This window comes from Schistocerca americana, chromosome 4 (genome assembly GCF_021461395.2).
Source record: "Schistocerca americana isolate TAMUIC-IGC-003095 chromosome 4, iqSchAmer2.1, whole genome shotgun sequence".
NCBI classification, from domain to species: Eukaryota; Metazoa; Arthropoda; class Insecta; order Orthoptera; family Acrididae; genus Schistocerca; species Schistocerca americana.
Window position 1 is genome coordinate 668,603,168 of NC_060122.1, and position 288,358 is coordinate 668,891,525.

The 288,358-nt window shown below is 38.9% G+C and overlaps 2 protein-coding genes across 5 annotated transcripts; both read right to left on the bottom strand.

The window, feature by feature from the left end:
• Positions 1-28,322: 28,322 nt before the first annotated feature.
• LOC124613690 (piggyBac transposable element-derived protein 3-like) lies at positions 28,323-30,161 on the bottom strand. The gene is made up of 3 exons (XM_047142408.1): positions 29,812-30,161; positions 29,008-29,751; positions 28,323-28,449 (listed from the first exon to the last, which is right to left on the bottom strand). The coding sequence occupies exons 1-3, from the start codon at positions 30,159-30,161 to the stop codon at positions 28,323-28,325; spliced, it is 1,221 nt and encodes a 406-aa protein (XP_046998364.1).
• A 13,944-nt stretch (positions 30,162-44,105) lies between these two features.
• On the bottom strand, positions 44,106-198,753 carry LOC124612678 (zinc finger protein 250-like). Of its 4 annotated transcripts, none has more exons than XM_047141003.1 (11): positions 198,562-198,753; positions 189,994-190,169; positions 181,632-181,790; positions 166,109-166,314; positions 146,902-147,048; positions 126,106-126,492; positions 107,838-107,957; positions 81,948-82,099; positions 70,783-71,149; positions 60,497-60,967; positions 44,106-45,222 (listed from the first exon to the last, which is right to left on the bottom strand). In XM_047141003.1, exons 1-11 carry the CDS (start codon positions 198,639-198,641, stop codon positions 44,839-44,841), a joined length of 2,649 nt encoding a protein of 882 aa, XP_046996959.1. In that variant the 5' UTR covers positions 198,642-198,753; the 3' UTR covers positions 44,106-44,838. The 4 variants fall into 4 exon arrangements, with proteins under 4 accessions (XP_046996959.1, XP_046996962.1, XP_046996961.1 ...); XM_047141006.1 differs by lacking the exon at positions 198,562-198,753 and adding an exon at positions 198,476-198,506; XM_047141005.1 differs by lacking the exon at positions 198,562-198,753 and adding an exon at positions 198,134-198,455.
• Between the last annotated feature and the right edge of the window lie 89,605 nt (positions 198,754-288,358).

Below are 288,358 nucleotides of genomic sequence, written 5' to 3' on the forward strand. Positions count from 1 at the left end.
GCTTGGTCATTTGAAAAATAAAATTGGATATTTGACTTGAGTTCAATGAAATGAGGAAGTGAATGGAGTTGAAACAAAGGAGGAAATGAAACAGATTCCATTCTCTGTGGGTTATTTGAAGTAAACTAGTGTGACAACTTGAGAAATATGTAGGGAGAGAGAGTGTGTGAACACAATGAGTGAGTGAATGTGTGTGTGATGGATATGGCTTTAAAAATGTAACATTTTCATATAGGTTTAGTCACGGTACCTATTTGCATGCTAAAGTAGGATGTTTTATTTTGCTTTCCACGTACAATGATAAAGTATAGCAGACAGCCATCTCCAAGGAAATGGTGAACTTAGAGGACCTGGACAATGATTTAGACCTGAAAAAGGTGTGGACCAAGCTTCAGCTAATTTGTGATTGAAAAGTTGTGAAGTGACTGGAAGATGGGAAATTCCTTCCTTTTTTGTGTTTGCAATGAAGAGTAAAAGAGTTTGTTGTATTTCTAATTTGTTTTCTATTGCTGTGTAACTTCTGTTTTCAGAGACAAACATTTGATAATGAAATGTGTTTTTCGTATGTGGAATATAATTTTGCATTTGAATATGTTGTGAACAGTTTGTATTTCTTTGTATTGTAAGTTTATCACCAGTTTTGATAAAAAAGATAATTTTTAATCTAAATGTGTGTTTTTTTGTAAAAAAAATTGACTTGTTGTTTAGACAATGGATTATATAGTCAGCTATTTGGCAATATCTCTCTACATAACCCTATGTGGGAGTGATGTAACAAAGCAGGTGGATCCTTTCCATCTGTTACATTTTTCATTATTATAATAATTATTATCATTATCATTATTTTTCAAATATTTTCAATATGATCATTTACATGGAATGCGCACAGTGTCTAAAAATCTCAAATATTGATATAGGGCTTTGCCAACTTAAGTTTCTTGTTTATTACATTCCTGTGGCTATCAGGAGCTAATGATCCAGTTAGTTTACCTACAAAGTGTGCTAATTATAATCATTACTAACTTCAGATTTCGTTATTATTTTTCAGATGTAAACATGCCTGATTACTGACTCCCTAATAAAGTAGTTGCAAAAGATAAGTAAATAACTATCGTATTTATACAGCTAATACTGGTAACATGTTACCAAGATTTGACCTCATTTCGTTTCATAGTAATTAGCTTCTTTAATTAAAACATTGTTACTGAAACAGAATCCCACATTTTGGCAAACTAGAGAGCATAATTCAATAGCAGTTATTATTGTATCTAAAAGTTCATGATAAAACAAAACTCTCTCCACTATTCAGTTACTCAGAAATGTAACTCTTTAATTGTAATTTCCAAAAACTTAGTACACTACAATAGATCACTTTAATTTTAATTACTGTCAACTTATAAAAGAGGCAGTGTGGAAGCCATTTTAGGTCAGTCTACAGAAAGATTATGATGTGGGCAAGATCTGTGCCCAAAATCACTTGGCAGTGTACCACAGAGAAGTTAGAACAGATTACAAGTCATAAAATGTGCCAAGTTTTATATAAATTTTGCAACTGTGTGACTATTCTTTAGTTTAGTGACTGTTTCAAAAGATCAATTGGGCAATGAATTGTGTAATTGTTATTATCGATTGTGCCAAACTTCAGTAAGGCTCACTGTGACAATATCATCGGACTGTGAACTGTGTTATTACCACATTATACTTATTGTGCACATAATGTCCATGTTGATATGACTGTTAGGCTTCAAGGACAGTGATTTAAGAACTTTAATCAGTGACTGTGTTAATTATTTGTTTGCCACACATGGACTGTTGTGTCACTTCAGTATTGTAGATATGAAGCTGAAATTTTTACTGTCATTAGCTATTATCTTTACAAAGCTTTATCCCATTTGTGTGTGGCAAAGGTGCAATTTAATTAATAATAATGAATGTAATATTTTGTGACTTGTAGTGACTCAGCTTCTAATGCTTTAGATGACCTGGAGTGTGGTGTGAAATTGGATTGCATGCAAAATTCACATCTCTGTCACATCAGTTGACTTACTTGATCTGCACAGCTGATCTTCTTCTCTGGATCGCCTGCTCCAACGGTCTCAAAAACCACCTTCTCTGAAGAATACTGCTGGTTTATGAAATTTAACAGAATCTCTCTCTATCTCTCTCTAGTCATGAAATAAGTGGATACTCACAGAATACTTTTAGTTCAATCTTAATGTATTTTAAGTTCCACAAATAACAAATTCATTCCTTCTCGCATAAGTATTCGAATACCTGCAAGTCAACTAACTCGTCTTGCGTTAGACTCGATTAAAAACATCTGCAATATATTTGGTTCTACAACCACATAATATATGAACCTGCCTTGCCTCTAGTGAGTCCCATATGTGAAGTTTAATTAACAATGTTTCAACTGTTCTTCTTTTTTCTTGTTACAATAATCAATGATATAAAACACCATAAGATACATAAACACTCCTTGTTCTTCCAATATGGGTTTTGTGGTGCAAGCAGCAAACACTTGTCGTTGCCGTTCGACTGTCATGTCTACCTTGTGCTTGTGACTCCTTTCTAGCCTGCACACACAAACATCTGTCGTGCAGTATGTACGTTCTCTCACACTTATTTTTAAAATATCGTGTGTTCGCGACAGTAGAAGGATGAGTGGTTCTAGAATTTATGTGGAAATTCTCGAATCACTACATATCCCTCCCCTCAGCTTGAACATGTGATATTTTATACATACACATTATGTACATTAGTATTACATATCATAACAATTTATATTTCCACAGTATACATTACACATTTTTTATTACCTGTGCATAACCCTTTTTATTTACTATTTAGCTTTTCTTTTTTCATATTACTTTGGTTATAAAATAGGAGTATTTCACTCAATGTTGGAGTCAATTCTTTTATACCTAGGAGTCATGGGGCCTAAACCTTTGGTTTCCAATCGTAAGCTCTCTTTGTACTGCTTCTTTAGTATATAATAGTCTCATTAACTACAGACGGTTTGTAGTCTGGAGGAACTCTGCGCAAATGAAAGTGTTCTTCTTGACACTTCTAAACTCACATAAGACATAATAATGCTAGTGGAATATAGAATTCAAACTCACCAGAACATTTCCTACAAAATGTGTGACTTCTGTCACGACACTGTCCTTTTCCCCTAGGATCAGACCTATACCTTACATGTGGGTTGACCCCACGAGTACACTTTCTCCATCCGTTCCGGTAGGTACACCCCTTTATAACAAATCCCTATTCTTCAGGCCACAGGTTATCCTATATCTATGTAGGTACACATGCTCTATATCCTTAGCAAATGCTGGGTATGCACCCCTTATCCTTTATGAGTAGGCCTCAAGGTTCATTGCCCTCTTATACATTTTATGTACACTACAATTAAATATTTCCTGGAAAAAATAAAAATCTAATACTTCATTTAATACCCTAGAGTCCTCCTCTACTTTTCAACTTCTGTAATCTTTAGTAGATACTATGCCTACCCATATTATTCAACTCATAGTAGATACTATGTCTACACCTAATGATCAAGTCCCACTACTCTATGACTCATCACTCCATCAGAGTGGTCCGCAGCTTGTGGTCGTGCGGTAGCGTTCTCGCTTCCCACGCCCGGGTTCCCGGGTTCAATTCCCGGCGGGGTCAGGGATTTTCTCTGCCTCGTGATGACTGGGTGTTGTGTGATGTCCTTAGGTTAGTTAGGTTTAAGTAGTTCTAAGTTCTAGGGGACTGATGAACAAAGATGTTAAGTCCCATAGTGCTCAGAGCCATTTGAACCATTTGAACCATCCATCAGAGTATTTGCTACACTGACTTTACATAATTAAGTATCATAATTAACTCCACTCTGGCTTGTGTTCTCCTTCATTACTCATGCCTCCTTCTTATGTATACTCGTTGTAAAATCATCATAGTTTTTCTATTTCATTGTTCGTGCACTCGTGAATCTTTGTGTGTATGATGATGTGTTTGTGTGTTCTGATTCTTCAGCCTTCTTATGTGAAAATAAGTTGTAGGTTATTGGAAACCACGGAGACTGGGAAGGACTTCTGCGACAGAAGTACATGAATTTGGGAAAGAGGGGAAAAAAATAGATAGGTCCTCAAAAGAGAAGTAAGAAAGGAAAAAATAGAAATGGTTGCTAAGACTGAAGAAGAGAAAGAAGACAGCCCCAAAGACAGGAAACCGTTCCCACCCCCACCCCCCTACCCCAGGACCCCTACCTTGCTGGTACTTGAGTGAGAAGCCGGAGGAGATGTGGTGGTAAATTGTCTCCTACAGAATAAACATTCTCACCTTCACCCTAGAGGTCCCCAAAAGAAATCTTAGCAACCCTTATGGAAACAGCAAATGGTGAAGAATCAGGCTCACTTGTTTGTGAGGGTCATTTGAAAGGTGTGATGTGTGTTTTGTGTTAGTCATGATTAATCTGTTAGTGTAAATCGTGCTTCCACCTACACTATCCACCCCCTTTCAAAATCGATACAAATCCTCCCAACTAGGTCACATCTCATAAAAGGTATAAAATATCCTGTATCAAGTATAAAATTGTATATTCTATTCAGTTTCCTAGGTGAATTCTGCTTCAATGACTTTAACTCAATTATCTTACATTCAGTGTGAGAATGATATTCTCACGAATTCTGAAATTATCTCAAAAGTTATGTGCCAGGTATTGTTCCCCCTATTTATTTAGGACTAGGACTACCAGGAAGCTTTCCTGAAAACGTTTTTTGGAATCATTCATATTAATAGATTTAATGACGTTGACTTCACCCAGACTTCTGTCCACAGATTTGCACAGAACACTGGTGAAGCGATTAGTTACAAAGACTAATTCAGGCAAAAATAAAACCTAACTGTACGTGGATGGCTTTAGACTCAATTAAAAACACCTGCAATATACTGGGTTTTACAACTACATAATATATGAACCTGTCTTGCCTCTAGCGAGTCCAATACATGACATTTAATTAACAATGTTCCAACTGTTCTTCTTTTTTCCTGTTACAATAATCAACGATATAAAACACCATAAAATACATAAACACTCCTTGTTCTTCCAATATGGCTTCCGTGGCGCGAGTAGCAAACACTTGTCGATGCCGTTCGACTGTCGTGTCTACCTTGTGCTTGTGACTCCTTTTTAGCCTGCACACACAAACACCTGTCGCGCATTATGTACGTTCTCTCACACTTATTTTTAAAATATCTTGTGTTCACGATAGTAGAAGAACAAGTGGTTCCAGAATTTACGTGGAAATTCTCGAATCACTACAAGCTTGTCTGAAGCTGCTGGCTGGCTCATACAAGAACATCTATCATGATGAAGTCATGACTCATTGCATGTTTGAAGTTTGCTCTTACCTGTGGGTGATGTACCTGACAATAACGCAAAGATATACAGCATGGCATCTAGAACTCTCAGACCAAGTAAACAAGAGCCATATGCCATGAATGTTGACCCCATTCATCAGAAGGTAATAGAGAATGTTTTGGAAGCGGTTTTGTTGACTTTTAGCACCAATCGCTGCCACCAGTTAAATGTGCCAGGAAGAATGAGATCCACCAAGTCAGACTTATGCGCAGCCATCAAACAACAAGACACATCTGACCAGTTGAGGTTCAACCCAACTCTTCCACCAAGTATAACACCCAGCAGAAGAATGGAAATTCGGAGGGTTAGACATCACACTGGTGTGTTTGCACTGTGGAGACCATAGACACTTTGTACGTTACTGTAGAGGAAGAGGGCAAGTTTTCAATTACTAATATGCCACCACACATCAACCATTACAACAGTTCTATTCACACTAATCAACCGCAGATGATTATAGTTGACCTGCTGGAGTAAGCCCAGTGGCATACCCTGGACAAGGTCACTCCCAACACACTGCAGCCATTCTGTTATTGTACAGAGGTACCGGCCGCTTGCCTAGCCATCAAACTGAGAAAAACTAAGCTAAGCAACCATGTATGGAAGTGAGAGCTTCAATGAAATTCCTCCATGGATTCCTTGCCTGTGATGTCAGAAACCTATCATCACAAGTTAATGAAGACTCTGTTCCATGAAAACCAAGCAGTTGTGCTGAAAGTTGCCAATGGGAAATACGTCCAGCTGGCAGGAACACGTCTTGTAAGAATAACTATCAATGGCTGAATGCAGTCCTTCAAATTTGTCATTTTAGCAGAATGTAGTCATAATGTTATTCTTAGATGGGACTTCTGGCAGAAATCATCATCAATCACAGACTGATCCAGGCTCCAAATGATGAAGCTATTCCAAGTACACAAGATTGCTCTGGATCGATGATTGCTGTTCAATATGTTATCCTGCTGTCACAAATGAGGAGAGTTCCAATCATAAATCGAGGTACTCAGTTAAACTGTGAACCTTTTATTGACTGCAAAAGTTTACTCCAGCTCACAAAAGAAATCTATGTCAGCAATGGCCATGAGCACTGTAGGTGTTCTAGGAGAATTTTGGATCACTAACTGTCACAAGCAGCCACAACTCATCCTTAAAGGTAAATGCTTAGCGGTAGCCAAACAAGTCCAAGAAGAGCAGCTTAGAGCCACTGACAAAGAATTAAGCTTTGCTACCTGTCCAGACATTGCAGAGGAGGAAGCTACAGTCGAACTGAAATGAGATCTGGCCTAGCCAAGAAACAATGTCGCTGATTGTTAGAGATATAATGTTGCTGATTTTAGCCATTATGTGCCAATTTTTGGATGCTTTCAGATATGGAATGGAGGAAAGACAGACCAAGCAGCCCATGGTAAAACATTGTATCAACACTTGGGATCACTCACCAGTTAGCCAATGCTCGTAAAGGGTGTCATCAGCTGAATAATGGATAATCTAGGTAGAAGTGGAGAAGGTGATATCACTGAACCTTCAGAGTGTCCTTGGCCATCTCCTGTGATAACATACGGTGTTCCTACACTGACTATTGACAGCTGAAAAAAGTCATGAAAAAGAGATGTCTACCCACTGCCACACATTGATGACATCCTAGATTGCTTGAAATGAGAAAAGTATGTCTCAACTATGGACATATAGACAGGGTACTGACAAGTTGAGATCAATGAGGCTAACAAAGAAATGAATGCCTTCATGGCTCCTGACCACTATGAGATCGAAGTTATGCCCTTTGGACTGTGTAACACTCCATTGACCTTTGAACATACGAGGGTGGTTTGAAAAGTTCTCGGAATCACCATGAGAGATCAGCGCTAGCTTGGGTTGTTCACATGATATTCATTGGACTGTTGCCACATCAGTGCTCTTGGAAGAGAGCTGTGGCGGTGATGTGGCTCTGTTGTTGTTCCCACATAGTGATTTACAAAGATGGAAAAAATTGAGGTTTGAGCAGTGATTAAGTACGTCGTAAAGAAAGGTATGAAAGCAAAGGACATTCATGATGGTTTCCAGAATACACTGGGGGACTCTGCACCTTCATATTCAACTGTTGCCAAATGGACAAATGAATTTAAATTTGGCTGGGAGAGCTTAGATGATGATACATGCAGTGGGCGCCCAAGATGTGTCATTACTCCAGAAATCATTGAAAAAGTGCACAAAATGGTCATGGAGGATTGCTGATTGAAAGTGCGTGAAATTGCTCATGCTTGCCAGATGTCATCTGAAAGGGTATATCACATTTTAACTGAAGAATTAGAAATGAAAAAAATTATCTGCAGGATGGGTGCCACGACTCTTAATGCTGGATCAAAAACGTGCCATCGCCATGGCAAAATTTCCTGAACTACGATAGGAATTGTTGCCACACCCACTTTATTCACCTGATATGGCTCTGTCAGACTTCCATCTCTTCCCCAAACTGAAAATTTTTCTTGATGGACAAAGATTCACTTCAAACGAAGAATTGATAGCCAGAGTTAACAACTATTTTGCAGGCCTGGAGGACACTCATTTTCAAGATGGGATCGAGGCACTAGAACATCGTTGGACCAAGTGGATTAATCTACAAGGAGACTACATTGAAAGATAAAAAAAAGTTTCAGTGATGTAAGTACTTTTTTTTTCTATTCTGTTCCAAGAACTTTTCAAACCACCCTCGTATGATGGACACACTGCTTTGGTACCGTAAATGGACAATGTGTTTTGCTATCTGGATGACATTGGCATTTTTTTCGAAGACAACTGAAGAACATTTAAGAAACCTGACAAAAGTGGTGAAATGTGTTCAGACAGCAGGTCTCTGCATGAATTCATAAAAACTGCTTTTTTGCTGCCCAAGAAATAAAAATCTTACGGCATCTCATGAATGACTATGGAGAGTGCCCTAATCCAAAGAAAATAAAAGCAGTCACAGGTTTTCCTACTCCTTGACACATTCATGATGTGAGAAGTTCTCTGCAATGTGTTTGTACTGCCAATAATCTGTGAAGGACAACTGTACTAATGCACATCCCTTTCCTCAACTAATGCAGGGAGACACCAAATTTTCTTGCAATGAGATACGAGAAAGATATTGCCTTGTCCTTAAGGAGGTGTTAACATTTTCCCCAGTTCTGGCACTGTATGGCAAGGATGCTGAGACAGAACTTCACACTGGCTTTAGCAGTTATGTCATAGAAACAGTTGTAGTGCAGACTCTGGAAGGCACTAAAAATGTGATAGCTTATGCTTCCTGAGTATTCTCCAAGTCTGAGTCTACTGCTCTACAACAATGAAAGAGTGTCTTGCAGTTGTTTGGGACATTAAAAAGTTCCAGCCATATTTATTTGGCAAACCATTCACCATTGTGAAGGACCACCATTCACTATTCTGCTTCACTAGAGTGAAGGATCTGTCAGGTTGACCAATAAGATGGGCACCAAGGCTTCAGAAGTATGAAGTCACAGTGGTTCACAAAAGCAGATGCAGATGCAAATGCAATGACACTGACTATCATCCAAGGAATCCTTCAGCAGAACACAGCAACATCAATGAAATCTCAGTCATCACTACACTAAATGACGTTGCTGCTGAACAAAGGGAAGATCCAGCACGGCTGAAAATCACATAAATGCTAAAGGAGGAGAAACTGACCAAAGGAGAGTTCTAATTAATTAACGATATGTTTATATGAGGAACTACAATTCAACTGAAATGGTTGCTTGCTATCCCAGCTCATCTACAGCCAGCTACCCAAAAATATTTCCAAGAAACTCCAACAACTGGTCACCTGGGATTCATTAAGACTCTTGGCAGAATCAGACACAGGTATTACCAACCAGATCTCTACCAATTCATTACAGACTATGTGAGCAGCCACTGTAAAAAATTCCAACAATGGAAGCATGTGCCACAATTACCTCCAGGGCGTCTGGTGTCAACTCTGCATTAGCAGTGCCATTCTACAGAATTGGAATTGACCTCTTGGGGAAGTTCCTAAAGCTGACAAATGGGAATAAATGAATAATAATCAGCATTAACTACTCATCTGCTATGCTGTCACAGAAGCTGTGGGAATCGTGAAGTTCCTTGCAGAAATCATCATTTAGAAGCAAAGAGTACCCCATGCAGTGGTATCTGACTGTGGAAAAGTTCTCCTGTGAAGACTAGAGTCAGCGATAATTCCTTAGTGTGACATCATGCACAGAGTGACAACTGTTATTACCAACAGATAATGGTCTCACAGAATGCTTTAATAAGATGTTGGCAAATATCTTCTAGATGTATGTTGATGTTTTACTGAGAGATTGGGATACAATACTGCTCGTCATGACATTTACATGCAACACGGCAAAGTAAGCCACTACAGGTTTCATACTGTTCTTTGAGTTCCTGGTCATCAAGTGGAAGTGACAATGAATACACTGTTAATGTTTCAACTAGACAATACTTATGAACACACTATGAAACACCTCATACCAGAATCAAAGAAGCAAGATAGCTGGGTAGCATATGGACTCTGGATGCTCAAGAGAAAGACCTTCTATAGGTTTTTATAAATGTATGGAAAGTGGGACTATTGTAAAAGTTAGTAAATCACTACCATGTGCTGTATCATACTGTTTGTTGCTTGTTGGATGTAACGTATGAGGCCCAGGATTATGACACTTCATCAAGAAAACAAAAACACAGTGATACTATCCCTGTTCCCTGTATGCAGCCCAACTACAATTCTGAGATGCAGATCAATGATGGGGGCTTGTCATTACAGGAAACTGAAGACCTGCTCAATGACTGTGAAGCTTCCACAAGAGCAGCTACCACCGATGTTCATCATAGTGAAGAGGATGTGTCAACATGACCAGAATGTTATAAGATCCACCAGTGCTGCTAAATCTACTTCAGGGTGCTGCAATTGACTCCAATGAGAACTTCTAAATCAATGGGTCACTGTTTCTCCAGAAGAGGGAGCAATGCCACAAGCTGTGCTGCATGTAGTCATTAGTATCACTAGTTGGCATGTCGCAAGTCACCCATTCAGATCCTACTACCAACAGTTATTTGTTATGTTATGCCTGGATAGGTCTCAAAATTTCTTATGTTTGCATATTCTGGAATATTCAGTGTCTGATAAATAGCAACATTCTCTGACCAGGACTGCAGTGCTGTTCTGACGGTACATTGGTGCTCATAGTAAACATGCTTTCAGTGCTAAGTGTTCTATTTCAATGACAAACTTGCTTTTGGATTTGGTTTTCAGTGTGGTTATGATGTGACAATTTGTTTTTCAACCACATTTAAGCCTCATACTTTGTTTGGGAATTACATTTGCACATTCTCAAACTTCAGTCATTCATACCGAGAGAGCATCATACTCGCCACCCTTTCATTTTTGCTGACCTTTTGATGTGTAAACAGATCTTTGCTAGGCAGTGATGAACCTCAACCTGGAAATATATTTAATGTCCATGTCAAAAGGCAACCCACCATTGATTTCCTTTAATTATCTTTAACAAGCATTCTGCATGTCTGATGTTGGTACCTGCAAAATGTTCAAGGCACAGTAGGTGTTAGACAAAATGCCTAATCATTCTACGAAAGACTTTACAGACTAACCAATCCATTTGTCAATCACCATTTGTTCTGGACATCACATCCAGCTTCTCTGTTTTTCTTTGCTGATGCCCAAGTCAAGCACCCTGTGAAATTCGCCTGCTTTATTTCTTTGTTGATAGTCCTCGGTGTTGAAGTACTGCATTGTTACTCTGGCTGAAAAATGGGGGGTAGAAATTCAACACTGACTACTGTAAATGATGTAGCCGACAGTTGCACAATTATGTTTCACAGTTCTTTACTTTCATTGTTCACCCCCCCCCCCCCCCCCCCAATATTACACAATTATGTGTCCAGTTCACTATTGGTAAATTTTAATAAGCCTCATTAATAGGTTGCAGGAACATCAGCATACTGCTACAATAGTTTGCTGTTGAACATCTATAAGAAGTAAAAACCTAACCACACAGTTCACAGTTCTTGCAGAATAATACAGTATGTCTGACACTATTTTTCAAATAAATTAAACAGACACTGTCAATTTTTCTAACACATGGCCTAATTGTATTACACTTATTCCACTGTTAAGTTAATGCATTGACTCAAATGTCTTGAAAATGATCATAGAAAACTAAAAACCGCCGAACAGTGCATAAGTGAATTCGACAGAAATAAAGTGTACACAGTGACCGAAGATTCTGTCACCATTTCAAGTTTTCCAACACATTCTGGGTGTACCGGTAACGCTAACCACAGTGCAATCATTTCATCGTCTTTAGTAATAAATTCTCCTGCCATGCTCCAAAAAATGGTAGGCCTATCTACAAAAGATCAAATCGTGCACCATCTGAAAGAAAAGCCTGTTTTTAAGCAAAATGTGGAACCTCTCCAGCCAAAAACGTCACTCGTAAACAGAAGCAAGGTAAATTCAACATTCAAGATGGCAGTTAATTTAACTAACACCACAAATGCAGCAAGATTAATAAACGTATGTTTAATAGGTGATAGTCATCTTAGAGGCCTTGCACACGAAATAAAAAGCGTAAACAGTGAAGTAAATTTTATTAAACCTGGCGCTCGTCTTGACCAAGTACTTTCAACTGTAAACAATATCTCTCGAAAGACAATGAAGGAAGACTTCATTGTAATATGTGGTGGTGCAAATGACGTCGCACACAACGATGGTTTGCATGCTGTTAATGCCCTAAAATCTGCCCTAAACCATCTAAATGACTCAAACATCATTGTTCTCGATATTCCACAGAGGTATGACTTGCCTCAATTCTCGTGTGTAAACAGGGCTGTAGCCTAAAAAAACAGTCAATATGCAGAAATTTGCAAACGTTACGCAAATGTACAAATGGTTAACGTGCAACATTTTAGTAGAGATCTTTAAACCACTCACGGCCTTCACCTCAATCGGCGCGGAAAAAGTCAATTAGCGTCCATTATTTGTGAAATCGTCGTAAGTGCTAGGAACAACGTATACTCAAAACACACACATTCGAAGAATGAGTGCTCCACAACACAAGAAGACTGCAGGAATGGGTATAGACAGACGACATTGGACAAATGGCTGCTGAAAACACCAGGTAAAGCTGATTCTTCCCAGGCTCCCAGTACATGGAAACAGACCAACTTGAATAAATGGATAGTGAAAAATACCAAACCCACTCTGTCAACTGATATTTCTTTCTTAGGGATAAATGTATAAGTGGTTCTGGTAGGGTGACATGTCCATCAAGCGTTCAACAATCTAAACTCACTTTCAAATTAATTCAGCAGAACTTTCAAAGTCTTGGCAATAAGCACAACGAGTTGGATACCATTGCGGCAATTGATAACCCTGATGTTTTAGTTATAAGTGAACACTGGTACACAGATGAGCTAATTAGTGTATGTAAGCCACTTTCCATGAACTTTTGCTCAGCCTTCAGTAGAAAAGAGAAACGTGGTGGTGGGGTAGCTATCTTTGCAGCCAGTGCTAGTAATTATAGTGTAATAGATGTAAGTGCTTTCAGCATTGAGGGTGTAATAGAATTAGCAGCAATTAATTATAAGTGGGGGAAAGAGAACTTAATTATTATAGGCCTATACAGACCTCCATCTGGTAGCCTAGATAGTTTCTTTGATGTTCTTAATGACCTGCTTGTTGACATTGACAGTAAACACTGCAATAAAAATGGCTAGATTAACATAATACTAACTGGAGATATAAACATTGACTTGCTGTCCAATGACTGTATCTAAAAAACTAATGCTAATACTGGCTCAATTTAACTTAACATTTCTGATAAACGAGCCCACTAGAGAGGTCAATAGTGTAAAATCATGCATTGACAACATTATAACTAACATGTCCCACTTTACATGCAGTGCATCAGTTCTGAAGCTTGCTATTTCTGACCACAACGCAGTACAGGCATTGATAGAAGCTGAAAATCTTCATGTCAATAGAAAAGAGAAACAATATGTGACAAAAAGAATGACCAATGACGACAATGTTAAAGATTTCAACAGTTTGCTAAAAAGCTTACAATGGGGTGAAAAAAAAACAGCATTACTTTCAGTGAGTTTTCATCAGATTTTTATTATTGCTTCAATGTCTCATGTCCAGAAATGACCTTTACAGTAAATGACTGCAAAAAGATACAAAAAAATAACTGGATAAATCATGAAGTAAAAACAGCAAGAGAGAAACTTAGACTTTTCCAACATGCAATGTTAAATAATAACAATAATAATAGACTAAAGGTAGAATTTAAGAACTATCAGGATTACTATAAAGATCTTCTGCGAGAAACTAAAAGTAAATATGTAGCAACAATGTTAAGAAACTCTAATAACACAGGTTTAGCTGTTTGGAAAGTAATAAATAGCTTTAGGGATTGCAAGGACAGATCAACAAGTGATTTTACTATAAACCATAAAGGGCATATCATGAGATGTCAATGTCAGATTGCAAATGTTTTTAATGAGTACTTTTCTTCTGTTGGAAAATCTGTCAATGACCATTTTAAGAATCTTCAGCATAGATACAAGGGCATTCCAATCAAACAAAGCATATACTTGGCCCCAACCAATAACAAGGAAGTCAAAAACATAGTAATGTCATTAAAAAATACAAAATCAGCAGGCTATGATGGATTGTCTATCAGTACACTGAAAAGATGCATAGAAAACATATCTGATGCCATGGCCACAGCAGTAAATGATGTAATTGCATCAGGTTGTTTCCCAGATAGTCTAAAGACAGCACAAGTAACCCCAATTCACAAGAAAGGTGATAAATCTAAAATTGAAAATTACTGCCCCATCTCAATCCTACCTGCATTTTCTAAGGTAGTTGAGAAAGTTATTTATACTAGACTAATGACATTCCTGAGTCAACACAATTTTATATTTGAAAATCAGAATGGCTTTATGAAAAACAAGACAACATCAGTAGCAGCAGCACAATTAATAGACAAAATAATAATGGGCATAGAGAACAAGGAGTATGTAACTGGAGTGTTTCTTGATCTTGAAAAAGCTTTTGATTGTGTCAACATCATCATATTACTTGACAAGCTGTGGAACCTGGGTATCAGAGGAACTGGCTATGAGCTAATAAAATCGTATATGAGGAATAGAAAACAATTTGTCTTGGTTAAAACAAACAGTGGGTCTTACAAATCTAAAATTACAGATATCAAATATGGAGTGCCTCAAGGTTCTGTCTTGGGATCCCTTCTTTTCTTGATTTATGTTAATGATATACAGTATTGTTCTCCTAACTGCACAAAAATATTGTATGCAGATGACACATCAATAGTGTGTAAACACAAAGACTATGAGAGTCTGGAGGTACAGTGCAACAGTGTAACTAATGAAATAGTCAAAAAACAAAGATGATGTGACTTACCAAATGAAAGCGCTGGCAGGTCGAAAGACACACAAACAAACATATATGTGTGTGTGTGTGCGAGTGTATACCTGTCCTTTTTTCCCCCTAAGGTAAGTCTTTCCACTCCCGGGATTGGAATGACTCCTTACCCTCTCCCTTAAAACCCACATCCTTTCGTCTTTCCCTCTCCTTCCCTCTTTCCTGATGAGGCAACAGTTTGTTGCGAAAGCTTGAATTTTGTGTGTATGTTTGTGTTTGTTTGTGTGTCTTTCGACCTGCCAGCACTTTCGTTTGGTAAGTCACATCATTTTTGTTTTTTGATATATTTTTCCCACGTGGAATATTTCCCTCTATTATATTAATGAAATAGTCAAGTATTTTAATGAAAGCCATCTAAATGTAAGTGCTTCAAAGACTGCAATGATGGAATTTAAGACAAGGAAACAAATATAATTTGACATGAAATTATCCATATGAAATGCCTTTGTAAAAAAGGAAAAATGGACAAAGTTCTTAGAATTACAATCCAGGACAGCCTCAAATGGGACATGCATATTGATTCCTTAGCATGTAAGCTGTCGAAGAATGTGTTTGCTATAAATATGATTAGCAAATATTGTAAGGACATGTGTGTACTAAAAACTGCTTATCATGTCCTGTTCTCATCAAACTTAAACTAAGCTGTAGAAATATAGGGTGCAACAACTCAAGCCAACCGAAGTACATTATTAATTCTACAGAAAAAAGTTATCAGAATTATTTGTGGTGCCAAACCTCGAGAATCATGTCGGAATCTGTTCCCAAAATTAGGTGTGCTTAACATTATAGCTGTGTACACATTGAAAGTTATATTACTTGTGAAAACAATATATCCAAATTTCAACTGTGACCTGCACCAATATGATACAAAGCAAAAGTTCAGATACCGTGTAAATAGCCACAGAACAGCTTTATACGAAAAAAATGCACTTTATGCTGGGCTGAAGCTAGCCAATGCCCTACCAAAAAGTCTCACAACCCTTCCTACTAACAAATTAAAAGATCAGCTAAAAAGAATTCTAATTGGAAACCCTTTTTATTCCCTAGATGAGTATTATATCTGTATGAAAAGTGCTTCATAAGTATGTCAAGCTCATAGTTTTAAGTAACCTACAATTAATATAATGTTGATAAAAACAATATTTGTAATATTGTGATTGTATACTACCAGATGTAAAATCCATCAAAATGTAAAATTTATTAATACAAACAAATCTTTAGTTTGTAATTTATAAACTGACGTATTCAGAAGAATAATCTGTATGATGTCCTGAAACTGTATTATTTCTAGGGATTGTATTTGATTATTCGATTTTGAATAAATAATATTATTATTATTATTGTTAATCTAACCAATACATGTTTCACATTTGAAAATCGGCTGTGGACTGACTTTATTGGGACCAAAAATCGGTCCTTTATATGTCCTCTCAATAATAGGCACTGAAACTATACATTGTTTGATGTTTAAGTTACAGAAATTACAATTAAAACATAACTCATTCAATTAACTGAATACATTGAGCAACTCCTTCTTTTTAACATTTCCTTCTACTACAAAGGTTAGGCCAAATTATTGTTTAAATAATGAAATTAACTATTATAGTTACACAAACAATATTTTTGACAAACCTGGTAATTATTTTGGAGTTAATTAAGGGCTGGCTTTGCTAACATGTTTTTGAATAGTGCCAAATAAATACTTTAAGAATCCTAATAGTTCTTCTTCCAAATGTTTATAACTAGTACAGAATTTATATTTGTTTAAGTCAACAACAGACTCTAGGTCAAGAACCAATTACTGATTTCACCCTATAATCATCTGTAGCAAAAGATATTAACTAGGAATGGTCCAAATAAACTAGAAAATTAATTACATACACAAAATTAAGTACAGCATTAGACCTGGTGCTATGTTCCTTAAGACTGAGGGCCAACCTTTCTCTTTTGTGGAAATGCAGACTATACTCAAGCACGTTAATGGTAATTAGATAAAAATAAAATGAATTTAAGGACACAGACGGCAAAATGAGAGGAAATAGAGAGATCCCAGCTTGCTTCATCACAACCCTTTCTTAAAAAATTAAGCAGATAAATGTACATTGGCTCATTATGCATGAGGTTTGTTTTGAAGTATGCAGAATGGACCAAAAGAACTTACGGAACCTAAAAATTTGCCTGAGAGCAATGTGTCAACTAAGAAGCTAAGCTGGTAGTATTTCTACAGAAGACTGCAGATAGGTGCATTCAGAATCATTCACGCAAGAGATGGAAACATGAACATGAAAGAAGTCATTAGAAACAACTGGTTTGGGAGAAAGTGTGCTATTGTTAAGGTGAGAGAAGCAGAGTCTGCATAATTATCACTCAAACTAACATACTAACAGAGTCACATATCACAGATGAGGTAGTAACGCAATACATTTGGCAATGAAGCTAAGTGCTGTGGCCAGCACCAAGAAACAAATTGACCCACTCCAGCAATTATAAGTCCATCAGATGAAAAGGAGTTCAAAGCAAATGAATGCTCACTTGGATTCATTTACTCAATTGCACAAGAAGAATGTAAATTATAACGCCACAACACATCATGCCCCAAGGATGACTGACTACCTGTTCAAATTGTTTGAAGACAGGAGACACAACAAAGTAAGGTCATGCCAAGAGCTGGATGAGTCACAATGCTAATGTGAAGACAAAAGCTGGTAGAATTCTGGAAATGCTAGCACCATTAAAGAAGAATAAAAAGTATGAAGACAGCAAACTATGAACTGGAGAGGGTTTTCATTGTCGTCAACTGCTTCACAACAATACAGAAATACTAAAATTCTTCTGGACAGTGTGGAGCCTAGCTGACTACAGATAACTGAAGCTTACAGGTCCGAACATAAGTCAACTACAATAAAAAGCAGACAATGAAAGGCATTTTTGGTAATGCATTCACAACACAGCAAGCTACAGAACTGCATGTACAAGTAGGCACACTCAATGTAGCAAGGTACCTGGAAGTATCTGTGATAATTATCCCCCCTCATACTGGTTCCAAATATAAAACTGGATATTGCACCTCAATTAACAAAAGACAGTTTCAAAACAAATCATATATTTGTTATTGTCAGTTCATAATCTCAAGTGTACACTAATTCTGGCGTTCCAGGTTTAATCTCAGACAGTCCTGCTCTATTTTTGTCATATTGTATCCAGTGAACATACCGATTTTCTCCTCAAAGATTTATAAGGATTGCTTTAGGATCCTGGAATTCAACATACACAGAACATGTCCTCATCATTCATTTTTGTTCAGTGCAGCTTTCAGTGTTATAGTTTTGCACACTAAATTCAGAACTTACGAAACTGTTCTTGATTTTATCTTCTCTGCTGTAACCTTCTACAGGTCTGAGAAACTTCATTCCCGACATTTCCAATTGACTAACATCTTTTTTTCCTTGGAGCCCAACATCCTGCTCCATAAAAGTGGAGCAGCCATTATTTTACAAAAAAATCATTTCTCTTTCCTTCTTTAATTATCCTTTGAGGGTTCTTGCAGCTGTCCACCTAGTCTCATATAAGTGTTTGTTGTACTTTTTACATCCCCACTCTCTTCAAAGGTTTTGTCGGAGCTGAGTAATGGAAATGAAACACTAGCTCCAGTGTTCTACCATTGATGCAGATTTTTGACTGAATTGGTTTCTTTCATAGTAAACCCATTACTTTAATTTTAGTTGTAGAAGTCTTTAAATTAGATGCAATGCTTAAGAAATGAAGCTAATATACTGTTTAGATTAGATTAGATTAGATTTACTTTCATTCCAATTGATACGTAGTGAGGAGGTCCTCCAGGATGGATAACATGTCAGACAAACAATAATACATGACAAATATTTACAACAGAAACAAATAAGCTAATGTACTTTCCACATGTACCAAGTGGAATGATCATCATTTTTAGGCTTCTCTTAAACTGAATTTCATTGGTTGTTAAACAAAAGCTTAACAACAAAAGTGTGTTCCTGAATAACGCACACCTTCTTGTACAAGAGTAAGTGACTTTAAATCCTTGTGACGATTATTCTTATTTCTAAAATTGATTCCATGAACTGAGCTGTTAGTTTGAAAAAGTGATATAATTTTAATGACAAATTTTATTAAGGAATAAATATATTGGGAAGCAGTAGTTAGTATCCCTAGTTCCCTAAACAGGCTTCCGCAGAATGTTATTGAGTTCACACCACATATAACTCTTATTGCACATTTTTGTGTCCAGAAAACTTTAGCTTGGCTTGATGAATTACCCCCAAAAATAATCCCATATGTCATTATGGAATGAAAGTAAGCATAGTATGCCAGCTTTTTCATTTTTATATCCCCTATGTCTGACACAATTCGTACTGCAAACAGAGATTTGTTAAGATGCTTCAGCAGTTCTGTGTTGTGCTCCTCCCAATTGAATTGATTATCAACCTGTAATCCCAAGAATTTAACACTGTCCACTTCTTCTATCTGCCTGTTATCATATGTTAGGCATATACTCATGGGACACCCCTGACAAGTTCTGAACTGCATGTAGTGTGTTTTTTCAATGTTTAGTGACAAAGAATTGGTTAGGAACCAATGATTAATGTCCACAAATATTTTATTAGCCGATCTTTCTAAGACTACACTTGATTTGCTATTTATTGCAATGTTCGTATCATTGGCAAACAAAACAAACTTGGCATCTGGTAATGTTACTGATGAAAGGCCATTGATATACACAAGAAAAAGTAAGGGCCCTAACATGGAACCTGGTTTGACGCCACATGTAATTAGTTCGCAGTTGAATGATGCCTGATAGTTTAATGCATGTCTCTTTCCAAATAACACCCTTTGTTTCCTGCCAGAGATATAAGATTTGAACCATGTTGCATCATTTCTTGTTACACCATAATATTCTAATTTACTTCAAAGGATATTGTGATTTACACAGTCAAATGCCTTTGACAGATTACAAAATATACCAGTCACCTGCAATTTTTTATCTAAAGAATTAAGTACATTTTCACTGTAAGTGTAGATAGCCTTCTCAACATCAGTACCCTTCAGAAATCCGAACTGCGACTTTGACAGTATGTTATTTGTGATAAGATGGTTATAAAGCCAATTGTACATAACCTTTTCTAAAATTTTTGAGAATGCTGGCAAAAGTGAAACTGGATGGAAATTTGATGCTATTTCTTTATCTCTCTTCTTAAACAGTGGCTTAACTTCAGCATATTTAAACCATTCAGGAAATATTCCACTGATAAACGGCTGATTACACAGGTAGCTTAATATGTTTCTTAACTCAGAATCTTACTTACTTACTTACTTATCCGTGGATTGGTCCTTAGTGACCATATGCCTACTCCACACCTCTCCGCCATCGTTCGCGGTTGCGAGCCTCCTGCCACAACTCGCCAGCTCCTAGTCCCATGTCCTCGGTGTCCTTGTCAATATTGTCCTTCCATCTTGTCTGTGGTTGTCCCCGGTACCTCTTTCCAGCCACAGCCTATTCTTTTTATAATGTCAGGCTATGCATAAAGCTCTTTTAATTCTTCATTTTTTCGAATTCTCCATTCCACTGTTTGTGAATCTATCACAGGACCATATATTTTTCTGAGGATTTTTCATTCAAAAACAAGTAGTTTCTCCAAAAGGTGAAGCTTTCACAACTGTACATAACCACTGGCATAATCATACTTTGGTAAAGTCTGATCTTGAAACTTCTTGACAAGGATCTTTTCTTCAGCACATCCTGAAGGCTACAGTGTGCTCTGTTGCCTCCAACAATTCTTGCATTTATTTCCATTTCACAGTGGTTCTGATCACTGTAGAGACTACCAAGGTATTTGAAAGTATTTGACCTTTTGAATTGGAGACTGTCCACCATGAGCAGGTCCCCATTTCTTGCTGACTTGATCAGGACCATGTATTCTTTCTTATCTTCACTGACTTGCAAGCCTGCCCTACTGGCAATCCTGCAGTATGAGCCTGCCATTCTTTTGAGCTCTTCTCTACTACTGCTGATTAGGATTAAATCATCTGTGTATGCCAGTCGAGTCATTTACATGTTGTCTAGGGGTATTCCAATGGGGTCAGTTTTCATAAATTCCTGGTCTATTTTTTGTAGCACAAGGTTGATTGATATAGGGGAGAAGGCATCTCCCTGTCTGAGGCTGGTTCGAATTTCTAACTGTTCTGATAGACCGGTACTTGTCTGCACTTTACAGAGTGTTTGTTCTAAACACAATGCCACCAACCGGATTATTGTAGATGGAAGCTCAAATTCCTTTAGTACTCTGATTATAGTACCCCCGTGTATGTTGTTGTAGGCCTTTTAGAAGTCAATGAAGAGCATGTGCATGTCTGTATTATATTCCCAGCATTTCTCAGTTGTTTGATGTGGGGCAAATAGGTGGTCCATTGTTGATCTGTTGTGTCTAAACTCACATTGGTAGTCTCCTACAACTTCTTCAGCAATTTGTAGTATCCTATTTAGGAGGCATAGAGATAGTACTTTATAGCTGACATCTAGCAGAGATATTCCCCTATAATTGTCACATACCAGGGAGTCATTCTTTTTCGGTAATGGGCAGATGATGGCCATTTTCCAATCTTCTGGGAGACTTTCTTGTTCCCAGACATTCCGTATGAGACTTGTCATGGTTCTTACATGGTCAGGTCCTCCATTTTCTATGAGCTCTGCAACAATTTGGTCTTCCCCAACCACTTTGTTGTTTTTTAATTTTTTGAGTATCTGTGTGATATCATATTCAGTGGGGGTATTCATTTCTGTGTCCAGTTTGTGGGGACTCAAAAGGAAGAAGCTCTGTGGGGTCTTCGCAATTTAGGGAGCTGGGAGAAGTATTCTGCCCATCTTTGCCCTATGTCTTTCCCATTCACTAGTATTCTTTCCTTTTCATCTTTAGTCAACTGTTCTTTCTTTACATACTTTTTGGTACATTTCTGCACATTTTGATACATTTGTCTAGTCCTATGGTGAGTGAGATCCTCCTCTGCCTCATTAAGTATGTCATTGTAATATTTCCTTTTTTCTTGTCTAAGAACTGTTGATATTTCTTTCCTTATTTGAGTAAAGTTCTCTTTTAGTTGTATATTATTCATGTTTTCTAGCCACCCCTTTCTAGCTCTCCTTTTCTCAATTTTTCTTTCACCTATTTGGTTGAACCATACCCAGTTAGGTTTTTTCTGTTTTCCCAAAACCTTTGCGGCTGCTTCATTCAGGGCGGCTTTGGTTTTTGTCCAGTCTTCATTTATGTTATTGTGACCAGACTCTATTTGCCCCACATTTGTTATCTTCCCAGCTATTTCTGTCACAAACTGTTCCTTTCTTTCTGGCTCCTTTAACATATTTACATTATAGATTACCCTTTTGTGGCTTTCTTAAATTTTACTGTCATTTTAGCTATTACTAGGAAATGATCGTGTCACAGTCTGCTCCTCTGTATGACCTAGTGTCCTTGATGCAGAGGTGATACCCATGTCCCCTTATGAATATTTTTATGGGGAACATGGTACTAGATATGCATAGGGTGTGATCTGTAGCAAATGTAATCATATGGCTACCATTGTCATTACTTTTTTTAATATAAGGTGACATTTCCAATGACAGACCTGTAAGTTGGCTCTTTTCCTACCTTAGCATTGAAGTCCCCAAGCATTATTTTGATACTATGGTTTGGCAGTGAGTCATATGTGAGATTCAGTTGACTATAGAATTCTTCTTTCATGAGTTCCTCTTTGTCTTCACAAGGAGCATGTGCATTAAGAAAGGTCACATCTAAGCTTTATCCACCAATTGTTATGTACAAAATTCTGTTACTTATGGATTAGAATTCTTTTACCAAGTTTAGCACTGTGTTACTAAATAAAAGCCTGTTCCAAATTCTCGGTGGTCACCAAAATCTCCATTCGGAATACTTCCTGTAATTGTTCTTCCAGACCAAGGCCCACGAGAAAGACAGGCTGTGGCGTGTACATCACGAAGGTAGTCCTGAACTCACTCGCTCACTCAGCTCAGCAGACAAAATGCGATTCTAAACCTGTTAACTCACAGCTGGGCATGTAAGTACTAACGAGAATTGCGTCTTCCACTGGAATCTGCTATTTTGAAATCCTGATTAACAGTACTACAGCAAAATTTAATTTAAGATCAATACTCAATATAAATGGTATAACGGCTTGTTTATAGCATTTAGTCTCTTCTGCTTAACAGTACTCATTACATGCTGGAAATGGTGCCTTATGCAACTGATAATCATTTTAGCATGATTTTATTTTATTGTACCCAATTACAGCTCTAAAAAATTATAAGTAGGCCCATGGACTTCCCATCATTATAGGACTAATAACAGTAAGATTCTGTAATAGCGGATTCCAGTAGAAGATTCAGTTTTCATTTGTACGGACAATCCTAGTTACGAGTTAACAGGTGTAGAAACATAGTTTGTCTGCTGATTTGAGCGAGCGAGCGAGTGCAGGACTACCTTCGTGACGTATGCGCCGTGGCCTGTCTTTCTCGTAGGCCTCGTTCCAGACACTGTTCCTGGTCATTTGATTTTCTGCAGTGCTGCAATCTGTAGTGTGTATTTTTCTAGTTGGCTGACTAGAGTTTGCATGCTTCCTGGCCTGAACAAACTTCTTACATTCCATGTTCCAAATCTCAAGACTTGTTTTCATTCCCGAGTTCTGGTCCAATTAAGACAGTCCTGTTTCTGACGCAAGTGTAGAGTATCCTGAACAAGTCTTGTTTTCCATGAGAGGGGAGGTAGCCCTCTACACAACCCCCAACCTGGAGCACCAGAGACCTTGTATTCGGGGGCCTAGCCCTAGGAAGATTGCCTTCTCTATGGCTCAGTGACTCAGAATCGCATTCTTTAACTTTGTTGATATTTCATCATACCCACTAGATGTTTTTGATTTTAAAGATTTTATGATGAACATTACTTCTGCTGGGGTAGTAAGGGTCAAATTCATATTATGGAAGTTACTTGAAATGTCTGGTCTGAGCTATTCCACAGCAGCATCTACAGAACCTGACCATCCCATCTTTTTCAGCAACAGTTATAAAATGTTTGTTAAAAAGTTCTGCAACACTATACACATCTCTCACCAATGTATCATTTACTCTCAATGCTATTTCTCCCTCTTCATGTCTGGTTCTAAAGGTCTCCTCCTTCACTATATCCCATATTGTCTTTATTTTGTTATCTGATATGACTCTCTTGTCCTTGTAATATATTTGCTTTGATGTCCGTATTATAGTCTTTAATATTTTGCAGTATTTCTTGTAATGTGCTATAGCATCAACATCAGAACTGTTTTGGATTGACAGACACAGTTTTCTTTTTGTTTTACAAGACACCTCTATTCCTTGAATAATCCATGGCTTCTTTGTAGACTTTGCTCTAACCTTGGTTAGTTTTGGGGGAAAACAGTGTTCAAATAAGGTAAGCACTTTATTAGCAAAAGTGTTACATTTTTCATTCATGCTATGAGCACTGTAAACACCAGTCCAGTGAATGTCTCTGAGGAGTGTCCTAAAATAATCAATTTTTGGCTTATTGATTACCCGCTTGAGCTCAGATTTAACAGATTTTATATCCTGTTCAATATTAACATTAACAGAAGGAATTGCATGTCATGGTCTGAGAGGCCATTGACCAGGGCCAGCCAAACGCTGGACAGTGTGCAGACGTGCGGAAGTGCTGCACATGTGCGCACGTGTGCGACAGCGACATCTGTTAGTAGGCATGTGTCCTAAATGAACGGCGGCGGCTCCACTTCCCTGCGGTACAAGCAAGAGCGCAACATATCCAGTCTTGTTTACCTCTGGTGACCGTAACCTTAACACAGAAGTACTGAGAAACGGCAAGTACTGTGAAAAAGTGAAGGACAGGATATCTATGTTCTCAGTCGTTTAAAAATGACTGGGAACTGCAATTCTTTTTTGTAGCCATTGGTGAAAGCCCACAGTGTTTGCTGTGCCGAATAATAGGTGGCCAGCGTAAGTTTTCATTGAAAGACACTACAATACATATCACAAAGGCGAGTGTAGTGTACTCAACAGTGAAGAACGCCAAGCAAAATTAAATGTCCTTAAGAAAATGGATGAGACACATCAACTCGATTTTACTGTACGTCAAAGTAAGTGATACTTCTTGAACTCTTACTTTCTTGTGTTACATTTATGTCTCTTTTACTGTACGCTGTACAATGTACTGTTTTCAGTTTTCCAGAATGACAACCACACTAAATTTTCACTGCGAGCAAGTTTTAAAATCGCATTAAGAATTGCACAATCTGAGAAACCCTTTTACGAAGGGGAGTTTCTGAAAGGGTGTCTGATTGATGCTGCAGAACTTGTGTGTCCCACGAATGTTAGCAGGTTTCAAGAAATCAGTCCATCCAAACAAACAGTGACAAGACGTATCAGTGCTACGGCCAGCGATCTGGACAGGCAGCTAATAAATAAGACTAAATACTTTGTTGCTTTCTCTGTTGCACTCGATGAAGCAACAGATCTTACAGATACAGCCCAGGTTGTCATATACATACGAGGTGTCGATAATGCACTTCATGTAACAGAGGAGCGACATCTGTGCGTACAAACATGCACTACATGAACGCTGACGGCTGTGGCGCGCACGCTGTGACCCGGAAGTTGCACATGTGCAAGAGCACCGCATGAGTGCAGAATTTCTGGCCGGCCCTGCCACTGACTATTGGTTTTGTAATATAATTTTGTTCATTGGACTTTTCTATAAAGATGTTATCAATGGCTGTTTGTGAGCAATTTAATACCCTGGTGGGGAACTTTACAGTGGGAATTAAGTTGAATGATAGTGTTATTAACTCAAATAAGTTCTTATTGGGAGAGTCTTGGAGGAAATCTACATTGAAGGCACCAGCAACCACTATTTCTTTGTTTTTGGTTGTTAAATGGGCCAATACAGCTTCAAGGTGGTTTATGAACAGATTAAAGCTACCTGCAGGTGCTCAATATACACTTAATATTATGAAGGATTTTTTGTTTGTGAAATTCTACTTCTGTTGCACATGCTTCCATATGCTGTTCAAGGCAAAATTTATGAATGTCTATGTTCTTAAATTTATGACAGTTCCTAAAGAATGTGGCAACTCCTCCTTTCTCCATTTCTGCTCTACAAAAGTGAGATGCTAACCTAAATCCTGTAACACTTGGTCACTTGATGTTCAGAGAGGCAGATTGTGTCAGCTGGGTTTGAGGACTCTAATTCTTCTATGCACATCATTAATTTTATTTCTCAGTCCTCAAATATTTTGATGCAATAAAGATAGCTGACAGTTCACATTGACTGAGTTAAAATTGGGTAGAATTGAAATTTCTGCTGATTGTTGAAAATTCTTAACCAACAGCTGTTTGTGCTGATGTAATAAGCTAGAATTATGTTTTTTGGTTTCTTTCTCAAACTGAAGGTTTGTCTCAATCCTAAGCTCTCTTAAGACTTGGTTTCTTTCTGTCCTCCCTACCCTAAAAAGGTTTTTTCTGAACCCTGTAACCACTGGTATTTTATAACTCATGACAGTGCCTTCCCCCTTTAACTTTCCTGCTATTTTCACAGCCAGTTTACCCTTCCCTTTCCTGTTGAGGTGAAGGGCATGCCTCGTATAATCCCACCTATTGAGAGAATCAACAGGAACCGCACCAATGTGTGACCCTGCACCCGACATAAGCAGCTGTTCCAACTCCAAATTGACTCTCTTGGCAGAAGAGTTCAAATGAGGTCGGTCATGGTGCCCAAGAACAGATACAAACTCAACACTAGTATGCTTCAATGCTGATGCACTCTTTGCCAGGCCACACTCTATACTGTACCCAGGATCTCTGTCAATACTATTACCTGGCCCACCCACTATAACCATGGTGTCTTCCTTAGTGAAATCTTTGCAAAGTGATCCTAAATTCTCTGTCACCTGCTCCAGACCAGCACTAGGTTTAAAAAAATTGGTGACGTATTCTGATACTAGTTCATCCTGCAAAAGTTGGCCAACACCTCTTCCATGGGAACTACCTAACAACAACACTTTCTTTCTCTTTACTGATTTCCCTACATTCTTACTTTTCAATTTGCTGCTGAAAGTCTGTTGTGCCCTGTCTACACCTGCAACTGCTTGAGGCTCACCATCTTCTAACTGAAGCAACAGGTCAAATTTATTTTCCACATCCACCATGAAGCTGTAAGAAAAAGTTCTAGGGCTGTTCCTCCTGTTGTCTATTGCCACTTCCCACCTCTCTTTACCCTTCTCCCTCCTTAATTTGTCAAGATCTCCCCTGGCCTTGTCTAACTCAGCCTGATGGCCGGCAATTTTCCCCTCCTGTTCTAGTATCTTCCTATCTCTACTCCATATCCTACAAAACCGCTAATGAGTCTCATTTACTTCCCCTATTCCCACGCCAATAGTCACCCACATGGAAAAAACTACAGCACCCGTCACAACAAAGCCCCAACCTAACAATTCTACAGCAAGTCAAGCACTTTTCACTCATGATAAACATAATAGTTTTTAGAATAAGTCAGTCCTGTACACTAATTTGAATAATTATTCAGTTGTCTGGATAGGATCAAGTGTTCACATGGCTTCCTAATTTGATTCCCAAAGGTGCATTCCACATTCGTATCAAGTCATCTGTGCAGGCTAATGCACAGATAATGACGCTGACATACTGCATTTCTGCCTAACTCCCTGGATTAAATCTTTCTCTGATGTGTAAGGACTCTGATTCATTTGGATTGTTTTGTTTCTGCATTATGTCTCACAACTTTTATCTTCTTCCTTCCTTATATCTACTTCTGCAAAAAATATCATAGATTTCAGCAGTTTTGAAAGGAACCCATCCCTGCAACAGTACTGCTACTCTGACAGTGACAACAAGCCTTTTCCATGCTCAGACTTTGTCTTTGGTTAGCTTCTAGTTGTTTCTACGCTGCATCATTTGTGATGTTCACAATGTGACCTTACATTTCAAAAGCTATTAAAATAATTTATAGGTAACTTTTAGAACATAATTTAATAAATTAATTTCACATAACAATCCTATGATTACTATTTTTCTAAAGTTGTATAAATCTTTTTTGAATCTTGTGTTTTGGCATCACAATTAGGTGGATCATGTTCATTTACAAACAATAACTACAGAATTCTATGAAATTTTGGTCAAACTGTTGGGTTTTATGTTGCAAAGATACATGGGCACAGGTATTCACACCTGAATAAGGCTAAAAGACTCATTGAAATATTGTGCAGCAGGTTACAAATATTTAACAGTTCACCTGAAATTTCATGGAACAAAAACGTCAGGAAAGTTTTAAATTTCACAGTAACTATTCAATTCACACAATTCTTTGCCATTTCCATTTTATTGCTATCCCTACAACAGGAAACAGCATACATCATCCGTCTGAAAGGTTCTGAGACGGATTTTATACCTGGAATGTAAGTGACATCAGTGCAGCTGTGTAACAACATAATAATAAGGGGCAATGAAAAATTGGTTAGTGACCCAAAAGAAGTATACGAGAGATTCATAGATCAATTTAGTAAGATGAGTAAGGAGGATGTGATCAACCCTCCGCAGGTGCTAAATCCCAGTAATGTCAGTAATCCGTTCTTCCTGAGGTGTGTTCGAGAACAGGAAATCCTGAGAACCATTTCCAACTTAACCCATTAAGTCCCAAATTAATTTTTTTTTAAATTGAATTTTTTATTCCTTAATTATAATGTACATAGTGTATGAACCACAATAAGTACAAAAATAGCCGAAGAATATTTATACATGCTGATATAATGGCTGTCCTCAAAATAGGACACTGGGATCTAATAGTATCGGATAGCATACTAAACTGTATTCAAGTCTTAACTATTTATTTCTTGTGAAATGGTACAAAACACTTCACACACAGTGTTACGTGGCATTTAACACAATATGTTTTTGGTTTCCCGTTGCATTTAGCTCTTAACTCATCTTCTTTGCGTGCTTCTTTTGTCAATCATATGACCAATTCCATCAAACCTGATGTCTGGAATCACTCTCAACTGACTTGATGGGTATTCCATTGGACGCCCAATATTCGGTCCTCCAGTGCCCAATTTCGGGTATATAACTGTAACAGCGAGTCTGAAATCCAGTAAATCCAGTGCATTTTTCCCATGTACTAGTCTGTAGAAGAGCCAGGCATTTACAAGGGCCATTTCCAGCACACGTGTAAATAGGACTCTGTACCATTTTTTCCCTCTAATTACCGTCGCATATTTTCCAACTAACCAGTCATGGTGGTCAACACCTCCCATGTATGCGTTATACGACTTCAAAATGGCAGGTTGTTGCACTTGTGTCTTCTTACTTGCTTGTCTACTGTACCGCATAGCTGCTCCCAAAGGTTCAACTTTGTCAAACTTTGTACCAATTGTAACTAATCTGTTGTCGTGCCATCGAACAAATAAGACTTCACCATTCCTCATTCTCTGGTAGTCATAGTTTCCTCGAACTGTCTTTTTCAGTTCGTTGCTGCTCAGTAGTGGACAGTCACCAACTCGATTCCCTCTGACAGTCCCAGTTGCTCGAAAACTCAAATTTCTCAGATGAATCAGAAGATCTCTACTAGCGAAGAAATTGTCAAAGTACACACAATGATTCTCGGGTTTTTCAATGCAGTTCAGCATGTTTAGGACTACTCTTGATCCCAATAGTAGGTCATCCCTTGCAGTATCTTCTGGATCCTTTCCACAGTATAAATCAAATTTGAAACAGTAGCCACTTGCTCCACAAAGAGACCACAACTTATACCCAAATCTAATAGACTTGCCTCAGATAAACTGTTTCAGGCCACTTCGTCCATAGTATTTGACTATCAATTTGTCAATTGACAAATTTTCCTCAAATATTCCAAATTTTTGAAAAGATTCATTTATCATATTCAAGAGGGGTCTAATTTTGAATCCGCAATTGTGTTTGTTTTCATTGGCTAAGTCATTATCTTGAAAATGAATCAATGTTTTCAACTTCTGATATCTATTCCTTGACATAGCTGTCTTTATAATTGGTATGCCAACATCTTCATCTTCAGACCAGTGTAGCTTCTCAGCAGGGAGCTTATGGTAGCCAGCAAAAAGAAGAAATCCGACAAAGACCTTCACTTCTTCAACTGTGAGGATAAAATCCTGCATATTCTTCTAATTTACTGCATATCTCACAGTTTCTTTCATTATAAACTCGTATATGTTTTCGTTCATCAGTTCTTCAAAAATCTCCTTCGGAGTCAAGGAAGAAAGTTGTTCCTTCAATTCCTTTCTCTTTGTGCTGATTTCATGCTCAATAGTTTGAGACAGCATTGTATAAACTGGAGGTGTCTTTTTCCAATTGCTTTTCTCATCAGTAAGACGTCTCTTCTTCGCTTTACTTCTGGAAACTTGGGATGTACTTGGCAGTGAAGTTTTACATACAGTTTCTTCGTTATTGTCTGATGCAACAAAATGTAATTCAATAGCCCCTGGCACATCTGAGACTTCCACGGTTCCAGTAACATCGTCTGGATCTTCTTCTTCGTCGGTCGTACAGTCTACTTCAGGAGGGCATACGGTGATATCAATATGGTCCTGATCATCTGACACCGCATTATAGAATGCGTCACTGTTTATTATTTCTTCTGTTTCTTCGTCAGTGAGATATCTATCTCGTCTGAAGGCCATTATAATCTATATAAAATGAAATGAAATACAATGTAATAAAATAAAGTGAAGTGAAATGAAAGAATAATACATTAGCACAAACTACAGAAAAGGGAATGTGTAAATACCTCTGGCCATCTGGAACTGTATTATGTACTAATGGGTAACTGAAACCTGGTAAAATTACCACGTTCTAAAAAGAAAATACATCAGCAGTAGCAGAGTTTCATATTCGAACGTGCAGCAATACAAATAACTGATATGATAACACCAAGTCCCAGTATCCTATTTCGAGTACACCAAATTTTATAACAATGGAAAACAATGAATATAACTCCAATTGAGCTAACAATGCAAGTAATTTAAAAGACACATTGTTGACTATAAATAATCACAAAAAGATCTTTGCCACATATTCCAAATATTACTAAACTGTCAATAAAGTCAATACCTGTAATAACAAAAAGTGTACCTTAAGTATTCAATAATCAATTAATGGTAGGATTTATTGCTTTTAGTTTCCTGCAAGCATACATTTGTTATAAAAAGCATCAACAAATGATGTACAACAGTAATAGTTGCAAATTAATCATTTATTGTGTATTTATAAGCAAATATGTGCTCTGTCCTCAAAATAGGACACTGGTACTTAATGGGTTAAAAGCAACTACATCCAGTGGCTAGGATGACATCTCCGCCAAATTTCTGAAAGAATGCAGTAATGAGTTAATAAAGCCACTGCAACATTTAATAAACAGCTCTTTCAGACAGGGGTCATTTCCTGACTTGTTAAAAGTGACTGAAATAAGACCAGTGCATAAAAAGGGAAAAACTAATGATGTACAAAATTATAGGCCTATTTCATTGACATCAGAACTTAGTAAGTTGTTGGAAAGGCTATTTCTTGATCAAATGGAATCATTTTTCTCAAAGTACAATATATTAAAAAGTTCATAACACGGTTTCAGGAAGGGCAAGTCTACAATAACAGCCATAGCTACATTTATTCAAGCAGTATTGAACAAACTTGATGATGGAAACAAAGTTATTGGCACCTTTCTAGATCTATCTAACGCTTTTGATACTGTAAATCACTCCATTCTTCTACATAAGTTAGAAACTTATGGGGTCAGAGGAGTGGCATTAGATTTGTTAAGATCGTACCTTGCTGACAGGAGACAATGTGTTAAGTTGTATCATACAACCGGGGGACTTATACAAACAGTAAAATTATCTTATAAAATTCTTAACTGTGGAGTCCCTCGGGGAAGTATTATTGGGCCTTTTCTGTTCATTGTGTACATCAAGGATATAGTAATTCCAAAAAATGCAGATCTTGTGAATTATGCCGACGACACCTCCTTCATAAGCTGGGGCCCTTCAAAACACCTAGCAGTGAAATATAATATGAGGAACCTCATCACAGAATATATGACTAAAAATAAATTGGCATTAAATAAAGGAAAGACAATTCTAATGGAGTTTATGCTAAATTACAAATCAAGACAAGTGGATACTGAGCCAGAGTTATCAATTGAAATAATTGATAAACATAAATTCCTGGGTATTATAGTTGATGAACATCTTGCATGGAAGGAGCACATCAGTTACATGTGTAAAAAAATCTTGTGTGATACCTACCTGCTAAAATGCCTTTCTAGCATAATAGCGTCACCAGTCTTAAGACAAATCTGTTTTGGTATTGTACACTCCCACCTACAATACGGTATTGAGATTTGGGGCGGGGCGCCAATGGTATACATGGATAGGGCTTTTAGGGCCCAGAAGAGAGCAATTAGGATAATAGCGAATATTAGTAAATGTCAATCCTGTAGAGAATACTTCATTAAGTATAATATACTAACAGTGTATTCATTATATGTTCTAAGTACTATACTGTTTGTAAAAGAAACTATGGAACACAGTATAATAAATAGTGATATCCACAGTTATAATACAAGGAAAAAGGAGGATTAACACATAAAATTCAGAAATAAAAAAGCATCCGATCATAATCCATTTTCTGCTGGAAGATTTTTTACAACAGACTGCCAAATACCATAAAAATGTTAAAAGGAAACATATTTAAAATAAAATTAAAGCAGCTGTTAATTGCTAAATGTTTGTACTCCATCAAGGATTTTTAATGTTGTACGTACTTTATTTCCACTACTAAACTATTATTATTGTTCATGTATGTACTGACTGACTGTGTCCACGACTATAAAAGTTATTATGGACAAATAAACTGTTATTATTATTATTACAGTGGCAGCTTGGACTAATAACTGTAAACAACAGATGACCATTCAGCCAGTCAGTTCTGAGCAGGCAGCATTACCCACTGGACATGTGACTGTAGTATGTCACAAATTGTGGTGAAGCAACAAGCTACACATCTCTAAATCAAGTGTTCAAGACACTTTTCAGAACGTTTTGAAGAAGAGAAAAGTGTGTGCAAGGTTTGTCACACACACCTTGACCCACAAACAAAAATGTTGTGTGGGTGCCTGCCACGACTTGATTGAAATAAAATAAATAAATAAATGCAGACAATTTTTTTCTGGAAAGAAACATCACACGTGATTAGACTTGGTGTTACCAATATGAAACTGCCACAAAATGACCAAGTGCAGAATGGGTCTCTTATGGTTTGCGAAGATCGAAGAAGGCAGGAATGTGATGCACAAGTTGAACAATATCCCAAAGGACTTTTATGGCAGTTTTACAGGGTTGTATGAACATTCTGTACATTGTACTCAAGTGGCAGGGGAGGGGGGGCACTATGCAGAACAGTCTCAGTATTAAAACCACTCTTCAACTTTTCTTTACTTTTTATTAATCCAGTCTCAAAACTTTTTGGACTGATGGAGTAGATGAAGAAATAGCCCAAGTAGAAACCAAAATGCTAATGATCTCCAAGATTTGGAGATATCCACTACCATACAACTTTCTAGCACTCAATGGCATATATTTCATCATAAAAAAAAGTAATGTCCTGCCTACAGTGAGAGCTTTAGAGATGGAACCCAAGCTCAGATTATGAAAGGATACTGAAGGAAATTAACATCCCAGCATTTGCCTGGAGTGATTTAGGGAACTCAAGGAAATATCTGTGTAGCTGGACAGGGATTAGAATGGTCATCCTCCCAAATGTGAACCCTGTATGCTAACCAATATCCTATTGGCATTGCAGTTAGGTGAACAATGTGCCTTTAAACAATGCTGTCAAAATATTGTGCTGAATCAGAATATGATTGTTTTGTTGTGGCTTTAACTCTCATAAGGACTGGCAGTGCAGTTTCTGATGGTTGTGCCAATCACTCACAAATGTTGACGCAAAACACGAACTAAATAATGCTTGTACTCTTTGACATAAATGCTAGACCAAAAAACAATATAAAATGCAGTCTATCATCACTGTGTTCCAAATTACTCTGTCCAGTGAACTGAAGCTTATCTTTTGCCTAAATGCCGTCATTTACATATTTGATGCATAATACAACACTCACTACATCAGTTATACTACAGTCTATTTCTAAAAACTCCATTCATTAATTCACTCCTATTTACATTAGCACCTCACCATCCAGCAAGAGACAATGTTTGTTTTCTCAGTCACTATTATTCACTAACCAGGAATCATTTCTACAACTGGATTCAAAAATCTTCACTCCAACATCTCTCAATACCCATTCGCTGTTATCTTGATGCCATTTGTAATTCTCTCCTGTGTCTGCTGTCTTATCTCCTTTGACCATCTTCTTTCTTTATCTTATCCTTCTTCATCCTGTTATTTCCTTACTTATTCTCTGCTTCTACTTTTTCTTCTGCTGCACATTATGATTATTTTGGCTGATGATAGATAGTGGTAAGGTGTACTGCACTACAATTTTTTTATTCAAATTGTGTAATGTACCATTATCAATCACGTAAGATCATTCTACAAATCCGATGTCCAGCATCCTTTATTATTTCCCTGTTGACGACACCTCTCTTGGTCAATGCAAGAGGATCTGACGTAATGGAAAATGGTTTGTGTTCACTGACCATAGCCTAATGCCAACAAAGCACCAAAAAAGCAGTAACTCATGCTCATTGCTTTGTTCCATACTTCTGATCATGTCTTGCAAGTGATCCATTGTGCTATATCTACTTCCTTTATTTGATTAAAACCTAAAAATGTTTCTCGATGTGGTTAGAGACAAAATTTTGTAAGTATCTATATACACACATACAAAGGGTAGTTGACAGGCCCTAGGCCTCCAGCGTTAATCAGTTCTATTGAAACACTATAATCTGGCACTTTTGCTTTTTTCATACCTGAAATGGATTCACTCATATTAACTAGCATAACAATGAGCATGTCATTATTTTCATTATTAATCATCTGTGCTTCTGAGTCATCGCTTCAACTTCCCAAAGTTTTAAAGAAATCTTACAATGCCTACACAATTTTCTCTCTGCCATTGGTTACTAAAAACATTGAGAGTGAGAGAGAAAGAGATCATGGAACAAGGCAATTCTTAATGAGAAGGTGAGAGTTTTGATGAAACAATAATAGAAACATTACATTATATATTGAACTAAAATGAACAATTTGGAAATGTTTTTGATGGACTGTTGGAATGCACTATGGAAATTGGTAAGAGAAACAACTCAATTCTACAGGAGTATGAAGAGGTCAAAAGATTTCATCATTTAAAATTGTGGCAACTGCCAGCACAGTGCATATATCATACAGTATGCAGATTGAAAATGCCAACAATTGAAAGTGGAAATACACTATGTAATTGAAGTGTTTATAACTATATATTTGACTCAATGGCCCTTTCTTTAAATAGATTAGTTTCAAGAGGAAACTGGGTGCTTTGTGAGCAAACTAAAGAGAAAACTAGTATAGTGATAGTAGTAGTAGTAGTAGTAGTAGTAGTAGAACATTAGTGCTTGTAATTGCATAAAAGGGTAAAGATGACTTTTTCAGTAATAGAAGGTTTTTCTTTCTGGTTTGCAGAGATTACTAATTAGTTTTATACACAAATATATGGGGCTAAAAGGTCTGTTTAAGTCATCAAGATAAAAGGGTTTAACTGTCAAAGAATAAACAGAATATACTTTGTTGTTATATTACTGGATATTCGGATCCCCTAAGTTCACTCTGAAACAGCATCAGATGGATCTACATTCATTGACAGCAGCAATTCCTTTCCCATTCCCTGTTGGTTAGGATCTCTATATGACCACTGTTCGTGTGCTGTGTTAAATGCCTGCAAGTGGTATACCATTTTTTGTAGACCCAATGGAGAGTTCACATTGATACACCATCATATCAGGATGTTTCATTCTTTGTGGGGTCGTGGGCATGCCGAAGCACGATAATTTTTTTTTGTCACTCTGTCTCATCTTAAGCTGCCAACTGTATTAACTTACTGCCACGTACACAACATTTCACTGCCATGACGTAGCTCAGTAGGATACGATCTCATGACCACCTCTTATAAGCTCTAAAGCCTCTCTAGTACTTCTGAGTGACCAGTGTGCTCTTCTAAGGGAGTGACTATTATTTTGCCCGGTTATCTTAGAAAATGATTGGTAGTATCTGGCAGCTTAAATAACTGGAATATCTGCTCGTATCTGGTATAATTCCTCTCCTCTGTTCACTTTCAGAAAGTGTACAGCACCCATAGCACCAATGTGATGGTGGTTTTGATAATTTATAATTATGAAGGATTAGGTGTTTCAATAGCCATAATCAGAGAAGGTACAATGTGATTGCCTTTTCTCAAGTAGTCACGTGACTACAGCAGACAAATTTGCACACACAGAAACAACTGGAGGGTGATTGTACAGGTAGGAACAATTCATAATGCAAACATTAGCTTTAACCTGCACAAGTAGCTTGAAAAACAGGCCAGACACTACAAAATTATGAAACATGTTTTCAAAACAAAACAGTCAAACCGTTTTTTTGTTAATGTCCCTGACGAGAAAAATGTTTCTTTTTATTTCCAGATATAAAAAGAAACACAAAAATCTTATTTTAAAATAAATATTGCATTATTCATTAACAATGTAATGGGGCACCCAGTTTTAAAGTTAGACATTTCCGTGTTTTCATACAGTCCAGTTTCCTTGCTGTACATGAACCTATTCTCATACAGGCCCAACAAACTGTTGTCAACCTCAGGTCTGATATCTGCTGCTTTGTGCTGTGCAGCCATTTCCCTAGTATCCTGTGATACTCAAAATGGTTCATATTTCTCACAACCAAAAACCTCCACTGGACTGGATCAACTACTAGTTAATCAAATCATCCAGCCAAAAGAGACAGGTCATAACATGATGTCATAGGAGCAATGACGTATATGACATAATCTGCTATTAAAAAATCATCCATAAAATACTTGAAAATGGCCTAAGGCCGAAATTGTACAATCGTACAGGAAATAAAGAGAATGGCAGCTGAAGGCTTCAAGAAATCTTCCAAAAAATTCATCACAGCTGCGGCCCCTATTGCATTGAAAATTATATATTTACATTTGTTGTTGTGTGAGAGTTTTTACTTTTGAAGAAGGACTTTGTCTAAAAGCTGACAATATTTCTAGTGTTCTTTTTCAGTCTTCTGAGCTGATACATGTACACATGTGCAGCCCCCCCCCCCCCCTCCCACCCACCCACACACACACACACACACACACACACACACACACAGAGAGAGAGAGAGAGAGAGAGAGAGAGAGAGAGAGAGAGAGAGAGAGCATTTCCTTGTATATTTGTACATCAACAGAAATAAACATGAGTTTCTGAGTATTCTTGGAAGCTACCGTTGTTCTTTGTTAGAATCTACAAGCAATTTGGAACAAATCGGTATTCGTATTTAGTTACTGTAGCAGGTTTTTTAACATACTGTGTTACATCTAGTTCTCACTTAAAGAGGAGTAGCCCTACACATTATCTGCATTTATTGTAAATTAACTCTGTTTACGAGTTTGCTAACAACTATAATTAACATCAAAACATATTAGAAAAATAGTAATTTTTACCACACGTTCTTGTGTTGTCTTAATAGTAATCTCGTTTTGTGTACATGTTTCAATTCTTACAGGAAATTAGCAGCATTTTAGCTTAAAAGATTAAAAGATAATCATCAGGTTTAATTTAGTTCTTTGCTCACTGCATCAGCCAAAATGCACATCCGCTGTGAATGCGGTTCTCGAATATGGGATGAGATGGCTGGAAACCATCCTGACTGCTGTTATATGATGGGCAGCTGCTGCGAATCGGTGTGTTGGAAGAGCCCCTGAGAGTCATGTACTTGTGATATCTGTACCAGAGGTACCTCAGAGTGCTACCTCTCCTGTGGATCCTGTCTCCTCTGCAGAAACTACAGGATCCGTTATTATTCGTCCACTTGACTGCGAGTGGTGTCTACGCATCTTGCACATGGTGGACGGGCACCAGGGAGGACTCAGGGTGCAGGGTGTTGTATCGATCCCCCTAACCAACAAGTCTGAGGTGCTGTCTTTCACTGAAACTAAGCTAGTGGGACTCAGCTCAACTGTTCTGGGGAAACTGTTCTGTCCAGTGCAACAGGAGGGAAAAGCAAAAGTATACGGGTCTATTAATCATCGGGAGTTCAAACATACAGTGAATGGTGGTACCCCATAGGAAAATTGCAGCAAGGGACAGGAAAGGACACCAGGCGCCCTCAGTGTGCATGCGTGGGGGCCTCATTCAACATGTTGAAGAGGCTACTCCGGTAGCCACTGAGGGAGCGGGGTGCAACCAACTGCATATTGTGGCACACATTGAAACAAATTATGCCTGTTGTCTGGGCTCCGAGGTCATTCTTGCGTCATTACAGCAACTAGCAGAGAAGGTCGAGAAGACCAGACTGGCACTTAGAGTTTAGAGTTCCAACAAAGCTCACAATTTACAGCATTGTCCCCAGAAATGATTGTGACCCTTTGGTTCTGAGTCGAGTGGAAAGTCTGAACCAGAGACTTCGAAAGTTCTGTGACAAGCTGGGCTGTGAATTCCTGAACTTGTGCCATAGGATTTAGATCTGTAGTGTCACCCCCCTAAATAGGTCAGGTGTGCACTACACATCAGAGGCTGCTACTCAGGTAGTGTGTGGAATGCACACAAGGATTTTTTAATTTAGGTGACTCTCCATCCAATAGAGATAATGATAGCTGTATGAAACCCAGAAGTATCAGCGTAACATCAAAAGAAATGCCTCCTGCACGTGAGAGTATTAAAGTCCTAATAGTAAACTGCCGAGGCATTCACAACGAAAGTGCCAGAGTTTGAAGTGCTCATGAAGAGCAGTGAAGCTCATGTAACACTAGGTACAGAAAGCTGGTTGAAAACAAATTGATAGCAGTGAATTTTTGGGGAAAATTTAAGTGTTTATTGAAAGGATAGGCAAATGTGAAATGGAAGTGGCATATTTGTTGCAGTAGATAAGAAACTCAAATCCACCAAGACAAAAACTGAAGCTGCATATGAGATTGTTTGGGCAAGACTCAGTATCAGGGATGGGGAAAAAATGATAACGGGATACTTCTACTGCCCGCCAAACTCATCTCCTGATGTAACCGAAAACTTTAGGGAAAATTTAAGTTCACACGTATATAAGTTCCCCAATCACATGTAATCATCAGCAGAGACTTTAATTATCAAACAATTAATTGGGAAAATTACAGTTTCATTAGTGGTGGGCATGATAAGATAGCCTGTGGAACTTTACTAAATACCTTCTTCGAAAACTACATAGAACAGATAGCTAGAAACACCAATCATGATGGAAATATATTGGATCTAATGGCAACAAATAGACCTAATGTCTTTGAGGATGTCCACATTGAAACTGGTATCAGTGACCATGGCAACAGTGATTACCACAGTACAAAGGACAACTAAAACAAGTTCAAAGATATATGTTCGGTAAAGTAGACAAAAAATCAGTAGTGTCATATCTCAATGAGGAACTTGAAACTTTCAGGACAGGTCAGGAGCATGTACAGGAACTCTGGCTCAGGTTTAAAAGAAAAGTGGACCATGCACTGGATAGATATGTAACCAGTAGAACAGTTCAAAATTGGAGGGAACCTACACAGTATACAATCACTGCAAAGAAACTTCTAAAGAAGCAGACTTTACTGCATAATAGATGTAAAAGTAAGCAAAGTGCTATGGATACAGAGATGCTGGATGAATTGATTTGGCTGTCAAGAAAGCAATGCATGATGCCTTCAATGACTACTGTAGAAGCATATCAAGTGGTCTTTCGCAGAACCCAAAGAAATTCTGGTCAGACATAATGGCTGTTAGTGGCATCAGAGTTAGTGTCCATTCCTTTGCGAATGAGGGTAGCAAAGTACAAGCTGAAATGCTTAACTCCATTTTCAAATGTTCCTTTACAAAGTAAAACCCTGGAGAATTGCCCCAATTTAATCCTCATACCACTGAAAAGATGACTGAATTAAGTATTAGTGTTAGTGGTGTTGAGAAACAGCTGAAATCGTTAAAATTGAACAAAGCTACAAGTCCTGGTGGAATCCCTGGCAGAATTTGCCCCTCTGTTAACTATAATCCATCATAGCTTCCCTGAACAAAAAACCGTGCCCAGTTCTTGGAAAAACGCACAGGTCCCTTCTACATGATGAGTAATTGAAGTGATCCACAAAACTACCATCCAGTATCCTTGACATCGATATGCTGTAGAATCTTACAACATATTCTGAACTCAAACATAATGAGGTACCTTGAACAGAATGACCTCCTCAATGCCAGCCAGAATGGATTTGGAAAACATCATTCATGTGAAAGCCAACTCTCATTTTTCTCACACAACATACTGAAACCTTTGTATCACGGCACCCAGATAGATGCAGTATTCCTTGATTTCCGTAAAGCATTTGACTCAGTATCACACCTACATTTACTGTCAAAAGTAAGATCATATGGGTTATCAATTGAAATTTTTGACAGGACTGAGGACTTTTTGGTAAGCATGTTATCTTGGATGCAATGGTCCGATGTAGAAGTAACTTTTGGTGTGCCCCAGGGAAGTGTGTTGAGACCACTGCCATTCATGTTGTAGAGGAAGTCTCACGAAAGACACACAGGAGTGGCCCACAGGTCATGCGGAAAGGCCACCAGCCGCCACCACTGCATCTGCCAGCCACCGCCACACCTGACTTTTGTACACTAGTCTGCCAGTAGTTGGTTGCGCATGCACTTCCCGAGTTAAGCATAAACAATGCTGCCATTTCATTAACTTTATTTACAGTAGGTGCTCAAAATGGTGCCCATCTGCAGTAAGAGCAGCCTGGCATCTCGTGAACATATTAGCAAACACTCGACAAATTTCGGCTGCCGAGATCTGGAAAATGACTAGCCAAACCCTGTCTTCCAACTCTTTGATTATGTGGGGATTGGTTGCATACACTTTGTCTTTTAACATTTCCCAAAGATAAAAATCATGCAGATTTAGATCTGGAGAATGAGTAGGCCAGTCAACTATTCTATCATCATAAACACTTCGTACTGCTGTCATAGAAGCATTGGTGATGTGTGGTCTTGCCTCGTCCTGCATGAAATAACGGTACATCTTTTTGTTAGTGTTGGTTCTCAAGAAAAAAAGGATGCAGTATATTGATGTATAAGATGCAGTATATTGTTCACATACCTGTCAGAATGTATTGTTTCATGGAAAAAGATTGGTCCAATAATTCATCTTGCACTAACTGCCACCACACTTCTGTTTTCACATCATGCAGAGTTGGTTGTAATGCATGAGGATTCTCAGAGCTCCAACACAGATTGCTCTGAGAATTTACATGCTCTGACAAATGCGGCATTGCTTCATCAGAAAAAAAGTCATCTCAGGATCAACTTCACCATCGTGCACACACTGTAACAGCCAGTTGCAATAACAATGTCGAACAACAGTATCTGAATTCCTCAGTTGATGCACTACTGTTATTTTGTACAGTTTCAATTTCACTTTGTGCAAAGCTCTATGAGCAGACGTTCAGACGTTCTTGACACACCAGTGTGAAGTGCCAAGCAGCACAGAATTTTTCTCAGACTTCTTCCCAAGGCCTCCCTTTCCTAGTCTAATTTATTTTCGGTTAAATTTCTTGGTTCTCTAGGCCTACGTTTGTGTAGCACAGATCTAGCCTCTTGAAATTTCTTCACTAATCTGTGTAACGTCAAACCATTGGGAACATGCTCACCAGGAAATTTTCGTATGAATTCAAGCTGACCTACCATATAAGATTCGGTTTTCGCATAGTTCAATAAAAGAAACACTTGTTGATCCTTCTTGTACACCATAGTGAATGGAAACTTGACAGAAAACTCAAAACAACACCCGAGCACAGTATTGAAGACACTCGCACTGTGTTTCTGTCTGAGGACCGGGCCCAACAACATAAGGGCAGTGAAACCCCCAGATTCGAAGCAGTATCAATAATGACATCTAGCAACAATGTTTGAAGTAATTAAACCTGACAAAAAACACCCACCTCAAAATAAAAAATCTGCACACTCAGTCGCACAGTGTATGGGCCACGCCACAAAGTATTGGTTCTGAAAACTATGCATAGCAACAACTGGCAGAAACAGCAGCAACAGACTGAAGGAACTAAATTGGGAGGCTCTTGAACACAGATGTAAACTATCCCTAGAAAGTCTGTTAACAAAGTTTCAAGAACTAGCTTTAAATAATTACCCTAGGGATATACTACATATCCCACACATAGGGATCATGAGGATAAGACTGGAATAATTGCTGTATGCACGGAGGTATTTAAACAATCATTCTTAGTACACTCCATACATGAATGGGACAGGAAGAAACCCTAATAACTGGTACAATGGAGCGCACCCTCTGCCATGCACCTCACAGTGGTTTTGAGGGATGGGAGGGAGGGCGGGGGAGAGGGAGGGAGGGATTTGGGGGGGGGGGGGGAGAGAGAGAGAGAGAGAGAGAGAGAGAGAGAGAGAGAGAGAGAGAGAGAGATGGGGGGGATTTGTTTATGTTAAACTGCGAGGATAATTCTGTCTGAAAGCTAAGCACTTTTCTATATGCTGTATCACCACTTAGTGACCTATCCTCATATGCGTATTACAGTCAATCCTGGATGATCCATCATTGCATACATTCTCCACACCCTTCCTATATTACCTTGGCTTCTTTGTTACATTGAGTTAAACCATAATTTACCTCCTCCTCGTATGTTGCACTGAGAGCAATCTGACTGCCTGCCTTTTGCAGATACCATATTTACTCGAATTAAGCCGCACCTGAAAAATGAAACTCGAAATAAAGGGAAAAAAAATTTCCCGAGTCTAAGCCACACCTGAAATTTGAGACTCGAAATTCAAGGGGAGAGTAAAGTTTTAGACTGCACCTCCTAGTCAAAACAAGGTTGGTCCATTGTAACATGAGACACAATTTCAGTCAAATGGATGAAGATACAGCTACAGTAGTTTCGTTCGAGTCATAATCTTAACAGTTAAGCTTTACCAAGTAGCTACTGCTATGTGTCAGGATGGATACCCGTATGGATACGGGTACCCTTCCTTTTTCATGTGCTTCGTCTGGTTTGAATCGATTGCTTATTTTGCTTTGATCTGATAAGTGCCGTTCTCTTTGATATAGGTGTTTGCGTCACTCTAAGCTGAAAATGCATTGTATCATGCATTGTTTGTGGCATTCTGATAATGCGTGTTTACGACCTGTAGCCACTTGCAGCATAGCTTGCTTTTGTGCACGCTACCACCACTTACAATCAAAAAGGAGAGGAATTGTCTCATTAGCGAAACAATGGCAAGAGACTGCTATTTGTTAGTACTTACACTGCTGCTTTGTTTGATAATGATCAACAAGAAGCAAATAATAGACTGTGTATGATAGATGATGTTCTGAACGAGAGTTTAGCGAAAATTTTTCTCCATTTGAAAATCTTTGCAGATGCCTCTTTAGTACATTACATTCTGCACAGAAATTAGTCATCTTAGATTTAAAAATCTGGGCAGTTGCTGTGCTTCATTTCTGACTGTATCACTATTGAGCATAAGAATAATACAAATATAAACATGACATGATACGTATATTTTTCCGCGTTTGCTGTTGTCTCACTCTAGTTTCGTAGTTTATTAGGCAGACAGGATTTAAATGAGATAACAGCAAACACGAAAGAATATATGGCATAATGTTTACATTCTTCTACCTTTTCTTTTAATTTATTTACTGATGCAGAGGTTTTGGCACCAGTATTTAAAGAGGGATGAAATTAGTGCCATACAATGTAAATCTTCATCAGGTAGAAACACAAATGTACACAACTATAAATCATGAAAAAATTATCCAATATTATAATATAATAAAAAAATTGTGGTCTTTCCACTGGAAAATTCATTAAGTGAACTTTGTTTATTAATTTTTTCCTGACAAAATGTTGAACAATGATATAAAATATGTACATACATATTCATATAGAGTAAGAAAGTGAAGAGTGCTTAAGGCAACCACTGAATTCTGCACAAATCAAGGAGAACTTTTATAATCCAAAAATATGCTCTTTCATCCATTTACTCTCTTGCATGACACATCAATGACCGGAGCCTTCTTCTTTTGAAACAGAAAGAGATATTTCTGATATGCTTGCCAAGCCTAAGACTTGACATCCATTCCTGTTTCTATAAACTACATACAATTAAAATCTGTCACATCACAAAGTTGAACTGTTTTGATTGTACTATGACATATTCAGTATATAAACATTAAATTGTATCTTTTTACAAATCAACTGTATAATAAACAAAAAATGTAGTAAGTGGTCATTCAGGTCCATTGCCTCGGGCCAAAATATACTCGACAGTTTGTGCACAGTTTTCTAGAACTCCATTAAAAACAATGCATTGTATTTACAATTGTACATAATTCCTTAAAACAGGAATTGCTGAAAAATTACTATTGTACTCATTGCAACTTAAAATCTATTCTGATTAATAACAGAACACACAAAAACTACATAAATCTAAAATTGCATCTTTAAAATAATCCATTTTCATTGACAAAATACTGGGACAATGACGGAGTAATAGTGTACATAACACTGCACACTCACAAACTAATAACTTACTGGACAGCTTGTTATTACTGACTGTTGTTATCTGCTTCAGTGGCATAGTCAGGGAGTATAATGTTATCCTGTTCATTTCCAACTATGGCTATTTCTGACAACACAATCCCATTTTCGGGGGCTACAATATTGTCTGTGCTAATGATAATTGTTTCTGGTGCTCCCTCCCCAACAGAATGGAATGATTCAAAGTGCTGTTCTGTTTCAAACTTGTTATCAAAGACTACTCCACATAAAGCACAAGCATAGCTTTCAGCTGGTGCTGTATCCTCTTGTATAGATTGCTGAGAAACAGTACTTGCAGCTGCACCTGGAATTATCATTTTTGCTTGATCTGCACGACTACTGTGCGCTCCTCTCCCACTTTTCACTGGCACATCTATTGGAACATCAGAGTCCTGTAATAGTAAAGTTAACCAAGTAATTATTAATTTCTTTCCATGAGCATCTATAAAAGTCACTACAAAATGTCTTTATGCCTTAGACAATATGAGTGGCATAACAGGAGAGCCGCCCCCCCCCCCCCCCTTTCCCTTCCCTTCCCCGGAGTAGAGTTGTTGTGAGAGGTGGGGCAAAATGTTTATTACAGAGGCATCAGAAATGATGAAAAAAGACACATAGTGCATAACTTAAAGAGCTGACTGGCTTTCAAATAATGCAATTTGTTTAAAAAGATTGGAAGTGGAAGAGACATCACTTTCAAGACTGTGGGGTAACTGATAGCAATAACTTGAAGTGATGATTTTTTTACTCTAGAGCAGGGCTTCACAACATACATGCTCGCGGAGCAAGCTGTGAGCAGCAAGGCGCGAGCACGGAGCAGCGCAAGCACGCTACCCCCACTACCGGACCAGAGCGGAGAGTCACGTGGGGCACACACAACAGCTGCTGCCAGTCAATGTATATCTGCGGCCACCTGCAGGGATATCACTAACGAATTATTACTGTGACAAATGAAACAAATAAAGGAGAATGTACACGTGCCACATAATTTTATTAGCTTAGTGTATGCCTCTACTTTCGTATTAATTTGTGAACTGTTACACAACAAAAGGTGTCACTGAAGTGTGGGATTCTCTGTTATCTTGTACTTTTTGCCCTTTACAATTGCATCTATGTGCGGAGTAATTGTTCTTGTACATCGTAGGCGCAGTGTGCAGTTTAAATTTCGATCAGACAATGCGTTTCTCAGGCGCGTCTTGTTACATTTCATTGCAGAGAACAGTTATTCACAAACATACATGGAACCGAACATTGATATTATTGTAGCCGCCAGTTTGTGCAAATGAGGAAATCTATCCTGAGGGAAGTGTCTGTAAAATTCCAAAATGTTTTACTTGTTCTGAAATTTGTCTCTGTATTCTCTGTCACACTGCAGGTCAATAATTTCTAGTTGCAGCTCAGGACGAATCTCTTCAATATTCGCTGAATACGGAGAGGAGAACAGATCAGAATCACTGTCTAGTGCTGTCAGATCTTGAAAGCGTTGATCAAATTCTTCCTTAAGGGCAACTAAACTATGTGAATAACGTTCACAGTCTTTGTGAACATCTTGCATGGATGATAATTTACGAAAATGAGCTAGATTTCCTGTTTCCAGCTGACTCACCCAAAGTGTCAATTTCATTTTAAAAGCTCGTATTCGATGTATGAAATGAGTAATTAGCAGATCTTTACCTTGTAGTGAAATGTTCAATGCATTCAGATGGCTAGTTAAATCTGCTAAGAACGCGAGATCACATTTCCATGAAGGCTCTTTCAATTCAGGAACACACATGTTATTTATCCCCCCCCTATGGACCACGGACCTTGCCGTTGGTGGGGAGGCTTGCGTGCCTCAGCGATACAGATAGCCGTACCATAGGTGCAACCACAACGGAGGGGTATCTGTTGAGAGGCCAAACAAACTTGTGGTTCCTGAAGAGGGCAACAGTCTGGATGATTGACTGATCTGGCCTTGTAACAATAACCAAAACGGCCTTGCTGTGCCGGTACTGCGAACGGCTGAAAGCAAGGGGAAACTACAGCCGTAATTTTTCCCCAGGGCATGCAGCTTTACTGTATGATTAAATGATGATGGCGTCCTCTTGGGTAAAATATTCCGGAGGTAAAATAGTCCCCCATTTGGATCTCTGGGCGGGGACTACTCAAGAGGATGTTATCAGGAGAAAGAAAACTGGCGTTCTACGGATCGGAGCGTGGAATGTCAGATCCCTTAATCGGGCAGGTAGGTTAGAAAATTTAAAAAGGGAAATGGATAGGTTGAAGTTAGATATAGTGGGAATTAGTGAAGTTCGGTGGCAGGAGGAACAAGACTTCTGGTCAGGTGACTACAGGGTTATAAACACAAAATCAAATAGGGGTAATGCAGGAGTAGGTTTAATAATGAATAGGAAAATAGGAATACGGGTAAGCTACTACAAACAGCATAGTGAACGCATTATTGTGGCCAACATAGATACGAAGCCCACACCTACTACAGTAGTACAAGTTTATATGCCAACTGGCTCTGCAGATGACGAAGAAATTGAAGAAATGTATGATGAAATAAAAGAAATTATTCAGATTGTGAAGGGAGACGAAAATTTAATAGTCATGGGTGACTGGAATTCGAGTGTAGGAAAAGGGACAGAAGGAAACATAGTAGGTGAATATGGATTGGGGCTAAGAAATGAAAGAGGAAGCCGCCTGGTAGAATTTTGCACAGAGCACAACATAATCATAACTAACACTTGGTTTAAGAATCATGAAAGAAGGTTGTATACATGGAAGAACCCTGGAGATACTAAAAGGTATCAGATAGATTATATAATGGTAAGACAGAGATTTAGGAACCAGGTTTTAAATTGCAAGACATTTCCAGGGGCAGATGTGGACTCTGACCACAATCTATTGGTTATGACCTGTAGATTAAAACTGAAGAAACTGCAAAAAGGTGGGAATTTAAGGAGATGGGACCTGGATAAACTGAAAGAACCAGAGGTTGTACAGAGTTTCAGGGAGAGCATAAGGGAACAATTGACAGGAATGGGGGAAAGAAATACAGTAGAAGAAGAATGGGTAGCTTTGAGGGATGAAGTAGCGAAGGCAGCAGAGGATCAAGTAGGTAAAAAGACGAGGGCTAGTAGAAATCCTTGGGTAACAAAAGAAATATTGAATTTAATTGATGAAAGGAGAAAATATAAAAATGCACTAAATGAAGCAGGCAAAAAGGAATACAAACGTCTCAAAAATGAGATTGACAGGAAGTGCAAAATGGCTAAGCAGGGATGGCTGGAGGACAAATGTAAGGATGTAGAGGCCTATCTCACTAGGGGTAAGACAGATACTGCCTACAGGAAAATTAAAGAGACCTTTGGAGATAAGAGAACGACTTGTATGAATATCAAGAGCTCAGATGGAAACCCAGTTCTTAGCAAAGAAGGGAAAGCAGAAAGGTGGAAGGAGTATATAGAGGGTCTATACAAGGGCGATGTACTTGAGGACAATATTATGGAAATGGAAGAGGATGTAGATGAAGATGAAATGGGAGATATGATACTGCGTGAAGAGTTTGACAGAGCACTGAAAGACCTGAGTCGAAACAAGGCCTCCGGAGTAGACAACATTCCATTGGAACTACTGACGGCCTTGGGAGAGCCAGTCCTGACAAAACTCTACCATCTGGTGAGCAAGAGGTATGAAACAGGCGAAATACCCTCAGACTTCAAGAAGAATATAATAATTCCAATCCCAAAGAAAGCAGGTGTTGACAGATGTGAAAATTACCAAACTATCAGTTTAATAAGTCACAGCTGCAAAATACTAACACGAATTCTTTACAGACGAATGGAAAAACTAGTAGAAGCCAACCTCGGGGAAGATCAGTTTTGATTCCGTAGAAACACTGGAACACGTGAGGCAATACTGACCTTACGACTTATCTTAGAAGAAAGATTAAGGAAAGGCAAACCTACGTTTCTAGCATTTGTAGACTTAGAGAAAGCTTTTGACAATGATGACTGGAATACTCTCTTTCAAATTCTAAAGGCGGCAGGGGTAAAATACAGGGAGCGAAAGGCTATTTACAATTTGTACAGAAACCACATGGCAGTTATAAGAGTCGAGGGACATGAAAGGGAAGCAGTGTTTGGGAAGGGAGTAAGACAGGGTTGTAGCCTCTCCCCGATGTTGTTCAATCTGTATATTGAGCAAGCAGTAAAGGAAACAAAAGAAAAACTCGGAGTAGGTATTAAAATTCATGGAGAAGAAATAAAAACTTTGAGGTTCGCCGATGACATTGTAATTCTGTCAGAGACAGCAAAGGACCAAGAAGAGCAGTTGAATGGAATGGACAGTGTCTTGAAAGGAGGATATAAGATGAACATCAACAAAAGCAAAACAAGGATAATGGAATGTAGTCTAATTAAGTCGGGTGATGCTGAGGGAATTAGATTAGGAAATGAGACACTTCAAGTACTAAAGGAGTTTTGCTATTTGGGGAGCAAAATAACTGATGATGGTCGAAGTAGAGAGGATATAAAATGTAGGCTGGCAATGGCAAGGAAAGCGTTTCTGAAGAAGAGAAATTTGTTAACATCCAGTATTGATTTAAGTGTCAGGAAGTCATTTCTGAAAGTATTCGTATGGAGTGTAGCCATGTATGGAAGTGAAACACGGACGATAAATAGTTTGGACAAGAAGAGAATAGAAGCTTTCGAAATGTGGTGCTACAGAAGAATGCTGAAGATTAGATGGGTAGATCACATAACTAATGAGGAAGTATTGAATAGGATTGGGGAGAAGAGAAGTTTGTGGCACAACTTGACCAGAAGAAGGGATCGGTTGGTAGGACATGTTCTGAGGCATCAAGGGATCACCAATTTAGTATTGGAGGGCAGCGTGGAGGGTAAAAATCGTAGAGGGAGACCAAGAGATGAATACACTAAGCAGATTCAGAAGGATGTAGGTTGCAGTAGGTCCTGGGAGATGAAAAAGCTTGCACAGGATAGAGTAGCATGGAGAGCTGCATCAAACCAGTCTCAGAACTGAGGACCACAACAACAACAACATGTTATTTATTTCCATGAACATATTTACCTCATCTAATAGGCAAAAATTCGATTTAATAATTTGCCACGACTAAGCCAGCGGACCTCGCTGTAATAAGGCAGGCTACCATACTGGCTTTCTACATCCTCAAGAATGCTTTTAAATTGTCTGTGTTGTAGCCCATGCTTCCTCATATAATTGGTTGTACGAACAACAACACTCATCACATTTTTTAGAGTGATACTCTTTGCACATAAGTTTTCCTGGTGGATCACACTGTGAACGCCCCTTATTTCATTCGGCACGGTCTTCTCCTTCAACAGCGCAACGAAACCTAATTTTTTTCGTCATCGCTGGTGCACCGTCCTTAGACATTGAAACTAAAGAATTCCACGACAATCCTATATTTTCAACACTTTCTTCAATACTACTTAAAATATCACCTCCGGCTGTAGTGTTCTTCATGGCTACTACATCGAGGAGCTCCTTCCTCACCCGAAGATCTCTATTAACACCTCTAATAAATATGGAAAGCTGCGCTGTTCCAGTTATATCAACACTTTCGTCCAGAGCTAGAGAATACGCCATAAAATCTTTATAGATATTTGCAAGGTGGATCTGGACGTCGTCTGCCATGTCCTGTATGCGACGCATAATGGTCATGTCAGATAATGGCACAATCCGAAACTGTTCAACTTGAGATGGACACAAATGTTCCGCTGCAACTACCAAACATCTCTTATTAAATCAGCATCAGTGAAGGGGCGCAGGGATTTTGCTAAAAAGAAAGCAATTTTGTAGCTCACTCTGAGAGCTGCCTCAGTTGATTTTTCTTCGTCATCCAGATCTTCTTCGGATAGCTTCCTTTTAAGTTTAATAACTTCCTGTGCACGATCTGGTCCATTACATTTTCCACTTCCGTAAGTCTTTCGCGTCGTACGACATATAATGTCGTTGCAAATTAAATTTCCTAAAAGACTTCAGCATTTTGTGACATACTAAACATTTTGCAACACCATCTTTTTCTGTAAACAGATACAATTCCTCCCAATGGGGGTTGAACTGCGAAAGCATGGTTGGGGTTACACAACGGCGACTTGACATTATTCTTAACCAGCGAAGTGACTGTTAGAGCTGATCGCAGTACTTTTAACGTTACACAGTCGGCAAAAATTCAATAGGCACGCTGCGGTCCTATTCATACGTGCGCACGCATTTCCCCTCCCTCCCTACTCCGCGACCTTGCACCTGCTCGCGAGCACGTGCCTGAGCAGACGCGAGTACTCGCTCTCAAAACGGGCCAGTTGTTAAGCCCTGCTCTAGAGGAAGGAAAATGAGACATAAGAAGGGTGTTCCAATAGGGAGGATGAGCTGGATAGAACTGAGGGGAGAAAAGGGGAAGGAAAGGTCACTAACAATAATGTACAAAGCAGTGAGAAATCAGAAGAAAGTGTCAACATGACAGAAAGACTGTTTTCAATGTTGTTAAAAGTAAGAGGAAGCGGAGAGCCTACTGCAAATGTGAAAGGATATAAATATTTGTGGATGCTGTAACAGTAGTTATGTAGAGATGAAGAACATGCACAGGATAGTCTACCGATGACAGCTGCATCAAACCAATCTTCAGACTGAGAATAACAATAACATCGACACATTAAATACAATCTGCTGACAATGTTGACTAGCATACACTCATTGAATTTCTCTCAGTATCACAGATAAAATACAGGAAGTGATAGGTTGCCTACTACTCGACAAAGCAGGTAGAAATTGAGTAGGGTAGCCTATCCATCATATTATTCAATCCATACATTGAGCAGGCAATAAACGAAACTAAGGAAAATTTAGATAGCATGTTAAAGTTTTTATTTTTCTTCCTGAAATTTAAGGTTTTCAATGAAGCATTAATTATCAGAGATGGCACAATTCTTGGAATAGCAATTGAATGGAATGGATAAAGCCTTGAAAACAGATTATAAGGTGGACATAAATAAAGTAAAACAAGGGTAATGAGTGAAGTTAAATTAAGTCATGTGATGCTGAGAGACTTACATTATGAACTGAAATGCTAAAAGTAGCACATGAGCTTTGCTATTTGGGCAGCAACATATGTTGTCAGGGTTAATGAGGATATAAAATGCATACTGTCAACAACAAGAAAAGCTTTCCTAAAAAAGAGAAATGTGTTGACATCAAATACAAACATAAGACCAGAATGAATTTTCACTCTGCAATGGACTGTGCAATGTTTTTGAAACTTTCTGGCAGGTTAAAATGTGTGCTGAGCTGGGACTCAAACCCAAAATGTCCACTTCAATGGCCAATGCTCTTACCAACTGAGCTATCTAGGCACGACTAACAATCTGCTCTCGCACATTTGCTTCCACCAGTATCTCTCTCTGACTTTCCAGACTTAACAGAAGGTATCCTACAAACCTTGCTGGAGTAGCACTCCTTGAATACATGATATAGTTTGAGTTTAATCACATCTAAAGGCATTATTTCCAGAATGAATTTTTACCCTGCAAAGGAGAAAGGAAATTTCATAGGGACACCTGCAATGTGTGGACCAAACACTGTCCTGTTGAAAAAATGGCACCACGATACTGTTGCAGAGGTAGGTAACATATGAGAACAATGCAGGATTGTGTCATACCACTATACAGTAAGAGTTCCCTTCAGTCAGTACTGTATGTGACCTGAAGTCATACACGATGCCTCTCCTCATCTTGATGCCCGGAGTAATATCACTGTGACTCTCCAAAACACTGGAAAAATGGACCTCTTACCAGGTTGCCACCATACTGAACAGTCTGTGAATCATGGCACCACACTCCAGATGCATCTGTTTGTGAAGTGGTGTTAACAGCAGCCTACGCATGGGACATTAATTCCCTAGTCTGGCTACTGCTACTCTGTGACCAATGGCAAGGGATGATACAGAATGTTGCAGGGAGTGCATTACTTGTTTTGGAAGGCAGGTATAGGTTTGAAAGTATTATGAAGGGCTCAGTGCACTTATGGTGGTAAGACATAGCTGACTGGAACTTTACGTCTATGTCTACACTTACATGGTTACTCTGCAATTCACATTTAAGTGCCTGGCAGAGGATTTATCGAACTATTTTCATACTACTTCTCTATCATTCCACTCTCGAACGTTGTGTGGGAAAAAGGAACACCTAAATCTTTCCGTTCAAGCTCTGATTTCTCTTATTTTATTATTATGATCATTTCTACCTATGTAGGTGGGTGTCAACAAAATATTTTCGCATTCGGAAAAGAAAGTTGGAGATCAAAAGTTCATGAATAGATCTCACTGCAAAGAAAATCGCCTTTGTTTCAGTGACTGCCACCCCAACTCGTGTATCGTATCAGTGACACTTTCACCTTTATTGTGCAGTAACACGAAACAAGATGCCCTTCTTTGCACTTTTTCGATGTCCTCCGTCATTCCTACCTGGTAAGGGTCCCACACCGCGCAGCAATATTCCAGCAGAGGATGGACAAGTTTAATGTGGGTTAATGTGGGTTTGTCGCATCTTCTAAGTGTTCTGCCAACATAGAGCAGTCTTTGTTTCGCCTTCCCCACAATATTATCTATGTGGTCTTTCTAATTTAAGTTGCTCATAATTGTAATGCCTAGGTATTTAGTCGAATTGTCAGCCCTTAGATTTGTGCAATTTATCGTACACCCAAAATTTATCGTATTTCTTTTAGTACCCATGTGGATGATCTCGCACTTTTCTTTGTTTAGTGCCAACTGCCACTTTTTACACCATACAGAAATTCTCTCTAGATCGTTTTGTAATTGGAATTGATCATATGATGACTTTACTAGATGGTAAATTACAGTGTCATCTGCAAACAATCTAAGGGGGCTGCTCTGATTATTACCTAGATAATTTACGTAAATCAGGAACAGCAGATGGCCTATGACACAACCTTGCAGAACGCCAGATATCAGTTCTGCTCCACTTGATGATTTACCGCCTATCACTGAGCAAGATCAGAATGCACCTTCTGCCAGGATAGTGGCCGCTCCTTCAGCAAGGTACGGACAGGTACGTGGGGGTAGGGGTTTGTTAGTTATTGGGAGCTCCAATGTTAGGTGGGTCACGGAGACCCTCAGGAACATAGCGACTAGGGCGGGGAATAAGTCCAACGTTCACTCAGTGTCCTTGCCGGGGGGCCTTGTCCGGGATGTGGAAGAGGTTCTTCCAGCAGCTATGGAGCGTGCAGGGTGCAGCCAGCTGCATATTGTTGCATATGTCGGCACCAACGATGCCTGTCGTCGGGGTTCTGAGGAAATCCTTGGGTCCTTTCGACGGCAGGCTAAATTGGTGAAGGCGGCCTCCATCTCTCAAGGAGTGGAAGCCAAGCTGACGATCTGCAGCATCTTATCGAGGTTGGACCGGGGTCCTCTGGTTTGGAGTCAAGTGGAGAATCTAAACCAGAGGCTATGTCGACTTTGTGACGAAATGGTTGTAGATTCCTCAACATACGCTATGGGGTGGAAGGTTGTAGGATACCCCTCGATATATCAGGGGTGCATTACACACAGGAAGCAGCTACATGGGTAACACAGTACTTGTGGCGTGCACATGGGTTTTTTTTTTAGCAAAGATTGGTGTAAAGTTATTCTACAAGTGCAATTGGTTAGGAAACCAACTCGAGATGGGAACATATTAGATATCTTGGTGACAAACAGACCTGATCTTTTTGAGGAAGTTAATCTAGAAGAAGGTATTAGCGACCATAATGTCATTGTGGCTTCTATGTCAGTGGAAGTTGCAAAAAAACCAAAGAAACACTGTAGAGTTTTCTTGTTTGGGAATGCAAATAAAAGTGTCATTAATGAATATCTTCATAGTCAGCTCCAAGCATTCACCACGGGACACAAAGATACTGAGCATCTTTGAGGGGAATTTAAAGGTATTGTCCACCATGTGCTAGAGAAGTATGTGTCTAGCAAAACTATAGGGAATGGAAAAGATCCACCTTGGTACAACAAACACATTAGGAAGTTGCTGAGAAAGCAGAGAATTTTGCACAGTCGTTTTAAACGTAGACACTGCCTTGAAACAGAAATTATGCGAAATGAAAGCAGCTATCAGAAGGACAATGAGAGATTCTTTTAACGAATTTGAAAGCAATATTTTATCTGCAGATTCTAAAAATAGCCCCCAAAAATTTTGGTCGTACATAAAATCTATGAACACTATAAATAAATCAATACCTTCTCTTGCTGACAGTATGGGTAATGTAACTGATGATGATAAACAGAAGGCCGAAATTCTAAACCTAGCTTTCAAAAACACGTTTACAGTAGAGGACTGCAACACCATTCCCCCTTTCAATTATCAAACAAATGCAAGGATGGCTGATATAGTGTTTAGTGTATCTGGAATTGTAAAACAGTTAAGATCCTTAGACACCAGGAAGGCATCTGGCCGAGACGGTATCCCCGTAAGATTACATGTTGACTATGCTACAAATATAGCACCATTCTTATCCATCATCTATCAGAGATTATTGGAACAGCGGAAAGTTCCACGGGACTGGAAGAGGGACCAGGTCATAGCAATCTATAAAAAGGGTAGAAAATCGGATGCACAAAATTACCGGCCAATTTCACTGACATTGATTTGTTGTAGAATCATGGAACATATTTTGTGTTCAGACATAATGACCTTCCCAGGCTCTGAGAAGCTCATCTGCAGAAACCAGCACAGTTTTAGGAAACAGCAGTCGTCCGAGACACAGCTGGCCCTCTTTGTGCATGATATACAACAGGCTCTAGATACCGGCTCCCAAGTTGATGCCATATTTCTCAACTTTTGAAAGGTGTTTGACTCCGTTCCGTACTGTCACCTGCTCCAAAAAGTGCGCGCTTACAGTCTATCCAATGACATATCCGCTTGGATAGAAAATTTTCTAACAGACAGGGAGCAGTATGTTGTCCTGAATGGGGTGACTTCAACAGAAACAAGTGTCAGGTGTGCCCCAGGGCAGCATAATAGATCAGCTGCTTTTTACGATTTACATAAACGATCGGATTGATGGTACTGACAGCGGCATTAGACTGTTTTCCAATTGATGTAGTCTACAGGAAAGTAGTATCACACGAAAGGTGTGAACAAATCAATGAGGATTTGCAGAAAATTAATGCGTCGTGTAATGACTGGCAGTTATCTCTCAATATTAGTAAGTGTAACCTACTGCGTATAACAAGGCGAAAATCCCCATTAATGTACGAGTACAAAATAAATGCCCAGTCTTTGGAAGCGGTAACAACTGTCAAGAATCTGGGTGTGACTATTCGAAAAGATCTTAAATGGAATTATCAGATTACCCAAGTAACGGGTACGGAAATCCTGAAGAGATGCAAGCCTTCAACAAAGGAAATAGCTTACAATACGTTAGTTCGTCCAGTCTTAGAGTATTGTTTGTCTGTATGGGACCCTTACCAGTTGCGTCCGAATCAAGAGATTGAGGAGGTCCAAAGAAGAGGGGCAAGATTAGTGACTGGTACATTTAGCCATCGCGAGAGCGTTACAAATCTCATAGAAAGTTTGAAGTGGGACACACTTGCAGATAGACGGCGCGCTAAATGGAAGGGGCTGCTCACTAAATTCCGAAATCCAATCTTCACCAAGGATGTAGAGCATATATTATTACCACCAACTTTCAAATCGCGCAATGATCACCATTCAAAGATAAGGGAAATTAGAGCTTGTACTGAGGCGTTCAGACAGTCGTTTTTCATTCGCACGGTCCGCGAGTGGAGCAGAGTGGGGGAAATATGACTTTGGCGCAAATTGTGCCCTCCGCCACACACCACCTGGTGGCTAGCAGAGTATATATGTTGATGCAGAAATTTGGTCTGCTCCCCTTATCTTGTAACTCACTCACTTTAAACTGTCTTCCATTTATAGTGCCCAAGCTGTGAGATCCCTCAAGTGTGGCAATCGGCTTAAGTTCACCACCCAAAATGTGTGTATCTCAGAAATTCTTTACAATTTAAAACGGTGTCTCCTGATTGTAATTTCTGGAAGGTTGAACTCATGACACAAATGATTAAGAATAATACATACAGACTTCTCAGTCAAGAATTTTGAGCCTGTTAATGAGGACATACTGAACTGGCTTGGGGAGAAAAGAAATTTGTGTCATAACTTGATTAAAAGAAGGGACTGGTCGATAGGACATATTCTGAGACATCAAGGAATCATCAATTTAGTACTGGAGGGAAGTGTGGGGGATAATAATTGTAGGAGGAGGCCAAGAAGAAGACTACAGTAAGCAGGTTCAAACAGATGTAGGAAGACAACAACAACAACAACAACAACAACATGGCTGGAAGAAGAGCAGAAAATTGGAACATTCCACAAATAAGGAGCACTGATCCTTTTTTTTTTTTTTTTTTTTTTACAATCGTGGATAATGCACTATAAGTAGCTACTACCAAGGACACTGTTCTCTTGTATACAATGACCTAATTTTATGTCACTGACTTGATATTTAAAAGAATACAGGGAAAGGGAGGGTCACATAAAAACATGAAGACATCCCGGGAAGTCCCACACATTGCACTGTCAAAGATTTTACACTTTCATCTAAAATTGCATGCCCTTTCAATTTGCAAAAAATACACAAGAAGTGGTTCTTGCACAAGACAGCCTAGTATAAAGCTGCCACCAGCACAGTCAGATTATCAATAGTGTAATGACATCTCTAAAATCCAGACTAAAGGCAACTAAGGAGTTATTTTAACACTAAGATCCAGACAAGGCAGTGGTTGACCATATATGTCTTTCTTGTTTAAGCACAATTTCTCACACATATGATGCTATGGAGATTCTTTTTCTGTAGAAATAATGATTTTTTTATTTTGTTTCCATAAGATGATAAGGAATAAAAGTTGACTCAGAGCCCAGCATACACAAGCAAGCCTAATACAGCTGAGACCAAACATGTGTACATCATCTTGTCTCTTGGTGACTTCAATCCACCCTATCAGTATATAGTGGTGTGTAACATACCACTTCGGCAAAGCGATGTGTTGCACATGTTTTTAGTATTGACAAATTATGATCACCAAACATTCAATTAATTTTCATTAGTTGGTTTAAGGAGTTTGGTCACACATACTGCGTGGGGATTTCATATTTTCTGTGCAGGGCTATTCAGAAGGTAGGGAACGTTTCCATCTGATGCTGCTGGGTGCACGCCGATCCAGTGTCTTTTGGTATGTGCATGTTCGGGAGCTCAGCCTGTATCCATCTGTGACAGCAGGAACATCTCTGCACGTCTGGTTTTTTTAATATTCGAATTTGAAATGTGCGCTGCAATCTAAAATCCTGCCAGATGTGAGGTGCAGTCTGTGGTAAGGTTTTTTTGGCAAAAACCTAAAAACTATAGAAATTTATAGTGAACTGTGCGAAATGTACGGAAACATAATAATGAGTGTTATGTTCCGTCCAGAAATGGTGCATTCGGTTTAAAAATGGTGGAACCAATGTTCATGATGAAGAGATGAGTGCACATCTGAGCATTGTGACTGACAATCTTGTCGCTAAAGTTGATGAAATGGTTCGTGAAAACCATTGCTTCACGCTTAACGGAGCTTTCGCTTTCTTTACCACAAGTTTCACGGACTTTTTTTGTTTGAAATTGTCACTTAAAAGCTAGGCTACCACAAATTTTGTGCACAATGGGTGCCCAAAATACTTACAGAGCACCATAAAGAACAGCGAATGGGAGGCAACGTTGACATTTCTGGAGGCCTACCACAAACATGGTGATTCATTACTGGATCAAATTGTGACCGGAGACTTGGGTGAAACACGTTAATTGCGAGGCAAAAATACAGTCCATGGAGTGGGGGCACACAAGGTCCCCCCAAAAACCAAGACAATGTTTGCAAACCTTGTCAGCAAAGAAGTTGATGGCGACAGTGTTTTCGGATAGACAAGGTGTGCTTCTTATTGATTCAATTATTATTCTCAACCATGGAGCAACCATAAATTCTGTCTGGTACTGTCAAACTTTGCACAGCCTTAGAAGAGCAGTTCAAAACAAACACCGAGGAAAGCTGACATCCAAAATTTTGTTTTTGCACGACATTGCTCGACCTCACACAGCAAACCGCACTAAAGAACTCCTTAATTCATTTAAATGGGAAATTTTCCCCTCATCCGCCATACAGCCCCAATCTTGCACCATGTGACTTCCACATGTTTCCCAAGATGAAGAACTGGCTTGCAACGCAGCGCTTTGATGATGACACAAAGCTCCAGGTGGGCGTGACTCACTGGCTGAAGTCTCAGGCGGCAGAATTTCACAACGAAGGTGTTTCAAAGCTTGTCCATCGCTATGATAAGTGCCTCAATGTGTTTGGTGACTATGTGGAAAAGTAGTATGTCAGTCGCTCTTTCAGATGTATATAATAAAAAGTATTTCTTGTACTTAGTTTTTTTTTAAATGCCAAAACGCTCCCTACTTTCTGAATAGTCCTCGAAATTGAGTGAGGAAGAACACAGTGGTTTTGCAAGCCGAGGCAATGCTGGGAGTTCAGTCACACTTTTCGGCACCTACTGGTTCATAGGTTACTCCATGCAGCTACATCCCTGCCTTGGAGGCATGCTGTGCTCCACGGAATGGTTGTCGAGAGGGATATAAAATTTAAGAGAAGCAAGTTAATAATTTCAGATCAATACACAGCAGTATCTGAATTTATACATGCATTCCTCTTCAAACCTTGAAGAAATATCTCAGTGGTACATGATGAGGTTTCCCCCTCCCTTCTTTGCCCCTATAGAGGTTTGTATATCCTTCACAACTCCGGCATTTAAACTACAATCCCTGTTACCTGTGACACATAATGTTTCACCACACAGTTGTCACTGGCGCATAATAATTCTTTCAATAAATTAACAATTGGGTAGTCATTTAATATAAGTTTCAGAATTCCTATATTTCTCCCTGCTCCTGACAGTCTCACTGGGGCCAGACTTTATGAACATAAAATGCAGACTTTTATAGAAAACAATGAGTTTACTTATTTTTCATAATGAAAAAAAATCATGTGCAAATAACAGTAGCCCACTCATCAACAAAAAATTTATGGTAATGTTTTGATATTGTAAAATGAAAAACATTGTCCAACATCTAAGCAAAATGGGACATATGTCCGAACACACAATTTTTTCCCTACAGTGCTGAAATAAATTAACACCACCAATATTTTGTTTTAACATAATAAGCTCTTGCTGCACGTGATGACAATGAAATGGAAGGGTGAACTGGGAGGAAGTGACAGGACTGTTGGGTAGAGGCTACAGTTGCAGTGGCTTAGACAACTATTCTTCCACCTTAATCTTACTGCTAGTCTCCCATTTTAATCTTAAGCCTTTTCCACTGCCCCAAGCAACCAATTATTTTATAGATAATGTAAGCAATGAGTCTAAAAAACACATGTAAAATATAAGTCAGATGACTAAATTTTTAAATCATCTATTCCTTCTTCGGTGCAGATCATCATCTTTTGACATGTTCTGTGGAAAGTGTTAGAAAAATATCAATATATTTTTGACCTTCGCTCAGTATACTGTAGTCAAATTGTACACTGATTCTTACCTTAAAATGTGATTTCTGATGCTTATTGCAGTCACCCTTCTGCTTAAAACGCCTGCCACACACTTGACAGCCATAAGGTCGTTCCCCTGTGTGTGTGCGCACATGAACATCAAGGGTGTCACGGCGACGAAAACCTCTGTTGCAATATGGGCAAGTAAAGGGCCTTTCTTCTGAATGGACAACCAAGTGCTGATTAAGATTAACTCGGGAACGGAAAGCCATTGGACAATGTTCACAAGGAAATGGCTTCTCTCCAGTGTGCAGCCGCTCGTGAATAACAAGTCCTTGCTTCGACTGGAATGCATCGTCACAGAAACGGCACTGATATGGTTTCTCACCAGTGTGAGTGCGTCGGTGATAAGCCAAAGTTGTCTTCATAGTGAACTTCTTATGGCAGAAATCGCATTCATAGGGCTTTTCGCCTGAATGTGTCATCATGTGGTAACGCAATGATATTTTTGTTGACAGCACCTGCAAGAAAAATTTAGTAATAAAAAACCAATTATTTCTAAACCTTTTCCTAAGGAGAACATTAAAACCTTTACATCATTTCCCATCAACTGAGATACAAGCAGAACTACATTTTTTGACTGTGTAGCGAGCCTGTCTTCTCCTATCACCAAGCATTGACTGACAGAGTTCAGACAACATAATTAAAAGACTTGAAACTTTGGGTTTTGTTAAAAATAAACAAATTCTATCACACTTTCTAAAAGCAGTTTATGTTATCATTTAAAACAATTCTCAGATTTATTTTTAACTGATGACAGTATTGTTTTATTTTTATCACCTTTTTGAATTTTTAATTTACTGGTTCTGAAAACCATTTTTTGGACTATCGACATCCTTTGTGAAAACACAATATCACAAAATACAATACCACACAATTTAATAGAGCAAAATCAAGTGCAGTCCTAAAAATTTAAAATATCTTTCATTGATTATTTGATCATCTTATGATGATACAATGTTGTTTCTACAAGTGTGATGCTCCTGTCACTTAATAGCCTATACGCTAAACTTAGTAACAAACCACTGGATAAATACGAAGGAAAACAGAATCATGCGACACACTAGCTTTTACAACAACTACAGTTTAGTTCAAATTGATTCTAGTTGCTGACAAGGGAAAATAACTTTCTTCTTCCTGTTATCTGTATACGAAAGAAACCACTAAAAAACTTTTCTTCACTTCCATAATATCCGACAGATACCACATAATAAAACACTTTTGTTGAATGAAAGAAAATATTTATTGTTTTCTACTTCTCAACTGGCCCTGCAAGCATCGAACACAGAAAAGAATAAATTGAATTTTCTGCTGACAATCCAACCCTGAAGACTAACTGCCAACCTTTCAAAAAGTTATTGGTGCTTACATCTGCTGCTTAACCCACTTCACACACACAGCTGCACTGCCATTCAGTTTTACAATCACTCTGTTCACAACCCGTACATTAAATGTCTTGCAAAGTTAACTATTGGTCAGTGACTTACCAGATCTTGCAATATTTACAATAGGTACACTTGTTTTGCATGAATTTCCTGAAGACAGTACTTTTAAAAGAACTGTAATTAAGTATGACGTAAGTTATATTGTTTATGACAGTAAGCTGAAATGCACTTTTGGAAAGCAGTCCAACTTCATAAACAAGCATTAAATGAACATTTTTTTTAATAATATCCCCAAAGTTAATTTTTCTCAGAATTGGTTTCAGGGAAACTATAGCTATGCCACACAATATTCTTGAACCTTGATTTTGGAGAATTTAATATAATGGAGTTACTGCAAAACAGCTAATGTAGTTTTTCCAAGAGTGCCACATACTGCTGTTGCCATGTGTAGTCAGCAATAGTTAATTTCACTGTATGTTATTTGGTACCTTTAAAGATTGTGTGGCCATACCGAACACATCTTGACAGTTGGAAAGTGCTGGTTGTGCTCTTGTCGTATTGGTAGTAATGCAGGATACAATTCCAGGCTTAGTTAGTATCCTCTGTCTCCGTTGACAAAAATGTCATAAACCGACATTTCAATGGCTTCCTTTATGAAGCTCTCCCAATACCCAGTTGCTCGGCAAAGCACCTTTGTGTTTTGAAAGTCAAATGTGTGGTCTTCCTTGATGTTAGGCTCTGCTATCGCTTATTTTTCTCTCCCTCCCAGTCGCACATTCCTTATGTGCTCCTCGCAGAATTTCAAAATACAGTGCTGCGTTTGCCCAATGTACTGTTGGCCACATTCGCAAGAACTTCTTTCATCTTTGGTGGTGGTTGGAAGATGGTTTTTACATTGGATTTTCTGAGTAAACTTGCAATTTTAGCTGAAATCAATTCCAGGTACAGAAGGAAAGTGAGTCTCTTATCTTCTTGTTCCACTTCCAGGTTTCCAGCATGTTATCTCCTCTTGAAAGCCCTACTAAACTGACTTCACTGTACTCATTCTTGCAGAATACTTCCTTCTGTGTTGCTACTGTTCATTTGGGAGGCTTGTTTATCACAGATGACTTATGCCCTATGTACCAGGGCTGACAGTACACTCTGACATTGGATGGTGGCAGCTCATTGCACCAGGTACAAGTCTGAATGTTGGTCTTCCTGTATACTGAATGGCATAGTGTGCCATCTGCCTCTTTCTTGTTAGTATGTCCAGGAAAGGGAGACAGCCATCTCCTATGTTTTCGTAGTGAAAGCAAAATTTTGATAGATGGTGTTAAGGTGCAAAGAGAGTACAACCAGCACTGTCCAAATCGAAATCAGCAGCTGGAATGCCTACACAAGAGACGCAAACGGAGAGCACCTGCTAGTCCCTCCACTGCAGCCTCACTCAAGCCCCTCCCTGCCGGACAGCACACAGCCAGCCATTGCCAGGTCGAGGAGGGGCTATACACTAGTATAAACATTACAGTATCTGCATATCTCGAGACTTTGCCAGAAGATGGTAAGTACGACACTTGGTGAAATATTGCAGTGTTGTCAATGCCACTGCAACTGCCACCCAGGTGGAAACCTGAGAACTTCTCACCAACATGCTGTGATGTTACCAGCTTAAGTAAGTGCACTTTTCTCCAAAAATTCTAAAAGTAACAAAGATACAATAACTGATAACAAGTAAAGGAACAAAATATTTTTTCTCGCATTTAAAAACAACAAACGTTGTTTGAAAGGTATGGCTACAACTGCTCAGTTAACAGAAGCATGGCATACTTGTATTTAAATAGGTTCAGCAATGCTCAGTAATTTGGAAAATTACACGCACACCCACACACATGCACGTGCAACCCCCCCCCCCCCCCCCCTCTTCACACACACACACACACCTTTGTTGGAAAAGTTATGGGACAAGTTTCTTTAAAAAAAAAAATAATAATAAATAAATAATTTTGCTTACCAAGTAATGATCCTAGTTCCTATTGAAGTAGTTGCCTTAGCTATCTATAAACTGTTGCCAATGTTTCAGATGGTCTTGGAAGCAAACGGGGAAATTTTCAACTGTGATGCCTGTAAGCTCATTTGTCACAGCCCATTGGATGTTTGCGATATCTTGGTGAAGCTTTCCTTTCAGTCGCCTTTTCGCTCGTGGAAACAAGAAAAGAATCGCAAGGCGAGAGGTCAGGAAAATATGGCAGGTGTGGGAATGTAATATCAGAATGTCTGGCCAGATACTTGGTAACAGTTAAAACAGTATGGGGTCTTGCACTGTCATGTGTTTAAGTTATGAGAATGCCGCAAATCTGGCCAGCGACATCAAATTGCTAGTTGCAAACATTTCAAGACTTTGATGTAAAGAGTTTGGCTCATTGTTTGACTTGCAGGAACATACTCATACTCATGGTGAACTAATCCTTTACTGACAACAAATGCTATCAACACTGTCTTTGCTCTTGAAGGTTGTTGTTTGACCTTTTTTGAGGCTAGTAATGCAGGACTCCACCAGTCAGCACTTTGACACTTCATGTGAGGATCATAATGGTAGCATCAACATTCATCACCAGCAATAAAGAAATGCTTGGCTCTATCCAATAGTTCAGCAGAAATTCTTCGACTTTCCTCTTTCTGTTCATCTGCTAGTGCATGAGAGATGAATTTTGCATTAAATTTCCATTTCCCTAAATCTTTGTATAAACTCTTATGACATACATCATGATTCAAATTAAGTTGTTCTGATATCACATGCGCAGTTACATGACAGTCTTCTTGTAACAATTGTCTTACACTCTGCATTTCCACTGATATGTGCTGTAGATGTGTGACCAGCTCTAGGGTCGTCTTTCACTGAATCTTTGCCTTCACAAAACCTTTTGTGCCACTCGAAAACACGACTTCTTGAAAGCGGCTCACCTCCACATGCTTGCTTGATCGTTGTCCACATTTCACTAGGGGTTTTCCTGAGCTTAAGGCAGAACTGAATGTTTATTTTTTCCTCATAATCAGCATCTACTGTGTCACTGTAATTAATGTGCCAAGAACTCAAACAGAGTGTTGCTAAGCACAGCTCCATCACCTAATGAGTTTGCGTGGAAACACGGTCAAGGTCATTTCAAGGACACTCACAAATCAGGTAAAATAAAAGCATTTGTTCCTTTTTAGTACAGGAAACTCAGAAATAAAAAAGAACTGTCCTTGAACTTTTCTGACCACACTCTGAATATTTTCCTAACTGACTGACTGCAGTATAACTAATTCAACTGACAACATTAAGTTAATAACAAGAGGGTTCTAGACATTATGCCATACTTATGCACTAACATCTACATTTATACTCCACAAGCTGCAGTAGAATGCATGGTAGAATGTACTTTGTATCATTATTAGCAATTTTTTGTTCTACCCCATTCATGAATGGAGCAAGGAAAATGATGACATCTGTCTTTATGAGCTCATCTCATTTTTGAAATCCGTATGCAAGATATCAGATGGTGGCAACAGAAAAGTCACACAGTCTTCTTAAAATACAATTTTCCTCTGTTTACCCAACAGAATATTACAAGAACTGCATTACCTTTCACTCAAAGAGTCTCATGTAAGTTCGTCGGGCATTTCTCTTACACTTCTCGATGGGTTACATCAAAATGTTGTGAGCCTAGTAGAGTGTATTTGAATCTGTTCAATGTGTGTTGTGATTCCTACTTGACAAAGACTCCAAATGCTGGAATGATATTCTAGGATTGGTCATACTAGTGTCTTGTGTGCAATTTTCTTGACAACTGCACTGCACTTTTCCAGAACCCTTCCACAAAGTCCATTCACTCACACATACTGGTTTTAGGTGATCATCCAATTTTATAATACGTCTTGGTATTAACCCCTAAATGCTTATACAATGTGATATGCTCAAGATGTTCTGCACTAGTCTTGTAAAAAGATACTACAACTCCTCCTATTAGTTATTGGCATTATCTTGTATTTGTCCACATTTAACAGTGAGCTGTCATTCGTTACATCAAGTGGAAACAATTTCCATGTGTCTTCCTACATTTCCTTAGGACAGTGCTGCTGTTTCAATACTATAAAAGACGATTGCTGCCCACTATAACATATTTGAGTCTATTACTCATTCATCATGCTAAAGCCATATCTATGAAGATACTCCATGTGAATCTTTGTTAGCTGATGTGCAATGATGTAATACAATGTCAACACCTTTTGGAAAGATGGAAGACAAAATCTACCTATCCATCAGCATTTACTGTTTGCAAGGTATTGTGAATGAATAAAGCAAGCTGTGTTTCACCTTTTGGCAACACACCCACAGGAATGACACCATTGCTCCCCCAAAGACTGTAATCATGACTTTCCCAGCAGAAGGAATTGCTTTGAATGTCTTCAGTGTTGCTGATTATGGGGATTTTGTTTCCAGTTTAAAGTAATGCAAACAGGTTTCATTACCAACAATAATCCAGGACAGAAAGGACTCTCCACTGGACTCAAACTGCACCAACAGTTCATGTGAAATGGCTTTTCTTTGAATCTTGTGGTCTATTATGACCATTTGATGAACCCACCTTGCACACAATTTTGAATATCTGAGTCTCAATCATTGTAAAAGACTTCTAAAGCTCATCGATAGCTGTAGAGCCAACTGTTGAGTTGTGATGTTCCAATCTGTATGAATAATGGCGTCTGAGCAATTCCCCATGTCGGAACCAGTAACAATGACAGAACGTCCCGAATGTGGTTGATCATAGAACCCAGTTTCTACACTCTGACACTTTTAACTCTCTTTAGCCATCGCCCAATAATACTCCTCTTAACTACGTTATAACCATACTCTGCACAAATGTTGATAAATGTTTGCCACAATTTCTTTTTCTGCGAACAAGAATTCAATTACAGAATGTTGCTTGTAAAAAGCGTCTTGCATAATGACATTTTCATGGTTCAGTACAGCTCTTCCCTATGTTGGAATTATTTGAAACATTTACGCAGGAATACCAAACAGTGGTCTTTGTCCACTGATGCCGACACTGAAACTGAGTCTATTGTGTGGCTTCTCTCATTGTAATTCTAATAAAGCCAGATGGTACCTTTAAAGAGCAATAGGAGGCCTTTTACTAGTTCTGTATTAGACACATTTTCTTCTGGAATTATTGACTCGAATATTCTGTGTCTTCTGGCTTTTGGAACATTAAATGTGGTGTGGTTTCCTCCTGCTCCACACATTGTCTGCACTTGGAAATTCTTTCTCTGTACTCATCATGTGCAGATGTTTTTTTAAAGTTTTCAAGGCCAGTCATCGGTCCTACCATGAGTTTAATATGGCACCTGCTGAAGGCCAGGATTACAGAACATAGCTTGCATGTTTCTGTTTTTGGATCTCAGCCCAATGTTTTGACTGCTGCCTCCTAATCCAGCTAAGTAGTTTTGTTCTTGCCATCACTTTGGTGATGGTTAGGACAGGTCCTGGACCAACACATTGAGTCGTCGCACCTGTCCTGGCCAGCATATCAGCTTGTTCACTGCTACTGATTCCTGAGGGACCACGGACCCACAGCAGGTTTTGTCATGTTGCTTTCCCCTATGCTCATACGGGTTTCATGACATTCTGTAATATGTCTTATCTCATTGCAGAGGCTGACAGAGATTACAGAGCTACTTGGCTGAATGAATGAATGAATGAATGAATGAATGAATGAATGAATTTAGATGCCATGATCCTCATTGCACCTACGCAAATTCTCCTCCTCGCACATTCTGACATGAGGTATTTCCACCTGAAAAGCAGCCAGCTTCACTAGAGAGATTTCTTTCTCTAGTCTTGGCTGCACTACATACAGGGTGTTTATAAATGAATATAGGAGTTTTAACACTGTATAATATTTATTACATTAAACTTACAGTAATAAATGGTCAAATGAAAGAGCAACTCAAACTGTTTTACCAAGAACCTTATAAAAGTTCAATGTGGGCACCATTTGTCACAGGGCACACATCAAGACTTTTTTGTGCCTTATCCTGACGGAAAGTTTATGGGTCTTTCTTTTTTTGTGAACCTACTGTAACTGGCACGTCTTGATACACTAGAGCAATGGCTCTTCCCTCAGTTGGAAGAAGCCAGAGAACATTTTCCAGCAAGATGGTGCGCCACGTCACTGGCATAGCGAAGTATGTGATTGGTTGAACTTCGCTGTACCCAAGTGCCGCAAGGGGCCCAATGACAGGGCTTGCTTTGCGTGGCCTCCACTTTCATCCGACCTAACGTCATGCAATTTTTTCCTTTGTGGCTTCATCAGGGATCATGTGCACATGCCTCCACTGCCAACAGCCCTCCCTGAATTAAGAAACTGGATTGAAGCAGTTGTTGCTACAATCACTGAAGACACACTTTTCAATGTTTGGGAAGAACTCAGCTATAGACTTGATGTGTGCTGTGTGACAAATGGTGCTCACATTGAATGTTTATAAGGTTCTTGGTAAAACTGTTTGAGTTGCTCTTTAATTTGTCATACCATTTATAACTGTAAGTTTAATATAATAAATACTATAAAGCATTAAAACCTTGATATTAATTTACAAACACCCTGTATATGTTGATCCCAGGATTATCGTCTGTTTTCTATACACCCGTAAACCAGACTACGTCTCATGGGCAACATCGAGGTTAGTTCTTTCAATACACCTTGCTTCCAACTATTACCTTGAAGGAGCTGGAAGCTGTCATGTAGTCAGCCAGCATGTTCTCAATCATTCCCACTTAGTACTTTCACAACATTGGTGTGAGAGTCTTGATTTTCTAAAGATTTCCAGTTTTCTACCTGTATGCCACGCTGCTGCCTCCATTGTAATCCAAAGGTGTAATGGTTCCAGAGTAGTGGGGACATAATCCCCCCTTGTGGACAGCCTCTGGTGGTGTTGATCACCATTTCTTCATTCCATATAGTGGCTTCTACCTTTCGTTTACTCAGCATGGTCTTAACCCACCTGCATAGGGCATTTAAGATTTCACTGTCATACTCTTCTGCAGCTCTAATAATGGATTCTAAGGTCATATTGCTAAAAAAGTCCTGTTTCACATGATTTGCTTGGTTGATATGCCTGTTGCTTTACCTGCAGAGGAACCTCAGTTAACCACCCTTCCCTAACATGCACATTAACCAGTTTTTCTAGTGTCTTCAGGAGAAAGGAGGACAGATTGTTTGTCTAATATCCTTAGCCTTAGTGTGATCAAGTCTCCCTGCTTCAGAATGAAAACAACATTCACTGTCCTCTGAGCATTAGGACTGATCCCTGCTGCTAGGCTGACCCTAAACAGGGTACATAGGAATCTAATTAAACCCTCTCCTCCTTGTTGCAGAAGAGCCAGACAGATTCCATCAAGCCTGCCGACTTTTAATGGCTGAAACATTAAATCAGTTCCTCCCAGGGTCTGAATCTTGGTATATGTCATCTGCCAGAATGCACTGCCAGAAGTCTTGAGGAGCACATCCAACATTTCACACTGCTCTTGTATATTCACCATCCTCCTGGATTGGCTGATATTCTACTGAGGGTTTTATGAGATCTGGCACATGTAGCTGTACCTTCCACCATGGGCGTACCCAGCTGCCCCCCCCCCCCCCCCCCCTCCCCCGAAGATATTCGCAGTTTTTCACTAGTTTACTGTTTTATTTAATAAGAAATGCTGCATGTTTTCTTGGATTGTACAAGTGCATTCTTGTATTTAAAATGTTTATTAAAAGCAGTTTTTCACTGGTTTCCTGTTTTATTTAATAAGAAGTTCTGTATGTTGTCTCGAGTCCTTGTTTCCTGAGACTAGTATGACCTGCCCCCCCTGTTCAGATCCTGGGTACGCCTTCCACATCCTCACAGAATCTCTTCCAGGCTGATAGTTTCACTTGCTTAATACGAAGGTTGTATTGGCAACAGCCTCCCAATGTTTTCCCCATTGCCCTTCCCTTCTTCCAGTGTTAAACAGTTTTCCTGCATGCCTCCTTTGTAATTTCACTTTGTTGTCACTTTGTCTGCCATTTTCTCAAGATCTACTGGATTCCTTGTTGAAGTTCTGCCTTCGGATAGGTGTGAGTTTAGGTCTTTTCTATATGAGTCCCAGTCTGTATTCCAAGGGTTTCTATTGGCCATGGTCTGTTTAACAAACATTTCAACCTCAAACTTGATATTGTCATCAGATAAGGAAGGCTCCAATGCCACATGCCATTAGTTGACATAACTCCCTATTAGGATGGATCCAAAAGTTACTGATATAACTTGTCTCCTCCTTGTGTTACCGAAGGTAGGTTCCCTGCTCCTATTCAGGATCTACAGGTTACTCTTCAGCAAACAATTAAGAAGGTGCTCACCTCTGCCACTGGTTTTGCTGCTTTCCCCACACCATATTGTGCCCACTGGCATCACAATCAATTAACAGTTTTTTTATGTGTTCTTGGCTACATATACATATAAAAAAATGGGGCATTATTTGTTCAACAACCCTCGTATTATGTGCTCCTGTGCTTCTAATATTTTTGCAAACAGAAATGACCTGTATTCTTTTCTGGTCATGCAGGACACTTCACTGCAGAAGAGATTCTCAATTAATATGAGCAAGAGAAGTGATCTAATAACATATGCAATGCAACAGTTAATTTGTGAGTAATGTTTTCAGACAGGCAGGAAACTAGTACACACAGATGCAAATATATATCTTTTCTACGTAATTTTTGTATATCGTATGAATGATAAGCAGTTTATAAATATATCTGTTGCCCGTAAAGTTTACCTTAGAATTTTCTATCTGAGCCTGCCCTACTGAGACAAACAAAATGTATCCACACAACAATGCATATTCTTACCTTGCCACATATTTCACACTTTATTTCACTTGCTTGTCCTGTGGTTGTTCTCAGGATAGCAGCACGCTCTATCTCTTCTTTGCTATGCGTTTTACGGTGAGACAGCATCTCACCAAAAGTATCAAATGTCTCCATGCATATTTTACATGTGAAGTTATTGGCTGTCTGGTGTCTTCTTAGATGCACAAGCATATTCCCTCGCCGATTGAACCTTTTGCCGCACAACTGACATTTATGTTGACGTACATTTTCATGAATGGCAGAATGTTGTGCCATCTCTCCTATCTTCTGGAATGTTTTTCCACAAGTAGAACATTCAAAGGGGAATTGTTCGGACTGAGATCTCTCTTGTTCTGCTAAACGAAACCTGTAACACATGATGTCATGAAAATGGATTATGCAACAACATGCAAAATTTCCAATTAAAATCAAACAGCGGAAACTCCAGGTTGGAATATCAACAGTACAAGGAAACAATAAATAGCTACTCACCATAAAGATGATACAATGAGTTACAGACAGACACAATGAAAAGACACTTATACATTAGCTTTCAGTCAAAGCCTTCTTAAGAAAAGGAAAGATACACAATCATTCACACAAGCAAGTATATATGTGTGAGGCGTGTTTGCTTGTGTGAATGAATGTCTGTGTGTTTTCTTTTTTGAAGAAGGCTTTGACTGAAAGCTAATATGTAAGTGTCTATTCAGTGTGCCTGTCTGTAACTCAACTCGTCATCTACACAGTCAGTGAAAATCCTATACTTTCCTTATATTGTTAAAATTTCCAATTAGTGAGGAACAAAAGACACTCAAGGCAGATGAAAACCAATTTTAACCACATACTTGGAAATAATACACCAAGTGTAAAAATAAAAAAAAAAAAAAATTACTAAAAGTGGAAACAACAAAAATGTTATTGGTAAGGTAACAATTATTAAATATACAATTTGGGACCTGGATAGTTGCAAGAAATGTTTATATTATACCTAAGATTTTTGATATTAATTACAATCTTTGAAACTACAAGGTAAAATTTTGGAGCAAATACTGGTTACAAACAAAAACAACTGAAAGTATTGTACAAATAAAACTTATTGTCACAGCACAGAAAGTCAAGAGGAAGCATTCAGTTCTACAGGGCAGATCTCTTTTGTCTCGTGTGTGTGTGTGTGTGTGTGTGTGTGTGTGTGTGTGTGTGTGTCATAGAGAGAGAGAGAGAGAGAGAGAGAGAGAGAGAGAGAGAGAGAGAAGAAGGGGGAGGGGGGGGGGGGCAGGAGACCATGAGTTACTTTTTTGCTTGTTTGTTGAATGTGTTGCCTTTCATCATATATTTTATCTTTTATGTCAGCAGTTTTGATTCTGAAGTATCAGTGCTGTTTTCCTAGTAAATGGGGACTCACATTATGTAAGTGTAATTTTGGAAATAACCAAACTTTATTTATTTACCGGAGAAGTTATCACATGTTTTTGATTGAAAGAAGTAGGTGTCATTTCTACATCCCAACCCCCTTTGAGGGGACCCTCTAATTTAATGTCGGAGCTCTACTTTACTATACCTAGCACTTGAATCACATGAATGCCAATGATAGGTTGTTGGATGTTATGTCAATGACACAATGCCATACGAAAAAGTGTATCATATAATAATAAAATATACAACAATGAACTGTCAGGATGAAAAATAATGAAAACGACTATAAGGAGAGGAGTAGTAGTAGTAGTAGTAAACAAGGAGTTCAATGACTACATTTTCGTACTGTAGTAGAGTGTGCACTTAATTTCAAACTTCCTGATAGATTAAGGCAATGTGTTGAACAGGGAACGAACATAGGGCCCTTCCCTTCGTGGGCAAGTGCTTTACTGATTGAGATATCCCAGCACAATTCACGGTCTACCCTCACAACTTTACTTCCACCCAAAAGCTCTTCACCTATCTTCCAAACTTCAAAGAAGTTTTCATTCAGAAATTGTGAGACTAGCATTCTTGGAAGAATGGATACTGTGGAGAAATGGCTTAGCCACATCCTAGGGTATGGGTCAGCAAGTAATTTTAGATGGGATCCGGATACTTTTGAAAATTTTTATTGAGGTTCATAAGAAAACTCTCATACTCTTCCAACTTTTTATTTTAATTTTCACTCTCAAACTAATTGGAAATACTATAGATACACATATGTGTATTAAAAATCCAGAAAAATTTACATTCTTCATTATGTTTTATTTTTATTTCCATTCACAAAAAATATGAAATACAATAAGTAGATAGGAATATCTGTCTTGAAAAATTAAGAAAAAAATATATATTCAGTATTGTGTTTTATTTTAATTTTCACTCATATGAGATACAATAGATAGGCACATTTGTATTAAAAAATCAATGGCAGAAATTACATGTGTGGTCTTGACCAGTTTCTTAAAGCTAGGTTCACGTGGGGAGCAGCTTATGCGAGTAGCATCTTCCAGGTGGGCAGCCGTTAATCTTGAGTGATAATTGTTCTGCAATTTTCATATTTTTCTGGGGGCATGTTTACCTCAAAATTCTTCGGTGAATGCATTTTTATACATTTGCCAGGAAATGTCTTCCTGCAAGTCCATTATCTCCATTTAGAACCAAGGCTTTGGAAGGCAGAACAACTTCGCAGCCACATCTGTCCATACTGCCGCTGGACAAACTTCAAAAGGTGATTTTAAGAATGGCGACAGCTTTTCCATCTCTGAAAAGTCTTAGAATCTTGCTGTTAAGTTCCTTTTTAAGATCTGACATAAAATTTGTGAATACTGAAATCTCTCATTCTGAATTATTTTTGTATTAAAAATGGTTGGAAAGTGAAAAAAATCTTGACTTGCAGTGTCTTTTTCAAAGATATACAGCTTGCAACTGAAAGAAGACAGACTTTGTATCAGATGACATATTAATTTCCTCTTTTCCTTGTAGTTCGGTACTGAGTGCATTTAAACATTTCAGAATGTATTTCATTTGCTGTGTTCATTTGCTAGAAACTCCAAATGGTTCTCGCTTCTTGTCAATCCAAATTCTTTAAGAAGGATGTTACTACTTCTTTTATTTGCCAAACATGTTTAGTCACTTGACCTTTACATAGCCAACAAACATTATTGTACCACAGTAAGTCAGAATGTGTCAAATCACACTCAGAAAGAAACTCTTTGAACTGTCTTTTCTGCAAAGTAGAATGAGACCTCTAAAAATTAATCACCTTGATCAACCTGTCTGTTACTTCTTTCAGAGTTACACTACGTTTTCCACAAAGGGCTGCCTGGTGAACTATGCACTGATAATATAGTCACACAGCATTACCATCTTAGATTCCATTTGTTAGCCCTTTTTCTTTGCAGATCATCACTGGGACCCCATCAGTTGAAAGAGACACCATTTTATCATAACTAACAGTTTGATTTTGTCACAAGTCATCTAAAATCTTGGAGAAATCTTCTCCGTAAGTCTTGCCTTTCAATGGCAATACTGTTAGCAATTCTTCCCTAAATTCTTTACATTCAACATCCAAAAACCACATGAAAATGCATATTTGTTCTTCATCAACAATGTTGCATGATTCATCTAGTGTTATGGTATAACAAAACGCCTTCTGCAGAAGTTCAAATAAACTACTTTTATTTTCAGAAGCCAAAGTTTCAGTTCTTCCTGTATTACTTCTTGTCAACAATTGGAATACCCTGAATTGCATCAACAACCTCTTTTTCTCTTCAATAAGTGCCACTGCTACTTCCAACTTTTTTTTTTTACTAACTCAGAGTCTGAGGACAGCTTCTGGTGTTTGTTAAGCATCCAACACTCATGCATTGCTGCTTCCACAGATTTTTCTTGCTTGCTCATAGAGCGAATTAGAAAGGCTGTGCTTTTTCTGTAAGAGGCTAGATATGTCTGGTGGTTTCCTTGATGAGCTTCACAACCCAGTGAAAATTTTTAAATGAACTTCTGACGAGTACTTTCATAGCATTGCTTTAAATTGGGACTTTTGTAGTGACAATTCTGTTGCATATGAGGCATACTGCAATAGCTCCAGGCCTATCAGGCAGCATAAAACAATATTGTTCAGTCCCCCCAGTCAAAAACTTCCTATTTTCACCATTAACTTTACACTTTTTTAGGTTCACATCGATGCAAAAGAAACGTTATAAGCCTCAATTACAACAAAACGCTTTGTACGAGATTGCAACAACTACTGACTAAGTGGTGATAATATTTGTGTACTATATTTAGTTGCGTTCTTTATAAAAATACCAGTGCTCGTCACACAGCAGGCACAGTTGCACCACAAAGGAGTTACTTCAGTGTCACAGTGTACCCAGCTGCACCCCAAAAGAACTGCAAAGCAAAGGAGGTACTTCCTTGTCAAAGATCTCTGCAACTGAGTGAACTTGCCCAAAGTTTCATAAAGTAGCATTAAGCTATTGTTCAAGTTACAAGCACAAAAATGGTGTGTAAATGAATATGCCATCTCCAATTTGATAAAGTTTTCAGAGGTTGCCAGAGTCTGAAATCGATTTATAAAATTTCCTCTTCCATTAAATAAATACATGTGTTGCATTCATGTGCACAGAGCTTTTATGTGGATCGACGTAACATACTGTGCTAGCCGGCAAGCATGCCTCCTTCCACCCCCGCTCTTCCGTGGACCTTCCTGCGCTGCATAGCATAGCAGCTACGTATTAAATCTACCTATAACTAACCATTAATAATTCTAATTATTCAGCAGTTAATTGTACACTATGAGAAAAAAATTATAAGAGTGCCACTCAAACGAACCGTTATCTACAGAAAAAAAATATTTTTTACAATAATTGAGTACAGTAATTTATACTTTTAAAATATTTTGGCAGGCCTGTTTTTGACCTTCTCTGATCTGGACCTGGATCACAGTCCACCAGTTGCTGACTGCTGTCCTAAGGGACTGTTCACAAAATGAATTTTTACTTTGTAGGGTAGTGTGTGCTGATTTCAAACTTCCTGGCAGATTAAAACTTTGTGCAAGACCAGGATTTGAAATAGAGAAGTATGCATTTCATGGCCAACTGTTTTACCAACTGAACTATCCAAGCTGCACTCTCAATTTTTTTTTCTGCCAGTACCTCTTCTCCTTGTTGGGAGGGTGGAGAAAGCACTTCACTTCCAAGAAATAGCCCTCTGCATCTTCCTGGATATCGAAGGGGTCTTCAGTAACACGACCTTCGATTTCAGGGTAAGGGCAGCAGAGATACATGACCTATGGACCACTATATGCAGGTGGGCCAGGGCCATGCTTAGTGGAAGAAAGGTATAGGCTACATGATGAATGAAAAGATGGTAATTAACACCACTACAGGTTGCCCACAAGGAGGAGTTCTGCCCCCTTTACTGTGGAATCTAGTGGTTAACGAACTCATTGAGGAACTAAATTCCAGACAATGCTTTTGCCAAAGATATGCAGATGACCTTGTCATAGTAATATTTGGCAAGTTAACTGACACAGTTAGAGATATGGCGCAAGGAGGATTGGACATTGTGCAAGACTGGTGCATTAAACAGGATCTAAGGGTTAATCCTAAGAAGATTATTGTGGTGCCATTCACGAAGAGGCATATCCAACACTCAAGTTGGAATCTAAAGCTCTTCGATGAAATACTATCTGTGAAGGGGATAGTGAAATATCTGGGGATAACCTTAGATGAGAAACTAACATAGAACCCTCACATTAAGAGTGTCTGCTCCAAGGCAAAAAGTACTCTAGTGAGTACCAGAAGGGCTTGTGGTAAAAACTGGGGCCTAAGCCCCAGCCACATTACGCACTTGATATTCACCACAGTGGTTAGACCTAGGATTTCCTACGGGGCCGCAGTGTGGTGGAAGAAGGTAGAACAGCGGGTTGCAGCTAAGGAGCTTGCGAAGGTGCAGAAACTGGCCTGCTTAGCCATAACAGGCAGAGATGGCAACACACCAACTGCTGGGATGAAACCATGCTGGACATGCCTCCACTACCGAGCGAGGTGGCGCAGTGCTTAGCACACTGGACTCGCATTCGGGAGGACGACGGTTCAATCCCGTCTCCAGCCATCCTGATTTAGGTTTTCCGTGATTTCCCTAAATCGTTTCAGGCAAATGCCGGGATGGTTCCTTTGAAAGGGCACGGCCGATTTCCTTCCCCATCCTTCCCTAACACGAGCTTGCGCTCCGTCTCTAATGACCTCGTTGTCGACGGGACGTTAAACACTAACCTCCTCCTCCTCCTCCATGCCTCCACTACACCTTTGGGTCAAGATGTAGGCAGCAGCTGGGGCATGGGAAAAAACAGTTCAACACCACATGTAGGACACTTTTTGGTTCACCAATGGGTTGAAATCAGACCAAGGCATTGAGGCAGGGGTGTACGGGGTTCAGCCAAGACTGGAGAGCGTCATCTCTCTAGGAAAACTGGCTTCGGTATTCCAAGCTGAAATTACTGCAATCAGGGCACGTGTGGAGGAGAATATGTGTAGGTGCTACAAGGACCATAGCATCTACATCTATTCAGGTAGCCAGGCAGCCCTAAAATCATTGGCAGCTCCTGCAACGAGGTCTAAGATTATATACAGGGTTATTACAAATGATTGAAGCGATTTCACAGCTCTACAATAACTTTATTATTTGAGATTTTTCACAATGCTTTGCACACACATACAAAAACTCAAAAAGTTTTTTTAGGCATTCACAAATGTTCAATATGTGCCCCTTTAGTGATTCGGCAGACATCAAGCCGATAATCAAGTTCCTCCCACACTCGGCGCAGCATGTCCCCATCGATGAGTTCGAAAGCATCATTGATGCGAGCTCGCAGTTCTGGCACGTTTCTTGGTAGAGGAGGTTTAAACACTGAATCTTTCACATAACCCCACAGAAAGAAATCGCATGGGGTTAAGTCGGGAGAGCGTCGAGGCCATGACATGAATTGTTGATCATGATCTCCACCACGACCGATCCATCGGTTTTCCAATCTCCTGTTTAAGAAATGCTTCTGCTTTAGCCTTTTCCGTAAGATTTTCCAAGCTGTCGGCTGTGGTACGTTTAGCTCCCTGCTTGCTTTATTCGTCGACTTCCGCGACTAAGAGTGAAACTTGCCCGCACGCGTTCAACCGTTTCTTCGCTCACTGTAGGCCGACCCGTTGATTTCCCCTTACAGAGGCATCCAGAAGCTTTAAACTGCGCATACCATCTTTGAATGGAGTTAGCAGTTGGTGGATCTTTGTTGAACTTCGTCCTGAAGTGTCGTTGCACTGTTATGACTGACTGATGTGAGGGCATTTCAAGCACGACATACGCTTTCTCGGCTCCTGTCGCCATTTTGTCTCACTGCACTCTCGAACGCTCTGGCGGCAGAACTTTATGAGTTTTTCTATGTATCTGTAGTGTGTCGTGACCATATGTCAATGCATGGAGCTACAGTGAATTTATTAAATCGCTTCAATCATTTGTAATAGCCCTGTATAGTCGGACAATCACCAAGGCTATCATCAAACTAGAACTACGGAACTGGCTTAGGAAACAGCACGTAGAATATTGGACCAAGGTCCATCAACAAAAACATGGTGAGGCAATGATGCCCAAGCCATGTTTTAAAAGATGCTCTGTAATCCTGGGATTGAACACGAAAGAGATCAAACTCATGACTGAACTGATGACCAGCCATGGGAATTTTAAAAAAACCATGGGTATAATGGAAGAAGACCCTAAATGTAGAACCTGTGATGAGGGTCAAGAAACTGCATCACACCTAACCTTCAAATGCATGGCATTGGAGAGCAAAAGATACAGAATCTTCGGGACAACTAGACCTGAAGAAATTGTGTCTAACAAAAAACTGGCAAAGGGACTCCTTGCACTATTTAAGGGCATTGGTTGGCTTTACTAGATATACAGGGAGTGATACCGCACAATAAACTCTGTTTCGGTGCGGGCAGTGGCGGGTTAGACCTAAACTGTTTTAGCTTCCCTGTCAAAATCAAATCAACCTCTTCTCCTAGCTTAGCCACAGCTTTCACTATAGAGTGAATTACTGGGCAAACAATCACCTAAGCTGTGGCTAAGCGATTTCTCCATAATATCCATTCTTCCTGGAGTGTTAACCCGCAAGATAAGAAAGAGAACTTATGTGAAATTTGGAAGGTCAAAGAGATACCGGTGGAAAAGAGATTTTCAGGATTGGTTGTGAGTCCTGTTTGGATGGCTTAGTCAGTAGAGCACTTGCCAGCAAAAGGCAAAGGTCCCAAGTTGAGGATAGGTCTGGCATAGGGTTTTAATATGTCACAAATTTTCAAGCAGTTTAAAAATTTTACAAAATTTAATAATAGACAAGACGTACTAGTTGGAAGCATTACCAGCATTCACAAGGAATGATTTCAGAAAACACAATCAGAAAAAAATTGAATTTTGTGCTTAACTTTTTTTGAGCTCTTGAAGTAGGATGAACACTTGGTTGAGTGTTTTCTGACAACCGAACATTCTGTTCCGTGGATTTGTGTAACTCATGGGGCAAATTATAAAGAATGGGAACATATAGCCCATGACTCTTCCTCATTGCGAAAATCATCAATTTTCTGGACAAAACCTACATATCAGACTGATCAGATGCTGTTTGCCTGTACACACTGCTACAGAGTGGTAGGGCTATGATTGATTTATTCTTCATGATACACTCAACAGCTGATAACTAAACAAAATCTTATACTTGTTCTCCCTGAACATAGTTCAGTCTATAAACACTCTTAGGCCTGTGTATCAATGTAGATTTTATAAAGAGCATAGCCAAGGTTGTTGTGCCAAGGTTGTTGTGGTTGTTGTTGTTCTTGTTGTTGTTGTTGTCTTCAGTCCTGAGACTGGTTTGATGCAGCTCTCCATGCTAATCTATCTTGTGCAAGCTCCTTCATCTCCCAGTACCTACTGCAACCTACATCCTTCTGAATCTGCTTAGTGTATTCATCTCTTGGTCTCCCTCTACGATTTTTACTCTCCACGCTGCCCTCCAATGCTAAATTTGTGATCCCTTGATACCTCAGGACATGTCCTACCAGCCGATCCCTTCTTTTAGTCAAGTTGTGCCACAAACTTCTCTTCTCCCCAATCCTATTCAATACCTCCTCATTAGTTATGTGATCTACCCATCTAATCTTCAGTATTCTTCTGTAACACCACATTTTGAAAGCTTCTATTCTCTTCTTGTCCAAACTATTTATCGTCCATGTTTCACTTCCATACATGGCTACACTCCATACAAATACTTTCAGAAACGACTTCCTGACACTTAAATCTATACTCGATGTTAACAAATTTCTCTTCCTCAGAAACGCTTTCCTTGCCATTGTCAGTCTACATTTTATATCCTCTCTACTTCGACCATCATCAGTTATTTTGCTCCCCAAATAGCAAAACTCCTTTAGTACTTTAAGTGTCTCATTTCCTAATCTAATTCCCTCAGCATCACCCGACTTAATTCGACTACATTCCATTATCCTCGTTTTGCTTTTGTTGATGTTCATCTTATATCCTCCTTTCAATACACTGTCCATTCCGTTTAACTGCTCTTCCAAGTCCTTTGCTGTCTCTGACAGAATTACAATGTCATCGGCGAACCTCAACGTTTTTATTTCTTCTCCATGGACTTTAATACCTACTCCAAATTTTTCTTTTGTTTCCTTTACTGCTTGATCCCGATGAACAACATCGGGGAGAGGCTACAACCCTTCTCCCTCCCTTCCCAACCACTGCTTCGCTTTCATGCCCCTCGACTCTTATAACTGCCGTCTGGTTTCTGTACAAATTGTAAATAGCCTTTCGCTCCCTGTATTTTACCCCTGCCACCTTTAAAATTTGAAAGAGAGTATTCCAGTCAACATTGTCAAAAGCTTTCTCTAAGTCTACAAATGCTAGAAACGTAGGTTTGCCTTTCCTTAATCTTTCTTCTAAGATAAGTCGTAAGGTCAGTATTGCCTCACGTGTTCCAACATTTCTACGGAATCCAAACTGATCTTCCCCGAAATCGGCTTCTACCAGTTTTTCCATTCGTCTGTAAATAATTCGTGTTAGTATTTTGCAGCTGTGACTTATTAAACTGATAGTTTGGTAATTTTTACACCTGTCAACACCTGCTTTCTTTGGGATTGGAATTATTATATTCTTCTTGAAGTCTGGGGGTATTTCGCCTGTCTCGTACATCTTGCTCACCAGATGGACAAGTTTTGTCACGACTGGCTCTCCCAACGCTGTCAGTAGTTCTAATGGAATGTTGTCTACTTCGGGGGCCTTGTTTCGACTCAGGTCTTTCAGTGCTCTGTCAAACTCTTCACGCAGTATCGTATCTCCCATTTCATCTTCATCTACATCCTCTTCCATTTCCATAATATTGTCCTCAAGTACATCGCCCTTGTATAGACCCTCTATATACTCCTTCCACCTTTCTGCTTTCCCCTCTTTGCTTAGAACTGGGTTTCCATCTGACCTCTTGATATTCATACAAGTGGCTCTCTTTTCTCCAAAGGTCTCTTTAATTTTCCTGTAGGCTGTATCTATCTTACCCCTAGTGAGATAAACCTCCACATCCTTACATTTGTCCTCTAGCCATGCCTGCTTAGCCATTTTGCACTTCCTGTCGAACTCATTTTTGAGACGTTTGTATTCCTTTTTGCCTGCTTTTACCCAAGGTAGCTGTCTGATTTATAGTCAACTAAGATGTGCAAGGAATGCAGCGTATGAGTTATTTATTTCTACTGCTAGAGTAAATTTTACACCAGAACAAACTCTATTAATAAGATGAAAAAGTGGAGTCAAATGATAGTGTGAGTCACAGTCTAAAAAAGCAACATAAGTAGGGAGCATCTGAAATTCTTCTTACATTAATTAATTTTGTATGTTACTTTCTTGGAACTATTGTGACTGTTTTATACTGTGTATAATTGTGTATGATAGTAGCAAGAATAGATGGCAGTAATTAATTCAGTGCTCATTCTTCTTCAAGTACAGAGTACAAAATTAATCTGATGTACTATCGGTCTGATAGTTGCCATCAGCTTCAAAATGAGAAAAAAAAAGTTAAGGTTCAGTCTAATGACATAAATTAAACATAGGTAGCATGTAGCCAACTGAAAAAAAAGGAAGATATTATTCTGCAACAAACTTACTCTTGCACACCCTCAGCATTCTCTGTTGCTTCAGCTTCATTCGCATCGGTCTTCAGCAACTGCAATGCTTTAGATATCTGTAGATCCTGGGATACATCTGGTGACGTTTTTAATTTGACAACCACCACCTTATACTTTGGTTTATTTGAAACCTAAAATAAAATTAGTAAAACGTAACATCACATAAAAGTTGTGAAAATATATAATATAGTGTAATAAATTTCTATTTTAGTAAAATAATTCAATTTTATTTTAATGCATTCATCCACTGTCCCTTGGTAGAACCATTTCAGATCGACACCTAACATGAGCTTAATAAGTCAAATACTGATTCATAATAAATACTAATGGAATAACTGCAATTTATCTTGCTTCTTATCCTAGAAAAAATGTTTAATTTTCAAGGAATATTAACACATATACACCTCTCTCCCCAGCTGCTGTTAAAGTGTAACCAGGTGGTACGGGAGTTTGTTTGCAAAACTGAGATCATAACCACCACTATTTATTTCATATCTTTAAGGATTCTTAGCTTTTACATTTTTGGTTCACTGTTCAATTGAGTGCCTGACTGACATGTACCACTGGCCCAAGAAATTGAAAATATCTTTCAAACATTTCTGTTATCTGTATCCAAACTGACTTAAAAAAAAAAAAAAAAAAAAAAAAAAAAAAAAAAAAAATGAGAACTATAAAAATATCAACAACATACCTATACACTACTTTCTTGGTGCTGGCAGAATATAACCAATGAAAGTAAATTGTATAATTCCGGCATTATGGTCATAATGATATTTAAAAAGCAGATATATAAATGGTGACACAAATTTAATGACTTAATGACTGTAAATATAGTCAGTCAGATGTGGAAAGAAATCCAAGCCAGCAGTAGTCAGTAGCCTTTTGTGTGGAAGGAATGGTGCATGCCCTTGCTATCGTCTGTATAAAAAATGAGGATGACAAACAGCAGGACGCTCCAAATAATAATGAAAGGAAGCTTGTATTCCACCAGAAAGAAGGAGTGACCAAGAGCAAATTGGAGGACCAATGAGTAGGATAACTGTATTAAAATGGAAATCAGAAGCTAGAGGAAAAAGCTAAGAACAGAGTTTATGGACAAAGATTGTTGAGCAGGCCAAGGCCAATCAAGGACTGCAATGCCAAAGAGGTAGATGAATGCTATAATTCACACTTTAAGAATATAGAAGCCGGATTCAGTTCACATCAGTCTCAATTTAAATGACTGCTAGGTTGTGCATTAAATGTGTTACTTCTGTCATCATTGCCACTACCACTATCATTGTCATTACTAGTGTTTACCTGAAAAATTGGTGAAAAATTGTTCTGTCATCAACATTTGTTCAGCAGACAGGTAATCTTCACATTTATAAATGTGACTATGATGTGAAGCCTACTCCAATTTTAGCCACTGGATGAAACTGTGCATCCACAATTTTCAATGTGCTATCGAGTGCAGATGTATCATTCTTCTTTCATAAATATTATTTTGGTATAACCCACAAAAGTTGAAAGTGTTTCAATAGGAATAATAAGGTGGTAATCTAAGAAATGAATGTCTATGTTCGAACGTGATTTCCATCAATGTTCAACGTTTCAAACATTACCTTGTCACATTTAATAAGAGAGTACTGAGCTTTGTGATGTCAATTTCCTCTCTGTTAATGCTATTCTTCTTTATATGAAGAAAAGTTTAGCAGGTGATAATCTTACACATTACAATAAGATGCTTATTAACCACTGAACAGTGTTTTGTGGAAGATTTAGGATTAATCTAATTATGGGCAATTTTTTGAAGTTTCCAAGTTAATATAATTGAGCTAATCACAAAATTTATCTTGAAACTTGAATATTAATAATGAATTGGACATGAATGCAATGCCTTTTTTGTAAAATGGTGCAAGTAAATCTCAGTGAAATATATGACTGGGTTCTTGAAATCGCGAAGTCATTTTTTATGTTTCTTCGTTTTCTCCTAATAACTTTTGATTAACTGTCAACTTTCTCCTACTAAATCAGTGGTAACTGTTGCAAAGCCAGCTCCTGACCTAGAAGCAATTCATTTTTTTGAAAAATGGGATTAATATTCTCACAGTTGAGAAATTACTATCCTATTTATGTGAATTATACGTTCTCCATCACAGTTATGAGGACTTTAATATCCCTCCCCAAGCAGATGCAACTGACAGCAGGTTAGAGGCATTACAGCTGTCATCTGTCAGGCACCAACACAGCCATGATCACAGGCTCATTTAGGCAAGGCTGATAGCAGCTCGGATCTAAGAGAGCAGCCACGGCCACGTCTTGTTTAGCATGCTGTATGAGCTCAGTAAAATCTTGCCCAGCTACTATTCGAATATCCACCCTCCTCTGGACATGACTTCCTGGCTTACGTTCTTGGTGTTTACAGTGCTCTGGTCACAACAACCTGGGCTTTGTTCATCAACTACGCATTCGTATCAAGTGCAGACATTTTGGGGGCAATGAGTTCTTACCCTATCATGTTCATGGCGACATGTTCACCTCCAGTTAATGTGCTATGGACCCTAAGTTTATGGAACTCTGGCAGCAATAGCTGTCACTGCAGCAGCATCAGTAGCAGATGTGATCAGGCACGTTATCCCTGACAGGGAGGTCACCACTAAAGTGAAATGTTTCTTCCTACTTTTTCTATCTTGGTGATAAGTGTTGACTGGCAAAAAATGCATTGGTTGTTCTGTAGAATTTTTGCGGGTTAATTCTTCAAAGTACTTGCAATATATTTATGGGTTGTCATATTTTTTGTGCCAAAAGGGTCATTCCAACCAGTGCCCCTTGAACCATGGATCAGCTCTTCTCAGTGGACTACTACTCATTTTGTGTCAACAGATGCTGAAAGATATTTCTGCTGTTCTATGTATCTACTAGAGTAACAAACCAAGACAGTCAGAACTCTATTGCCTATGGTATACAAGTCGAGATGATGACAGATCAACTACATTTGCATGTATCCCAGTCAGACAGAGAATGTATGTCTATTAGAGTCCACCAAGACAGTAACAATTTGTAGCTATATATTTCAAAATCAAATTTTCTTCTCTGATGAACATTTCTTTGATGTCATGGAGGTTACATTCTCTTCATGCCATTCACCCACAGTACCACAGAGCAGACGACTCGATCCCAAAAGCGTCCATTTGTGACTGGCCGATAGTAGCACAGGATTTGTATAGCTCTGATCTGCACAGACCATAAAACACCTCCCACAAGTGTGGTGCTTCTCACTTAACTAATGAGCATCTTTTGTCGGCCAAAGGAGAGCAGGGGAGTGGGACATCTCATTCCCAACATGACATGTCACACTTCATACCCTCCCATTGAGATGAAAGATGTGCTTCTACACTTAATTTTTAAAAATTCTTACCACATTCACAATACAATAATTCTTCACAAAATTTTTAAATATTTTATGTTTTATTAAGTCAAGTTATGTCATTTAGGGACCTGCATAAAGATTCCTTTAAATTCATTTAGTATTTATTGTGAATTTATTAACTAATACTGTTTACGTTTATATTTCTTATACTTAACAATTATACCATTCTATTTCAAATTTGCTGTCCCTTTATACAATTGAAAATTATTTGGACTTTGCTCCTTAGTTAGACATTATTGTATTTCATCATTTATCTCCATTTTCCCTGAGTTTCCTAATTTCCTCCAAGATTGCTCCAGAACTTGGACCATTATGGAATACGGGGAGTAGCTCACATTTGGTTCACCTCTTACTTTAGCAACAGACAGCAAAAGGTCATTATTCACAGTGTTGAGAATGGCTGTGATGTGGGGTACAGTCAAATTGGGGGTGCCCCAGGGATCAGTTTTGGGGCAACTCCTGTTCCTTATTTATATAAATGAAATGCCCTCTAGTATTATGGGTAACTGTAAAATACTTCTGTTTGCTGATGACATTATCTTGGTGGTAAGGGATGTTGTGTGCAACATTGGCTCGGTCTCAACTAGTGCAGTTCATGACATAAGTTCATGGCTTGTAAAAAATAAACTAATGCTAAATCACAGGAAGACTCAGTTTTCACAGTTTCTAATACACAATTCAACAAAACCTGACATTTTAATTTCACAGAATGGGCATATGATTAGTGACACTGAACAGTTCAAATTTCTAGGTGTTCAGAGGATATAGTAAACTGTCGTGGAAAACCCACGTTCAGGATCTTGTTCAAAGACTTTTACTATTAGAACGGTATCTGAAGTAAGTGATAGTTTGACATGAAAAGTAGACTACTTTGCTTATTTTCATTGGATTATGTCATATGGTATCATATTTTGGGGTAACTCTTCCCATTCTAAAAGGATATTTTTGGCTCAGAAATGGGCGGTTCAGGCAATAAGTGGTATAAGTTCACGAACCTCTAGTCAACCCCTGTTCACGAGCCTGGGTATTTTGACATAGGCCTCTCAATATATATATATTCCCTACTGTCATTTCTTGTTAACAATATTAACTTATTCCTAAGAAAAAGCAGCTTTCACTCAGTTAACACTCGGCAGAAATCCAACCTTCATTTGGATTGGACTCTTTAACTTTTGTGCAGAAAGGTGTGCAGTATACCGCTGCATCCATTTTCAATAAGCTACCACAAGAATTCAAAAACCTTAGCAGTAATGCACGCCCTTTCAAATCAAAATTGAACTCATGGGTCACTCCTTCTATTCTGTCGAGGAGTTCCTTGAAAAATTCAGCTGATTCTTGTTGTATTGTTGATTGTGTTTAAGTAAACTTATGGCCTGACTTTTTTGGGTTCATAAACATTTTATTTTTATCTGTTATTACTTTTATGTTGTAATTTCATGTACTGACACGTTCCATGACCTTTAAGATTTGCTCCTCAATTTGGTCCTATGGAACTTGATGTATAAATAAATAAATAAATAATGGATTTAACCAAATATTTTATTTCAGTTTAGCCCCACAGCTGGCAGACATTTATTATCGTACTTCATTTGGTGTATGTCTTGGCAGATGTACCTGTGTTTTGTGCCGACTTAGTACATAAACTATTTCATCTACTTCATTTATATGCCTGAGGAACTATTTCTGACACTGGAATCAACAATATGTTTAACTATACCCAATGTAAGATGCTCGCATCGTTAAATCGAGCTACAAACATACTCAAATTGTGCAAATACAATCAATCAGTTCCATATCACATTAATCTGTTTGGGAGAACGTTGCTTCAATGTGAACATATTCCTTATGCAGGTTTGTATACACATCATTCTACAGGTGGATACTTAACACTTACCCTTCCATTTGATATACAATGTGTTCCTTTTACCACTGTCCCTTCACTACAGTGGTACAGGTCATTCCTCTTTTGGATGTACCCAACCTGTGGTGTAAGTTAACTGTTTCATATGTCCACTTATCCATTATTTCTTAATAAAAAGTGGTACAGGTCATTTCACCCATGAATACATCTGACCTGGGCATAAGACCTCCTTCTCTTCTTTGGATCCACTTACCCCAAAATATCTATGTTGTATTAGGTACACTGAACCATAATTTTTCCATTTCTGTACAAAGTATTTCACCTTACTCATTAACACCACTTTTGGAAGAAGTTACACTCCATTATAATTTGCGCTTTCTGGTTTATTACTATCTGCATTTTTCCACCTTCCTCAAGTCTTTTATTACTGGTTATGTCCCTTAGTATTAACACTACTTTTGGAAGAAGTTACACTCCATTATCATTAACGCTTTCTGGTTTATTACTATCTGCATTTTTCCACCTTCCTCAGGTCTTTTATTACTGGTTATGTCCCTTAGTATTTCTGTGCTTTGATAGCACTAAAATTATTAATTATCCTTGAGTACTTTACACCAAACTTATTCATATGCTGTACACATTTTCTTACACCATAATGTCCGCAGCCTCTGTGAATATACCATATAAAATCGTTCTCTGCTGTTTGTAGAATACACAACCTCCAGGATGACTTACCTTCTTTTGCTCTCCAGAACAATGTATCCTTGTTCCACAACCACAGTGGTTTGACCTCTGTTGCTTTTAGTGTCAGTTTAGGATTGCTTATTTTATGACTAAACTAACTATCCATTTCAACATCTTTTTAAATTCCTATTGCCAGTTTTCTTACTTCATCATTAGTGCAACTTAACCACAGAAAATTTATAGTGAAAATCATCCTGGTCCACTAGTTCACTCCATGTAATTCATACCTACAGACAGTCTAGGTAGTGATCTGGGATGACATTTTGTGACCCTTTGATGTCGATGACTTCTATATGATATTCTAAACAACAATCAGCTCTCCATCAAGAATATTAGTGCTTGATGGCCCAAATAAATGAATATTTTAGATCCCCAACCTAATGTTTGAAGTGTCTGAATACTCCACATAACTGCATGTACATCTTTTTCTATTGCTATGTAGTTTAGCTTGTGTTTACTTAAGCTGTAGCTTGCAAAAGCTACTTTATTTTGTTCTCTTACATTAGAGTGCCATTCCTCTTGAAACAATTCACATGCTATTCTGTATTCTTATTTGTCAGTTGCTAGCCTGAAGCGTTAATTTAATCTTGGATGTTCCGACATGGATACATTCATCAAGGATAACTTAATGTTTTGAAATTCTTCTTGACGTACCCTCATGCCGTATCCACTTTGATTTCTGTTTCAATAAGTATAACAATCTTTGATCCTTCATGGCTTGTCCTTTTATTTACCTGCAATAAAAGACTGCTAATCACAGAAATGAACAAAAGTTCTTTATATTCTGTGCCTTCAAACACTCCTCAATTGAAACTTCTTGCTCTACCGACTGAGCTACCCAAGCAGGACTCACGCCCCATCCTCACAGCTTTAATTCCGCTAGTACCTCGTCTCCTACCTTCCACGGGGCGTGAGTCATGCTTGGGTAGCTCAGTCGGTAGAGCACTTGCCCGTGAAAGGCAAATGTCCGGAGTTCGAATCTCGGTCCGGCACACAGTTTTAATCTGCCAGGAAGTTTCATATCAGCGCACACTCCGCTGCAGAGTGAAAATCTCATTCACTCCTCAACTGTTTGATCTGTTCTACACCAGGTTGTATCCCATGCACATCAACCAGATGTTCCGGGAATTCGAATTCTTCCTTTCCAAAGCAAGATTTCAGTAATTTCATAACAACATCTTTTTCTTGGAGTTTCTTTAAAGTCTTAACTATTCTTCTACAATGCTCATCCCACATTTAAGATACTATCAAAATGTTAACATATACTATTAACTCCTGTAGCAATTCCTTCCCTAGTGCTTCATAGAGTGCTCTTATAAAAGCCAAAACTGAGATGTTCAATCCAAAAGATAAAAGTCAAAATTTACAATTTACTATCATATAGAAATGCTGTGAATTTTCTAAATTCTTCACATACACCAAGTTCAGTTGAATCCACTGAACCAAAATATCTTCAATGCTCAAATTTTACTGAGAAATCATCAATACATACAACTCATTCGCCTTTTGTTCCTGGTTTTTATTTAGTATATGTGTGTCTAACACAAGGTGTACCCCTCTTTGTAAGTTTTCTTACAATTAGTAATGGAGTGTTGTAAATGCGAAGACTCATTTCTATACTTTTATTTTTGACCATTTTATCTAGTTCGTCTTGAACTGCCATTCTTAAAACTAATGGGGTTGGACAAGGTTTATAAAAGAACAGTTCTCTATTCTTAATTTTGAAATGACATACGTAGTTCCCGATCACTCCCAGTTTATCAGAAAATACATCACAAAAAGATTCAAAAATATTACATAGCTCCTCCTTCTGCTATTTGGTTAATACATTGGATTTGTAAGCTCTGCGTTGCAAGAGATTGTCCCTTATCTCTCATTCTGCCGCATTTTCTTCCTTGCTAACAATTTTAGTTTTCGCTATTAAATAAACATTAATAGTTTCATTTTCTATATTAAGTGAATAATTCATCTTAATGGTACTTCATGACATTGTTCATACTTCCAATATAACAGTTCGTTATTCAACAATAATTTTCCTTTATAGGTTATCACCCAATCAATCCCTAACAACATAGGTGAAAGTACATTAGGTGCTACTAATAGAGTTTGCATAAACCTAAAATTATTTATACATAGTGTTCATCTCATCTCCTCTTTAATTACACTGCCTTTAGTCCCAGTGATCCTGATAACAAGTACTCCACTTACTGGCGGCAATATATGACAATGACATTTACTTTTAATGGAGTCTATTAGTTCCTGCAACACCAAAGACATTTCACTCCCTGAATCTATATAAAAGTCTACCTGTCTAAGTCCCACAGTTCTTATTACTACCGGTTCAATCGGTTCCTCTTCTGTAAATTGTTGTTTATTCAATAACCACACTTTCATTGACATAGTTTGCATAGAACAATAAGGTTTTACGCATATGGGCCTATTGCAAAAACGTTACATCTTAGACAGTGGACCTTGTTATAGGATGTTCCCCATTTCCCATCACTACAATAGGGTAATCAGCCTTCCCTAAGCTTTGATTGGAGTATGTCATACTTTGGTTCTTGCTGCTGTCTATGTAGATAGTAATGCTGGGAGTAAACACTTGTATTCTCGTTTGTTGTGGTTCTGGGTGCCATGCATTATTGTTACTATTTTGTTTACTTATACTTATGAGGCATTAATTACCTTCTTACCTCCTTACATTTCTGTTTAGCTATTTATTATCTTCACTATTATTATTTAAAATGTTGCTTCCACAGGTGTACTCATCTCCCTCCTTGTTCAACCGATCTAGTCCTCCAGCAACAGTTAACAGTTCATCAATATTTGTCCAGCCCATGTATACACAATAAGAAAGTTGCCAAATTAATATTTTCACTTGAATGTTTTCATCCAGTGGATTCTCTAAATATTTTGATCAGGCTGAATGGCATTCAATGTACTTCCTTTAGTCCCCCCATGAACAATTATAATACTTGGGGCCTAAAAGTTGTAATGTTAGCTCTTGCTGTGTGATATTAGGCTTTTCCTGTGAATCAACTGTTTGTACTGTTGTCGGGCATCCAGCTGTGTGCAGTCATCTTCTTAACATAATATTTCAACTGTGTATCTTAGTGTCATCTTCAGGTGTCGCTTGTAGAATGAGTGTCTTTTCCCCATCTTGCCTCCTTCATACTTGTACCGACCCCCAGCCTTCCTTCACTGCTGGTCGCATTCCGCGACGGGTGGGGTGGGTGATAGGGGGGCAATGCTCCCAGATACTGAGTGTCAAACCTAGACTCTCAGTATTCCTGTCACCTGCTCCCGGCCAACACTGTGATTTTAGTTGGCTGACTGCTAGGTCCCAAGTTTTGCTGGGAATGAACTGAGTGTCTGTTGATCAACCCATCAGCCACTCATATATCAATAGCCTTCTTCAGAACACAGTCCCAAAATGACGAGGTCTGTCTTAGCACTTCCTTTTCCTGTATTTCTTAGAGTCCCCTGTATCCATGCAGTGTTCCTTACATCTTTCTTTGATTGTCTGTACAGTCTCCCAGATATATGCCTCACTGAGTTTACACGGAATACGGTAAACACTTGGTTTATGTCGCCCCAAGTCATCTTTCACTATACGTAATAGGGCACCTGCTTAGGGAGATGGACAGAAAATGCATTTAATGTTACATCTAGCTAGGATTATGCCGATTTTGTTTGACACTTTGCTTGTGTAAGGCAGATACACCATTGTCTTCTCTTCTTTGTCATTTCCTGTCGGCTGGGCTTGTACATTCTGCCTGAAAGCATGTCAGTTTTATGTCTCATCATATCTGTTCATATTGAAAACATGCTGAAGGATATTAAGCTCCCTCTGTAGGCTTTTTTCGTACAATATTGTGCAGGCCCTTTGTACCAATGATGTAGCCCACCCTTAAGCTGTGAAGGATGATGGCAGCTGACACCATGGAGGTACAAATCAGTGTGGGTAACTTTCCTGTGCACACTGTGTCCTTTAATGCCATCCATTCTGCACTCGACGAAGACATCCAAAAATGTGAGTTTGGCATTCTCTTTCATCTCCATGGTGAATTTGATACTAGGATGCAGAGAGTTCAGATGTTGGAGGAACTCCTGAGTCTTTCACTCCCGTGTGGCCACACCACAAACTTGTCATCAACATATATGAAGAAAGCATGTTGGCTTCAGTGCAGCTTTCTCTTCAAAATCCTCCATAAACACATTTGCCACAATGGGTGACAGAGGGCACCCCACAGTGGTGCTATTCCCATTTGTTCATAAAAGTCGCCACTGAAGAGAAAGAATGTTGATATGGGGACAAATTCAAAAAGATTTGTCACTGTCAGGTTGAATTTCTCCCTGATCAACTTGCGGGAATCAGAATGCGACATTCTGGTAAAGAGTGATGCCACATCAAAGCTCACTGTAAGATCCTAGTCACAGAGGCGTAGTTCTTGCACCTGCTGAATGAAATGTGTGAAGTTCCTGAGTTTATCGACATACGGGCTTAATACTGCTGTTAGATGTTTGGAGAGCTGGTATGTTGGTGTGCCTATGTTGCACACTACAGGACATAGAGCTACGTCCCATTTGTGAATCTTTGGTAAGCCATAAACCATTTTTTAATGCTCTGTTCATTATTGTTTGTTGCATTTAGTCAGGGAGCGTGTCACATGACACCCATTCAAGTTAATCATTGATCTATTCATTTGGTTTTTTTATTACAGAGGGCAGACAATCCTCTGACCAAACACGCCGAGCTACCAAGCCAGCTACAAGCCTTGGTGGAGCAACATCTTGTGGTCAAAGATAAGGTTTACCAAAGATTCACAAATAGGATGTACCTCTATATCCTATAGTATGCAACATAGGTGTACCAACATACAGGCTGGCCAAACATCTAACAGCAGTATTAAGCCCCTACATTGATAACTGTCAGGAATTCTGTACATTTTATTCACAAGGTCCAAGAACTACACCTTAATGACCAGTACATTACGTTGAGCTTCTATGTGGTATCCTTCTTCACCAGAGTGCCACTTCTGAGTCTGTCAGCTTGATCAGGGCGAAATTCAACCCGACAATGACTAACCTCTTCAAATTTGTCCTCACATCAACATTCTTTCTCTTCAGTCACGACTATTATCAACAACCGGATGACAGTGCCACGGGGTGCCCTGTGTCACCATCTGTGGCAATCCTTTTTATGGAGAATTCTGAAGAGAAAGCCCTGGAAACAGTGGCACTGAGGTCAACATGCTTTTTCAGATATGCTGATGACATGTTTGTGATGTGGCCACGTGGGAGTGAAAGATTTCATGAGTTTCTCCAACATCTGAACTCGCTGCACCCTAGTATCAAATTCACCATGGAGATGGAAGAAAATGGTGAACTCACCTTCTTGGATGTCTTCATCAAGTGCAGAATGGATGGCACTATAGGACACAAAGTGCACAGGAAAGTCACCACACAGATTTGTACCACCATACTGCCATTGTCCTTCAAAGCGTGAAGGTGTGCTATGTACAATGATGCACAGGGCCCATGAAATATCAAAAGAAGAAAGCCTATCAATGGAGCTTAACCATCTTAAGCACATTTCCAAGAAAAACATGCTTTCAGGCAGAAATTACAAGCCCAGCAGATAGAAAATGACAACAAAGAGAAGACGATGCATATCTGCCATAGGCTGACAAAGTACTGAACAAAATCGGGAGAATCCTGGCTCAATGTAACATTAAATGCATTTTCCATCCATCTCTTAAAACATGTCCCCTTTTAGGTATGATGAAAGATGACTTTGGGCTCCATAAACCAGGTGTTTACCATATTCCATGTAAATGTGGTACAAAATATATCAAGGAGACTGTACAGACAATTGAAGAAAGATGCAAGGACTACAGAAGACACCCTGAACTTCAGCAACCAACAGAATCTGTGGCTTCAGAGCACTTCATGGCTGTAGGGGACTTCATGAAGCGTGAGGAAACAGAAGTGCTAAGACATCCTTGTTATTCTGGAACTGTGTTGTGAAGGAGCTTATTGAAATACGAATGGCTGATCGACACAGACACTGGGTTCACTCCCAGCATACTATCCACCAGGAGTGACTTCTGTGCCTGATGCATGCCACTGGAGTATTGAGGGACCAAAGTTAGTGCCCAGCATCTGACAGCACTATCCCCCACCATTTCATCTGTTGCAGTGTATGACAGACAGTGGAGCAAGGGGTTGGGAATGATAAAGAGTATAAAGGAGGTGGGATGTAGCAAAGATGCTCATTCTACATGTAGCACCTGCAGATGACAGCAGGGTATATTGCTGAAATATTGTGTTACAAGAATGACTGCACCTAGCTGGAAACCTGACAACAGTACAAACAGCTCTTCCTGTTTCGTTGTTGACTATTAAACTTTTCTGTAAAGTATTCCCAAGACATAAAATCTTCAGAATGGGCTATTCCCCATCCACGTGCATCTTCAATCAAGTAATGGTCTTCCCAGTTTTTAGGCAAAGATCTTGATAACACCCCATCTGGTATAAACTTGAGAAATTGTTCCGAGTTCATTCATGTCCATAACTGTTGTTCACCCAACCATTTGCCTGAACTACTTTCACTAGTTACATTAGGTTTTTTTTCCCCACTTTAAGGCTTGCTGTGTTTTTTCTATGTCTTTCCATCATCTTTGTAACTCTTGCTCACTAATAGTAGATTCACCTGTAGAACTGGGTGTAAGAATAGAGGAATCAATCCTCTCAAGTACTTTTTGTTCTACAAATTCCTGCAATCACTCTTCCAAACTAGACAATGTAGTATATGGACTTGAAATTTCATTAAATGCCTTGCCTTGTACTAATACATCTACTCTTTACTTAGTATCTGAGATTTCTTTATAAATTATTTTTAAATCTTTTGAATTTTGTTAACATGATACTCTGTTTCTTACGTACTAAGTCTCTCTACCCATTTACTTCAGTTTGAGAATCCTTAGTCTATTACTTATGACATTTTCTAAAATAGTAATCCTTGTTCCTTGTATCTTAATCATATTTATTGTTCCCTCTAGTTTATTACTTACTGCTTCCTCTACTTTATTACTTATTATTTCCTCTTATACTTTAACAGTTTCTTCAAATTTTTATTATTATTACTGTCCCGTTGCGCCTTGAGCATCTCCCAAGTTTTACAAGTAAAGCTGTCATATCAACTCCCTGTGCTTCAGTTGGCATTTTACGAATAGTGACTGACGGAGACTGTTAGCAAAACCATGATCATGAAATCACAACATCTGGCACTGAATTCTCACACTACACACAATTTATAATGTCAGTTCTTAATAATGTTCACTATGAACAAATCATAATATTTATCACAAATTTTGACTAGAACATCTCACCCGATGTCTTAACTTTGTGCTGCAGTGAACTACTGTGGATCTGCTGAGACACTGCAGATGCGTCGTGGAGATGAACTATAGTGGATTGACGCTGAAACTGCTGTGATGTAGCAGGCAACAGGTAACTGCATGGCTCCATAGATCGCATGCCGAGTTAAACTGCTGCCATGGGATCTGTCCACTGCTACAAAGACAGCACTCTTCTTCTTTGAACTCGACATAGCTATTCCGTGTTACACCTCCAAATGTGTGTACATGACTCATGTCTACTGTTCCATAGACACAAAAAATGTTGTAATGGCTGACTATGTTCCTCTGAACAACCACAATTTGTATCTTCCCGTTATTCACACAGTTTTTTCCCCCCCCCCCCCCCCCCCCTCCTCATTACAACCAACACAGATGTATCCTTCTCTAATATTTTTACCGATTTGAATCCAACCACACAGCATGTAGACTTTATACTGTTAACTCTGATTGCCCTGGGAAACAATGTATCTTCTTACTTACTTTTGCTAAAAATTATTTTACTCTTCTTTTTTGCCCTTTCTTCAAGCCTCTTTTCTTTTGCATCTTCACTGAGATTGCCAACTGAAATGTTTCTTCCTACTTTTCCTCTTTTGGTGATAAGGTATTGATAGGTAGAAAAGTTCATTAACTGATCTGTAGAATTTTCATACGTTAATTCTTCCAAGGTACTTGCAATATATTTATAGGTCACTGCTTTTCTTCTGATGAAGGCGTCCTGCAGATAAGTGCCCCTTTAACTGTGGATCACAGCTCTTCTCAGTGGACTACTACTTTTGTGTTGAAAGGCGTTGAAAGATATTTCTGTTGGTCAATGTATCTATTGGAACAACACATCAAAATAGTTGGAAACCGATGTACTGGCTATTATATACAATTCTAGATGATGACAGAGTGACTACCTCTGCATGTAATCCATGCAGACAAGACAATGTATGTCTATCGGTGACCATCTAGATAAAATGTATGTCTATCAGTGGCCATCTAGATAATAACAATTTGTACCAATATATTTCAACATCATTTTTCTCTGGCGAGCTTTTTCTTTGATATCATAAAGGTCACATTCTCTCCATGCCATTTACCCATGGCACCTCAAAGCAAATGACTCCACCCAGCAGGTAGAAGGGCCCATCTGCGGCCCAAATTGTCAATAGCACAGCACTGGTACAGCTGCAATCTGGACAAACCATAAAACCTCTGGAAAGTAGGGTACTTCCTACTTACTAACTACCTTAACTCGTGAATATCTTTTCTTGGCCAGTGGAGAGCAGGGGTGTGGGACATCTCATTCTCAGAATGACATTCCACACTTCAAAAGCTTTAGCTAAATCTGGTCTTAGTAAGGATGAAGTAATTAAAATTCTTTTATGCTGCTTCAGAATCTCATTAAGTTTTCACAAGGAATACTCATATTTTGCAAGTTGTCAGTCACCTTCTGCCCCTAAATCCCAGCCCAGTCATGGGGATTCTATTGCTGGCGCACTGTGAGAAACTTAAGTACGTTGATGATTCAGCTCCCTTTCCAATGTCACATGACGTTTTTTGTAATGTTCAAGCAGGTCAGAAATGTCTTCCCTCTGTGGCATCACACAGTACGCCATGCTTCTCCAAAAAGCATCAGTATTGTCTGGAAAGCAGTAGTGAGCATAACAGAAGCTGATGCCCACATCATGCAGCAAACTGCTGGGCATGTGGCAAGCGTGGTAACCTGGCCGTTGTATGTCACCAATGGTCCACTCGCCATGCGCTTCACAGCAGCAGTCAAGGCTGCACAACCCCCAGTTTCTTTGCGCCATGGAAGCTCACTTTGGTTTTGATAAGGTTTGGCCAGTCCTTAAGGCTCCAGCTGGACAATGATGCGGTCATGACTAATCAATGACACGTCACTGGCTCGTTTCGCCTCAGTTTGGACAGGCCCAGTGCCATGTCCTGTCTTACTGGCACAGGTACATTCCTCTCCTCAGAGAGCTGTCATTAGGAGCTAAGTACAACAATGCTGAAGTACAACAATGCTGAATGCATTCTCAATTGCATACACCCCTACCACTCCTTCTGTGCATGCTCCCTTAGTCAAGTATCCCCAGCTCAATGTCTTTTGCTGTAGCCCCACTCCATCAGCCCTTGAGAGGAGGTCCATGTTAATTTAGAGGGACCATTTAAGGGTGCTATATAGTTGCTGGTGATGTGCACCCTCTCAAACTTTCTGTTTGTTATGCACATCTGATCCATCACCACTACCACTGCTACTGTCTGTATCCTTTAGAGGAGTTTCACCACAGACGGAGCACTGTGCACCCTAGTGTCAGACAATGGGCCTAATTTCCGTTGACTCAGTTGAAAGCCTTCTGTTGCTGCAAATGTACTAACAATCTGACCCTTTTCACCTTGCTTCTTCAAACAAGGAGCCTGTGCGGATGGTCCACACCTTCAAGACACAGATGTGCAAGGCCTTGAAGATACTGTTGACCGAGGATGCCTTGCACAGCTTCCTCATGATGTATATGAATATCCCCGACAACAAAGTCAGAACGACCGAAATCCTGCATGGACGCAAGCACTGCACTATGGTAGGCTTCCTGTGTCCCATGCAGTGCGCCCATTAAGCATACATGCCTGCCTACACAAAGAGTGCTCGTGCCTGGGCAGGCACATTTGGCTGGTGTCTGGATTAGACCGAAGTGATTGTCACATGGCAAGGTCGGTGCAACCTGCACGACGTCACAGTCGAGTATGCCCATCTAACACACCACTGAAACTTGCTCCGGCCACAACTGCAGTTGCAATTTTCAACCCAGACCTTGTCTCCAACTCCAACCCCCGACCAGACATCAGGGTCGCCACTAGCTGGCTCTGTTGCCCTTTCCTTGTACCTCCTGCACCTTGGTATGACCTCTGCAACTGCACCCAAGGCTATCGATGGGTGGGTGAGTGGGCCACAGCTTGGGAGCCTGTGGAAATGGAACCGCTCCCTCTGTCACAATCTTCCCACATCCTGGTAGTCCCAGAGAAGTGTACTGCCTTGGGTGCACTGTCATCTTCACAGATCTTGACCAGGCCTCCTGACAGGGTCAGGCTCAAACCTATGGTCCTAGATCCACTGGGTGAGAGCACTGCCTCTCCATCCACTCACGTCCACCAATACCAGAATGGACATCTTCGGCACTATGACTTCAGAGGTGGATGAGGAGCATCCTCACCAGTGAATACTATTGATACAGATCGGTGGCACTACAGTTAGCTTTGCTAGTGGCCACAATCGCAGGGTTACATGGGAGAGACTGATGGCAGTTTGGATTTAACTGAGTAGCCGTGAGCCACTCTTCTTGTATGTCACATAGCTCAGTTAAATCTTGCCTAGCTGCTGCTACTGGGATGTTGGCCCTGCTTCGGACACTGACTTTGTGGTTTGTATTCTAGGCATATATACAGTGCTCTTCTCATAACAATCTTGGCTTGGTTACAAATAATGCATGTGTATCAGGTGCAAACACTTAAAGAATCAGCAATCTTTGACCATTCTATGACCCTCACTGACAGACTACTTCTAACTGTTAACAGTACACATAGTGTCAGTGACCCCCAACTCAGTAATTTACAAATTAAAAGGTTCAGTTAGATCAAATACACCCTTCATTACATGTTAATGACGACTACTGTACTAATTTGATAAGATGACTAAATTTCAATAAAAACACTTGTCTGTCCCAACTCAGAATACTGTTCAAGTGTGTGGAACCTAAACCAAATAGGACTAACAAGTTATACTGAACATAAACAAAGAAGGGCAGCAGAGGCTTTGAAGCAGTCATTCTTCCTGCGCTTCATACAGAATTGGAACACGAAGAAACCCTAACAAGTGGTATAGAGCTAAGTATCCTCTGCCATGTACTTCACAATATTTTGCTACATATTTATGAATACTGTCTTTCCAAAATGTTTCTCCTGAATACCATGTATTTTATGATCACTGCATCTGCATACTAATTACAAAGAACCTGATATATTTGATGAAAACCTCTTTCTTCTTTAACTGAAGTATCAATGTCTGGTGCAAAATTGAGTATTTATAAACAAAAAGCATGGCTTTAAAGTGAAGTCTTTCAATTAGACTCTTTAAGAAAATCTGCTTCTGTACCAGAAGAAAGTTTTCTCTCTGCTGCTGTTGGGCATTTCTTAAATTTTGCACTGTATGATCTGATGAATAACACTAACTCTCCAAAATTATTCTAGTTTCTCAGGATGTACTCTTATTTAACTGCTGATATGTAACTAACTATCCACAAATTTTCTTTCTGTATAACTACATACAAGCTGCCAAATACTAACATAAATTCTTCACACAAGAAAGGAATAACTGGTATAAGCCGACCTCGGGGTAGATCAGTTTGGATTCTGGAGATATGAAGCTACATGAAAAGCAATATTGATGCTGCAATTTCTCTTAGAAGACACGTTAAGGAAAGGCAAACCTACATTTACAGTATTTGCAGACTTACAAAGCCTGACAATGTTGAATGGAATACTCTCTTTGAAATTCTATAGTAGAATATATGGAACACAAGGCTATTTACAAATTGTACGGAAACCAGATGGCAGTTACAGAGGTAGAGGGGGCACAAAAGGGAAACAGTAGTGGAGAAGGAGTGTGACAGGGCTGTAGCCTATCCCTGATTTTATTTACTCTGTACATTGCACAAGCAGTAAAGGAAACAAAGAAAAATTTGGAAAAGAAATTAAAGTTCAGGGAGAAGAAATTACAACTTCTGATGACATTGTAATTCTGACAGAGGCAGCAAAGGGCTAGGCAGCAAAACTGCTGAAGCTGAAGCAGAGAGGATATAAAATTTAGACTGCCAATGGCGAGAAAACTGTTTCTGAGAAGAGAAATTGATTAATATGGAATACAGATTCAAGTGTTAAATCAAATAATGGAAAATGCAGGATGGAATGTAACAATATTATGAAAAGCATACTTGCTACTCGCCATACAGTGGAGACGATGAGTCACAGACAGGCACAACAAAAAGAGTGTCAGAAAGTCAGCTTTCAGCCAACAAGGCCTTTGTTGAAAATACACACACACACACACACACACACACACACACACAAATGCAGCTTGAACACTCATGACCACAGCCTCTGCCAGCTGAAGCCAGACTGCGAGCAGCAGCACATGATGGGAGAGGGAACCAGGTGGTGGGGTTAGGGAGGAGGCTGGGGTGGGGATGGGGAGGTACAGCATGGTAGGGGTGGGAGAAGGTGAACTGCTGCTTGTGGGAGTGTACATTAAATGTTAAGAAGTCTTTTCTAAAGGTATACTAAAGTGTCAAAAAAACTGGTATAGGCATGCATATTCAAATACAGAGATATGTGAACAGGCAGAATACAGCGCCGTGGTCGGCAACGCCTGTACAAGACAATAAGTGTCTGGCACAGTTGTTAAGTTTGGTTACTGCTTCTGCAGTGGCAAGTTATCAAGATTTAAGCGAGTTTGAACATGGTGTAAGAGTCGGTGCAAGGGTGATGGGACACAGCATCTCCGATTAAGGGATTTTCCCATATGACCATTTCACAAGTGTACTGTGAATATCAGGAATCTGGTAAAGCATCAAATCTCCAACATCGCTGTGGCCGGAAAAAGATCCTGCAACAATGGGGCCAACGACGACTGAAGAGAATTCTTCGATGTGACAGAAGCGCAACCCTTCTGCAACCTGCTGCAGATTTCAATGCTGGGCCATCAGCAAGTGTCAGCATGCGAACCACCCAACAAAACTTCATCGATATGGGCTTTTGGAGCTGAAGGCCCACTCGTGTACCCTTGGTGACACAAAGCTTTACACCTAGCCTGGGTCCGTCAACGATGACACTGGACTGTTGATGACTGGAAACATGTTGCCTGGTCGAACAAGTCTCATTTGAAATTGTATCGAGCAGATGGATGTGTACAGGTATGGAGACAACCTCACGAATCCATGGACCCTGCAAGTCAGCAGGGACTGTTGAAGCTGGTGGAGGCTCTGTAATAGTGTGAGGTACGTACAGTTAGAGTGATATGGGACCTACGGTACATCTACATATGACTCTGACAGGTGACACACATGTAAGCATTGTGTCTGATCACCTGCATCTGTTTATGTCCACTGTGCATTCTGATGGGCTTGGGCAATTCTAGCAGGACAATGCGACACCCCACATGTCCTGAATTCCTACAGAGTGGCTCCTGTAACATTCTTCTGAGTTTAAACACTTCCACTGGCTGCCAAACTCCCCAGACATGGACATTATGAGCAAAATTGGGATGCCTTGCAATATGCTGTTCAGAAGAAATCACCACACCCTAGTACTCTTACGGATTTATGGAGTTGTGGTGTCAATTCCCTCCAGCACTACTTCAGATGCTAGTTGAGTCCATCATGCCACATCATGTTGCAGCACTTCTGCATGCTCGCAGAGGCCCTACACGATATTAGGCAGGTGTACCAGTTTCTTTGGTTCTTCATTGCATTTGCCTGGAGTGTAGCCATGTATGGAAGTGATCTATGGACGATTAACAGTTTAGACAAGAAGAAAACAGAAGCTTTTACAATGTGGTGTTACAGAAGAATGCTGAAGATCTGATAGGTAGATCAAGTAACTGATGAGGTACTAAATACAAATGGTGAGGAAAGAAAACTGAGGCACAACTTTACTAAAAGAAAGGATCCATTGATAGTACATTTTCTGAAACATCAAGGGATCACCAGTTTAGTACTGGAGGGAAGTGTGGAGTGTAAAAAATTGTAGAGGGAGATCAAGAGACGAATACAATAATCAGATTTGGAAGGATTTAGGTTGCAGCAGTTACTTGGAGATGATGAGGCATGTGGAGAATAGAGTAGAGAGCTACATCAAATCAGTCATTGGACTAAAGATAAAAACAACAACAGCAGCAGCAGCAGCAACATAAAGTTTTGGAAAAATGAAGAGGAATAGTTGCTAAAATTTGCCCAGGAAGTATACTTTTAAAGTAAAAATAGCGATGGAAACATTTAAGATGATTTTTTTCTCTCTGCTACTACCTGACAAATATTTTAATTGCAGAAAAATGTTTCTTTAATTATTGTCCTTCAGCTTACTGCTCTTAGTGTTCTGGCAATTCATTATGATTTGCATGGATGATAGAGTAATCACATGGAACAGTTCAAGTTTTGTACAATATTTGTGATTTAGAAGCATAAGCATCTTCATATTGTGCTGTATACCATACATGGATATGAATTTTGCACAAATGTAGAGTTAAAGAATGTTGAAGTGTCTGCTCTTTGCCTCTACATTCCTTTCCTGCCCATTATGTTGTCTGTCATAATGAAAACCCTCAATGTCACCACAGCATGGTGAATGGTTTCTTTTATGATAGACTGCAATGAAATAAATGGATACTCATACCACAGAACAGCTTGTAATTTTCCTGTGCTGCATCCTGTCTCATCACAGGCAATTATTTTCAATGTTAATGGACACTGGCATCTACAACCACAATGAATAACGTATGATGGAAAATGTTAATGAAATGAAGCACACATAATACGAAATGAAAATCTGTTGATGAAAAAATAGCACCTTGCATTATCCCACAAATACAGTGAAACACTTGCAAAATAATATTTGAGCAACTGCTATAATAATCACAACAAATCTGTTTTGATTTTTTGCAAGTTTACAGGAAAAAAGTAACCATTATCCATAATGGCTTCATTATGCCTTTCTGGAACATTTTTGACCAGTCTGAATGCACACAAGTTACACCCTAACTGCCTTGAAATAGATCAAGTGACTTTCAATGAGGATGCAAGTTCAAAGTGTTATCTGTTCAACATATTGCTAATTCACAAGTACACTTCACTTTTAAGTTATTCAAGTGGTGGAGCTCTGTACAAGCGAGTTGTGTATTCTGCCGTCTTCTGTTTCTTGATTCACTTGGCAAGAGTTAACTGACTTACGACTACCAAGCATTGCTTGTGGACAGACAAGTTATAACTGCCTCTGGTGTGAATGCATGCAAAACTCATATTATGTATGTGTGTGCTTCTGTGTTTGTGTTCTAAATGTCTCAGTGAAGCTGAAAAGATATCTTGTATTCTAATGTAAATCCTTAAATTATGAAAAAGTGAGGCAAATTTTAGTGGACCAAGAAGAAACAAGCTAAAAACTATATTATACCTTTCTGTCTGTCTGTCTCTAACAAACTAATAGTGTACAGCATTACATACATCTTGTGGCACACGTGTAAATCAACCAACTGTTGAAAAATAAACAACTGGGATGACAAATAGAAACTAAAAATTAAAGAAAATGAATTATTTTGGATGTGTAGTTGTTGGCACTTTTAATATAATAGGCATAGTCCATATCAATTCAGGCAGGCTAAGAAAAAGTCTTACTGTCATAACATCAGATATTATTGAATTTAGCATATGTTAAAATGAATCTTCATAATCTTGGATATTATTGAATTTAGCATATGTTAAAATGAAAGACTAAGTAAGGAACATGTATTTTTTCGCTTTCTCTAAAAAAAATTCTGCGCTGAGATACAGTCCTCCAAAGGCGACACTGCGCATACCATTTTGAAGATGCGAATTTTGGAAAACTTTTTAAAATGCTGTATCTCTGGAACAGTTCTAGATTTTTGTTCTTTTTTTATTTGAAAGATAATTGCTTTAGGATTACAAAGAAATCTCCCATTTGGACTTATCTGTCAAAGTTAAGTTACTACAGCGTTCTGAACTGTTTTAAATAATTTAGGGAAAAAAATTTTTCTCAAAAATGCAAATCCATAAAATTTTGATTTTTTTTTTCTGTTGATCAGTACCATATAGTCTACATTACCTGGAAAGGAGAGCTTTCACTTTTAGGCTGAACAGGTTTTATAAACAAATGAAATTTTTGCCATATATGAAACCTGTTTTATTACCACATAATCACATAACAGGCTCATAAAAATCAAAACCTAGCCTTATTTAACATAATGTTAGTTTTGAAAGACGAGTAAGAGACTTATTTTTCAAGCACTTTAAATGGTTCCAACATAAATGTGAAAGGTCCAAAGATTTAAAGGTTTCAATTTATACAACTTCTGTGCCCTCTGTTTTGCACTGAAATTAGCCAGTCAATGAACTAAAAATGTGTTCCACTGCTTCAGTATCTTCCTTTGATATAGAGTGATACCTTCCTGCTGAACCAATAGGAACTGGGGCACTTAAAATCTTCAAAACATTGCGAACAGGAAGTAAGCACTGATGGCGTTGTTGCTGTCCTTCAGCTGGAAACCTATATCCAGCAGTTGGTCCATGTGGCAGCATAAAGTTCACTACAATTTCGTACACACTACAAAAATACACAATACAAAACTCATAACTGGTGTCTATAATCTCTGCAATCCACCAGTCACAATCATACACATACTCCACAAACATCCCCCTTCCCAGGTTTTGAATATGAATATTATCCTACTGTTTCTGAGGTGTTGGCCCAACAAATGCAATTTCTTCTTTCTTGCTCTTTAAAGTGCATGCAACATGAGTTCGCCCATCACTTTGGACCATTCTTCTTTTTTCTGCTCACAGAATTCTTCAAGTTCCTCTTTGGACAAAAGAATGAGGGCTGTGGATGTATAATCAGTTGCCACAAGCGACTTACTCAATTCAAACAGCTGGTAACAATTTTTAAAATGACTACGAGCACCATCAGAAATAATGATGACCTTCTCTGCCCATTTGCAATTGAAGAATTTTGCGCATTTCTAGCAAAGCATGTGCCGAGTTATGTCCTGTGTCATCACTTATAAATGCAACACTTGTGGTCTTGTTTTGAAAATATTTCACTCCTGTAAAAATTGAAACCTGGTCATTACTCCAATGATACCCTTGCACTTCTTGTGGGAGGATTACAGACCAGTTCTCAGCAAAATCACAGTGAAGCACTAAACGTAGTTCTTCAGCCTGTACACACCGTTTCACTTCTGCAATGTGTTGTTATTGCAATTTCTTCAGATGCTGGGATGTTACTGCTGTCACTGACCACTTACCAAGTTCATCAATGAAACTGTCAAAGGCAACAGTTTTCTTAATTAGTTTATTTTCCTCTCATGTCGCATACACAGAATTATCTGTTACGTCTTCCCGGCCAAGTGTCTGTAAAGACAGACCTCCCTTTCCAGGGCAGTCACCACATTCTTGAAACAACAAACAGGTCTCTCGCTCTATGTCACAGACTACTAATAACTTCACACGACCAACCAAGGTGTCATATGTCACATGCTCCAATAAGTTCTTCAAAGTTACCACACAAACTTCAAAATTTGTGCAGTACATACATAAACACACATCTCTAGGTTGGTATGGAACTATCCACTTAGGTAGTAGTGCACAAAATTTGGATCTTCCAGTATGTGAAGCTGTGTAGTTGCTCTTATAAATTGCAAAAGTTTCTTTAATACTGCAAGTCATGTACCTCTTCACTTTCACAATTTTTTGACTTTCAACTGTTACAGTTATACTGTCTTTTTTTGTTGGCATTCTGGTGAGAACATTCCCATTTATCTTCCAGATAAAATGACTGCACTATTTGAACTTGAACTGCTTCTATAGGATGACCATAATAGAGATCTGGTCTTCCAAAGACTCCTTTTACAGACCTCACATTTCTTGATTTGTTTACCATGCACTTTGATACTGATAGAATGTGGTTCAAAAGTGTTTTCTTAGAAAATGTCTCTGGAATAATAGTTAAAACTAGCACCTTTTCACTGTAGGATGCACAATATTCAACAGCTGAATTGATATTTGTGAAAAATTCCTGACAAGAGGTGCAAGAGTGATTTGGTTCATATTCTTCTGAAAATGGAATTTCTACTTTGAAGATTATGGTCAGTTTTGCTGTAGTGTATTCATCCATAGCTTTAGTAATGTCTCTGCTCTCTCTTGATGTGCAGATCTTATGACTCGACTTCACTGACCACGGTTTCTTAACAGGACTAACACCTACCTCTGTAGTTGACTGATTCAGGGTATTTAATTCTTCCTCTACTGATGCAAAATCTGCATCATCTGCACTGTAGGAGGCTTCATCTAGTTCAAATACTATCACTGTTGTTATTCTGTCAAAACATTTAGAACACAAATAGTCATCACTGGAAACATCTTCACTTGGAAACAGAATTTTTTTTGTCTTATATATCACTCTCTTATGGATATGCAATAGTCAGCATGCTTCACTCTCCTGTGGCCCCATTCAGAAGACATTTCAAACAGTCCTTTTCACAAAACACACTACAACTGCGACAACTGGCAAATTCCTCACGAAAACACAGAACTCACTGGATGGTCCCCGATAGAAAGAAGCCTCTTCAGTAAACAAATTAGCACTGAACAACTAAATACAGAAATCTGCAATGAACAACCATGACAAAGAAACTGACAAGGAACTACAACAAAGTGTAAGAAATATCTGCAACAATGAAAGTGAAAAGAAATAACTGCAACAAAGAAAGTGATAAGAAATAACTGCAACAAAGACAAGAAATAAACATTGTAATAAAGAAATTAGTAAGAAACAACTTCAATGAAGACATACAATACCCTTAAAAGTAAATACCCTTGAGAGAGAGAAAAAAAAAAAAAAAAACCCTGTTCAATTTAAAAATGGAAGCTCTCCTTTACTGAGAATATGGTACTACATGGTACTAATCAACAGAATCAAATATATCTTTACTGGATTGGCATTTTTGGGGAAAAAAAAATCTCTAAATTATAAAAAAAAATACAAAATACAAAAGGCGACAGTAAAAGAACTTTGACAGATATGTCCAAATGGAGGATACTATTGCAATCACAAAGCAATTATCTTTCAAATAAAAAAACTCTAACAAAATATCTATAACTGTTAAAGGGATACAGCATTTTAAAATATTTTCCGAAATTCGCATCTTCAAAATGGTGTTGCAGTGCCATCTTTGGAGGCCCGTATCTTGGGGCAGGAATATTTGGAGAAAACAAAACTTACTCCTGAATTTTAACATATGCTAAATTCAACAACATCCGAGATTATGAAGGTAATCACCCTGCCTGAAGTGATATACAGGTTATGCTAATAAGGAAGAAACAGACAATAAGCAAATGGCAAAAATATAGGAGAAATGCATACATGCTGAACAAAAATATACATCATTCCACATCAGGAGAGAGATATGCCAGGAGACCACTGATGGCTCCAGCTGAGTGGATCATAATTTGATTAAACGTGTCCGTTTTCATTCATTTTAAGAAAGCAAGATAATTTCCTAGTGTCATATATGCAGCCATTTTCTTTGACAATGTTTGTATTTCATTTTTCACTTAATCTATTTGATCTGGTTCTCTATTACCTATGTCCAAAGCGTATCTTACCTTGAAATTTTCATCTCCAAACAGATTAAGAGCCTTGCTAACAGGCAGCGTCACTTCTCCTTTCAGCTTGGATATGTCAAGTGTAGAGAAGTTCTGATCCAGTTTTATACTTATCGGCCACTGTATCCAGGATAAATATGTACAAAGCAAGGTGATTAAGGGTGGCTAAGACCCAACTTCTCTTTACAGCAACATTCAGAAAATGACGAGAAAACAAAGACTATTGCATGCTCAGTTTAAAATTGAATGCAGACAAACATTAATGGCAGCTCATAACCTATAACAAAAGTTGTGTGTGAGACCTACAACAGCGGCAACTACTACTACAGTCAGGCCTTGGTGGAAGATCTTTCGGAGAAAGCCAAAAAAATTATGGCCCAAAACTATAAACTGCTTAAAAAGTTTTTATTAAATTACATGACAATAAGCCCAAAGCCAAAGCTAAACACAGTTTATTTAATCAGGAAGACTTTATTACAATACTAACGTGTCAGTTACACAATCTCTCAAAAGGGTGACAATACGAATAAGCACACTTGGTACTGAGAAATAAACTTCTAAAAGGTGACAAAGTACCAATTCCTGATGCAATTCCATTATGTTTTACTCAGAGTACACTGCAGCTTAATTTTGTTATTAATCTCTCATGCAGCTAACATTTCCAAATGACTGGAAAACAGTATAAGCCAACCCTGTTGAAAGTAAATGTAAACAAAAATTCCACAAACTTTTCCCTTGTAAAAGGAAAACATCGCTGCAAAAACCAAGGCAGTTTTAGGAAGCATTTCTTAAGCAAAACATGGAACCCTTGCTTTACATAAAATATTATGTTCTATACTGATAATGAACAAATATACAATCATATGAACTTTGCCTACAGACAAAATACAACTAGAACTATATTGAAAAATCGATAGAATAACTCTGAGAAATGTTTAAGCAGTAAAGAAAAATCATCTACGCTTTGGTAAAGAAGATCCTTTAAACAGAATTTTTTTTTTCTCCACACACTGTTGATATGGCTGCCTTCACCTTTATTGTATCTAGTGAAGTCAAAAAATTTAGATATCACTATTCATTATGAAGTAGTTCCACAACTGAGAAACTATGAAAGAATGATTTAGCAACCCATGAAAACCTGAAATTACACTTCAGAAATGGGAAAATATTCACTGTTCAGAGAAATCAGCAATCACATTTACTGATAAGGGGAGTCAGCAGAGAACAACTTATAAAACAGATATGACCACTAGAATGCAGTCTTGGACTACAGTAAAGGAAAACCAACTACAGATTAATGTATTGTTGATGACAAGGTCATTATAGATTGAGCACAAGCCTGGATTGGAAGGAAATCAGTCATGCTCTTACCTTCAGAAATTTAAAAAAAAATCACGGAAATCCAAAATCTACCACAGCTACAACTTTGCTTCTGCGGTTTTTTCTCAAAGTTTGAGGCTTTATTGTGAGCATCTTACAAGAAATTTACGTTTCAAAGTACTGGCCATCGCTGGCCACTACTTTCTCCCGTCTTTCAGGTAGCATATGAATCCCACAGTGAAAGAACTGGGCATCTTTCGAGAAGATCCATGCATCGATCCAATTTTGCAATTGTTCATATGACAGGAAGAGCTGGGCATCCAGGTCATGTGCCATTGAACTAAAAAGTTGGTAATCAAAGGGAACAATGTCTGGAGAATACAGCAGGCAGGGTAGGACTTCCCATTTCAATGTTTCCAGCTATGTTTTGGCGGGTTTTGCGACATGGGGTCGAGCACTGTCATGCAGCAAAATCACCTTTTCATGTCTATCGCTGTATTGTGGCCATTAGTGTTTCAGTGATCAGCTCAAACACATCAACTGCTTTTGATAACGATCTCCTGTGATTGTTCCCATCGGTTGCAGTAGCATCGAAAGCTTTCTCTCTTTTACAACAATGCCGGTCTTTAATGACAAAATCACAGTTCTTGAAGTTTGGGAACCATTTTCTGCAAAGTTCTGTTACTAACAAGTGTCTCATCATATGTCTTACCAAGCTTTTTATGAGCCTCAGCTGCAGGTTTCTTCATACCAAAGCAGAAAGTTAAAACCACCCGCAGATGACGAGAACTGGGCTCGTAAGTTGACATATTCAGCTGAGAATAACTTTAAGATGCAATCAAAAATCAACTAATATTTTGATGGAGTTATGTTCTCAAATGCCTAAGCTTACTGTATGACACATACGACCTACGACTTGCATCACTACTTTCCACTAATGCTGTCTACTGCAAAATGGTGGAAGCAAAGTTGTAGACCTAATAAATGGCCAGACATAAATTTGAACTGCCTTCCACCTGAATACAAGTGCAGTATCTCATCATTATGCCAACTAGCTCAGTCAGTTTAGGACAAACAGCTTCACTTTAAATATAATATTCTCTTTTGATGCAATAGGTAGTCCAACATTCGGAGCAATCTACAACAAAGATTGATTCACCTTATCTGACCAACAGTTCAGTTAGTTAAGGAGGCAGCAGTTTTGCATACTTGTCTATGTAACAGTCAACTTCACATTCACATGTGGTTTAATTCTTTGAATCCTAAGGCCTAATGGTTATTTTAATCTATTCATTTTCACAAACAGTTCAAAACGAGAAACTGCCAGCAACAGATGGACATGCGCAACTAATGTACTAATTATGAGTATTTATACAGCAATGTTTATGGTATTCTGAAAGTCACACTATGCTACTCCCCATGCCCATGCTCGGATAAATCAAAATGACACTGATCTCTTATTGTCCAAGGGCAGAAACGGTGATTTGTTTTGCTGCAGTAGCTCTCAGCTCTGATGTAAATACTAAGACTTCCTATAGCAAGTATAAATTTTAATCAAATTCTTTTCAGCATTAAGTTGCATTATTTTGATACTAAAATTACAATTAAAATTGACATTTAGAATGTGTTTGCTGCAATTCTCTTCTGGGCAATTAAACTGCTGGGTTCTGGGTATAGTCTTGCCAATATATGGCCTTGTTTCACTTGTCATGTGATACCCACTGTTACTTTCCTCTACATCAATGGACAATTAAAGGTCAAAATGCTTGTAGAGGCATGGCTGTGCAGAAGGCTATTCCTGTGCTACACTAGCAGCTGAGTGGCAGGCAACAGTGAATCAGCAGGCCACCGTTTCCCCGCCACAATACATTGATGCCACATGGCAGTTCTCTTGTAACTACCTTTTCATGCTGGTACATCTAGGCTCCTCTGTTGCACCAGCATTGTTTGCTACTGTAGCACAGGCAACAGATTTCTGGACAGCCACTTCTGCACAGGCATACTGAATTTCAATTGTCCAATGGCGTTCAGGAAAGTGACATCACCCATCACATAACATGATATAGGATGGTATATAGAGAATACCACCCCAAAAACACCAATTTACAATCCCTGAAGAGGACCACTGCACAGACAATCGAAAATCAGTTTTAATAGTGTTTTTTAGTTTCAAAATGATGCAATAATTCCCAAAGAGATTTCATTCAATTTCATCTGGTAGAAATTTTCAGTCCAAGGTAATTTCAAAAAATGCAGTTTCTTCAAAAACCTTTGAAAACATTAAATGTTCTCTATCCAGATAAATTACTTATAGTGCAGTGAATACACACTATAATAATAGCAATTTATTTCTCACCAGTGAACATTCCCATCTATGGTAAGTGATTGTTACAATTAATGAAAGGACCGAAATGCTTCACTAAGTAGCTTTCTCGTCCAATGATGGACACAGACATTCCAGCTATCTTAATAATCTGCCACAAGTATTTGTACGATTCAAAACAATGATAAGAATCACGTCAAAGCTCTGACAAACCACAAGTGCAGTACAAAATTCTTGATATACACTACTAAGAGTATGTCTTCAAAAGCAACCCTAATTCTAAAAGCTGGTCTTCAGATTTAAAATTTGTGACAAGTTAAAGCTGTGTATTGAAGAGTGACATTAATTAGAAGATCTCTGCCTATGAAAATCATGTTCAAATGTTCAACACACAGTTTCCACGTGACAAAATTTCTCATTGTAGTACATACTCTGCTGAACGATATGAAAAATTAATCTCTGGCAATTGCATAATGTCAAAAAGATTGGGTGTAGATGAGAATATTTTGATGGGTTCTATCAAGTTTCAACACTTTCTTACATCTGTATGTCCACCTGCTCTATCACAGACTGAACGCTTGCTGGAACAGAGCACTTTCTAAGCTTCTCTACATTGAAAGAAGACTGAATGGCTGTCCCATACATTCCTTCATGTTGAAAAATTCTACTGACACTCCCCCGTTCATCTTCTTCTCCCCTTGTCCTCACAACAGGCAAGTGCCTCTCCTCCCGGGGGGGCTAACTGATCTGCCTCTTTGATCCAACCCTCCCAAACCTATCCCTCTTTCCTCCTCAGGAAAGGAACTAACAGTTCTGAAAGATAAAAAGTTGTTTTAAGTATCTTGTCCATTGGCAGTATCTAGAATTTTGACTTTCAAATGTTAGCCATTTTGTCTCATTGTAATTTTATAGTTTTCTAGGTTGAGATTTTCTTTGATACAATTTCTTCATTTGCACCATATATGACTAAAATCAGAAGTATGTAACTCATATTTGGAGATGAAGTAGATATTCAAAGAAAGGAATAAAAGTTGGGATTCCAATGTTCTTTCAGCACTGAGATTGTAAGGAAGAAAAAGGTAGCTCAGCTGAGTAACAATGGGTACAGAAATTCACCATGGATTTTGTTAATGCACCATCTTGCAGCAACAAAAGGTGCATACATTTTCATTGCTTTCTCTTACCCCAGTTTATTAGTCACAAAACTACTTTAGGCACGGTACAGTGTTTTCCTCATTGTAAAGATACATTAAGTTACAGAAGAAAAGACCCTAAGGTAGTTCAGGAAATAAATGTAATAATATGCAAGCCCTCTCTCTGCAAACCTGCTGCACTTTCCTCCACAATGTCGCAAACATGTTTTACATCTTCACTTTCTACAAGCCACCAATGGTGTACAGAATAATGCATCAAGCTATGCACATAGTCATTCTGGACTACCAGCTACACCAGCTATGAACCAGACTAGAGGTTTAATGTAGTATTGGTTTTATGCACAGATGTATGTTGTGCTTTCTACTTTTCTAGTCAAAATATTAATTGCTGGTTCATTACTCCACTACAAGCTAAACTGTGAAATGATATACTGATTGGAAATGTGAATGCTGTTCCTCTGACTGATGGTGCTGTAGCTGAAATGACTTGTCTACTTCTGTAACTAATACAGCACATGGTGTTTCAAACAGATTCATCCAATTTAGCAACATTATATTTTCCACATGAATGAAAATAGAAAATAGGGATGAATTTTATTTTATGTATCAAACCTAAAAGATTACCTCGGCAGCAGTTGTTAAGTTGCCAGTTCACATGTAGCTGTCAGAAGGGGTCTTTCTGGCGCAGCTACCTTACTTGCTCTCTTGTTCATTATACAATGTGCATCATATCGAAATGGCAATAAGAAGTGTTATATGCTTTCAATTTCAACAGGTGTTACAAGGGTGAATCAAATATAACCAATTTTTTTGGTAAGGTTGTTTAAGCTTCACAAAAATTCACAAAAACAAACTTACTTTTCTATCTAGTCTCCTGAATGGCAAACACTTTTTCCCACGTGCCACCCTACCTAAAACCTCTTTCCTCATTACCTTAGCCAGCTTCATCCTGACCCACAACTTCTTCACTTTTGAAGGCCAGACATACCAACAATTAAAGGGAACAGCCATGGGTACCAGGATGGCCCCCTCGTACGCCAACCTATTCATGGGTCACTTAGAGGAAGCCTTCTTGGTTACCCAGGCCTGCCAACCCAAAGTTTGGTACAGATTTATTGATGACATCTTCATGATCTGGACTCACAGTGAAGAAGAACTCCAGAATTTCCTCTCCAACCTCAACTCCTTTGGTTCCATCAGATTCACCTGGTCCTACTCTAAATTCCATGCCACTTTCCTTGACGTTGACCTCCATCTGTCCAATGGCCAGCTTCACACGTCCGTCCACATCTAACCCACCAACAAGCAACAGTACCTCCATTATGACAGCTGCCACCCATTCCACATCAAATGGTCCCTTCCCTACAGCCTAGGTCTTCGTGGCAAACGAATCTGCTCCAGTCCGGAATCCCTTTAGCATTACACCAACAACCTGAAAACAGCTTTCGCATCCCGCAACTACCCTCCCGACCTGGTACAGAAGCAAATAACCAGAGCCACTTCCTCATCCCTTCAAACCCAGAACCTCCCCCAGAAGAACTCCAAAAGTGCCCCACTTGTGACAGGATACTTTCCGGGACTGGATCAGACTCTGAATGTGGCTCTCCAGCAGGAATATGACTTCCTCAAATCCTGCCCTGAAATGAGATCCATCCTTCATGAAATCCTCCCCACTCCACCAAGAGTGTCTTTCCGCTGTCCACCTAACCTTCATAACCTCTTAGTTCATCCCTATGAAATCCCCAAACCACCTTCCCTACCCTCTGGCTCCTACCCTTGTAGCTGCCCCCGGTGTAAAACCTGTCCCATGCACCCTCCCACCACCACCTACTCCAGTCCTGTAACCCGGAAGGTGTATACGATCAATGGCAGAGCCACGTGTGAAAGCACCCACGTGATTTACCAACTGACCTGCCTGCACTGTGATGCTTTCTATGTGGGAATGACCAGCAACAAGCTGTCCATTCGCATGAATGGACACAGGCAGACAGTGTTTGTTGGTAATGAGGATCACCCTGTGGCTAAACATGCCTTGGTGCACGGCCAGCACATCTTGGCACAGTGTTACACCATCCGGGTTATCTGGATACTTCCCACTACCACCAACCCGTCAGAACTCCGGAGATGGGAACTTGCCTTCAGTATATCCTCTCTTCTCGTTATCCGCCAGGCCTCAACAGTTGCCGCCACTCATACCTCACCTGTCTTTCAACAACATCTTTGCCTCTTTACTTCCACCTCGACTGACATCTCTGCCCAAACTCTTTGCCTTTACAAATGTCTGCTTGTGTCTGTGTATGTGCGGATGGATATGTGTGTGTGTGTGTGTGTGTGCGTGCACGCGCGAGTGTGTACCTGTCCTTTTTTCCCCTAAGGTAAGTCTTTCCGCTCCCGAGATTGGAATGACTCCTTACCCTCTTCCTTAAAACCCTCATCCTTTCGTCTTTCCCTCTCCTTCCCTCTTTCCTGATGAAGCAACTGTTTGTTGCGAAAGCTTGAATTTTGTGTGTATGTTTGTATGTCTATCGACCTGCCAGCGCTTTTATCCATCCACACCCTAAGGTAAGTCTTTCCGCTCCCCGGATTGGAATGACTCCTTACCCTCTCCATTAAAACCCACATCCTTTCATCTTTCCCTCTCCTTCCCTCCTTCCTGACGAAGCAACCGTTGGTTGCGAAAGCTTGAATTTTGTGTGTATGTTTGTGTGTCTATCAACCTGCCAGCACTTTCGTTTGGTAAGTCACGTCATCTTTTATCAAACAGAAGATGTAGTCTAGTGAAATCAGATGTCTATCTGAAACACTCTGTAGCTTCAACATTCATGGAAAATACGGTGAAGATTACCAGACTTCTCTTTCCACTCTGCTACATATCATGAGGAATGCCAATTTAGCCAATCAATTATAATAAAATAATGCCCATGGAATAAGGGAAGAAGACTTGCAGCTGAGACTCAGCATTCGTGGTTCAGAATGTCACACTAATGCTGCAACACACAAGTGTACTGAAGCATTTGGTAGGTTACATTGCCTTCATATGAAAGCACACTAATAGTCTGCTGGCAAATAAAACATGAAATTGTCACCTTGGTGCAAAGAAAATCAAAAATCATGACTGAATCACTTTGATTCCTATAGTGACCTTCACTTTTCCAAGACTCAAATGGCTGGCTACAGTAATAGTGGTTGAGACTATTTTTGCAGCCTTCCACAGAAAATGTAAATAAACCACACAAAAAATTTGTCATGCCCCCAGGAGACAGCATACAAATATTGTGAAATACAGCCTCAAACCAGTCAGGAAATCCATAAGTTTCTTGACGTTCACCATATTGAGCTGAAGCCACACATCAATGATTACATCTTGCAGAGTTACCAAATTCAAGGAATAGAGACTGCTACATTTCATTCCCCGTTCCAAATATTCACACACATTTTCTACACGATTAACAAGGGGAGGCCACGAGATTTGGATCACAGATTTATTTCAAATATTGCGCACTATGAATAGTTCATTAGGACAACAAAATATGCAAGTAGTGAGGTGTACTACTTAGGTGATTTCGAGACTATCACAAAAGATGTTTTACGCTTCAATGATGTACTGGTGCAGTATGAAACTGAGCGTGGGATAGCAGCGGTCTAGTGGTTACGATTCATATTTTGTACTGCACGGCTCGCTGAGTTCAATCCTGCATATCTTCTTTTACTTTAATTTATATCTTTTTCAGTGTTAGTCATATTATTTCACATATATTACATATGAATGGTTATGTAATGCAAAGGCATTTATATCAGCACGAACTTTTATTGAATTTCCAATGTTATTTGGCTGTTTACTAATTTTTATTATTGCAAGAGAAATTACATTATTCTTGAAGAATCAAGTGAAGCAAGATAGCTAGCTATTCTGTTTATTACTATTGCCGGTTTCGACAGATCTATGCTGTCATCATTGGATCTTATAACATTATTAGTTGAACATGCTTGTTACAATACTGAAAGTCACATAGGAATGTTGTGTCAATAATGTTACAAGATCAGATTATGACAACATAGATCTGTTGAAACTGGTCACAGTAACTGCTAGTGACCTAGGATAACTTGATCCTTCAAGAATAGTCTAACTTTCAGAATACCCTCAAACTGATGAAGTGTCAAACATATATAACAATAAATATTACTTGGCTTCTATTTCTACAGACAAGTTACAAAATTTTGAAGCATCTTCAAATTTGTTCATATCTGACTGACAATGAACAAGAAACTGCATCCCGTGAAGATGCCATGAAAACACATTCCATCGTACCTCTCCAATTTGCAGCACCGATATTTATGAAAATTTATTACACATGGTCTGAATCTAAATTGTTGGAAGAAAGAGAAATTTTTCAAAATGTCTATGAGGTTTAGTTATCCTTAGAAATTCTGAAGACTCCTTGTGCATTCATTCATTCAATGTAGAAGATGTCATTTTAATTTCTGTTTTTGATGTCTGTACAAAAAATATCATCCTGCAATTTGTAAAGTTGAAAACACATACGATGATTAATCATGCATTACCTTCATATAACTCATTGTATTATTAAATTGAGTTATCCACATCTTTATTTATTGATATCTGACTTGGACTTTCCAAGACTGCCCCTCATCCGTGAAACCTGTGCCTACAGACCGAAGCAACCAGGTGCAAGCAGTTCTTGGTACCTTACTCAAACGCAGGTATAAGGGATTTCAGAAATCACAACAGGCACACATTTCCAGGAAAACTTTACACGTTTGGTCATTTACTTTTTGATATTTATAAATATAATATTTGTTGTGATGATAAATATTAGCAAACAACCAAATAAAATTGGAAATGCACTAAAAATTCACATTTCGTTTCATCATATTACCTTGCAAATGTACTGTATTCGAAATAATATGACTATTGCTGGGGGTGGGGGGGGAGGGGGGGGGGGATGAGTAGGACTCGATACAATGATCCACAGGTTACAGAGCTTGAACACCAACAACATGACCACCGGCATCCCACGGTCCAGGTTGAGAGGTCCTAGTACATCAATAACGTGTAAAATTTCTCTTGCAATTTTCTTAACAGTGCTTAAGTAGTACGGCGTACCACTTACACATTATGTTGTCCTAATGGACTATTAAAAGTGTGCAAAGTCTGTAGTGAATCCATGATCCTAACATTGTGGCCTGCACTTGTAAGTTTGGATGATTTTTCGAGGTACTGGAGTGAGAGAGAGAGAGAGAGAGAGAGAGAGAGAGAGTGTGCGCGTGCGCGAAGTGCTCGTGTGCAGGTTCATCGAAACAGGAACACATGCATGGAGTTTATCAAACACAGATCTTGTCACCTCAGAAGATTGAAGTGTCTACAGGATACTCATCACGAAGACGTAAAAGGAAGGCAGTACTTGGCCATTGAGATTGTTGAAATAAACGTCCTCATTTGCTCATGTTCACAGTAATCTGAATGAGTGGGTCCAAGTTATGACACAAAAAACACTCCCTAAACGCCACTGAACCATGTCTGATCTCAACTACACCCTCCACATGCTAAAAGTTAGATGCTTCATAGAGCCCTCGGTTCACTTGATGCTCTGAGGCATTTGAAGAGGGTCAAATTCGTAACTCATCAGACTACACTACAAACTTCCAGTCAGTTACTGCCCAGTTTCTGGAGTTATTGGACCCACTGAATATGTGCAGCTTTATGTAACATTGTAAGCTACGCCCTTCTGCAAGCATTTGGCTCCAAATGAATACTGGATGCAGCTCCATTGGCAATGTTCACAAATCGGTCAGTATGGGCCAGCAGCAATTCCTGTCGGGTTTGAAACCAATTGTCACTGACAAGATGTGACACTCATTTCCAGTTCCTGTCAGTTTTTATATTTTTACGACCACTGTTCTTGCATAGTGTTACATGGCTGAGAGTGGTATAACATTCCTTTTAGATACAAGAAAAGAGGATTAATTGCGACAAACAGGTTACGTTGATCCCCCACCATCAAAGTAATAGGTTCCTGTAATTCATTAATAGTTCCACATAGAATGTAAAGCATGCTGAAACCTGTAAAACATGAAACCAGAGTACAAAAAGCATGCGAATACTGAAAAGGGGCTCTTGTTACAGTTTAAAGTGTTTGCTTCACCACAGGTACATGGATGTCTAAAAATGATGGTACTAACAAGGGAACCTCCCCATCGCACCCCCCTCAGATTTAGTTATAAGTTGGCACAGTGGATAGGCCTTGAAAAACGGAACACAGATCAATCGAGGAAACAGGAAGAAGTTGTGCGGAACTATGAAAAAAATAAGCAAAGTATACAAACTGAGTAGTCCATGTGCAAGATAGTCAACATCAAGGATGGTGTGAAGTGAGGAGCACCGTGGTCCCGTGGTTAGCGTGAGCAGCTGCGGACCGAGAGGTCCTTGGTTCTAGTCTTCCCTCGAGTGAAAAGTTTAATTTTTTATTTTCGCAAAGTTATGATCTGTCCGTTTGTTCATTGACGTCTCTGTTCACTGTAATAAGTTGTGTCTGTGTTTTGCGACCGCACCGCAAAACCGTACGATTAGTAGACGAAAGGACGTGCCTCTCCAATGGGAACCGAAAACATTTGATTGCAAGTTCATAGGTCAATCGATTCGTCCACAGGAAAACACGTCTGATATATTCTATACAACACTGGTGACGGCATGTGCGTCACATGACAGGAATATGTTGTCGACCCAACTAACTTGTACACTTGGGGAATGGGTAAAAAGAGTCTTCTACCTTGCCCGATTTAGGTTTTCTTGTGAATGTGATAATCACTCCCAAAAAAGTGATGAAAACATAACGGACGGACAGATAATAACTGTCTGAAAATAAAAAATCTAACTTTTCACTCGAGGGAAGACTTGAACCGAGGACCCCTCGTTCCGCAGCTGCTTATGCTAACCACGGGACCACGGCGCTCCTCACTTCACACTCTCCTTGATGTTGCATATCTTGCGCATGGGCTACTCAGTTTGTATATTTTGCTTATTTTTTTCGTAGTTCCACACAACTTCTTCCTGTTTTCTCGATTGATCTGTTTTCAATTTTTCAAGGCCTTTCCACTGTGTCAACTTATAACTAAATCTGAGGGGGATGTGATGGGGAGGTTCCCTAGTAAGTTACACAGCTGTGACTGCACATTTCGTAATAGATTCCTCACCGTCATTTTGAAACATAGCTTTTGACTACAAATATTGCACTACACACTTCACTTACTTTCATCTCTTACAGAAAAACAGCTGCAATGCAACATTCTGAAGGGATGAAGATGTTGCAAGTGTGCAAATAATATCCTGACCACATGGAACTACTTTGTTCATAGATGATGATCACAACCAACTTCAGATAAAATTCTATGTAAAATTTCTATACTTAATTTTATTATAGTTTATTAAATTTGTGTAATATGGGAGTAGAACCATTATGAAGAATGCACAACACATTTGGAGCTGTAAACCTATCACAGCTTCTGCAATGCAACAGAGGCATTGCTTGTACAACGGAATGCATCTGCATTCAATAATCCATGTCTTTTAACAGTTATTGAAAGAACATATATTCCAGCCATGATTAATGCTCACAAGCTATTAAAGAGTCACATCTACCATACTGAACAGCTGTGATGTAACATTCCAAAGGGACAAAGATGTTGCAGGTATGTGAACAGCACCCTGGTCACTGTGAGCTATCTGTGCGTAACAGGTTGGGCAATGGAATTTTGCTGCTGCCCGTTAGAGTGACAAGGCACAAATGGTATCAATTACCTCAAAAGTATTGAAATTTCAACATCAAGAAGAAAAACATTGTAATAAAAACTGAAACGTTGCCTTTTTGCTTTCCAAAACTGAAGTGAATGGTGGAAACTCACTTTTCTATGGTTGAATTCTACCCAGTTAAAAAATTCAATAGGATTAAGTGTGGAACGTATTATTTGCTTTATAGGTACCACTCAGTAACAGTGTTATTATAACATCTACATAAATACTGCCCACTCTAGTCGACACTGCACAGTAGTTGTTGATACACCAATTAAACATGCAACTTCATTTGTGGTTTGGTCTAAGCACATCCTTTTGACATTCTATCATGTGTCAACATTGACTCATGTTACTGCCTTGAGTAACTTACATAGATGGTGGGAGTCACTGACCACCTGGTATCATTTCTACACTACCTACAGCAATCCATAGTAACCAGTGTGTTCTTTTAGGAGTGATTAATATTTAGCCCAGCAGTGTCTGAATGGTTCATGGAAACCAATATCCAATGCACATTTAATAAAAATCAATAGGAAACTAATTTTCTTGTGTTATCATACATCTGAACAGGAAGGCTACATGGGAGGCTATTAAACAAAATACAGCACAAAGCCAGCCTGAAAATACAGCATGACAGCACCTCTGCACTGTACCGTCTTTGACAACCAATGATTAAACATAGCTCTCTTAGGTTATAACATAAGATCTATGTTATTTAATAAATGAAGGAGCCATTTTTCAAATTCAGCTCTATGCCTAATAAGTGCTTTTCTCACAAAGGAAAATCCAGTATGAAATAGTGATCATATTTGAAAAGGGTAGACTGCTACTCATCATACAGAGGAGATGCTGACTCGCAGACAGGCATAACAGAAAGACTGCTATACATTAGAACTTTCGTCCAAAATGCCTTCTTCTAAAGTAGCACACACACACACACACACACACACACACACACAACACAAACACACAAAAGCATAACTCGCACATGCCTGACCAATCTTTCTGGACTCTGAGGCCAAACTACGCACAGCAACTGTGCCTTATGGGAGAAGCAATCTTTGGGCAGTGGGGGTAAGACCACCAACAAACCGGGGCCAAGACATAGCTGGACCACTCGGTTACTGAACATGCTACCCAAAACCACATGCTTTACTTCAATGACTGCTTCACACTGTTCTTCATCTGGGTCCTTCTTAGCAATACCAACTTCTCTGAATTACACTGGTGGGAGCTACTTCTACAAGATACTGTACATTCCTATAAGCCCCATGCCTCAACCTTTGTTAGTCCCAGCCCTTCACCCGCCTATTCCCTTCCCTGCTCCCACTCCAGTGCTGCATAGTCTTCTATTCCACGAACACATCTATTTATCTTTGTCCCCTCCTCTACTTCTTTCCTTTTCCACTCTTCCCCCCCTCCCCCCAAACTCCAAACTGCCTGACTGCCCTATCCAGTCCCCAACACCTCCCTGCATGCTCCCAAATGCAGCACTACACCTTCCCCCACACCTACCCTGCCCCCACACCTGCCTGTTCTTACACCCATCACCAACAGATTGCTCCTCCTATCAAGAACTCAAGCACAGCGGCCATGTGCTTGTGTATGACTTGTGCTTGTGTGTGTGTGTGTGTGTGTGTGTGTGTGTGTGTGTGTGTGAGAGAGAGAGAGAGAGAGAGAGAGAGAGAGAGGGAGGGAGACCTTGAGCTGTCTGCACACATATGATGTCATACACTACATTATCATTATTTTACAGCATGAAGCTGACATCCAGTATCAATGGGTTCAGCTGATTCAAAAAATGAATGAGTGTATTGGTTGTAGAGTTTTGTTTTCAATTTTTCCATACTGTTGTTAGGGCCCTTTTATCTCAAGGTGAATAAGTACATGATTACATAACTTGAGTGATTAATCTCATTAAATTGGATGTTAAATCAAGACGTGTCTTTAATTTTTTTGGAAAAGAGAAAGAAGAGAAGTGTGCCTCTGAAACTGGATTAGCTCCCTAAATACCACGGCCTATGGATTGTTTCCAGAACTAACCTTTCACTCTGCAGCACTGTGCGTATTTTTTTGAAATTTCCTAACCATTCTCAATATTCAAAACGACAGATAGGGGCACAGTTTTAGCTCACTACTGCCCAGTGCCATCTGAGAGCACCATCAAATCAAATGTGAAGTTCATCTCCTTTTCTTTTTCAATCAAAGATATGATTCTTGGTATGCAAGCAACATCACACATAAAAACAGGATTTTTCCAGGGTTCTGTTGGTGATAGAAAGGTGACATCGACAATTTTGGATAGCCCTTGGGCCAAGGACCATTTGTATACCAAAGAGAAGAATCGTCTTACTGTAACTATCCTACAGTACATGGTCAAAGATTGTATATTACACAATGCCTTGGGAAATCCAGGATGGAATGTAACAATATTGTGAGAAGCTAAGTTGCTACTCACTATATAGCAGAGATGCTGAGTTGCAGTTAGGCGCAACAAAAAGACTGTCACAAATAAAGCTTTCGCCCGTAAGGCCTTCATCAACAATAGACGACACACACACACACACACACACACACACACACGCACGCACGCACGCACACAAACGCAACTAACACACTCGACTGCAGTCTCAGGCCTGTGCGTGTGTCTATTGTTGACGAAGGCCTTACTGGCCGAAAACTTTATTTGTGACAGTCATTTTTTGTGCCTATCTGCGACTCAGTATCTCCGCTATATGGTGAGTAGCAACTCTCCTTTTTATACTATTGTTACACTTCCTTAGGCTTAGACAGCTACACTTCCTTGGGCTTAGAGAAATGGATCAAATCAGTTCATTCTTTTTTAATTAGTTGTGGTCTATGGTGCACCTTCAGGGGTTTGTGGAGGCACCATTTAGTTCATGGACGGTTCCTGTGTGGGGGGGGGAGAGCCGCTTTCACCTTTTTCTCACTGTCAACACCACATATCTAAATAAGTAACCACAGAAAATTGCTCAGATTTTAATGGTACATTTTGTAGGCATTTATTTAGAACTGCTGTCTTTGCGTTTTCAAACACCTTTATCGGTTAACAACAAACGCCACCAAATCATGGCTTTTGGGTACCACAACTGATCAGTGGATTCCAAAGAAGCTGTACACAGCAACAGGTTGTAATTTTTAAGATACATTCCTAGATCCCAATCACGAGCAAACTTGAAAATTTTATTTTATATGAGAGATAGAGGTTGAATGTTACTCTATTTTTTCATGTAAAATGCCTATAAAAAACCAGTGCGAGATGAAAATGTAGTTTATAAAGTGATATAGCACAGGAAAATAAGCTGTAAAGTGTCTCTTTTATCATCACAAGGGTTCTGGGAACCCCATGTTGCGGTACTGAAGCACATGCAAAGTTATTGTGCACATAAAACCCAGCTCAAATGTAAAATTACTTTCATGTTACTTCAATTTCACATACATAAACTTTCAAAATTTTACTGACCTATAACGTTCTTCTCATATTTAAGTGACATGCCCTGCTGCAGAAAGGAAAAAAATGGAACCAGCAGAAAAACGGTTCTACTGAAGTACAAAAAAGGCAAATATGCTACTATTTGAAAGACTGACTGAAAATTGGGATACCACCTGTCTCATTCTACCTTCCTCACCATCTCTAAAAGCGTTCCCAAAGATTTTGACATGCAAACATATTAACACGTTTTTATGCTCAGAGAGGAGGAGACAGTGGCAGTGGGGAAGAGACGAAAAAGTAAAAAATATAAAATGGCTCTGAGCACTATGGGACTTAACATCTGAGGTCATCAGTCCCCTAGAACTTAGAACTACTTAAACCTAACTAACCTAAGGACGTCACACACATCCATGCCCAAGGCAGGATTCAAACCTGCAACCGTAGCGGTCTCGCGGTTCCAGACTGAAGTGCCTAGAATCGCTCGGCCACACCGGCCAGCAGTAAAAAATACTGGATGATAGTAGACAGTTGTTGTGGTATAGAAAAAGCGAAGGAAAGAATGGTAGTATGAGAGAAAGAGCAGGACAGAGTGGCAGTAGATCATATTTGACTTTGACAGAACAGTGCTAAGAAAAGAGTGAAGGAAACAGTGTCAGTGAGAGAGGAATGAAGAGATGGAGAAAGTGGAAGTGGATGAGATCCTTTGATAATGAGAGAGAGTGATGATGACAATGAGGAAGAGACAGGTGGTGACAGTGAGAAGAAAGAGCAGTGGGAAGGACTGAATGAGATAGTAGCAATATGTGAGACAGCAAGAGGGAGACTGCAACAGAGGAGATAGGAATAGTAGGACAGAACGAAGGACACTGTAGCTGTGAGACAGGAGACAGTAACAAAGTGACACAAAGAGATAATGAGAATGAGATGGTCTGCATGAGTGAGTGTGTATGCACAAGTGAGAGTGAATGGGCGTGGGCTACTTGAGTTGGGTGTAGTGAGTGTGAGTGAGTTGCAGTTAGGGAAACTTGTGGAAGTGAGAGTTGATTTGCATGTTAGAAAGAGCACAATATATTTTTGGAAAAATTTAAAAAGGTGCTGAGGAAGGTAGACAGCTAGTAGCCCACTTTACAGTCAGTCTTTTAAACAGGAGCGTATTCACCTTTTTTCGTGCTCCGATTAGGAACATTTTTCTGCTGGTCAACTATTGAATCAATCTGTCATATTTTAGTACACAAACTTGAAAATCCAATCATCAAATAAGAAACATCTGTGATATAAGCACTTTCGTACACATAGCAGTTAACTTTGCCAGCCCCTTTGCAATTATTTGTGCAGTTTGTCAGTAGTCACTTGCAGCAAACAAGATCTACTCAAATCAGATGTTATATAAATTTTAAGCATGAAATATAAAACAAAAGCAAACAGGAAGTGGACACTGATTTATGGCATGCTTCCGGGTGTTCAGCTAAGTAGTTTTCATTTTATGCAATGTATTTCAACAATTGACCCAGTCGTCGTCTTCAGGTGCTAGAGAGATATACATCTGCAAATGCTGATTGTGTACTGCTTTTCGTGCAAATATAGAATGCCTTATGGAAAGGAGACTGTCAGAACAGTCAAGCAAAGATGCAAGGAACATAGGTGACACACCCAACTCTATAACTATACAAATCAGCCTTCACCGAGCACTGCCTTGAATATAACCATGAAGTGATATGTGATGAGACCAGTATTGTGGTGCATACACCAAGTTTCTGAGACAGCTTGATTAAGGAGTGTATCAAAATAAAGATGGAAAACCTAATAAACAGGGGCAAACATTTCAATTTAAACAATGCTTGGGGTCTGGCACTAAATTAATTTACGGCCTCACTGACCATCACATCCACTAGATATGAAAGTGCCGAGAGAATGCGTGTTTCACATAATATCAATGTGGGCTCAGAAAAACTAAAGATCATTAAAGGGCATAGTGAGCATCGGTATTCAAACTCACCTATAAACAGTGGCATGAGACCAACATTAGTTCACAGTCTGGCTCCTGTAGTCCAGGCAGTGAGTACACATAACAGCACAACTCGCAGCACCTGAAGAAGATGACTGGGTTGGTCGTCGAAATATTGTGCACAAAATGGAAACATTAATTCGGTTGAACACCCGGAAGTACACCACTAGGAAGGGAGGACACAATAAAAATGAAGACTCACCTTATTTTCCTCTTGTTCACCCTGCTCCATATATTCTTCTTTATCGCCTGTCAGGTCCTCATTTCCATCAGAACCATCATTTTCTTCAATAATTTGTTCTATTACTTCACCATGATGTGCCTGGTTAGCAATATCTGTTTCAATAACTTCCATTTTGCACACTGATGGATCATTACAACTAGCAGAATCCATTTGGTCATCACTTGGTGACTGAGATACAACATGAGCACCATAATGTTCTCCATCTTCATATGCCACATTCGAATTGTGATCGGGATTCTGACTATCACTATCTTGATTTTCCATTTCAATATCTGCATTTTCACTGGGAGTTTGATCGTCCACTTGAAGACCGCCACCATGGCCATTTTCATCATAATCTTGAGACTGCGAAACAGAAAGGTGCAAATGTTGCAATTAAAATACAGATATGTATTCCATGGTTTATTAACTTTTATACACTGAAGAGCCAAAGAAACTGGTATGCTTGCCTAATATCATGTAGGGCCCCCGCGAGCACACAGAAGTGCTGCAACATGATGTGGCATATACTCAACTAATGTTTGAAGTAATGCTGGAGGGAACTGACACCTTGAATACTGCAAGGCAGTCCATAACTGTGTAGAGTATGAGGGGGTGGAGATCTCTTCTGAACAGCACATTGCAAGGCATCCCAGATATGCTCAATAATGTTCACATCTGGGAAGTTTGGTAGCCAGTGGAAGTATTTAAACTCAGAAGAGTGTTCCTGGAGCCACTCTGTAGCAATTCTGGACATATGGGGTGTCGCATTGTCCTGCTGGAATTGCCCAAGTCTGTCGGAATGCAAAATGGACATGACTAGATGCAGGTGATCAGACAGGATGCTTACGTACATGTCAACTGTCAGAGTTGTATCTAGACTTAACATTGAGTGCCATATCACTCCAACTGCATGTGTCCCACACCATTACAGAGCCTCCACCAACTTGAACAGTCCCCTGCTGAGATGCAGGGTCCGTGGATTCCTGAGATTGTCTCCATACCTGTACACGTCCATCCGCTCAATACAATTCGAAACAAGACTCATCCAACCAGGCAACATGTTTCCAGTTGTCAATAGTCTAGTGTTGGTGTTGATGGACCCAAGTAAGGAGTAAAGCTTTGTGGCATGCAGTCATCAAGGGTACACAAGTAGGCCATCGGCTGTGAAAGTCTTTATTGACGATGTTTTATTAAATGGTCACGCTGACACTTGTTGATGGCCCATCATTGAAATCTGCAGCAATTTGTGGAAGGGTTGCACTTCTGTCACACTGAACGATTCTCTTCAGTCGTTGTTGGTCCTGTTCTTGCAGGATCTTTTTCTGGCTGCAGCAATGTTGGAGATATGATGTTTTAACGGATTCCTGATATTCACAGTACACTCATGAAATGGTGGTATGGGAAAATCCCCCTTCATTGCTATCTCGGAGATGCTCGTGCACCGACTATAACACCACGTTCAAACTCACTTAAATCTTCAAAATTTGCCATTGTAGCAGCAGTAACTGATCTAACAAATGTGCCAGACACTTGTCCTATATAGGTGTTGCCGACCGCACCACTGTATTATGTCTGTTTACATATCTCTGTATTTCAATATGGCTGCCTACACCAGTATCTTTGGCGCTTAAATGTACACAGACACACATACAGTGTACATGGAACTGACCTCATGGTCTCAAGATTGTGACTGTGTAACTCTGTGTACAATGAAGATGATGCCTATGATCTGTCCCTCAACAACTCTAGAATCTATCTCTCAATAACTGTAGTTGCTCATTTTAGTTGTTTATCGATCAGCCAAAATGGGACATTTTTGCAATGTCTACAATAATCTGAATGTTGTTGTGTCTACAGTACTTATTGGTCCCACACCTTTCGAAGTATAAATTAGTAAATGGCTAAAATCGTCACACAGTCACCCAGTCCCAACTGCTGGCTGCCTATTTAACAGCCTCCACGAGAAACAAAATTTTGATTTTCTGTTATTTTCAAAAACACTGCTGCAGAAAGTCAGCAATCAAAATAGAATATTTGAAAATAAATATATAACAGTCTCGATTGCAAAGACATGTTTATTTCAAGGGGACTGGTTTAGATCATCACATGATCATCTTCAAACCTTCAAAACTGTATTGATGGACAATGGCCGTACAAGGAGCAGGAATTGCTGACTAATGACAATCATTCATGCTCCATGAAGAGCCATTGTCCCTCAATATGGTTTCGAAGGTCTGCCAACGCGATGATCAAAAGCAGTCATCTTGTAATAAATGTTTGTTTGGAATCTTGGCTGTTTTACAATTAATTTAATTGATTTTCTGTGTTTCACGTAATAATTGAATGAATTTAAAAATTTAAAATGCTGTTGTAATCTACTCATTAAAAGAAATAATATTACATTAGAGATTTAACACAACAACTCAAATATTAAAGTTAGAAACAGTTTGTGTGTCTCGAGGCAGTGTAGCACAAAGTAAGCAAATTACCCATATTATAGTCATCCAGTATTTGGGAATGAAAGCACTTAGTGACTGACAACAAACTTTACACACCATTTCAAACCCTTCTCAAACTTTTTCTTAAGCACCCCACCAGAATAATGAAATGGAAAAAAATATAGTTTACTAGGTTTTTGCAGTTCATGCAGTAAGTCTGCAGCATCAAGCATGATGTTTTAATTTATTACTTCTTTCCTACCAACTCTACTCACAACACATTTTGCAGACATTGTTCATAAATACCACTGAAATTACCTGCAAAATCATATAATTTTGACACAATCTGTTTTTATGGGCTATAAGACGCACTTTTTTCTTTGAGAATGCTTCCAAAATTCAGGTGCATCTTATACTTGAAATTATAAAAATGTCCAGTGTTTGATTTAAAATTCCTACAATCTTAAAAATGTCCATATATTTGATGCTGTGGGAGACCTATCTCTATCTGGCAATATTGGAGTCAACTGACAGCAGCAGTGCACCGATGCAACAAACATGATTTGTGGGGATTCACAAGCTTGCTAACACTCTCTGCCTCCCACCCCAACGCCACCAATCCAGAATACTGTCTAGCCTATGATGCATCATTGCAGTCTACAGTGCCAGTGAACTTGAATTGACAGTGATATGTGTTATTGGTTACAGTACAATATTTTTGTTCATAGCTAGTTTCATAATGAAAAAAAGTATTCATATGATGCAGGCTTAAATTACAAGTAACAGCATATGCAGAAGAACATGGAAACAGAGTAACTGAGCGACATTTCCACCCTCCATCAACAGAAAAAAAACCATTTGCTGTTGGCGGCCTATTAAAGAAGAACTGGAAAAAAAAGACTAAATGTGCAAATAGAGGACAGTGAAAAATGGCCAAAATTAGAGAATGACGAATTGAAATGGATTCAAGAACACTGTCAGAATGGCACTGGAATTAATACAAAAGTGATTCAAATACACACTCGTACACTTAACACTAACATAACAGATTTTAAGGGTTGAATTGGTTGGTGTTACAGGTTTATGGAGCATCATGGACTTAGAATGTGAAGAAATACCAAAATATCTCAGAAAATTCCACAAGAGTAAGAAAAGAAAATATTGTCTTTCCATCATTTTATTATTCAGCATAAAAAAAACTAGAATGGAACTAAGCCAAATAGTGAATATGTATGAAACTCCTCAGACATCTGATGTGCCAACTAACAGAATTGTTGCCATGCTAAAACTCCATCTATAAAAACAAGTGGACATGAAAAAATGCACTACACTGTTGCTCTTTCATGTTGTGCTGATGGTGCTAAACTTTATCCAATAATCATTTTCAAGTGCAAAGCGGTGTCAAAACCTTCTGAAATACTACCAGGTGTTGTTGTTCACATACATGACAAGTGTTGGATGGATGAGACTCGTATAAAATTATAGACTAACGAAGTGTGGGAGAGAAGGAAAGATGGTAGATCGGTTTAGCAGTCATCTGAAAAATTCTGTGAAAGAGGAATGAGACAGAGAAATACAGAGCCTGCTGTTATTCTGGGGGACTTACTTCACTGCAACCTCTTGATGTCTCAATAAATAAATCATTTAAAGTATATATGAGAGAGGAAGGGAACAAATGGGTGATGGATGAAATCCAACATGAGTTCACACCAAAGGGAGCGTTAAATGGCCTACAATCAAACAAGTGAGTCAGGGGATGAAACAGTCTTAGTCCAGAGTGAGAGAAAACATTACTGTTAAATCTTTCAAGAAGTGCAGCATAAGTAACGCTCTCGATGGCAGTGAAGACCATCTTACATATGCAGGAACAATGATGATGATGATGATGATGATGATGATGATGATGAAGAAGAAGAAGAAGAAGAATAAGAATAAGGTTCAGATGACGATTTTCAGGAATTTTAAAGGTCTGCTTGGTTTTATAAATTACAGATTTTTGTTTTGTTTTGGTCTGGCATCATAGTCTAACAATAATAATGCTAAAAATGTCATTTTTAAACACTGCTTAAAAATTAAGGTGCACCTTATAGTTCACAGCATCTTATAGTCCATAAAATATGGCAGTTCAGGAGTTTACATATGTAGACTTAGTTCCTCCAATAGTAGTAAACACTGACAGGCATGAAAAACTAGCTTTGCTTAAAATGGGGTGCAAATTACCCAGACTATACTCATCCAGTGTTTGATAATGAAGGCACTTGGCTACTTCCAATAGACTTTAAAAATAATCTGTAAACCAATCTGGCATTTGAAGCTGTTTTATACATGGGAGTTGATTTTTTAACGAATTGGAGGTGGGGACCTTCTCTGATGTGGATATCACCATGTACATTAAAGGAGCAAACTACACAGACAGGTGTAAGTATAGTGAAAGACAAAACAGAGCACTGTCGAAAGCATAAAAAAAAATGCAAGTTGTAACAGGCACATTTATATGCCCTTTGTGTTATAGAATACTACTTCCTCATAAAATGTTGAACATTTTAAATATTATGAATAACACTAGGTTTAAGGCAGCTTGAGAGATCAATCTGCATAATGATGCACACACAAATACATACCATCGAGCCATCAAACATTTTACTCACTGAATTAATTTTGAATAGTAAACTCCAGCTTCCTGCTATGATATTTCAGCACAGAGCCATCTTCAGGAGTACATTGGCGAAGTGAAGGTATACTAAGCTCTTTCATTTAAGATTATACAATATATGCATGGGAAGTAAATATAAATCGCTGCACCCTGACCAATGTCTTAAATTAATATATACAGCCTCTTTTTTGAATTATCAGTCTTCTAACTGGTTTGATATGGCCCGCCATGACCCCCTCTCGAGTACTAACCTCTTCATCCCAGACTAGCACCCAATGTCCTCAAGTATATGTTGGAAGTATTCCAATCTGCGTTTTCCTCAGCAGTTTTTACCCTCTACAGCTCTATCTAATACCATGGAGGTTACTCCCTGATGTCTTAACACAAGTTGTATCATCTTGTCCCTTCTTCCTGCAAGTGTTTTCCATATGTTCCTTTCTTCATTGATTCTGCAGAGAACCTCCTAATTTCTTGTCTTATCAGGTCACACAACTTCTGTAGCGCCATGTCTACAGTGCTTTGATTCCCTTTTGTTCTGCATGATTCACTACTATAAAATGCTCTTAGAAATGTTTTCCTTGATTTAGGGCTTTTGTTTGATATCAGTAGACTTCTCTTGGTCACGTATGCCATCTTTTTCTGTGCTAGTCAGCTTTTTTATATACTCCTTGCTACATCTGTCATTGGCTATTTTGCTTGCAAAGTAGCAGAATTCCTTAACTTCGTCTACTTCATGATCATCAATTTTGATGTTAAGTTTCTCACTGTTCTCATTCCTGCTAATTCCCATTACTTTGGTCATTTTGCTGTTTACACTCAATCCATATTCTGTACTCATAAGAATGTTCATTCCACTCAACAGTTCTGTAATTCTTCATCACTTTTACTGAGGATTGTAATGAAAGCATAGCAATTATTATACAGAAACACAGTAGCTGAAAATGATTTCTTTGGTGAAGCTTAAAGCAAGAAAATACATTTTACTTAGTAACAAATGCTCTCTCTGATCGTGATGCACAGTTAGTTAGGATAGATAAGATAGTGCCTTACAGAATGGATACTCCTCTGTGGAAATGTATTATAATAATTAACAACTCCAGGACCAATATTTTTAAGAACGGTTTACAAGAGATGACATGGGATGAAATATACAATGACCCAAATGCTAACACCCAAATGCCAACATAAAATTTAATCTATTACAAGATAAATTCAAAACTTTATTAAATGTAGCTTTTCACAAAAGCCAATCAAAAAGGACACTAAACAGCCATGTAAAAACCATGGATCAGTCAAGGGATTGAAGTAGCTTGTGAAAGGAAAAGGGAAATGTATCTGTTAAGGGGAGCCGGAACGATGACAAAATTAACTTTTTTGTTTTGTTTTTTTTTTTTTCATTATAAAATTATTTGGAGTTTTCTGAATAAAACACATCAAGTTTCACCCTTCTAAGTGAATTCTAAGTGTGTTTTTTATCACTGCAAAGATCACGCGCCACATAAACGGGTGTAGCGACTTGGTGTGTCACCTCTGACGGTGCTGCTCGCTGGTTGCAAGCAGGGTAATCTTTGCGAAATTATAGAGTGTTCTGTTTTCCAACGTTGTATGGCTTTATCTCTGTGACAGTTGACTGTTTATACCGGTAAACATAAATGCTATACCATGTGTGCTGATTTGTGGAGTTTGCTTTGTGTTGTTTAGCTGTTAAATTTTGCGTATTTGACGGATATTGGTTTGTGGATATCAATATGCCCCGTTTCAGCAATTGAGTGTTTAAGAAATGGCACAATGAGTGTAAGAAGAAATCTTCTGTTGTTTCGAAGGGAGGTGCTGCTCGGACTGCTTCACCGACTACTCCAAATGAATGTGACAGAACTTCTTCCAGTAAGAAACTTTGTGACTGCAAAGAAATATTTGAAAACTATGAAAGTGACAGTATTGATGTGAATGAAATAATTAACATTTCCTTGCTCTCTAATATTTTGAAACGTAATGTATTATGCCAAGTTTGCAAAGAAAGAGGACTGGAATTCAAAATAACTTCATGTTATTGAAGTGTAACAAATGTGCTGCAGAAGTTTCATTTTCTAATTCTAACAGTATTCCTCATAGTGGTAATAGAGGAAAGAAAGTGTATGACATAGATGTTAGGCTAGTGTATGGTTTGCATTGCATTGGCAAGGGCAGTGCTGCAGGGACAATGTTATGTGGAATTATGAACTTGCCAAAACCACCAACCAAGTTTGGATTTTATAATGAATTGGTGGGGTCTTCTGCTGAAGATATTGCTCAAGTAAAAATGAAGAAAGCAGTTGAAGTAGCTGTGACAGATAATGGGAATTGCAGATATTTAACTGTTGCTTTAGATGGATCATGGCAACGTAGAGGTCATAAATCTCTAAATGGAGTTGTAACAGTTACCAGAGGAGACAGTTGCAAAGTAACTAATGTTGCTATTCTCTCGAAACATTGTAGATGTAAGGGCAATACCAAGGATGAACATAGTGAAAGTTGTGAAGCAAATTTTCACGGCACGAGTGGAGCGATGGAAGTAGAGGGAGTGAAAGCAATTTTTTCCAGATCAAAGGAGCGGTATAATGTATGATACACTAACTATCTACGAGATGGTGATTCCAAGGGATATAAAGCTGTAGAGGAACTCAAACCTTATGGCAATGAAATTCACATTAGAAAACAGGAGTGCATTGGACATGTCACAGAAGCACATGGGGGCTCACTTGCGCAATCTAAAGCAGACATTAGGATCCCAGAAGCTTAGTGATGGTAAGACCCTCGGAGGAAGAGGAAGATTGACAGATGAAGCAGTTGATAGATTGCAGAGGTATTATGGGTGTGCAATTAGGCAAAATACAAGAAGCATTGAGCATCTGAGGAGAGCAGTATGGGCATTATTTTTTCATACTGCATCAACAAATGAGCACCCACAACATGCACTGTGCCCCACAGGTGATGACTCATGGTGTAAGTACCAATCAGGAAAGGAATATGCCCATAAAAACAGTTTGCCAAATGCTGCAATTGATGTAATAAGCCCATATTCAGAGATTTATCACAGCCAAGTTTATTGGAAAAGTGTTTACATGGGAAAACACAAAATCCAAATGAAAGTGTAAATAATTTAATTTGGATTAGGATTCCCAAATGAGTATTTGTACAGATAAAAACATTGCACTTTGGAGTGTACGATGCAGTGGCAACATACAATGAAGGAAACATTATCAAATGTGATGTGCTGAAACGTTTAGGTTTCCAACCAGGACACAACACCATTTCCACAATGCGCCTAATTGATGAAGAAAGACTAAGAGTTGCAGGAAGAAGAGACAAAAGCCTACAACATGCAGCAAAAGGGAAGAAAGGCCAGTCAAAAGGAAAGTAACACTGGAAAAAGAAGAGTATGCTGATAATCCATCATATGGGGGCAAGAATGTATTAAAAAACCTTGGAAGCCATTTCCTGTAACTTTAAAATTTTCATCTTTGGGGAACATTTTCTCAAAAACTGCTAACAGTATATCAATGAAATTTATACACAATATCGTTTACTTCTTTTCCTTCATTTTTATAACAAATTGTAAAAGAAAATATTGTATAATTCAAGAGTTATAGAAAAAAAGTGCGATATTTTGGAGAAAAAATAAGGATGTTTAAAAAAATTGTAAAATAAAAACCAATAAATATTTCTAAACGTGGCATTATAACTATGAAGAGAAATATTCACTGAACATGTAGTCCAAATTTCAGAGCAATATGTTTAATGATTTTAGAAAAAATGTTCCTTCTATTCGCTAAAATTAACATGGAGGAGATGGATCGTTCTGGATCCCCTTTACAAGAACAAGTAGAGGTCCTGAAGCAGTTGCACACTACAAAAACTACCAAAAATTATTAAGAAAAGTTATTGAAACATCAAGTACATTGACATCATGTCAGAAATCAGTAATTCCAACAACAAAGGCTATATGGAATGTAACGAAACCAGAGACAGGACACTCAGTCACAGAACAGGATAACAACACTAGTGAACTGAATGGAATGGCTATAAATGATGAGTCGTAGGTAGCAAATACAATAATTTCTTGAATATAGTCATAAATATAGTGACAAACAGTACAAGGGAAAAATCACAGAAGTATGTTGAAGACGCAAGTCTCATAAAATTCAATCATATGAATGTATCACCAACTTCTCCATTTGAAATTATGAAAATTATATTCTCCCAAAAATAAAAACTCATTTAGTTTTGATGGTGTTTCCAATAGAGTGCCACAGATTTGTTCCCACATAATAAGCCCTGTCTTATCTGAAATATGTAATGCATCACTTACTCATAGTATTTTTTCAGAGAGACTGAAATATGCCATTGTTAAACCCCTCTTTCAGGAAGGTGATACGGGAGATGCCATTAACTACTGACCTGTTTCACTGCCGACATCATTTTCTACACTTTTTCAGAAGGTGACGAGCTACAGTAACATCCTCAACAAATCGCATTTTGTTTTTTCTGAAGAGGTACTCTACTGAGTACACTAAACAGATTCAGAAGGATGTAGGTTGCAGTAAGTACTGGGAGATGAAGAAGCTTGCACAGGATAGAGTAGCATGGAGAGCTGCATCAAACCAGTCTCAGGACTGAAGACGACAACAACAACAACAACAACAACTCTACTGAGAATGCCATTTATATGTTCAGTTGCCTAATTTTGCAATCACTGAATAATAAAATGGCATTGGTTGGTATTTTCTGTAATCTAAATAAGGCATTTGACTATGTAAATCATAGTACTCTCCTAGATGAGTCCAAGTTTTATTGGAACTGATGGTGTAGCCAACCAACGGAGAATGTCATATCTAACAAAAAGAATGCATGCAGTTGTACTTAGTAATTTGCAGTCCGCGGACATTATTCTATGGGTGCTCCTCAAGGCTCAGTCCTGGGTCCACTATTGTTCTTCATGTATGTAAACAATCTTCCGTCTAGCATACTAGCACAATTAGTTCTTTTTGCAGATGATACTAGTATTGTAATGAATCCAAGCATACATACAGAAATAGAAGGAATGGTGAACAATGTTCTGTAAAGTATCACTGACTGGTTTTCTGTGAATGGTCCCACCCCCAATTTTAAAAGGACACAACATACCTAGTTCTGCACTTCTTGGGGTGCTACACTAATGATAAGTGTAACACATGGTGAGCAAATAATAAACATATTATACTGAACTGTGGGCAACTACAGTCAAATGAACACATTTCTTTTAAGAAGGCAAAAAACACTGCTCAGGCTGTACAAAGTTTTTTTTTTTTTTTAATTTATTAAAACAATGACAGGTACCTAGCCAATTTAGGTGCATCCTCAGGTGATACAAACTGTGTCTAAAACATCATTTTATGCTTCCCCAAAGTCTCTTCCCATCCTTCACATCACTGATAAATTAAAACCTGCTAAAATCATTTGACAAATTGATAAAAAGTGGGGTCTCATATTATATCAGCTATAGGCAATGCGGGCATAAGGAATACTGAACAGTTCAGCTTTATAGCCATGTCCCATCCTTTATATGTTATTTACACATTTCAGTCAATCCCTAACTGTAATAAATCAGATATATCTTTCTAACTTTTGAATACTAGCAATCCTTGTATATCAATATAGTTGCATTTATTCTCAGTAATAATTATTTATCTCATTATGTTTTACACACCCATTTGCCACACCACAGTCATTCTATACAGAAACATTCGATTCAGTTAGTGAATATGTAAAGAAAAACATACACTGTCTGACAAAAAAACTGAAGTACCCTGAAGGTATGGACTTTGTCCACACACATATCATCAGTGCACCTCAGAGACTCACATCTAGTGAGTACATAGCTGGCGACCACAGGGCCCCAAGCTGAGTCTTGGCATTGCATCCACTTACTTATGCCCGGCTCCTCACTTTTATATTTCCTATCTGGCCACTCTTGCCCTACTCTTGTTCTTTTCTGACCCTGACGCTTTTAGGTTTTGAGGGCTAGGGGTCTTTCATTTCCCCCCTATACTTTTTTCTGACCCGGAGCAGGCGGCTGCAAAAAGCATCTGTATCCCATGTTAGGGGTGGCCTCCAGAACTATGGAAGGCAACGGAATACCACTGCAGATTATCTTCCCTACATACTGCAGTCTCCATTTTATGCACAAAAACGGCTTCCCCTCGTGTTAAATCAGTATGCGGAGGTAAAATAGTCCCACAATCGTACCTCTGGGGGTAGGGTGGGGGACTCGAACAGGGGCAAAAAATCAAAACGAGAATTGGTACATGGTATGTAAACACTCTGCTACACGCAGGAAAACTAGAGACCCTTACAAGGGAGATGGAAAAGAATCATATGGACCTCGTAGAAGTTGCTGAGGTTAAGATGGAATGGATGTGGAGAGTTACAATCAGATGAATATGTATTGTACTACTCAGGACGAGAAGTAAAAGGAATGAATGGAGTAGGAATGATTATGATAAAGGCATTGGCTAAATGTGTGGAATATGTGGACTATGTAAATGACCAGGTTTTTGGTATAAAGCTGAAAGGAGCACAAAAAGATTTAATGACTGTCCAGGTGTATACGCCACCTTCAGAACAAAATGACCAAATTGTAGAGGGAACATACAATGTAATAGAGAGAATAATGGACAAAAATAAAAATAAAAATCTGCGAAATAGTAATGGAATGCAATTGTTGGAAAAGAGAAAGAGGGAAACATAGTACGCAGTCATGGTATTGGAATGAGAAATGATACAGATGAATGGCTAATTGACTTCTGCAGGGAAAGGCAGCTGATAGTGGCAAATACATGGTTCAAGAACCACAAGAGGAGGCCCTACACTTGGAAATAATCAGTGGATAAATACAGAAACCAAATCAATTTTATACTTGTAGAAGAAAGATATAGGAATGGAATCAAGAAGATGCACACATTACCAGGTGCAGATATTAATAGCGACCACAACTTACTTATGGCTGAAAAAGAAATAAGAACGAAAATACTGAAAAAGGCGACCATGGTGAAGAAGTAGGATCTAGAGAAGATACGATCCTACAAATAACAAATTATAGAAATGCTGTCACTTGAGTTTCTAAACACATTACGAAACAAAGACCCACCTGGTAATGTCAACGAGTACTGGAATATGCTGAAAAAAGGAATCATTAGGACAGGACAGCAAAATATAGGATATGTAAAACGGAAAAGGGGTAAAAAACCCATGGATCACACAAGAAATTATTTCCAAGATGGAGTAGCGAAGAAAATTTAAAAACAAGAACACTGAAGATACAAGAAAGATGTACTGAAGGTTAAATATGAATTGTGAAGAGAAACAGAGTAGGCTACGAAAAAATTGCTAAAAGAGGAATGTGATGCAACTGAAGGACTGGACAGGAAGGGAAGATACGACTTACTACACAACAGAGTAATATAAAATAATTAACAATAAATTATTGTTAAAAAAAAAGAACAGTGTCTACGCAGCACAAGGAAGTTAGAATAGATTCTAACCTCCTTGATGCATCATAAGGGAGCTCATCCTCTCAATATCTTTGGCATGCACGAAGCAGTCGCAACAGCGGCCATTCCATATTACGTAGTGGATGAATAACAGTAGACTGCAGCGCTCACCCATCTCACACTAAGTTAAATAAATAAAAAAACAAATCTTTGCGAAAGAAAGAATTAAATATATTAAATAATAGTCCATTAAAGCAAAAAAACTAGCGTCAGCAATTCTGTGACATTACACAGCTTTCAAAACAGTAAAGTGCAGGAATCAGTCATTGTTTCTGTTCTAGGTTTATTACAGCAGATTCAGATTTTGACCAGTAACTAGCAGTTTTTTTGAAGTTATTATACATGCCCTAGTACATCTACTCCCATTGTTCAGGCTCTTGTCGCCTTAACAACAGATGAAGATGTATTAGTGCACATATGACAACTTCAAAATACTGCACTGAAAATGGCTAGTTACTAGCCAAAATCTGGATCTGCTCTAATAAAGGTAGAAAGAAAACGACAACTGACTGTTTTCTTTACCATTTTGAATGTTATATCACAATCATGAAGCACATTTCACTTTCTTAATGGCAGGTAATTTGATTACACAACTCTTCCCAATTCTTCAGAACAAACCTTTTCAAGATGTCAATTGTCACAGTCTCATCTATAAATGTATGACAACCCCTATATTAACCTTTGAGCAGACAAGTACATGTGTCGAGAGTAGCTGTCTTCATGTTACCAAGGTAAACATGTGTGAGCAATATCGCAGTTTAAACATAGTACAATTCAGCAATAATAAAATAAACTTACATTACATGAGCCATTTAGTTAAACAATAACAAAATAAACTTGCATTCTACCATTTTGTTGCCAAATGCAAGTGTAACCCCACAGTTATGACCCACTCGAAGCATTAAAGAGCACAGTTGCATTGGATCCCTGCCAACTGCTTATTTGATTGGCAATTATCTTGTAAACAACTTCTTAATTGTGGGCCTGTGCTGTTAGCTTGGAATCTGGGTCATTTTCTTGCACAGATCAATTTGTTCTCACCTACCTCACTGTTTATTTTTTATTACTGCTGTCCTTTCGGACGTATGACGACACAACTTATCAGAGCGTTAGCTCAAGCAATAATGAGGGAATAGATATAGGCTTGCAACTGTAAAACAACAATGGAATGGTAAAAGACAATGTTATTTGTCATTGGTACACTTTATACACAGGCAAGCCTGCTTGACGATTAATCTATTACACAAAGTAAAAACACTGACCTCAGTAGGAGTACAAAATATTTGGTCATGTGACTATTCAGAAGTGATGAACATATTTATAGAATAAAAAATCCGCTTCAGTTGCTAATAATTTCTTAATTTCTTGTACAACCTATTTTGAAGCATAAAGCTACATCTTCAGGTGCCACCATATAATTATGACAGTAAAAATGTGTGGCAGTCAGGCCAGTCATGGGTGGTTGACACCCATGTCAAATAAAAATGTGGGAACATAGGACCAGTAACCATAGTAACTGCCCTGACAGCACGACATGGAAGCACTTCCCTGTCTTGCTGTCCAAGTGGATGCTGTGACTGCTTGCCCTACGCTCCCACTACGTGTTTGTTTGACATGTGTGTGACCAACCAATGACCCCTCCCACGACTGACTGCCACACATTTATGTTCCCATAATTACACTGGTACTTTGATTTTATGTTCTCCTCTTCTTAATCGACGTCTCACTTGACTTCGACCCTTTTTCTTCCTATTGACATTTGATGTGACTGAACGAGTTATAAGGGGCATAAGAGACAGACGGTTCGCAACGTGTGATGATGGAGTTAAGGGAGTATTTTAGGCTGATGCGGAGAGAGGAGACGCGAGAGAATAATTTCAGCCGCCACCTTTTCTTGTGCTACTTACAACTCAGTCTCATATTTTTGCAGGAATTTTTCACGCACTGTATTCAGCAACAATATCGATAGTCAACATATTTAATTCAAACACTAAGTCTCTAACAATATGTTCCGTCAGAATCAAGGCAACGTCAGCCATTTCCAACTAGTGCGCTCTTATTGGTTGGCGACTTGTTACAGGCAGCATAGCCACCACACCACACTTTGTTTAGCTCATCGTGTGATAAGTTTACAGACCTTAGCCTACAAAGCATTTGAAATTCCTAAAGTACTGGATTATAAACAGGCACAAGAAACTACAAATCAGTGTCGGTGTGAGTGTTTAATTCTTCTCCACCTAGGTAGCAATTTTACCAATACTCAATGTCAACTGATATAATCAAATCGCAAATCCATACAAAACAAGAAAGAACTTTCAAAATTCTTCATCATATAATGGTCCTACTAGGAAAAAGAGTGGTTTTGGCCAGTAGCAATACTGTGGGGTACATAACTGAAAAGACTTGTCACTCTTGCCAATGATATATGAGGTAATTGAGCCATTTCCCAACACAATACTGCCACGAATTATACCTTAAAACATGCAGTTCTGAGGATTCTTTCATTTTATGTTCACTTGGAAAATAGCAAAAATTTATAGCCTACATGGAGAAATAAACTGCCGAATTACAATAGCTCGGATGTTTGTTTTCCATCCACAGCCCATAGCTGCATAGCATGGTGACGTCACACGCTAATGCACTGACTTCTAGCATATACTGATAACACAGTCTAACTTAACAATCGAGACAATTCATTTATTTCTTGTTACCCACACCGATAGCAGTGCACCAAGTGACCAGCAAGTGACACTTTTGAGTGCAATATCGTGTGAGTGCGAATACTATCATTACTATTTATTTGTAACATAGTTTATACAATAGGGAACATATGCAGTGCAATAAAATTGATAATAAATAAAAATGACAGCACATTTGTCACTCTTCAGTTTCCTAAGGACTCTAGGAGATATGAAACAGCACTTTACAGGATTATTTATTTCTGATTCTCTTGTAACATACAGATATTTTCTGAAGAATGTCATTCTCCATCAATAGCAAAAAGTTGCTTGTAGACACCAGAAGACCTGACTTTTGCAGAAAGACAGCATATATCTACCCAACAAGGTAAAGTTTTGTTTGCAACTTACATCCAAATCGGTGAATATGGAATGTACGAAACTTGTGCAGAATGCAACACCTACATTATTTAACGTACAAAGTAAACCACCATACCCGCAGCTGAATGGAAAACCACACACATGTTATAATAAAACGTCAAGGGGAATAAAACTGTTTCCCAACACAGACGAAACCAACTCCACACTACGAGGTGCATTCAAGGTCTAAGGCCTCCGATTTTCTTTCTCCGGACTGGAAAGAGATAGAAACATGTGCATTGTTTTAAAATGAGGCCGCATTCATTGTCAATACGTCCCAAAGATGGCAGCACCGTACGGCAGATGGAATTTTACTGCCAGCGGCGTGAATGAGAACTGTTTTAAATACTTAAAATGGCGACGTTTTCCTTACTTGAACAGCGTGCAATCATTCGTTTTCTGAATTTGCGTGGTGTGAAACCAATTGAAATTCATCAACAGTTGAAGGAGACATGTGGTGATGGAGTTATGGATGTGTCAAAAGTGCATTCGTGGGTGCAACAGTTTAATGAAGGCAGAACATCGTGTGACAACAAACCGAAACAACCTCGGGCTCGCACAAGCCGGTCTGACGACATGATCGAGAAAGTGGAGAGAATTGTTTTGGGGGATCGCCGAATGACTGTTAAACAGATCACCTCCAGAGTTGGCATTTCTGTGGGTTCTGTGCACACAATCCTGCATGACGACCTGAAAATGCGAAAAGTGCCATCCAGGTGGGTGCCACGAATGCTGACAGACGACCACATGGCTGCCCGTGTGGCATGTTGCCAAGCAATGTTGACGCGCAACGACAGCATGAGTGGGACTTTCTTTTCGTCGGTTGTAACAATGGATGAGACGTGGATGCCATTTTTCCATCCAGAAACAAAGTGCCAGTCAGCTCAATGGACGCACACAGATTCACCGCCACCAAAAAAAAAATGATGGTGTCCATGTTCTGGGACAGCGAGGGTGTAATCCTTACCCATTGCATTCTAAAGGGCACTACGGTAACAGGTGCATCCTACAAAAATGTTTTGAAGAACAAATTCCTTCCTGCACTGCAACAAAAACGTCCGGGAAGGGCTGTGCGTGTGCTGTTTCACCAAGACAATGCACCCGCACATCGAGCTAACGTTACGCAACAGTTTCTTCGTGATAACAACTTTGAAGTGATTCCTCATGCTCCCTACTCACCTGACCTGGCTCCTAGTGACTTCTGGCTTTTTCCAACAATGAAAGACACTCTCCGTGGCCGCACATTCACCAGCCGCGCTGCTATTGGCTCAGCGATTTTCCAGTGGTCGAAACAGACTCCTAAAGAAGCCTTCGCCGCTGCCATGGAATCATGGCGTCAGCGTTGTGAAAAATGTGTACGTCTGCAGGGCGATTACGTCGAGAAGTAATGCCAGTTTTATCGATTTCAGGTGAGTAGTTAATTAGAAAAAAAATCGGAGGCCTTAGAACTTGAATGCACCTCGTAACTGTTACATTTCAACCACAAATGGCAAGAATCTTCAACATATTTGTTTTTGAAGCAAAAGTAATTACAATTACAAAAATATTTATGTACTAGAAAATCAGGTGAAGTGTAAAAATAGGCAATAGACTCTGTAAAAATTGTGTGTGTGTGTCTATAATAAGAGCAGGCAACAACAGAAATATACACTGCTCATGCATGAAATATGTGTTCATATTCTCTTCCCTTCAATGGAGGGTGCTGCAATTATACAGATATTTGGAAGTATTTCTTCATGAGTAAACTGTAGTTCACTTCAGTGAATCATGAGACTTTGCTGTTTTTACATTTACTTCACATTAATTGATGTCTCTTGGTAATTTACTAATGTGGGGAATGCAAAACATTAAAACTATTTTATTAGTTAAGTAGAAAAATAATTAAAAATAAACACTGTCATTATCATGCACATAACTGTCTGTTTTCTCCCTGCTTGGAGTGCTAGTGTTGCTGCAACTGTCAAACGGTAACAACTTTCACACCAGAGGGTATTGCAAATGTTATGTTAGACTATGGTGAGAAACAGCAGGCTTACTTGGCGGGATGTTCTATGGTACGCCTTATGTTTTCGGTCTATAGCAAATGGAGTGACTGCATCTTCCCCTTAGGTTTAATTTATATTGTTATACCTCGTACACCCTTCACTACTGTGCAGTTATTTTACTTCCAGCAGTTCTGCTCGGAGCCTGTCGACAGACTCCAGAACCTATTGTGTTTCTACCAACTGTAGCCAATGTAGGCTACTCCATTTGCTACGTGTGGTACTGCAGTGAACAGGACATGTCCAGTGAACAGCTGTGCAATAGCTTTTTCATCTTTGTTGTAGGCTTCAATGATGTTTATGATAGCAGACAGGTTGTTATAAATGTAACTGATTGCTGGGACAGAGAAACACTGAAATCACAGGAGACAACTTTTTTTCACATCTATTGGTATAAGTAAGTACCACATGTGAAGGAAAACTTGTGTGTATATATGTGCTTTCACGAAACCTGCTGCGTTTACACTACAGCAAGTATAAGTTTGAAGTGCAAGTAGCGTGCGTTGGCACAGTGCTCCATTTCGAAAACTCAGTACAATATACAGAGAAACGTTTGCAAGCAACACTCTTGAGGTCACTGCACTCGCATCACCAGAGTATGATGCACTGTCATTGGATACAGAAGGAAAACAGACACCCCCACATGTTATATTCCACTGTCTTGCACCGTACTTCACTGTTTTCGGTCGAATCCATCGCGTTCATTAATTTTTGCTTTTTTCTGGGTGAGAGTAAAGGAAAAAAACTCTCAAAAAATATATGTTTTCAGGTATAATCTGTCATCGTAGCATGCAGGAAATTAGCTCAATTAACATGTACCCAGACATCAATTTCAATTTTCTGACAAGTTTTTACCTGGCTGTTACACATCTGTGATATTTTTTAGGAACTGACGAAATTCATTACCACAACTTCTTGTATAAACATTGTATTGTTCACTTAATTTCCTTCACTTTCACAAATTTTATAAAATGTATTGGAGAGGATTATGATTTTTAATCGTATCTGCCAATTACATATGGTTTTGCTTTTTTTGGGGGGGGGGGGGTTTTAACGTTTTCCTCGAATCTGTGTTTTCCTCATTTTGTGTTTTTTCAGCCTGGACTGCAAGAAAATGAAAACTAGGGGTTTCTCTGTATTTGGTGCACCTGAAGATGAAGCTTTATATTTTTAAGCTGATCGTGCAGTAAATTAAGAAATTACTTGCAACTGAAGTCGTTTTACTTATTCTATAAATCATCAGTAGCAGTTTAATCTGTGAATGTACCAGTATGTAGTTTTCAAATGATGAATCTGAAGGAAAAAAATAAAATAACTTGTCTTATAGTTGGGTAAATACGGCACATACAACTTTTCTACACTTTAAACAGATTTTCACTAAATCTATCACGGTCAATCTTAACATTAAAAAACAATGGTAAACATCAAGTTTTGATTCACTGCTCTATTTCATTTGACAGCAACCACCAGATCAAAGGACAGGTTCTGCAAGCCCGCATAATAATAAAGCTGATGTTGAAATTGACCAATAGCAATATATTTTGAGTAAAGTGAAAGTCATAAATGGAAATGACCTCTTTCAAATCCTTTATTGATGCTACTGATCCGAGCTACAAGAAAATTTTAGATATGACTATGGTGTCCTTTAAAGTGTTAGCTACAATTCACAGAAATTGGGAATTATCCTACAAATTTTTATACGTTTGTTTTATGCCATGCCTGGCATTTTCCTCACCACATTTATTGTAATGTGTTCAGTAATAATATTAAACAATATGGAACTATCAACATGTTCAACCAATGTTCAGAAATACAGTAATACTAATGGCAACCTTCATTTATCTTTATATGAAATTTTACAACTTCAATTTATTTTGAAATCTTCCCTTTGAGAGTAAAATTTGGGTTATTGTCTTTTATTGACACACACATTGTATTCTAAGCAACATCTGCAACCCACAGAAGTGAACGTTCTACACCTTGCATAAATTTTTTAAGTGTCTCTTGAAATACTGTGTTACAGTTACTTATTTTGGTTAGGATACCGCTTTTACACAGAAGACATCATATCAGCTACTTGTATTTGTTGCTAGCATGAAATTAATCATTGACCTACCATAATCTTATATGCAGCCAAATGCCTCAACAAACATAGTGGACATTTTAAATAATGTGTGAACAAATAGCTATCATACAGTGTTTTGAAAATTATGAAACGGAAACAACTGCACTTTCAACACATTTTTGTGTCATCTACATGCTTTACCTACTAAATTTGCAACTGCATTATTATGAGGACATTATTATTATGGTTAGCTTGATAACTTGACTGACACTGTTGGGAAATAACAAAAAGCGTAGTGATGCTAGATAACAGCAGAAACTCTGTTGGCCATTTCAATATGTTTTTGGAGGAAAGATTGCTGTATCTACAGTGCCGAATAATCCTAGTCATGCAAATTGCAGGACGTAGAGTCAGTACAAATGACAAGTGATTTTTCCATAGAAAATTACTTGCTAAATAAATTTTTATAGATTTGGCATCTAAGGGCAGACCCAGCCTGTTAACACAGTAAACAGCGACCCTAGCAGACTAAGCAATCACCGCATCTCAGTCCCATTATGACAGTGTGGGACACGACAGACATACAAAATTGGTGACATTACATAGATATATTCTCAACAGAAAGAGTCAGTCTCATTTTCTTGTCTGTCACTAATAGCCATATATACAAATTACTTTTACTATAGTCATACATATGTACATCTGATGGAACTATTAACACAGGATAGTGCAGAAGTCACATAGCATTTCTAATATAACTTCTTTATTAGCAAATATATTTTCTCTTTAAGTTATGGAAAAGTGTGATCTACCTGCGCAAAAAAATTGTCACTTAAATTACCATCACCCATAGATTCATAAAATATGTAAATCAATGCACAACCTCTGCATCACCCTCTTGACTTTACCTCATCTTCAAATATTTCGGAGAACTTTAACATTGTCCTTAGGTTGCTATCTGCTTCCAAACAGCAATTAACCAACTGATGGCAAACTTCCAGTTTTGAAATACATGACATACATAAACTGACAGGCATCAAGTCATCTGGTGTCACCTGGTGGAAGAAATAGAAGAATTAAGACTGATATGAATTCACTATGCACATCATATTTTATCATGAAGCAAAACTGCCACTGTTCACAGAACCTACAACAACAACCATGACTGTTATAAATTTATGTTTTGATATCTATGAGGACAATATTACTCATCATATAAATTTCAGCTTTCTATAATACATTAGAACATGAATTGCTTGCATAAAAATTACAGAATGTTGCTATATGTATTCCAAAAATATCTTCAAGTTTAAATCCTGCAAGAAAACAGATTCTAGCACTTCACATAAATATTCTTAGATAATGTCCATTAGCTAACACTTACTCAAAGATGTCAAAATATATGTGCTCCGTTTAAAAGTTTGTCTAATACCAAATTCTCAAAACATTTTTATTTGTCTCAGTGTACACATTTAATAAAGCACTTTAAAAGACAGTCTTGGCCATGTCAAAAAGTGTTCTTTTTCACGCAGGTTCTTCTCAGACTATGACTTTTCGCACTGTTGATCAAGTCAGTAAAGGTTAAAGTCTCTAATCAGTCACATAATCTTTCCTGAGACTTATTGCAGTGTTACATCTCAAATGAAACTTTGTACAAGTGAAAAATGACAAATCATACATTTAACTGTGACAATCTCCTGAATGAAATGCATCAAATTTTATACTGTAAAAATCCTAATATTTAAGGTTGTGCACTTTGTATGAAAGACGTGCATGTGCACAAGGCATAGAAGTAGCAAGAAACTTTAGGAATGAAAGGGCCAGCATAGCATGTGCTCTGACTGGGGAAATTGTGACAATAAGTTACCAAGCAGTTTCTGTCTCTAATTTTTTGTTGTTTCCTTATTTGTTTGTGCAATACTAGTTGATAATGTATAGGGTTCCTTGGACCAATAAAGTGAAACAGACGAACATCACTGGGCATAAGAAATACTGGTAGAACAGTGGATAAGAAAGATATCTTTTTAATTTAACAGACATTGTATAAGAGACAATTTGATATGTACGTCATTTAGAATTGTTTAGATTTAAGTTGTATAACAAATTCTGGAAAGATGTGTTCAATGAGGATAGTACTAATAAGAAAGCAAAGATATTACTTGACCCCGTGGTCCATTACTTTAACATTGCCTTTCCCCTTACAGGACTGGGACCAGTAACTCACAACGCAAATAAACCTGTTTATAAATGGTGGATTACAAAGGCAATGCTATAAAAAGAAAACTATGTGCAGAAAGTAATGCACGAAATGATCCCAGTTTTCATACTGTTTTAAAAATACAAAAAGATACTCAGGCAAGAATTAAGCAAGGCTACAAAAGTCACAAATACAACTTCTATAAAAGGAGTTCTAAAAATGTACGACAATTTGGGATGCTGTTAGAAGCATCCTTGGAGCTAGAGGTATTTAAAGTGTGTAGGTCATATGATACACAAACATCATATGAAAAGCAGATAAGTGAAGTTTTTACTGAGCACTTTTTGGGTATTGTCTGTAATCTTTCATCACAGATTACATCACACACATTGTCTTGTACCATTGGGTTTATAAAATCTGGCATATCATTGTTTCCTGCATCAGTAACTCAAGAACAAGTGCTGAAAATTATCAGTGGAAATAACAACTTATATTCATCTAGTGCTGATGGTGTGTGCGATTTTTATTACAAAATATTGCTCTAGAAATTATAAATACACTTAGTGATGTAATTTAAGTGCAGATGATGTAATTAATTACAATCTGTTTCCCCAAAGTTTTCAAACTGAGTAAAGTTATTCCTCTGTTCGAAAAAGGAGACAAACTATGTAACAATTATCAACCAATCTGGTTTCTTTCTCTGATGTTGAAGATTATAGAAAAAGTAATGAATTGCCATGTAATTTCATCCCTTCATAAATATTGTCTGCTCACAAAATATCAGTTGGGTTTTCACAAAAACAGGGCCATAAATGAAGCTTTATTTTCTTTTACTAATCAAGTTCTGATGGCTTTAATGTTAAACATTCTTTCTCTGGTCTATTCATAGGTCTGACTAAAGCCTTTGACATAATCTCTCTCTGTTGCTTGAAAAACTAGAGTTGCTTGGCATTAGAGGCACTTGAAATATATGGTTTCATTCCTGCCTCACTAATAAGAGGCAGGAGGCTGAATTTTCAAACAAAGATGGTACTTAAGTTCTATCCAATGAAATTACGATCTGTTATGGTCACACTCAAGGTTTAGTTCTAGGGTCCTTGCTTTTCCTCTTATTTATCAATGACCTTACCTTTGAATCTGCCTAAAGCCTTATCTGTATTGTTTGCAGACAATGCAAACTTCCTTTTCCAAACTCCTTCTTTTCAAGTAGTAAAGGGTATAAGAACAGATTCTTACAACAGGCTAATTTTCTGGACATACAAAAACAAATTATTATCAAACAAAAGCAAAACTGCTCATATGATTTTCAGTGTGCCCAAGAATCACCCTATCTACATGGAGTCCATACTATCTGAAGATGAAACAATAGAGCAAAACAATGAGATCAAATTTCTTGGGTTGTGGCTAAACAATGACTTCCAATGGAATATTCACAGAGAAAAGCTGCTATTGAAGACTCTGTGCCATGCTTTTCAGATTCTTGATCAGTCCTGTGATATCTCAATTCTAAAAATGGTTTATTTTCCTTTCGTACACTCAGTTCTCTCTTGTGGAATCAATTTTAGCGGTGAGTGTTTGATTAAATTTTTGTGATTCAAAAAAGGCTCTTAAAGATAATGAAACAGGTGGCTCAATCTACCCCCACTAAGCCTATTTTCAAGGAATTAAAAATACTGCCTGTTCCCTGCATTTATATCTTAGAATCTGTGACATTTTTTAAAAGGAATCTGCACTTGTTTGTGACCAAATGAGCCTATTTATAATTGTAATACTTGTCCTAGTGCAGACACTCACCTTAGTAGTCATACAGACATACCAAAAGTTTATTTGGTATAAGAAATATGGACAGTGTGCTTTACAATAAATTACCCTTTATCAGTCAGGGAAAATAGAAATGCATTTAGGAATAAAATAAAAGATTTCTTTCTTACACACTCTTTTTTACTCTGTTGATTACTACTTAAAATCTAATTTGTTTTAACAGTTCTTGTACTTTTTAGTGTACAATGTGACTCTACTACAGTATGCCTAAATTTATAAGTTTAATGGAATAGTATACAATTGGTCTGGGTTGTGCTATTATGATTTTGTGTTTTGTTTTTACTTTTTAGTGCTACTAACTTGCAGTTATGTTTTTAACTCCAAATCTAGTCTGATGTACTGGACTGCATTCAGTTATTTGTGTATTACCTCACATACAGCAAGCAGTCATAAAAATATTTAACCATCTCCCTTGTGAATTACAGGTGCTGTCACATAGTGACTGTTTTAAAAACTACTTCAAATTATTTCTGTTTAACAACTCTATCCTCTCCATCAATGATTGAATAGATTACCAACACTCTTAGCATAAAAGTGAGTTACTACAAATATTATGCATGCAAAATGCAGCAAAAGTATTGAAATTATGTATCATCATAAAGTGCATTATCTTTGAATAGCAACCACTACGAATGCAGGTCTTTATGGAAAGAAATATGGCAGTCAAAAATGGTTATTGTAAGTAAATATAAAAAGAAATATTAAAGCAGTTCATTAAAAACTAGATGGTAGCCTGGCATCACAAACTAGAAGAAAGCTAGGTTAGACATGTCAAACAGAACTGGATGTACCAAATTAAGTGTAGACACAATGAGATTTCCACTCTGCAGCGGAGTGTGCGCTGATATGAAACTTCCTGGCAGATTAAAACTGTGTGCCGGACCGAGACTCGAACTCGGGACCTTCGCCTTTCGCGGGCAAGTGCTCTACCAACTGAGCTACCCAAGCACGACTCACACCCCATTCTCACAGCTTTACTTCCGTCAGTACCTCGTCTCCTACTTTCCAAACTTCACAGAAGCTCTCCTGCGAACCTTGCAGAACTAGCACTCCTGGAAGAAAGGATATTGCGGAGACATGGCTTAGCCAAAGCCTGGGGGATGTTTCCAGAATGAGATTTCCACTCTGCGGCAGAGTGTGCGCTGATATGAGACTTCCTCGTGGATTAAAACTGTGTGCTGGACCAAGACTTGAACTCGGGACCTTTGCCTTTTGCGGGCAAGTACTCTACCAACTGAGCTACCCAAGCACGACTCATGCCCTGTCCTCACAGCTTTACTTTCGCCAGTACCTCGTCTCCTACTTTCCAAACCTCACAGAAGCTCTCCTGCAAACCTTGCAGAACTAGCACTCCTGGAAGAAACATTGAGACATAACATGAACTTCTTACAGATGTAAACAATAATTCTTTTTCATCCATGACACAAAGCTAATAAAAAAAGTAGTTGATACAGTAACTTCTTCACCTGTTACCAATTAAGTACAAAAAACACGACAGGTACAGTATGCTATATTGCACATTATGTTGCCTTATTTTATTTTAAGTCTTCAAAAAGCTCTTCTAAATTCAGTATTAGAAGCGGAATTCGGAAGTCTTAAAAACAAATAAGGCAGAAGGGATAGAATTTCTAAAATCATTGCGGAAGTGGCGACAAAATGATTACTCGTGTTGGTGTGTAGAATGTGAGACTGGCAATACATCACGTGACTTTCGGAAAAAATATCATCCACACAACTCCCAAGATTGCAAGAGTTGACAAGTGTGAGAATTATCACACAAACAGCTTAACCTCTCACGAATCCAAGCTACTGGTAAGAATAATATACAGAAGAATGAAAAAGAAAACTGAGGATCAGTTAGATGACGATCAGGTTGACTTTAGGAAAGGTAAGGGCATCACAGAGCCAGTTCTCAAGTTGCGGTCGATAATGGAAGCAAGACTGAAGAAAAATCAAGACATATTCATATAATTTGTGGAGCTGGAAAAAGCGTTCGACAATGTAAAATTGTGCGAGATGTTCAAAACTCTGAGAAAAATAGGGGTAAGCTATAGGGAAAGATGGGTAATATACAATATATACAAGAACCACAAGAGAGCAATAAGAGTGGAAGACCAAGAAGGAAGAGCACAGATTAAAAAGGGTGTCAGAGAGGGATGTAGTATTTTATCTCTACAGTTCAATCTATATGTCAAAGAAGAAATGATGGAAATAAAAGAAAGGAACATGAGTGGGATTAAACTCCTAGGTGAAAGGATACCAGTGTTAAGATTTGCTGATGGCATTGCTTTTCTCAGTGAAAGTGAAGAAGAATTTCAGGAACTGTCAAATGGAATGAAAAGTCTAATGAATACAGATTCAGGGTGTATACATGGATCAGGAAAAAAAATTCCCAGATTTTTCCCGGATTTCCGGGTTAAAAATACACTTTCTGCCAGATGAAAATACACTTTTTCCATGTTACGTAACAGTATACTTTTCCTCGGAACTGTAAAACTTATCAATCCCTTCAATGGTTGTGGTTTTATACTCTGACGTAGAATTTCCCGGCACCTTAGAAAATGAAACTCAGGGGAAAAAACACGTTTTGGAAAGATGTCCGATGTGCAGTAACATGTACACTGCATATTTTCGTATTACGAAAGTATAAATTTGAATTCCACCAAACACCACTTGTTACTTTCTAAAGGATTGAAATTGAGATTGCGATGCACTTTTGTAAGCCAATCGTAGCTCATGTCAAGCCATCTCACCAGCCAATGACAGCTGGTGTTCAGAGCATAGGACACCTGATGTAGTCAGCCAACAGCAACATCACTGTTAAGAAGTGTGAACACAAAAATAAGAAAAGGTAATGGTTTAAATAAATATAGTGTTGCTACAAGAAAAGAAAAGAAAAGCTTTCACGTATAATGTTGGTCTCTAAGATTAATAAGCTGCAAGAGAAGCTAAGCTGTGACACATAAAGATGATCTTTTTTGCGTGTGTTACAGTTTAAGATACATCACACAAACATGCTAGTAAAATGTTTAACAATGACATAAATGTCTGAACTTCTAGGCTCGAAAATATTCTAAATGGTCGTCCTCAAAGATTTTATTTTTGAATGAGAGTCAACCACTCTGTGATTTAAGAAATTCATTGGACATTCACGCACAGAGTTCATCTTGTGAAAAAGGAAATTTACTTTGAAAGTAGCGCTTTTCAAACAACCATTCGGAATATTTTCCCACAACCTGTTAGAAATAGATTCGTTTCAGCAGGTGCTAGAGAGTGCCAGATAACAGGCGTCACCGCACTTGCGCAGCTATGATAACGCAGGATGCCTGTACATTTGAACGTGTAAAACATTAAAAGATCTTACATTATGTCATAAAAGAAACAAGACATTAGAGGATACACCAAGAGCATGGGAATTTTGTGAACCATACTAAAACGCATAATTCAACATCGAAACTGGCCAATAGTGTTGAATTAAACACTTTGTTTCAAATAAATTGACTGCCCGAAAAGATTCATAAAAGTCAAATTTCTTTCACCAACCGACAAAAATAACTTCACTGTTCTGCAAGGTGATTAACGCTCGACTGTCAGAAAGGTGGAAACAAAATAAAATCTGAAACTAATAACATATTTTAGCCTTCCGTAATTATGTGAATGTATTTTAATTCAGTTGATAGCTCCCAGCCACAGAAATCCGTTTTGTTTTCATTTGACGTGAGAGCAATAAATGAATAGGAAACAGCAAAATTACTTAACATAAACACGGGTCATACAGAGACTACCATCTCCCCAATACAACTCAGACTGCTCTGCGCATCAGGTCCAGATCTACAATATTTCCAAAATGGGCAATATTAGATAGGCGCTCCCCCTCCCTCGAGTGTTTGAGGTAGGATGGCAAAAATTTTAAAAATTGACTTTTCAAAGATATCTTCATTTTTTAGTGCACATCTTTCTGAAGAGTCTGATCCATAAAACATATATGTTTGTGGAAACGTAAGATATGTTATTTGGTCTTAAGTGTGCCAAAGTGCAGTGCCACGCCTCTTCACACAGCATTCTTCCATTGCATGTCTCTGTATTTCACTCTGTGGAATTCCAACGTGTAATATTTTGTAAAGGGTGCCATCAAACTATATTCAGGCCAGTGGAAATTAAAATGTCCTGTGATGCTTCTCCTACTCCCAGTTGCCCGATTTGATTTCCTGATCCTCTTTAAAAAAATCTCACAATTAATACTGGAGGGGATTATTTGTAACTGGCAAAACAAGAGCTCTTCAGAAAATTTGCACTCTTTACTGCCTATTAGCTAATAACTGTTTTGTGTGACATAAAATTAAATATAGCATACACAAAATGAGTAAAGACAAGAGACAAGCAAGACAGTACACAATTCTTCAATCCTTCAGTCCTAGCTTTTTTTCCTCTAATCTTGCCACAGCTTTATATGCTGCATTTTCTTTTCTGGGAAAGAATCTATTACCTCATCAAAGTTTGTCAATGTTTAACTACATGTAAAAATGAAATGCCATTGTCTAATACTGAAAAAGCTGTTAATACAAATAGTACCAAAGAATGGTGTGGTTACTCGATCTGATTACGTGTATTTTGTCACTGTCTGCTAGATAAAATGAAATAGGCCTGGCTAATATTGCAGCAATTTCTACGCACACCAAATAAAAGAGACTGTTTCAGCATAAATGGTCATTTTTATAACACGACAAAATATAATTCACGAAGTACCAATATCAAATACCTATTAGGCCTACCACAAGCAAAAAGTTTAATGTTAGGAAATAGTTTCACATTTCATTCATACACTCTAGCTTCTAAAGCATGAGATCAAACAGCAGTGGTACGAAATTTTTATATAAATTTGGAATTGTCATATTCTTCCATAATTTGTGCCAGTCCCTGTTTCTTCTCCTTCCTCGTTCTAACAACCAATCGTGTCATCACTAATTCTGTAACTATTCCTGCCAGTGTCAAAACTTATTCTCTGGTTAACTTCACTAACCCTGCCACAATCACCACTTTAGATACCCCGCATTTATTCTTAAGTTAGGCTTTATTACGTGTTCGTACAATGCATTTTCCACGCGACTCTCAGCCGGGGACTATATAATTGGTCCTTAGTTGTGTAGCGGTGTGGCCAAAAATTTTCTATCAAAATTTCATTTTCTTGGATACACGGAGAAGACAATATGTGATCTTCGTGGCCAAAAATTTTCTGTCAAAATTTCATTTTCTTGGATACACGGAGAAGACAATACGTAATCTTTGTTGCCTGTTATTCCTGTTAGTCGTTTATTTCCACTCTACTAGTCTGAATCTATGGAATTCGCTAGTAATTATAACAACGCTGATCTTTTGCAAACCCAGTCAACCATACAGTGATTGGCATTCACCCATTCGGTTTTATTTGCTCAACTCTTATAGCCCTGTCCCTTTTGTCTGCAGTAAAGTTTATTTCTAGATGCGATGGCGATTCCCCTCGCAGAGACATCACATACACTATGCACACATTCAAAAATCAACTTACGATTCATTCAGAAATCAACTTAGAATTTGATCAAAAATGTTCAAAAACCAACAGGGATCCGTTCAAAATCATATGAGTAATCGATAGACCAACATGTGCTGGATGCTAGGTGCTTTGTGAAGCAAGGTCTTTCTCCCAAATAACACGAATTTGCCCCCCCCCCCCCCCCCGTACCCTGAAACTGCCACCTGGGGCAGATACCTTAGTTTGCCCCCGCCCCCTAGTTCTTGGCCTGCTGCACATACGTGAATCTGGCAGCTTAGGCGCACCAGTAAAATTTTTCCGGATAGAATCTGGCTGCTTGCTGCTATTGCTTGTACAGCTAACTGCCACACTTCTGTAACCAGAAGCGGGAGAAGGTACTACTCATATGTGACTCAACTGCACATGCGCATAAGCTCGCTCGCAACCCCTCAAACAAATCTAATGTAAATAGTTGTGACGTCACGCTCATCGGAGGCAATTTGTTGTTATGAAACATTGCACAGTATGCCTAAAGCCTTTGACACATTTTGCTGTTGGCAGACACTTGTATGAGCACTGTGTTTTGTTGTTGTATATGGTGCATTTCCTTTGCAACTTAAGTTTTATTTTCATTTTTTTTCTCTCGTTCATGTTTTATTGCTGCAGTATTATTCTGCAATACCGTGTACAGCAATATTATTTGTTAGACTATTGGTTCTTACCAGACAAAGTTACAAAAATTTAACTGAAAATTAAAACAATGAAAAATTCCCAGAATTCTAAAAAATGCCTGTGTTTTTCCCGGTTTTCTCCCAGATGAAAACATTCCCAGGTCTTTACTGGATCTCCCGGTTGTCCTGGGTCATATACATCCTAAGATTAAGAACTGAGAGTAAATCAAAGGAAGACGAAAGTAATGAGAAGTATCAGAAATGAGAACAGTAAGAAACTTAACATCATAAATGGTGATCACAAAGAATATGTTTAGGAATTCTGCTACCTAGGCAGCAAAATAATCCGTGACGAACAGAGTAAGGACATATAAAGCAGACTAGCAGTGCTCAATGGGGAATTCCCGGCCAATAGAGGTCTCCTAGTATCAAACACAAGTCTTAATTTGAGGAAGAAACTTCTGAGAATGTATATTTGGAGCACAACATAGTATGGCAGTGAAATGTGGACTGTGGGAAAACCAGAACAGAAGAGAATAGAAGCATCTGAGATGCAGTGTTTTGGAAGAATGTTGAAAATTAGGTGGACGAATCAGATAAGGAATGAGGAGGTTCTCTGTAGAATCTGCGAGGAAAGGAATATATGGAAAATACTGTCAAGGAGAAGGGACAATATCATGGCACATCTGTTAAGACATCTGGAGTAACATCTATGATGCTAGAGGAAGACAGAGACAGATATTGGGAAACCTCCAGCAAATAAATGAGGATGTAGGTTGCAAGTGCTACTCTGAGATGAAAAGGTCAGCACAGGAGAGTAATTCATGGAGGGAGAGCCAATACCTACATGTACCAGCAATGTTCACTTTAGAGAAGATGTCCAAAGCAACCACCCCACACTTGCAAACACTTCAGCATTCTCTAGATCATACTAAGCTGGATTAAGGTCCACGAAACTTGGAGGTCAGGCCACTGAACCTCCAAGATCAATCCATTTCACTGGAAGTGCTTCATTTAATTAGTTACACAAATTCATTCATAAGTGTGGCGGTGCACCATCATCCTGACACCATAGCTATTGCCGAACACCAAGTGGCATGTTTCCTAATGTGTCAGGCAAAGAAACATTTAATACAGGGGTGCATTCAATATGCCCAGCAATGGGTAATGGCCCATAAGTATTCCTCCCAAAATTCTAGTCCACAGGTTAATACCAAAGATACTTGAAAGCCATTTACATAGGTGACATGTGGGTTGTGGTGTTTTTTTTTTTTTTTTTTTTTTTTTTTTTTTTTTTTTTTTTTTTGTCATCGGTCTTCTGACTGGTTTGATGCGGCCTGCCACAAATTCCTCTCGTGTGCTAATCTCTTTATGTCAGAGTAGCACTTGGAATCTACATCCTGAATTATTTACTGGGTGTATTCCAATCTCTGTTTTCCTCTACAGGTTTTACCCTCTACAGCTCCCTCCCTCAGGTTATTCACTGTGTCTTAACAGATGTCCTACCACCCTGTCCCTTCTTCTTGTCAGTGTTTCCCCACATACCCATTTCCTTGCTGATCCTCCAGAGAACCACTTCATTTATTACCTCATTAATCAGCCTAATTGTCAATATTCTTCTGTAATACCACATCCCAAATGCTTTGATTCTCTTCTTGTCCGGTTGTCTCACAGTCCATGCTTCATTACCATAAAATTCTGTGCTTCAAACATATATTCTCAGAAATTTCTTCCTCAAATTAAGACCCATATATGTACTAGTACACTTCTCTTAGCCAGGAATGTTGTTTTGCCAGTGCTAGCCTGCTTTCTATATCCTCTTTGCTTTGTCCATCATCAGTTATTTTGCTGCCCAGGCAGCAGAACTCCTTAACTTCATCTGCTTCGTGATCACCAATTACAATGTTAAGTTTCTCGCTGTTCTCATTTCTGCTACTTCTCATTACTTTAATCTTTCTTCGATTTATTCTCAACCCATATTCTGTACTCATTCGACGGTTCGCCCCATTCGACAGTTCGCCCCATTCAGATCCTGTAATTCTTCTTCACTTTCACTGATGATACCAATGAACTTAGTGAATCTTATCTTTGATATCCTTTCACCTTCCTTCAATATTAATCCCACTCTTGAATCTTTCTTTTATTTCCATAATTGCTTCTTTGATGTACAGATTGAACAGTGTGGGCTGTAAGGTGTCGAGATTCATGGGGGGACACCTTACATGTTGGGTGTCCCAGTTTTGTGTGTCATTTATAGTGTTGCAACACACTGATTGTGCAACATGGGTTGGGTTTTGTGTGTATATTTCACTTGTTTGAGATTTAATAAGTGTGGCATGGACAGTGATGAGAATAACTCCCTTATGTAAGCTTGCATCTTTAAGTTAAGTAGAAACTGAGTGAAAGAATCACTGGAGGGGAAGCCAGTTTCAGTTACCCACACTGTGACGCAATGGCATACAGAGCCGCAGCCTAGTCAAGGTCAAGCGCAAGTGACTAGCATGGCAGAGAACTGGGGAAGAACGGTATATCACATGAGTGGCGCGTGAGGATGTAACTTACCATTCTTGTGGATGATAAAGTGTTACTAAGGGGGCTGGTCTTCCACCAGTCAGTCTTCCTCTCAGTAAAAGTAATTAACTATCCTGAATTTTGTGATGTTACTGATATTTTTTATTTTATGTTATTTGAGAAATTTAATGCCAGGATCCCCTTGTCTGAACAGGCGATACCTGAGATTGCTCTAGTGCATTGTAATGACCCAACATGTGCAAAAGTGATTCCAATAAATACTATTACAGGGAATTGTTGTTGTCTATTGTAAGACAGAGGTCCCCTTCATACCTCACTGGAATATATTAAGAACATTGATGGCAGCTATTCTTCTGAAGCCTAAACCCTTGATGAGTAATAGCACATGGAAGTGGAATCGTGCACACAATGCAAACATAGCATTTCCTTATTACCAACCAGAGGCATGTTTAGAGGGCGAAAGACTACACCCCTGTCTTACACCCTTTTTAATCAAAGTACTTTGTTCTATGTCTCCCACTCTTAATGTTCCGTCTTGGTTCTTGTACATTTTGCATATTAACCCACCTTTCCCTATAGCTTACCCTTTTCTCAGAAGTTCAAACATCTTGCACCACTTCACATTGTCAAACTTTTTTTCCAGGTCCACAAATCCTATGGACCTGTCTTGATTTTTCTTCAGTCTTGTTTCTGTTATCCACCACTACACCAGAATTGCCTCTCTGGTGCCTCTACTTTTCCTAAAGCCAAACGGACCGCCACCTAAAAAAAATCTTCAATTTTCTTTTCCATTCTTCAGTATATTATTCTCGTCAGCAATTTGGATGCACAAGCTGTTAAGATGACTGCATGATAATTCTCATACTTGTTGGCTAATGCATAAATAATTGTTTTGTTGCCACTTCCCCCAGTCATTTTAGATATTCTAATGGAATGTTATATATCCCTTCTGCCTTATTTGATCACAAGTCTTCCAGAGGGTTTTTTTTTTTTTTTTTTTTTTTTTTTTTTTTTTTTTTTTTTTTTTTTTTTTAAATTATGAGTCTATTGCTGGATTCTGTACCTCTTCTATATCGGTTCCTGTTTCTTCTCCTATCACGTAATCAGACAAGTCTTCCCTCTCATAGAGGCCTTCAACATCCTCTTTCCACCTATCTGCTCTTTCCTCTTCATTTAACAGTGGAACTTCCATTGCACTCTTAATGTTACCACCTTTGCTTTTAATTTCACAGAGGATTGTTTTGACTTTTCTATATGTTGAAGAAGTCCCTCTGACAATCAAGTATTTTTCGATTCCTTCATATTTTTCCTCCAGCCATTTTGCCTTAGCTTCCCTGTACTTCCTATTTATTTCACTCCTAGGTGACTTGCATTTCTGTATTCCTGAATTTCAACAAAAAGCTTTGCACTTTCTTCTTTCATCAATCAACTAAAGTATTTCTTCTGTCACACATGGTTTCTTCACAGTTACCTTTTTTGTACTTAAGTTTTTCTTTCCAGCTTTGGTGACTGCCCTTTTTAGAGATGTCCATTCCTCTTCAAGTGAACTGCATACTGATCTACTCCTTATTTCTTAGAACACCCGTATCCCACTTCTTTGAGCATTTTTTTTTTTTTTCCCTGGCTACTCTCTTAAACTTCAGTTGACTCTTCATCATTGCCAAATTGTGATCTGAGTCTATATGTGCTCCTGGGTAAGTCTTAAAATCCAGTACCAGATTTCAGACTCTCCTCCTGACCGTGGTGTAATCAAACTGAGAGTTTTCCCTTACCTCCTGGCTTTTTCCGAGTATATCGCCTCGTCTTGTGATTCTTGAATAGAGTATTTGCTATTACTAGCTGAAATTTGTTGCTGAACTCAGTATTTCTCCTCTTTCATTCCCAGTGCTAAGCCCATATTCTCCCATAACCTTTTCTTTTACTCCTGCCCCTACAACTGCTTTCCCATCCCCTGTGACTATTACATTTTCTTCATCATTTACATACTGAATTACCTGTTCAATATCCTCATATACTTTCTCTGCCTCTTCATCTTCAGCTTGCAATGTTGGCATATATAGTTGAACTATTGTTGTAAGTGTTGGTTTGTTGCCAGTTCTGATGAGAACAACCCTACCACTGAACTATTAACAGCAACTCACTCTCCCCTCACCTTGCTATTAATAATGAATCCTACTCTCATTATACCATTTCTACTGCCGCTGATATTACCATATACTCATCCAACGAGAAATCACTGACCCCATTATATCTACATTGAGCCTCTGCCTTCCCCTTTTCAATTTTTCTAGTTTTCCTACATCTATGTTCAAACTTCTAACATTCCACGCCCCAACTCATAGAATGGTATCCTTTCATTGGTTATTCAATCTTTTTCTCATCATCACTTCCCCCTGGGGAGTCCCTTCCTGGAGATCTGAATGGGGGACTAGCCCAGAATCTTTTGCCAATGAAGAGATCATCACGACACTTTTTCCATTACAGACCAGATGTCCTGTGGATACATAATACATGTCTTTAATGCAGTGGTTTACATTGCCTTCTGCATCCTCATGCCGTTGATCATGGCTGATTCTGCTGCCTTCAGGGGTAGTTTCCCACCCCAAGAGAAAGAGAGAGCTCTGAACCTCTGTGCGCTCCTCCGCCCTCTTTGACAAAGCCATTGGCAGAATGAGAGTGAGTTGTTCTGCCAGAACTCTTCAGCCGCCACTACTGACAATGTTTATTCAAAATTTAAGTGGTAGCAGGTTTCAAACCTGGAACCAAGGACATTTTGATTAAGCTAACTGCGATTTTCCCTTACCTCCTGGCCTTTTCCAAGTATATCTCCACGTCTTGTGATTCTTGAATAGAGTATTCGCTATTACTAGCTGAAATTTGTTGCTGAGCTCAATCAGTCTTTCTCCACTTCATTCCTAGTGCTAAGCCCATATTCTCACATAAAAAAGAAGCTACTCCTAGACCACAGATGCAACCACTCCATATTACGTTATTCATAAAATGTTTTTCACCTTCCACTTGGTGCAAAAGCCATTCACAAAATTATACTTGTCGAATGAGGTCTTCTGGCTGCTGGTGTTGAGTTAACGTGTAATGATACAGATGTAGTTGTTCATCATGCAACACATCAACCAGTCTTTAATATGATATACGGCACTTCCTTGCAATATCACATGTACTTTGCCAAAGTGACTGGGAAACAGTTTTAAGAATCATGTCCTCTGTTTGTGGAGTAATCTAGTCTTTGGACAACATCTGTCCACTTCTTGTGGGCGAATATTACTGGTTTTGCGAAAGCATTGCTTTAGGCAACAAAAATATTCTTATAGGGATGTCACATTTGAGGATAATGTGCAGCATACACAAGAATAGCAGCAGCAACTCGGTTATCAAATGCACCCAATACCAAAAGCATATCAACGTATTCAGCATTTGTGTACTTCATTGGGAAGTCCCCCTACATGAACTTGACAGGACCAGTTATGATCATGCACTGCACCACTGCTAGACATGTCAATGCAATTTAATGGATCCCACTGTCATGTGATAGGCTACTGTCACATGACAAAATGATGTAGTGCCAAAAAACAGAACGTTAGTGGGGAAAAGGTTATGAATGACTTGATACCATAGGAAAAATAGGTAGGCAGACACTGTACCAAACAACCTTCCAATCTGTCTCCCGCGATACTGCCTTCACATAGGCAACACAAATTGGTAACGTCCAGTGATGTAACTATAACACAAAGGTGCAACTGGAAAAGAATATCAACCCCCAAATTATTGACAACAATAAAAATTCCCAAATGTGCCTTAATTTGTTATTTATCCTACCAACATCTACTGCAGGGGTGAATGAAGCTCGCAGACTGGTGACAGGCAAGAAAGCGAGCTGTAAGTGACTGGGGGCACTACCACGTTAAAATTGTCTGTCGAAGAAATAAAGCAGAAACCTTGGGACGAACATCAAGGAGGCCCAAATCTCCCATCAGCAGGATCTTGCCATAACCTCATTGGAGGGGGGGGGGGGGGGGGTTGCGACAGATAAACATGCCCGATAAGTTTACTTCAGGACATCATTGCAGGAAGGAGACAAATTTGTGCAACAAAATAGGCTTTACTCAACACACAAGTTTCCAGCATCCAAACCTTATGAAGTAATGAGAAGGATCGTGTATGAGGATCGTTCTTGAATCCTACGTGTGACAGACTTCCAATTTAACGGAGCCACCTTCATTCAACAATAACAACATCCGATGACTGATGGTGGGCGACTGCCACAGCCTACAAAATCTAACCATGTCAAATCCCCACAAACTGAGTAACCGACATTTCTGGTTGTTAATCCATGCTCCCATAAGATGACAACTTGCATCCAAAATGTGATCGAGTACCAGTATGTTCTCAAGAGTAAGAAGAAGTAGCATAATGTCATCAGCATATGTGCAGACGATAAACCTAACCTTCTCCCAATAATGACCAGCCACTCCACCAAGCAGCTATGAACCACAATAAGGGGTTCAGAAATAGCATGAATAATGACACAGACAGGAGACTCCCCTGTAGGACACCTCAAAACATTTTTATGAGGGGAGTAAGGTGACCATTCAGGTCAATAGACACTTGAGTACCAGTTATTGCAGAGATGAGCATCCATTGTGCAGTATCATTAAAACTAACAACCGTTAACACTCGCAACAGAAAATTGTGACTAACTGAGTCAAATTCATGATTACAATCAATAAAAAGTAAAGCTCCTCACACAGGAAAAGTGGAAGCAACTGCAATGAGATCACAACATTCAGCAACAGGAATAAAGAGAGTATGACCTAGGATACAACTTTGATAATAGGCATCTATGCCAGGAAGCAAAACCGACAAACGGCTATTTGTCATGTGAGGTATGATTTCACAATCAAAACTGAGTAGCATTGTTGGTCGGACCTGATCCAAAGACAGATGTCCCGTCTTTTTGGGAATTAAAACAATTTTTCCATCCTTACAGGATGGTGGGAAGTGTATCCCTTCCACCACTTCATTCACCATAGATATTAATGTTATCTCCTATGAGATGTGGAAACCAAACCATCCAAATTCAGCGATTTGTGGAAAGTAGAGTAAACTACATTGTCAGATACCTCCTCACAGTGAAAAGCTGCCAGAAACTCCTCATGGAGAGCTGGTGTAACAACACTATCAATGAGGGAAGTAAAATCAGCAGAAAGTATACCGTCTGATTCCACTCCAGTGTAAAGATTGGAAAAATATCGGGAAAGTTCGCACATTATATCAGGTTAGGATGACCATTCACTTCCATCAATAGAACAAATGGTCATGAAACACATCCTTTAAAATCACACTCAATGCTAAATTAGATAATAAAGGGATGTCAATTCATCTTGGAGAAACGAACATGGATGGGAATACAAACGAAGACCATCTAATTGCAGTCTTTCGAGTTGCAGGTGTTTTTTTCTTCACATGGTGAACATCCTGTCTCTCAATGGTATGCGTTGAGCACTATCATTAAGATCATGATGGACAGCACAATAAAATCTCCAAGTTCTCCTCACTTCAGTCCCTTTACCAGTGCTAAAATGCATGAGTGCAGTGCAAAGCTGAGGTCTGGGAATGGCAACTTAGTGATAACACACTTGGGAACGGCTTACCTGACCCCACACAGCAGCGATGATATTATCTATAGAGGGGTCTGCCAAATATAAAATATTTAGCTTTGAAATAGGGAAAGAAAAAGTCACTGAAACAGCTCAGTGTCTTAAAGCTGGCAGGAATAACATCAATTGACAAAAGCTGTCCACATAGGGAAATAGGCAAATAAAAACAATTCAGTTTGCTACTAGAAGTAGTTGTAAAATATGTAAAGTGCACTAATGTGGGATATCTGCAGATCCAAGCACCCAGTAGACTCAGAGAAACTACCATATCAATAAGTTCACGACAATAGTTACAGATGGGAGTCTGATCCACAGGACAGAATACGCAGTTAAAATCTCCACCCATCAGAATTTTCCATGGATTTTGACTAAGTAAATAAATGGTATCTTCCTTCTAAAAACACGAGTAGCCATATATACTATCAGAGCAAGAAAGAGCAAAAATAAAAATTCAGGCGAGATCATAAAAACGACACCCCATACCCCGACTATCTTATAGCATTTCAAAGTCCATTAACAGAACACTGTCCCAATAAAGCATGGCCATGTGAGTAGAACATTCCGGCACAACATTAAAAAACATAGAATATCCAGGGAGACAAAGCACGTCATAATGCAGCAAGCTATAAGGGAGTGCTTACCCTATTAACATTTAGAGTAGGAAACATATATGCCTGCATTAGTTAACACATGTAAGGCATGAAAGTAGTACTAGAAAAGCATTTACGCATCACATCCTGCTCTCCACAACTCCGCCAGATGGCGGGGATGAAGGTGCAGGATTTAAATCCTCCCCAGCAGAAGATGCAGACTCCATGTTCCCCCCACTGCGACACCAGTTACACACAATTTTTGTCAATTGCCTACTACTTGGTATACATAGCTTATCACTGAATCATGTTTATTATTGAACCATGTTTTCTTAGACACGTTGAAATAATGTTCTCAATGATTTTACTTTTCTTGCAAAAGCAGAGACATCAAAAAATGATTTCAATTTCTGTCTTAAGTGCACTATGATTTCTGCTTCTTTCATGTCCACATATAAAGATGGATCAATAGCAAAAAATACTTTCATTTGGCCTTGGCATCTTCTGTTTTAACTACTTCTGATACAAATTTTTCTATTCCTTCAAGAATAACACATTCTCGATAGCAAATGCCCAATCAGTTCAGTTCTCACATTCTTCCAACTTTGGGCACATCAATCAAATAATTCACTGCCATATTTACTGAGCACAACAGTTCTTTTGAACATCAGAGCATTCTGGACTTCAGTTACCAGTTCCTGATATTTGTAACAGTGATTCTCTAGGTACCTGTAGAGTTCTGTCACATGATTCCGCTGCTATTAAGTTGTCCTGAGAACACTGATAGGCATATTACTTAACACTTTATTAGAACACTTCATGTGAAAAAGAACTCGCACAATTTAATGCACTCAGTACTGCAAGGAATAGTTATTTACATGACACAAGCAAAGGCAAAAACATAGATACTAAAAAAGAAAGACATACGAAATATCATGGTTCACACTATATCTAACGAGGCCACAGACATTAATTTAAATGCTTCTATGAAACTTAACCATTAGAAGGAAAATAATGTTCAATTTTAAGCATTTATCACCAACAATGTACAGTAATATTACATAAAATCTGCATTAAAAGGCAACTAATTGTACATTGAAGATATTAAGTTCTACTTTACCATAATTGGAAGGTGTGTGTGAATTTTCTCTTCCAGTTTAAGTTCAAGCCCTCGCTCACTGAATACAGGAACTAAATTGTCAGATGCCTGTGCACACAATCTGCAGTACCTACTAGCCATTTCACTTAACTCTTGTAAGGTTCTATTCCATGCCTTTATTTCTTCTTTGTAGTTTATATTTATTTCTTCATCTTCTTCAACTTTTCCTATAAATAATGTACTAGTTAGAAGAAACACACACATTTAGAAGAGAAACATGTTAGGAACTATTTCTTAAAAAATATGTTACAGAGACTACTGTGAGAAGATTTAAGGATGCAAAACTTATACAGCTGTATTTATGAAATGTATCTAAATTATGCAAAGTTGACATAATAAAGATTTAGAGCAATATGACAAAAGAGAACAGAAAATATATCAAAGTGCTCAGATTATTGGCTAAATGAAGTACCACATAATAAACATATTTAATGACTGTTCAGCATCAGCTGCAACCAGCCACTTTCAATATCATTTATTCATGACAGTACCTGTTTCGAGCAGCGAAGCTCATTTTCATATGGCATATGTTCTTCATTATACAATTTAATATGAAGAGGGCATCTACACAGAACCGATGGTAACAACACAATATTTCATTACACATCCACACAACTTCTCATGCAAAAATCCACAATAAGTTGTGCAGCTGTTGAATTTATAGGATTATAGTAAACATGGTTATCTTATTAGTAAGTTATCAAAATACTATATATATTTATGCTGTATTTCGTCTTACATTATCCAATACACATTAACATTTAAATGTGTAGATCACCATGGCCAGAGTCTGTTAACATGTTTGTTGGGTATGCCACCATGTCATACTGTAACATAACTGCATTGAACAAAATCGGCATTTTGGCCATAGTTGCAGTGCCATTCTTATGGGTCAACTGGTGTGGTGTGTCATTGAGGTCCACCTACATTTTCTTATGACCCCATTAATGGCCAACTATCTTGACATATGTTCTGCACACTGTGGGCATGTACAAGGTGGACTGTGAGTGTGGAGATGCATAAATTGGTGAAAGTGGCAGGCTAGCAGCAACTCTCATCCAGGAGTGTGAGCACTACATTCAACTTGAGCAAAACAAGCTGCAGTGGCTGAAAACTGGAAACACTATGGGTGGAAAATAAAATTCCGCAACACTTACTTGCATTTCAAACAGCCAGGGTTGGTGAAGCACAAGGGCAGCAAGGTCATTAAAAACAACTGAACAATATGAATAGAGAAGAGGACTATAGTCTTGCACCTTCTTGGCTGCCAGCCATCAGAGCCTGATGTGGAAAATGAGGAATATAGGAATACACACACCATCTGCTGATAGCTTCCAATCATGACTCATACTAAATGGGACGGCAGAAAATGGCAGATCCCCACTCATTCGACTACATGAAGACAATCTAACCAAATTGCTCACTCCTTCCACTAGTGCAAACCCATGTCATCAGTTTTTTTTTTAATTCTGACATAGTGATACATATGAGATCCCTCAACAACACAGCAAACCAGTAGATCCAGAGGAAGGTCCAAACATCTGGTTTGTTAAGTGACAGTTATTGTACAACATGGCACAGTCAATTAACAAATACACTGCACACAGCTTACACTGCCCATATTAATAGCCTACCTATACTTTGCTGCTGTGTTATGTTTCCATTTAACACCAACAGCAAAAAAGATATTGTAAATTATTTTGCATTTCCTGCATTACAATACTACTGGTAGATCAGATTCAGTTTTGACATGCTCCAGCAAACAAATTAAAGTGCATAATGAAGAATGCACATTATCCGAACATAAGCTATGCTGCCTGAGACTGGTAAAGTACGAATAAATGTTACTGAAAGCTACTGGTTGCTGTTCTTACTCAGCAGTCACTCTCTATCCACAGTCAAAGCTTTTTATCATAAAATCCCTGGTAGGTAATACATTCACCCTCACCCCCCACCACCCCAATAAACATCTGTTTATCGAAGAATAAACACAATTCGGAATGGTATTACTAGATATTTGCAAATACAAGTAATATAGGCAAATACGTGATGAATGCAGCTACTCTGACACTACACAATCATAACAGTTATTTGAAAGACACTGTAATGTTGCAGACAATATGCACCTGTGTAGTTTCATGAAACTGGCTCCTGCCAGATTGATAAAGGCAGCCTTTGACTGTTGGGGAACTAGATACAATAAAGCGTGATACAGAAACACTAACTGCCATCAATAAAGGTATCCAGAGTATGTGCTTGTGTGAACCAGAAAATTAAGTGCATGAAGTCAATTTTTCTATTGTATTCAGTACTTTAACATTTGAGCAAGTTTCAAGAACAGCTGAAGTGCTCATTTTATGTGTGCTAACTGAGTGAGGATTGGGTATGTTAATTTCCAAGCACTCCAGTTATTTGAACTACACAATTGTGTTTAACAGACATACTTAACATTTTAAATTATCTTCCACACTTAAATGCATACAGTCACTAAAGTTGAGAAAATTTTATATTCTTTTAAATGGTAATATGAATATGGGAATGACTGCACCTTTGGAGAGAGAATCCAGTCAGTACAGATATAATGTAGTTCTTATGGTATTGTCCGCAAAAATTTAGACAGGCAAAGAAAAAAAATCTTATGCTCATATTCTCAGATATTACTGAATTGTACATGTGTTAAAATTCATAACAAAGTAAGAAACTTGTATATTTTCAGTTCTGACTGAAAAAATTCCTAACCTGATATACAGGCCACTAAAAATAATGGTGAGACAAGCAAATAAAATATAAATATTTAATCTATGAAATAGTTCAAGATGTTTTGTTGATCTTTTTTATTCAAAAGATAACAATTTTTGCATCAGTTTGCAAATGTGCATACAAGTGATTTTGCTGTAGTTATCGAATTTTTATTAACATTCAAAAATATTTGTCTGTCAAAAATGTAAATTCTAACTTTTTATGGTAGAAGCAGTACTATAAACATTTCCAAAGAGAAGACCGTTACCAAAGGTCTTATACAAGTAATTGTTTTGAATATGGCACATTGTAACACAGAAGGTGGTATATATTTAGCAAAAGAGTCCAAGTGGCTTGAAACTACTGTCACTTGAAAAATTACTTGTTTGAAATATTTAGCAAAAGAGTCCAAGTGCCTTGAAACTACTGTCACTTGAAAAATTACTTGTTGGAAATAATTTACATATGTAACATATTTTCTGGAAGCTGGAACTACGAGTAAGATTTAAACATTTACATACTACAAATCTCCTGCTAAGTGAAACTGCGAAACAGGTGCTGGGCCAAGTCGCAAGTACAAAGTGCAACAACAGTTTATGTCAACAGTAAAAGAGGAAAAGAAAAATTCAAATACTGATAAAAGAAATGTGGTTGGGTTAGTGACACATATCATATTAATTTTGATAATCTGTGCAGAGTTACCAGTGGCTTTCAACAGGAAAGCTGGAGAAATGGCAACTTTCCATTCTAGTTCCCCAGTTGCTCACCAGATCTACTACAGCACTGCAACTAGATTAAAAATTATGTAGAAACTGCTTCCCTCATAAATAATAACTTTAAAAAAATTAATTCCAAAATACACCTGTGGAAAACAACAACTGAATGCCTCGAGACCTGAGGTATAAATGCCATTACTACATGGCCCACTGATAGGGGGCAGTGAAAGTAATTATTCAAAACACTATAATTGGGGCAGGGTGGTAACTAAACACTGACCGTGAATATGCTTGGCCTACTCTCATAATATCTGACTTGCTGTTGATGGAATAGCAAAGACTGTAGATATCGCAAAGATGACTGTTTCTGAATAATTGTCTGGGACATTTTACAACAGATATCAGATGAGTGCCATATTGGTGCTGGTGGTCCAAGGAAGGTGCAGATGCTTGTCTTGGGCTTGGATGGCAGCAGTTTATGGATTATCATGTGGACCACCACATGAAAGTAGCAGCCACCACTGATTGCACAATGACCACAGCATAAACTGAGAGCATTTATGCATCTAGTGTTTCAAATAATATCATAAGGTATTTTTTTGTTGGATGATGGGCTATGAGAAACAGTGCCTCTCACAAGGACTTCTCTTGAACATATTTACCACAGATGATGTGGTGTAAACACATCCGAAACAGCAACTAAACAGCAAGGTCATTAGTGCGCTTGCGTGAATGATATACAGATAAGTGTGGAAAAAATCTATTAAACAATAATAATAAATTGGTACACCAAATTGCATTCATATGCCAGAATTGAGAAGACAACCCCGATAAGGTGAGCATCAGAAAAGCCCTCAACAAGAGTCAGGATGAAACACAGATAAAATCAAGGACAAAATATCAGTACAGACACAATTAAAAATGAGACAGATGACTGACGATGGATGATTACTTAGAAATAGTGGGTGACTGAGCCACTCAGTGACACACTAGAATCTCACACCCAATATTTTGGGAAGAATTTAGGACATCACACAATACCTTGAAACATGAAGCGCACGTGCATCATTATCAGTTAGGATAGAGTGCAGGTCCAGTGGGAGATGCAGATCAGGCCTTAGGTTGCCATACAAAACACATTCAATTAAAATATGTTGTACTGACAGCTGTGCCCCACATCTGTTACACACTGGTGGCTCCTCACGACATAAGAGGACGCCATGCATAAACAGTAATGTCCCACTCTAAGCCATATAAGGATTGCTTCTTCAACTTGTTGTGGTAAGAAGGAGATAAGCCATGGTCGCACTTCCAACCACTGAGCCTCCCACCAACAAAATGGTATTCTTGGTCACAAATGAGGTAACAGTCTGCAGGGGGGCCAAACAGGGAGCAGGAGTTGGAACAGAGCAAGCCTCCTAGTCAGCGGCATCAGCAAATTCATTTCCCCAGATCCCCATATGTGCTACAATCCAACAGAAAATTATTCCCTTGTCCTGCCTTTGCAAGAGAACAGCAGCCTGCACTTCTTGCACCATGTGATCTGCTGGATACATCTGACAACAGCAAGAAGGACACTGTGAGGATCTCAACAGATGAAGAATTTCTTGCCATGGCATTGCCTCATCTGCTACAGAGCCCTCATGATACCAAACAATTCTGTGTAATAAACTGAAAAATGCTTTGGAAGCCCTATCCTGAAGACAATGTCAGGGAACATAATACAGCAACTGACAAAATCCCCTTGCTTAGAACAATCCATGTAAACAGTAATAAAATCTGGGTGTCAATGTAAAATCTCATTAAATTTAATTTTAAAAATATAGTCTGGTGTACAATTCTTCCTATAAGCAGTCAATTTGAAAAGTAGACAGAGGGATCCCCTACTCCAACCTGGCTTTAGACCTTAATGCCCCCCAACTGTAGTAATCAAGGCTCTCCCTCACATGGATCCCGAACAACCTCATTGCCCATGGACGGTGACGGAACAGCCGTTCCAGTCGTGGCTGTGCAATGGAGATGGATGCCAGCAATTTTGGATTGCACACAACCCTGTATGCTTGGCATTCCACAAGGAGAAGATGTCTAATAGACAGCGGACGCTCACCAGCCTCTGCACACAGGCTAGCAGCTGGACTTGTCTGGTAAATCCCTGCTCACCGCCTAATACCCTTGTGGTGAACCACATATAACATTCTGAGGTACAAAGGTCTTGCTGATCCATAAACCTATCGTCTGTATTCAAGCTGGGGTCACAAAAAAGCCCTATAAAGATGGATTAGACATGGCCTGTAGGCTCCTCAAGACCAATGCTTGATATATTTTAGGATGTTTGAAGCCTTGAGACATCTCAGTTTTAGGTCCTTAAGATGCAGAAGTTTCTCATCAAAAGTGTGGCCTAGATATTTCACCTTTTCCTTAAAAGCGACAACAGTAAACCCCAGTTTTAAAATGGGTAAAATAAAAAGAGAGTGGATGCAACTGAAACCAACACAAACAGTTTTCTCCATAGATAATTTAAAACCTGTGGTGTTAGACTACTTCTCTAACCACATGATCATAAAATGCAATTGCCCATTAGCTGATGCAAGGTTGGAGGATGCACAGAAGATGTAGAGGTCATCCACAAACAAGGAACACAGTGCGATACACCATATTGTGGATATAATACTATTGATTGCGATAGTGAATTCTGTGGCACTTAAACTCCCTTGAGGGACACCATTTTCCTGCTTAATGTGGTCACACAGGACATTCCCAGCCTTTTATCTAAAATACCTGTCCAAGAGGAAGGACTGAATGAAAGTGGGTAGACTTTCAAGGAAGCTCCATCGATACAGCTGCAACAAAATATTGTGCCCCCATGTAGTATTGTAGGCCTTTCCCAAATCTAAGAAGACACTGATAAGGTGTTTCTTACAGAAGAAAGCTTGTTGAATTGCTGCTTCAAACAATCATGTTATCGAGGGTGGAGTGATACCTCTTGGACCCACAATTGGAGCAACTTAGTAGGGATCTGGTTTCAAGAACCCACAATATGTGGTGGCTGACCATACACTCCAGTGTCTTTTCTTTACAGCTTGTCAGATTAACACTATGATAACTACTGGAGTTAGTCCGATCCTTCCCTGGTTTTAAACTGAGATTCAAACAGATTCTTTCCACAAATTGGGGAAGTCTCCAGTCATCTAAATTTCACTAACATGGTGTACACGCAGAACAAAAAAAAACAATCTCAGATTTCCCAGTTAAAAATATACTTTTTCCAGGTCAAAATACACTTTTCTCAGGTGAAAATACATTTTTTCCATTAAAGTGACAATGTATTCACCCTTGGAGCTACAAAACTTATCAATACTTTGAATAGTAAAGATTTTATACACCGACATAGAGCATCCCATCACTTTAGGAAATGAAACCAAGCAAAAAGCAACGCGTTTTGGAAAGATCTTTGACGGACAGCAATGTCTACACTACGTATTTTCATTTTACAGATGTATAAATACGAACATCAAATACAGCACAGTAGCTTCTGAAACATTGAAACTGAGATTATCATGCGGGTTTTTTTTTTATGAGAGCAGATATTCAAGAACGTGATGTAATCAGCCAATAGCAAAATTGCTGTGAAGTAGCAGAACACTCATATACCAGACAAGTAGCCAGTGAAATAGAGGGGTAAAAGCTGCAAATCGACTCATGGCACTTAATGTATAACCACCAAACACTTCCAACTACATCTTATGTCAAGGAGGAGGTTTATCCAACGGGCAGTACTGCTAGAAGCCCAACCTGACACCCACTGGCTATCTTTACGATTGGACACTTTGCAAAATACAAACCTGCATCTCAAAGACGAAATCACATAAGAGCAGCAACTACAGCATAGTGTGTGGAGAGTGCTGAATAGATTAAGAACATGAGTCGCAAAATGCAAGGTAAACATAGTTAAGTGGGGCTACTCTTAAGATAACCAGAGTGAATGTGAAGAAACACAGATGATTCAACATTTGCTCATGTGCCTATGAACAGAGTTTGTTCGAACAGCGGAAGATCTATTTTTGTGAAATGACAATTTCTCTCTGCCATTAAAGTTGCAGAGTTTTGGAAGATGGGAATTTAGACGTTCTTGCCCAGACACAGAAAGTAAAGTATGTTAGTACCCAAAAGGTAAAAGTTAATTGTTTACATTAATATACATACAGTATATTTAATACAAAACCCTAAGTTTTTACACACAATATTGCTCATCACATCTTTGTGCTGGGTTTGGTTAATCAGGATTCTAAGAGTAAAGCTTAAATTGCAGGAGATGAATATTTCTGACAAGCACAATAATAAACTTCGCTGCTGTGCACAGAATATTTCATGGGTTACCTGGCTGAATTAATCTTCTGTTGAGCACTTTGACTTTTTCCATAGAAAGCCCAATGGTGTGTAAAATTGCTAAGAATTCATTTTGCATTTTTTTCTGAAGGATAATTATACTTTTTGCCATCATTACTGTATACTTTGTGATCTATGAAAGATGTAAAATAGATATGAAAAACCTTGAGCTTGGCCTTTTTTTTAAGAGTGTGCCACCCTTTAAGTATATCAAACACAAATGCGCCAGTAAAATTTTAAATAATAGCATAAATGGCTGGTTTTCTTGGCCCAAAATATTTTTAAGTGATTGGTCCTCAAAGAGTTAAGTTTTGAATGAGATTCAAGCATTCCCTGATTTAAGAAATTTATCACACATTCTCACAAGCAATGTATTTCATCTTGTGTAAAAGCATATTTAGTTGGAAAATAGCGCATCTTAAATCAAAATTCGCAATATTTTCCTACAACCTGTCAGAAATGTGAACAGGTGTGATGCCACGGTCATTGAACGCAGTTTGTTGTTATGAAGTATTGTATGGTCTTTGTCCTAAAGCCTTTGACACATTTTGCTGTCAGCAGACACTTAAGGTGCACTGTGTTTTTCTGTTGTAAATGGCACATTTTATCTGCAACCAAAGTTTTATTTTGGTGTTATTCTCTTGTTTCCATTCTACTGCTGCACTATTATTCTGCAGTAACGGAATAAAGTAAAATTCTTCATTAGAGTATCAGTTCTTACCAGACAAAATTACAAAAATTTAACTGAAAACTAAAACAATGAAAAATTCCCAGAAGTCTAAGAAAATTCCTGGGTTTTTCCCATTTTTTCTCAGATGAAAAAATTCTCTGGGTTTTTCTGCATTTCCCAATTGTCCCAGGGCATACATGCACTGACTGATGAGCTGGAGGAGGACCTCCTTTGACCACAGGTTCAACTGTTTCAACTTGCTGTACGTTATCAGGTCGAGAGCAGATGTAATATCACGAGCTATTGACAATGCACTATCCAACTCCCACAGAGAAACAGCTGGCTGTATTCCTCAATGTTTGTGAAATGGAAATTAAAACCAACTGTCTACAGTGTCTCCCAATAATGATGGGAAGCTGGATCCTGGCTGGAATTGGCCATAGTGGTCTTATACTATTGAGCCACTGTCTGGGCAATGCCTCTCAGTGATGTTAGGAGATGCCCTTGTTCCTGTACAGCTGCTATTAGTGGTTGTGAGTTTCACCTTGAGACCCTCCTGATGGCTTACCATATTTCACTTGTGGATGTGGACCTATTGACGGAGTTCAGGAACTTTTGCCATGACCTCTGCTTATTCTCCCAAATTATTCTCCTCACGTTTGCCCACACCATTCAAAGAGCTGCAAGACTTGTATCTGTAGAGCAACAATTGAATCTTCACATAACCATTTTCCTGACCCTCATTGCAGAACAACATTCATCATTCCACAAGGGGCACGTGGCCTCCTAGGTGTTCGTGTTGACTTTGGGATGGATGCATCAGCAGTGTAATCGATCACAGCTACAATGGGATCCAGCCAGTCCTGGACACAGTCATGCTGTTTGAAAACAGATAACTGCCTGTAACATCCTGTCCCGGATGCAGTCACACTGATCGAAAACAGCTAACTGCCTCTAAAGCAACCGGTTAGCCTTTCTGAACAGCAATTTCGGCAGCTTGCTTTCTGGTCTGCTCCATCGGGCAGATGATTCCGGAGAGGGTAGTGGTCACTACCATGAAGGTTGTCATTCACTCTATACTGAGCAAGGGCAGGTGAGAAGGAAAGGTGCTTGTCCATAGATGAATCCATAGCGGTGCTAAAAGCCATAGCTTGACCCATATTCTTAAATATGATGTCTGTAGTTCATGTCATATCCTCACGTAACTGACCCCTGGTGCAAGTGGTGCTAGAACTTCACAGCACACTGTGTGCAATAAAGTCCCCAAAAAGCAGAAAGTGTTGGGAAAGTTCATGAAGAAGATGTGTGAGGACCTCACTCTCAACAGGCTCTTGGGCAGTAGGTACACAGAGCACACTGTGACAGCAACATGGGCCACTATCTCAAAGACAGCTTGTAGTGTTGTGGTTAAGAATACATGTCAGGTGTGAAGTACATACTTCACTAACACTAATGCCACTCTTTTTGCCCTATCACCAATAAGGCTGTCTTTTTTTTTTTTTTTTTTTTTTTTTTTTTTGGAGAGGTGATAGCCTCCAAATACAGGTGGTGGCAGTCTGTTTAAAATGTGTCTCTTGGAGACAGAGACAGAAAGGTCATTCCTCCAGATGAGTCCTGTATCCACTCATATTCTATAGGAGTAAAGGAGCCATTTAAGTGCTATAGTTTTGATTTACCCCTATCCTTGCACAAGGGTGGTGAGGCACCTGTAGAGTGATGGGGAATAGAGGGGCTGCCTGGGTGCGGAGATGGGACGTAAAAATCCATGATGTCCTCTTCATCAATCAGATGTGATAGAATGACATCTGATGGTGCCCAGGGCAGCTTTTGATTCAAACATTGTTACCCTTTCCCTTTGAAGATGATGGAGAGAAAGGTGGGGTTGAGTGGGATTCTGCTTTCAGGGTTCCTTCTCAATGCTTATTGCGAAAATGTTGCTGGTCTCTTTTGACATAGTTGCCTGGATCGCTATGTCTTTACTCACTTTGATATGGCACATACAGGTGCATGTACAGGTCCTGGTGGTGGGCAATGGTGCACTGGACATCATCTGCATCAAAGCACCCACCATGGGAACAGGTTTCTGCACCATCAAAGCATATGAAGTGGCAAACACAACAGGGGGTTTTGTTTCCTTATATTCTTCTTTGGCCTCTGCATAGAGCCGCTTCGTCACTTTTATTTCCTGGACTTTGCATTCCTCAGCAAAAACAGGGCAGCCTCAGCTGCACAGTGACTGGCTCCCAGAGCAGTTCATGGATATTACCGGAGACAGGCAGTCAGTCCCAGATTCACGGGCTACCTTTCCACATTTTGGACGGGTCACTTCACCTCTGCAAATTTCCAGCATGTGTAGCACTGCATACAGCTAGGTATGTAAGGTCAAGCACTACGTAAAAAGAGTCCTGCCAAGGCCGCAATGAGGGTAATGATCTTCTCAGTTTCTCAATTACACCTTCTTATCCTTTGCTCCACATCTACTATCCCCTGTAATGCTCATTCTTGTTTAAGTTCTGAGATGTCTATGCCCCATATCTTGAAACGTGACCACACATTTGCTTGTTAATCGTGTTATGCAACTCAACAATAATGCCTCAGTCATTTAATTTTTCTGACTACCCAAGAAGTTCCACGTGCTTTGCCCTCTTAAGTCTCTACCAATAAGGAACCATTTAATGGACTTTAAGATAGCGGCAAGCCCCTCTAAGCCTTTGTGAATATAGGAGGGGGACATTTTTTAAAAATTCTGCTCCATCCTCTTGATCACTACAAACACATTCTGATTTATGACTCCTTCAGCCCTGTTATTAAATGCAATTTGATTAGCAGGACTAGTTGCCCTCATATGTTTGGATGAGTGGCTGAGTACTCCCAGACATCCACTGAGACAGAGCCCTGCTTGACTGTGTAAGCCTTATACAAGTTAGGTGCAGCAGGTCCCCAGAAGTGTTAACAAACAAACAGCCATGCACCTCCTCAGTGCGCAGCATATCTTAAGTGGTTTTTTTATGAGAGAGAGGGGGGGGCAGGGGGAAGAGAGATAGGGGGGGGGGGGGGGGAGATGGAGATAGAGATAGATAGATAGATAGATAGAGAGAGAGAGAGAGAGAGAGAGAGAGAGAGAGAGAGAGAGAGAGAGAGAGGTTTGTACCATCCTCATGACCTACATGGTTACACCCTGTAACACAAAACATTCCACTGCCACACCACACAGTGGTCGCTGAAGCGTGCCAAAACGTTACAGTCGACAGAAAACTGCTGGTGCTCAAAAGTCCACAGCTCAGGAGCTTTGGACTCACCAAGCCTATACCAAGCAAACAAATGCTAAGCCCCTGAGGACTTGGGTGAACACTGAATAGTGCACAATGCATCCAGAACATTATCCAGTTCATTCTCTTGCTGTTGGTACAATGCCAGAGAGATGTTATTTTCTCGCCATGGTAATGCTCATGCACACATGTATTACGTAACACCAGCATCTCTACGACTGTCTCCATGAATGGCAGCAGGACTACATGGCAGCCTGCCAAGATTACATAAAGTTCTTAAATTTTGTAGGATGATATTTCTGAAGATATATATGAAGGCCTTATTTTGATAGTGGTACACCTCCAGTTTTGTTCTTTTTGAGATACTGAGGCTTAAGCATAACTGAGTGATGACAATCCTCTGACTAAGATACCTGAAATATTACAGTCCATCGCTTGTTACAGGGGATTACCGTTTCTGTCTATTGTTATCACTCAATTATGTTTATGAATCAGCATCTTGAAATGAACAAAACTGAAGGTGTACCACTACTGAAATAAGGACTTCACATAACGCTGTGATCATCATTAAATACAGAGTATAATGTGGGAACTAAGAGTAATTAATTAATGAGCATAGTTTCACAGTACTCATTACTTGAAATATATTGTGCAGATGGTGCTGAACAACTTTGATAGAGATTAAAAATTACATCATACAACACTTTTATTTTTATTGAAGATGATTGATTTCGGTCATGAATCTGACCATCCTCGAGTCACCTGTACCAAAGGAGATTAAGCAAATAAAAGGTGTCTACAGTTATTCGACAAAGTGTCTTATAAAACATTATTCTCCATGTGTAAATACATTACATGCAGAGTGTCACTTAGTATTATAAGGCAATATTTACAAAAAGGTACTCAACTATGTACAGCACAGATGAGTCTGTAAATGTGTGTTTATATGGGCATGTTCTAGACAATATCTGGTCGCAAGAGTGCTGCTATCAACATTTCTGCAATGTGGCTACAATAGACTGCAATTTTGAAGTATAGCTGGGCAATATTGATGATGCTGCAGGCTGTTGCAAGAATTGCCAATGTATTGGCTAGTTGCCAGTGTTTTGCACATATAGAATATTTTTTATTCCTTGACAACATGTACCTCTGTCCTTGTCTGCAAAAGTTTCCCTCTTGCTCTCACTTTTGTTTCTTACTTCTTTGACTGACAGAGCTGCAGTCAAATGTCTGAGTGGAAACAACACTGTTTTTTGCTTTTGTTCATGTACATATAGCTATACATCTTGAAATTGTTGGTTGTCCTGAGATTGTTGTGTGCAGCAATGGAGACATGGACAAACACGAGAATTGTGAATTTCATAACTGCCATTCATCTACTACCAGAACTATAGGACGTAGAAAGTAATGATATAAAGATGGCAATTTGAAAAAGAAACAGGTGGCAAGCTATTGTCGACAAGCTTGGAATCACACTAAATGAAGCATATAAAAATTCCCAAATCTTCAAACCTATGCTAAATGCCAGGTAAGAAAGTCGCTTAGGAAGAGCACAAGTGCAGATTGCTCTTCATCCACTACAAGGTTTGCATCTGATGCCATGAGTTTCACACTGTCTTGAAAAGTACCTGAAGCTGGAACTGATAGTGTCAACAGTTGTTTGTGTTGGTGAACAAAAATAATACAAAAACTGTACTCTCATTTCAAACCACCCTTAATGAAATAATTCACTTCTTCTACCAAAGCATTGCGAAAGTCTGGTACCATGAGGCTTACTGACAAATAGTAACCTTCAAATATGTACATTGCAATATTATACGAACCACACGTAGCTGAAAACCATAGGGTGATCGCCAAGGAGGTTGTAATTGGTATACACCATCTCACATTTACTTTGGTTTAAGCAATTCTCAGACCAACTGCCTGAGCGAGACATTTGAAAATCATGCTTCGACATCTTGGTAAAATTCTGGAACAGGTATGTATCCAGCATCAGTTCACTAGATTTAAATTTTCTGTAGCTTCCACTGACTTAGAAAAGGATGCATCCACAAAGCCCCATTTCTCTTCTTATTTTCACCTTGATTCCTTGTGTGATGTAAAAGCAGTAAAGCCACACTCACTTCCACTTGCTCACATTATCCATTTTGTGGCAATTGTGTGGTTCCTTGCAAATACTTCTGGTCTGAAAAAGCATTGCCATAAACACTGCCAACAATAGTGTCCAGTAATGTTGTATTACATGTGTGTGCACATCATGTAGCTCAATGTTGTTGGACAATACTGTCATGATATATTGTTGGCAATATGCAATTTTTATGGCTTATGTACACCACTCTTAATGTGAGGTCTTTGGACAATTAAGTTCAAGGTGAAAGAAGTGAAAGAATAGGGTCGGCACATGTGTTTCCTGTTCATACGACATGACTTACACGGGGATAGTTGAATTAAGAATGGAACATTCTGAGACTTTCATTGGGCACTGTAATTGTGCTATGCACAGCTGAATATCTTTTTGTATTACCTTGTATAATAAGTGGCGCTCTGCATGTAGTGTACATACACACAAGGTGCTTTTTATTATAACTGTATATTCCGTTATTTGGTTGTTCTTCTTTAAACAGATTCATTACCGAAATTGATTGCCTTTAATAAAAATAAAAAAGTGCTGCTGAGTATCATATAATTAAAATTTTAAGCAATACTCATTATTTACTATCCACTAACATTGTGACAAATTTGCCACACAGTCTAGGGCATCTTGCCACGGTTCACGCGGCTCCCTCCGTCAGAGATTCGATTCCTGCTTCGGGCATGGGTGTGTGTTTTGTCCTTAGCATAAGTTAGTTTAAGTTAGAGTAAGTAGTGTGTAAGCCTTGGGACCAATGATCTTAGCAGTTTCAAGTCCCTAACTTGACAGTTTGCTGATCAGCCTAAATGCACTATTTTCTTTTAGAAATGAACCTATTATTTCTCTGAAATGAAGTATGCTAAAGGGGAAAACATGCCTGATATTCCAAGTGCTGGGAATAACAAAACAAGGGCAGTCGAAAACTATCACTACGGGAATTGAAGCTTGACAGCTAAGGCAAGAAGGTCGCCCTATTGCTACAGCAAGAAGGTCATCCTATTACTTGTACTGTTTATCTTCAAACTTGATGAGATTATGCAAGAAACCTAACACTGAAATTTCACAGAATAGAAACTGAATGTGAAAATATCATACATCTGGCATATGCCGACAATGTGACCCTGAAGTCCGGATAAAGGGAGAAGCTGATGCAGACGATATGTACAATATAATACATGGCAAATCAGGCACAGTTATGATTTGAAAAATTACGTGAAGTACCAGGTATAGTGCTTAATTAAATACCTTGAAGTTGGGTAGGACATGACATCCAAACAAATGCCTTGTGTTATGCTTTAAAGTTACTGGACTGATGGAATCAAGGAATATGTGAGACAAATTGATGAAAGAGATGACTGGCAACGAAGAATGGCAGACAAGAACAAACAGAGGACAAAACTCTTAGCAGTGCACAGTACCTTGGACCTGATCACAGAGTTAATGATGATCTTGCTTACTTTTCCCCAGTTCCTTGTAGATTAAGAAGCTACAGTAGTTTATTTAGCTGTCATTATCTCTGTGACACTGAGATTAAACTGAACCTACATATCATATTCAAATTATATACACATACCTTGTGTAACAGACACTCCAGGTTTCATGTTGCCAGTTGTAAGATATTCCTCCAAATTAAGTTCTTTCCGTATCTCATCAAACATCTCCAACTGAGAGGCTATATCAGGTGCTTTAATTAAAAACATTGCATCATTATCCCAGTAAATTTTTATTTCGCCTGCAAGAGAAACAAGTCGTGTTAAACCAATCAAATAGTTAAAGAAATTAGTTTGAGAAAGCACTGAACAAAATGAAAGGAAAAATGTGTTGACCAGAAAGAATGTACCAAATTTCAAACACTATCAGCAAACAAAACAACGCTACAGAATGGTGAACTACAATATCAAAAACTCTAAAAAGTCTGTAGGCTGCCCATGCTGGTTATCCAGCAGCCCACTACATATATTTCTGTACTCCTCAACCATAAACAATACCTGTATTTGGAATAGATTTATATTCTAGGTGCTCATTACTATTTTTTTATACATAAAAATATTGCCATTTGGTTTATATACCATTCAGCATGCACCATATTAAGTAAATGCTATATGTGATTTTTAAAACAAATTTATACTTCTGGGTTACTCAATGACTTACAGGTCATTAAACTAGTGTCAGGCAATGTGCGGTATAGTATGGTATACACAAATTCTCAAGAGTCTCTCAAGAAGGCCACCATGATTTTTTAAGTTATCACATTTTCTGGTGGAGGATGGAGCTGATCATAGAGGAAAATTGGTGTTTCAATTTGCTTAGTCACCTGCACAAAGTTAGAGGTCACACAAAGAAGGTGGCACCTGCACAGAGATGCATTTTCGTCCTGAGCAATGAGCGAGTCCAGCCCATTCTTTCATATGGATGGTCACCTTCGTTGACTGTCGCCTTCTTACCTATATACTTCAAGTGTTCTTGTTGCTACCTTTTCACTATGTAGCATCACATCAGAGTCATCATGCACTTTTAAGCGCAGAGAAAGTTATGCCTAATCAGACACATCTGATTATATGTAATTCCATTAAATTTATGTTGAAAGGGGCAAACAAGAAAACAAAAACCTCATTATAAATTTTACTTGAGTGGGTTGCAGAGACCACTAGCTATTCCAATTGCACAATAAAGAGAATAATGGATGAGGAGAACATAGTTGCCAGCACTTCCCAAGCTTTTAATATTTCCAAAAGATGTGGAAGAAGGAGAAGAAAATTTTATTACTGTGGAATATTAGTGAACAGGTTCTCGAGGGACTGACACATAATTTCCATGTGATGTCTGCTTTTTATTTTACACTTTCAATGTTGTTTCAACACTATCTCCTATGCTGTATCTTTTACCAGTATTTAGTTTTATAAAAGTTCCTTCTGGCAGTGTAAGACTTATTTTGATCTGGTTGTTCCTTTTTTCCAATGCTTTAGTGAGAAATTATTGACTTCAAACATCTATATATATTGAATTATTGACTGTACTGACATAACCTGTTGCTCCATTTTTAGACTCACTAGCTGTGGCTTATAAGTAGCACAAGATATGTGTTTGTGCATAGGCTACAGCAGCCAAACTGTACCTTCCCTACCACACCATGGTCCACAGAAGGTGTATAGCCAGTAGGTGAACAGTTTCTGGGTGATAAGAGCAGATCGTAAGAGTAAAGAGAGGTCGAGAATGGGCTTTGATTCCAGCAATGATATTGTATTTATTAGCTCAGTTGGGTTTGTATGTGTTGAAAGAATTATAAAACATGGGAGAATGCGTTTATGAGAAGGTAGAAGATATTCAGTGGGAAATCTTTGGATGTAAAGAAAGTCATACTGAGAATACCGAAACTTGTCAAGATGAATCATTTTATTTTGTAACCAGTTTTGAAAATAAACAATCATCACTGGGCCCTGAACAATGCAGAAACAAAAGAAACTTTTAAGTACAACAAAAATAATATGTTTCATATGTGAAACACATTGTGCTTGTTGCGCTTATTCATATATAGTTACGTCTGTTTCATTTCTACATTGCATGTTTCACAAGTGAAACTTTATATGTTTGTTAGGCTGTTTGTGTACTATTACGCCTATTTTGTTTCTGTGTTACTCAAGTGCTTGGAGATGGGTATTTATGGCTGAAACTGGTAGAAAAAAATAAAGTGAGTCATCTTAGAAGCTGTCCATGTTATCTAGATGACTGTATTAAATATTTAACAACTATGGAGCAATCCTTATCAAAAATATTACTTCATATGTAGAAAAAAATGGGGCTACTACTATACAAATAGCTTCAAATAGCAATTTCTTACTATTTAGGAACATTTTTGAAGGCTTCAAGGGAAAATTTAGCCAAATATAGCTTAAACCCCCGGCAGGAGTGCCTACTGTTGTCACAAGAGCAGGCGCGCATTGTAAAATTTACAACATGGTCACTTGTCAGTAAAAAGAAACTTGTCTTAAACAAACTATTAAATTTATTGATGAAAGCAGTTCGTATTCACTATATTCAACATTTATAACAAAAGCTTTTGCACTTTTAGTTCTTTAAATAACAATTTAGCCAGTTTTTCTCTGACATATGTCCACTTTCATAACACCTTTCACAGACAATTTGTTTGCGAATTAATTCCGGCAATGTTCAGAAAAATGAAAAACTAGCCATTGGCCATCTCGCCATCTCATTGTAATTCTTGAAATGGAGTACCAGGCACACATTTTAACAACAACGTCAACACCACCTTTTGTCATGTTGTACTCAATTATGATTTCAGCTTGTATATTTCTTCACCCACTGTCGCCATGTCATGCACAGCAGACAAAAGTATGATAGCACAGGTTTTACATAGAAGATACAAAACTAAAGTCTTATTCTACTCATATCCAAACACTGCACTCCCAATTTATTTTGTTTGATTCTGGAAGAATTTCACATCTGTTCTTCGTCATTGTACCAATGCAAGTGATAGTCTTCTGCAACAAATATTCAGAAAGGAAGTAGTTTGTGTAGCAGTTGTCAGTTGTAAGGTCTCTGTTAGAATTTTCTATAGGCACCACATATCTTTTCAGAATGTCCTCAGGAGAATTAGATACCTGATTATTGTCCTTTGGTTTCATTCCGCAATAATTCTCCAGACTACTGCAATAAAATGTTTTTTTGCATCACATAGAACAAACATTTTTGTCCCATATTTAGCTGGTTTGCTGGGTATATACTGAATCCATCTACAGTGGTCTCAGTAGGGGTGAAGCATTTCATCTATCATGGTGAATTCACCAGGCTGTAAGAACATTGACAGTTAGCAGCAAAAGGATCCAATACTGAACAATTGCAACCAACTTATTAGTTTTTCTCCTGTCATTCCTCGTTTCCATATCAGCAGACTGCATACAGCTTAGAAAAACACAAGCCTATTGTAACTCATTGCAGTCCTAAGCAGTAGCATTCCTGTTATGTCTGCTGCTCAGAGTTCCAGTACATTAGCATTATGGCATTTTCTTCTTAATAATAATAATAAAAACAAGCCGTTATTTTGGCACATTACTACCTCTTTTGCATGAGAATTTATGTGCGTCTCGCTGTTTATTTATATAGGTATACGTACAGTTTACGATTTCATCAATGAAGTTGAGGTCAATTACTTCAAAAAAGCGCTAACTTCGTCAGTTATACGCATCACCTTTCTCTTTGGATCTGGTGGAATTTGCACAATGTTTTTCTGTTAGTTTTTGATGTTTTAGCACACTCGCTTTTACACCAACGTGAAACTTTGTCTTTTCAATAAAGAACCCTCGTACATCTTCTGTATCTTCGGGGTCATCACCATCCTCACCTTCAAGTTCATATTCACTGCCATGGTCCTATTCAGTGAATCTACTGTACTTTTCTCCACGTCTGAAAAGTCTGGATCAACTTTATCATCACCTTCTTCAAGCAGTTTGCGAATTTCTTTGTATGATACACCCTTTGAATTGGAACAAAACATCAAAGAAATGAAATGAATAAATACATTCAGATGTAGATGTAACCAAATTAATGTTTAATGTGCAGCTATAAAAACTAAAAAAAACAACAAGCAAGTATTGTAAACTTTGTAGTACACTTTCTTCTGGACATTGACTGCTGGAACAAAGCTTGCACCTGTCACACCAGCAGATGCACTTTGTACTTTTTACAACATTCGACACACTGTTGCTTACAATTCAGAAAACAAACTGAGAAAGGTACCCAAATGAACTGAAGCCACTTTAACATTGTCGAGAAAAATATCAACAATGGAATACATGGCAGCAATGGCGCAGTAGCTCAAGGTTAAGGCATCGATTAGGCATAAAAACTGCTGCTGTTGTACTTCTTATAACAGTGCACCCACTCGAGGGTTAAACCCTCATAAGTTGACATCAGCTCAAATAATCTACTATCAGAATAAGTCACGGCAGTAGCAACTTAGTTGCAGCCTTTTGTACATTAGCAAAAATATTCCATTTTTGAAAATATAATGTAACTGGACAGATAAAAAAAATCTACTCACCAAGTAGTAGCAGGAGAACACACATACAAAGGTTAAGGAAATTTGCAAGCTTTCATAACCAGTGGCTCCTTCTTCTGGCAGAAGGCTTAAGAGGACGGGCGAAATATGAAGGAAAAGAACTGGCAGGTGTAGGAAATGGGGAAAGTTTGGAAAAGTCAACCGGAAGCCCGGGCCAGGGAAGACTTACCCCTGACTAGGGGTTCTGGGTGACTTTTCCATTCTCTCCCCATTTCCTAAACCTCCCCAGTCCTTTTCCTTCATCCCTCTATCTTCCCCTTCAACCTTTTTCTCTAGAGGAGGAGCTACTGGCTCAGAAAGCTTGCAGATTTCTTTACCTTCATATTTTCTTACATTAGGACATTATGAAGGCAATATTCATCCAATTATACATGGACGCACTGTTTGTTATGTTCAGAACAGATAATGTGAAAACTCACACTTAAGTGCTAACAAGGAAAACACTGTGGTTAATAGTTTATCAACAGAGAGCTTTACATAGAGCTAGTACAATGTCATATGGAGTGGTGTAAAAAGTGCTAAAAGTTAACACCAAATAGGTTGGATTCCTAGAGCAATTTAACTAATTTATCCAGCATTTAACAGCTGCCTGTCAATAAACTACAATGTGACACTGAGAAATCTTGACTAGCAGATGTTATCAAACTACCGTGTTCCAAGAAAAGGGGACAATAAACACATTGGTTAAACAATGAGAGGTGCACAGCTCCTCGCACATTAGTAGTGATGTTTTTCTACTTGAGCATTTTTACTGGAAAATAAAATTATAAGTCATGGCTGAATTAATAAATTGTACAGTAAAATTCAATCAATATTGCACACAAAATCAGCTTACAGAGGCATTTTGCACATACATTGGGCCCCACAAATGCTATGATTCCTTTCACCATGCAGTTCAAGGTTTTCTCTAACAGACTGAGCTGAAATCTAGAAGTCAATATTTTTCATCTTTCAGAATCCTTTCAGTGATAATCACACACAGCAAATATTTTGAACCATCATTCTTAAACACAGAATTAAGCTTAATAATAGTTTTTATATAAATATAAATATGTCGTTGTTGTTGTGGTCTTCAGTCCTGAGACTGGTTTGATGCAGCTCTCCATGCTACTCTATCCTGTGCAAGCTTCTTCATCTCCCAGTACTTACTGCAACCTACATCCTTCCGAATCTGCTTAGTGTATTCATCTCTTGGTCTCCCTCTACGATTTTTACCCTCCACGCTGCCCTCCAATACTAAATTGGTGATCCCTTGATGCCTCAGAACATGTTCTACCAACCGATCCCTTCTTCTGGTCAAGTTGTGCCACAAACTCCTCTTCTCCCCAATCCTATTCAATACTTCCTCATTAGTTATGTGATCTACCCATCTAATCTTCAGCATTCTTCTGTAGCACCACATTTCGAAAGCTTCTATTCTCTTCTTGTCCAAACTATTTATCGTCCATGTTTCACTTCCATACATGGCTACACTCCATACAAATACTTTCAGAAATGACTTCCTGACACTTAAATCTATACTCGATGTTAACAAATTTCTCTTCTTCAGAAACACTTTCCTTGCCATTGCCAGTCTACATTTCATATCCTCTCTACTTCGACCATCATCAGTTATTTTGCTCCCCAAATAGCAAAACTCCTTTAGTACTTGAAGTGTCTCATTTCCTAATCTAATTCCCTCAGCATCACCCGACTTAATTCGACTACATTCCATTATCCTCGTTTTGTTTTTGTTGATGTTCATCTTATATCCTCCTTTCAAGACGCTATCCATTCCGTTCAACTGCTCTTCCAAGTCCTTTGCTGTCTCTGACAGAATTACAATGTCATCGGCGAACCTCAAAGTTCTTATTTCTTCTCCATGGATTTCAATATCTACTCTGAATTTTTCTTTTGTTTCCTTTACTGCTTGCTCAATATACAGATTGAATAACATCGGGGAGAGGCTACAACCCTGTCTTCGTCCCTTCCCAACAACTGCTTCCCTTTCATGTCCCTCAACTCTTATAACTGCCATCTGGTTTCTGTACAAATTGTAAATAGCCTTTCGCTCCCTGTATTTTACCCCTGCCGCCTTCAGAATTTGAAACAGTATATTCCAGTCAACATTGTCAAAAGCTTCCTCTAAGTCTACAAATGCTAGAAACGTAGGTTTGCCTTTCCTTAATCTTTCTTCTAAGATAAGTCATAAGGTCAGTATTGCCTCACGTGTTCCAGTATTTCTATGGAATCCAAACTGATCTTCCCCGAGGTCGGCTTCTACTAGTTTTTCCATTCGCCTGTAAAGAAGTGGTTCTCTTATCTCCAAAGGTCTCTTTAATTTGCTGTAGGCAGTATCTATCTTACCCCTAGTGAGATAAGCCTCTACATCCTTACATTTGTCCTCTAGCCATCCCTGCTTAGCCATTTTGCACTTCCTGTCGATCTCATTTTTGAGACGTTTGTACTCCTTTTTGCCTGCTTCATTTACTGCATTTTTATATTTTCTCCTTTCATCAATTAAATTCAATATTTCTTCTGTTACCCAAGGATTTCTACTAGCCCTCGTCTTTTTACCTACTTGATCCTCTGCTGCCTTCACTACTTCATCCCTCAGAGCTACCCATTCTTCTTCTACTGTATTTCTTTCCCCCATTCCTGTCAATTGTTCCCTTGTGCTCTCCCTGAAACTCTGTACAACCTCTGGTTCTTTCAGTTTATCCAGGTCCCATCTCCTTAAGTTCCCACCTTTTTGCAGTTTCTTCAGTTTTAATCTACAGGTCATAACCAATAGATTGTGGTCAGAGTCCACATCTGCCCCTGGAAATGTCTTACAATTTAAAACCTGGTTCCTAAATCTCTGTCTTACCATTATATAATCTATCTGATACCTTTTAGTATCTCCAGGGTTCTTCCATGTATACAACCTTCTTTCATGATTCTTAAACCAAGTGTTAGTTATGATTATGTTGTGCTCTGTGCAAAATTCTACCAGGCGGCTTCCTCTTTCATTTCTTAGCCCCAATCCATATTCACCTACTATGTTTCCTTCTGTCCCTTTTCCTACACTCGAATTCCAGTCACCCATGACTATTAAATTTTCATCAGCCTTCACTATCTGAATAATTTCTTTTATCTCATCATACATTTCTTCAATTTCTTCGTCATCTGCAGATGAGAGAAACATAAAAATCAAATGTTTGTAGCTATATGCATATGAGAAAAATAGCTCTGCATCTCAATATTGATTTTGACACATGAATGTACAAATAACTAACTGTTTCAAGTGTAAAGTTATCTCAGTGTAACTAATTAAGCAGTTCACAAAATGATGACAGTGGCAAGTTCATGGTGGAAACAACAAACTAACGAATGAGAGAGGACAGCCAATCACACACCTTCACATGAATGATAGGCCTATGTTCTGTGTAATCACATTTTTTTAAAAATAAATAAATAAAACAGTAAATTCCACCTCCATGACTGAGCATGCAGTTAAGCAGACAGGATTTCAGGATTTGTTATTTCGCTACCTCACCTAACAGCTAGTACAAAATGAAGCAAATGAGAACATGAAATCTGGTTTGCAGAGGAATGGCCCTGTCTAATAGAAAGAAGCTTTGCCTAACAAAAATGGCATCTGATAAAAGGCATCTTGTGTACAGTTTAACATTGGAGTCTGCAGCCACTTAATGTTAGCAAGTGTTCGGCATTCATGGTGAATAAAAGCCATCACTATGGGAAATAATTACTCGTCAAAAGCACCAACACATAATGAGTAACTTAGAACAGAATCTCTTCTTCTACAAACATTAACAACCCTGTCTTCAATGTAACACCACAGTTTTTAGCCCAACGAGACAAAAGGTTGTGTACCTACCTGTTGGCAGAACAAAGATCTCTGGAACTGCAATCTGTACAAGCCTCTTCCTCTCAGTAGATGTATACATTCGATCATGAAAATGGAAGGTACAGAGCCTGCAGTTATTACTCAAATAAGTGGCATCCTTGTCAAGAAGGTCCCATCTACCTGCTCGCTGAGCCCAGATTTTACTTCTTTAGAGACAAAAGAAAAATGGAAAATGTGGATCAGTTAAAAAGTTTGAGAGAATACAGGCAGCATATAATTTCACACATTTATTTACCTTAAATATGCTCAAAACAGTGTGCAGTGTAAAGATATTTGCTAAAATTATCACAAATCACGCAGTACTTTTTAATGCAGCAAAGGAACATAATGGATCCAGGAGTGGAAATAGCACAATGGAATATTTACATGTTGTGAGTGGAATTAGAGAGAGGATCAATAGGTACAAATTGTAATTTCACATCTGGTTCAAAGATTCTGAGACGGCTTTAAGGCTCAAGTTGAACAAAACTGCAAAAATCCTTCTCGAAACAAGGCACTACTACAGCAGTAACTGTCACACACTACTTAATTACAGTTATCCATCTCTGTGGGATACAATTTCACAAGTTGCTCAAGGCTCCATCCAAGGGCTAATCCTGTTTCTCTTACACATAAATGATTTACTTCTCGATATCAGTGCCCGACCAGTCATGTTTGCCAATGATACTTCAGTACTTCTCAAAAAAAGAAAATGTGAGGGAAATTCCAGATGCCATAATAATACACTGTGAACAACCTAGATAAATGTTTTCAACAAAATGGTCTTAACAATTTAAAACCAAACAATCAAAAACACGTAACATCAGTATTGTACATAAAAATCATGTTATGAAAGAAGTTGAAACCATCAAATTCTTGAAACTAAACTTGGACAAAAACTTAAGCTGGCAAGTACATATAGATTATTTAGCTACTAAATTAAGCAGCCTTGCCTTTGCAATGGACACGCTATCTAATTTAACAGATAAACATCAGGAAAGAGGTACAACATAGTTACTTTGAATCTATAAATAGATCAGTTTGTGTGTGTGTGTGGGGGGGGGGGGGGGGGGGGGGGGAGGGGGGGGGGGATGGAATGCAAGCCACGTCACAAACCCTGCTACTTCAAAAAAGAATCACTGGAAAAATATGTGCTGCCTCTCCAAGAACATCCTGTCAGCCGCTATTCAAAAACTAAAAAATATTACCCTTTCCTGTGCTGTATATATCTGAGATTATCGTCTTTTTACACAGTAATCCTGAGCTAACTAAAGAAAACCATTTCAAACAACTGTACACCACTAGACACAAACTTGTCATTATTGTTTCCAATCACACTATTTTAGTTTTGCATTTTCTTTCAAATTAGTTCTCCTCAGCGCCTATAGCAGTTGCTATTGGTTCTCGCGAATGTGATATTCCTACCAAATATGACAGCTAGATATGTCCAAGATTATCTCTGCTAAATGAAGTTGTAGAACTGAGATGGCAGAAGTACTGTAGCAATTAGATACATTAAGTCATGCTAGGAACCATACTTTTGACCACGCATGTGAGAAAATGGAATATGTTACTAAGGGGTCATTCCAAGTCAAATCATCCAGGAACGTTAGGAAATGTCACCCACCATCACACAAAACCTTGAAATGTTGTGAGATTAAAATTCACCTGAATATATGAATATTCTCACAATTTAAATGTTGCAAGGCAAGTACTTTATCAGTTATGATGTAAAGAAGTTATATGGATTCAGGAACTCAGGCTTTCATAGATGATCTTCTTTCTCATTTAAAAATGCACTAGTTCCAACAGTTTTTGTAGTAGATGCTCGACATTTCTTCTTAATTAAAAGGGAAGGTTTAAGCATTTAAATGCTTGCTCCTTATAATGAATACCCATAATCTGTGTCTTAGAAAAGTTATAAATAATTTCTTTTAAGCAAACCTGATGCATGGATGTAATTATTTTTATGGTATTGCCTCCTCAAAGATTCCTTTGAAAGTTTTACAATATTATTATAAATATTTCTTTGTGTCACACAAAAAGAATCTGCTTGTAAAAATGATGGAAGTGTGGGAAAAACACAATTTGAAGAGTGTTTTAAGTTGTAATTTATGACTACCATGTCACCAGCAAATTGTTGAAAGGAGGGGAGGGGGGGGGGGCTAGGTTGGATATCCCTGGGGAAATTTTTATTTGAGAACACTGTTTCATTACCACCAAATGTATTGCATCATGCACTTCCTTCATTTTGAGTCATGTTTTCTGAGCACACAGTTCTGAGTTGTACTGAACTGCATCACAGATCATGAATTTAATTGTTGCAGTTTTTCAAATATTCATTTCCAAAACAACAGTATTATCTACTGAAAAAAGTAACAATAATATTAAAATAATAATCTGAGATACTTTCGCAATGCAACAACAGAAGAGGATGGTTTTGTCATTACTTATTCACTTCTTCGTTAGGCCAAAATACTTTGGGTTATTCATGACAAATGGTGGTTTTATACATCAAGCAATATGGAAGGCACAAGCAGGCAGCGTTATCTTGTTGGACAGCATCCTTATAGACAGTGCCCTGACAAGTTTGAATGAACCAATTGATGAAGAACAAGAACTTACATCATGGTGAAGCAACAGTCATTCACACTGTGTATCTGATTCATGTTTGGGTGTTAAACACAGAGACAATGTACATGCACAGATTCTCTCTACACAAGAAAATTTGCTGTGTCCATTTATGTGCCACAAATGATATGCTTTATCTGGACTGTGTGACGTTAGTTTAGAAAAGGAATAGGACTTCAAAATTAGAGGATTTGGCATTGTGTCTGGCAAAAAAATGGGCCCAAACTTATTAATGAACAACAAGCAAGTGACAACTTGCCATCAGATGATATAAATGTCACTAATGTGAAGGTACAGACTCCTGAAAAAGCTATGCTCAATGCTGGCTTAACTAGCCTAGGGCCCAGAAGGACCTACAGGGCATTTCAGTTCTTTGCTTCAAGATACAAAATGGTACAAGTTGGACATTTTCTTCTTCTAAACTTTGAAAGCACAAAAACGGATCCTGCAATACGATCTATGCAACCCATAATACCACTATCAATAAGTAAGACTGGAGCAATAAGGCTAAGCTGCAATACTGATTTCAGCAATATCACCCATGATTTCTCTGCACTTTTGCCACTGATGCCAGAATGATCTATGCAACCCAACTGCTATGTTGCAAGTTCATATACTCTCCTTGGTATTTGGGACTGTTAAGAAACAGAACAGTGAAGAAGGAGATGTTACAATAAGATCCATGCATCCTCATGAACCAGTTGTGCCCTTCTATTGGCCTGATGATAATGTTTGTTAACATCCCATTCTCTCATATTCCACATGAATGTGATATAACCAAGGCAAATAGCTATAATTATGATTAAAGAAAACCATCTGCAAGGTTGATCGTAGAAAAGTGGTTCTCATAAATAAGAAAAAATTTAAAAAAATAAATAAATAATTAAATGTTAATTATTAAAGCATCTAGTCATGTGTAACTAGAACTTGAATGTAGATTGCTGCATCAGCACTTTGTGTAGCGTTGACATGATATTGACTTCTGAGAAAATGTTTAAATGCTATAAACAAAACTCTACATATCATTGCAATCAGGTAATTCAGTTGACACAGAAGTTACCATTGTAATGACGTTAGTGTTCATGTGATATGTAACTCATGAGAACCTTTTATAGTGTGTAGTTTTGTTTTATATTGCAATTTTTTGTTGCATTTCTATATTTTATGCTTACTTATGCTGTTGATTTTTCTTGACTAGTTAACAATATTTTTATCAATGATACTTTGGGAAGAGTATACAAATATACAAAATTTTATATGGCCAATTCTTTCATGTTTTTGTAAACTACCTGTCAGAAAAACAATTCAGTGAAAAAACTGAACACCTACTTGCTTCATATATGTGGTGCTGTTCTTTCAAACGTGTCTGAAAGAACAGACACACTTTGATCTCACAGCCATAATGAATCAAGACACAAAGAAATGACCATCATTGATTTAAATCAATGGGAAAAGTTGAAAATTTGTGCCAGGCCAAGAATAGAACTAGGTTCTCCTGCTTACCAGGCAGATGTGCAGACCACTACACTATCCTGAGACAGTGGTCATCACAACTGCACAGACTATCCTAGCATGCCTCCCAAGCCTATTCATAGCTCTTCATTTGTTATCACATCAACATATTTCCATACCACCACATTTCAAATGCTTCCATTCACTTCCTGTCTGTACTGTTAATTGTTCACATACAACTTTCATCAGACACTCATGGATGACACAGGAAATGGATCTGAAGGCAGCAAAGCAAATGCAGAAATGAAGAACTTTCTTTCCAAATGTTGCTTTACCAAGGAAAATCCAAGAGTACCACCCCAGTTTCAATTGCCCAAAACATAAAAAATAAATGATATATATGTTTGTGTCAATGGTGTTAATAAAACAGCTGACATTGCTATATCAGGACATAGCTGGTACTGATCTTCCAATACATACTTTAGTGTTCCTAACTTACCTCAGTAATCCTACCAGGGAATGGGGACCTACAATTGAATGTGGAATCCAAAAATGTTGTTCCTGGCAAATTCTTACATAACTGAGGTGAAGGCTAGGTTAAAGACAGGCAAAAATTTCCCACTGTTCGACTGATCTGCTACTCTGTTTCGAGACTTGTGTTTTACCACCAGAATTCACTGAAAGTACTGACTTTTACCTTAGTGCCAATTTGTCTGATCACATTCAAGAATGACAACAGAAAAATAGCAAGTTTTATTACATGTGCTTTACCACCAGAAGTCTACTTTCACCATAGTGTCAATTTGTCTGATCACATTCAAGAATGTGAACAGAAGAATAGCAAGTTTTACTACATTGAAGCATACCTGGGCATTACACTCTTGTTACTTTTAGTTACTGAGAGCCCATAATCTTAGCAAATTAGAAGTAATTTGTGTACACTGTTAGTTCTAAAAAAAATAATTTTCTTTATTCTTTGTAGCATAACAGCATATAGAAGAGTATACAGAATTCATCCAGTTTTCAAACCAACCATCGCTATCAACCAATGGAAAAAAAGGAGTGTTCTAATAAAAAATAACTATCACTCAGTTCTTTGTTATTCATAAATTACATTTGTTTTGTTGGTCCTGGCTCAATATCATCAATATGTTGGGAAAGCAATTCATATATACTTCAATTAGATGGCTCTTTACATTTCCTTTTTACATCCAACATGATTTTAGCTCACAGATTATGCTAAATCTTCAAAATTACGAGAAAAAATTGCTGGCCATTACTTATTTCAGACAGCAAAATTTTTAGTGATGTCGACAAGACACACATAAAACTATACAAAACCATCTTAGCTTACAAAAATACTAGTATCTTCCATAGGGAAGGGCAGGCCACTCAGACCCCAGGATAGAAAAAAATTAGCATTTTATGTCCCTTCAATGATAAGGTCATTATTGACATAGCAGAAGCTCAGACTGAGAAAAGAAATTGGTCTCGTCCTTTCAACAGAAACATCCCACTACTTGCTTTGAGTGATTTAGGGAAACCATGGAAAATATTAATCTGAATGGTTGGCCAGGGACTGAAACTGCCATCATTCCATATGCCACCTTGCTTGGTACCCACCCAGGATGAGATACAACTGAGGGGTTACAAGGATAAGGGAAGAAAAAGATTAAGCCGGAGGTGTCAGAATCTCCAAGACCTCCCATTTCACCTTTTCTCCCCCTCATTCATACAATGGATGGGTTCTTGTCCACCTGGTGTCTCAAAGACTGGTCCTTCCTTCTAACCTTTCCCAAAATAATCCTCTTTCCTCCTCAATGAAGAAACTAGAAGCTTGGACAGTTTTGTGTGTGTCCATCAGAAACATTAAAAATGTCACGCCATGAAAGTAACTACCATGCAGGAATTCTGTTTCATAATTTTAGTTTTCCCACATGAATTTTCCTTCTGATAAGATTATGATAAAAGCTTTTCAGAAGTCTATAAATACTATTTAATTCTCCCTGTTCTGTTAATTTGTTGCTTTAGTGTCAAACTGATTATATCTGTAATGTTCTCAAATATGTTCCTTTTTATCCTCTTCAGTTTATTAAGGAAACAACTGTCACTTTCCATCTCCTTCAATTAGATTACTAGACTGTGCCATTATGAGTTTCCCCTTCACAACAAATTTTAAATGAAGCAAGTTTCCTCTAGAATACTATGAAGGAATATATTTTATTTACTTTAAGTGGATTGCTCCAGAAGATAATCCACACAACCCCAGACAACGGTGAGTGAAAAATACTCCTTAGATAAACACAGTGAGACTTGAACTTTTTTTTTATTTGTGTTTAAGACTATTCGAACTTATCAAACTGACCACTAGAAATTTCACTCTCTTTCATTTTGCATATGGCCATTACTATTTATTTCAGCTTGTTTGAATTGCTCACTTTTGCTCTTGGCAAGATTAGTACAAACCGTCTGCTGTGTAACCTGTTATCATGAGCACTGGGGTGTGTGGTAAGATTGAGTTTGTGCCATTCAGTAATAATAATAAAAGGCCCATTCACAGTAAACATTGCAACAAAAATCTTCAATTCTTTAACCTACAAAGCAGCAATCTGTAGCAAGGGCACAGCAATCAGATACATCTCTGACTGTATTTTTAATTCACAGTGATTCCTAATTTCTCAAATTACGTGTTTGGAGCTAGGCCTAGGTGAAATCTTTGCTTCAGAATACAGAACTGCATTCTCAATGCTAGATGAGGAGCCAAGGAATTCTTTTTGGGTATTACTATCATCAGTGTGTAAATTTCAGCTAAACTGAAACTGATTTCTATTACTGATAAGGAACAGCATAAGATGTAAATGTATCGGATAGCGAGTGTAAATAATTACAAGATTTTTCAAGAGACCACTGCAAGACAGTTTTCTTCAACAAACATTCTTAAAATGTTCACTATGCTGCAGTGTCCAAAAACTGAAATAACAAGACAGCTAGTGAAATTATTCAAAATAAGAAAACATACTTGTTTACACATACACAAAATACGAGATACGTCAAAGTGCAAAACATGCTAAGCCGGGCTTCATGATTTGTTTAGCAGGTTTTAGAGTTCATTTTGGCATGTCACCCTACCGAAACCAAGGAATTTTAAACGATTCACTAGACAAATCACTTAATGTGTTTCTCTGAAACCAGCAATTAATTTCTCCTTGCTTGGAATTGCTTAATACGGACCTCTGTAACATTCATGGTTCTAACAATTTGGCTGAGAACCAGATCCATGTCTGGCATTATTACACGTACATGAGAACCACAGAGTGCCATCTACTTTGGTTAGATAGAGGTGCCAGTCTGTCTGGCGTGGTGAACCTTACTCTTGCTTTGGTTAACTGCAACTTTAATACATGCTGCCATAGCCGAAATAATCACAATTTCAAGTTTCTCTTTCAACATCCTCCTCTGTGCAGAATGAATTTTAAACTTTCAAAACATGACGAATGTAACATAAGAACCAAACGTAAAATTTGTACCTTGATAAAACTCATAACATAACACGCACTTGACATCAATATTTTGGGATACAATACGCACATTTCTCATAAATAATAAAAATTAAATAAACTTCAATAATAGTTCAAAGTAACAAATGTATGTCCCACAGCCAAATTGTTGCAACCGTCTTTTTAAACAGTAGTTTAGAATGGCAAATATGGAAAACATCTAATAATGGTCTACTGTTGACAGTAGGCCCTACGCGAGTAGGTCTGGATGGGCATGTTAAACGTACGTTAACAGAGAAATCTTTTAGACGGTGCAATTACACAAATCAGGGGCAGTGCAGTGTTCAAGTTGTCATTAACATTAAAAGATCCCGAATAACAAGCAGTGACCACTACGTCATTATGAACAAAACCGAACTACGAACCAATCATCGATAGTCCTGCAACCGAACAACATGTACAACTAACGATTTTTGCGTGATGTCATAACAAAACAAAAATAAATGAAACAAAATGATACTGCTCTCTTTTCAGCAGCCATTAATACTAACACCACGTAACTAGAACTTCAACAATCCAACTGAACGTCGCCTTCAACTTTTTCCGCGGTGTATGGTGCAATGCGTCTTGCGCCTCCAAACGTTAAGACAACTTCTTGGGATTTTATATTCGATTTTTTTCTGACAACATAAACGTAAAAAGGGCATCATGACATGTTATTTTAAGAAGCACTAAAATTCCATTGAACTGTTGGAATTTTTGGCATTCTCGTCGTATAGTACATCCTTCTCCAATGCCTCATCACTACAATCATCATCTCCAAGCATTGTAAAATTAGCGCCGATCTATTCAATAATCTCAGACTTCTGTATACAAGATAATATATTACAAACATGCGACTTGTGCGGCACAGTCGTTGGAAAGAGTCACTACCTACGATGTTACACTTTGATCGCAGCAGCCATAATTTGTGTTTTACCTTACTGGATCCTTCGGAAATCGATGAGTAACGGTGGACGAAAAGTTGCAGTCAGGATACGCACAATTGTGTTTAAACATTCTAAAGAATTAGGCAACGCTTTAGAACATAATAATTTATAAATATTATACGTATACTAAATCTGCGCCAAAGATAAACACCCAGAGATACTAAAAGACGCTCTGCCAGAGGCATATCAGTTAATAGACAGTTGTACACGCAGATTTCAAGGTCAGAGAAGTCAGTTACAAAGTGCTTCCACAAAAGATAGAAAGCTTGGTTCTTACGATACGACTACACACAGTCGTGAGGAATGTGGAATAATATTTTAAATTCTCCACAGCTATCCGTTCACGACATTTATTTATTACTTCATTTTCTATTTTTCAAACAGGTTACCAATTATATTATCACAGTGACTACATGAATCAGCCGCTGAGTGGATGATTCGTGTAGTGGTTTCGAGATTTCACTTTAGGCCCAATTTACAGTTTCTCAAAAAGTAATGCAAGCCAAATTATCCATTAAGCATTATTTAAACCACCTGAAAATCAAAACAGGACAAGAACTGCTTAGCATTTAAAGAGAATAAGTTTGCTTTTCCTTTTATTGTGATCTGTTGTAACTGTTGTCAATTTCAACCAATTTTTTTTCTACTACTTGTTAATAACGGAACTACCTTCTTCAGTTGACTATCTGATACAAAAATGAGTTAAAATATCAGCGTTTTTCTCGTGGGTCTTGAAGTTATGGTTAAAACCAAAAGACGAGACGATTGTTTAGAAATGAAGAAAGACAGGTTACCTAGTTTCCCGTGAAAGCTACTTTTTATGGCGTATTGTGCTAGTAAATAAATTCGTTATGAATTTTTCCCACACGAAATGAAACTTTTTATATTGGTTGGTACTTTAATGGTAAGCATGTATGCCATAAAAATTTAAATTAGTGAAGCGATGCCTGCCTATAAATTAAGAATGCCTTTTTCTATTGTGTAACATTTTATCTCGATAAATTCTTGTTTTAAAGATAGGTAACTATTTGTTATGTTTAAAGGCGTACACATTAACGTAACTTATTCTCCTACAATATGCTTGAACAAGAAACAACAGACAACTGACTGAGCAAAGAGTAATAACTGCATACAGCATTATTAAAAAAAAAGGTACTTGGAACATATATAAAAGTACCTTGAACAACATACAACAAGACGTAGAAAAATTAGTAACTCTCCACACTCCTCCCAAATAATTTTCATTCTTAATTCTTAAAATTGTGTTTTTGCAGTATGTCAGCAAGAGGACTTGAACGTTCCACATGATTCCATTTTATACTCTTACCAATACGTTGCGGGATGAACTTTCGTGGAATGTCAGAATGTTTCTTGACTCTTGTTATTTTGCTTTCATAGGTATTCTTCAAAATATGTATGGCAGCATGAGTGTCAGTACACATTCTGCCAGTTCGTTCCAACCTGAACTTCCAAGTTCTTGTCCAAGACATCATATCCAAGATATATCATCAGTCTGAGAGATGGTGGCTCGGTATTCGGCTTCAGCGGTTGAAGTTGCCACAGGACATTGCTTTCAAGTGTGCCAGACAATGTGTCCTCCTCACATGATAAGAACTAACATGATGAAGTGCCTACTTGAAACAAACCCTCCATAATCAAAATCAGCAAAGGTAAGTAGTGTTGATCCTCCATAAAAGAATATTGCAAACTTCATAGTTCATTTTAGGTAATGAAAAATATGTTTCACCATTTTCCGATGACTACCACTGGTTTATTACTTAATCTACTGGCGTGTTCAACAGCAAAAATTACACTATGTGATCAAAAGTATGCGGACACCCTAGTCATTAGACATCGTGAGAGACAAGAATGGGGCCCTCCATGGAACCCACAGACTTCGAACATGGTCAGGTGATTGGGTGTCACTTGTGTCATACCCCTGTGCAAGAGATTTCCACACTTCTAAACATCCCTATGTCCACTGTTTCCGAAGTGACAGTGAAGTGGAAACTTGAAGGGACACATATAGCACAAAAGCGTACAGGCCGACCTCTCTGTTGACTGACAGAGGCTGCCGACAGTTGAAGAGGGTCGTAATGCGTAATAGGCAGACATCTATCCAGACCATCACACAGGAATTCCAAACTGCATCAGGATACACTGCAAGTACTATGACAGTTAGGCGGGAGGTGAGAAAACTTGGATTTCATGGTCGAGTGGCTGCTCATAAACCACACATGACGCCAGTAAACGCCAAACGATGCGTTGCTTGGTGTAAGAAGGGTAAACATTGGACGACTGAACAGTGTAAAAACGTTGTGTGGAGTGACGAATCACCGTCCACAATGTGACGATCCGATGGCAGTTTGTGGGTATGGCGAATGCCCAGCGAACGTCATCTGCCAGTGTGCGTAGTGCCAACAGTTAAATTCGGAGGCGGTGGTGTTATGATATAGTCGTGTTTCTCATTTAGGGGGCTTGCTCCCCTTGTTGTTTTGCATGACACTATCACAGCACAGGCGTACATTGAGGTTTTAAGCACCTTCTTGCTTTCCACTGTTGAAGAGGAATTTGGGGATGGTGACTGCATCTTTCAACACGATCGAGCACTTTTTCATAATGCACGGCCTGTGGCGGAGTGGTTACACGACAATAACAATCCTGTAATGGATTGGCCTGGACAGGCTCCTGACCTGAATCCTATAGAACACCTTTGGGATGTTTTGGAACGCCGACTTCGTGCCAGGCCTCGCTGACCGACATCGATACCTCTCCCTCAGTGCAACACTCCATGGAGAATGGGCTGCCATTCACCAAGAAACCTTCCAGAACCTGATTAAACGTATGCCTGCGAGAGTGGAAGCTGTCATCAAGGCTAAGGGTGGACCAACATCTTATTGAATTCCAGCATTACAGATAAAGGGCGGCACGAACGTGTAAGTCATTTTCAGCCAGGTATCCAGATACTTTTGATCACAGAATGTATACTTGAACGAAATATCGTCGCAAGGTACAGTAGACTCCCAATAGCTTCTGAATAGGCTTCAGTTGTTTGCAGTGGCATGTTACTGACAAGATTTTCTGCATCTGCCTCCATTCCACACTCCAAAGGTGTAGCTACTGGATTCAAATTAACAAACTTGGAGTGCCTTAGGATCTACTTTGTATGCATAGACTGATTTACAAAAATTTCCTATGCACTTATTTTAATTTGCTTCCTAAGATGAGACATTTGATTCAGATATACACAGTATAGTAAATACTAAGAAGGTTGTAACTTTTAATAAAGCCTAATGTCACCATATAATTTAAGAAATACTTATTCTGTTCTTTGAAGCTTGTTTTAAGGTATATAAACTCTTCTTCAGCTTGAAAACTCTGTTTGTACCATCTTTGATTCTGTCAGGTTGGTTCATGTAAATTTCCTCTTGCAGATCGATGGATAGAAAAGCTTTCTTTATGTCAAAAGTTAATATTCTCATTTTATTTATATCTGCAAGACTAAGTAGCATTCTAATTGGTTCGTAATATGCAACAGGAATAAATATTTCTGAATAGTCAAATCCTTCCTTTTGCTCAAAACATCTTGATTGTGATCTATTTTCGTAACGTCCATCTTGCTTTCTACGCAATATCTAGCGACAAGTTGAACTTTTTACGTTCTTTGGAGATTGTACACGACTCCAGTTTTCGGTTTTACTACGGATTTGTATTCATCAGCCGTTGATTTGTGGCAGTTTTTTTTCTTTCAAGGCATTTGAAATAGGATGTCGTCAACTTCGGCTATTGTACCTTACGTTTGCATTATTTCTGACTGCACATCCATTTCATACACTGTAAATCTGACAGACTGTGTAAGGTTTCTTCAGAACGTAGTTTTGGGTACGTGTTATCAGATGACATGCTGCACTCTCCAGAGACATCACAGAATGGATCATGAGATATCAGGTTTTCTTCTGGGTACCAGTATGTGATTTCATTCTTCTTTTCTCTTGTAGAAGTCTTTACCACCTTAGCTTTTTTTATCTTCTATTCTTTTGTCAAGTGTGACGTCATCAGAGGTATTGTCAGGAAGCTTTTATCCATCTTAAGGAGTCTTTGAAAGAGGACAGAATTTTAGACCATCCTGACCTTAGCCGACCTTATTGTCTAGGGACTGATTCAAGTAGATATGGTATTAGAGTAGAATGGTTTCAAAATTCAGGGAATGGTGAGGAGGAAGATCACAGGACAACTGCCCTTGCAAGCAGATCATTGACTAGGTACAAGAGAAATTACAGTGTCACAGAGAGTGAAGCTCTGATGATAATTTGGGTATTCAAAAAGTTCAGAGATTATCAGTAAGGAAACAAAATTATCATTTATACTAGCCACAGGGCCTTTATATTTTTGAAGAAACTTACACTAATGCATTCATTGTTGATGAAGTGGATAGTCTTTATGCAACAATTTCCCTTTGAAATAGGTACAAAACACAGTAGCAGATGCATTATCCAGGCTACCACTGGGAGAAAATGGTGATGTAGGACAAGATGTAAATGAGGATCTTGTAAAACTATTTCATATAAAAGGGGTTAAGGGAAAGAAGAAAATAGGAGGAATTTTTAAATACACGAGAAAGTAACCGAATCATGATGAGGGATGGAAGAACGTAAAAATGTACTTGGTAAGCCAAATTGTTACAATAAACTCTCTGAATACCAAAAGATACATGGAGGTGAATTGTTTAGGTGATGTAATGAAAATGTGAAAGACTGGAAGGTGTGATGGAACAGTGCATACATAGATAATATAAGCGATTACATCAATTTGAGTTTTGCACATGTAGGTACTAAGAAGTATATACTAAAACTAAGAGAGTGTGTATTTTTGACAACATTGTAAGGGGGATAAATAACCATATAACATGTGTGACAAATGTCAGAGAGCCAGTTTCAGAAGTATTTTCTAAATTTAAAAGACTCTGTTGCTTTTTTAATGCAACTGGCAAAGTGATTCTGACTAAGTTAGAGAAAAGGACTAGTTTGTGATATTTGGTAAACCAAAAGCCATACTTTCTGATAGCAGGTCACAGTTTGAATGTAAAAATGGAAAGAAGGTCTCACAAGCCATGGGATAACAGTAATATTTTGAATACTTGCAAGGGGGATAAAATGTAATATATAATGGAATCTTATTAATAATTGCTGCTTAAATAATCAAAAAAGCAATTTTGAAAGAATAATTGAAAAATTTGATGGTATACATATCCTGAGTGGACCTTAACTGGCACTAATACCAACAGACCTTCAATATTCAATACCTATATTTAGTACTTAACTTTATGTACTTCTTTTTCTTGTTACCAGTGTAGTGCGTAGAGCTTGGTATGACAGTTATGGTTCCAGATTGCCTCCCCCCTCTCCCTACACAAATTCTTCTTGTCTCCTTTGATCCTCTTGATGCAGGATTCTCGGCGCTGGCGAAATGATGAACAGATGGTTTTTTAATAAACTTCGTCTCCCAAATAGCGTTTATAGCACTTCTTTAATGTCCAATTAGAATACAAATTTTTGAACAAAAGAATGAGTGAGAAAAGAAAAAAAAATAATATTATGATATATTGCAATTGCCCCCCACTGTGCACTGACGTCATACGGAAGTGCACATTGTCTGAAATTATTTCTCTTTTTTTGGATTGATAACTCGAGCCATTATGGGCATAGCTTTTATTTTTTGGCCATATGAGGTATCCTATATGGTTACAAATTTATCTAGGCATGTCAGCTCCCTTAACACATACATACATAAATTTTCCTTCATAACAAAGTGATTGCTGTAAGCACATAGTCCCATTACTGTTAGTCAGTATCTGCCCAGTGTTTAGCTTGTGAAGCATGCTCGATGTCCGTTACCATCCCTGTTCACTTTCATGTGTTGCATACAAAGTCAGAGTGCCTGTGTCATGCGTTCTCCTAGTTCAGCGGCGTGATCCTTTGTGAAATCTTCAATGTGGTGGCAACTGATTTCCATGTCAGTGGTCCCAAGGAATGTATTCCAACTTGTCGCTCGCACTTATTCAGTGGGGACACCACCAGTCATACATCTGACATCCGCCAACAAGGTAAGTTTCTTGCCCAGGTTTCGTATGTTTTTGCGCTTTGATTTTGAGTGTCTTTCATACCGTTACATTACAAAAAAATCTTTTAGTGTCCTTTCCACATGCTATACACATAACAAAAAAGTACCACTACAAAAATAAATTTATCATATTCACTTGTTGATATGCCATTATCATTGCTTATATGCATTATAGTCTGTTTGTCATTTTGTTTAGTACATTTTGTTAAATTATAATCTCATTACATTGTTCAATTTCAATTATATGAGTACACTTTTTGCTTTCGTTTGGTTATAAATTCTTTACATAACACTCGTACAATAATAGATTCTTTTTTCCTTCATGGCATAAATTGACATACATTTCATTCGAATTCACAGTGACTTCTTGTTGGAGCATATTTATCAATTTCAAGTAATTAAAGAAGCAAACAATAGTCGCTACAACGGGTTCTACTGGCTGCATAAATAACTACGTGTGGGCTCGCCTCTCTAGCATTCTCCAGGAAGGATTTACAAACTACAGGGTTGAGGAAATTTCACGGAAAGGCATTTATGTGCTCAGATACATCTCGTTACAAGACTTCATTGTGATCCCAAGATCAAAATAGTTTGTTGTTTTAAATGCAGCTCAAATCTGGCGATACCAATCGCATCACATACTTATTCAGTGGTGAAAAGTACAGCTCAGTATTTACTTTTTATGTTCATTGTATAAAGAATAGCCATTTCATGTGATGAGGTATACAGAGTCGTATCATCAATATGATATTTTATACACAATGATCGTAAAACAATGTTTACCTAAGCAAGAAACATGCATAAAAATTTCAATATAAATCAGGTGTCTGACCCTTTCACGAGTAGTCAATGCTCACAGTAGTTAGGTACTAACCCCTTGATTATTTGGTAGTGCTCCACTTTTGTTCAGCATTGTGATATGCAACATGCTGCTACTCATTCTTCTGCACATATTTTCACACTATTACTTTCATACATATCATAAACATACAACTATATTTACCTGCCGTGCAGCCCTTTCTGATGTTTATATGGGACCTAACACTCGACAAGTATTTGTCTTTCTTCATTTTAGGACGTGTCGATAACTTATTACTAACTTAAAACTAAATCTTTATAGATAAGTGTACAGTGGCTCGATGGTCACTAATACCTCTTTCATATAATCAACTATGTATTCATTTACTTCACTGTGCAGTCATGCTATCACAAACTCATTTAATGTCATGTGTGCGTCTCTACTCACCTTATAAAACTGAAAGCTAAGGTGTATTATAGGCATGATGTGACCTCTTATTCAGTTTGCCACTCATATTGTACTCACTTGTTTACTTGCATACTTTTAATGTTTAAATTTGTAAATATATAGATATACTGAACATAGTAGCGTAACTTCAGTCAATATTTCGTAGTTTAGGATCCCTTTCCATGTATAATCCCTTAGCTTATCTGCAGCATTTCATATGTAAGTTGTGTGTTTTCCTATAAGATAACGTATAATCAAAATAAGCTGACATACCCAACACAAAAATACAAAGAGAAATATTCCGACAAATAATGGTCACTGTACCCCCTTCGGTACAAACTTAAATTTAAGCTGTTAGAGTATATACAAAACACTGTGCGCCTCCATTGCATGTCACCGCACAGTGCAGAGGCAATATGTAAGTACATAAGGAAAAGCCCCAACAAGCTAAGACAAAAATTTAAAACCAATGATAATAATTATTAGCACGGCCACTGTAAGCGCCCATAAAGATATATTTTGCTATGTCGGAAGGTGAATAACAAATGATAAAAAAAACGCCTTTCAATTTTATGTCACTCATTAGAGAGACTCTGTCTTTAGTTCTCTAGTGGAGAAGATGTATTTTTGTACGATGTGTGAGGCAACCATTTGTGTTGTCTGAATAATAATTATTATTTCTGCAAAACCATGAAAGTTTTCCTTTCTTCCGTGCATCATCTCAATGTCAGCGGCCTGCATCGCAAGAAGAAGCCCGATCAAGAACTAATGTTAAACACAGGGTCAAGAGACAATTATTCATTGCTGAAGAAGATGAATATAACCAAGGACACCAGAAGTAAGTTCATAACATGACTGGCTCATGATTTTCGAAATATGTGGATTAAAGGAACAGATAAATTATTCCCTGCAAAAAATCATAATAGTAAGTATGCCAATACTACACAAGTAATTTGTTTAATTATATATATATATATATATATATATATATATATATATATTTTGCACAGCCGTTGTGTTTACCCATGTTTGCGTGTATCAGTCTGTATGCTCCTGGGTAGGGGATTTTGGTAATCATTTATGGTCTGGTGTATAGTAAGTACCACTTATGGTTCAGTTTTCCAATTTTTGTAGATTTGGGATGTGTTCTAAGTAACATCTTTTGTCCTCTATAAAACTGTGTTGTACATTTCAGCTTTCTGTCATAAATTTCTTTCCTATATTTATCCCAGGTTTCAAGGTGGATTATTGCTTGTCATATTTTATCATCCATTGATAATTCCGGTATAGGTATCTTGGACAAAGGTTTTGCTCCTTCGTCTACCTGTCTGCAATTGATTGTCAGATCATTTGGTGTAAATCCAGTTGATATATGGGGAAGGTTGTTAACATCTTGTAAGAAAGTAGTGACATATTCATTTCACTTGGAATGTTTACAAGGTATATAGGTAACCCACAAATCTGTTGAATTCATTATACTCCTTTTCTACGGGGGACCCTTCAAGATGAAATTTGGATGCTATTTCCATTTACATCCCACAAAATATGAGGCATTATCTGTTAACATGAGTTCTGGTTTTCCTACTCTTGGAAAATAATCCTCTTTCATTCGTCTTATAATTGAACTGGTTGTAACTTTCTGTACGGCATACAGTTGTATGTATTTAGTGGAAATATCGTACAGGCCAACTATATATTTTACTCCCCCTTTACCCCTGGGATAAGGCCCAGCCACTTCTAACAATACCTTTTCTAGAGGTCTCTTAGCCACAATGGGATGCAGTTCTATCTGTTTGGAAATATTAGAATGTTTTGCTTTCTGCCAAACAATGCACTTTCTTATCATCTGTAACAGTCTTCGTCTAAGGTTGGGGAAACAACAATATTTACCTATTTCATCAATGCATATTGCAATGCCATTACGGCCCCAAGTATTGTATGTGTATATGATAAAATCATCCACATATTCCTCTGGCAAACACACATGCCATTTCTCTAGTTTGGGAGGTTTCCTATGGAACAAAACACCTTTGTGAATAGTGAAATACCTTTTTTAATTTTTCATTGCCATAATGCGCCGTTTTGCTCTTACCTTACTCCAGCGTCTGTCTTCCTGGTGTAATTGCTCCAAATATTGGCACATGTGGACATAGTATGGTTGCAGTGTTTTGTCTTCCATCAACATAGCTCTTATTTCATCTTAATCCACTAAAATATCGTTGAATTCCTCTAAGCCTTGTGGTAGTCGAGGAAAAGCATAAGCTATTATGTTTTGATTTCCTTTTTTGCATAGGTTTCAAGATCGAATTTTTGAAGCTACATACACCAACTGACTATCCATTGTATAGCAATTTACAAGTTAACTAAAACGCTAGGGACTGATGGTGACAGTACACTTTTGTGTGTTTACCCCAAAGGAAATATTCAAACTTTTTAAAGAACCAAATTACAGCCAAACCCTCTAATTCTGTGACTGAATATGAACGTTCAGCTTCGGATAAGGTGCGACTGGAGAAGCTAAATACTTGAGGTATAATATTTCCCTCTTCTTCTACCATTAAAAAAGGCATGTACCCAGACCGTGAGACGATGCGTTGGCGCATAAACAAAAATCAATCTTCATGTCTGGTTGAGATAAAAAACAAGCATTTAATAGGGCCCTCTTGATGTTTTCGATATTGGTTCGACATTTCTTGTCCCATATCCAAGGTCTATTTTTCCACAGAAGATTGAGTAGAGTATCACTCTTCATAAGTTGGTTATGGGTGAATTTCCTGAAAAATGACACTAGGCCTATGTATGCCTTTAATTGTCTCTTATTTTAGGGAATAGGGCAGTTCCTAATGAGATCAAGTTTTTAAGGATCTAGCAGTATGCCTTCCGAAGAGATTATGTGTCCTAAAAATTTTACCTTTTATGGTCCAAAATTGGACTTCTTGAGATTTGCTGTTACTCCATATTCAGAGAAACGGCTCAATACTTTTTCAATTAATCTTAAATGTTCTACCCAAGTGGGTGTAGCGACTAAAAGGTCGTCCATGTATACTGTTAACTTACTTAAAAGTTTGGGCCCTAGCACTCTGTCAACTGCACAGATAAATACACCTACACTTCCGTTCAGTCCAAATGGTAAAACTGGAAATTCGAAGCTCCTGCCCCCACATACGAAGGTGGTATACTACCGACTCTCTTCGTGTACTGTTATTTGCCAATATGAGCACCACAGGGCGATTATAGTAAGTAATTTAGCATTATGGAATTTCATAAGCTGTTTCTTTAAATTGTCTGGATATGTAGAATAATCTTATTAATGTTACATTTGTCGAGGACCAAGCGCACCTTGCCATCTGGCTTACTCACAGCCAAGAGAGGACTACAACATGGGGAAATTAATGGTTGTATTATGTCTCATTCAAGCATCTTGTTAATCTCTTTTCTTACTGCTTCCCTCTTTGTCCATGGTATAGGGTATGAGGCAGAACAAAAAGTTTCGTGAGGATACACTTCCATTTTGTACACGAAATCCTTAATAATACCTCATATTTTTTCAAATACATGTATGCAAGCAAGTATCAGTTCCCTAATTTCCGTTTGCTGTTCTTTAGACAACTACTTTGATTCGCTTACCTTTGTGCTTATTGTACCGACGTTTATTTCTTCTGCTGATGACTGTTCGTTATTGTATGTGTTGACAAACATAACTATGAGATATACCAATTGAATTTCAAAGTAATGATTAACTTCAGTTTTACGTCTATTAGTACTTTCCCTGATTAGGTCTATTACAAATAATTGGTTATTTACAGTGAAATGACATTGGCCTTTTCCTTATCAATCTGTACTTGGTATGTCCTAAATGTATCTGTGCCGATTAAACAATCAACTATTAGTTTCTCTACTATGAAAAAGTTGCATTGTACAGAACACTGTCCTAATTGTATGGGAACTAAGGCTTGTATATTGTCTCCTTTCGAATTCTGACAAGTGGCGGTTTGTACCTTGCAATTTTGCACTGGCAGTGAAGATAAATATCCAAGTTTCTTCAATTCTTCAAAGAATCCCTGTGACATCAAATTAGTCGTAGCACCTGTGTCATTCGCAATGGGCACATCAAAGTCAAGTATTTTGACTTTAGTAGTAGCTTGTCCCTTGCTCTCTGTCAAGTTTTTGTGCGTACCCTCATTATCTTCAGACAGATCATCTGTCACATCATTACCATGATCGTATTTGATAAAGCAAATCTCGATCAAGCTCGTGGTTCCATTCCCCCAAAGGTCACAGAACAGAGACCTGCTGTAACTGGTTCAAGTTTTCTGGCGTCGCGGTGGAATCGATCTCTAGGTTAGGCGTAACATCCATTATGTTAACCATTGGTGTTTGGTTACACCAATGAGTGTCCTGAGAGACTCTCGAACGAAATTCTCTTTGCCTCTGCTTGTTATTCGGCATATGTGTGTTACTTTGCTGGCCGAATTCCGCTGTCTATGGGTTAATCAGTTGTCTGTTATTGTTTTACATTTGCCAAGCGATCAGCTGACTATTGTCGGTAGCTTGTGTCTATACATATTGTACAGGCTGGCCATATGCATTGTAATTGTTTTTGCTAAATTTTTTGCCAATTCCTTTTATGTCCACCTTTGTATTTACGGCTTTCACCATTGCCGTTGTGATTACAGTTACCATTAGCTGTGTGGGGTAAAGTTGCCATCCGTGTTGTACTACGAATCTGTTGTTTACTTGTTCGTCCGTAAATCTCTGTGTCGCTATTGGCGTATAAAATTTGATTTCCTGGAAATGACATTTTTTAAAATATTTGACCCATTATGTCAGGAACTATTACAGATACATATGTGTTATTTTACACTAAGTTGCCTCTCAGTATACTGCACCTGCTGAACCGCCAAAACGTCTCTATTGGAAACGATTTTTACTTAGAAAAGGAACAGGGGACTTCTAAAAAAATTGAACATAATTTTTGCAAAATCATAACTAACTAATTATTTGTCTGTATATTCTGATCCTGGTTCAGGAATCAGAAAATGAGTGAAACTATACTTCTTAAAAATTTCAGATCTCTGTCTCTCAAAGGTTCTGAGATAATGGGTCATCAATATTGCAAATTAAATACTGTAGGTATAGGACGTATGTACCCCCCTTAAGTAGTTTTGGACCCTTATCTGATATGACACAGGAAGGACATCGAAAATTTTCGAAAAAGGGAATATCGTTTTGTACTATCGCAAAATAGGGGAGAGAGTTTCCTGAATAAGACAAGCAATACAGGGTGGCAATCATTAAAACAAAAGCGTTTCTCGTTGTGGCGAGACATTTTCACGAAATTTCAATCACCAACTTTCTCCTCCCATTACTAAAATATTTTGTTGATGCCCATCTATGTAGGGAGAAATCATAATCTTAATAAAATAAGAGGAGCCAGAGGTTGGGCGGGAAGTTTTATATTTTCGCTTTTCCCTCATGCTGTTCGGGAGTGGAACGGTACAGAAAGTGTCTGAAGGTGAGTTGATGACCCTTCTGCCAAGAACTAAAGTGTGATTTGCAGAGTGCCCATGTACATGTAGATCTAGATTTATATTACCTGGCCTAGTACACTGCTAAAACCCAGTTTATCTTGGAGTCACATTAGATCGAACATTGCCTTGAAAGAAACATCTAGGAAAAACTAGAGCAAAAGTCAACACATGGAATGGTATAATCCGCAAACTTACCAACTAACAGCAAATCCTGGAATTCTACTTGCATCATCCCTCGAATTGTGCTTTGCTCCAGCTGAATATATATGTCCCATACGGAGAATATCGACACATGCCCAGAAGCTAGATGCAGCACTGAATGATTCATGTCGATTAATTGCGGAGTGCCTGAAGCCTACAAACCGTGATCTCCTTTATATGTGTTCCGTAATAGCCCCCTCCCTCCCCCTCAGATCAGACGGCAAACGTTGTCGATGGCCGAATGAAGCAGGCAGTGCAAAGATAGAAGACATCCCCTGTACGCACAGCAGCCAGTGGTGTCAAGACTTAAATCTAGGAAAGATTTCATAAAAGTTGAATGTCCACTAAACGAAAGTCAATCTACAGCCAGAGAATCAATGTGGAAACAGAAATTGGAAATTGGATAAAGGCAGCATGAAAAGTTGGAACATTAAAGAAAAAACTTCCTGCTGGGTCACAATTGGAATGGAGAGTCTGGAAGAGCCTAAATAGATTTAGGTGTCAAATGGGAAGATCAAAGTCTGACATTATCAAGTGGGGATCCGACGAATAAGAGCCCTGCCAATGTGGAGGAAAACAAACGATGACACACCTGTTGACCTGTCCATCCTTGCTGGCCCCATGCACTTTCCAAGACCTGTGGTTGGACACTGACACTGCCATAAAGTGTGCTGCACACTGGAGAGATGTATGAGCCTTGCTATAGGCAATAACGATGACTTACTATTTGTGAAGATCATGAATATATGTGAATGTATAATTATTATTTAGTTGCATTTGTAACCTAGTATATATAGCTAATTAATTAATTACAGATGTAGCTCAGACATGATAAATAAATAAATATCAGACCTAGTAATTACATTTTACAGCGTAGTATTTATCTCATAACTTTTAATTAAGCTATTTAATTTTAAGTTATCAGAGGCACTGCAGTTAAAGGTAAATCCAATATCAACCATTATAACTAGGCTAACTTTCATTACAAGCCATGTATTTAACAAGGTATTAAACATCTCAAAAAAATTTCTCTTTTTTACTGATACACATTTTATGCAAATACAGATATTGTTTGATAAGTCTCAATGTAACAAACACTTGATTCAAAAATTACAGCTAAATAACTGTTGTAGATGAAGGTTCAAATTCAAGATGTTTCTTGATCAGGATGGCAGGGCCACCTTCTTTTAGTGATACAAAGAGAAGAGGATACTTCAAAGTTTGGCATACTACTAACATTAATGCAATCAGAGTTCATTCATTGTTCACCTAGATCAGGAGAAGTTAACCTTTCTTACCTACCACCCACTTTTGTATTCTTTTTATTAGTAACAGGTTCCACAGTATGATGATTTATAAAGCAGAGTTGCACCAAGTTAAAGGATATAATAATAATTATTTACCAAATACCATATGGATTCTGACCACAATCTATTGGTTATGAACTGCAGATTGAAACTGAAGAAACTGCAAAAAGGTGGGAATTTAAGGAGATGGGACCTGGATAAACTGAAAGAACCAGAGGTTGTAGAGAGTTTCAGGGAGAGCACAAGGGAACAATTGACAGGAATGGGGGAAAGAAATACAGTAGAAGAAGAATGGGTAGCTCTGAGGGATGAAGTAGTGAAGGCAGCAGAGGATCAAGTAGGTAAAAAGACGAGGGCTAGTAGAAATCCTTGGGTAACAGAAGAAATATTGAATTTAATTGATGAAAGGAGAAAATATAAAAATGCAGTAAATGAAGCAGGCAAAAAGGAGTACAAACGTCTCAAAAATGAGATCGACAGGAAGTGCAAAATGGCTAAGCAGGGATGGCTAGAGGACAAATGTAAGGATGTAGAGGCTTGTCTCACTAGGGGTAAGATAGATACTGCCTACAAGAAAAGTAAAAAGACCTTTGGAGAAAAGAGAACCACTTGTATGAATATCAAGAGCTCAGATGGCAACCTAGTTCTAAGCAAAGAAGGGAAGGCAGAAAGGTGGAAGGAGTATATAGAGGGTTTATACAAGGGCGATGTACTTGAGGACAAAATTATGGAAATGGAAGAGGATGTATACGAAGATGAAGTGGGAGATAAGATACTGCGTGAAGAGTTTGACAGAGCACTGAAAGACCTGAGTCGAAACAAGGCCCCGGGAGTAGACAACATTCCATTAGAACTACTGATGGCCTTGGGAGAGCCAGTCATGCCAAAACTCTACCATCTGGTGAGCAAGATGTATGAGACAGGCGAAATACCCTCAGACTTCAAGAAGAATATAATAATTCCAACCCCAAAGGAAGCAGGGGTTGACAGATGTGAAAATTACTGAACTATCAGTTTAATAAGTCACAGCTGCAAAATACTAATACGAATTCTTTACAGACGAATGGAAAAACTGGTAGAAGCGGACCTCTGGGAAGATCTGTTTGGATCCCATAGAAATGTTGGAACACGTGGGGCAATACTAACCTTACGACTTATCTTTGAAGAAAGGTTAAGAAAAGGCAAACCTACGTTTCTAGCATTTGTAGACTTCGAGAAAGCTTTTGACAACGTTAACTGGAATACTCTCTTTCAAATTCTGAAGGTGGCAGGGGTAAAATACAAGGAGCGAAAGGCTATTTACAATTTGTACAGAAACCAGATGGCAGTTATAAGAGTCGAGGGGCATGAGAGGGAAGCAGTGGTTGGGAAAGGAGTGAGACAGGGCTGTAGCCTCTCCCCGATGTTATTCAATCTGTATATTGAGCAAGCAGTAAAGGAAACAAAAGAAAAATTCGGAGTAAGTATTAAAATTCATGGAGAGGAAATAAAAACTTTGAGGTTCGCAGATGACATTGTAATTCTGTCAGAGACAGCAAAGGACTTGGAAGAGCAGTTGAACGGAATGGACAGTGTCTTGAAAAGAGGATATAAGATGAACATCAACAAAAGCAAAACGAGGATAATGGAATGTAGTCAAATTAAATCGGGTGATGCTGAGGGGATTAGATTAGGAAATGAGACACTTCAAGTACTAAAGGAGTTTTGCTATTTAGGGAGTAAAATAACTGATGATGGTCGAAGTAGAGAGGATATAAAATGTAGACTGGCAATGGCGAGGAAATCGTTTCTGAGGAAGAGAAATCTGTTATCATCGAGTATAGATTTAAGTGTCAGGAAGTCGTTTCTGAAAGTATTTGTATGGAGTGTAGCCATGTATGGAAGTGAAACATGGACGATAAATAGTTTGGACAAGAAAAGAATAGAAGCTTTCGAAATGTGGTGCTACAGAAGAATGCTGAAGATAAGGTGGGTAGATCACATAACTAATGAGGAGGCATTGAATAGGATTGGGGAGAAAAGAAGTTTGTGGCACAACTTGACTAGGAGAAGGGATCGGTTGGTAGGACATGTTTTGAGGCATCAAGGGATCACAAATTTAGCATTGGAGGGCAGCGTGGAGGGTAAAAATCGTAGAGGGAGACCAAGAGATGAATACACTAAGCAGATTCAGAAGGATGTAGCTTGCAGTAGATACTGGGAGATGAAGAAGCTTGCACAGGATAGAGTAGCATGGAGAGCTGCATCAAACCAGTCTCAGGACTGAAGACCACAACAACAACCATATTTTACGTCAAGATTTTATAAGAAGTTAATGCAAATGTTTTTAAAACCTCTACCACCCACCGTGAAAGCTGGAAGGCTCACTAGTGGGCGGTAGGCGCGAAGTTGACTACCACTGAGCTAGACCAGTAAGGCTTGAACATGTGATGTATCTAATTCATCCAATAAGCCCTGAATGGTGGGCAACATGAACTTCACAGTATTATTTGGCATAATGTTGTAAAGCTGACAGTCATTATCTGCCAACAGACAGGGAGAGCAGTAATATGCAAATGTTTGCTGATGACACTGTGGTGTATAGGAAGGTTTCGTCAGTGAGTGAATGTAGGAGAAAACAAGATGATTATTCTCACATAAAATGTATTATTCCTCGTAGTAAACTAGAAAACATATACTGCACTCGATTTTGGACAGTGTTAACTCATTGCCTGACACTTTCTTCATCAGTTAGCATTTTTGTACCAATCACATGTCAAACACACAGCTATGAACTCTTATGGTCATTAGTGAAATTTTTCCAGTTAATGTAATTCATGTCAACAGGCAAGACGTGGCATGAGATAGAATCTTTTAATTGAGGGAATGTGACACATAACATTCATATTCACGCTACCATTCATATTTGGCACAGCTTAACCAACTTTTTCCTAACAGAACAGAATTCAACATTATTCTGTGATCCTTCAATTCTCTCTGTTCAAAACCATCACATTTATATTCATACTAACATTCGCATTTGACATACCCTGAACGAACTTTTTCCTAACAGAACAGTGTTCAACATTATCCTTCGATCCTTCAGTTCCCTCTATTCAAAACCAAACACTTAACAGCCTCTTTATTATTCCTCTACAACTTCACTACACAAATAACCTCCTCTGGGCTCCTCAAACTATTAATAAATCATTTCTTCCCTTTCATCTCCATAACATAACAATTCATTCTGCCTACTCATCTGGTAAATAAATAATACTTTTTCTAATTGCAGTCTCTGTGCTGGTTCTAGGTTATTACATTCCACAAGCGTTATTGACAATTCTTCCCTTACGGTTACCTGATTTACAAGCTGTTCGTTCTTCCGATTTACTACCTTAATTTGTTGTCCAGGTGCTGCTACAGTGACCTGCCATACATTTCCCTCTGAATCCTGTTTTTCCATTGCCCACTGGTCACCTAAAAATTTTACTTCTCCCCTCTCATAGCATGCAGTCCTTTTCCATTTCCAGTAAATACATCAATTTCGATTTTCATAAGCCAGTCTATTCTCAGCAAAATATTCACTCTCAATCCTGCTGCTACATACACTGTTTGCTGGAAATTCATCCTTTTTATGTGTTAGTTTCCAGTTTTACCATCCTACTGCAAACTCCAGTCAGCCCACGTAAAATCGTATTTTACTGGTAAAGCAACTGCCTCCTCATGTTTCTTAATCATTTCCTGACATGTTTTGTCAGTTAAACATACATTACTTCCATAGTTATCATTAATGTAAGCTCAGTGTCACAGAAAAAATCCACTTAGCAGTGGTTTCAACAAGTCTGACTCCTCCATTCATCCTTTAATAATTTGTGGGAATGCTGCTGCATGAAGCAATATCACTGGTGGTCGACCTGAGTCCTGTGCAGGAAATTCTTTGAATAGTTATCGGTCTCATGACTTTGTGTTCGGTTGCCTATCAGTAAATATTTGTATCGTCGATAAAAGAGTTATACAGAGTATATGGATCGAGTGATTATCCATCATAATTTTCTTCTATACCCTGAGGATCCAAATTAGTAACTTCCAATCGTCGTAATCGCAAACAAATTTCATCATTCCAGATTATTGTGCAACAACAGTGCTGTCAGTATGCCGCCACTGTGCTTATAACCCTACCACTACCATTGTAATTTAGTATGCTTTTATCTAAATAAGGGAAAAACCTTTCTTTATCTTGTCACGCATACTATACCCCAACAAAACAAATAGTCCTGTTATAGGAAAAGCCATGTATAACTCTCATTCAAAAATTTAACTTAGTTAACAAATAAAGTACGCTATGGGAGTATAGTCCTTTTAATAGGAAATGCTAATCAATAGAATTACCCTTTTCACAGTATTTGACCATGTACTGTGTCTAATGGATAAGTAAATCAGACTACTCAATTGTTTTCCTAAGATTTTACCTTGTGGTTAAATGGAAACGCAGCATGAATAATATTATACTGGAGCTAGGACAACTCAGTTCCAAGTACTAATGGTCGTCAGCCTATCCAGGCAGTGAAACAGTGACGTATTGGAAAAACAGAAGTACAAATTTTGCCTATTTTCTTCGTACTGTTTAATTTGGTTCTTGAAATTAATATTACTCCACGTAAACAACATTAGTACGGACACAGGAATTTATTTTTGACTACTACACCCTTACACATTACATCTTTAAAAGAGAAAAAGCCTGGTAGATAACTTCAAGGAAGCTAAAAAAAAAATTCACCAGGGGGGACCCATAGAAAAGCATTTTCTATAATAAACAAACTTAAATACTAAAATACTTAGATACTAAAGCATAATTTTTTTCTGATCATTTCACTTCAAGAAAACCTCTTTCTTACTGGAATTTACTTTCAAAAGCTATTATTCTTTGAATTAACTCTATATAGTCATTTACCAAATTCTAGTAACTTGGCTACACTCTGATTGAAATTTATGAAAGCAAACTTTTACTATAACACTTTGCAGTCTTCAAGAAAACACACAAACAATTTAAATGGTGCCTTTTTATATTAACTTGGCACTTCATAAGTCCATAAAATAGGATACTCCGACTCATCAAACAACAGGAAGGAACCCTATATAGGTGTATGGTTAGGATGAAATAGCAGGGTGAACCACTTTCTTCAAAGTTCAAGAATGACTATTAAAACACTGTTAAAATTAATCATACACGCTGTAAAAAAGTAAATTTATTATAAAAGTCTTATCTGGTAGCTGTAGGCTTGGGTGTGACGAACAATTATGGCGGCTACACTACCCACAGTAGGCCTACAGCTTGCAAGTCTCTTGCTGTAAGCGCTCAATTTCTCTTCTTGGCGTCGGTCAGTTCTACATACAGTAGCCTAACAAATTGCAGCTATGCCGTAAGCCATTTGCAGTCTCCACCCGAGGCATTTTGTGCGAATTTGCAGTCAAAGCTTCTCCTACTCCACAGAGGTGTTGCCACAGTCAGTGCTGTCTACAGAATGTGTGTCTTACTTCCTGTGCTTGCTCTAGGTAGCGCGTCGATTCGCCCTTGCCACCTTTTCCACTCCCCAGATCCACTTTCGTTTTAAACAAAAGTACACTGGCTTTTACATAACACCTGTTTCTTATATTGTTGCTAAGAGTGACCATTTCTTAAATTGTCAAATTTAATTTATTATGGACAATTTATATGCACAAATGTTTTTAAATATGAAAGGTCATCAGAACATTATTTAACACAATAAGCAATTTACATAGTATTTTACTTACATTACTCACATGCAATACAAAGAACTTCAATCTCCAGTACAACATACTTTACATATTCAGAAAATTTAGTGCCAATCTGTGAAAATTTTTAAAGCTAAAAATTATAAAAAATTTAAATGAACAATAAACAAATATTGTTATATGCTGCACGAGTTTTGCTTCCAGACATTTCTCAAGACACAACGTTAGCCCTTATGGATAAGACCATACACACAGAATGTGTGATAAAAAGTGATAATGACACTTTCCTGGATAGTGCTACATTGTTAAAGTGCAATGCTGCTTAACTATGGAAGTTAATGGTTAACGTGCTTAGTGATCCTGCATGGGGCCCTGTTCCCTTTGTAAATCAGTCTACCTGTATCCATGGCAATCAAACTGGTTGAATCCATGCTCCATAACTTTTGAAGAGACAACCCTGCCATGTGCGCACATGCAGCTGCCTGCACTGTCTCCCATGCATCATGTCGTGCCATGTATTGACAATACTTGCTCAGCTAGTCTTCAACTACAAACATTACCCAATAATCTTTTGATGACAGAACACACCTCAAACTACCACCTTTCCAGCCAAACCAACCTACATTCTCGTTTAACCATCATGGACAATATTTTCACATCAAGTGACGCCATGAGTGATGGCACTAAATTCGTTATTTTATTAAGCCACATGGGGACACAATAAGTGATGTCATGCTCGCCTCCCCTCCACAACCCCAGCAGACAACAAATATAAGATGGTGGAAGCTTCCCTACTCTACCACCTTACGCATTCCCTGGAGGAGCAAATCCATCACATTATTTATGATGAGGTTTTAAGTGGGAAGACCCATCACAACTATGACATCACCTATGCACACAGATTGAAATCCATCTTGTACCTGACTGCACGTCATGGGTTTTGTGAATTGTGAAACTCCCTATGCAGTTGCAACTGGCAGTGGTCACCCATGAACAAGGGCCTCTGGATGTACACCTTAAGCTTGCTGATTGAAAATATTCCATCATATAACACATGCCAAACATCAATAATACCGGCAACAGTAGTGGCGAGTATGACTTGCAACTTCAGTGCCAGTATAAGTGACAAACCACCAACTATGAGCCAAACCGACCCCACCAGACTTCTGCTGGCACTGAAGTTATCGTGCCCGACCATAGTGATGACCTTCAAGTGGCCTCAACAAACCCCTGCCTTCCTACTATCTGTACCACACCCAAGCCTGTGCAGAACATGTTCAATGGCATTACATCCATGACTTCGCAGCATGCCGGTGATCATGCTGCAGCTGCACAGAATCATTTTTGTTGGCATCATGCAACATATGAAGATCCTGTTCATGACTGCCATCCTCCACGCAATTTTCCAAGCAAGACTAATGGTTCACCATAGATGCTCTGGACCATGCATGATTTTGAAGTCATATCAATACACTCAACAATAGTAACAGACCACATCTGCCCCGTCGCCTCCACAATAACAGACATTTTGTAAGTGACCACTTCAGCTGTAGATTATACCTTGTCGACTACGATCAGATGTCAGAACTTCACTGCCCTCCTCTCCAGGTCAAAACCACTCCATTTCATCAACTCCTTGCAGCAAATAACTCCACAGTCTGAGTCTATGGCTCACTAGTATGCACACTAGATTTCTGCCTCAATGAAAAATGTACTTTGACATTTATCGTCATGGATGTAGCAGAACCACTTATTGGCACTGACATTCTCAGGCACTTCTACTTGATTCTGGACCTGATTAAAAGTGTGTTTTCACTGACACAGCCAGCACCTGCTTCACCATAGATGCTGTCGGCCATGCTCCTTCAGCATCCCAACACAACAGCATGGCCACCTTCTTGTGCCAGCCCCTGCTCTCTACAGAAACATCTAACGATCAATGGCTTCTTAAGAAGTGCCTCCATGCCATCAGTCATATTCAACATATTTAACACCTCTACTCCAACACAAACTTGCACATATGACATGATAACTACGTCATCCAACACTGAATCCCCCAATGGTTTCATCATTTAGACTAGTTGCACAGTCTACCACAGATGTCTACTACCTCAAAAGCATAGATAATGGTGTGGCAGACTGTTTCTCACTCATCAGGACCTTGTCATCTACCACTCACTATGTTCAATTCACTGAGGCACAACAATGTGATGAACACCTGTGAGACCTCATTCACAACCCGTACACAAACCAACTGGTTATTTCTTGCCTTATCCTGGATGTGACCCACGCAGTACTCTGCAACTTCTCACACAATCAGACACATTTCCTCGTACCTCAACGATTCTGCTGCATCACATTCCAAAAGCTCCAAAATTTAACTCACCCAGGTGTTCACCCAACGTCTTGACTAGTGAGAGACAGGTTCTTGCGGCCTAACATATAGAAAGAATGTAAACTTTGCGCTCAGAGGTATATCCCATATCAAAAGAGCAAAGTCTCATGTCATGTGTGACCTTTCATAGTGCGTTCCCAAATCTCGAAAGGATGCTTTCAACACATACATATTTACCTCACTGACTCACTACCCTTTTCTGAAGGCTACAGCTGTATCCTCTTCATGACTGATTGGATCACACAATAGGTTAAAGCAACTCCACTAAAAGAGATAATAGGTGAATCTATCACCAAAGCATTTATTGAAACAAGTATCTCACACTACAGCTTCCCAGCATCCATCACAACAGACCAGGGGAGATAGTTCAGATCTGCTCTCTTCCTTGAACTGTGCACTACGACAGGCACTAATCGATTTGTAACCACAGCATTCCATCGTCAGAGCAATGGTTTGATCAAACAGTGGCATCACATGTTAAAAGTGACCCTCCTGTGTCAGGGAGGACTATGGACTGAGGCACTTCTATGGGTTCTCCTAGGAATTCACACAGCACAAAAACACAACATGAGATCCTCACTGGATGAAATTCTGTATGATGAGATGCTATCCCTCCCAGCAGACTTCATACTACAAGAAATGTTACCTACACCCGAAGACCTACACAAGACTTGTGTGTTAAGAGTTACATAGCCTACCTCCATATACCACTGCCCTTCCAACCCTCATTGCCTAAAACCTTTGTTGACAAAGCACTCACAGACTGTAACTTTGTAACATTAAGAGATGACATTGTAGGACCTGCCCTACGCACCTGTACTCAGGCACCCACGAAGTGCTCCATAGAGGTGATCAAACCTTCCACATATTAATAAATGGAAAACCTACAACCATGTCCATCCAGCAACTCAAACCCACATGGACACTTCAAGATGCCTCAGTAGATGACAGAACTTGCCATGCACCCCCCTCTCTGACAGTTGTGGACTCTCTCACTAGTGACACCATACCGTTGATCTTTGTATTACGACTGGACGTCTGTGACTTCTTTCCTGAGGACTTTCAAGTTAAGCTCATAGGCAGCAACCTCCTTGTCGAATGTCAGTATGCCGACTGTCAGACTGCAGACTGCTCCATCACATGACACTTCTGCTAGACCATCCAATTGCTGCACATAATCAATACTGCCACTCTCACATCCCGCATTTTAGGTGAAGGTATCCTCACAGTCATGGCACCACATTTATTTATGATGCACCCCACACCATAGCTGCTGTCATCCAGCTCTGGTGACACACCTGCCTGTCCCGGATGCAACAAAACACTTGCACTACGTCCATCAACAGCGCATTCCAGCCCACCTCCACGATTACAACCTGTACACCATCTGGCTTACGTCGCTGCCTGACATCCATGATGCTGCAGATGACAACACACCCAGGAGGCCTTCTGATCTCCATGCTTCACCTCCACATTTTGGGCAGCCTTCCTCACCATGCTTGACATGGGTTGGGGAGGGGACTCTGTGGGACACTGCTCTGTGAAGTAACATTGCTGGTGGTTGACCTGCGTTTTGCACAGCAAACTCTTTGACCACCAGTCGGTCTGATGACTTTGTCACATTCGGTTGCTTCTATGGTCTACATTTATATGGTAAATAAAAGTGTTATACATAATATGAAACGAGTAATTATTCACAGTAATTGTCTCCTGAAACCTGTGAATCCACAAATAATTCTTTTAGCTTTACTCTATCTTGACATTGTATAATAACCGTCTTATATACACTCGCTAATTCTCACATCTTTGGTAGCAACTGGGTGTCTCCAAGACATATTAGTGTATCTTGGCAGTTGGCGTATTCACCGATTCCCTGGGTAGTGGACTGATTCTTCCATACCACCTCTGATTATTGCTATTACTATGATCATTATTACTGTCCTGGTTTTGGTATCCCTCATATTTAATGGAAAATCCTATTTTTTCCTTCCTACTCTAGTTCATATTTTGCTGGTTGTGTACTGTCCATCGCTTACTGGCTTGATGGGTATGTCCCTCCTGAGTATTCTCCCTTTTTGACCAAGTATTCATTTTATGACCACTCTGTTCACCCTTATTATTACAACTACTTATTGATAAATTTAAATAATCAAGCTTATCAAGAAATTCTAACAACTGCTGGGCACTGGCCCAAGTTCTTTCTATGTTTTTCTATAGCTGCTATGGGTAACATTCTGATAAGCACTTCAATGAGGAGTGGCTCATAAATACCTTAATCTAAATACTTTACCTGACTGAGCTGCTATTCCATGAGTTTCCTATAGCCATTCCGCATCTCTTTCTATACACTTGGGCCTAGCAACTGCTACTATAGTCATACTCTGTTCACCCTCTGACCAAAATTCTGACTTCAGCTCTCTTTCAAACCTCTCGTAAGACACAAATCTGTCTACATTCACAAAATGTATTTTTCTTCTGTAGTCCCAAGTAATAGGTAACGTTCAATCAAACGCTTTCAGAAAGATAACTGGGTGGGTTCTCTCTTCTCTGGGTCAAAGATTAGAAATTGGTGATTTACACATCTGCTCATTTAAAGCCTAAATTCTTCACAAAATCGATTCACGCTATCACTATCTCCTGCTTGATGAGGAGCACTACTTCTAAAATTTACTCTTTCTTGATTTCCCTCTGAATTTCTCATATAATTTTCAGAATGGTTTCCTAGTTATTTCATTCTCTTGTAACAGGTTCTCACATGCCCCAATACTGTAAGTTGTGGTTATCTCGTCACTACACCGAACTTTCTTCCTTTTGCTACTCTGCCAACAAATGTGGATATCTCATCACTACTCTGAACTTTCTTCCTCTAGGTACTCTGTCCACAGACGTAAACAATTATCACATGTACACTATCCACATCCACAATCTCTCAACTTCTTTACTACCCAATTCTGCACCTCTGAAATCTCGTTATTCAGTTTCTTGTGTGAGAATTCCTACCATCCTTGGATACTATGACTATCAGCCTTATGTTCCACTGCCTCATGTCACAATCAAATTCTCCTGTTGTCTATTTTCTTCCACTATTCATTATTACACAGCCTGATTCAAACGCATGTCTTGATTATTGATTTTTTCCCTCTGTCCCATACAATAATCTTGCAAATCTCGCTTAAACTCTTGTTGACCTTTCTGCAATTCTGTAGCTGGTTTTCTTTTTACGCCAGCTGCCAATTTTCTTTTCTTCCTCCCTTCTTACATCATGTACCTGTTTTTCGTTCTTTGCTTCATCCTCCTGTTTTTCGTTTTTCCTATATTTTGCCAAATTACTTTTTAGATAACAGGCAGTGAGATGGCAAAAGTCATGCTGTGCCTACTAATACAGTGATGGATCTCTTTTTGCCAGTTTAGTGCGCCAGTTCCATGTGGCATGGACTCAACCAGCTGATGGCAGTGCCCTGCAGAAATATTGAGCCATGCTACATCTACAGCTGTCCACAATTGTGAAAGTGTTGCTGGTACAGGGTTTTGTATGTGAACTGACCTCTCAATTCTTTGCCACAATTATTTGACATGATTCTTGTTGGGTGATTTGAGTGCCCAAACCATTCACTCGAATTGTCCAGAATGTTCTTTAGACTATTTTGAAAAACTGTAGCACTGTGACATGGCACATTGTCATCCATAAAAATTCCATCATTGTTTGGGAACATGAAGACCACGAATGACTGCAAATGGTGTCCAGGCAGCAGAACATAACCATTTCTAGCCAATGATCGGTTCAGTTGGACCAGAGAAACCAGTACATTCCATATAAACACAGCCCACACCATTATGGAGCCAGCCGGCCGCGGTTGTCTCGCGGTTCTAGGCGCTCAGTCAGGAACCGCTCGGCTGCTACGGTCGCAGGTTCGAATCCTGCCTCGGGCATGAATGTGTGTGATGTCCTTAGGTTAGTTAGGTTTAATTAGTTCTAAGTTCTAGGGGACTGATGACCACAGATGTTAAGTCCCATAGTGCTCAGAGCCATTTGACCCATTATGGAGCCACTACCAGCTTGGACAGTGGCTTGTTGAAAACTTGGGTCCATGACTTCAAGGAGTCTGCACTACTCTCGAACCATACCATCAGCTCCTCCCAACAGAAATCGGTACTCATCTAACAAGGTCACCATTTTCCAGTCATTTTGGTACTATCGATACAGTCACAAGCCTAGGAATGGTACTGCACGTGATGTCATGCTGTTAGTAAAGGCACTCGCGTAGGTCATCTGCTGCCATAGCCAAGTAACGTCTGACTTCCCTGCACTGTCCCAACTGATGTTCGTCATATGTCCTACATTGATTTGTATGGTTATTTCACACAGTGTTGTTTGTCTGTTATCATTGGCAACTCTACACAAACGCCACTGCTCTTAGTCATTAAGTGAAGGCTGTTGGCCACTGAATTGTCCGTGGTCAAAGGGAAGCCTGAAATCTGATATTCTCAGCACAGTCGTGACACTGTGGATCTTGGAATACTGAATTCCCTGAAGATTTCCGAAACTGAATGTCCAATGCGTCTAGCTCCAACTACCATTTCGCATTTAAGTGTTTAGGTTTACCTAATGCGGTGACCATCATTCTAATTCAGCACCATTTCCAAAGCACTTGGAAGCCAAGGGTTTCTAGGTATGCTTCTCTTCTCTGTATGTGCTTCTTTGGAGCAGTTTGAATAGGGCACGAAAAAACATCTACGTGAGAAAAATGTAGTGTGACGGTAGTGCCATTCCGTTTATTGTATGTGTGTTTTCTGTGATAGATTTATCAACAGTGACGATGTGTGTATTCTAATTCAACTGCCCACCCGCATACATGTGCCAATACTCGCTGCAGATGCAAAAATTACATCATGAACAGGTGTGGTGAGCATGTCTAAGTTCGACAAAAAACGAACACAAGGTACAAGAACTGATGAAGACTACTTATCTGACGTTCTACCTTAGCTGACGACGAAGGAAACAATTCCGAATGAGGGAACCATTTATGAAGATTGATAACCTGTGCAGCAATAACTATTTTGCCTGGTCAGTTGGTGTTCGTTGACTGATACAAAGTCGTGAGGCATAGGACGCCATGGAACACAAATTTGGAACATGTTACGACCAGTTCAGTATGAAGAAAAAGAATAAAAATTAGATGGCCTTGTCCGTCATTCTAATTCTAGTCGAAGACCACTCCTAGAGACGACTGGCGCTCTAAAAGTAGCTAAGGAAGCGTGGAAGAAACTGGAAGCAATACACTGCAACAACAGCCTACTTAACCTATATCCAAGACGAGGGACACAGTAATATTAAGAAATGGACGACTACATAATGAAGGTACTGGCTGCCAATAGACTAATGGAGGAAGGGTGTTACACCTTTGATGACAAAACAGTTGCAGGCTTCATGCTTCAGAAAACCAAGAAGATGAGAAGAATGCAGCTATACTGTGTTTCTCCTGTGGTGAAGCAGATCACATTGCCAAGGAGCGCCCACATTTCCATGGAAAACGAGGAGTGGGTGCACCAAGCAAGCAGAATGCTCCCAAGAAATCTGTATACAGGGCAAGTGAGTGTAAGCTCAACAGTTCTGAGAATTATTCACTCAGTGAAGGATCCGGTGCAAGGAAGATTATGAAATAGTGGCTATGACATTGACCAAAAGTGGAGAAGCTACTGATGGAAAAGTGTGGGTTCTTTACTCAGGAGCATCACAGCATATGGCAGGAGCTACTACAGGACTTCGATATGGAAGACTTGTAGAAGTGAAACTGACTGATGTGAAAGTTAATAAGGTGACTGGTAAGGGAAGTGGTGTCATGAAAGTAGAAAAGTCATGTGGAGGTAAATCAGCCCAACTAATAGATGTGCCTCTGGTGAAAGAACTGGATGGGAACTTGCAAGAAAGGCATGTGCATTGTATTCAAAAACGCTGATGTTAATGTGTATGTTGGTGATAAGAAAGTGTTGAGAGGATGATCTCAGGCAGTGATGCCTATTTAGTGCACTATGAGTATTACAAAGTGGATAACAATACAGTGATGCCCACAATGACAAAACACATCAACCAGTGGAAAATGAAGCAACAGCCAGATGGGCAGAAAGTTTGTGACACCAAAGACTTGGACACAGAGAAGCTTTACCCAAGGCATGTGGAGTCACAAGAAAAATGTGAAGTGTGTGTGGAAGGAAAAATGGAAAGACAGCCTTTCAAACCAAGCCAAACTACTACTGAAAATGCTCTAGAATTGGAGTATAGTGATGTGGGCTCTATTAGACAGACATCCTTAGGTGGAGTACATTACTATGTTACTTACGTGGACGATCACTCAAGGTATTCGGTAGTGAAAGTGCTAAGGTGGAAAAGTTATGTATTTCACTCATTTGTGAAGTTTAAGGAACATGCAGAGTGTGAGACAGAGAAAACTGCAAAGTTTCCAATTGGACATTGGGACTGAGTACATCAAGAGAAAATTTGAACAGTTGTTGAAGAAAGGGGGCATATTATACTGGAAAAGCGCAGTTTACTTTCCCACATCCAGTGGAGAAGCAGAGTGCCTGGATCAAACCCTTATATCCATTGTGAGGTGCCTACTATCCCAAGGTGGTTAGTCCAACAACTCTTGGGGAGAAGCTCTAATGTTGGTGCGCTACATCCGAAATAGATGCTCAACAAGATCTCTTGGAGGAAAAATTCCATATGAAGTCTGGGAGCAGAAAGAACTTATTGAAGAAGACTTGAAAACGTTCAAAGTGTTTGGCTGCAGAGCCTGGACTAGAACATAGATATCTAACAAGCTTGAGGAAGGGGAAGAAGAATCTGTTTTATTTATTTTGGAGTAGAAACAACATCAACAGGCTGTCGTCTGTGTAGTCTTGGACAAAGCTAAATCCTTTTGAGAAGATATTTCATCTTTGATGAGAGAGTATTCCCTTCAGACAGAATTCTCTCTCATCAAAGATGACAAAGAACTGTGTCTTCCAGAGGAAGTAATCATGAAGCAGACAGCAAGAGCTGATTCACACAGCATTTGAGGTGATAGCAGACTTTGCCAATATGGTGCGATTGAGTCTTCCTGACCTATCAACAGATGGTGACAACACACCACTGAGGAATGCAGAACTGGTAGCAGACAATGTGGTTGAACTCAGCAGCAGTTCGAGAAGATGGGAGCCAATCCAGGGTTGCAGAAGAAGATGGGTATGACACTGAAGGCAGTATAGTTATCAGCAGTGGAGATGGTGATGTGTGTGAGGAGTGTGATACCATGTTGGAAAGTGAAATTTCTAGAGCAAATAGAGAAGTAGGGTTATGACGGTCTTCATGTCTGTTGAAGCCGAAGAAGTGTGGTTTGTTTCTCATTGTTTGTTGTTTGCTACAATGAATCCATGAAATGAAATGTCATGTGACGAGGGCCTCCCGTCGGGTAGACCGTTCGCCTGGTGCAAGTCTTTCGATTTGACGCCACTTCGGCGACTTGCGCGTCGATGGGGATGAAATGATGATGATTAGGACAACACAACACCCAGTCCCTGAGCGGAGAAAATCTCCGACCCAGCCGGGAATCGAACCCGGGCCGTTTGGATTGACAGTCTGTCGCGCTGACCATTCAGCTACCGGGGGCGGACAATGAATCCATGACCCAACATCTGTAGAAGAGGTTTTCACCTCAGGTCACAGGGACAAGTGATGTACAGCCATGGAGTCAGAGGTGAGTAGCCTAAAACGCTACAATACATGACAACTTCTTGACAGATCAAAAGCTGATCACGTTATAGGAAGTAAGTGGGTGTTTACTACAAAGAGAAACAGAAAGGCCGGATTACTAAGTTTAAAGCAAGGTTAGTAGCTTTGGGCTACAGCCAGATATTTGGATTAGATTATTGGGAAAACTACAGCCCAGTTAGGAGACGATGTAGCTTGAGGACTCTAATAGCATTTGCTATGCTAAGGGGATGGAAAATCAAACAAATTGATGTAGAAACTGCTTATCTTAATAGCCCTATAAGTGGCAGCGTTTTCTTGGATTAACCAACATTGTTTAGTGTGAGGGATAAAGTTTGTCTATTGAATAAGAGTTTGTATAGACTTCACCAAGCAGGTAAGGATTAGAATGATTTTTTTTTTTTGCTCTTTGATGAAAAAGTTAGGTTTGGGACAGTTTGAAAAGGATCCTCCTATCAGGTCGGATTGAGGGAGGACATAGAAGCAATTCAGAGACAGGCTGCTAGATTTGTCACTGGTAGGTTTGATCATCACGCGAGTGTTACAGAAATGCTTCAGAAACTCGGGTGGGAGTCTCTGGAGGAAAGGAGGGGTTCTTTTCGTGAATCGCTACTGAGAAAATTTAGAGAACTAGCATTTGAGGCTGACTGCAGTACAATTTTACTGCTGCCAACTTATATTTCGCGGAAAGGCCACAAAGATAAGATAAGAGAGATTAGGGCTCATACAGATGAATATAGGCAGCCATTTCCCTCATTCTGTTTGGGAATGGAACAGGGAGAGAAGATGCTAGTTGTGGTACGAAGAACCCTCCACCACGCACCGTATAGTGGATTGCGGAGTATGTATGTAGGTGTAGATGTAGATTGTGTGTTCTGCTCTAATCATTTGATCCTTGGGGTTCATGTTGATGATGTTATTGTAATAGGTGAGACAGAGATGATTGAAAATTCAAGAATGTTTTGACTCTCACATTATCATTAAAGAAATGGATGATATGTTGTTTATTTTAGGACTTAAAACTGAGCAGTCTCAAGGACGAGTGAAATTATACCAAACTAGTTAAATTCAGGAGACTTTGCAAGAGTTTAAAATTCATGACTGTAAGGGCATAGCTACACTGCATAATGATAACCATTTTGGTAAAGATGAGAATGACAAGCCATTTGAACAAAAATTGTACCAAAAGGCAGTGGGTTGTTTGTTGTATATCTCCACATGTGTTCGAGCTGATTGCACGTAGACTGAGTCAGTTCGACTCTAAAGTAAGTGTTTCTCTTTGGGTCAGATTAAAAAGTGTATTTCGTTATCTGCAGCAAACTAAATATTTCACCTTATGTTTTAGCGTCAGTTGTTCCAATCCTGGTGGATTCAATAATGCTGACAAGGTAAATGATCCAACTGGCAGTAATAGGGTACACAATTTTGTTTGCTGGAGCAGAAATCAACTGGAAGAATAAAAGGCATTCTATTGTAGCCACGTCCACAGTAGAAGCTGAGTACCTCGTAAAATTCGAGACATGTGAGGAGAGGGAATGGTTTGTAAATTTTTACATGAGATCAAGCATTCTGAAGTCGTTAGACTACCCCTGCATCTCAATGGTGACAACACAGGTCTCATTGAGATTACCAAGAAAAAGGTGTAACAAAAAGAACCAAACATTTCAGAGTGCACTATCATAAAGTCAGGCAGACTGTCTTGGATGGTTTTGTTAAGTTTAAGTATGTGTCACTGACTTGCATTTTGGAGGACGGTGGTTCAAATCAGCGTCTGGCCATCCTGATTTAGCTTTTCCATGATTTCCCTAAATTGCTTCAGACAAATGCTGGGATGATTCCTTAGAAAGGGCATGGCCGAATTCCTTCCCAATCCCTCACTAATCTGATGGGACCGATGATCTTGCTGTTTGGTCCTCTTCCACAAATCCGCCAACCAACAGACCAAGTATGATGACAATGCTGAGGATATTTTAACTAAATTTCTTAGCGATGTTAAAACTAAGAAATTCAGAGACATGTTAGGATTAAAATAAGTACTATTTCATGTTGGACTATCTGCCTCTTGAGTTTTGTCTGTTTGTGTTTTTATGTTTAATAATGTATTTTTGCAATGTGAAACTGATAAGTTATTCTCTTATGACGTCCAGCCAGGGGAAGTTTTGTAATTAGGTTTACTTAATACTGTGACCTTCATTCGAATTCAGTACCGTTTCCAGAGCACTCGGAAGCCAAATGTTTCTTTGGTGTAGTTCTAGTAGTGCGCGGAAAAACACCTATGTGAGAAGAATGCACTGTGACAGTAGTGCCATTCTGAACATTGTATATTTGTGTTTCGTGTAATAAATTTATCAACAGTGACAAGGTGTGTATTTTAATTCAACTGCCCATGTGTCAGTACTCGCTGCACATGTAAAAATTACGATACAAAGTCTGTTAATTTCCGACGTGTGGCTACAATCACATTGGAAACCTTTTCACATGAATCATCTGAGTACATATGACAATTCCACCAATGCATTTCCCTTCTATACCTTGTGAACACGATGCTGCCGCCATCGGTATATGTGCACATCGCTCACTCATGACTTTTGTCACCTCAGCGTAATAACTTATTATTATTTGTTAAGCAAATGAGTAAAAAATAGCTCTTTATCGTTACATTTTGTTTTCAGATCAGAAAATGGTTTATTCAAGTAAAATTAATATTTTAAATTCTTCCAAACAATAATATCATCGACATACTACCTGAAAAATACAAACTTTGTGTTGATACTTTCAGTGCCTCAAAAAAATTAAGGTTTCTGAACCTAAAAATTACTAGTTACTACCAGAGGCTCACAGTCACATCAATAATATTTACTCTTCATAACAAAATGCCTTCACCAAGATTGGTACTATGTGAACAGTACATCGTGGCACTTGGCCATAACCATGTACAAATGAGAACGTAGACTTCCTGAGGGAAGAGGATTGGTGCGGTGTGGGGAAAAAAACCACCTCCCTGTCAAAAGGCTGCCATCCTACATCTGAGTTCCATGCTTCCACAAAAGCAAACTGACGTTATGGTCATAAAGATTTTGGATTCCTTTTGTTGTGGTGAGAATAGCGTTCGAATCCCTCTGTGTACCAGCAGTAGTCTCTTCATTCATCTCAAAGTAAAAAAAAAAAAGCAATCCACAACACAAAACAAATTGGAGCACACCAAACATGTGGTAGTGGCTACAGCGCAATTGTTTGCTGCACTTGGCAGTGGTAGTTCAAGCTCGACCTCTATCAGTATCCTAAGCAAGCATAGTTCAAAACACTCCCCACCTAAAACTGCCATGATATAGTGTTCACATAATACATGCACATGCAAAAAGAATGATTATTTTTCGACAAACAATTTACCTTACGCTAAAGCTGCTTGCTGTAGTCTCTCTGTCACAAAAAAACGATCCTAAGTTAACCTCCACCAGACAGTACCTTTCTTTCTCCACCACCAACAACGTTATTTGAGCCCCTCATCAGTTCTCGGTGCAAACACAGTCAAAGTCTTTGTCTGCTCTTGATATAGCATTCAGCTGCATACGGGCAGCTCAAGGCAGTATGACAAACTCTAGAAATTCTTACTTGAGACAAATAATAAAAATAACAGATTCTATTTTTATTATCAGACTGCAAAGTGCCCAATTATTTTTAGAGATTCAGATAGGATGTAATTGTCCTGTCACAGTCGCCAAAAACGCCAGACCACGAAAAGAAACTACATGTTCAGACTTCGTCCAGGAGGAGAATGAAGTATATTATTATACTGAATATTTAAATTAAATTAAGTCGCAGGGATACTACCTCTATCGAAAGCAAGTAAAGTGCATTTGTGTTGGTATGGTAATGAACAATGAAGGGCTATGTTAATGAGAAATAACTTTTTCTGCTTTCGAAATTTTAGTGGTGGATTTATAGTGTGACAAGCACGATATGCAGATTGTAGAAAAACAACCCACATTTAAATTTTTGAAAGAAGTTTCTCACCTTTTCCACATCACATGCAAGGAGGCCAGGATTACCACTGATAAATGGCCAATGCCACCATTCAAGTGAAACCTGTAACCAACTCTCATGAAATGTATTTTAATTTTACTTACTTGGTGAACGTGTGTCAAGCTGCACTGCTTTCTGGAAATAGAGACGTAATTAATATTAGTAGAATAATCTATGTTCTGGCGCATTTTGTTAGTATGACTTGCATACAGTCAGGGGCAAACTCGACTGATTTATGATCCCTCACCCCTTCACTTAACCTATTGTTTGGCTAAGTGGTTTATGATCCCCTGAGGATTGATTTATGGCTCCTTGGGGATTATTCAACCATCTGAGAAAAACCAACTCTTCCCCTCCTACTCCTACGGCCCTCTGGGAAATCTTCAACCCTCACCCCTCCCCATCGCCAATACAACTACACTTTTGATATCAAATTAATTGACTAATTAATTAAACTGATCAATCAATTATCACCTTTACCTCGTGGGAGACCCTCCAGCCTTCCCCATCACTACCCCCACTTCCCTCTCCACACCCAGAAAAAAAGTGGTGGGGAAAGCACCCAGTCTGTGCAGAGCTGCTGGTGTTGAAGGTGCAAGTATTACCCTGTCCAGCAACCACATGTCACCCTCCCCCCCCCTTCCTCACTCACCCCCCCCACCCCCCCCCACCCTCTTCCCTCCACCAACACAAGCTCCTTTTTGAATTTAACCTACTGTTCAGTTTGATGTCACTTTTTCCCTCCGGTATTCTGTCAATGAAAACACAGCTGCTTCAGGTCATGCCTGACTTATTCAGATAGCCCCCTCATACACTATCAGTTCGATGATTGATTAATTATCGATAACCTTTAGTGTGGGACAGTTTTCCTTGATGGATATTGCCACCCCTTCCGGAAATATTGATTGACTGGCTCTTTGGTGGGATATTGATAGCGGTGTATGGAATATTGTTTAAATAATTTCTAGAAGACAAGGCATTGTGTGGAATATAATATATTTAAACTATTTATAGGGTAAAAGGCATTGTTTGGAATAGAGTTTGTTTATTTACTCAAAGAATTCATAGGAAAAATGTCTGCGGTATATAGAATACTGTTTCTTTCAACAGTTTATGGGTGACAAGGCAGTATGAAATATTTAAACAATTGCAATGCTTTTTTTTATTCCAATTGCACAAGGTATACTGTCATGAAACACTCATGAAACGTAATTACACTGTCATAGACCACTCTAAAAATATCTGGCGAAGAAAACTCCCAATCACGTTCTGACTGATGGGTGAATCGCACTACACCGCATATGCCACTGGTCAGGGGCTGCCGCAGCTGCAGAACTGCTCTAATCCTCCACAAAAAAAGCGTCAGGTAGTGGCATCCTCTCGAAATTTGATACAAACTCACGCCCTGCCTCTCTCTCTCCCTTTACCCCTCCTCTCTCTCCCCCACTCTCTGTCTCAAGTGATTACTTGCTGCTTGTGTGAAGCAATATACGCCAACACACACAAATTAAGATGTCCTACCCACCACTACACCCTTCCATCGACCTCCCCTGCCCCCGAATGCAGAATGGTAGTCGGGATATCCCTTTGTTGTAACGCTTCCACTGCTATGGAAACATGTAGCTGGTGGAAGAGACATTCAAGAAGAAGTAGATAGTGTCAGTTGTGTGCTACACTAACCTGTCCTTTGTCCTGAAGACAGTAGCAAATACCTGGGAAATGTCCAGCCCTTCCAAAAATGTAGGGTTGTGGATGTCTTGGAAATATACCCTCACTCTATCAGATTGGTGACTAATTAATTAAATCGATACCCTTTGTGTGCAGGCAGTTTTTCCTTGAATCATATTGGTAGATACTACGACTGGTATACTTGGCGAGATTCGATACTGCGCTCAGCCAGTTTCCAAACCCTTCTCGATTTTTCCTCCTTAACTCCTATTGGTGGATACTGGCATAATTAGGTCTTTTTGCAGGAAGTCCATTACATTGGTGGTAGCTTAGAATTTCAAATTCCAACTCAGTTGCATGCTACATCCTTAAGCAATCTGTAGAGGGATTGGATTGGTGTGTGTCCTTGTAGTAGCACTATTCGAAATAATAAATTCATATATTGGGAATTTGATGCTGTGAGTGGGTTTTGCAAGCATATACATCCCTAAGTTTGTTCTCTCAGCCACATTAGGACAAAGAATGAGGAGGAGGAGAAGGAGGAGGAGGAGGTGGAAGGAGGGTCTACCATATGATAGGATAGTAATAACAACTAATACCACTACCACAGAAGAGTCCACTACACTGTACTGAGAATCAGTAAACACCACACACGTAAGCCATGTTCCATTACCTAGTAGCTGTCAATGTTACATGACGGAGATAGTTGAAACACTTGCTCAACCCAAGCCCACGTGTCCTAATCACCACAGACCAGAGAGTCAAGTAGCATTAGTTGCCGACGTGTATGCACGCCTCATCAATTGCACTAGATGAGCAGTGGGACTTGCCCTGCCAGAAAGGACCACCCAGCTGTGGAGGGTATCCAGGATGACTGGAGTGGTGGGAATTCAGATGTTATCAATATGTCCAATGCCAACACATTCAGAGATCGATATTGAATATTCTCAAATATTCACGTAAAAATCGGAGAATACTCGCAACACATGCAATCATGAAGGCTGCCCAACACAAACTGAGTATTAGTCCGCTATCCACCTGCTGAGAGGGCGACAGGGTTGTACGCTGACTGGCCAGGTTGGGAGGCTTACACCGTAAGTCAGAAATGCACATTTTTTCTGGCTAGCAGCTACCTCCTCCATGCACCTGGATGCTAAGCAGAGCCATTCTAGGAAACCAGCCACATATTTATCAGTATAATTATAATTAAATATGACGATCATAGTGCCAATCTGGTGATATTCGACAATGAGCAAATTATTGGAAATAATGCCTCCTGACGATTGTGGTTCTGGAAATATCAGTATCTGTATACACCCTATGACTGGTCTTAATTTTCTATGTAAAATCTCTCATTTCCTTATGTCTACCACTGCGCTGAAATTCACAATGTCCCACGTGAAATCCATACCTCCCTTACAAACAGACATAGTCATTTTCTTTGCACATGTCAGAATACTAATCACAGTATCTTTACGCCCTGACTCTTTGTGCGAACGAATCTATCAAACATCTGCTAATAATACTTTGCTAATAACTCAATGCTGGTCGCATCAAACAATGATGGGCGAAAATCCACAATGGATGGGAATGCCTCAGTTATTTTTCTTGCCGGTGGTACCAGAGTGTCTTAGGAAGGGAGATATTACGGTCCTATAAGCCCTCTCGGATGGTGGATGTGAACTAATACCCAAAATGTGTTGAGCAGCCTTCATGACCACGTGTGTTGTGAGTATTCTCCGATTTTTACGTGGATATTTAGAAAGATTCAATATCGATCACTGACAAGTGTTGGCGCTGGATGTATTGATAACATCTGAATACCTACCACTCTAGTCATCCTGGATACCCTCCATGGTCGGATAGTCCTCTCCGGTGGGCACAGTCTAACATAGACCAAGCATGATTGATGAGTTGCGCATACATGGCGGCAACTAGCACTATGTGATTCTCTGACCTGGAGCACTATGGCAGCAGTGGGACAAAGTTGGTGTGGCCCCAAGTACCATCATCCAAGATGGCGGCATGTGGACTTGGCAACAGCGCATGATGTCATTCAAGATAGTGGCCGTGACGTCAGCTGATGATGCAAGTACTGTTACCCAAGACGGCGACTTTTGGCGGGAAGATTGAATTTGGCGGGAAGATAGGTCAATTGGCCTCCACTAACCTAATCCCCTCCCCTCCCCCAGAAAATGGCGGGAAGTTCAAATTCCATCAGGACAATGTAATACACCATGGCTACCTCTACTAACCTAAGAAAATGGAGGGAAAATAGATCACTGGGGCTACCTCCACTAATCATCTGACTGTCACCTCTTTGTAGGAATTGGTGGGAATAGGACTCAACCTGTGCTGGACATAAGTCTTTATTTTGCATGCAGTCTTTATTTAAACAATTAAAGGCAGCACCACCATCAAGGGTGTTCACCATGACTTCTGGAGTCCAACTGAGTTAGTACAGAGTACCACCACTCAGAGGGCCATAGACACGGGTTCACAGGTAGATGCCATGTTTCTTGACTTCCGCAAGGCGTTCGATACAGTTCCCCACAGTCGTTTAATGAACAAAGTAAGAGCATATGGACTATCAGACCAATTGTGTGATTGGATTGAAGAGTTCCTTGATAACAGAACGCAGCATGTCATTCTCAATGGAGAGAAGTCTTCCGAAATAAGAGTGATTTCAGGTGTGCCGCAGGGGAGTGTCATAGGACCGTTGCTATTCACAATATACACAAATGACCTTGTGGATGACATCGGAAGTTCACTGAGGCTTTTTGCAGATGATGCTGTGGTGTATCGAGAGGCTGTAACAATGGAAAATTGTACTGAAACGCAGAAGGATCTGCAGCGAATTGACGCATGGTGCAGGAAATGGTAATTGAATCTCAATGTAGACAAGTGTAATGTGCTGCGAATACATAGAAAGATAGATCCCTTATCATTTAGCTACAAAATAGCAGGTCAGCAACTGGAAGCAGTTAATTCCATAAATTATCTGGGAGTACGCATTAGGAGTGATTTAAAATGGAATGATCATATAAAGTTCATCGTTGGTAAAGCAGATGCCAGACCGAGATTCATTGGAAGAATCCTAAGGAAATGCAACCCGAAAACAAAGGAAGTACGTTACAGTACGCTTGTTCACCCACTGCTTGAATACTGCTCAGCAGTGTGGGATCCGTACCAGATAGGGTTGATAGAAGAGATAGAGAAGATCCAACGGAGAGCAGCGTGCTTCGTTACAGGATCATTTAGTGATTGCGAAAGTGTTACAGAGATGATAGATAAACTCCAGTGGAAGACTCTGCAGGAGAGACACTCAGTAGTTTGGTACGGGCTTTTGTTAAAGTTTCGAGAACATACCTTCATGGAAGAGTCAAGCAGTATATTGCTCCCACCTACGTATATCTCGCGAAGAGACAATGAGGATAAAACCAAAGAGATTAGAGCCCACACAGAAGCATACCGACAATCCTTCTTTCCACAAACAATACGAGACTGAAATAGAAGGGAGAATCAATAGAGGTACTCAAGGTACCCTCCGCCACACACCGTCAGGTGGCTTGCGGAGTATGGATGTAGATGTAGATGTAGATGTAGATGTAGGGTGTTGTCATCCCTTGCGTGATGTAATCCAACATGGTGGTCTGGGGTGGGGAAAATGGTGGGAAAAGGACTCAGCCTGTGCTGGACATAAGTCTTTATTTAAACAATTAGAGGCAGTACCTCCATCCAGTGTGTTCACCATGGGGTCCAGAGTCCAACTGACCTTGTACACAGTACTGCCACCAGAGGGCACTGTCATCCCTCCCATGATGTAATCCAATAAGGCGATCTGGGGGGGGGGGGGGAGGAATGGTGGGAAAAGGACTCTGCCTGTACTGGATAGGATGGACGTAAGTCTTTAGTTTGTGGGCAGTCTTTATTTAAACAATTTGAGGCAGTACCTCCATTCAGTGTGTCCAACATGAGGTCTAGAGTCCAACTGACCTAGTACACAGTACTGCCACTAGAGGGTACTGTCATCCTTCCTGTGTCGTAATCCAAGATGATGGTCTGGAGGGTAAAATGGCGGGAAATGACAGCCTGTGCTGGGCTCCTGGAGAGAGGAAGGAGTGTACTTCATTTATTTTTGAGCAGTTTATTTAGGGACGGATTTCACATGGTTTATTTATTACACTGTTACAAAACATGCTTGGGGTCACGCCACACAGCCTACAAACCTGCAAACTACTCGTAAATTACCCAAATGACGCATGTTAAACGCTCTGCAGACACGCAAATAATTCCTAAATTATCAAAATAATGCACTACACAGCACACTGACATGCCAACTGCTCGTAAATAATGCAGTTCACTGATGTGCAGAGACGAAATCAATTCGTACATTGTCAAAATAATGTAGTACACAGCATACAGATCTGCAGACTACTCTTAAATCACTGAAATAATGCATATATAATGCTCTACCAACACGCTCACAACACTTAAAGAGCCGGAAATAATATAGTGCACAAACACTCATTGCATGTAAAAATGCTTTTGAACCATCGTCAACATATTAGAGGTTCCAAGGTCGCACACACGTGGACGCCCCCGCAAGCCACTGCCAGACGCAATCCAGCATGAGCCATCACTCTCATGCTGCTGCCACCTACAGCAAGCAGGTAAATGTCGCGCCTTTTTTTGGGTATACAGTGGAGTTCTGGGAATGTTATACTGATGTTACAGAACTCCAAGGCGTGCTCACGCCAGACCCATATGCAAAACACCTCTGGGCACGTGTGTTTACCGTTGCTGGCGTGATACCTATGGATACTGATGTCACAGATCGCGCTATAGAAATCTGTTCCAGAATAGCATAGATTCTAATGTGACATACAAGCTGTGTCTAGCCGTGCACGCATGCTTACCTCCCCAGCATGGCTGACGTATCACCGCAAAATGTTCGCATGGTGACTCACCATCTAAAAGGTTCTCAATGTTATACTGAAGTCACATGCTTATATAAAATAAGAGCCAAGTCGACCTCTCGGATATTGTATAGTGTCCCAGAAATAGTTAATGGTCACTTTTGTAGGAGCTTTTATGATGTCTCAGCTTGTCCTAACAGAACGTGTTTATGAAAATAGTGCAGAATAACGCCGAATGCATTCCTCCTGATGGTCCTAACGTGGTACCCCATCCATCATGTGTAACCCTTCCTGAAAATCGTTAAGGCTTGCTTTCAACGAACATCTCCGAAACTCAAACATTCTCACCACTATGTAGAGGCTCCTATGTACCGGCACAAAGGATGTCTTGTGAAATGAATGGAGCATTATGATTGGTTCTTATTGAATTTACCTGCCGAATTACTGATGCCGCCGGTGTGGAAGCACTGTCTGCCTTTCTTTTTCTCTTTCTGCAGGCGAGACTTTCAGCGTCAAAAACTATTTTCCACAGATCACCATATTCCATCTACAATTAAACCTTGCAAAGTGGCCTACAGATCATCAAATATGGAAAGACTCTTACTCATTTGAAATGCTCTGCCACTGTGGGCAGGAGATTGAATATTAGAGCATGAAACCGATCTCCAGCCCAGCAATGTATCAACGCATACTGTGTCGATGTAGTAAACACACAACTCGTGATCTGCGCCATACAAAAATCGCCCCTTTTACATCATTCGTATAGCTATCAACCACCAGACACTCATACATATACTGCAAAGACAGACAACACCGTATATACCCCTCTTAGCACTAGATATTTTCCTGCAGCTGACGGTCACAAGTCATCCACTCTTGACACGTGATCAGAGCGCCCTCAGCGGAACGAAGTCACTCTCAGAACTGTTATACAAAGGCTGGGTCGGTTCCCCTCGGCACAAATGCGTTACTGTTTCTCATCCGGACCTTCTTGCTTGCTTTTCTACATCCATCTCCATACTCTGGGATTACAAGAACACATGTATTTTCGCATGGTTTGCTATAATATTATACCATTTTCATGTTACTTCTCGATATCAAGCACACAGCAGTATCCTGCTGATCGCTTGTGCAGCGTAATTCCGAAAATATTGACTGGAAATTATTTCTCTACAAACCCAAAACTTTAGCGAGGTAGAGCATGCTGTAAACCACTGACTAACTAGAAACGTATCCCATCTGCGAAGACCTTTACGTGAGAACTTGAAAAAAAATAGAGGAAACTGATATTTCCACTCACGAATACCGATATTGGTGATGTAACAGATTCCAAATCATCCCTATAATTTACAAAGTCAGCTAAGGTGTTTCTCATGTCTAGAGAACCAGCAAACGTGTCTTCCACCAGTCTTTCACCTGCTAGGTGCACACACCACAATCGATGTTCTCTCAACTAAATAAAGACGCCAAATGTGAAGAACCAGTCAACCAAACAGTTTACATGGGAGTGAATAATGGCCCAACGCAGACATATGTCCATTTGAATCTTCTCAGATTTCCACGCGATCACGAAATCTACCCAACACATACTAAGTATTAGTTCGCTGTTCGGCCGTCTAGAGGACGATATGGATAGGTCAGGTACATTCCTACACTCCCAACAGACCTTTCCATTAGGACAGCTCCTGGCATTAACGGAAAACATGAATCATTACCGCCAAAGAACACCTGCGCTGCACGCCAAGCACCCCCAGACACAATTACTCTAGAAAATCGGTCACATATATATTTGATCGCTATACTTACAATTAAATGTTACGATCGCGGTCTCAATTGAACGACAATCGACAATGAGCGAAGTATTGGAAATACACCCTGCTGATGGCTGTGGCTCTGGAAATAGAAATATCTGTACCACTCTTATAACCTGACATACTCTTCCCTTTGCTATCAGAGTATTCCACGTCAAACCCATGACTTCCTTACGACTGGACATAGTCATTTCCTTTGCACATGTTGGAACACATACACATACTTTATAAGCCTGATGCTCTGGGCGAACCTATCATGCTCCCCTTACTACTAAGTATAATACTTCGCCAATAAATGATCGCCGGCGATACGAAATAATACTGACGGAGAATCAACGATGGGTGGACATGTCTCATAAGTTTTTCTTGCGAGTGGTACTACTGTGTCCTAGAAAGAAATGTGTAATCGTCTTACAAACAACCAGATGTTAAAAGTACACAACCATATTACCATAACAAGCGGTCTTGCTTCTACAGGTGCATACAAGTATCTATGTTAAAAGCTATATTGGCTTTATAAATCTACGTATGGCATTACCTCTGCATGAAGTGGTTTTTTCCAGAGAAATACTGAGACACTGAATATAGACGGTTATTGCTGGAGTGTATGGTGTCAGACTAACAGCGCTGTTACACGTCGCCGATGGTCAAACCTTGTAATAAAATTCCCAAATTTTGGAAGTGATTCAGCTAAGGAGTGTGGTATGAAACCAGTATTTGCAACTCCCTCACACCGAAGCCGCTAGACATTTCTCCAGTATTTGTAATGCATTCTGTCTCGATGCCATGGCATAGGTTCAGTCATGTAGCGACTGGGTTGTAGGCGATGTAAGATTGAGAAGGATCACAAACAGTAGTAGATGGTGTGCTGATTGAGGTTGTAAGAAATGTACACTAGCTTTTCAGATCTCTAGTGCTACGCTTTCAGTAGAAATGCTGTCTGGGATTTGGAATCAAGTCTTTCCATGCAACCACACACCTGCGTTGGATCCTCTGAAGAAGTCCTTTAATGATTACAGCCACTAATGAATCATATTTCTGACACTCTCATATCTCGAAACAAGCCACCTTTCTCGAACCTATCTGCTACAGTAAAATTCCAATGTGGTTTTAGGTAGTCCCTATGCATTTTGCAACTGCCCCTCAGACTTTGCGCTACCATCCCTGCAGCATAGTGTATGTGATCTTTGCAATGTAAGTCGGAACTGAGTAGAAGTTGGAGAAGTATCTACCACCTTCTGCAACCCATGTAGAAACAAGCTAAGCTGAGTTACAGTGACAGGACTGTGTTTTGACCATTCGACAGTAATGAAGCCTGCTCCTGCAACATGAGGTAGTATAGAAGACAGTACGGGAACTGGGAGAAGGACGTGGATTTTGCTACTGCATTGTGGTGCTTCTCCAAACTACAAGCAGGTACCTCAGGGCCCATTCACGTCTATCACCCCAACATTCTATCATCGTTATTCTGTACCATCCACCAGAGAAAAATTACGAACTATAAAAGCTCCACTAACTTCTTCCAACAGAGAACTCGATAATATTTTTACCGCATCTCTCTCTTCCCATAACGAAAACAAATACCACACGCGTGCCAGCATGTGACAATCCTATTAAATATACATGTATTGATCCACTGCACAGACCAGTATAAGGTTTCTCCTACAGTAGTAGGAGGAAGACCGTATCCCATAGACTATATTGTAAGTCGCAAGAGACGCTCACTGTGACCCCGTGTCGTTGTTTGAAACATTGTTTTTTTCTGCTGTAACACACTTTGTACACTGCCATACATTTTGCATCTCCACCACGACTTCGAGGTCTGTGTCAGGTTCTAAACTGACGTTAACACGTTCTGGTCCATTGCTTCTCACAGAAAACTAGACGTCGCACGATGTATGTCATGTTCTTACTGCGGCTACCATAACAAGCCACACACAGTAGATGATTTTAAATAAAAGACAGTACAACATAAGGAAACTGGAAGAGTTTGAAGACGTTGTGGAGGGTTTACAAACTGCTGTCCAAAAGTGACTGACGACCACTACAGTTAAACTCATCTGCCACAGTGGTGGAATAGCTTATGGCTCTGTGTTTCGACTGATTCCTGATGTTGCAATCACGTCCATGATCACTGTTATGGTGCTATCCTTCCCAGAAGTTGTCCCTCCACCAAAACTCTTGCTCCAACTCAAAAAAATGGTGTCAGTCAACCATTTGTGGTAACCAACAGCGTGCCAGTGTACAGATGGAATGGAAAAGGCACCATCGATGTACTCTAATAAGGAGCATCACAGTTGATGGTGCGAACAATTTTAGCAATTTCAACACTGAGCATTGCTGCAACAGCATGTTTCTCAATTTCAGTATCATAGTTAAATCAACACCTCTCTACTTTGCGAGTATCATTGCGAATGTAGATAGATGACTGTGCAGTATGTCCATTCATTGTTAATTGTCGAACACATACATCATCAAAGTATACCAGATAGTGTTCTACATATTTCTAGCACCTCCAGCAGAGTGCATAATTTACGATCTATCTCTATGCGGATGGGAGTCACAGAGTATTCTCCCATTCTTAGGACGAAATTAGAGACTGAAATGCCTCGCCACCCCCCTTCTCCCACCCACCCCCCCCCCCCACCCCCCGCACTGTCTTTGACCAGCCTGCCTTGCAGCACTGTTACCGATTTAAACTGCAGCTGACCAGAAGTGGACCACTATATTCCGCATCTCATGAATGAATGGAGCTAGCCGAGTCCTCGCCCCTCCAAGTACACAAGATTTCTCCAGATGCACCCATGTTGAGGAGGTTAGCACCCCTTTTCGGTGTATAGTAACAGATTTGAAAGTGTTGCGATGTAATAGCTGACGGTTAAGAAGAGCAAGAAATGGGTGATTTTTATGCATGATGGAGATCCAGGCGGATGGAGTTCGAAGAATTTTACGTAAATCAACTGCGCTATCAACTCTAAAGTATTATTCTAGAGTCTAGGATCAGTACCTGGAAGGTATTGGTAAGAGAGAACATAAACACACGCACTTCTAACGTTGCAATGTTCCACACTTAAAACAAGCTATAATGTTGGATCGCTTGAGTTTCCGACCTATCTGTCGTGTAGAATGCAGCGCTGTTAATATCCCAGTGTAAGAAATACTCGTATATTTCCAGTGCATGACATACATCCTTCTTGCAGGTTTATCTACGATAAACTATGGTATCGAACCGTAAAACGAGAAAAACTTCTTCCTTAAAACAGTGGCTCTATGTTATACATGCACAGTATAGCTTTCCAGAGATGTATAGCGTCCACTGTCCACATCTGATCACCATTCGGAAATTATACTATGCCCACATCAGTCCTACATAAAATGATCGTTAGTAACCAAGAATACCTCTTACAGGGAAACAGATAAACGCAAAGCAGCGGCATTCGACATGTAAAATTACAAGTCATGCGGCCACTTACTCTGTAAACAGCACATGTGTCATGCACATGTATACCCAGGGGAGTGTAGTGTCTCACAAACACCTGTCGCTAACTTAGTTATGGAACTGAAGTATTGATTTTACACTTAAGATGCGAAAGGGGAATGGAGTACATTTCATAAATCTTCGTTCGTTTAGAGGAATGTGTCCATCACATGTGAGATGGAAGTCCTCTGATGACCGAGAGGTTTACCGTTAACCATCGCAAGTTGACACTGCTCTAAGACCAACACAGAACAAGCGGTTGTATACGAGTTGAATGCAGGCTATGTCATACAACTGATGCATCCTGATGGAACATCAGGAAAAATATGGTTTCCCTCCCTCTCTCTCTCTCTCTTTCTCTAGAATGCATCTTCAGTCTACCATTAAATCGTACCTCGTTACAACTCCATCTCAACCGACCAATCCATCCACTCTATGGCATTCTTTAACGGAGATTCAAGTAAGTTTAGAGGCAGATGGTTCTCTGTCTCCCTGAAAAGCGTCAAATATTGTAGTAAACTCGCGTGTATCACTGATACCTCAGTATACATGCAGTAGAATGCGGCCTCGGCGGAAAAAAGGTGACCGTTTCCCTGGTTCCCTTCGCTTCCATGTCGATGTTTTCTCAGATACCTCTTGCTCTCGCATGCTTGTTCCCATGTACAAAATTGTTCTGCGCCAAGCAGAAGACACGCAACTACTTCCTCAATTTCCCCGCATTTCTGTGTATATTCCATCAATATATACGTTATTTTCCGTAATTCTATCAATTTTTCATGTCCATTCTACCCATGCGATCATGACATAACCTCTCGTTTGGTGTTCTAAAATTGCCTGTAAATGTAGTACAGCGTTTCAACTGTAGCAAGTAATTCCACCCATCACTGTTATTTCTCGAAGTCCACACTTCAATGATCACTTGCGTTAACGCAATGTAGATTCTTGAGACAGTATTTCATTTACTGGTCGCCAATCTCAGTTATCTTCTCTTCATCTGCAGAGTACGTTCTCTAGCCTGGATGGCAACGTGATGACTTAAGGTTGAATGCCTTGTGAAGTCTTCCTTGGCCTTCCTGTATACTGCAGTTGTAGTATCGTCCAAGATACGCCAGATCGACTAAATCCTTTGTATTACTTTGGGATCCAATATCCTCGACACCTGACATCCATCACCTGCTGCTTTATCATACAGTGTGCAGTCCCACAATGTGTGTTCGTCTGTCTTCTGGTATTGTATAAATATGTGGCATAAGCACCAAGGCGAGTCAAATAATGTATCAATCTACTCGATGGGTTAAGAAATCTCATTTTTAATCCCTCTGTGATATTAGGGAGAAATTCGTATGTTCACCTGACAGTGCCTGAAGTGTCCCATTCATTTTCCCACAGTTGTAATATGTGGTCTTTTATTGTCTCTTTCGAATTGGCCTCTGTTCCAAGCACCTTCGTAGTTCCATTTGATTGTATTTGTTTGAACAGCAAAAGGTTCCTCTTTTCCTAATTTCCAAGTCCAGTGGTCATATTCCTAGAATTACTAACAACGCATCATTTGGGGTAGTGCAGTAGGTGCCTGCTAATCTTGGTAGCATGCCTTATTGGACTCTTCTCACTACTGGGGCTGGTTTCACTAGCTGCAATCTGTGAGTCCAGATGCTCGCCCCATATCATACGACTGATGCTAATATAGGTTGTTGGTATACTCCAGTTGTCTTCAAGGGAAGCCAAACTTGCCTATTTGCAATGACTACAATTTTATTCATCACGTTTGTACCTTTTCTGCCTGCTTCCTCTAAGTGACGTGCAAAGTTACGACATTCATCCAGAAATACCCCTATACATCTCGTTACTGCGCTTCTCCTATTGTTTAATCTTTTCATTTCATTTTAGAGTTTCTTATTTGGCTCCCTTTCAGCAGGAGGTACGTTGTTTTGTGCGATGCTAGTAACAATTAAACACTTCGACACCAGCCCTCCAGTTTGTGGAGGTCCCCATTACATTTGTCTTCTGTAATTCTTCTGGAGCCACCACTTACGACGAACAGCACATCATATAGAAATACCACCAGTCAGCTTATGTTATCGCTGTCCTGTAAATCCTGTACTATGAGCTCCTTTGCTTCAACCCAAAACTCTGGACCGCACACTGATCCCTATTACAGCGTTTTGTTATTGTCTTCGTTATTTTCTTTCCTGGTCATGTTAAAGAAGCATGTCACCCATGGCAATAATCTCTCACGCAATTATACAGCGCTTCTGGACACTCCTAATCCCTAAGGGGACCAAAGATAGACGGCCACCATAGGTTGTCGAAAGCGCCAGCACTACCAGTCATCAGCACTGCAGCGTATGTAGAATGAATACCTATCACTAGCGAATTCACCTTATTAATTGCATCTTCAGTTGGCTTGTCTCTTTCAAACCTATACTGGTGAGGGCTTTTCTCATGTATCAGTTTGCTATCTTGTAATCTTTTACAAAATAGTTTTTTCAAATATCTTGCCAAAAATGTTCAAAAAACGAATTATTCCGTAGGATTTTGGCACCATTGGGTCCTTACCTTGCCTTTACTAATTATTATCACTTCAGCATTCTTCCATTGCGCATGTACCATTCCTTGCAAGAGACACTCATTGTACAGATTGCTCAAGCAACCATCTAACTGATCAGATAAGGCTTGTATTAGTTTGGCAGGGATCCCGTCCTGTCCTGGAGATTTTTTTCTTTTTCAATCTTAAATTTATTTGCCTAATTTCTTCTTGTGCGAAGGGGTACACAAGTTTATTACTGTTTTCTGTGTGTCAGCAACAGTACCTAGGTGAACACGTATTTCGAGAGGAATTTCTCAGGTGTCAAGTATGAAAGAGGTGTCAGCACCTCATGCTTGAGGGCACCTGTGTGTGGTGGTTTGACAGATGATGGCCACCTCACTTTGCTGCCTGTAGCCTCCTTTGCAGTCCAATGGACAGGGGGCAGCGGGCGGTGTCTGCGCGTGTCTGTTGCATTATTTTCTGAGCAGGTCTGTAGTCTGTGCTATGTATTGTTTGTACAGTTTACGAGTACTGAGCGTGTCTACATATCAGTGTACTGCATTATTTAGGAGGAGTTTGCATGTCTGTACTGAAATTGTTTCGGTAATTTAGGAGCTGTCTGCAGAACATTATTTAAGAGTAGTTTACAGGTCTGTGGGCTGTGTGACATGACATCAAGCATGTCAGAGTGTGTGTTTTGTATCGTGTGATAAATAAAGTTTCAAAATCCATCCATAATAAATTGTTCCAAAATAGATAAAGTACACTCCTTCCTTACTCTCTCCAGCAATCCAGCATAGGCTGAGTCATTTTCGCGCCATTTTCCCCCTCCAGACCACCAACTTGGATTACATCACAGGAGGGATGACAGCATTCTCTGGTGGCAGTACTGTGTACTAGGTCAGTTGGACTCTAGATCTCTTGGTGGAGACACTGCCTGCAAAATAAAGACTTATGTCCAGCACAGACAGAGTCCTTTCCCACCATTTCCCCCATCCTGGACCATCATCTTGGATTACGTCACAGAATGGATGACATCGCTCTCTGGTGGTGGTGCTGTGTACTAGACCTGGACCTCGTGGTGAACACACTGTTTCCCGCCATCATGGGTAATGGTACTTGCATCATTAGCTGATGTCATGGTGGCCATCTTGGATTACATCACAGATGAGAGCACCCTCTTTCAGTGGTACTGTGTAATAGGTCAGTTGTAGTCCGGACCACATGGTAACCACACTGTTTCCCACCACTTCCCCCCACCATCTTGGATTACGTCACAGGAGAGATGACAGCATCCTCTGGCAGCAGTACTGTGTACTAGGTCAGTTGGAGTCTGGACCTCATGGTGAACACACTGGATGGTGGTACTGCCTGTAATTGTTTAAATAAAGACTGGTGCTTGGAAAATAAGAAAGACTTATGTAAAACACAGGTTGAATCCTATGCCCACCAATCCATAGGAGAAGGTTTCAGTCAGGTGACTTAGGTTAGAGGAATTGCCCTTTCTTTCTTGCCATTTTCTTAGGTTAGTAGAGATTTGCGAATTGACCTATCTTCAGCCCAAAATTCAAACTTCCCACTAGTTCCTAGGAATAGGTGGCGGTCAGATGAGTTAGGTTAGTGGAAGTAATCCAAGTGACCTATTTTCCCATCATTTTCTTAGGTTAGTAGAGATAACTGTAGTTTATTGCATTATCCTGATGGAATTTGAACTTCCCGCCATTTTCCAGGGAGGGGTGTTAGTCTAGTGGTGGTAGCCCAATTGACCTATTTTTCCGCCAAAATTCAAACTTCCTGCCAGTTCCTAGGATGAGGTGGCAGTCAGATGACTTGGGTTAGTGGAGGTAGCCCAACTGCCCTTTCTTTCCCGCCATTTTTCTTAAGTGTGTTGCATTATCATTATGGAATTTGAACTTCCTACCAAAATTCAAACTTCCCACTAATATGCGCCAGGGAATGAGGTCATGGCCGTCATATTGGATGACGTCAACCACTGGTGCCAAGTCTACACGCCGCCATCTTGGATGACGTCATCTCCGCCATCTTGGATACATCTGGCAACAATGGAATGTGGGGTGGTATCCCCTTGCCCCAATACTGCCATGTTTACCTATCTTTTGGTACATTTCCTTAGTCCATAGTGTCCTCAGACTTCATGAGTGTACACTATGAATTCTTCAATGTACTTCTCAGGAAGACAAACGCGCCATTGTTCTGAGTCAGGAGGTTTACCATCGAATAAAACACCTTTATATTCTCTGCACCACATTTTTACCTGTTCGTTGCCTTCTTGTGTTAGTTTTTGTTTGAACTTGCTCCATCTCAGGTCCTGTTGTTGCATGGTTTTCATTTGTTTACAAAACTTACTGTAGTCAGATTGTGGTATTTTACTTTGCATATGATAAGTTCTTATCTCAGAAGCCTGTTTCATAAATTCACTAAATTCATCCAGGCCTTGAGATAACCTTCATAGGGCATCGGCAATGACGTTCTGACTGCCCTTGACATAAATAATTTCGATGTTAAATTCTTGCAGATGTAGACACCACCTTGCCAATCTCCTGTACAGTACTCTGCATGTCAACTAAAATAAAAGGACTGGTGATCACAATATACTTTTGTACTCTTATCCCATAAAAAAGTACTCATATTTTTTGAATGCCCAGACTACTGCCAAACTTTCTAATTCTGATACAGGGTATGATCTTTCTGCCTCAGTTAATGATCAGTTAGAAAAACTAATTCCCTTTGGCAATATCTTACCATCTTCCTCACTCATCTGGAACAGACATGCCCCCAGACCCTATGAGGGGGCGTCTGTGCTCAGACAGAAGTCCTTTTCCATATAGGGGTGACGAAGTATATTTACGTTCACCAATGCCTCTTTAATATTGTTGAAGCCCTCTTGGCAGTTGTCAACCCTATGGTTCGTTTTTGCGTAATAAATTAAGCAGGGCATCACTGGTCGTCAGTTGTTTGGGTATGAACTTACGGAAGAATGACACTAATCCTAAACAAGCTTTAAGTTGTTTCTTGTTCCTAAGTGCAGGACAGTTCCATATGCGCGTCGGATTTCTTAGGACCAGGGAAGATGCCTTGTTGGAGATAAGGTGACAAAGAAATTTTATCTTCTCCTTGCCAGAGTCAGGCTTTTTTTTAAAAATTGGCTGTCACTCTGTATTAAGAAAAAAACGTTATAAAACTTTCTCAATCAGCTGAATATATTCTGACCAAGTGGGGGTGGCGATTAACGAGTTGTCAACATACACTATAACCTTGCTGAGTAGGTCTGGTCCTAATACTTTATCTAATGTTGCGATGAATATACTTCCACTTTTATTCGGGCCAAATGCTAGGATGCAGAATTCAAAGCTTCTACTACCACATATAAAAGCTGTTTACTTTCTACTTTCTGGATGGAGTTTGATTTGCCAATAGGGGGCTCGGATGTCCAATATGATACAATACTGGGTATTATGGAACTTCTCAGTTGTTTGTCCAGGCTGTTAGGCCTGATTCGAACTGGTACTAGGATCTTATTAATACCTCGAGCATCCAGAACCAATCTTGCTGATCCGTCTAGTTTACTTACTGGTAATATGGGGCTACAATAAGGTGAAAAGGAAGGTTGAATGATCCCCCATTTACTCATTCGATTGGTTTCTTCTCACATTGCCTCTCTTTTCGCCCAAGGAATGGGATATGATGGTACACAAAAAGTTCCATGAGGGTAAATGTCCATCTTGTACTGATAATCCTTAATAATTCCAGTTTGTTTTCCAAATACATTTGGGTACTTAAATAACAGATCTGTAAGTTCCTGTTGCTCCTGTTCATTTAAGGTGCTGGATTCACTTACCTTTTGCTCAACCATTTCGTAGCTTAAATGTGATTCGGACAGTTGTTCATTATAGTGAGTGGTTACAAATAATACAGTAGGAAATACAAATTGAACTGTCACATCAGATACCTCCTTCTGCTTGACCTTTAGTCTGATGTTTTTATTAAATCGACAGAAAACCTGTTCGTTTACACTGAAGTAGCATTTACCACTTCTTATGTCAATTTGCGTCTTATAAGTTCTAAACATGCTCACCCCAATCAAACAATTTACAATTAATTTGTCAATGATGAGGAAATTACATTTGACAGTAAAGTGTCCTGTTTTCAATGGAATAAGTGCTTGTAATCACTACTTGCGATTTATTTCCAGTGGCCTTCTGTATTCTACAATTGTGAATGTGGGAATTTCACCTCATTTCTTTCGGTTTTGGAAAAATTTAGTTGACATTAAGTTAGTCATTGCACCTGTGTCTACAACTAAGTGCTTCAATGTCAAATATCATTGTCTTCGTAACTGCCTGTACCTACTATTGATACAAGTCTTCCTGAACTTCCTCCTCATGTCAGTATAAATCATCTTTCATGTCACCTTGTCCATCGTATCTCACAAAACATGTGTTTATAAGTGTACTGACCCCACTCCCTACCCAGTTAGCAGTATGGGGCCTCACTGCTACCGGTTGGAGTTTTCTGCCAGTGCAGGAATTTGACCTTGGTGAGTGGAGTAATTTCAGTGAGCTGTATAGTGCGTATTGTATTAGGTTGTGTATGACCTCTCTTCGCGCGAGTTAGTGTTGGTAGTTGCGAAATTATAATTCGCGCTATTATGTTGTCCAAAGGTTGGCTGCAGCACAGCATGCAGCATTTGATTGTTGTCGATCGCTTGCCACTGCATCGTCTGGCTGTTATCACTTAGGGCAGCTGATAACCTTGTACTGGTGGACGGTAGTTCACTTGTCCATTGTAATTGTTCCTGTTACGATAACCTCGCATAAATCTTTTGTTTTTCCCATTTCCATTACCATATCCATTCCTTTTTTGTATGTACTGTATCAGATATGGTTGCCATGCTTGTTGTGCAGTAACGTTATTATTTACAGGTTAGTTTCCAAGGAAGGGTTGAAGCGTTTGTTTATCTGCTGTTTTATGTTGCCGTGGTGTCTCTTCATAAATCAGGTAATTTGAATCCAAAACTGACAAAAAGTACTAAGTGTCGTATTTTTCCTTATGTGTAGCGGAAGTTGGCTCTTTAATATCTTCACTACATCCAATGTGATATGGGATTATTCCAATATCTAGTCTTATTTAAATACTTTTCGAGATAACCTCACAAGCTTCCATGCTTGGTATTAAATGGAGCTGGGTTAAAGACTTCACATCTTAATCTCTGTTGAACGCCTTCTGACCAGTACTTGTCTAAGAAAACACTTTCAAATTGCTCGTAACTGTAATAACGTTCTGCCGTCTCAGTGGCCCACAAAGGAAAGTCACCTTGGATGCAACCAACAATAAATCTTATCTTCTGAGCCTCTGTCCAGTTACGCAGGAATACGTTGTGGAACGCACAGCTAAAAACTTCTGGGTTCATGTCCTTCATCAACAAAGATGGATGTTTAAACATGTGGCATTATCTGACATCGGTTTGTTGTTAACAGCGTGTGGCACACTGTGTGGCAACTGCACATGTGTTGTAAGTACTGCTGTAGGTATATTACGAATTTTGTAATATTCACTTATGCTTGTTATTGGTCTTGTGGCAATATGTAGATAACTATTACATGCATCCGTCTAGGGCACAGGTAGTTGAATATTAGCAACCTGACCTACTTCATTTGATGATTCAGTTTCCCTTTTATTTATGGCCTCTTCTACCATTTCTACATATTCTTTGCATTCAAATACTACTTTCTGCGCTAATGTACTACTTTGATCTAAGATACCTGCTTCTGCTCTTTTGGTTATATCGTCTAAATTTTTCCCTGCCTGAGTTCTTTCTCTTTTGGCACATTCAGACTCTAATTCCAAGCTTTCTACTCTTGATGTTAGCTGCTCTACTGACAGTAGTAAACCTTCATTGTCCTTGTGTAGCTTGTTGACAGTAGTAGTCACTTTCTTTACACATTTGGTTTTGACTTGGTCTTATACTATTATTCATGTCCATGATTTTCATTAACTAACTTTCTATGTGTTCTTAATTATTACTAACTGAACCTACCTCTTCGTTCAAAACATCAATACTTTCTTTAACTTCAGAAATAATGTCCTGTTTTAACTGATTTTTCATTTCTTTTTAATTTTAAGTTATTTCTGTGTGTACGTTTTCTGTCATATCATTGAATTTTTGTGTGACACTGTTTTGAAAATCTTCCAACATCTGTTTTTGTTCTGTTTTGAAATCTGAAAAACCTTGTGACAAATCGCTACATTTTGTGTTCAAGTTACTAAGCTGTTGTGTAACTGTACTGAATTTCGAGCTCATAGTTATCAGTAATTACAGGCGCCGACTCCATGGGGTCTGAGGGGGCCCAAGCTCCCTCAAAAATTCGTTTTATGAAAATTATTAGTTATTTTATGCTTTGTAAAATCACATAATTATGTTGGAATTTTTTATTTTCCTTGTTTGACGATAGTTACCTTTTAAAATACATTCAGTAATGAGTTAAAACAAATAATTATTACGATAGTAAGCAGGTTAACTGAAAACGAGTGATGTGAATCATAATAGTGTTACAGCACTGCGGGCAAGCTCGGAATTTATCCCAGTGCGCGAACCTTCGGATAAAGTGGCGCCGGCAGGCCAGTCATGGTGCTGCGGCGACATCAAAAGGACTGGAGCAGAAGCTTCTGGAACGCTCCGCCTCACGTAGCCTTGACGTTTCGAGACATTACGACGACGCGGCTATATAAAGCCCACCCTGCTGTCGCAGTCATTCAATGTGGATAGTTTCGTTCAGTGCATGCAGCAGATGTGTTTAGTGTTCCGACTTCAGTGTCTAGTGGACTATTTTTATGACTATATTTTATTCGTTTACTTTATAGTCTCTTAGTGTATTGTGAATTTAGTTTGCAATGGATGAATTTGTTACCAAAAAGGCGCGCTTGGAAATTGATGATACTGCAAGTCAACCTCCAACAATTATTATGTCAAACTTCCTGGCAGATTAAAACTGTGTGCCCGACCGAGACTCGAACTCGGGACCTTTGCCTTTCGCGGGCAAGTGCTCTACCATCTGAGCTACCGAAGCACGACTCACGCCCGGTACTCACAGCTTTACTTCTGCCAGTATCTCGTCTCCTACCTTCCAAACTTTACAGAAGCTCTCCTGCGACCTTGCAGAACTAGCACTCCTGAAAGAAAGGATATAGCGGAGACATGGCTTAGCCACAGCCTGGGGGATGTTTCCAGAATGAGATTTTCACTCTGCAGCGGAGTATGCGCTGTGAGTACCGGGCGTGAGTCGTGCTTCGGTAGCTCAGATGGTAGAGCACTTGCCCGCGAAAGGCAAAGGTCCCGAGTTCGAGTCTCGGTCGGGCACACAGTTTTAATCTGCCAGGAAGTTTCATATCAGCGCACACTCCACTGCAGAGTGAAAATCTCATTCTCAATTATTATGTCGTCAATTGCTTCATCGTCTTCGGCGAGAACCGTTCACATGAGGCATCTACCGAAAAAGTTTTTTGCAAAACCTGCAAAGAGGCAGATACTAAAAATCTATTACGATTTTCTCCAACAAAAAAAAGAAAAAAAAATGGTGTATTCACTTCTGTAGGGTTTTCTTCTGGAAAAAGGCTTTGGAAAAATTCCGTTTTCATGAAAATACGTTTACGCGTAGAGAAGGTATTCTGAAACTCAATTCTATCAGTAAGCAAAGTGTGGCCTCCCAATTGAATGAACAGTTAGATAGTGATATGAAGAAAGGACGTTTAGCTCTTGGGACAATTTTTACTACTGTGTGAACATACCACCAGAGGGCACAACAAACCACAACACGACGACGTCTACAAACACGCCACACTCACAAACCAAACTCCGCGCCGTGATGACGTCACACATCACAACACCCTCACATCACGAGTCGAAGCCAATGCGCGGGATCGGACGCTTCTGTCGACCCCGACATTTGGCGTTCCATACAGCGCGGTACGTGGTTCGAGAAGTCTAGGTTGGGCAGGCGCGAGATTATACTGGTGACTTATTATTTTTGTTATAGATACCCACACAGGTTCTGCGTGCATGAGACTGGTGTGAGTGAGAGGAGTGTGCTTGATTCGTTTTCTTTTTCCGTGAAGTGTGTTTCGAGTTCATTAAGTACAGTGGTAAGCTGGGGGGCATGGGGTTGTTGTGGAGGTGGACGATTCGCAGTTTAGGGAAAGGAAGTATGGGAGGGGTAAGTCTGTGGTTGGTCTCTGGGTGTGGGGGGCTGTTGTTCCGGGAGGTGGGTGTTCTGAATGTGTTTTTAGGGTTGTGGAAGGGAGGTCTAAGGCAGAATTAGTGGGGTTAATTGAGGACTACATAGAACTGGGGTCCACAGCAGTTTCAGATGCATTTTCTTTGTATAGGGGGTTGGGGGAGAGGGGATTCCATCATTTAGTCGTTAACCATAGATTAGAGTTCAAAAATTATGAGACGGGGGCTTGCACAATACAATAGAGGGGATGTGGGGGGCTGTTAAGTCAGTTCTTGGGAGGGGGAAGAGGCGCTCTTCCAACCTACAGTCTCATTTAGATGAGCACTGTTGGTGGAAGAGTGTCCCTGAGGGCTATTGTGTTTTTCGGGTTTTCTTAAGGGCTGTCAGTAAAATGTATAGGCCGAAAGTGGTTGGTTAGGGTGGTTGGGTAGGTGGGTGGGTGGCTGCGGCTCAGGGTGGGTGGGTGGTTTATATCATGTTAGAGTGTTTGTGAGGGGGGGAGAGTGTGTTGGTTTGTGTTTTAGTTGTGGAGGATCTATTTTGTTGAAGTTTTTGTTGACTTGTAGTGTGTGATTGAGATTTTTTTATGTGGCATTTGGTTTTTGTTCATGAGTTTTTTACTTTGGAGTGAGGGGGAGGTTGGGTTGGTTGGGGGGGGCGGTTGAAGTGTGGGTGGGTTGAGTCTTTCTTTTGGTTGAGTATTTTTTCATTGGTGTGTGTGTGTGTGTGTGTGTGTGTGTGTGTGTGTGTGTGTGTGTGTGTGTGTCCATGCGTGCGTGTGCCTGTGGCTGTGTGTGATTGTGGTGGGCAAACTAGTTTGTGGTGCCGGAACTTTTTTGTGGTAAGTTTTTAAAGTTTTGTTTTCAGTGTATGTGTTGTGTATTGGGGTCTAGGGAAGTATTTTATTGAAATGTATGGCTGTGAATGTTGGTACTGGTATCAGGAGATGTTTTTTTAGCTATATAGGCCAAGGGAAGTGTTTGATCCTAATTTATGGGTCCAGGAGCTGCTGTTGAGCTATATACGTCAAGGGAAGTGTTTGATCCCAATGTGTGGCTGTGTATGTTGGTATTGGCATCGGGAGATCTTTTTGAGCTATATAGGCCAAGGGAAGTGTTTAATCCTAATTTATGGGATCGGGATCTGCTGTTGAGCTAAATAGGTCAAGGGAAGTGTTCGATCCCAATGTGTGGCGGTGTATGTTGGTATTGGTATCGGGAGATGTTTTTAAGCTATATAGGCCAAGGGAAGTGTTTGATGCTAATTTATGAGATCGGGGGCCGCTGTTGAGCTATATAGGCCAGGGGAAGTATTCAATCCCAGTTTATGGGATTGGGAGCTGCTGTAGAGCTATATAGGCCAAGGGAAGTGTCTGATTCCAGATGATATTGTATTTAGTGGTATTTGGGAAGTTTTGTGATGTCCGTTTTTTTCGTCGTTTTGTGTGGTTTTGTATGGAGGTGGGTGTCTAAATTTGTTTGTATTTAGTTTGTCCCCACCCAAAAACCCCCCATTTCCCGCACTTGTCCCGTTAGTGTCATTAGGCTTTTTGTGGAAAGGGTGTGTGTTTGTTTTTCCATGTATTTTCGTCCTCATAATGTGTACGTAACGATTTTATATGCGCCATATTGGAATTGTGGTTAATGGTCGTTTCCGCTATATTTGTGACGTCATGGGTTCAAAGCAGACGGGTGGGGTCGGACGCTTCTGTATTTCCCCTAATTTATGTTACTCTGTAGTTATTAATGAACAGTTGGAAGTTTCAGTTTTTTTATAAAGGAGTATCAGTGAATAACTCCCAGAACAGATACCAGTTTCCCATGAAAATAAATTATTTTCATGATATTGAAAGTATACTGAAGTCTGTTGAAAACAGTGCATCTCCAGAGTATGAAGATAAAGAGCATTTATTAGCTATAATGCAAAGTATTTTAGATCAGCTTATTGTACACACTGATGATAAAGGCTTTTTTTCAGTTTTTGAAGTCTCAACTACGACTTGTGAGTAGCAGGCACAGACAAAGATACAAACCAGAAGACTTATTGCTTTTCTCTTCTACAAATTATTTCTCCAGCTGCCTATGGTTTCACGAGGGAATCTGGAAACTTGGTAATGCCCCATCAAAGCATGATAAGCACCAACTTAATGCTGGTCCTGAATTAGAAAAACTTGGTAGAAGTTTCTTATTTTACATAAACAGTAAAGTTCCTCTTTTGCAGTCTCAGGATATGATTGTAACTTTAATGGTTGATTAGACTCATATTAAGCAGTATCTTGATTATAAAGGTGGTAATGTTGTTGGAAGTGCTTTTGATTCCCAAGGATTAGCTACTAATGCACACACATTTATGATAAGTAGTATTATATCTCCATTCAAAGATGTTGTACAAATTTTACCTGTCCAGACTATAACTGCTGAAACATTGCACACTGTTTTGAAGAAGATAGTTCTTGGTTTGGAACACACAGAGTTCAAAGTGCTTGGAGTAGTAAGTGATAATAATTCTGTAAACAGGAAGGCTATCACATATTTCTCAAACAAGCCTAAGCTAAGTATTGTGTATCCACATCCTACAGACAGCACAAGGCCCCTATTTTTTTGTAATTGATCCTGTGCACTTATTGAAGTGTGTTAGAAATAACTGGCTTAACCAGAAAACTAATGGGTATACTTTCAAATTTCCTCCATTTGATGGAAGTTTAGATTCACTTTTGGAAGCTTCATTCTCAGATGTATGAAAACTGTACAGTTTGGAATCTGACAAATTATTGAAATATAGTTATGGGTTATCACTGAAAGCACTCTATCCTTCTTCCCTAGAAAAGCAAAATGTGAAATTAGTTGTCCAAGTTTTCAATGACTGCACTGTGGAAGCATTAAAGACACTGGGTCCATGTAATAACTTGAACACAGGTACAGCTGAGTGCATCAGGATTATTTTTTTGTGATGGAAAATTTTGAATGTTAAGACTCCTCACAAAGGTTTATTGAAGAGGGATGAAATGCAGGAACCTTTGACTAATTCAGACACAGATGAGCGGTTCATCTTCTTAAATAATCTTTTGGCTTGGCTAGATAAGTGGGAAGAGTTGGCAAAAGGTATAGGAATCTTTACAAAAGAAACATTATCTGCTCTGGAGCTGTTTACACACTATTATTGAGATCACAAATTACTGTGTGGATGAACTTTCTTTGAAATACGTTTTGCCTGGAAAATTTCAAACTGACCTTCTTGAGGACAGGTTTGGAAAGTACAGACAACTGGCAGAGAGAGGCACAGTACCATGAATCAATCAGGCAAATGTTTGAAGTGGAGAAAAAACTGCAATTTTCTACAATTTTAAGGATTTCTTTAAAATCTGGAACAGATGGACCAATCAAAGTAAATCATTTTGATGTTTTAGAACCCTGGATGGAATACAGAGCAGAACATACTCCATTTTCTCACAAATTGGCTTCTCTCTGTGTAACAGACACTGACATTACTGACATCGACAGTTATTTCCCTGTAATAACATATTTTGCAGATTACTGTGAATATACAGTCACAAGAAAACTGAAATGTGATGTATGCAAGGAGGGTTTGGTTTTCCAAAAAGTCATGCATTATGAGTCCTTCCAGCTTATGAGAAACTTAGATCGAGGAGGTTTACTTGACCACAGCTATATCGCTATTTCTAAGCTTGTTAGTCCTGAATACGAAAAACAATTCCTGCAGGAGCAAAACCAAAGACAACAGGCTACCAGTCTGATACTATGTAATTTGTCATCAAATGTGGAGCAGCTTGACTTATGTGGCAGCCATATGACTGAAAACATTCTCAAAATGATTATATGGATTGCAACAAATTCATTGTTGGAAAAACTACTGAAATAAAAAAATTAACACAGCAGATCTACAATCAAAAGCTGGTAACAAGAGAAAGCTGGAGACATAAAAAAAGTAGAGATAGTTCTTTTGTATAATGTTCCATGTAACCAGTGCTCTGTTGTCAGAGATGACAGACAGCTACAGCTGCTATAAAGGTAGCTGTGATGAGAATGGATCTGGGGGGGGGGGGGGGTTCTTATTGGTTTTCTTGTAACACTATGTTTTATACGTAACTTTCTGTGTGTTTATTGTTATTGTACTTATTCAGTCATTGATACATCATGTTTTACAAATCTTTTCGGTCTTCTGCAGATAGATATAATCAGATTTGGTTTTGATGGACTGGAAGTACTCTTTAAACGCATAAGTTTCTGTCATTTGTTGTAATTCAGGCTGCCACTCTACTGATGATAGAGCTGTTTGAAAAGCACTTATTTTTTACTTATTTATGACTCTTTTTACGAATACCCACAATGTTAGGAAACTTTTTTTACATGAAGGTCATAACCAGTGCTGTGTTGTCAGAGATGACAGATGGCTAGAGCTGCTTGAAAGCTCGCTGTGATTAGAATGGATTGCGGGGGGGATGGGGGGGGGGGTGGTAGGGATGAGGGTTTATAATTGGTTTTTTGTATTTCTGTATCTTATACATACTTTTTTGTTATTATACTTCTGATAAAATATGGGGCAGCTAGTTGGGTATCCTTTTAGTTTGTTGTGAATAAGTTTTTCTGATTTTTTTTGCCTTGTATCTGTCAAAACCATCTTAGGCTTTGTAATGAAAGTATGCTAGAAACCTTTTCTGTTTCCATATTAATTATTTCTTGGCTATTTTAAACGTAAACTGGATTCACAGCTTTTATGGAGATAAATTTCTCATTTGCTGTGTGTCCTTAGCAAATTTCTTCCCATTGTTGATGTAAGAAATTCTCTCTGGATGGTGTGAGTGATTCACTATTTGTGATTCTGAACAACTGCACTTTCTCTCTTCTTCAGCAATACATGACAGATGAAGATGCTTTATTGCTCCCATATGATCATCATAGCCAGATGTGCCACTTACTATGGAGTTCACTCTGCTTCATGAAAAACAGATTTAAAAATAAATTATCAGTCACTGTTGGACTCTTGTCATTATTTTTTAGTTGTGAATACTAGTGTGAGGAAGAAACCAAAGTCAGGCAACAGTGCACTGGATCACTACTTTCAGTAGAATCAGCACTGTCCTACATGAAATTAATACTGAGTATGTGCTTACAGTGACTTCCGAGTTATTTCTATTAAGAATTATTAGTAGCCTAATTGCCTGCTGAAGTTTTAAAAAAATTATGATGTGGGCCTTTAAACTGTCAGATCTAAAGTAACTTAATTGGAGTACTCATTTATGACGATTGCCTGCAACTTTATTGCACTTTCTATGTAGGCTATGTAGCCACCTCACCTTTTCTTATATTATGACTATGGTAATGTGATACTCTTCTCCCTTTTGGAGCCTTTGTTCAATTTTTATGACTTTCTAATGATGTAGACATCAGTTATCTATTGTTATATGAGAAGCCTACCTTTCTTATGTATGATGCATATGTTTTGATGTAAAAGTCCAAATGTGTTTTGGTAAGGTTTTCGACAAAGTCAGAGTGAGCACAGTTTTATTTCAATGAAGTGTGCATTGTATTTTGTGGACAACTTCCATCACTAGCAATATGCCTAACAATGAAACGTGTGTCAAGTGTTCAGTATAACTTGCCTGTCAGTGTATCCAGAGTGTGCTCATATCTGAGTCTGACATTACCCCTTCCAGTACCAGTGTATATTTTGGGAGAGTTGTAAGAAATTTAAACTGTGTTTGATGTATCTAGAGTAATTTTCAACCAGATTTGTCTATAGTATTCAAGAAATAATATATTTTGTGTTCATTTTAATAATGTTCTGATTAAAGGAAAAAGCTTGGTTTCTACAGAGAGAAATTACATGTGTGTTATGTATCTGTCAGAATTTTTATAATGGTTTACTGATTCATATTGTCATACAACTTTCCTGTGCTGAAGAATAAATTACCATTCACTCTGTGGCTCGAAAACATTTATTATTCCTTATCATTCCTACCAGATTATTGAGTTTCCAGTACTTTTAGTTGGAAGAGCTACAGAATGATTTTGTTAAATTTTACAAACACAGCTATTCGGAAATAATTTCAATTCAAATAAACTACCTTAGAAAATTGCTTTAATCAATTCAGTGTTGGGCAGATTAAGCAGTATAGAAAGCTGAATTTCGAGGTAAGTGCATTATGATTAAATTAATTGCACTCTGCGAGACGAATTTCAGTCAAGGATATAGGAGAAACAATCTTTTCATGTGTAAGGTTCCCAAAGTTGTGGAGAAACAGGGGAATAAAATATTTTTTCGGGTTTGTTGATTTATTAAACATTATGTCAGGAGGAGCTCCATTTCGTCGAATGACTTAAGTTTTGTGTGAGGTCAGCAAATTTTGAAGTGGAGAGGAAAATTTACGAAAATAACCAGTGAAACAAATTCTTAAATTCTGTAGGAGCTCCAGCTGCTTTATTTAAAACCGGAAACTTTCGCTTGTTGTTGCATACTGCCGATTTTTACTGCAAGAAAACGTAGCTCCTGAGGCAAAAGATAGAGTTTATATTACAGTTTGTATTCAAGCCTACAAATGCGCATTTAACGCAAATCGTCAAAATAATTTTATATATTGAAATAACATAGGGCAGTTTTGTTCAGTTACTTTACGCAATGATGTAAATTTTCGTACTTTCACTACAACGCCAGGTAGAATAGGAAAGCACAAGAATCCCTACGCAGTTTCAGCTCTAAAACTCGTAAAGTTCGTATAGCTGCAGAGTGCTTAACAGCAGCATTCCGATACAGACCCGGCCCTCAGTGTGTGATGTCACAAGTGTGCGTGCAGGCCTGTAGTCTAGGTGCTGTTGGACCTACACGCCAGATGGGGATGAAATGATGAAGACAGCACAACATCCAGTCCCTAAGTGGAGAAAATCCCCGACCCAGCCGGGAATCGAACCCGGGCCCATAGGACCGCAATCCGTCATGCTGACCACTCAGCTATCGAGGCAGACACCTTGAGTCAATGTTACAATTCAAGACTTATTTCTTTTTACATCTTAATTGCCATGCAATGAACCCAATAGAGGATGTCAATGAAAAAATTCAATTCCCTCATCTAAGTGTTGCTGATCTGGAAAAAATATATGAGAGCTTGATTTGTACATTGAATGGAAGGCATGATAGGTTTCAACACTTTTGGGGATTGTGTTAAAAAAAAACCTTCACATGTTGATGATCCTTCGCTTCTTCGGAACTGAAGTATACTGCACCAAAGAAATATGGAAGCAATGAAGCCAGCTCACCACACACTTTCAAAACACCAAAGGAATACAATGAAGCTATTTACATTGAAGTTCATGAAGTGGTGCAATCTTGCATTACTGGGCAGTTTGCATCAGCTGGACTCACGCAGGTCATTGCAGTTGAACAAGAGTGTGCTCCCTGCCGCCGTTGGATAAGCAGCTCCCAGCAGCAAATCGTATACTCGTACCTCACTTATTTGCTACATAGTTTAATTCTTAATTTCTTTGCGTGTTTTTGGTACTTGCATTGTTTAATTCATAAATTTCGGGCGTATTATAGTATTTGAGAGTTGTAGCATCGCGTTTTAGTACCTGAATAGTGTAAATTCGCGTAGTCGTCTGTCTTCTGTTTTTGTTTTGAACGGCCAATGTCGGTTGGTCACAGCCAGTGTGCTCCCTGCCGCCATTGGATAAGCAGCTGCTAGCAGCAAGTCGTATACTCTTAGCTCACTTATTTGTTACATAGTTTAGTTCTTAATTTCTTTGCGTGTTTTTGGTACTTGCATTGTTTAATTCATAAATTTCGGGCGTGTTACAGTATTTGAGAGTTGTTGCATCGCGTTTTAGTACCTGAATAGTGTAAAATCGCGTAGTCTCCTTCCGCCGCCGAGCAGTGTCAGCAGTGCGCAAGTAGAAGCATTACTGCATTCACTAGGCAATCTTGTATTTTAATAACCGTTTAAATTTTGTGTCGAATGGTTTGTGCTCTCTGTAGATTAGTTGGTTCAAATGGCTCTGAGCACTATGGGACTTAACATCTTAGGTCATCAGTCCCCTAGAACTTAGAACTACTTAAACCTAACTAACCTAAGGACATCACACAACACCCAGCCATCACGAGGCAGAGAAAATCCCTGACCCCGCCGGGAATCGAACCCGGGAACCCGGGCGTGGGAAGCGAGAACGCTACCGCACGACCACGAGATGCGGGCGTAGATTAGTTCAGACGTTCTTTGCACAACAGCTTTTAGCGTGGATAGGGACTGCAACTGCTGTGTTTGGATGCAGGCTGAGTTGGCATCCCTTTGCTCCCAGCTTCAGGCAGTGTTGGCTTTGGTCACACAGCTTGAGGCTGTTGCAAATGGGCATCACTGTGGGGGTTCGGATGGGAGTTTGTAGGGGACGGCCAGCTCATCCCACCCATCCCCCAATTGGACTACGACTGTGGCTGCCTGGGATACTGCCCTGTGGTAGAGTGTGAGGTCGTCTCCAGGTGTGGCAGGGGGCGAAAGACATTCCAGAGGGCTGAACGAAAGGCCTCTGCAGATTGTCTGATGAACCGGATTCAGGCTCTGTCTCAGGCTGATACTGATCTTCGGCTGGACATGGCTGCTTGTCCTGTTCCAGAGGTTGCCCCTCAGTCTGCAAGATCCGGGCGGTCGCAGAGGGTGGGCTTACTGGTAGTTGGGAGCTCCAACGTCAGGCACGTAATGGGGCCCCTTAGGGATATGGCAGCAAGAGAGGGGAAGATAACCAATGTGCACTCCGTGTGCATACCGGGGGGGGGGGGGGGGGGGAATCATTCCAGATGTGAAAAGGGTCCTTCCAGATGCCATGGAGGGTACAGGGTGCACCCATTTGCAGGTGGTCGCTCATGTCAGCACCAATGATGTGTGTCGCTATGGATCAGAGGAAATCGCCTCTGGCTTCCGGCGGCTATCTGATTTGGTGAAGACTGCTAGTCTCGCTAGTGGGATGAAAGCAGAGCTCACCATCTGCAGCATCATCGACAGGACTGACTGCAGACCTTTGGTACAGAGCCGAGTGGAGGCTATGAATCAGAGGCTGAGACGGTTCTGCGACCATGTGGGCTGCAGATTTCTCGACTTGCGCCATAGGGTGGTGGGGTTTCGGGTTCTGCTGGATAGGTCAGGAGTCCACTAAACGCAGCAAGCGGCTACACGGGTAGCAAGGGTTGTGTGGCGTGGACTGGGCGGTTTTTTAGGTTAGATGGCCTCGGGCAATTACAGAAAGGGCAACAGCCTCAAAGGGTGTGGGGCAAAGTCAGGACATGCAGGGACCAAGCAGCAATCGGTATTGTAATTGTAAACTGTCGAAGCTGCATTGGTAAAGTACCAGAACTTCAAGTGCTGATAGAAAGCACCAAAGCTGAAATCGTTATAGGTACAAAAAACTGGCTGAAGCCAGATATAAATTCTGCCAAAATTTTTACAAAGGCACAGACGGTGTTTAGAAAGTATAGATTGCATGCAACCAGTGGTGGCGTGTTTGTCGCTGTTAGTAGTAGTCTATCCTGTAGTGAAGTAGAAGTGGATAGTTCCTGTGAATTATTATGGGTGGAGGTTATACTCAACAACTGAGCTAGGTTAATAATTGGCTCCTTTTATCGACCTCCCGACTCAGCAGTATTAGTGGCAGAACAACTGAGAGAAAATTTGGAATACATTTCACATAAATTTTCTCAGCATGTTATAGTCTTAGGTGGAGATTTCAATTTACCAGCTATAGGCTGGGACACTCAGATATTTAGGATGGGTGGTAGGGACAGAACATCAAGTGACATTATACTGAGTGCACTATCCGAAAATTACCTCGAGCAATGAAACAGAGAACCGACTCGTTGAGATACCATCTTGGACCTAATGATAACAAACAAACCCGAACTTTTCGACTCTGTAAGTGCAGAACAGGGAATCAGTGATCATAAGGCCATTGCAGCATCCCTGAATATGGAAGTTAATAGGAATATAAAAAAAGGGAGGAAGGTTTATCTGTTTAGCAAGAGTAATAGAAGGCAGATTTCAGACTACCTAACAGATCAAAATGAAAATTTCTGTTCCGACACTGACAATGTTGAGTGTTTATGGAAAAAGTTCAAGGCAATCGTAAAATGCGTTTTAGACAGGTACGTGCCGAGTAAAACTGTGAGGGACGGGAAAAACCCACCGTGGTTCAACAACGAAGTTAGGAAACTACTGCGAAAGCAATGAGAGCTTCACTGCAAGTTTAAACGCAGCCAAAACCTCTCAGACTAACAGAAGCTAAACGATGTCAAAGTTAGCGTATGGAGGGCTATGTGTGAAGCGTTCAGTGAATTCGAAAGTAAAATTCTATGTACCGACTTGACAGAAAATCCTAGGAAGTTCTGGTCTTACGTTAAATCAGCAAGTGGCTCGGAACAGCATATCCAGACACTCTGAGATGATGATGGCATTAAAGAGAAGATGACACGTGTAAAGCTGAAATACTAAACACCTTTTTCCAAAGCTGTTTCACAGAGGAAGACCGCACTGCAGTTCCATCTCTAAATCCTCGCACAAACGAAAAAATGACTGACATCGAAATAAGTGTCCAAGGAATAGATAAGCAACTGGAATCACTCAACAGAGGAAAGTCCACTGGACCTGATGGGTTACCAATTCGATTCTACACAGAGTACGCGAAAGAACTTGCCCCCCTTCTAACAGCCGTGTACCGCAAGTCTCTAGAGGAGCGGAAGGTTCCAAATGATTGGGAAAGAGCACAGGTAGTCCCAGTCTTCAAGAAGGGTCGTCGAGCAGATGCGCAAAACTATAGACCTGTATCTCTGACATCGATCTGTTGCAGAATTTTAGAACATGTTTTTTTGATCGAGTATCATTTCGTTTTTGGAAACCCAGAATCTACTCTGTAGGAATCAGCATGGATTTCGGAAACAGCGATCGTGTGAGACCCAACTCGCTTTATTTGTTCATGAGACCCAGAAAATATTGGATCCTGGCTCCCAGGTAGCTGCTATTTTCCTTGACTTCCAGAAGGCGTTCGATACAGTTCCGCGCTGTCGCCTGATAAACAAAGTAAGAGCCTACAGAATATCAGACCAGCTGTGTGGCTGGATTGGAGAGTTTTTAGCAAACAGAAAACAGCATGTTGTTCTCAATGGAGAGACGTCTACAGACGTTAAAGTATCCTCTGGCATGCCACAGGGGAGTGTAATGGGACCATTGCTTTTCACAATATATATAAATGACCTAGTAGATAGTGTCGGAAGTTCCATGCAGCTTTTCGCGGATGATGCTGTAGTATACAGAGAAGTTGCAGCATTAGAGAATTGTAGCGAAATGCAGGAAGATCTGCAGTGGATAGGCACTTGGTGCAGGGAGTGGCAACTGACCCTTAACATAGACAAATGTAATGTATTGCGAATACATAGAAAGAAGGATCCTTTATTATATGATTATATGATAGCGGAACAAACACTGGTAGCAGTTACTTCTGTAAAATATCTGGGAGTACGCGTGCGGAACGATTTGCAGTGGAATGATCATATAAAATTAATTGTTGGTAAGGCGGGTACCAGGTTGAGATTCATTGGGAGAGTCCTTAGAAAATGTAGTCCATCAACAAAGGAGGTGGCTTACAAAACACTCGTTCGACCTATACTTGAGTATTGCTCATCAGTGTGGGATCCATACCAGATCCGGTTGACGGAGGAGATAGAGAAGATCCAAAGAAGAGCGGCGCGTTTCGTCACATGGTTATTTGGTAACTGTGATAGCGTTATGGAGATGTTTAGCAAACTGAAGTGGCAGACTCTGCAAGAGAGGCGCTCTGCATCGCGGTGTAGCTTGCTGTCCAGGTTTCGAGAGGGTGCGTTTCTGGATGAGGTATCGAATATATTGCTTCTCCCTACTTATACCTCCCAAGGAGATCACGAATGTAAAATTAGAGAGATTCGAGCGCACAAGGAGGCTTTCAGACAGTCGTTCTTCCCACAAACCATACGCGACTGGAACAGAAAAGGGAGGTAATGACAGTGGCACGTAAAGTGCCCTCTGCCACACACCGTTGGGTGGCTTGTGGAGTATAAATGCAGATGCAGTTGTAGAGTGCTTGCTTTTAGTAAACAGAGGTGAAACAAATTTGGAAAAATCAATTGAGTCTTTCAAAAGTGACTTAGACATTGAAAGACTGTGCTTACACTTGAATATGTTAGCCTATTTCGCTAATAAAAAGAACAACTGGTCTTAAAAAATATGTGTGATATAAGAAAGCACATTACACAAGAGCCTGCAGTTGGAGAAATGTTGTGTGAAGTAGTGAAGTGCATTAAGCTTATCCAAGTAGTTACAATCATGACAGCAACAGCAGAATGGTCATTATCGTCCTTAGGCGTCTGAAGTCATATCTCCAGTCAACAATAGGAAAGAAGCGATTGAATAACTTGGCTGTTCTTCACGCCCACCGAGATATTTTGAATGTATTGGAAATCCGGCCAGTCATCAACGACTTCATATACAGTAATCCAATCAGATGGGCGACATTTGCACCATTCTTAAGACACTGTAGCCCTAATTATGGCATTTAGGGTAATATTAAAAACCTTTGTAAAATTGAGAATTAAATACATACATAATGTTAAATTTTAAGTTTCGAAATATTAGTACTAGTTTAGTACTGTATAACTATATTACTATAGCACTGTAGTAGTTATTTTCAAATACTTAAATATTTTTAGGGCATAAGACCCAATTAAAACTTGCTGTTTACATACTTTTTGACTGAAAGTATTATGCATAAAGTATTAACTTTATCAACTGTATTAAAGCATTAACTTTCCGATATTGTTTTTATTTAATGAACCCTGATCCTTATTCACAGCAAGCTTAAATTAGCTATTTCTCTTATTAAGCAAACTGTTATTACTGTGCGACAGCAATATTTTATGTTTTATTCTTTTAATGATAATTTAGGATTTGTTTAAATATAATTTCAGTCTTTTCAGAGCTATATATTCACTGCTCTGTAATAGTCTATGAGCATGATTATTAGCGTAAATTACATTAGCTTTTGACGAAAATACCATGCGTGTTTGTGTTTTGTTCCTTTTCTCAAAGCCAAAAATGTGTCGGGCTTGTCGACTTTCCCGGAGTGTCGAGTTATCGAGAGTCCAGTTTTCAGGGTTCTAATCTTGATCATATGACTCTAAAATGCTTAAAAACTTTAAAATTCACTATTTTTCATCTAAAATTTAGAAAATTTCCCTGGTCAAACCCCCCCCCAGTATGCCCCCCCCCTAATATTTTTTATAACTCGGCGCCCCTGTCAGTAATTGCTGTAAGAGCGCATTGGTGGTACTATTATCGTTGCTGTGAGTTGTACTTTGCATGTTAATATTCGGATTACAGGTAATAGGTGTCCGTCCTATGTTCCTATGTTGTCAAAATACATTTCTGTTTCATGTTCCTCTGTTTCGTTCACCAACGATATATCGCTTCGGGAGATGCATGAAACAGTCTCGTCGATAATCATCATAGTATCGTCATAGTTTGTCTGTGTATCTGTGCTGTAATTTGTTACATCTGTGATACATATCTCTGATTTATGTCTGCTTTCTGCTATACACAGGGTTGGCACATGGTTTTCATTTATCTCTTCGTGCAAATCGCCGCCATCTTGGCCGGTTCTACCTACTGTATTACGATCAGCAATGAGTAATATTCGGTCAACCATTTTGATCGTGCTAACAATTACCAAAAAAATTAATAAAAATGAGTAGAAAATTTTTATGCAAATAAATTGTGCATCTGAAACCTGCAATTTCCTGTGAAATCGCGTATCGGTAAATTCCTGTCAATTTGTCGAAAAGTGTTACGACACAAATGATTTAAATTTTTGTAATAATTTATGTCGTAATGATGAGTCAAAGTGTTGTATGATTTTTGAGTCCTTTCAGTTGATAAATTTTCTACTAGGGAAATAGTGAGGGAAAAGGAAAGTAAACTAACTACGACAAGAGAGGGGCTAATAAGGGTAATCATGCAACTTTCCTACCTTCCGCTCACTTACGTCTCCCATTAATGGATTAATTGGATCCTCGTTTTTTATATTACGCTCCTCGTTTTCATATTATATGGCTTTTATTGCACTCATATTCATGCAATAAGAAAACAGACAAAAACTAGTTTTTCTTTTACACAATAATGACAAAATTTTTGTGTATGTTCATTTAACATCCACTAGAAAAAGTCTGTTATGTTCAATAGTGGCTCGCCTTTGTCCTTTGAACGGTCGCCATTGAATAGTGTCGGGCCCAATAAAAATGAATTATATAATGGAAACTGATTAAAAATTGCTGCTTAAATAGTTAAAAGAGAAATTCTGAAAGAATAATTTAAAGAACTTGGAAGGTAGATGTATCACAGTGAACTTTAACTGGCATTAATATCAACAGAACCTCAATATTCAATTCATATATTCAGCACTTAACTTTACGTAAGTCTTTTTCTTGTCACTGCCATTGTACATAGAGCTTGGTATGACAATCCTTGTTCTGGATTGCTCTCTTCTCCTCACACAAATTATTCTTGTCTGGTTCGATCCTCTTCATGTAGGATTCTCGGCGCGTCGCAGAGAGATGAACAGACGGGTAGGTCGTTATGAATGTACGAATATACTTATCCATCTCGATAACTTTCTGTAAGACCTTGTAATGTACACTTGCAATACTCATTTTTTAACAATATTACCTCAGTGGAACTCGTCATATGTCCACCTGCTACCACTTCTAGGGACAGACAGGTTTTTTTTAACAATATTAACTCGGCAGAGCTGAAGTATGTCCGCCCACCCACTTTCACTTGTAGAGACGAACGGATGAATATATATAAATTTATCAGTTGAGTGTATCTCTACTTGTTTTGTTTGTGACCCAATATTATCACTGGTACAAAATATCTTATTATTTTATATATGTATATAAAAAGGAAAGAGCGAGAGGACGCAGAAGAAAAATAATAATAATAATAATATGATTCTTCACAATTGCCCGCGCCTGTGCATTGATGTCGTACAGAGGTGCCCAGTGTCTTATATGGGTTGACAATTCTGGCCGGTATGGGCATAGCATTTATTTTTCGCCCATTTGAGTTAGCCTATATGATTACAAATTTATATAGGCATGTCAGCTCCTGTAGTGTCCCTTTTGCAACATTCACCCTTATCGAGGTGAAACATAAATAAAAATGACTGTATGTGACCCAAAATGAACTGCAAACATCGATTTATCTGCGAAAGGTAATAACACTAACTGTAAAAATGTACAATATAGATTGATAGATGCAGAAAAGACATTATTTTTAGTGTATGAGATTATAATGAGTAAGTAATTAAAAGAAGTATTATCATCTCTGTAAGAGTATAAAACACAATGCAATGTTCACTCTTCTGTCTAGTCTGTTTTGTTCTGTTCGTTCTGGTGTTAGCTGGAATAAGGTACGCAACCTATTGTGCTGCGCTAGCATTTGTTTCTGTCGTAACGTAATTGCAAATATTTAATGGTGTAAACTGTGTCCTAGTAAGAATATATTAGTATAAAGTGATCTCCGTGTGTTATTTCAAGAACCTATGTCACATTTATCTTATGAAAAGAATATTTAATGAAAATTATTTAGCATGTTTCCAGCTGCTATGGAGCGAGTAACAGTGATCTCTGATTGTTAACAATTAGCCGCCATTAGGCGGTACATTTAAAAATATTTTTTCACAGCACAATGTCTGATAGCCGGAGCGGAAGAAATTATGTAAAAAGATTCAGTGAGATTAGTTGAAGTAATCCAGCGAAATAATTTTATTAAAACTTGTCTATTTTCTGTGATAGTGAACTGGAGCTGAGTAATACTACGCTATTGCATTTACAGTAATTTGTAGGGAGCCTGGCGCTCGATAAACCCAGATATAATACGTAATTGGCAATCTACGAAATTCATTATTTTGCTTATTATATCTCTTTTGTATTTTTTGAAAGCTAAAAGTAGAAACTAACTCCACTAAAAATCAGTAACAGATCACGATAAATCAAAGGACAAACAAATTTACTAGGAGAGTGTTTCCTCTAAATAAATAGTTGCATTATTTTTTTTAAGAGATATAGTAAATAGCGCCCTGTTACGTGGGGCCCATAGAGATAAAATATGTTTTTAGGGTTTGTATGTATGTAATTGTTAATATGTATTGTATGTATTCTAATGTCTAGCAAATTCCATTTCATGTATAAACTTGAACGGGGAAAGTGGAAAAGAACTGTATAGACCCTGAGAGGAGGAGATAGTAACAAGAAAAGAAAAGGAAAAAGAAATCAAGGTAAGGACCTCTATGCATAAAAGCTTGCTACATAGGCCCGTATCATCAAAGTATAGTATCATAGATGGTACATGGTGTACAGTGGTGTAGATATTAATATTGTGTGATTTTCGAAACAATAAGCAGTTTGACTTGTGAACTTAGTCCACATTTGTAGTTTGGAACAATTTTTGTAGTTAGCCCAGTGAAAGTTATCGTCATTATGGGAAAAGTTGGACATGTGTTAGATTTGCAACCAGATAATGTGACCAATGTTACAAATAATGTGCAATTATTGAGCGATATGGATAGTGACACTGACTTACTAAACATTAATAGTGACCGGGGGGGGGGGGGGGGGGGGGAGAAAATGTAAACAATGTAGTTTCCAGTGATATGCCAGGAAGTAGCCAGCAGACGAAAACAGTAAAACCGATAGGTACTACTTGTAGGGCTAGTGATAATTTTCCAATGATTAGAACAACTACCACATCGGTATGCTCACCAATACCGGATCCATTTGCTGAATTTTTACGGAAATTAGAGGAAAAGAACGAACAGTTAGTCAATAAGATAAGGGAACAATGCGAAGACAAAGAGAGATTGAGGGAAGAGAAGAACGAACAGTTAGTCAATCAGATAAGGGAACAAAACGAAGAAAGAGAGAGATTGAGGGAAGAGAGGAATCAACAGCTAGTCAAGCTGATAAGGGAACAAAACGAAGAAATAGAAAAGGTCTTAATAGAAAGTATAGGTACAATGTTCGAAAAGATACATTCAGAAATGACAGAAATAAAGAAAGCCCATGCCGAGCTGCCGAACATTGTAAGCAACATAGCACAAGATGTGCAAACGCTTCAGCCGGCACACACAGTCATCCGGGACGAAGTAGAACAGTTTGCGAACCGAATGGACAATTTGGAAATGACACAGAAAGAAACCATAGAAACGCATTTAAATGATCAAGCCCAGAAAGTAGAAAAAGATTCCATGACTGGCTCACTGAAAAAGAAAGCCTGATCACAGAACGTGTAGAAAGCAAAATACAGTCTGCTCTGTAAAAAGTAACTAACGGAGCAGGTGTATGTAAACAACCCCCAGTAGACACACTACCACTCGCAGGTGAAAATAGCGAAGCGAGATACAAATTGCCAGTACCGCTGTGGCAGCAAGAAATGACACACAGAATTACTGAACTCGAGTGTGCACATTTGCAAATGCTTAACAACTGTGGCATGCCTGTTAGGAACGTGTACGGTAATGAGAACATTACGTGCAGTTCATACCAACAAAAAAGCGATTCAGAAAGAGAAAACATACGATTTACAGGAAGCATTCTTATTCATAACCCCGTGGGGGCAGCTTCTACTTCCACAAGCAATAACGTTGATGAAAGCTTAATAAAACACAGACAATTCCAAATATTTAACGCGGAAAAGAAGACAGTGCTTCCGGTAATCTTCATAAAAGGATTCCGAAAGGTATTACCGAGTGCCTGGAATGAAAGCCAAAAAATTCTGTTCATAATCGCACACATACAAGGCGACGCTGCCTTATGGGCAAATGAAGTCATAGAAAATTGCCATAGCCTGGCACAATTTGAAAAATCTTTTCTAGACAGATACTGGTCTAAGGCTATTCAAGAACGCCTGATGACTGAAGTATACAGCCCGCAAATGTACAATCACAAACAGGGTACGATCCGTAAATATTTTGAAAAATATATCAACAAAACTAGATATTGGGTTGACCCAATATCAGCCCGTGATGTGATCAGAATCTTAAAATTACGATTGCCCGGTTATATACGAGACAAATTAATAAACGTACCTGAAAATGACCTGGAACGGTACTTCTCTGTGCTGGACGAAATCGATCTCTCCCAGGAAGAAAATAGGATAAATAAAGACCGGGAGAACAGTAATGGTTCACCACGTAAGTTCAAAAATGGCAACAACAATTCCAATTTTGGAAGCCACGGAAATGGAAAGGAAGATCAATCCGCAGAACAAAACAGGAAGAACGGAAATGGTCAACCATCTTACAATCAAAAACGTAGGTGGGAAGATAGAGGACATCCCGGCTACAGTAACAGTAATAATAACAAACGTCGAAATGGAGGTCAATGGCCGCAACAAAGCAGTAGTGCCAACTACCGCACTTACCCGGTGCAGTGGATGCAAACTTCTATGTCACCACCACCGCCTCCTAACAGTAACCAGTACCAGTGTGACAATAGGAATTCTATGCAGAATACTAATGCAATACCACAAACATGGACAGACTCAAATAGCAGCGTAAGGATAGTAGAAATGCCCACTGACGGAAACCACATTAGTTCAAGACCGTCAAATGAACAACGGCCACAATAAGCTCCCAATTGATGGTCGGCGAAAAAACAGGGGGCACACCTAGAAACAATACACAAGATAGTATATTATTACTGAGGTACCAAGATGGAAACAGTACACAACATGATTTACTTATGGAATGAAACCAATGTATCAAAAAAGAAATAACTGAAGTACAAACCATCATAAAAGCTAGAATTAGTGAATTGCCAGTAGAAATATGCATAGATACAGATGCCACTACTAATGTTATGAGCTATGATCTATTCAAAACCTTGAGTCAAAACCGGAACTTACCGACGTTTCCTGTACAAAACTGCTGTGTCATTGTAGCCATGGGAGCACAAGCACAAAACGTTCAGTATCAGGTGCTGTTAGATTTATGCCTAGGGGAAGATAACGTAAAACGTATCTTTCTCGTAGTCAAAGGATTGAGAGTAACCTGCATCCTGGGGGGAGGTTTCCTGAGCGAGAAGAAAGCAAAAATTGATTTCTGCAGCGGGAAGATCTCCCTACTGAATGAAAATAAGCAGATTGTACTGGATTTAACACGAACAGTAAGTACACCCGGTAAAGATTACCCGAGCATACGAGTAAAAAGCAAAGAGATGCCCATATTTCAATTAAGCAGCAATTTAAGGGGCCAGGGAGAATATTATTTGGACGTAGCTCACAACGAAACGCTTCGCTGGACCGAAACCCTTAACAATAAAGCACAAGAATCATGTTATCCAACTGAATCCCAATGAAAGCAGCTCGCACAGTTATTGAATAACTACAGTGATGTTTTCTCTGAAAAACCTGGAATCATCAAAGGGTATATGTATAATATAGATGTGTTTCCCCATGCGATATTCTGCCAAGCATCATATTCAGTACCGTGGATGAAAAGGGAGGCAGTTAACAAAGAAATACAAAAAATGCTGCAATGGGTATAATAGAACCATCACTTTCGCCGTACAGCAGTCCGCTGGTAGTTGTAGCCAAGCCATATGGAACAATTAGACTTGTCCTAGACGCCAGGAACATTAATAAAATTATAGTACCTGTTAGGACGAGACCGGTGAATTTATAAGAACAAATACAGAAATTCTATGGAGTCAAATATCTCACCTCAACAGATATGTGAAGTAGTTACTGGCAAATCCCGCTAACCAAGGAATCTAGAAAGTTCACTGCCTTCATTTTCAATGGAAGGAGTTATCAATTCAAAGTGTTACCTTTTGGACTCAACGTAAGCGCAGGCGTATTCGTTACGGCATTGGACCAAGCTCTAGGCGCAGACTTGCTAGAAAAAGTTACTCTGTACGTGAATGACCTCCTAGTGGCCATAAGCACATGAGAAGAACATATAGAAATCCTGGAAAGAGAATTAAATAAGCTCGCAGAAGCAGGAATAACTGCAAATCTTGAAAAATCAAAATTTGGGAGGGAGCAGCTTAATTTCCTTGGACACATCATATCACCTTCCGGAATAATGCCTGATACCAAGAAGATACAAGCGATCAAAGAATTTCCACAGCCCACAAACAAAAAACAGTTAAAATCATTTATCGGACTAGTCTCCTTTTTCCGACGTTTTGTGCCGAATCAGCTGCTCAACAATGAAGCCTTGCTTACCTTATTGCGAAAAATGTCACATGGAACTGGTCCGCAGAGTGTCAGCAAGCTTATGAAGAGATCAAAGGAGCCTTAGTGAATGCACAAATGCTCTACCATCCGGATATGACCCGGGATTTTTGTATAGCCACCGACTCTTCATCCTAAGGTTTAGGAGCATGTCTGTTTCAAGTAGAAGAAACCAATGGGAACAGGGAAGTAAGAATTATAGCTTTCGCCAGCCGAGTGCTTACTCAATGTGAAAGAGCATATCCGGTGACCGAAATGGAAGCACTCAGTGTTGTATGGGCTCTGCAAAAATTTCATTATTATGTTTATGGCAAGTCAATTAAATTGTTCTGTGATCACCAAGCCTTAAGCTTCCTATTAAGCTGCAAACTATTACATGCCAGACTAGCCCGTTGGGCATTAGTACTACAGGAATACAATTTAAAAATTATGTACATAAAAGGACAAGATAATGACATTGCGGATGCTTTATCACATCTACCAGTAGGCACGTCGCAGCTAGATGAAATGATCGAGCGAGCGTCAGAATATAGAGTTTTATTAATGACGTCGCAACCATACCGTCGTGAATATTTACACCTGTGCAAGAATGTAGGACAGCTGCAAGACGAAGATCATACCTGGACGATATTAGAGCAAACTAACAGCGAAAATTCGCGGTACAAAGTGGAGAACAACATATTGTACCACAGAAATGACACTGCCTCAGAAAACTGGTGTGTGTGTATCCCGTACAAATACATACAAGAATTTATCTGGTACACGCATTACGCATGGGGACATCGTACGCAATAATACAAAGATATTGTTACATCCCGAATAGTAAACGTGTTGTCCAAAAGATATTACGAACGAGTGACGTTTGTCAAAAAGCTAAAGCCAACAATAGAACCAACAAAACAGAACTGCATCCAATTATTCCGATACAGCCACTTCAAATTGTGTCAATGGACATTGCAGGACCATTACCTACGGCTCGCGGTGGAATGAAATATATATTAGCTGTTTACGATACCTTTACTAAGTATGCGAAATTGTTCCCAATTAAAACCACTACTGCCAAACAGATGATACAACACATATCAAAAGAATTCATACCGAAAACAGGAAAACCACTAAATGTTCTAACAGACAATGCTAGATATTTCACTGGTCAACTGTGGAAGGAGTTTCTAAGTGACCAAAACATAAAGCATATATTAGTTGCACATTTCCACCCGGAAGCAAGTCCCGTAGAGAGAATTTTTCGGGAACTCAACAGATTTATCCGAACATATACTCATCAGCAACATACAAAGTGGCCGGAATTGTTGCCCTTCTTTGAAAATATACCCAACAATCTACCTCATCCAGGTACCAGATACACGCCCAATGAGTTATTATTTAATACTGCAGAACTAAATGAATGGATCACGCTGCTACCAAAATTGCCACTCACAGATAAAAGGCAAGAGGATAAAATAAAGGACGTCATCAGCAACATGACGAGCTGCGCAAGTCAGCGAAAGAGTCAATATGACAAGTCAATAAAACGGACAGTCCCATATCAGATAAACGACTTAGTTTTGATAAGAAACCATCCTAAGTCGTCACTCATAACAAAGAAGAACAAGAAACGGCAAATGATGAATAATGGGCCTTTTAAAATTATACAAATACTGCATAGTTGTAGCTACCTTATAGCTGATGTGATGAGCGGGAAGATCAAAGGATTGTATCCCTATAAGGACTTAAAGAAATTTGTCATACCTGACAATAGGGCATGAATGGTTTACCGTATTTTTGTGTAATATGTAGGTTTTGCACAGACTTCAACATATAATTTTGTGTAGTTGTAAGAATTTGATGTTTTGTTTGTGCTTAGTATGTAAGATGTTTTGTCTTTATTTCAAGGAATGATTTACACATCAGCCTTCAAAAATGAGTAAAAAGAAGCTAAAGGACCATCAGTCCAATGATAGCATTTGTTTAGAAACATAATCAGTAAGTGTAAGATGTTTTTCAGTGGTTATTAGAGTTAGTAACAATAAATTTTATTATGCTGTGTGATAAATGTTTATTTAAAGAATGCACTAAATATTTTAATCTGTCACATGAAAAATGAACAGAAAGTTGTATGCAAAAGACTGTGCACATACAATGTGACATCTGTGATACTGTGCTTTGACCTTAAAAGAGAAAGTATAAGCATCTAGCCACAATATTTGAGGTTAAATGAGAGCTCCACTTTAGAGCATGTTTTTGACAGTTGCAAACCTTTTATAGGATGCGCGATTATGCTAACAGCTTATGGAGCAAGCACATGCGCAGTGGTCCTAATACCCAAATGAATATACCCTATGACAAATTATTAATGCTCAAATATAAAAGTATTGCAAGTCAGGTCAGAATCCGTTGCATGTATGATGTAACACTTAATTGTATGCAGTAACAGAACAAAAGTGCTTTTGATCTGTGAAATTTCATTGTAACATATTGTGTAAACGAACAGACATCTGTGTCACTATGTGGTATAAAAAAAACAGTGATCATGTAATACAACTGTATCAAAGTCATTCTGTAAGCAATACTAACAGGAATTTTAATAGTGTGCTGGTATTCGCGAAGGAAGTGTGAACTTTGAGAACTGTATTAGTGATCAACTTGGACAGTGAACACTTATGTGCTGTACAGCTGAAAAAACGCGAGGTACAAACATTAACAAAACATATCTGTGTGCAGTGACCGAAAACACAAAACTGTGATCAGTGTGTGTTCGAAACTGTACAGACAACATTTTTAGTTTGGACGTTACCTCCTGTGCACCAACAATTAATATGACGTCACGGACCACATAGTAGGACGTTACTGCAATGGCAACTACGGTGGAACGCCGTCAAACAAAAATTGTGAAACATAAATATTCCATACGAAGTGATGACAACAGGGATGTACAGTGCTTACTTCAGCATCATACCTCCTGCGTCATTCAGCACCAGTACATGCAAACGAACACGAAAATGCCAAGTAACGGAGCCTGCGCCTCGATGATGCAATAATGCTGTCTAATAAATTCTTACCCACAGCCATAACATCTTAACAATATCCTTTCTGCAACATATGTGCATTTGTTTCATGATTTGCATGAGTCAGCATCCTCTCCCATGCTGAAAACTTTAACGAACGGTGCGCAAAAATGCAGACGCCTCACACAGACAAAATAACGTCGATCCATACTCCACATCCTGACCGCCGGCTACGGACAAGAAAGAAGACAACAGTTTCCAGCCGCCGCTCCATGGCAACAGGCACGAGGCATCGCGGTAGCGACATACAGCGTCATCCACACCACACGACGAGAAATGCGCCGACAAAAATTTAAAAAAACTCAAAATATTACCAACACAATATAAAAAATTTTTGTGAACACTTTCATATAAAAACTATAGGTTTGTTTCTTTTTCAGAAAATTTTATATTTGATGTAAATACTTGTATTACCAAAACTTGTAGAACCAACTTATGTAAGTAACACAAAGGGTTAAATCTATCAGCTCTGCCGAGGTTTTTCTGGGGTTTCCCTGCGGCCCTCGTCCAAATGGAAGAGCTTGTTATATTACAACTGTCCCCAGCCATGTTATGTAAAAAGACTCAAAAAGAATGTGTACATATGACCTAATACACGGTAAAGTGAACTGAAAGTGACCAATAAACGAAAGAAAAGTGACACTCATGGTCTACAAGGACCAAACATTAAGTAGTGTGTTCCTTGTAGCCCACGGGTCCGTGTAATGTCCCTTTTGCAATATTCACCCTTATCGAGGTGAAACATAAATAAAAATGACTGTATGTGACCTAAAATGAACTGCAAACATCGATTTATCTGCGAAAGGTAATAACACCAACTGTAAAAATATACAATATAGATCGATAGATGCAGAAAAGACATTGTTTTTAGTGTATGAGATTATAATGTGTAAGTAATTAAAAGAAGTATTATCATCTCTGTAAGAGTATAAAACACAATGCAATGTTCATTCTTCTGTCTAGTCTGTTTTGTTCTGTTCGTTCTGGTGTTAGCTGGAATAATGTACGCAAGCTATTGTGCTGCGCTAGCATTTGTTTCTGTCGTAACGCAATTGCAAATATTTAATGGTGTAAACTGTGTCCTAGTAAGAATATATTAGTATAAAGTGATCTCCGTGTGTTATTTCAAGAACCTACGCCACATTTATCTTATGAAAAGAATATTTAATGAAAATTATTTAGCATGTTTCTAGCTGCTGCGGAGGGAGTAACAGTGATCTCTGATTGTTAACAATTAGCCGCCATTACACGGTACATTTAAAAATATTTTTTCACAGTACAATGTCCGATAACCGGAGCGGAAGAAATTATGTAAAAATATTCATTGAGATTAATTGAAGGAATCCAGTGAAATAATTTTATTAAAACGTGTCTATTTTCTGTGATAGTGAACTGGAGCTGAGTAATACTACGCTATTGCATTTACAGTAATTTGTAGGGAGCCTGGCGCTCAATAAAACCAGATATAATACGTAATTGGCAACCTACGAAATTCATTATTTTGCTTATTATATCTCTTTTGTATTTATTTGAAAGCTAAAAGTAAAAACTAGCTCCACCTAAAATCAGTAACAGATCACGATAAATCAAAGGACAAACAAATTTACTAGGAGAGTGTTTCCTCTAAATAAATAGTTACATTATTTTTTTAAGAGATTTAATACTCCCTTAACACATACATACATAAGTTTTCCTTCATAACAAAGCGCTTGCTAAGCGCATAGTCCCATTACTGTCAGACACTATCTGCCCAGTGTTTAGCTTGTGAAGCACGCGTAGGCAGCTCGACATGCGTTACTGACCCTGCTAGCTTTCACGTGTGTAATACAAAGCCAGAGTGCCAATGACGTACGTTCACATATTCTTCATTGCACAAATTCGTGAACCTTGTGTTCAGCGGCGTGATCCTTTGTGAAATTTTCGATGCGGTGACAACTCGATTCCATACCAGCGGCCCAAGGAATATATTTCAACTCGTTGCTCGCACTTATTCAGTGGGGACACCAGTCGTACATCCAACATCCGCCAACAAGGTAAGTTTATGGGCCACTTCTATGATGTTGTCAAGCACAGAAAAATCATGTTTTTTACGACGTTGTCGAGCACAGAAACTTCATGTTACACGAAGTATTGTCATTTTTTTAGTTCATCATGCGCACACCCATATATCTCACATGCACACTTAACACTTCGCAGGCAGGTTTCCTATGTTCTTGTGCTTTGTTTTTGAGTGTCTTTCATACTGTTGCATTACACAAAATTTCTGTAATGTCCTTTCCACGTACTATACACATGACAAAAATAAATAAAAATACGACTACAAAAATAAACTTATCCTATTCATTTGCTGACATGCATTTTTCAGTTTCATTTATATGAGTACACTTTTTACTCTCGTTTAGTTTTACATTCTTTGCATGACATTCATACAATAGTAGATTCTTTTTTTCTTTATGGCATCAATTTACTTACATTTCATTCCAATTTATAGTGACTTCTTGTCGGAGGATATTTATCAAGTTTAAAGAATTAAAAAAGTAAACAAAAGTCACTACAATGGATTCTATGCGCTGCTTAACTACGCATGACCTCGCCTCTCTAGCATTTTCCAGAAAGGATCTACGCACCACAGGGTTGAGGAAATTTCACGGAAAGGCATTTATGTCCTTAGTTACGTCCCGTTGCTGGTCTTAACTGTGTTCCAAAGATCAAAATAGTTTGTTGTTTATCAACACACCTCAATATTCATTTAAGTTCATTGTATAAAGGATATTTCATATGCTGAGGTATACAGAGTTGTATTGTCAGTACTGTATGTCATGTACAGTGAGCTTAAAGTAGTGTTTATATAAGTAACAAACGAGCAGAGAAAGTTCAATGGAAATCAGGTGTTTGACGGTTTCGTGAGTAGTTGACGCTCACAGTAGTTAGATTTCGACCCCTTGATTATTCTGTAGTGCTCAACTTCAGTTCGGGATCGCGATATGCGACATACCGGTACTGCAACTGTATTCTTCTACACATTATTTTCACACTATCACATTCAAACATATCATAAACTTACAGCTATATTCACTTGCGGTGTGGCCCTTCCTTATGTTTATATGATACCTAACACGCTTCAAGCACTTATATTTCTTCACTTTAGGATATGTCGATGCATCGCTCCTGGAAGAAAATATTTACTACTAATTTAAAACTAAATCTTCATAGGTAAGTGTACAATGGCTCGATGGTCACTACTACCTGTTTCATATATTCACCCATGTATTCATTTACTTCAATGTGAAGTCGTGCTATCACAAACTCATTTAATGTCGTGTGTGTGCTTGTACTTACCTTGTATATCTAAAAGGTAAAGTGTGTTATCAGCATGGTGCGACCTCTTTTTCTGTTCACCACTCCCATTGTACTCGCTTGTTTTCCTGCAGCAAGGGTTTTCTGGGGCCTTCATTATAATTAATGTGTGTACTTTCAATACTAAAATTAGTAAATATTTAGATATAATGTACATAGTAGCGTAACTTCAGTAAATATCTCGTAGTTTAGGATCCCTTTCGATGTATATAATCGCTTAGCTTATTTTTGTTTGAGTGTATTGTACAGATAGTCGTAGTATAGACTCTCCCAGTTGATGCAGTAGGATCTAAAAATGCTAGTGCAGGCCTTAGATCATAGGGTTTGTTTGTTTTGGGTGCTCCACCACTTTCAGCTCTGTCTGACTGGCATGCACGCGTTTCCGGTTTGTTGACTAACTTTCTCCCCAATGAGTATACACTGCGACGTGCGCCTCGCGGGCCCCGAGGAATCGCTTCATGACGTCATCAGTAAGGCTGAAAGCGTGACAGCGTTGCCTGGTGACTAGACCTGTAAACAACTCTGTTGACGTGAATGACGTCACACGTTGGCCACAGCGTTTATACAGACTTGCCTTCAGCTGTTGTTTTCGAACGTCAAATCAATCCAGATTGTTTGAATGAAGCTTCCATTAACGGAAATAAAGGGTCTAGTTTAGCAGGGGATACAACCCGTCAGCTTTGACCAATGACGTCAGAATTGGCCAGAAGACGACACATGTAGAATTTGTAACCCATACTTCTCTATGGGCTACAGTTTTCTTGTTGCATTGGACGCAAATAGTATCCCATTCGTTACTTGAGCTATATAGCTATATGCAAAATTTGTATCTTGTTCGCCAATTGACATACATAGTGTCGGTGTTGGAGGGCACCGTGGAGGGTAAAAATCGTAGAGGGAGACCAAGAGATGAATACACTAAGCAGATTCAGAAGGATGTAGGTTGCAGTAGGTACTGGGAGATGAAGAAGCTTGTACAGGATAGAGTAGCATGGAGAGCTGCATCAAACCAGTCTCAGGACTGAAGACCACAACAACAACAACAGTGTCGGTGTAAAGGTGAAGTGAAGGACGAGATACAAATTTTAGTTGTGTCGTCAGTGTAAAGGCGAAGTGAAGGACGCGATATAAATTTTAGTTGTGTCGTGAGCGTAAAGGCGAAGTGAGGGGCGAGATGCAAATTTCAGTTGTGACAGGGGTTTCGCCTGTGATATAGTAAGCACACATCCGAAAATGTCATACTGATACTGGTGCTGGGAAACGAAAGAATATCGACAGCTGAGAAATTTCTATTACGTGATGTCAAAATAGTGAAATACAGTGAAAGAAGCAAATGGAAACGTGAACTTTCCACACGGAAATATCGAGGAATAACCGAAGCTCGCCTAGACAGACAGTAACGAAAATTACATACCCACAAACAGACAAATCCATTCCTATAAACGAAAATAGGACAGTATAAATTGCTCTACAATAACAAACTAATACTCCAAATTACCTCAATATCATTGCGAATAATTTTAATGTACAATGATAGCGCTTATCCGGAACACGGAACTGTTTTATTATCTATGCCTCGAAGTGAAGACATTACTATCTATGACTAATGTATGACGTCATTGGTCAAAGCTGACGGGTTGTATCCCCTGCTTCACTAGACCCGAGTTAAATATAGAAAGAAGGTTTGAATGCGAATAATCTGGATTATGGTGACATAATAATCCGCAGCGTAGTCAAAGTTACACATTAGAGTCTTACGTAATTGATTGAAGCCAACTAATAACAAATTATTGGTCGAAAGGCAGAGTGATTTATAGCATAACGCATATTACGCATTGAGGACAATGTGTATAAATGTTTTTAACGCATTAACTGCAGCTTACCAATGTAGGCTAACTACCACTGAGACGTTTGCAGCACGAATTTGTCTTTGAGCCCATACCAGCAGTAGCAAATGCGGAAAAACAAATCAAATATGGTAAAGGATACGTAGTGGAACGCCCATTGCATTTTTCCAGTTTGTGTACGATATCTGTAAGTAATATGCATCAAAACACGTCGGATGATTGTTCATTTTCTAATATATGTTTTTTGGGGATGACCCAGTAGTTTTATTTTTTTATTATGAGAAATGCATTAAATGTGGGAAAGTGCATTTAAATACGCCGCAAACAAATATTAGGCAAAGCCGCACGTCTGTCAGTTATCACAACAGTTATTTCTCATTCGCTGTGTTCCACAACTGTCGACGAAATTATCGCTTTTCAACCTAATGTAGACCTCAGACTATGCTACAAATAAAGTTATTACTCCAGCCAAGGTTTCTAGGAAAAAAGGGGGAAGGGGGCGAAATCCAGTATAGTGCTCTAGCCCAGGTATGTGCTCTTGCCCAGTGTGTGTTACCGATATGCTTAAATTTTGATCGCTGTTTTTCTGTAAACAAACAGCTATATGCCAATCACATCTCCCTGTATGTAGTTTCTCAAAAATCCAGTTTATGTGATCTTAAGTCAAAAAGAGCTCAATGAGGGAATATTAATAGATCCAAGCAGTAAGCCTACTGACATCTCCAAATTGTAAGACTGCTATAGATGGAAGTTACTGATTGTCAGAGTGTATCAGTGGGACAAAACATTTGAAGTAAATCACAAAGCTTAGGTTAGTTAAACTATTACTTCTTAATGTAGTAGGCAGTCACAATTTTCTTCGGTATTTTGATGTACATACATACTACACAAGCAACCAAATGGTACCTGGTGGAGGGTACCTTGTACCACTACAAATCATTTTCTTTCCTGTTCCACTCGCAAACAGAGAGAGGGAAGAAAGGCTATCTACCATCCGAGCCAAGATTTCTCATGCCTTCTAAATTTTCTCAATAGTGTTGTACAAAAAGAACATTATTTTCCCTCCAGGGATCTTCATTATACTCGCACATTGTTTGAAACTACTGGTAACCTATATAGCATCCAGACTCTGAGTTGCTTCAATGTGTTGCTTAAATCTGACCTGGATCTCAAACATTGGAGCAGTACTCATGGATGTGTCACGTAACTGTTCTATATGGGTGGTGTAAGTGATCTTCCCCTCATTTCCAGTCACAAACTATATTCATCTTCCCAGAGGAAGGAAGTAACAACCCTGAAAGATAGAAAGGTTTTTTTTTAAGTGCTGTTTTTCTATCATACTTTGTACAAGTCATTTCATAATTTTACAATGACTACTGTCAGCTGTACATATAATGGTAACATTAAAATCCTGTTAATTTGAACCTTAGTGTTAACATTAACTAGCAATTGCATTCGTGAGTCGAAACATTATGTTTAATTATAATTATAGAAGGAGAAGCTAATAAAATATTTTTTTTACTTTGTATTTTTTTATTACCTTAGGATTTTCAGTTTTCTGCCTGATGTCCAGCAGCAACCTGTTAAAGACTTTCGATCAGAATGTGATGTTCCATTCTGAATCATAGGCAGGGATGTATAGTCTACATGGACACTATTTTTACTTCCAGTATTTTGCAAGTTCATTTCACTGAACAGAGTAAAATTACCCCTATTATGAACAACAAATACTATTAGGGAGTAAATATGTTGATATGTAAGTGAAATAATCCGAAGGGCCCTGAAAAGACTTCTGTAAGAAGCTGCGCTATCAATTTTACACAATAATTTTACTCACATGGATAAAAAGTTTTGTTAACTTGCCACATCACATTTGAATAAAATCGCAAGCTTTTCATAGCAGCATCCATCACTGTCACCAGTAATGGTACTGGTGTGGTGTACTGTAGCAGCCACATTAAAAGTGTTTCAATTGAATTGATTCTGCATTATTTCTCTTCTTCATGTTCTTGACATTAATGCTACCAAGTTGTTCTTGTACTGTAATTAGTTTTCATGTTATAACATGTTAAATATAGGAAGTTTAACTGTAACCAAGCAGTAGTTTTCTTTGATGACAATATCAGTTCCAGTGCACAACTGAATTTCAAAATCTGTCTTGTGGGGTGAAAATCCATTACTGCTGCTATCTTGTGCTGACAATGAGGTGACTTTCATAGAAATACTGAATTATTTCATTTGTGATACAGTTTCATAGTTTTTGTAGTTGCTCATGACCTTAACACTTGCATGCAATGGATGTAGCATCAGCATACAGAACTATCCTTGAATTTGGGGAGCAGTATTTTGTCATTTTCATAAATCGACAAACGAAAGTATCCCAGTACTAAGTCCTGGGCACTCTGTATTACATATCAGTAATGTTAGATCTGTGTGTGCCACTCGCCATTCTTAAGAGTGAAAACTGATTTGTGTTAGATAAGGTTTTATTAAACTGTGAACAATAATCAGCATTATTACCCAACCGTTTTCCCAGAGTATTTACTATCTCTCTCTACAAGCAATTGATAGAGACTAGCTTTCCCATCTATAGCTTATCGCAGAAAGTTCAGTAACACCTTCAACACATAAGGAATTGAGCACCAATTATTGGCACTTTTTGCAACATCACGATAAGGTTTGATATCCCTACTGAAAGACGAGCAGAAATTTTTTGTTAATTGGCGCATAATTAGGTTCTTTTTTGGTATACCAGTGCTCAGTAATAACTGAAACATCTGGTTTATTAAAACATGCTATTATGTCCAAATCATTGCGCTTGCTTTCTAGGCTCGTAAAGTTTTGGAGGATGATCTTTGTTCGCAGGTTGCATTGTCACCACATGTTTTTTTTTTGTTTGTAAACATAAATATTCTCATTAAGTAAATCATATGTACTAGTCAAACTGGGAAGAGGACACAAAAAGGTCACACATGTACAAAATAATAATAAAAGGAAGGATTCCAAACGAGTTTCTTACAGGAAAATGTAAAACTTAATTGTTTTTGGGTATATTACTTACTTATATCCTTCATTCAAAAACTTAAGAAGGCTGTTAGTTTAGTGTCTTCAAGGCATAATGCTGTTTCATTGAGCATCACAACAATCAAGTCTGAGATAGTAGTGTACTATGATACTACCTATGAAGAAATCGATGCACTGGATGTGAAGTGCACAGTTTAGTCTACCCAGCAGGTGTTCCAGAAGATGGACCTGCACTATTCTATAGCATCATGAATATTTGTGTGGTATATACATTAGTGATATATTCATCACTGACAGAAAATTTAATAATCACATTTTTTCTTCAAGTTTCTGAAATGGCAGTTGATGAGATCATATCTGAAGAGACAGCTATCAACCCACTCTTTCAGCATGAAATAGGACTAGCAATTACCAGAATTCTGAAATGTGGATCTAGTAAACCTAGAGTTGCTCTAGGAAAATAAGTAAGATGTGACGTGTCCCAGATCAAAGATGAGAAAATGAAAGGTTGCTGTATTATATATATATATATATATATATATATATATATATATATATATATATATATGCAGTGACTAAGAAGTGTGAAATGACTGTGTTCAAAGCTATGTAGACTTGTTTAATTCCTGGTTTAAGTAATTCACATTATTTCATTGCTGTGTTTCCTGCTGCCATCCATTAATACCAGAATGTCAACGACTACTTTGTTACTTTAAAACCTTCAACATGTTCACTGTGGCTGACACAAAGGTCAATAAAAGCTACTAGCCAAGAGCTTTTAAGTGTCAGCCGCAGTGAATGTGCAAAACAAGAAAATTTTTGCAATTTAATTTAAAGTCCTATTCAGCTTCCTTTTTCAGGCGTGTTTATTTTTTAATATTAAAACTGATGAGAGTTTCATTACAAGACCCCTAATTTTGAAATCTGGATGACATCATCCCAGCACAGCAACAAAATATGCACCATACACAAGAGATTCAATGCAATCTCTCCTCTCCACAAATTTGCACCTCAGATGTGTTATATGTCATATATATGTTATACATCATATAATACTACAGTTAATTTTCCATATATCTGAGCAAAACGAGTTACTGTGTGTCCATGTTTATCTCATCTAGGCATTGCATCTTTCCCTTAACTTCAGTGTAAAAAATTGTATGAAAAGTTTTCTGTGTAAATTACCTATTCTACACCTACAGCTAATGCTTGTGTAACCCAGTGT

Excerpts from the sequence above, each read along its gene's own strand:
- LOC124612678 (XM_047141003.1), bottom strand. The coding sequence starts at position 198,641 with ATGTTTAAACACAATTGTGCGTATCCTGACTGCAACTTTTCGTCCACC. Across the intron at positions 166,315-181,631 it reads TGGAGTGTCTGTTACACAAG|GAAAAGTTGAAGAAGATGAA; the intron begins GTATGTGTATAT and ends CATTATTTATAG. Across the intron at positions 60,968-70,782 it reads AGTGTGAAATATGTGGCAAG|GTGCTGTCAACAAAAATATC; the intron begins GTAAGAATATGC and ends TTTTTCTTGCAG.
- LOC124613690 (XM_047142408.1), bottom strand. The coding sequence starts at position 30,161 with ATGCAGGATTTTATCCTCACAGTTGAAGAAGTGAAGGTCTTTGTCGGA. Across the intron at positions 29,752-29,811 it reads GGACGAAGTGGCCTGAAACA|TGGCTACTGTTTCAAATTTG; the intron begins GTTTATCTGAGG and ends TTGTGGAGCAAG. Across the intron at positions 28,450-29,007 it reads AGAGTGATTCCAGACATCAG|CTGCACTGATGTCACTTACA; the intron begins GTTTGATGGAAT and ends GTTGTTACACAG.